General features: G+C 40.5%; 3 protein-coding genes across 13 annotated transcripts; 1 reads left to right on the forward strand and 2 right to left on the reverse strand.

Moving 5' to 3' along the window:
- The first annotated feature begins 16990 nt into the window (after window positions 1-16990).
- On the forward strand, window positions 16991-106294 carry elavl3 (ELAV like neuron-specific RNA binding protein 3). Of its 10 annotated transcripts, none has more exons than XM_039772659.1 (7): window positions 16991-17054; window positions 78334-78553; window positions 83413-83516; window positions 92834-92987; window positions 94954-95182; window positions 100502-100540; window positions 105839-106294. In XM_039772659.1, the coding sequence occupies exons 2-7, from the start codon at window positions 78349-78351 to the stop codon at window positions 106185-106187; spliced, it is 1080 nt and encodes a 359-aa protein (XP_039628593.1). In that variant the 5' UTR covers window positions 16991-17054; window positions 78334-78348; the 3' UTR covers window positions 106188-106294. The 10 variants fall into 10 exon arrangements, with proteins under 10 accessions (XP_039628593.1, XP_039628594.1, XP_039628589.1 ...); XM_039772660.1 differs by having other exon boundaries at window positions 78337-78553; XM_039772655.1 differs by lacking the exon at window positions 16991-17054 and adding an exon at window positions 38210-38614.
- A 13461-nt stretch (window positions 106295-119755) lies between these two features.
- Window positions 119756-186479, reverse strand: prkcsh (protein kinase C substrate 80K-H). Of its 2 annotated transcripts, none has more exons than XM_039772666.1 (18): window positions 186382-186479; window positions 184617-184733; window positions 180769-180885; window positions 180469-180564; window positions 180123-180180; window positions 176386-176503; window positions 173862-173991; window positions 167744-167828; window positions 166280-166358; window positions 166051-166137; window positions 165580-165732; window positions 165140-165227; window positions 146806-146875; window positions 146110-146199; window positions 136080-136154; window positions 125060-125159; window positions 124034-124196; window positions 119756-120535 (listed from the first exon to the last, which is right to left on the reverse strand). In XM_039772666.1, exons 2-17 carry the CDS (start codon window positions 184708-184710, stop codon window positions 124041-124043), a joined length of 1596 nt encoding a protein of 531 aa, XP_039628600.1. In that variant the 5' UTR covers window positions 184711-184733; window positions 186382-186479; the 3' UTR covers window positions 119756-120535; window positions 124034-124040. The 2 variants fall into 2 exon arrangements, with proteins under 2 accessions (XP_039628600.1, XP_039628601.1); XM_039772667.1 differs by having other exon boundaries at window positions 186336-186385.
- Window positions 186480-199045: 12566 nt separating this feature from the next.
- Window positions 199046-240188, reverse strand: lyl1 (LYL1 basic helix-loop-helix family member). Its single transcript, XM_039772672.1, has 4 exons — window positions 239799-240188; window positions 227648-228648; window positions 201824-201918; window positions 199046-199896 (listed from the first exon to the last, which is right to left on the reverse strand). The coding sequence occupies exons 2-4, from the start codon at window positions 228196-228198 to the stop codon at window positions 199349-199351; spliced, it is 1194 nt and encodes a 397-aa protein (XP_039628606.1). The 5' UTR covers window positions 228199-228648; window positions 239799-240188; the 3' UTR covers window positions 199046-199348.
- Between the last annotated feature and the right edge of the window lie 48170 nt (window positions 240189-288358).

A 288358-nucleotide genomic window follows, 5' to 3' on the forward strand; every position in this document is an offset into this window, starting at 1 on the left:
AAGCATGTGGAGTCCAAATACCAAAATGTGTCTCTTTGTCTGCTAAACTTTGACTAGCATGCTGCTGACCTTTTTTCTTCAGCCAGCTAACCCCCTCATTCCCATTTATTCACTGATCGGGACACCTGCTCCCAGTTGAGACAATCGGCCCCCTGGGGCAGCACAATGGCAAAGTGGAAGGGGGCTTGTTTCAAATGCAAAGCAGGCCAGATGAAGACAGAGGACTCTGAACTGCTGATTCTCTATGAAGCGGAGGCCGAATGAGTGAGAGTCTCTCTCTCTCTCTCTCTCTCTCTTTCTGTCTTCTCTTGTACAGGCTGTCTGTATGTGTGTGTATGTGTGTGTGTGCGCATGTGTGAGAGTACACACACGCCTGCTTCTGGGGGGTCCAAGGAGTGAAGGCTGGGCCACACATTTGTAAAACCCCCATCTTGTCAATGATTTGAAGTTAGCACCTGTCCTCAGCCACGCTTGCCGCAGCCCTGATTGCACATAATGACACGGTGTTACAGAGGCTCTTCATCAACGCTTTGCTGACACAGGGGGGTTATGTCTTCCTTGCCTTTGATTTCTCATTTGATGGTCTCAAAAATAAATCAGATATTTCTAGGATTCATTTGATATTCTGATCAAAATCAAGCCACGGAAAAAGGTGAAGGTCATAGAATTTTAATAACTGCTAAGGTTTTGCATTAAAAGAAAATGTTCTTCTGTTGGCAACAAATAGACACTCATTTAATCATGGATGGCAGCACACACCCAGGGTTAGTCCACAAGCAGAGGCAAACATATTTGAGCAAGTTGGGTGCTAAAGAGAAGGATTAAAAAAGAAAAAAATAACTTCCCAACTTAGGTCAGAGTACCTGAAGCATGCACTGGTATGGCAAGCTGAAATGATAGAGAAGAAAAAGGGATGGTCATACATACCCAGGGAGTCGGGCAGAATTGCGTTATTTTTGCTGTCTGGGTGAAAGAGCAAATTAGAGCAAAAAATGTAATTCATTACATAAAGCTTGTTTGTTAAATGTACAAATGCCACCAGCAGGGCACAATATAGAGTGAATTGCACCGTTCCCTTTGTATTGTCTGTCATATCAAAGATGGGCAAGGCAGTGTGCAGTGGATCTTCCTGGAAATGCTGTTCACAGGTGCACAAAGCCTGATATCAAAATAGAGAGCAGAATGAATTCTGTCCCCAGCTGGAAATTGTGGAGGCAAAAAAGGATGGTGCAAGCAACCATGACCACATGGTGCAAAAAGGACAACGGATGTCTTTATTTAAGAACATACTGTACAAATCGAAACCAATTGTAGGCAGATTAGAAGCTTTCTAATTGAGTGGTCAGGGTTTGTCTCAGCAGCATCAAGGCAGTAACCAAAACTGAATGGGGTACCAGTTCATAATACAGCACTTTTACACCTGGCCTTTTCGACGGAATATCATACTTTCACATCGATTTAATGTAATTCATTTTGGCTAGCAGCACAGAATGCAAAGCAGGAATGAAAGCTGGATGGACCTTCGGTTCATAGCACAGTATATTCATACCAGGCCACTTTCACACAATATGACGTTCTCAGACAAACTTAGTCAGGGGCAATGCAAGGCTATATGGCACATAACATAACATTCTCAAACCATCCTAATCCATTTTAGGGTTTCAAGTGGGATGGAGTCTATCCCAGCAGCATCAGGTACAAGGCAGGAGCCAACCATGGATGGCCCATGGATCCAATTCTTAGCTGCGCACAGTCACACCAGATCAGTTTCGCACAACGTACCATTGTCATATCCACTTAATCCAGTTCAAGTGTGGGATGATGCCTATCATTCAGCATTGGTTGAATGGAAGCAATCTTAAACAGGATGCCCATTCACCACCAGATGGCTAGACATTAATGTCCAGGTAAATATTATTGTTTAGCCTTGCTTATCAATGTAATATTCTCTGGGCAGCACAAAAATCTCACAGCTTCAAGGACCTGGGTTTAATTCCCCACCCAGGATGATTTTCAGACTTGGCTTTTGTTCTGTTAATCCAATTTACTCCTGAAGTGGTAAAGAAATGGACCTGGACTGGGCTTTGTCCAGTTGTGACACTGCTATGTATGGTACATATTTATCATCAAAGTACAATAGAGACTTGCCCTCAGGCTAATGTGCACTACAGCAGTTCGCCAGGACAAAAAGGCTGTTGAAATACCACATAGAAGGACACATGAGAACATTTTGTTTATATTTATATAATCATTTATTTATTTATTTATGTTTGTTTAAGTGTTTATTTTTAAAGAGCTTCTGTAAAAAGACAAATTAATTTCTATCTATGAGATCAATGTTCATAGTTAAAACAGGTTTTAGAAGAAAAGAGTCAAGTTTATAGTGTGAGCAATAATCACACTGACGGCTTTAGACTGGAAAAAAATATTTTATTAATATGCTTGTGTATAAGTGAACTAGTGCAATTGAAATTTCTTTTATTTTGTTTATCTGCACAGATTAAGTTTCTACTTAATTGTTAAAATGTTTAAATTAATTAATGTATTTTTTTTTTCTTTGTTAAGTTCTGTTTTTAATTTAATTTCTTGTATAGCACATTGAGAAACATGTTTTATATGAAAATGAGCAATATAAATAAATGTTGTTGTTATAGGGATAGTGTGACTCCATACAGTTCATAGGTGGCATCCTTATATCAACATGGATTCTATAGCTAGTCCTTTAAATGGCACTATACTCCTCAAAGTGAAGTGTCAGATGTTTTTGGGAGAATCTAACATGCAGGGGTACTTGGAACTGGTTGGTACTCACATCTCAAAGACGTAGAGTTGTGAATTGACTTAAACTACAAGTCTAGTATGACCAACTGTATGTATGTAGCGTATTGGCATCCTGTCCAGGTTTGCTAGTTGCCTGCTTTTCAGTGGTATATGTATTTAACACCTTCTATCTCACTTTCACAATAGGGTTTAGAAATTGCATATACTGGCAGAGTGCCATTCAGTGCTGTCTGATGATTCCAGGAAGACTGATTCAAATTCCAGACTGGTCTTTGCGTCAAATTAGGTTATCTTCAGGTATTCTAGCCACATCCCATAAACAGGTTACCTAGATTGATCCAGTGTCAATGAATGTGAGCAAGTATGCACTGTAATAGATTGGAATACTCACATGAGAAATGCTGGAAAATGAGTGAATGGCCTGAATGTGATCTGACCAATTTCAGTATCAAGAAGGCATATCTTAAAGATGCAAATAAGATTAACAGAGCACGTTCAGGAATTAAAGTAAATACTGTGTGCTGTTCTTTGTCTTTATTGATGTCTCTTCTGAATATTTGCTGTGCTTCCTATCAAATTTTTTTTGATGTTGTCCATTTTACAGCGAGAGAAAGGGGTGTCGCTGTGTCCATTTTGGTCATCAAGGGGCATGGCTCTGTCTCATATCATTAAACATCGCAAAATCAAATAACAGAAGTGCATTTCGGGGCAGATAGAAGAAAGATTTACAACATGATTAAGAAATGGAGATGCCCAGATGTTACTGAGGTCACAATGAAGGAGTGAGCACACTAATAAATAAGTAATAACAACAGATATAAATCAAAGCAAGCTTAAAAGGCATTTTCCATTTCATAGCCAGAGTCACATTCAGCTCCCTTCTGTTCAGGACATACTGTACTGTATATAACACATACACTGCCTTAGAAGGCAAACCAGAAGTATTAAAGACCTCAGTCATCCTGCCCAGCCACTTTTTCCCATTCTCCTTTCACACCTCTGAATTCTGGGAGTTTTTATTATCTTTGGCTACTCAACAGCCACATGTGTTGACCACTGTCTGTGTGTTTCCTGTGTATATTGTCTGATGCTGTATTTAATGTATACAGTTGTACTCATTGTCTATTGTTCATAATACACTATTGTCATTAGTCCCTGGGAATGTGTAAAACACAGCAAATATAATCAATAATAAGGCCGACACTGTGATTTTTGCTTTAACAGGTTATACAGACATGTATTTAAATATTTTACACATAGTATTAGCTTGTATTTACACACACCTAAAGTACTTAGAATACAGTGGAAAGATGAGAAGTTATATGAACTGCAGAAAAAAAGCTTTTGGAAATGTAAATATCAACAGAGAAGGTAAAAAATAAAAATTCAGTTGCAGGCTGAGAGATTTTAAAAATTTCTGATTACATTGGGAAGAAGGGGAGTATATAGAATGGTATTATTTATTGGCAAAATATAAATATCTTTTGAGAAAGATGATTTAAAAGGGGGCAAATAAAATACCCTGATGCTGCTATCTATTTGTCACCTTAGTTTAACATGTGAGTGTAACAAGCTATCTAGTCTCTGACCATTTTTTGTGAACCAAGCCTTCTGGGCATAGTTGGCTTGAAGATAACATAGATAGATAGATAGATAGATAGATAAACAGTTTTTGCACTTTGGGCTACTCAATAGGCACTTGATCTGATGAGTGCATATGCAGATATATGTTTCTTATGTCTATCATGGGACATTTTATTTAACAGAGCATTGTATTTATAGTGCATTGTTGGTATTGCACTACTGTCACTATTGTGTCAGAAACATGTAATTATGAATCTCATTGTATTGTGTACACACAACAATAAACTATAATGTGTAAAATATGCAAAACAGGAAGCTGGCTCAATATATGTGTACAATGCCAGCTGAGAGGAGAACATGTTACTCACAAATGGCTTATTTCATGAACAGTGTTTGAAATTAAAAATTTCCTTGTCAATTACACCTAATGATTTTTTGTGATACATCACAAAGTTATTTAATTAATCCTATTTAAGACAGATTGGAAGTGCAAATATCTAGCTTACTTCAGCTATAGCTGCAGGCCAGAACAAAGAAGTTATTAAATATTAGAATCAATAATAAGAGACATCCAGGAGTTTGTAGGGATACTGAACAGAAAGGTTATGAAGAAACTCCAACAACTACAACACCAGTCCCACATATACTAGAAGAGATCATTTAGTACCTCCAAACATACTGTATATGCTACATGAGAGAACTAAAAACTCTGATCCATGGCACTATTACGTATATACAGTACCTACCCTTACTCAAATAGAGATAATCTGCAGTTGCCAAATAACCCAACCTGTGCGACTTTAGAATCTGAAGCACCCAGAAGCACACATAAAACAGGAGAATAAAGAAACTGCTCACAATTGCCAGCTTCAGAAACAGAAAGTAAACATGCTAAAAAGTTTTAAAACGTGGTAGTCTGTGTACCTGTATGTAGTCTGCTATAGCAAAAAATTAACTGGTTCTTGAAGTGTGTTTTCATACAAAAATGGTGGTTTTAAAACTTGTACATTGGCCAGATATTTGTGTGGCTGATCTAGGAAAGCATGAGACTGATCATGCTAATGATACATTATCCAATGAGCATAATTTTAGAGATACATATTTATTGGCACTGCTAAAACATCATGTTGAGCCTGTGCATTCCCTATATCCGTAAGGTTTTCCTTCCCAGATTCCCAGAGATATACAGGTTAGATTAATTGGACTCTTTCGTGTCTTGTAGCTACTACTGCGAAGATAGACTCAAGTCCCCAGTGAACTTGAACTGGATTAAGTAGGTTTAAAAATATTATGCATGTTATCTCATACTTATTGAATGTTAGTGTAGATTTATTCTTTAGAATTTTGAGAAAAATTTACATTTTGCTGGGACTGAAGTATTAACTTTTTTTCCACAAATGAGGCTGTGAATATTGATCATTAGAGGGTTTGTATAGAATTTAATCTTTTGGAGATTGTGCATATTTACTCTTTTCAAAGTTCTTTACTGTACATTCACTTTATTGTGAACATGGAAATTGTCAATTAATTATAGGATGGTGTTATAGATTTTATATAATTGTGTCTTTAATAGGCTGTTCAGATTTAAACTTCAATAATATGTGTAAATGAATATGGTCAGAGTTTCAGTGGATTTACTGTACACCTTAGGTACTAGATTATTTATCTTTTATGTTTTAAGATGTGTTGTTAATTATTGAGTATGTGTACAGGTGTTTTTTATTCTAAAACACTTATTTTTTTGCATCTGAAGTTAGGTAGATTAATTACAGAGTGGTTGTGTAAATTTACTCTTTTAGAAGTTTTGTAAATTCAAATATTTCAGGTCTGGAATATTTGTTTTTTACATTGTAGGCATTTTTGATCAATGATTCGGTGGTTATATAAATGTAGTCATCCAGATATACAGATATACATTCTTTTAGATGATGTACACATTTATTTTATCACTAATTGGGATGGATACAATTAATAATAATAGAGTAGTATTATAAAAGCAGCATACTTTGAGAGGCTGGTTGTCTAAATTTAATTTTTGAAATGCAAGGTTCATTATTTTTTTGCATCAGAGTATTCACTTTTACCTTTGAGGCTGTGTAAATTAATTATAGACTGGATGTATTTTTTGATTACAATGTGTACATTTACTTGACTAAACTCATTTTTTGTAGGTTTGCACATTAATTATAAAGTCTTCATGCAGATTTCCTCTTTCATAGACTGTGTAGAATTAGACTTTAAAAGGTAACATAGCAATATACTTAAATAGTTTAGGCAGGTAACAAATTTCAAAGAATGTATAAGTTTATAGTTTAACCTGTCCCCATAAAGAACAGGGCATTTTTGTTTGTGCCTGTGAAGACTTTATGTTGGTTGCTTATACTTACTCTTTGGTAGTTGGTATACATTCATTTCTTGATTAGAATGTGGAGATTTACTGGTTTGGTTATGCAGATTTGATCAATGAGAAGTTTATGTACATTTTTTACTGTATATTCATTTTTTGAGAGTTTGTGTAGGCTACATTTGAATAGATCTTGTCAATTTAGTTATTAATTAGATTGTTTAGGATCACTCATTAATTAGGCTCCATAGACTTACTCTTTAAGAGGTTATGTATGATGTTTAGAGTTTGAGGAACTGTCTAAATTAATAAGATATACACACCTTTGATAAGTTTTGTAGATTTACTTATTGATTAGGTTAAGTAGACCAATTCTTTGATTAGGATGTATAGCTTTAGTCTTCCATAGGTTATGAAAATGTACTTTTTTGGATTTTTTTATATGTAGTGTGTTATAATAGTAACAGCAGCAGGCAGTGTGGTGTAGTACTTAAGGCTGTGGACTTTAAACCCTATGGTTTCAAGGTCGAGTCTCATTATTGACACTGTGTGATCATAAGCAAGTCACTTCACCAGCCTTGCAACAACTGGGGAATAAAAAAATGTACCCAATTGTATCTCTTAAATGTGCTCTGTCATCTTGTATAATGGTACCAGCCTAATAATAGTAGTAATGTTGTCACTTGTGCAAAGTACAGTGCATGTCTGACCAACATGCAACATTGTACCACTAAGAACATCCATCCATCCATTATCCAATCTGCTATATCCTAACTACAGGGTAATGGGGGTCTGCGGGAGCCAATTCCAGCCAACACAGGGCGCAAGGCAGGAAACAAACCCCGGGCAGGGCACCAGCTCACCACAGACCATTAATAACAAGAAAGTATTAAAAAAAACATAACTCCATTTTACTTAATAGAAAATACAAAGTGAATTTACTTTTTATTTAGATTGTATTGGCTTACTCATCGATTTGGTTGAGTAAATTTGGCTATGTTTATTTGGGTTTCTCTACAGTTATCTTTTGATAGATTGTGTATATTTACTTAATTTGTTTAGATGTATTCATTGAGAAGGTTGAGTAGTTTCACTCTTTGACTGATTATGTATATACTAGACATTAAGCCCATTACAATAACGGGCACTAGAACAGTAGTGCATAAACATTTGTATGAACAGTCTATATTAAATGGCAAGGGACCTTCTATGTGGCTGTAATATATGTGTCACTGTATTGTATGCCTTTAATTTTCTCTCTCAGTAATACTGATTTGTATTTCCGTAAAATGCCTGTAATTTTGTCTGACAGTAATACAGTGGAACCTCGGTTCACGACCATAATTCGTTCCAAAACTCTGGTTGTAACCCGATTTGGTTGTGAACCGAAGTAATTTCCCCCATAGGATTGTATGTAAATACAATGAATCCGTTCCAGACCGTATGAACTGTATGTAAATATATATTTTTTTAAGTTTTTAAGCACAAATATAGTTAACTATACCATAGAAAGCACAGCGTAATAGTAAACTAAATGTAAAAACATTGAATAACACTAAGAAAACCTTGAACAACAGAGAAAACTAACACTGCAAGAATTTGCGCTATTGCTATCTTTTTTTAATAAGTTTTAAGCACAGGGGAAAAAATGAACATTTGAAAAATCTGTAATTTAATAAACAACCAAGAAAAGTAACATTGCAACAATGTACGCGCACGCCTGTGTGTGTGTCTCTCTCTCGCGGGCCTGCGTATGTGTGTCTCTTAAGCGCGCCTCTGTGTCTGTCTGTCTCTCGCCTGTGTGTGTGTGTCTGTCTGTCTGTCGCGCATGCCTGTGTGTGTCTCGCGTGTGCGTGTGTCTTGTGTGTGTATGTGTGTGCGTCTCGTGTGTGTATGTGTGTGTGAGTGACTCGTGTGTGACACCCGCGCGCGCGCCTGTGTGTGTGTGTGTCTCTCTCTGCAAAGGGAATGCACAGGAAAAGACTGAACACGTGCTGTGGCCCCGCGCATGCGCACTTCACCAGAAGACACACACGGACACCGCGCCTGTGTGTGTGCGTGACTCGCGCGCGCCTGTGTGTGTATCTGTTTCTCTCTCTGCATAGGGAATGCACAGGAAGAGACTGAACACGTGCTGTGTGGCCCCGCGCATGCGCACTTCACCAGAAGACACACACGGACACCTGGACGCACACAAGGGTTTTATTAAAGAGGATGATTGTTTTTGAGGGATTTTGTAGACTTACCTATTAATTAGAATGATTATATGAAGTCTTTAAAAAGTGTTGTTTATTTAGTTTTTGAGCATATTTACTATTTGGCAAGTTGTTTAGATGTATTTATTAAATTACACTGTCTATCACACTCTTTCATTAAACTGTGTAGATTTATTTGGCAATTGCATTGCAGGTGCCTTAGATTTACTCTCCAAGATATTTTGCGTATTTAATCTTTGAGAGGTTGTGCAGATTTACTCATATTTACTAGTGAATTGGTTGTGTAGGTCTAATCTTTGAGAGATTAGGCGTAGTGTTTTAAAGATTGTGTAGATTTACTATTGATAGTCGTTGCATATATTATCATTGTCTAGGCTGAGTAAAACTTTTCTTTAGTTAGTTTGTGTAGACTTAGTCCTAGAAATGCTGTAAAGATTCACTTGAAGAATGCACCATGACTCCTTAATCACATGTGTGTGGCATTTTTTGAGCTGCTGTAATGATAATCTCTTTGATAATCTCTTTAAGATTATTCTCTGAGAAGCACTACAGAATATTTTTTAATATTTGTTTAATTTTTATAAACAGGCATATGAAACAGTTTGGGAACCCCTCTCAGCCTGCATAATAATTGACTCTACTTTCAACAAAAAAGATAACAGTGGTATGTCTTTCATTTCCTACGAACATCTGAGTTCTGGGGTGTTTTCCGAAGAAAGATTTTTAGTGAAGCAGTATTTAGTTGTATGAAATTAAATCAAATGTGAAAAACTGGCTGTGCAAAAATGTGGGTGCCCTTGTAATGTTGCTGATTTGAATGCATGTCACTGCTCAATGCTGATTACTTGCAACACCAAATTGGTTGGATTAACGCGTTAAGCCTTGAACTTCATAGACAGGTGTGTCCAGTCATGAGAAAAGGTATTTAAGGTGGTCAATTGCAAGTTGTGCTTCCCTTTGACTCTCCTCAGAAGAGTGGCAGCATGGGATCCTCAAAGAAACTCTCTAAAGATCTGAAAACAAAGATTGTTCAGTATCGTGGTTTAGGGGAAGGCTACAAAAAGCCATCTCTGAGATTTAAACTGTCAGTTTCAACTGTAAGGAGTGTAATCAGAAAATGGAAGGCCACAGGCACAGTTGCTGTTAAACCCAGCAGGTCTGCCAGGCCAAGAAAAATACAGGAGCGGCATATGCGCAGGATTGTAGAATGGTTACAGACAACCCACAGATCACCTCCAAAGACCAGCAAGAACATCTCGCTGCAGATGGTGTATCTGTACATCGTTCTACAATTCAGTGCAATTTGCACAAAGAACATCTGTATGGCCGGGTGATGAGAAAGAATACCTTTCTGCACTCATGCCACAAACAGAGTCACTTGTTATATGCTCATTTAGACAAGCCAGATTCATTTTAGAACAAAGTGCTTTGGACTGATGAGACACAAATTTAGTTATTTGGTCGTAACAAAAAACGCTTTGCATGGTGGAAGAAGAACAACGCATTCCAAGAAAAACACCTACTGTCAAATTTGGTGGAGGTCCCATCATGCTGTGGGGCTGTGTGGCTGGTTCAGGGACTGGGGCCCTTATTAAAGTCGAGGGTCGGATGAATTCAACCCAATATTAACAAATTCTTCAGGATAATGTTCAAGCATCAGTCTCAAAGTTGAATTTATGCAGGGATTAGATATTCCAACAAGACAATGACCCAAAACAGTTTTAAATCTACAAAGGCATTCATGCAGAGGGAGAAGTACAATGTTCTGGGATGGCCGTCAGTCCCCTGACTTGAATATCATCACAAATCTATGGGATGATTTGAAGCAGGCTGTCCATGCTCAGCAGCCATCAAATTTAACTGAATTGGGGAGATTTTGTATGGAAGCATGGTCAGAAATACCTCTATCCAGAATCCAGACACTCATTAAAGGCTATAGGAGCGGTCTTTGAGGCTGTTATATTTTGCAAAAGGAGGCTCAACTAAGTATTGATGTCATATCTCTGTTGGGGTGCCCACATTTATGCGCCTGTCTAATTTTGTTATGATGCATATTGCATATTTTCTGTTAATCCAATAAACTTAATGTCACTGCTGAAATATTACTGTTTCCATAAGGCATGTCGTATATTAAAAGGAAGTTGATACTTTGAAAGCTCAGCCAATGATAAACAAAAATTCAAGGAATTAAGAGGGGTTCCCAAACTTTTTCATATGACTGTAAGTCTTCATAAATAAAGCCACACCAACATGCACCTGTCATGGACACTTCACACAAGTGTCATAGACACAGGTGAAGTGAACAAAGTGAGATGAAGCAGTACCCAAATGTCATTGTGATAGATATAAAATAAAATTAAAATTGGTTTGACAGACAAATAGACAACTCTTCTTCATTTTTCTCAGATGTTTTGGGAAATGCTGTCTCGCTGCCTACAAAAATAAGCTGAATTCCATCCACCTGCACAGTACAAAATGATTTATTAGAAAGGCCCATGAATTCAAAGAGGGAACGGTGTGTGCAATCTAGCAGCAGCCATCCAGAAAGTATATTTAATAAAAAGGATCCACTGTGCTCATCTGACCAGTGCACATTTTTAAGGAGAACAAGTGCTACACTCTTAGAATAACTGCAGCATTCCTGTATATATAGCACATTACTCAGCAACAGACAAATGAATTAATGATGTGTTATTGGAAAAACTGCAGTTTTATGTAACTTGTTTTGTGAAGCAGAAGCTATAGACATGTGCAAAGATTGTTAGGCCTTGCTTTTAAAGCAGGTGGACAGAGGTGAACAGCTTCCTTTCCAACAGTACGATGGTCAGTTTGCCATTTCACCGTCCTCTTCACCCCCAACTTTGCTTCTATCCTCTCCATCATCTTACTTCAGCTGGTCTTTAAACAACTCTCTCAGCAGTTGACCGGGGTCATTCTCATAATAACCATTACAAAGACGGAGGAGAGGATCTCTGCAAATGACATTGATTGTCACAGTGGGGGATGGGCATCCAAGGAAGTTTAAGCTTGGAAATGAGAAAAAGTGGATCTTCTGCAAGCTTCTAAGGCCACAGCTGGCGTGGCACAAAAAGCAAAGAAAACTTGGTGTTTTCTCTAGAGTGCAAGCTAAGCATAATCTGAGATGGATAATTTCAATGTGACCTAAAACATTCATATCCTGAAAAAATTAAACATCACATGATAACATGATGGCAAGGACCAGGTGCTTTTATGTTGGATATGCAGTATAAGTCGGCTCCAGTGGGTGTGTATGTGAATGGGGTCTGGCACCCTGTCCAAGATTTGCATCTGCCTAGTAACTTAAATGGTTGCCACAACCCTGAATTGGACTAAGAGGCATTGCAAATGTTATGTATATATGTAGTAGGGAGAACCAACATCAAATACCTTCTGTAATGTGATTAGGTCAGTAATGTAGCTGGAGTAGGCCACACTCAAGAAAGGGTCATTATATAATCTAATTGAACAGCACAGACAAGGTAAGAACCAACCTTGATTTAGGTGCCAAGGCACCACTGAGAATTTTCACTTACGCAGGCTCATTGAGATATGCCAGTCAGCATAACTGTGCAAACTACACTGGCATGATGGCTGCAATTCAGATCTAGGACTCTGAGCTGCTAGTCAGCTGTGCTAACTACTCAGTTACCATGCTGCCCAAATGAAATACAATTAACATTAAATGGGGCCTGATGTGAATCGATTTTATTACGAACATAGAATCTAGGGATCCAGTAAATGAAAGCTGTGAGATGTGATTTGGAGAGATGGTTAAAAGAAGTATTAATAAGATTTAATCTGGGCACACCTCATAGATTTTACATTCTAACTACGAGGGGGAGTGCTTTGAGAAGGGTGGAGACTACAGTGAGAAATGACAGGATCGGTTTTGTTAAGGTTTATTCCATTTTCGAATAAAATTTTCTAACTTTAGCTATACTCCTCCTAATATAATACAGTGGATTTGCTTTCAGTTGTGGTCTTGGAAATTTTGCAATTCATAGCAATCACACATTATATGGATTGTAAAATAATTCTTTCTGCTTTATTATTTTTTTACTTTATTATTTTAACTTTATTTTGTTTATCTTAGTTCATTGGTGCCACTATTTCTGCATACGACTGCTATCATTCTACATGGAACATTAGGCATGGGCTGCAGGTGTCATGTGACCCATAACATCATGGTATCCATGTTATCAAAACACAGCCATTTGCATTAAGACATGTGCAAACTTGTTGGAAAACAAAAGAAATACTTCCCAAAAGACGCAGTTTCTGATCAGTATATTGAAAGTGAATTTCTGGTTAGAATTTTGGTCTGGTTAATAAATTTGAGCATAGTGATTTACTTCAATTCTTACATATTATCTTTTACTCTTCTCAATAACGGACTATTCTTTTAATATGCTAGTCACAGGAAAGACATAATAAGGTTGTAATCTGGGTGTAAAAATAGCAAAAAAATGACAAGAGTGGATTTCAGACCCTAAGTAGATATCTAGTGCATTTCATATGGGTTAAAACATACATACTGTATCATCTAATCCTATATACATTTAATGGCCACTTTATTAGGTCCACTTACCCAATAATGGGTTAGAATCCCTTTTGCTACCTGAACAGCCTGAATGCTCAAATCATAGATTTAAAAATGTGCTGAAATGAGCTTGCTGGGTTGAACAACTTGTTCTCATCAAAGCTGTTATAATGTTCTAAAATAATAGCAGACTCTTTTTCTTCGAGCCCTTAAGATGTGTTAGTTCTATTAAATGACAATCTCTGCTAAATGCATGGACGCCTATACAAAGATGACACTGTGTAAATAATAACTAAGGAGTTGTGCCAGGTTAGCTGAGTGATTTATGTTACTTTTGTGAAGTTCCTGGCCTTATGAGGACTTGGCTCCACAGAGGCCTGAGTCAGACTAGCTGTGGGTCAGGCTACCAGCTCTTGTTAATGATTAATCCACCAATGTTAATAAATTATTTAGCTGTCCTAATGGAGTCTTCACTTACATAAGGCTATTACGAAAATAAAATATTCCCAGGTTGTGCCTATTTCAAATCACATCCTCCGCTGAGCCTGACATTGGAAAGCAGAAAGACTGTGTGAATATAGCGCTTTGCAAAGTTCTCCCCATTACGTGCTAATTTCATCGAATGTGTCATTTTTTACTAGAACAATTTTTAGCTTCTCCGCTGGGGACAAGTTATTGGCAGACAAGGCCACCCATCTGGCCTGGATAAAATTGAGAGCCTTTTTTGTATTTTTTAAGAAGTCAGTGTTTAGTGGGATTTCCAGTTTCAGAAGCCCCCTCCCCAGGGAGTTTAAGAACAGCCTGCAATTTTGATTTTGAATTCGGGCACTCACATGACAATGACATGTTTTGCATGACCTGTGACTCTGGAGATGTGATTGGCTTGACCTGAAAAGTTGCAAGATGGACTGATAAACTCACACAAAGCTATAAAGGCTTGGCTCATGCATTGTGTGCCTAGGGATTATAGGTTTTCACACTTCTTCTGCTGCTTAACCATTGATAGTAATGCAACCTTGTGTCAGCTTCATAATAAATCATGATGCCTGCAGGAGGCAAACAAGAGACAGCAGTGCAGTTTGGCCTCCAGATAGCCAGGGTCACAACTGCAATAAAGCACCTTGACGTTTCAATTTTAAGACAAAGCCTCTCCAGGCACTAGGAAACTGTTTGGTTCTACAATTAGAAATTAAACCTGTTTCCCAAGTGGGAGTGTACAATATATAAGGATATTTTTACAGTGCTAGAAGTGTCATCTAGTGTTGATTTGTATAGAGGTCATCTATGCTGATGTTATGTTTTCTGGCATTATGAATGTTATGTCATGCTGTGTTATAGGGAAACATTCAGTATGTAGCATAAGATTCCAGTGAACACCCTTATGTATATGCTGTTGATCAGTTCTCCATACTATATGCTTTAATCATATTTGATTCATTAAACAGAGAAGTGGGAGAAAGAAAATGGATGCCCCAAAATGGGTATGCTGCTTAGGGCTCCAAAACACAGTCAAGGCTGAAAAAGATTCAAAGGAGAATTGGTAAGGGGACAACAAAGAGGCCCAAAAATTACTGTAAGCAAGAACAAAATACTGATGGGAAGATGAGAACTAAAGGGCTAGGCTAAAGACCAGTCAAAGTAGGGCAGATGTCAGAGCCAGAAGGAGCATCGACACCAAAATGTCTTTGTTTTTGTAGCAAAAAAAAAGAAAATACAGGATTCGTTGACAGAAGGCAGATTAAAATCAAAATTAACCCTGGCCCTAAACTGTAAAGATATGTTAGCAATATATATTATAGCTAATGATTACTTTTACAGAAAATGCAAATTGAATGTAAAACTGAATTCTACATATCTCAAACATAATAAAGCCACAAAAATAAAGAATTTTAAGTTCAAGAAAAAATGTAACAAAAATGAATAATCATTATAAGGAGTTGCGACTCGTAGAAAGCTCTGGCACACAATACTAAAATCTATGACACTTTATATGTAGTGATTTATTTTATAAAATTCCAAAAACACAATGTGGGATCATGAGGGATACCTAAAAGGCAAACCAAAAGCAACTAATATCTAGTCCAAGATCCAGAGTACTTAATCTGAAAACAAAGGGAAAGACTATAAGCCAAAGATCAAAAAGAGAAAAAACGAACAAAAGACAACATTTAGGAATTCAAAACACACAAAGAGAGCTAAATGGCAGATGTTTTCACAAAAACCTCAGCCTCCATCTTACAGCCTGTTAGTCACTTTAATTTAGCTGGAGGCAGTCCATGCCCCTTTAGGTTCAATATACAAAGTGAAAGGAAAGTAAGACACACATACATCACTAACATAGTAATAGTAACATAAAGATAATTCACAAAATAACATAAAAGAATTAATAAACAAAAGACTATTTGCAAAACGCAAAACAAAATTGTATTAAATTACAAAAGAGAAAACAAAATATATTCAACATCAAAATACTGTTTAGAGGACTAAATAGAAAGAAAAGGCCCCCAACCCAGAGACAAACTCATGTGAAACTCTTGGCTATTCATAGATAATGTTTTGGCTTTGTCGTTTTCGATTGCTGTCTTTTCGGTACTAACCTGCTACTGATTTTGGCTACTCTTTGGACTAACCTGACATCTCCGACTCCTATTTTCAATTTTCGCTTTATGAGAAGCCCTTTTTATATCTTTTGACACAATAATAACATAACAGAACCTTTTAACACCTTCTTGATCCAATTCAAGGTCATGGAGTGTCCAGAGCCTATGTGGGCAACCGTGGGTGAAAAACAAAATATATGTCCATCGCAGGACCCATTCAGGCATAGCTTCAAACAAGGCTAGATTTGAAACTAATTAAACTAACATACCTATCCTTGGGAATGTGGTAGGAAAACCAGAGTCCCTGAAAGAAAACCCACATATTTAAAGGAAGTACTTGAAAACACCATATGAACAATGACAGTGTGCAGAATTTAACACTTAAGACACTAGATCACAAAAGCTGCAGTGCTAACCACTGTGTCACCATGCCATTCCAAAAGACACTCAACAAAGACATTATAGGTCTCCTGGTATTTTGAAATGAGAAACTCACCATTGCCTCCCATGCATGAGAATTCTGGTATCTGTTAAAGGTTGGGACACCTCAACTTTCTTGAGTTAGGGTTTTACATCTGGGAGTAGGGAATTTCAGGCCACTAAGGGCTGTGTGGCAGATTTCAAGGTTTACAAGCCGGAGTGAATGAATTAGAGAAATGGATTTCTAGATTAGACAAATGTCTCCTAGTGCAGTACAAGTAATGCACAGAATACAGGCAAGGCTACACAATCCTACTGCATTGAGAGCACATAAGTGATGCTTTCTGTCCCTGCATCTCTCCCTCCCTTTCTCCCTCCCTCACTCACTCACTCACTCTTCAGTGAATCTCCTTGACGCCACCCCCCCTTCCTCCCCTCCAGGGACGTGACAACAGAGTCTCGTCCTCTCTTAAGACATGGCGGCCTCCGCGCTGCAGAGGAGCAGAGGATTCAAAGGGCTGGAGCCATTTCACCTGCCTTCCCATGAGGTAGGGACAATCTTTTTTCTTCAGTATATCTGCTGTGCTCTCACGCTTTAGCCATTTTGTGTAACCTCTTTGAACATTCCTTACATTGGGCGTGTTCATTTTTATTTATGTAATTAGCTGCCAATTTGATCTGAACTTAAAAAACAAAAGTGCATGAAGAGAACAGGACAACCAAGCACAAGCTACCAAAAGTATATTATGAGTTATTCAAATGTGGAGGGTAAAAATATTTTAAAGCTGGCATCGTGAATTAGTATTGCAGTGATTCCACCTATCAGTTGTTATCTACCTTCAGTCCCATAGCATTCTTGGCTGTGTTGTTGAGTGGCAATAGAAACGCCTATCACAGCCGACAAACAAGGCCAGCCTGGAGATGTCCGTCAATGGCCTCCTTTCTGTCTTAAGCACAGTTAAATTTTAAGAGCTCTGCCCTTCTAATGGCTGGAATCTGAATTTTAAAAAATGACCACCCAAAGGAGTGCAACCTTAAATTGTAAACGAAACCAATATAAACAGACACCACCACCTGCCTGCTCTAATGTATAGCACCAGTCTTTCCCATCCCAGGAACCAGCAAATGAATGAATGAATGGCTTTACTGTAACTGCTGCCATTAGCTAAGACATCTTTTTTAATGAATAAATGAATTGCATGGACTATAATTATTTCATTTCTTATTTTGTGAGCAAATTAATCAATCAATTAAACAATAGCTGAACTGTTTTGGTTGTCATTAAATCTTTCTTTCCATCTTACTGAATAACTGAGCAAATTATTGAATGGTGATATTGCTATGCAGCCATTAAGTGAATGATCTTTCTTTCATTGTGAATGAATGAATAAGTTAATGAGTGATTAAAAGAATGAATGAATGAATGGTATTTACGGTCATTATTTCAAAGTTCTTCCCTTTTAAATACCTTACATGTACTCTATTTTCTAACAGTAGTTAATTTCTTACTGAATGATTTAATTAATTTGTGAATGAATGAATGAATGAATTAGTTCATTAATGTAATCTCCTTACTAATTTCATTTCTGAAAATATGCATGATTAATGAATCCTTAAACGATTAATCAACCAATCAATCAAGCAAATGTTGCATTGTATTCACCATCATAAGATCTTTATTCATGAATGAATTACATGATTAATCAATCAATCAATCATTCTAATCAATTTTTACTCTGTACCCCATTATCCTTGAGAGATTTAGATTTTGATGTAGGAATAAAGTTCCTCAAATCTTTTCCTCAAATCCTATGGAATAATTTAGCAAAATATGTTATGGGGATTCTATACCAAACCTAATAGAATAAATTTGGTCCTTTACACAAATTAAAATATGAAACTTTGGCAGCACACTGCTGTTAATTTGTGAAGGCTATTTTAAAACTGAAAATTTTGGATATGATTAATACCTTATCTAATACATGGTGCCTTTAGTATCCACCCGTTTGTTTGCATATTTTATTTAGATAGTGTCTTGCATATATACTGCATCTAACATCATGTCTTTCATTATCAATCTGTTATATAGTGACTTTATAAGTGTTATGGAGCACCTTTCCTATCTATAGATCTATCTATCATATAGCTTTGAGCACACATTTAGCATATAGTATAATTATAATTCAATAAGCGGGCTCAATTTGAAATTCGTCTGAACAGCAAAGGTATCTTGCTTTTATGCAAGGTGCATACAGATAAATTTAGTCTTCTGCCCACTTTCTCTTGATACTGAGACCCTTGTTCTGAAACCACTTCTCACTCACTCATTTTTCACAAAGGTGTAGTTTTGCTTTCATCTGTGCTCTGGGCACTTCTGCTGGACTGCATGTACCTTTAGCTCATACAGGGTATTCCTAGGCACGCTTTTGCCAAATCCTTTGCTTATTAAAAAGTACTGATATTGCACTGATCTTCCATGCCCTTCATTGGGAGCAAGGCATAAACCAACTCCAAATGGAATGCCATTCTACAGAATAATATTTCTCCAAATTGTAATGTTTTGAGCTTCTATAGTTAGGTATAAAGGATACCACATAAGATCACAAGGATCAACCCTCACCACTGTACCAAGTGACCTGAGTGGATTACTTCCTGTGATCTGCCATTACCCATACTGTATTGGTAAAATATGGAAAAGATTTTTTTTTATTCTACATACTGAATGTAAAGCTGCTTCATGCAGAATTTACTATGGAAAGACACTATATGAAATCATCCAATATTGCTTAGAAATCTCCAACCCTGAATTGTGGGTTTGAGAATGTTCTGTTATGTTAAAATATTATAAGAATAACAATTCCTATCTATCTGTAACATATTGTGCCCTTCATATCTATCTCACTATATTGTGTAATGCATTTCATATCTATTTATCTGCTTCGTCAGTTTATCTGAAATGTAGTGTATGTTACAATACCTTATTTTTCATTATGGTGTTGGTGAACAGCAACATGTTGCATATTGGTTGGACATGCAAGTAAGAATTGCATAATACTCTGAACATGGAAAAATACTACAATATTAGAGTTACTATTACTGCTTCAATTGCTATATTCTCTGGATTAGCACTGCCTCCATTTTAATAGTACTTACTGTGAAAGGTATTATCAAAAGTAAATCAGTTCATGTGATATGTTACCTTCTGAGCAAACACTTAATGCTAACTTGGCAGCACTGAATGAAATGTGTACATAAGATCACCAGTCCCAAGGTTTTACAGTAACACTAGTGCTTGTCACAATGGGAACTTCAATGCAAAGCAACACAAAATTAAGTTAATTTTAATGCTTTATTATTTAATGACAATTAATCATTTCATCTTGATTTGCTAAAATTTGGCTTAGTTGATGCTTTACATCACAATCCATCAATTCATGCCATATTCTATCTTGGCAGGCAGAAGCCCAACTAAGATAGATATAGATACTGAAATACAACAGACAAACTATGTAATATTTAACTCTGAAAATATTGAAATTTGTGTTTTATTAAAGTATCTGTGGGTTTAATCATCTGCTAGATTGTTGCCTGTGAGAAGTTTGCAGGTTCTCCCCATGTCTGCTCATGACAATTTTATATTATGATAGAGTGCTGCATCTCACAGTCCTGATATGACACAAACAGGAGTGCAAAATTAGTGGATGGATTTTTATTGGAATAATTGATTTCATCCATAAAATTTGTAAAATACCTATATGTAAATTCATTTTTATGCTAAATACTTTTAGTGCCAGGGTTTGTTAACACTCATTTGAATATCACCTGTTAAACTGGCGGTGTGTGGATGAAGGTAACTAGACGTTTGCAGCTCACAGGCCAACACTCACACTAAATACCATGGTGCAGGACCTGGCCTCATTCTTAATCTTGAATACATTCAGGCATCAGCACAGAAGCTGGTCATGGCCACTAACAGAGTTCTGCGTACAAATGAAGAAGACCATCTTAGGGAAACTGATAAATTAACATCATTCCATCATTTACTGAGCCCACTTAATCCAATTACAGTGCCAGAGAAGTCAAAGTTCATCCGAAAAGAATAAAGCGCCAAGGGGAAAACAGTTCTGGTGAGGACAAGATTCCTTTGCAGCGTACACTAATGAGCATTTACAAAAGGGAGCACTTTGCTCATTTTAGTGAGCACTATATAAAGTAATGTTTGATTTTCTTGACAGTCCATCACAGGGCACATCCAGTAATAAAATGCACCTCCCTGGATGAGGCACCACTCCTTTGTAAACTGCACTTACTCATCCTGAGCCAAATTACAGTTGTCAATTAAGTTAACCTGCAAGGCTTTTAAGATGCTTCAGGAAAACTGGAATGATCAGGGGAAAATTCACAGAGGTAAAAAGAGAACATACAAACTCCACAAGGCAATAGATCAGATGGGGCATTGGACCATCTTAGAGAAGACTCATACATTCACCTATACTCACTTTAACTGAGCCAAATTATAATTGGAAATTAATCTAACCATAGGATACAACATGGAACAAAACATACCAAAGCATAACATGCATACTCCACAAAGAAAGAGCATCAAATGAATTCAAGACTCTGAAGCCCTGGGGCTACATTGCTAAATGCTGAGCCACCATGCCATCCAATAATTTATGCACTACACATTAAATCACAGGCGCTAAACTATATTTTATCAAATCATATTTGAAAAGGCAGAATACTTTCAGGCAAAATGATTTGCACACCTCATGAATAGTTTACACTGCCAAAGTAGAGTAAGGGGCAAAAAACTAATTCTTTTATGTAGCAACCTTCTGTAGTTAATACCATTCTAACATGCTTTATAGGTATAATTGCCACGCCATTTCTATATTGCAAGCACTGAAACTGGGTCAATAGTGTAGACTGAGCCATAAGATTTTATGCAACTCATTTATATAATAAACACATTAACAAACTGTTTTACAGAAACAATACAGTTGATTGTCAATATCTTCAACATATGAAGGTGAAATAATCCCCTTGCATTCACACCAGGAGTCAGTGTTGGGAACATGGCAGCAGTTTTCTTATTTTTTTTTTATAATGCCTTTTCATGGTGAACACCATCACAAGTACATTTGTTGATACAAGATAAAAATTACCATATTCCACTAATGGAATTAGTTTCAGGTCAAATGGCTTGTCTAGGGTCTCATAGTAAGTTACTTGTGGGGTTTTTACTAGAAATCTTGTGTTGCTCTTTTCTTCAAGGGAGCAGGTTAAGTGGTTTATTGAGAGAGACATGATAAATTACTGGCAATATTATATATATTGACTTTAAAAAGATAGCATGTTCCTATCCCAAAGTGATTTACTACTATAACATTTTCCACATATCAGTATGCCAGCACTGCCATTAGCTCAGTCTCACTCACTGAGTCCTTAATGTAACAAAACCTGGCATCTATTGGTTTATATAGCACCTTTATCTACTATAGCTATATCTTATGAAAGGCTAAGAACTCATATGTTTTCCATTGCTTTTAATTGATTTTTTTAAACTGGTACAGTGACATAATCTGGGTCACGCAGTGATATAGTGATAAGAACTGAACCTGTCATTTTTAATTTTATATAGCACCTCTCTATTCTAAACCCCATAGCCTACCTGCTAAAACAGGGGTTTTCAAACTCAGTCCTGGGAGCCCACTGTGGCTGCAGTCTTTTGTTCCAGCCAGATTCATAATTATTTACAACAACAATTGATAACACTGATCTCATTTCATTAGCTGGTATTTTTTTCTCTTCTCTTATTCTACATTCAGAAAAGCACAGCAGCATGATTTTTACATTTATAATGCATTTATAAATATTTCTATTTTTGCTATAGATTTAAATGCTTAACTCTCTTTTGTTGATTTCATTATATTTTGCCCTTCTAGCAACTAGAACTTTACCAGTTCTGCTCAGCTAATTTCACAGAAATAGCAATGACTAGAGTTTTGACACTTACCAAAGACATAGATAAAAAAAGGTTTTCTAAGATTAGTGCGAAATTTGCCCTTAACAAGCTACCGTCTGTCTGCCTGTGTTCTTGATGAAGCTGGAAACCACTGTTTTAGTTCACTTCATAATTTAAAACCTTCAATCTTGTTACTTCTCAATTACATTTTGTTTAAAATTAAAATGTTCAGATCCTTCAATATTTTTTCATACTGTAGTTTATACTCTCAGGTCTGAATCAGCCTAGTAGCTCCTCTCTGGACTTCCTGTAGCACTGACACATCTTTTTTGTAATATGGAGAATAAAACTGCACCCAGTACTTCAACATGAGGCCTCACTAGTATGTTGTACATCTTAAGCATAAACACCCTTGACTTGTACTCTACACATCAGAGGCACTCAGTAACTTGGCATCCTGTTAGCCTTCTTAATATCTTATGTATACTGCTTGAAATTAGATAGTCATTAGTCCACTATAGCTCATAGGTCCCTCCCATAAAGTGTACTTCAACTTTTAACCCTTCCATTGTGCATTTACATGTAACATTTTTACTTAATATGTGTAGTACATTACATCTATTTAAAATCAATTTAATCTGCCACAAATCTTTCCAAGCCTGTATGCTGCCCAGTTCCTTCCGAAATTATTCTGCTCATTGCAAATTATTTCCCGTTTCACTTAGTTTGGTATAATCTGTAACCTTATCCAGTTTTCTATGTATATTTTTATAATATATCGTACATTTGAGCACTGTAAGGTGATTCAGGAGCCCATGATGCATTCATGATGGGGACTAAGCCTGAAGTCTTGTAATTCCGTGCATTGCCGTTCTATAATGAAAGTGCTTTACTTGCACATTGTAATACATACATTTCATTCTCAAACCTACTTAACCCAATACAGGGCCATGTGGATCCACAGTGTATCAAGGCAGCACACAGAGATCAGTTTGTAATCACTAGTTAACCTAACCAGTATGGCCTTAAGGATATGAGGAAATTCTAAACCGACAAGTGGAGAATGTGCAATGACTAGACATGGGGTTAGAACACAGGACAATGATTCCGTAAAGCAGTAATGGTAACTTGTGCCTGATAAATCATAACTGTTTTTCACATTTCAACAATATGAAAACTGAAAAGGGAAGTGACACAGGATCACACAGTGTCCTTGCGGTGGGGACCAAGTCTGAAATTTGGAAATATCTTTCTTTTCAACATACAAAGCTGCTGATAGTATACCCGTTTCTACACTTCTGCATGTAAACATAAACTTGCAACTCATTTAAGGTCACATAGAGAGTTAGTTGCAGGGTCTCAATTTGCTGTCTTGAAATTTTATTATTGTGCCTTTTTATAATAAAGGCAAAATGCATTACTACTATGATGTATTTGTTTCTCTATATCAGCAGTGTGAGCTCTCAATGGTAAAATGACTCAAAGGCACACTTTGAATTAATGTTGGGTACTGAGTCTGCTTAATTTGTGTACTGTGACTGCGTGAGTCACGTCACCTGTCAGTGCATACCAGTCAGTCAGTGATGGAGAGTGAACCATGTTCTTTACTGATCAATGCCCTAGCCATGCTAGACTAGACTTTTATTCATTTATAGATCACAGTTTCAAACTACAAAAAATCTCTTTCTCTTTCCTTTAAAAACTTTCTTCTAATTTACATTCCAGAAGTAATACATTTTACTATGTCTACATTTCTGGTGTAATCCTTGCATCTAAGCACCATAAGAAAGGTCTTTCATCTTGAGATCTTATTCTTTACAGTGTCAATGGTATTAAGGCTCCATACTTTATGGATTATGGGGTCAAATTACAGTATAGGAGATAGTCCATCTGAGGAAGCCATGCATTGCAGTGTCAGACTCCAGGGGAGACAATAATGGGCTGCCACACATTATGGATTGCCGAGTCAATTTACAGAACAGACGATAATACATTTTTGTATCTAATGGATTTGAGTGTCGGATTGCAGTGGATAAGAGAATTTGTAATAAAAAGTCACTGGCACTTTGCCATTGGTCAGCTCTGTATTTTTGTTGGTTTGATAATAAAGTTTAAATTATGAGTGAAAAAAGAAGGAAGTACCCTTGAGATCATTATTTCTGGGATCATTACCTAATTACACAAAGTGTTTTACAAAATAAGAAAAATCATAAAACTCAAAGTCACTAGAGTAGTAACCAGAGGGAGAATTCATGTTCAATACCTTTGTGTTGTGCCATGAAGATGTACTGGTTACAAACTGGCAGCTTGCACTCAACAGGCTTCTCAAAATGAATAACCATTCATGTTAGTGTTCAACAAAACATTCAAAATTAATTTTGTAGATTACTTTTCCATGGTGTACACCATTTCAAGGCACCTTATAGTTACAAAACTAAAGCTAGGGTGACCCTGAGTCCATAATGGGGAATGAATTAGTAACCAAGTGTTCAGATATTTATTTAGCAGGCTTTATTGTCTATAAATAACATATCCATCAATCTACGTTCAGAACAAGGCTTTTCATAGGGTTACCAAAATACTGGGGGAAATTGAGATGGTTGGACTGAAGTAGACCATTTAGGGTTTGTATGTATACAAGGTTAATGCCTGAACCTGTAGATCCCCTGCACATCTTGCGACTGTGAAGTCCATGCTGACATTCCCTAGTAATGATGCGTTCAGAATTCAGCTTCACAGTAATAGGCAGAGTAAATAAAAAAAATAACATTGCTACAAATACTTAGATACTAAATAGGAGTTATCCCAGTGGTGACATTTCTGAAACCTACTGCTTAAACCCAAAAAGACAGGAAGATTTCCATGTTCCAATTTCGCTCTCTATATTCACACTAAAAAACAACTTCAAGCAAGTTTTTTCTCTCTTGTCCCATTGAAGGTTTCTAGGCATCCTGAGCTCACACTTAAGACATGTGTTCAGGGGCCAGGATAGAATCTGCAAAGTGGGGGGGGGTCCTGGGTAAAATTTAGATGGACAACCCATAATTCTGAGACCAGGAAAGATCATCATTTGTCATTAACAATTGAAACAAGTAGTTAAAGTTTGCCATACGTTTACAAGACTTAAAGGAATAAAGAAATGTGTGCCAAAATGGTTAGCTTTAATTATCTTCAATAGCTAGCCTTCAGGTAACACAACGAGCAGTAACAGGGGCACATACTGAGTAGGGCAATATCACACAGGCAGTTTCTGCAATACTAAAACGAGTTATAGAATGTAGGGGAACACAAACTCTGCACAGCAGCAAAGCACACGGATCCTAATAGAAAAATAAATAGGCATTTTGTATAATGATGTGCACAGCAGGAAGCATTAGTTTCATGAATGGACCAGGTTTGATATTGGAAAATGCGCTGTGGGAAGGTAGCTCCTCTAAAAAGACCACCTTGAAACCACAATAGTGGGAAAATAAAAACAAAAAAAAATCAGTCATAACACAAAAAAAATTATACTTAGATTGTATTAAAGAATCTTTCAATGTACATTGCCAGGATAACCTCACTGGAAAATTTGGCAAAATGAGCACAACTCTCTTTCTCTCTACTTTCATGTGTTATCTTTTCTAGGTGTTGTTAAGAGTGTGCAGGAGTTTGGTAGGTTTGAAGTTATGGGGGTCACAGTTAAAAATTCTCAGGGTTGAGCAGGTCAGTATTTGTGGTGTCTGGGTGTGGTAATACATTTTATAATATTAAAATAACATAGTTTTAGTAATTTTAACATAATAAATCAATCAGTGTTTAAATAAAAGTTTGTCCACTTCGGCTAGAAATCTTTGAAAGCTAAGAACTTTCTCAGTGTTTCTCTTGACAAGAGTCCAAAAAAATAAAGCATAATAGTGAAACACAAAATAGCAACCATGTGTAATAAAAGTAAAACAGACCAATGTAACAAAACAATAAGTAATAACAAACTGAAACTATATATTGTATATAAAAGGAAAATATTTTTTTATAAAATTATGCATATGTGAGCAAAGTATATACCCAGACCACATGATGTACAGTATTTAATATTGATTTCAGATCAATACTCAATATATAATATTGCTGCCTACAAATAGATGCAATAATGAGTGGAGATTAAAGGGTTCACTACTGAACGCTGTGATGACCCCTATGTCATGATCAAGTGAGTCTCATAGTTCAGGCTCATGACAACAATTCTCTTGCTGTTGTGTACTGTGGAATACCTTCTGCCCTCTTGCTGTGCAGCATTGAATCAGCTATACCTACAACAGCCAACAACAACAACAATATTTATTTATATAGCACATATTCTTACAAACAGTAGCTCAAAGTGCTTACCTCCAAGAACTAGAAAGAGGCTCTACATAGCCACTGAGGCCATACTGGCTATGTTATTAATGTGCTTTAGACAACTCCTTATCCACAAAAAGCAATGACTACAAAAAGGTAAAGCACGCAAACTGCAAAATGCAGTCTCTTTTTGTGTTCAAAAATATCAAAAATATTTAGCAATATTACTGGCAGTGACACTGACTGCTGTATCCGTAAGCTATGTTTCATTTGAAGCTGTCTTGTGCTTGCTAATGGGCAGGCTGACAGGCGAGATCTTAAGACATCTGATTGGTCAGATCCATCAGTTTTAAACATAACGAATGTGACTGCTGATTAAATGTAATGCACGGGTGATTAGCTCTCAAGCCGTTGTTGGTGTTATGTCTGTATAATTTACTTCAGTAAGAAATCAGCAATATCTATTATACATAATAAAGGATAAATAAGGACTTTTGAAGATACAATTGAACACATTAACTGGGGCTGGTATATTGTAAAAATCCTGGGAAATAAGGAATATATGCCCAAAAGAGACACATTTTTCCACTGTGTCTGAAAAAGTTGGACATAAGGCAGAAATCAACTACATCTGTCTTTGATAATGCACACTCAGGCATACCCACTCATGTTAGGTCAGTTTACAAACACCAATTAACATAAAATGCACATGTTTGTGATGCTGTAAGAAAATGGAGTAGCTGGAACATGCCAGTTAGGGTAACTGGTGACTGTAAAATGTTCCTTTATAAGTAAATGTGAATTTCTATGTTAGTGTACCCAGCAATGCATTGGCACTCTGTCTATGGTTTGCTCCTGCCTTGCACAAAGTGCTGCAGGGATAGGGAATAGTTCTTCTCTACTAAGACATGGATGACTTAATAGGTGACAAAAAGCCCAGTGTGGAAATTGAAACATTGGGCAAACTTCATACTGATAGCAACCATAACCACTGTACCTTTTCCAATAATACACTACGTGAAATGTTGACTAAGATATATTTCCATTAATTTTTACAGTAATGTTCGAGAAGCCTAATACATTAATATGCTATTTTTATATGAATTTATAGCTACTTTCTATCATAAATTTCTTTGATTAAGAATCTCATTCTGTGCAATGAGGAGAAGAAACTTTGCTTGTAATTGTTTGCTGCTTGCACTTGAAATTTAGACTCTGAAAACATACTTAATACTTATCACAAACTGAAAAGTCAGAAAGAAGGGTGTACGGAACAGAGGTGTCCAAATGTGACCACCTATAAAGCACTCCGTTTAAGGAGCAGCTATAATGTTGGCAATGTGATTAAGAATTCCAGAACCTAGCTGCTGATCTGGAGGGGAGAGGCTACCTGATCTCCAGAAAACACTGTGGTCATTCTCAAGAGCTAGTCGCATATATGCACACCAAAAGAATGGACAGCGGAGCTTCAAAAGATATGAAAAAATAGGCCACTTGACACATTACCTGTCCTCAGGCTGAGTTAAAATTATAGATTAAATAAAAAAGACTGTGTCTGCAAACATGAACTTAAATAACAAAAAAAAAAAAAATAATAATACAAAGGTAAGGAATGCAAGAAATCATAAAACGATGAGGGTGTTTCAGGCATTACTGCTTAGAAGCTAAGGTTTTGGCCTGTAAAGCACAAATAGCCTCATCAGTTGACAGAACAAACTTAGCATGCGAGCCTGAATAAGGCACATGACAGGAATTAAACCATAAAAATAAATTAATTAATTTAAAACAATACTTCTGAAAATTTAAGTTTGTCAAGTACCTTGGAATATGTAGACACTGCATAAAATATTCTATACAATGCACTCGTTCAGTGGCCATCTTTTTCCTAACCTTGTTCATTGACAACAAAAATATCCTGCTCCTCTAATCAACCAAACATGTGGCTGCAATTCAAAATATACAGAATGAACATATGATCGAGTGGTGGCATGAATTTATTTAGTGACCACCACTGAATTCTTGCTAGTTTTTTTTATAAGCAGGACATAACAACATAATTTGTCAAGGGACTTCAGTGACAACAGGCATAGCATTTATAAACAGTATGGTGATGACCATGTCCCTAAATGACAGTAACCGTCCAAATATCAGAAAAAAGTGGGATTGCCAGAATAACAATATAAAGAATATGAAAATAAATGTGCAAAATTTTCATCTAACATGTAAATTCACAACAGAATCTTAATGTCTACTGCAATATACAGATAGTAAGGTTAGACTTTGGCCTAAATGGCATTTATGCATGGATTCATCCTGCCTTGACTCAGTGGTACAGATGGTAGATTCAAAGTGTGGAGGATAATTTTGTAACATACTGTACATTCAATCTCTTAATACCAATTGAGCATCACTTGAATACCAAGCATATCAAAGCAATAGTGTAGACTATGTGCCTTTTATATTCACTGTCTACCCTTTTTTCAAAAAAATATTGCAGTTCATTTTACTCCAATTGTCTAGCATGATTTCCAAATCTGAACCCAACAGAGTGCCAATGGAAATGGAAAATGAGCTTTGCAGCAAAAAAAATTTGCAAGAACTACTTGTTGCTATCAAGACACTGACAAAATCCTTAGGGAAAGTTTTCAACTGAATCCAAGCTTCAAAGAATTCAGACTGTTCGAGTCAAGAGAAGAGCTGTACCCAGTACTGGACCTAATAAAGTTGACACATCGTGTGCTCCAATTAAAATGCCAAATGAGAATGAAAAATCTCAACTCAGTATAATTAAGTCTTTTGCTTAATCTGTTCAACAGACACCAGCCTTAGCCCATTCAAATAAAAATGCCTTTACTGGGGTGGTGGAGATGTATTTACAGTAAGGGTATAGAATTATGATAAGAGCCATGGTGTAAAACAGGTTATCTAGCTGGAGACCAAACTTGGACATGTGGTATTAAAGTAGTTCAATGCAATATGCATGGGCCTCTCCTGCATGTTGTGCTGGACAGGCTTACTGGGTCTGGCTGAAGCCTGGCTTTACAAATGTCAGCTGAGACTCAGGACTGCAGGTAACCCTGGTAAGGATTTCTACAACAGAGAGTGCAAGCAATTTTGTCTAATCTTGTGATGTCATTCAACAAGGACACAAAGCACCAAAATTTAGTGAACCATTGACGTTCTGGGAGTAAAACGTCTGTGCTTTTAAAAAGACAATCACATACCCTTGCCGGAAGTAAACACTTTGCCAAGTACTGCCAGGAAAGTAATAGTTGTAGATGTCCTGTTTATCAACTTTGCCTTTCCAAATTGGGACCCTAAGGTCTCACCACCTATTCTCCAAAACAGCTCACACCTTCTGGTCAGAATGCAGGGAAGCTTGGAGTCAGAAAGTGACTGGTAGGAAGAAGAAAGGCTGGAGAATTATGGTATGAGACACAGGAGATGAGACAAAGGCAGGAGTTTTTGGTTTGGTATACATGTAGAAGAGATGATTCTTATTAAATGTTGATACCACTAATGTAAGAAACTGTTATTTGAGTATTTTTGGTCTTTTTTGAATGAGTTTGGACATTCCCCACTGACCTTCATCCTTAACAGGGCATTTTAGCCTTCAGAGTCACTGCTCATTTGATACATGTTGCTTATCACCCCATTCTCTGTTAACCCTAGGCACTACAGTGCATAATATCCCAGGATGGCAGTTAGATCAAACACATTTGACAACATCAATCATACCTCATTAAAAAGTCACTTAAATCAAGCATCTTGGCCATTCTAAAATTTGGCTGAACAACAATTAAAACCTCTTGACCCTGCAACATAAACATAATAATATATAAAGTAACTTTGTCAAACTTATTGAGCTGGTCTTAGGAATATATTGTTAGATATTGTGTGATTCTTAAAAGCAGCAACATGATATTAGGGGTTAACATATAAAAGAATGAACATAAATATGTGATTTCCTAACAAATAAATATATGCTTTATGAGCACAGTAATATTATCCCTAATTACAGAGAACAGTCATCTTAATTACTTATAAATAGGTTCAATGTAACTGTGCCTCATTGCAATGTACATAATGTGGGAGGCTCAATGACAGAATAGCTAAGGACATGTGGGTGACAAACACTTTAGAACAAAACTTCTACACAGTCTTCTGTGGCCATGTGGTTTATTAGTGAGTAACTACTATTGAAATACACTGTAAACAAGGATGCTCACTGAATAAAATATCACATACAAGTAGGGGGTAAAAGGACTAAAACATTGAGGTAAACAGCCATTACAATGAGTTAGGAATGTCTTCCTACAACCATAATTATCTTTTGCTGATGATGTCCTTTCTTGTCTCCCTTGACTCTCTCTTATTGGCTTTGAGGCTCTCATCACAAAAATCAGCTTCCTAGCAAAGCCACTGAGCATTCATCTTAAAACAATAGTGGCTTTAGTTATAGCACACATTTATTTAAAAGCCCCTGCGCATGCATTACCTGTAGAACCATACCTGCATTGGAGTTTTATAGGGTAAACACAAGGCTTTATAATAAGAACTTTTTAAAGGAATCTTCATTGACATTGCATTGTGTTGAGTCCCCTGCAACCCGCTAGAGGGCACGGATACCCTTATAGTGGTGCATGGGCTTCTTTATACTACTGTGGAGCACGATGCATTGGGTTTAATCGGTGTCCTCTATGTCAGTCCAGGAATACAGGAGCACCAGGGCCCAAAAGGGGGCGCTCTAGGCATTCCACCCCTGTGCTGTAACACTACATCTGTAAGTAAGTAACCTGTACTATATATATTACATATATATAGTCAAATGAGTATACACTGTGAATATATGCAAATACCTTACAGTATATTGTTTCTTAAATGTGTTATATGCTGCCGTTTAAGTCCTGGAAATTCCAAGTTTCTTCATCTTACTATCTATTTCATGTACAAATTTCTTCCCAATATGGAGGGCAAACTAAGTTTACCAAAGGGTACAAAATAGCAATCTACCCTTCTGGGGGAGCTAGAGGGTTTCATGGTGGACACCACTCATACAATGGAACTGCTTAAAATTGCTATTCCACCAAGATTAAAATCAATAGACCTGGAATGGAAGATTTATACAAATATGGGGATGACATTCAACTACTACACAGAAGGTGCCCCAGAAGGGAAACTGACTAAGGTCCGGGCACGGTAATGTGTATTATATTCTACTTTGGACAAATGCACTTAATGTAAAACCCAAAATATTTTTGCACTTTTCTCATACCATTAAATGCACTAAATATAAAAACAGAGGTACAACCAATGCTATTCCAGTAATACATTGCTATATCAGACTATTATTTATGTTTTTATTATAAAGCACATACCGTAGTAGTACGCTGCAAAAAGACATTATTCAAAATTATGATGAATATACTTCATTTTGGATTAGCGCTGCTGAGATGTGAGACAAATTAATGTTTTATTTCGAGGCAAATACTTTTGAGGTGGTGGTCTGTTCTTTCTTGCTCCAAGTTTAACACATGTGGAGTTAAGGGTCAGCATACCCCCAAGACAGAACAATTAAAAGATTCCATATGCTTTTTTTTGCAACACAATGATGCAACAGTTAGATGGTCCAGCGTCTTGGCTTTGAATCCCATGTTTTTTAAATGTCTATGTGGTATTTGCATGTTCTTTCCATGTCTGCACAGATACTTGTCTGGGTGCTATTGTTGCTATTCCAACAAAACACATTTTATTTGGTGATATTTTAGATTGGTGAAAGGAACACTTTGAGGAACCTCTAAATCAAGTGGGTATGCCTTCCTTGAAAGAGGTAGTGACAGATGCACTGGCTAGGTTGAGTATATGTCTGTGGCTGAGGTTGTTAAGGTGAGTAAAAAGCTCAGGAGTGACAAGGCTACAAGTGTGGAAAAGATCTGTCTTGAAGTACTGAGAGCATTAGATATTGTGAGAATGTTTTCACTAACACACCACTTCAGTGTCATGGAAAGTAACTTGCGACTGGCGAAAGGTTATCCTCATACACAGTATATATATGACACATGATCCCACAGCTTGAGATTCAGATGAAGCAGTGGAGATTTTGGGCTGACACATTGGGCATGGAGCATTGCACCATCTCTTTATTGTAGCACATATATTTGAGAAGTCATGTAAAATGTCTGTCAACATGTGCTATGTAAATTTGGAAAGGCCTTATAACAGTGTACCATGAAGTATATCATAGATGGTGCTTCATTATTATGAGGTTCTGGGGCTGTTAATGCATGCCATTGGTCCATGTTTTAGCATAGTAAGTGCTGTATTTGCGTATTTAGTGTGGACTCTAATTTGTTTATTGTGGGGATTGGTTTTGTCAATGGCACATCTTTTCTCCACTTCTGTTCATGATTTTCATAGATAGGATGTGAAGGTTCAGCCAGGATTGGCAGGGTGTCCAATTTTGGGAAACTAAAGGCTACAGCTCTGCTGTTTGCAAATAAATTTGTTTTCCTAACCTCTTCAAACTTAGTATGTGATCTCAAGTGTGGACTGGAACAGTTAACAGTTGGAATTAGAATAACACCTCTAAATTTAAGGTCAAGGTCCTCTCCCAGGGAAGTTCTGTTAATTTAGGGAAGAAGTTCAAGTCCCTTGGGGTCTTACTCAAGAGTGATGGTTGAGGTGATAAGGAGATTGACTAGCGATTCTTAGCAACGTCAGTAGTTTTGCCAGACTGTAGTGGTGAAATAGGACCCAAGTCCTAAGATGAATTTACAAATGAGTCTACATACCTGTCCAACCCTATGCCCATTAATTCTGGGAAGTAACAGAATGAATGAGTTGGTGAGTACAAGTGGCTGAAATTAGACTGCTGCTCAAGTTTACTGACTCACTCTAATTAATAAGGTGGGGGCCTTGGAGTAGACCTAGGGACTGACCAAGGACATGCTTAATGAATTTTCCATGAGAACCTAAAATAAAGTTTCCAAAAAATGGGGCCTGGTCTGTCCAGCTTGATATGTTGCCACAGCAACCTTCATCGGGATAAGCATAATGAAACTGTTGTATACTACAGTATTATATTAGATTAATATAACATATTAATAAAGCAATTTCAGAAAATAAACTGATCTCTGTATTTTATTTTGTTCGATGACAATCAATCGGATCATATGAGTTTGAGAATGTTATGTCTAATCATTATTTAAAAAATATATAGTATTATATATTTTTAAATAATTATTTTAGTTAAATCTAATATATGGGCTTCCTTCACTATATATTACCCAGGGTCCAGAAAGCATTCCCGACTTGTTCTGGAGTTACTAAATGGGTGCTTTCTGCATTTTTATAGCATGTTTAATTTTTGTCCTCCCATAACCATGAACTAGATTCAGCCAGTTGAGAATGTATCAATGTATACATATAATTTTCTTTTATAACAAATTGGGAGTGTGCTCCCCTATGACTTTCTTGTATACTGAGATAGAGGAAAAGGTCATCAGAACCACTTCCAGTTATGCAATATTTCTTAAATATCACACTGTATGCCTTTGTTTCTCATCATAACTGATTGATAATATCGATACACAATCATGACTATATATGCATTACCTAGATTAAGTGCAAAGTAAAAAGGGTTATAGTCACCTAAAAACAAAAACAAAGTGTTAGTATTATATAATATTTGTTGCAATAAATTGCTATAGGTAAAACTGCATTAGCTATATTTAATTATGATAATGATGGCAGAAATAAAAAAAAAATCATAGAATTAAATGTATTATCAGGAACACGACGGGGACGTAGCAGCTTATTGTTCCCATTACATCTTTATATTTACATGGCATGTTCAATGTTTACATGTTATTGTTATTATACTGATGATGTATAAATTAAAATTAATAATAGTTATTGAAAGAATGTGTTATATTGAATACAGTTTTTAATATCATGTATAGATTAATATTTCCATGATATAAAAAAATTTGGATTGTTGTTTAAATTAAATACTACTTCCGGTTGAGTAATTTTTCTCAAATGTTATTCCGGTTTTCTTTATTATCATTATAAATATCTATACAAAATTTGAATCATCTATCTGTAATTATAACCACAATTTACTTGAAAATTCTCAAAAGTATTCAGTTAAAGTACCAAAGTGGCCCAAAAGTTGATAGGATTCCTTATTTTTGATATAAAGCAGGTGTACAAAATCTCATTGACCTAGGTCAAAACGTTTTCAAGTTAATGTGTTTACACACGGACACACAGACAGACATCATTTCAAAAATGGTATTTTCAGACTCATAAGGTCTAAAACGTCAAGATTCATAAAAATCTCGAGGAGAAATTTTTGCGTGATTCCTATAATTTCTCTATACTATGTATACGAGAAAGTAAAAAGGCTAAAGTAACATGTCTAACAATAATGTAATGTAGCCAATGTATTCCTCAAATAATAATAAAACTGCTAATATAATCTTTTTTCGTGTTTGTTCTCTTATTGTCACAAACTGAGAAGCTCCAAGTCAAGAGAAAGTCATTCTGTGTTAAAGAACATGAGCGTGATTAGGCAACCAACATTTGTCTAGTGTGATCAAGTATTTTTGTTTATTGTAGCAGAGGATTCATCTGGAACTGTAAGCACCATGACTTAACATAGGACCAGAGATAAACCATAAGCCATAGGGAAGCGATAAGTGTAGTAAAAGTTCCTAATTCTAATAGAGGGCAGCAGGACGAATCATCATAGTCTGTGAGACCGTCTGCTATATTCTTTGGTGGCTAAGCTTCTCGAGAGTTGTCTAGCCCTTTAAACAAACTCAGCATGGCAGGGAAACCTGTATTGGCCGTAGGGCTTCTGGAAGGTATTGCTAACTCCAGAAATTAATCCTGGGTTGTCCTTTAAAGAAATTCTGTGCCAGGCCTTAAAAGCTCCTTCAACTCATTTGTTAGGCAAACATGGAGTATGAAGACACAGGAGGACAAGCATTGTACCAGGAGGAAGAAATAAATGACTAGTTGTCATTAAAAAGTGTGAAATGCAAATGGAGCCAAAAAGCATGGCATTCGTGATGAGTAATGGTCTAGACATGCCACACATTCTAGATAGGGGTCAATTTAGACAGGATCAGAGGGTCAGTAGGGTATTGTTTCTCTTTCTTGGTCTAATCCCAGTGAATATCGTTCACTGTTACTTATTTTTGTTAAATAAAACCACCCTTTGATAAGATGCCACAAAAATAAAGGGCACACAAATGCACACACTTATTTTGGACCAATTTAGAACCATTAATTAATCTAACCTGTATGTATTTAAGATGTGGAAGGAATACTAGAGTATGCAGGAGAAAACTCATGTATACACAGGAATAACATGCAATACACTAATGGCAGCTGGGTACAGGGTTCAAACCAAGGTTATCAGATCTGAACAGTGTTAACAACTGTCCTATGATGCCATCCTTTCCATAAGTTAAATATAAAATTAAATTTCAATAGATCCCAATCCAGTTTGATTGTAGAGTGGGAAAAAACGAATGAAAAAAAAAATCTGCAGCAGTCAAGAAATAAGGCTTTTAAAAAAGAGTAATTGGTCCACAAAGCACCCATGTGCTTTACATTCGCACTCTTAAAAGATCAATGTAAAAAATCTCTTATCTATGTAAATAAAAGTTGGAGACTGCTATAACAATCTATCTATATTATGTAGTGTTTTTCGTATCAAAATAAATATTGTTAGAAATGGCAAAAGAAATAAATCAATCTTCTGCAATGCTTTCACGTTTATCTAAGTCTTGTTAAAGGTAGATACAGGGGGACTATCTATCACAAAGACATCATAAAATTATCTCAGATTTGTTCCTTAATCCAAATCAAAACTGCAGGTCTATAACAGCCTATCTCAAAGCACATGGTGCAAGGCTACCATCCATCCCACAACTGACTCAGGCCCACCTCCATGCTCACCTATCTATCAGTTAATTTTTACGTGTTTAACTTGATAGAGGCAGCAGCGGAAAAAAATATCACTTGCTAGAGACTGTCTGTCATGTTAGTAGTAGCAGTAGTACTGTTACATGTACAGAGTACAGTGAAATTCTTTCTTGCATGTCTAACCAACATGTTGCTACTCTCTGGTGCCATCACAAACAATATTGCATCAAAAATACCAAACTTCATTTTATTTAATAGAAAACACAAATCAGCTTACCTGATATACTTCTTTTTTAAGTGGTCTCTTTCAGTTGAAGCCTTGGTCACTAACTGCCATACTACTACAGTAGCATACCCAAATCATGGGCATCAAACATTCATTTTTTTAAGTGGCAGTATACTGAGTTACGGATTAATATATAACACAAATAAGCTTTATAGAATGTCAAAGAGGAAACATTTTGTTTTGTCTAATAGTACAATCTATGGTATATTTTGTAATCCTCTTAATGTAGTTCTGGGTTTTGGGCAGTTGGTATTTAAACTTAAATATTATTTTGTGCATGTGGGGAACTGATCCAAATGGAGTGTCAGTGCATTGGTGAGTACACTCAGCCACACAAGACCCATTTAAAGTCACCAGTTAACCTGGATTTCTTAAGGATGCAGGAGGAAAACAAAGTATGACAAGGAGCTGCATTCTGATATGGGGACAATGTGCACAGTACAGTACATTTAAAATCTTACAAGAGCACAATGCACAGTGAGCATAATTCAAGCAGAACTGAGAGCAGCTTGATAAGAACACTGCAACAATAAAGGCCAGTCAGTTGAGAGGACCAGCAAGCAACGACTAATAAGAAGTCCTACATTTAAATTATTTGAACTAAAATAAAGTTTTGTTTTCTTTTTGCTTACTGAAACTTAATTAATAACAAAGAATTGCTGCCCTAACTTTATCTTGATATTTCTTTAGAAACCTCTGTAGAGGTTCTCCTTGCATCAACTTGATTCTGTGACATTTTTCTCTTTTTGGCCAGATATCTGTGTGTTCATACACTGATGTTAAATGACTTTGCTAATTGATTAACACCTACATCCCAAGTTAAGAAATATATTAAATGGAGGCGTGGATCATTCTCATTTGCCAGTCTGTTCCTGTGATTAAATGTATAATCACGATATTCTACCATGTGCTGCATTTAGCTCTTTAAAGATGCTGCTCAGTGGGGACTTTTCTATTTTGTAAGAATCTTTTCTTAGCATGAAGGTGGGGTCTTAGTGCTATGTATTCTATCAATATGTCTGTCTTCCTTTGAGGGGGGAGGGGAAGGAGTGTGCAGTGAAGGGATCTAGTGCTGGTTTTTCAAAGCGTGGGGAGGAGGGTGCAAATTGTAATGGCTGTGATGTCACCAGAACCTCCTTGAAAAGCCAGCCAATTAAAACTGGCCATTTTGTGGCAGATGGGTGCATAAAAGAAGCATTGCATTGCAGTACAGTCACACAGAACAGCAGCATCTTCAAGGAGAGGAGGAGGTTCAACTTTTGGGGTTGCATATAAAACAGTATACCACTGAGCCATTCAAACACACAATAAGGAGAGGCTTAAGGAGACTAAGGCCCATTTTTTTTTTAACAACTCTGAATCAATATTCTCTTCTGGAGTTAAGACGAAGATACTGAGATTGTTTCTTCCACGTCTGCTTTGAATGTAAGAGACACCAACCGGAAAAAAAGAACTGTGATTCACCAAGAAGACTGTGTTTTTTTTTTTATTTTCGTTTTGCCAAAAAAAAGACAAACAAAAGCATCTAAACAAGCAACACATTCCCACAATCGAAGGAGCTAAATTCTAACTTTCTTTGCACATTAAGAATGGTTACTGTACGTATCACTTTTCTTTCCTTTTGATCATAATGTGCATGTGAATAAATGAATATATGAAGTTTTCATTGTACTATTAGATACAATTATACATCTTATACAGGAATATTAGACTTTTGAAATGTGGTGTAAAATGAAATGCATTCATTATTACTGTGAAAATTTTGCAAACATTTGGATTTCTAAAATACATTCTTAAAGACAAACATCCAGCACTCTGTGACCCTGAATTGGACTGAGCAGATTCTGAAAAAGGATGGATAGTCACATTGGAAGTTATTGTGCTTATGTTGGCTAGTGTGTGCATTGTGCTCATTAAATATAAGGGAATTAAACTCTATAGGCTGTTATGTAAGAATTGATTTATGGAGCTGGTACAGGCAACTGAGCTTACTAATATGTGTAATTTAGTAGTAAAGTCACTCAATTGCAGAATAAAAGACAGTAAGCTACAGTGTAAATATAGGGATAACCTGCTTGTATTACTATATGCAATGATTTTAAAACAATTTGTACTAACTCTGATTGTCAAATTGTCAAATTAGTCATTTGTGGGAAAATAATTTGGGTTTAGGAGATAACACCCATCTTAGCCTGATTCGTTTAGATTTGCTGAAGGGATTTAACGATTAGAGGGCATTTGTAATGTGATATACGGCAATGCTGACAGACCTCTGGTTTGCAATCAATATCTGCAGGCTCCAGGAACCTGGCTTTGCTTCGCTTAGCTACTGTCTAATGCACAGTTATGCAAATAACTGCCATTATGATGAAAATCAATTGAGACTGAATAGTGTGTCTTTCACTGTAGAATATTTATTTTTAAATCTAAATCAGAGGATGCTTTTTTGTTGTCGTTTTTTGTATCAACAGCGCGCGCGCACACGCACACGCACATACACACAGAGCGGAAAACACCCACCTCTGCACAGGACTCGCGGGGAATGTGCTCCAGAAATGAACTGCCTAGATTTCTTTGGTAAAGAGTTTAAAGGATTGTTCCATTTTAGTGGCACGCTGAAGGACGTGTGTGTTTGATTTGAGTGATTGTGCTGGTCTGGCTGCAGTGATTTTTTCTTCTTATAAAACATAACAAGATGCCTTGGAGGTTCCGAACCCTTCAAGGATAGTGGATGGGGTCATGAAATTCCGCTTCGCAGAAACAGAAAGGCAGAAGGAGAGGAGAGAGAGAGAGAGAGAAAGAGAGAGAGAGAGAGAGAGAGAGAGAGAGAGAGAGAGAGAGAGAGCGGTGGGGAGATAGGGAAAACATACACACACACACACAATTATGCATCCTTAGCCTGTACTGATGGAAGCGAGTCAAATTCCTAAGGGTTCTTGTTGCGATGCAACTAGCTTGGAGAATCAGGTTAATATCGGACGCTGAAATACAATTTATTCAAGCACACTAATATATTTTTTCTTTAGACAGACAGACTGATAGATAGATAGATAGATAGATAGATAGATAGATAGATAGATAGATAGATAGATGCCATTGTTCTCGCTAGCCAAGTGTCACGCTATTGTACAGGTCATTATTTACCGCTTCAGCATGTGCGTAAAATACAAAAAGCGAGATACCAAAATCTCCCCTTATATGTATCATACATCTATTCCATATATTTATACCCAATTGGGAATAATAATAATAATAATAATAATAATAATAATAATAATAATAAACAATTTGTGCATATGTAATTAACGCTAGCCTAGACGCTGTTTCGGCATGCTTGGGTGTGCCGCATCTTTGTCCTTGACCTGCGCACCTTTGGAGGACGACCGAATGCCCACTCCCGTCTGCGACGAGCTAAAGAAAAAAAAATGGCGCAAAGCATCACTCATTCGCTACAAGCAAAAGCCAGGACAAAATAGTTACATTCTTTTCCATTATGACCTGGTTCAGAAAGAGAAAGGACAAGGGTTGCTATGTGCTCCTCCAGATAAAGGAAAACAAGAACAAAGCCCATCTCTTCAATGATTTTAAAAAGCCCCTCGGTCAATTACAATTAAGGGGAGTGGGCAATATATATTAAACAGCATATGGCATCTTGCTCTTTTTCCAAATTCCATTTCAGTGGAATCATTTTAAAGAATAGATGTCTGTACCAGAACATATTTAACAACAAAACTCACTATCATGTTCTATTGTTTTTACGAAATAAACTAGTAAAATGCAAGTTCTGAAGACAGAAGTGGAAATACTTAACATTCTTACAAATCATAAAAAACAGATAAATATGGGTTTACAGAGAGAAAAAATACAAGCGATAAAAAAATCGTATAATAAAGATGAGTTTTCTGCTTTAAACGATCGAAGTCCGACGAAAATGGTATTAATGTGATTTCGATTCGTACTCAGATTACACACACATATATAAGGCAGGGTAAACGACAAAATTTTAAAAAATCTAATATTTTAACAAAATGGTAACAATATGTCAAAATACCGCATATGCAATACATAATATAAAATGATTTAATTGTCACAAAGGAACCTCATACACCATTCTACATTTGTAAACATAAATAGCCAATGAAATGCTAAATATTGTAAAAGTTAAAGGATCATCATGAATTTAATAATGTGCGACATAATACATACATGTTAATATTTATTATTATGGTCTTAAATTCAAAATACAGATCAATCACAAACATATAATATCTGTAAGGAAATGAACGCCTGTCGTGCAAACAAAGAATTTTAACAATTCCACTGTATATATTCACATCATCGTGAGTTGTGGAAATGCATATGGATTAAAATTAGAATAAATAAAAATCGCAGAATTCAAGGCTTCTTGTAAAATTCATACCTGCGTGTGTTGAGGCATTTGGTCACTACAATTGTTAAAAAAAAAAACTAATTTCCATGCGTTTTAACTACGACAGTGACCCCCACATATAACATCAAAAATAAAACCAAACTCATCTTTCAGCATACTAAGTGAAACAAGCAATGCAAATAAAGCGTGTCATCCCTGCAACGGTAAGGACTGCACTGCGAATGTGAAAGTATAACTAGCAAATTAGGTTAGCTTGCTGGTTGAAACAATCACACATCGCCGGTATGCGATGTCGCACTTACAAAGAGCACTGGTCTTTTGTGGCTCTAAGGCAACATCATATTAATGCTACTGCTTTATTCATTGTAGGGCTATACATTTTCTTTTCAATTAATATGCATGTGTGTGTTTATACGATAAAGTTTAAATTGTACGCTAACATTTAAAATGAAAAGAAAAATTGTGTACTATAAAAATACGTGCAGATTGATCGGTTTGATACGTTATTGCAAAAATGACACATGGGGTTCATTGTATTTTAGTAAATGTATGTTGTAGAAAAATAAGAGTATGGCGAGCATGTAAATAAGTAGGCATATGATGAAATGTGTGAGACAGACAGATATGTATGATTTCGAAAGTAAGCCATTAAAATATTTAAATACCGCATTTTCAGAATACACGTAACTCCAAAACACTATAGCACATTGTAGCCTTAATTTCCATTGACCATCAGTAATAATTCGTTGCTGCTTCCCTATAGAAGCGGCCATCACTGCGCTTGTAGCCTGCACTGTGTGCCAGTCGTTGATTCTAACAAAACGTGACATGTTTCTCTAATAAGCACTTTGATATTTTGTGGTTTATTGCGACTGACATGCCAAAGGTTCGAAATGGCTATATCCCTGGTGCTCTGCACTGCGTTATTCTGCAACGTGTAAATGGCGCTTTTACAAAACTGTTAAGAGGCAACCCGTATACACTGATATGAATTAATGAAGAACAGCCGCCCTCTTTTTTGTATGCAATGCACAGATTTCGCCTTCCTCGTCGATGAGGTGCAGACGTGGACAATTAAAACGTTTACCCGGCATTGTGTGAAGCTTCCATTGAAAGCTGCAATTGTGTGCCACTTCTACATGAAAATGCAACGAGAGGAGACAATTAATTAAGTGTGTAATTATTTATGTTATATCGGTATTTATAATTCAGAGCAGTTAAAGAGTTGGTCAAATGTAATTGGCCTGGTCGAATTAACAGATCCCAACTCTGGCTTGGATTCGTTTAGATTTTTGTACAAGAAAGGCGTCCACGCTGCGGCACATTCATCCAGAATTGACTCTGGAACAGGGATGGGCAGACAAGGTTTTGTAACGCAGCACTGACTTTTTTGAGATAACGGCAATTTTCCCCTCGATTCTATTATTTGTTTACAGAAGCTAGCAAAATTAATTCTGCCTGCCTGTACTTGAAAAACAGACTTCTGAAAAGGGGCTCAGGGGACTGTACTCTGGTCGCTTTCAAGTCGCTCATTCGTTAGCTAAATATTATGCTCATAAGAAGACATGGGTGTGAGTGACCGCTGCCGTTCAACACATTGTCACTCACACCAGTGCCCATAAATGAAGAAAGACAGAATATTTATGTAAATATTTGGAAAGAAGCAGTCTGTGTTGAGATTTTTCACAGTGCGTTGATCACAACGAAATAAAACAGTTGGAAATTATCATCCTATCGTTCAACTAATTGAAAGGAAGCACTGCAGTTTTCCAGGACCGAGTCATCCCGTGTATTGATATTGAGTATATTGCCCGGTTGAGACACAGGAGGGCGGTTTCATGACAGACACTGCAAAAATAGTCATGCTGGCCGTCGCCAAGCTTAACTCAATAGTGGGTGGAGTCAGACAATATATTATAAGAATTGGGCGGAGACTACGTGGAGCCGCCCGGGAATAACTACGGGATATAATATCAGGGTGAAATCTTTAAGGTGTTTTTTCTTCTCTTTGGGGTTGGCTGCTGGATACACCTTTCGAGCCTTATTTCAGCTATTATTAGGTTCCGAGCATGCAGCTTAGTGCGAGCCAACACCGGTATTTAAAACGTCCAATATACATATTTTTTGTGGAGTAACCGACTACAAACACATAGTGCAGCCAGTCTCGTGAATAAAGAGTAAGTCATTTATTCAACAAAGTTTAAGAAACATTCTTAGCCCTGTCCAATGTGAACAAGTTTTTATAACTTTGTAGCATTCACGAATTTCACTGTTAAAGTAATTAAAGTACTAATATGTAAATGTCCATCTGCCTAAAAAATACGAAGATTCGATCTAATTTTCTTGCGGTCAGAATTCTGTTGTAATGGGATGAGTGATTCACCCACCACGCCCATAAGCGGACGACTACGTCCGCTTTATTTCCTTTTCCACATGTTTGAGCTAGGAACTGTCAAGTCGGTATAAATGAGCAGAAAAGGTCCATGTCAGTAGAGAATACACTGCTTTGATTATTTGCTCCATGAGTAGTTCACAATCCCAGCGAATTTATATTTTTTTTATTTGTTGCGTGTGTGTGCGTGTGTTTAATTCCTGTTTTTGTGGCGGTTCGGGAATAATGAATCATGAGAAAATGCCAACTCAGTTATTATTCTTTTACTTTCAAACACCACCAGTTTTGTTAAATGTAGTGGTAGAGATATATGATCTCAATTTTGTGAAGCTTTTGAAATTGAGCAATCCTGTTGGAAGAATAGCTGGAAGTGTTGGGATGCTGCTGCTGCTTCCAAATAAATAAGTCCCTTGGAATTCACCTAGCAACTTTATATAATATGGTTAACTGGAAATAATATCTATAACTTTTTATATAGTGCCTCATCAGCAATATTAATTTATTTCAGTAAATGGTATGTGTTGTGTGACCTTGAACTGAATCAAGCTGCCTTGAAAATGGTTGGATGGACCGATGTTTTTTCATTTTGATGGAATGGTAGTGCAGCAGTTAGCACAGCTATGGGATATAGTGCCCTCTAGACTTATCTCGTGCCTTGACTATTATGTTAGCATAACAGTCAGTGGCTCCTCATGAGCTGTTATTTGAAAAAAAGCAGGGATGGAAATTTGCTTATAGTATAGGTAAAGACATTGGACTTTAAACTGACAGAGTTGGTAGTTCAACACATGTTCCTACCTTAGTCAGTGGCCTTTATCTTACTTGTGCTCCAAATATTTAAAAATATCCTTGGAATGTTTTTCATCATAGATTTTTTTTTTTAACTTTTTTTTTTTCTGGTTAACAATCTTCATATCTATGTGTATACAGCGTTTTGCATGGAACTGATAAAATTCTATTAATTGAATGATTAAGTCTATTGTATGTGAGTATCTGATGAAACTAAAATGAGCATAAATTTAAAATCCATCTCACTTGTACTTTTTTGGTTATTAGAGGACAGCACTGAACAGGGCTCTGCAATAACAATGAATGATGAAATAACAGACATTTTGTACAGGACAGGGGATGTGTGCATTTTGTTTTCCTTTGTCTACTAAATGCATCACGTGGAAAGTCGGAGGATGCAAGCTCTTGCTCAAATTTGGGTGTGGCAAAGGATGCTAGCCTTGAAAGAGAATTTACCCTGAATGGCCCTCAGTAGAGACTTTTTTGTTTGGTTGTGCTTGCTGCTTACCCAAGGTATGGTAGCTTGATCTGAGGCAGTCATTAATCCTTGAAAAGCTTGCTGTTGTTTGGCACATATCCCAATAGCCGTAGGTGCTCAGAAGGAAAAGATTAACATCTGCAACTGTGTGGCAATGTTTAATATGCATCTGCTGAGTTCAGGGGGCTTAAAGGTATTGTTTCCCAGCACAGCTTTGGGTGCATACTTTAAAGCATACCTGTCCTTTAGAGGGCAAAGAAAAGAAAAAAAAAAATCACATTGCAGCAATTAGGTCTTAAAAATCAGTTCTCTCAGAAGTTCAAAATATTCAAGTGCACCTGAGTTATTCATCTGGTCTTGAAATGTCTTACTGTAATATTTTATATATTGCGGCATAAACAGATTATAGGGATACTGTGTAAATATATTGAATTCTTTTTCACTGAATGTAGTCTCTGGCTTGCAATTGACTTTCAATGAGCTATTTGACCAATCACATTGTTGTATATAGCATATTTCACAACCATCAAAAATTGAAAAAACACAGACAAATCAAAAAAGAATAGAAAGAGTGCTTCATGTATTTATTTATCCTAGAAGGTGGCATTGATGCATAGTAATTACCATTCCTCCTTGGGATCAAATTCCACACTCAGGTGCTGTCTGTTTGGAGTTTGCCCAATCATGGCTGTGTGTTTTTTTTTTTGTCCAGGTATCCACAACCTAAATATGTGTGCTTTAGGTTAATTTGCCATTCTAAATTGCCCCCCTGTTAGTTGTTTGTGTGAGTGAGTGGGCCCTGTGATGAACCAACACCATACCCTATCTAGAATTAGTTTCTACCTTAAACCTGATAATTTCAAAAAAGACTCTGGCATTCAATGCCCTTGAATTAGATTAAGGGGTTTGAGAATGTTATTTTTATTTAGCAGATGTAATTTAACCAAATACAATTCTGTTCAAAATCTGGTAAAATTAAGTTGGATGGTGACTGTGTGTCTTGAATTAAATCTGTATCTTTAAGATGTTAATACATCAGATAAATGGAATTACAGGGGAATAGCACATATATACAACAAAAACATTGTATGCTGGACAATGTGCACCAGTTAAGGTGTGCCAATTGCAAACTACAAAGCTGATATTTCACATCCCACCACTGAGCAACTCACTTAATCTGACAACACTACAGGTATAAATGAAGTAGATCTATGAAAACACTTAGGTCGTGTATGCAAAAAGTGCAACATGTAACCAAACAGATTAGTCTCTGTATGACCCTGAGATGGACCCTCAACATGCCAATGTCTAAATATAGAGATATGGAATCTGTACATGTAAATCAACTTGGGTAATGTACAATCAAACCACAATGGCCAGTTTAAATTCCACTGTTTCTCTTTATGACATTGGGCAAGTCATTTAATATGTCTGAATTCTAAATATATGCAATCTGGCATGTTCTGGCGTGTGTACAATATAGACCTTCAGGAGTATATGTACTTAACTTTGTACAGCAAATGTATTGGAGTCATTTTGATCAGATCAATAGCCTTCTTTTGTTTTTATATAGATAATAACTGTAGCAGTTTCATTAAAACTGAGTGATTTATTTTTGTGTTTGTATATCCACTCATATTCTGACATAAGCAAAGAATAGCTTCACGCAAAAATTGTTAAATTGTGTTGAGGGATGAAACATTTAAATCCATTGAAAAAACTGCAGTTGAAACATCTGGACAAATTACTGTTAAGTATCCAAACAATCTTGATGGTCTGTATGTTTTCCCCTTATTTGTTAAAACTTATGTTCAATCAGTATTTATAATAAATCTCTTGCATAGCATTTTCCATATATCTTAGCTCTAACATTAATGTGTCAATGTGCTTTAAATAACACAGTTTACTTTAACAATATTATTATCTCAATTGAATTCCCAACATGTCTTAATTGCTGCTTTATCTTGAAAAATGTCTGTGGGTCAGGCACAAGCGCATGTAGGCTAACCACAAGCCTGTAATACTGGAAGTCAATAGTCCTGGCTAATATGTTAGAACATCGATCCATCCATTCATTATTCAACCCGCTATATCCTAACTACAGGGTCACGGGGGTCTGCTGGAGCCAGTCCCAGCCAACACAGGGCGCAAGGCAGGAAACAAACCCCGGGCAGGGCACCAGCCCACCGCAGTATATTGGAACAATATCTACATTTTTCAGCACCTTAAAAGAAAAGTCATTCTGCAAAATGAATACATTTGGTAAACTAAAAATACACACATCTTTTAAAATGTATGCTAGATTTCATGACCTGGGTACCACAATGCTTATTGTGTTTAGTACTTATATTATACAGGCAAATTCCTGGCCAGCAACTAGTTTAGGTTTCATTTCACTGGTCTAAGAAAAACAGTGATGTGAAATGAAGGTTCAGTATTGGTTAGGTATGTGTGAAACTGATTTCTGGAATATACTGGCATTCAGTTACACATAATGACAGCTATTGGTTTAGCTCCCCATAATCCCATAATTGAAAGTCGTTCAAGGAAGATGTATTGGCCTAACTACTCGTCTCCTCTGTTTTATTGTGGGAAAATAAGCTTTAGTTTTTGTGGAAGGAGGTGGGAAGCCTTCCGTTTACACACCATGTACTCTACCAAACAAATATCCTGCTACTATTATCACACAAAATTGTCATAAATTCAGAATACCCATGTGGGAAGTACTTTCTACTCTATATGCAAATGTTCACTAATTTTCCACTTCTTATATGAGACTGAGTCACAAGGGCAACAGACTTAGCAGTAAGGCCCATACATCCTTTTCCCCAGCCACACTTGCCAACTCATGCTGAGGGATCCCAAGCCATTTCCAGGTCATTTGGGAGATATACTCTACACAGAGAGTCCTGGGTCTTCCCCCAGTTGGTTGTGCCCATGAAACCTCCACAGGGAGGTTTCCGGAAGGCATCCATATCAGATGCCCAGATCACCTTAACTGGCTCCACTGAATGTGGAGGGTCAGCAGCTTTACGCCTAGCCTCTCTAGGATATCTTTACTTCTCTCCATATCTCTAAGGCATAGCCCAATAACCCTACAGAGAAAGCTCATTTTGTCTGCTTGTACCCAAGATTTCATCTTTTGGTCATTACCCAAAGCTCATGACCATAAAAGGGTAGGGATGTAGATCGACTGGTATATTGAGAGCTTTGCCTTCTGGCTCAGCTCTTTCTTCACTACTATGGACCAATTTAGCGACTACATAACTGCGCTTGATCTGTCTGTCCTGATCCGTCTGTCAATTAGCCTCCAAGATTCTAAAACGTCACCACTTCAGACAGTAACTAACCTCCTGGTGAACAAAAGTATGAAAATAAAATGAAGTCATTGTACAACAACTTTAAAATATGTAGCAATCTTTTCTGTATATTGTGCCTTTTATTTTATGTTAACACAGACCTGGAAGTTTGTGCATCTCAGACTTCAAAATATGTATGTCTATATTTCGTGCCATTCATTTTATGTTAATACTTAATAGGAAGTTGGTGCAACCCAACTTTAGAATATTCATCAATAATTATGCAGTGACTTTTTTAGTGCACAATTTTCTGTTCATTCATTCTCTGAACCAGATTTTTTTGGACAATGTGTTGACAAAGCAGAGTTTAACATGCAGATCCCACCCTGGCTTACATGTCAATTTATCACAGAACAAGTTCACCAAAATCTACTTGGGGCTAATTTAGAATCACCAACCAATCTGAAATCATATATTTGAATGGCAAGAGTACATAACATTCCCTGCTGGAGGCCAACATGAGGTAAAGGAAGTAAAGTTAGACTCTTGTCTGGCTGGGAATCAAAGGAGGATTCAAACACTGTAAGACACCAGCATTACCCACAGTTCGTCTGTGCCACCACAAACCTCAGCTAAAGTCACAAGATTATCATCAAATCTATGATCAGTTGGATTAATCTTTTTGGGATAGAATTCATGTTACTCTATAATATTCACTTCCACTTGCTGTATAAACCAAGAGTGCCATACACTAAAACTACTGTACATCACAGTTACAATACAGAAACATTTGCGGTGGCACAGAACTTCCAAATAAAAGTAAATTGTCACCTCCATTAAGAGTTGCCCTGTGCCAAATTCTTTTTAAACCCCCACCCCCCCACTCTGATTTGGCTTCATTAGTATTACTATGCAATCAAACAGAAAACCTTTTCCCTAGATGGCAAACACTTTATTAGTTTGGTTGAGAAAGGCACTATACTGCTTAAAGATAGGTTGATTAAATATAACTTGCAAAAGTTTTGACCTGAGAGACACAATTTCAGAGTTTGCATGTGAGGATTTACAGCAGGAAAACTCAACACTAATGTAGACCAAGAATGTTTTTGTTCAAATGCAGTTAGACTGGTCCTCTTTGACATCATCATACCTTAGAGTCATTGATTTACATTTTCTTCTATGTTTTGTGTGAATAGTAGAACACTCTCTGCAATATGTTGTATGTGATCAGCCTGGAGAATATTAGCATCATTTTGGAGGTGCTATCGTTGATATTTAGCATAATTTAAATGCAGCCATGTGCCCCCCACCCCCCAGCCTGTTTAGTTGTCAGATCTTAGTTTTACTGCATGCTGATATTTGAAGCCAGCAATGAATGACAAGCCTTTTCGTTGATCAGATTTTTTTTTATGATTTTACGCTCGTCGCTAACAGTTATTTTTTTACTGGAATAGAGTGATGAGTACAGTTATGCAGTTCAACTGTTTGAGACAACTATTCCAGTCATTAAATCAGGGAAACTAGGACATCCGTAAAGAGAGCATAGGAATGTGCATCAGCGCCTTTGTGTGTGTGTATGTGTGCTGTTCTTCATCCACCCTTTTGCAAATTAGCTCATCAGAGAATTTACCTTGTTATATTTCGTAGTGCAGATTGGTAGATATAATGTGGCTCTTCTCTACATTTCTAGTCTGAGGGTAGTGACATTGCTTTTATATTCAATGATATGTGCAATATCAAAGTGCAGCACTGTCGACAGGCATTGCAATATTTGCGTGCTTTAGACTGTTAAAGTCCACATGTCCTTGGAGGTTTTTTGAGGAAAAGAAAGTACCCAGCCTTGCGACTTTCCATTAAATATTTAACAACCTCTTGCATCAGAACACATAAATAGAAAACAGCAACAAACCAAAAGATGTGAAAATTCAACACAAAGAATTAACCTTCTCAGGGTGAAATTTAGACTTCACTGGCCAACAGAACATTTCTTAAGACTTAAAGTACATTAGGAGTGAAAGTATTAGGACTTTGTGTTAATACAAATCTTTAATATTCAATAATTGAGGGTGACACATCTCCTACTGGACAGTTACTGGGCAGTAATTATAATTTACCATAGTGACCTGCCAAATGTCTCATTGTGTAACGTCAGCAAAAGATCACTTAGATTTGTGGGTCCTGTTCTTTTAGAATCTCCCTCCCTTATTTCTGCCTGGATTGCACCATCTGTCTTCATGTATGCTAAATTTAGCTGAAAACACACATTTTTTTCTCTTGTATGTTAGTAATTTTGCAGAGGTTTCTGTCTTATCTTCTCTGTCCTTCTATATTGACAGCAACAGTGCCAATTCAACTCACCAGTTTGTCACTACCTATGTTCACTGCAACCCTTAATTGTTCAATTCAGTTTCAGTTTTAGACTTTCCTGGTAATTTTATATTTTGTTGTCTATAAAGTCTGATTGACCAAAAAACAATGTTTATATTTGTGTAACAGAATACACAGTAAAAAAAAAGAACTGAATGAAAATTCTGTCTGGATATATCACTGTGGATGCAACCTGACAGACTGTTTCTGATATTCGGTGCATCAGGTGTTACTTAAGCTGGAGTGTGAAACATTGTCCATGGGAAGTGCTTTCTTTTAAACTTCTCGTTTTAATATTTACGGAAGAAAACATAGATTTAGACCTGATCCATGATGGCAAAAATGTCCATCCATCCATCCATTTTCCAACCCGCTGAATCCGAACAATTTAGTAAAATATGAATGTTACCAAGCCTAGGTAGACAGAATAATCTTATTGCTATTTATTATAAGCTTTAGATAGATAGATAGATAGATAGATAGATAGATAGATAGATAGATAGATAGATAGATAGATAGATAGATAGATAGATAGATAGATAGATAGATAGATAGATAGATAGATAGATATTCTGGAATCTGAATCTAATATGTTTAGAAAGAAAGGTAAAATGACAGTCTCCTTTGGCCGCATTTCATAGTTCATAAGTAGATAAAATCGTGTGACTACAGCCAACAAGCTTTATAATAATATAATGATACAGACAGACTCCTCTGGCTGACTCTAACAGGCCCTAGGTGGTTGGAATCATCTGGCTATTTCTAACAAGCTTCAGACATAGAGATAAATATACAGATGTTTAAATAGAAATATTCATGGATTCCTTTGACTGGCCCTAACAGGTTTTGGACAGGTAGGCAAATTCATTTTGAGGCTTCTAATGAGAGTTAGAAAAGTAGTTCATTTTAAAGGCAATGCTTGTGCAGGTCTTACTAACAATGGTTATCTAGTTTATTTTATTGAAGTATTATAACTAGTAGCATGCTATGTTGATAGTGCTCCTTGTTAATGGCAATAGGTACAAATGATTAGCTGTGCTTAAACGCATTTACAAGACTGAGCTTTTTATTGTGTTCAGAGATGTTTACTGCATTATTTTTAACTAGGGTTTTGGTATTTGCATGTGATTAATCCAAAAAACTAGAGGTGTTTCACTCTCTGTGGATAGTTTTTTTCTTAAATGTAAGGTTCCCATTTTGAACAGATAGGAAGGTTATATTTGCTCTGTCTTCCTTCTAATATTCAAAGAGAAATGAACTAATTTTTAAAGGATTTTGCATGATATTTCTTTCCACTGCCAAGTATGACAAAAACAATTTGAGTGTACCTTCTGGGTTTGTATGAGCCCTGCAATAGCCTGGTCATTGTCTTGTGCATATTACTGCTAGAATGGACATAAGCTCAAAGGTACTCATCCTTGTCCACAGAGGCGCTCAAAGGAAGCAGGTTTTATTATAGCCACAGAGTTGTGGGTCAAGTGTGAAGATTCCAAAACATCATGATCAGCCTACTTTAACCATTTAAAATCAATTTGCATTTGCCATCAGCTCTTAGAGGCTTCCTTAGATGACACAGTCATTTTTTCCTGTGTTCTACCAATCATTATGAGTGAAGTCTTTTACAATGCTCTTCCAATACTTGCTGTTAGTCTCTCTCACAAAGAAGCTAATTATTCCACTGAATGATTTTACACATATTTAAAGCCACAGTTGTATGCAATTTATGCAAATTGCAGCTGGATCCTTAAGATTTCTAAAATAAATAAAATTTACAAAATGTTTTCCTGCCTGGCCACATGTGGAAAATCACACATGGTTAGAGTCTAACCTGGTAGTATTAGGTGTAAGGTAGAATATGTTGTTTGGCTGTGCAGCAATCCTGTACATGGCACATTTACACACATACATAACCAGGACAACTAAAACTATCTGGATTCTCCAGTCATAATAACCTGTACATCTTTGGGTTGTATGAACAAAGCAGAGTAACACAATGTGAATTAATTCCTTCATTACAACCGCTTATTCCAATTTTAACGTTGCAGACAGCCATAGACTACATAAGACACATTAAGAGCAAAGCATGAATTAACCCAGAACAGGATCCTGCTGGAAACTCTGAAATGGCTGGCGGATGTGAGCGTACCATGCAACAGACTGGCACTCAATTCTAGGGTTATTTTGTCAGATGCTTATGCAGAAAGTGCCAGCTCCACATAGCTCTTTATTAAACTAAGATGATGAAGACAAATTGAAAGATGAATGGACCTAAATAAATCCATGCCAATTCCTTTCCCAGAATATCATTTCTGTGCATATTGCAAATACTGTAATGTGTAAACCACCTTGTAACATGGAGGGTACATAATGATCAGTAATAATGACATTTATACTATTATTACTGTAATATTTAACTGGAAAAAGTTATATTTATAGTTTTGTGTTTGACCATTCTTTTATATGTTACATGGAAATATTTTTTTAATAATTTTCAATTCTTAATTAACCAATCAATTACTGTGACAGCACTGCTTATGGTATTAAAATATATTTTTTTACCACAGTACTATTGTGCTCAAAATCTATACCTCTTCAAAAGTACTTAAAAACGTACAATGTGCCATTCCAGTAAAAACGAAAAAGTAAGAAGATATTGGAGCAGTGGAGATTAATAGGGCACTTGACATATAATCCTAGTCAGCGTCATTTTTGAGAATGTGCCATTCCTATCAGACACATTTAATGTCTAATAATTCGCCCCATAAATTTTTAGAAAAATAAAATTTTCTGTGCCACACATAAAATGCAAATAATCTGGTATGTAAGTGATATATCCTGCAAAAAATGTTGTTTAGGTAACAAAAAAAATCTAATTTGTGATATGTCTTATGAAAATGAAATAAAAACACAACCCTAAAAATCCGCAACTACTTTGCTGTGTTTATGGTCCCTGAATATACACGACCACATGTAAGGAATGTCATGTTGCAACATCCCAAGCTGTTGTTAATACCTTTAGTAATCACAGTCCAGAAAACATATTAATCACCCTACAGTAAAGTCTGAAAATATGACGATGGTGGCAACATTGCTTTTAAAATGTAAGTGTTGTGATAATGCAAACAAACAGATTCGTGGTAGCTGTAACAAAAATCTTTTAATGTATTGCTGTGGAAAAGCCACCACTCCTGACCTGTAGACCATTACTATGTATTCTAAGCACTGCATTTGATTCCAGGTGGGGCAGAGCAGGGAATCTCAGAGTCCTTGAGTGAAGGACATTCTCAAAGGCATGTGGCAGACTGCGGCACAATTGCATCCTCTTGATGTCACTAAGAATCCTGCAGCCTTGAGAGGAAAGCATCCATCCGACTGCAGGTCTTAAAAGGAGGCAAAAGCAGGAGAGGCGTAGAAAATAAAAATGGCAAAGGATCAATGTGCATCAGCCTTCTGTTCAACACTCAAGATTGACAACTCAATTCCCAGTTTATACCCCGCTGAATTCACCCTCAATAATTATAAACCTGCCATTTTCATCCTACCTTTTGTTAAGGAGAGCGAAGCAAGACTGCCACTGCTCTTATTATTTTCCCCAAGGTGTTGTAATGTTTGTGAGGGTGTCATATTACCCAGCTACTTGGAGTCGCTGCGCAATCTGCCATTTAATCTTTTGCGTTTTTTTGCCACACAGATTTTTAATACTTGGTACAACTGCAAGGTCAAACAACACACCTGATTATGAATCAATAACAAATTGTATAAGTTATATGCAATTACACACACTGCTGCCCAAATTTCATCCAATTACAAAAATAAAAAGTGATTGTAAAAGCTTTATTGCACCAACCAGACGTAACCAGTTCCACTCCTTTTCTTGTGTTGCATCATGGCAACATCTTACCTGTACATCTTAAAATGGTTGTAGCAGGAACCTTGTCGCTTCTTCAGTGTAACTTTAAGTGTTACAAATTTACTCATATATTGATTTGCAAAAATCAAACATTTAAATATTTTTTAGAATCCATAAAATTTGAAGAAACCTACAATTTTCAAAATTACCGGTGCAATACTAATGGAGTAACAGATAAGGTAAACCACAAGATATGATACATATCTTAGTTTGTATCCAAAAAAGAGTGGATTAGGGTAGAAATCAAGAAAAACAAGCACAACTTTGGAAGAGCCTTGTGTAGTTGACACTTGACAGAAGGTAGATGAAAGAGTGCAGAGATGCCACTAAGAACGTATTCTGCCTTTTGCTGGATTTTGACAGGTAAGAGGTCAGGTTGCTAAAAGATTTTATTTGCCAATTGTTGTGTATTGCACTTTGTGCAAACAGCATTAAGTGGTAAAAAAAATCTTATTATTTTTAATCCTCTAACAGATGTGCCTAAATCTGAGATTATTTCACAGAACAGTGAAGGTAGTCCTACTTGCTCACAATTACAGTTTAGAAATGATAATGTGCCAAATGTTTACTTGTCTTAGAGACTGCAAATTTTCAGAGTAAGACAATGACGGTTCTCTAAATGTTGATTTTTTGGACACATATACTACAATTTTTCTATTTTTTCCATGCCTGGGAAAAATGTCATCAGTTAAAATTAAATATTACTTATGTACTTTAAAATCTAATATTGTGGTTGCAAGTTTTATTTAACAGAAACAGGTTGCTACATCACATTCAGAATTAACAAAATGGGAAAGGGCAGAGACAGAGTAGTTATCAATTTCATCTTTGAGTTCCAATATCCAGAATTCATTTTCAGTCCATTCATCCATTTTATATAACACCGTTTATATCTATATTTCGTACAGAACCTTAAATCAAAACCAATTAAAAAATTATTTTTTACATTGTTTATGCCTTAGTGATATGTTTTGAAAGAGAAATTCTGTGGTCTGTATGGTACAGTTGCTGAATGATAAAATGATCTGTTATCATTTCTATAGGTTTATATTTGTAATAGCATCTAGTTGAGTACCTTTTCATCTACTATGCTGGCTCAAACAGCTAACACAATGTAATTGATTGTGAGGCATATGGATTGCTAAATGTAAAATCCTTTTAATTGCCATTTTACCTACAGTAGCATATAGTTTCGTCATAGTGAGTCAATGGCTAAAGAAGACAATGAATTAAGTCTAGTATAGTAGACCACTGGAGAGACAGGCGCGGCTAATTGTGCCAGTGTGTGTATATAGATGCCCATTATTCTAGTCCAGTGTGTGTGTAGAGAGAGATTGTTTGTTTAAGACGGATGTTTAAGAATCGTTCTGATCCGTGTCTGGCAACAGAAGCATACACAGCAGAATGCCACTCAAATAGTTGATTGTTAAAGCTGCCCCTTGGCACATTGTGCTATCTCACTGCTTGTTTACCCGGCAGTGAATACACTTGTGCGTGCACACACACAAACACAACCAAGCACAGCCAACCTGCACTCACTGCCATTATTTACACAACAATAAAGAAAAAAAAATCTTGTGGTATTTTGATTAGTTGTGGAATCAAAACAATGTGGGCAGGAGTATACATGTATGTAAAAATATAAAGAGGTAGAGCCAAACTGCTGTTCATTCATCTGCAGCTTCTTTACATATTCACGGACATATGATGTCATCATATCCATGCCGTTCATGGGAATGTGTCATGAATTATCATGGGTTACTGAGGAGAAAAGAACTTTACCCTTCAGCAGAATTTCTGTATATATACGAGTATATATATATATATATATATATATATATATATATATATATATATATATATATATAACATATGCATATACTATGTGAAAATATGCAGTACATATTTTGGTGTACTTGCATTGAATTTATCCAGATGCTTATTACCACATCATAAAGATATGTATTTGAATGCTAATTGTCAGTTATTTATTTGGTTACTGAGGTTATGGGAATGCGTGTGTCCTCTGATTGACTGATACCTGGTCTAGTTAGTTAGTTGCTGACTGCTGGCCAGTGCTTGTTAGGATAGCCCCTGCCTGACAGTAACCTTTCAGTGAAGAAGAAAAGTTCATTAAATGAGTGGATCGATGGAATTTGAGAAGAGCCGAGTCATCTTGCATCCAAAAAAGTTGTTTTCTACTGATTAAAACAAAGATAAATTAATTAAAAAACAGTTACGGTTTTAATTATAATCCTTACACACGTTAAAGACCCAGTTCCAACAGCACAATATGTGAAATTGGTATTATATAAAAAAATCTGAAACAAACATATTTAAAATGAAATAACATTGTAATGGAACAGTCCAAGCCAAGACAAAAGGCAAATGTAAAGGTATCTAAATAAGATCTTTCATTTATTCCAGGGGTCTCAAATGTAGTACCTGAACTCCTTCAAGGGTTGCAGCTTTTCATTCCAACCAAGGTATTAATTAGAAGCCATTTCTTGCTTCTTGTTGATTTAGACAGTCTGCTATTGATTTTTGTCTGCAAAATCAGAAATTAATAATAGTGTAATGTTTACACAAGGTTTCACAAGGATGATTGTAATCATGGTTTTAAATGCACTGGCTTTCATTTTATCTTTGTCCCTTCATTTTAGCCAAAAAAAAACTGCAAATAACAATGTAAGAGCGCAGAGCTAAATCTGGCCACAGTGTATCATTATTATAAATTAGCTATAACATTTACTAAAAAGAATTAAAACATCCACAAAGGAGATACTAATCCTCACTCCTTTACTCCCCATTTTGATGATTTTTGTTTTTCCACAGGATTACGGAGCATGATAGACAACAAAACTAGGCTCCGTGTTTTGCATTACTAACATAGTTTTTTGTTGCTTTTTTTTTTAAAAAAAAAGGCATAAAGTTCTCCAGGTATAAAGCTTAAAAGTCTTGGCCCACACACTCCTTCAAGTAACTGGGAACTCTTCAACTGCTAAGATTTCACATACATCAGTCTAAATGACAATGAGTTACCTGAAAATATGCTTTAAGTGGATGGAATATGCATTCAATGCATTATTAATTCTTTCCATCTGTAACTCTGGAAAATCAAAATAAAAACTAAGGGATCTCACAGAAGCCGATAAACACCATGTTGTAATTTAGTTCCTTTCATGCCTATAGGATTGTTCTCAAATAAAATGATTAATTCCTCAATTTCTGCAGATACCTGTTTGATTTACAGCTCAGACAGTATTTCATTGGCATCTTATTTTGATAAGACAAAATAAAAAAAAAATAAGCAAGTAACTAAATGCATTGTGAAATGTGACAATTAATTAATAGAAAATACAGTGGTATGTGAGCATAAAATTTAAATGTGTCATACTTTTTTTTGTATTTCTTTATATGTATTTTATTAATTCAGCACTGCACATAACATGACATACAGCTTGAAATGAAAACTGTCCTCTTCACTTCCCAAACTTGAGAGGGTGGACTGTATATTGTTTTTTGATCGGTGAACTGTCAGTCGAGGTGACACTCACAGTCGCATCTTTGCACATTTTTTATTGAGAGAAATGACAAAAAAATTGCAGAGATGATTCACATCAGTTTTATATAAACCAAATTGTCGCAGGGTAATAAACAATTTCAGAAAATATACTAATTTCAAATAGCTATAAACATTGTACAAAGGCTTTGTATTCAGTACAAACTTGTATAGTTCATATATACACATATATATACACACACACACACATATATATATATATATATATATATATATATACACACACCCACTTTTTTTGTTTGTGGAGAATTTCCTATTGGAAAATGCACACCTACAGTATGCATATATTTAGTCAGCATTAAGTTAACAATATATGGCTGCTTTCCCATACTTTCTTGTAATTCACAAATCCAAACTGTACATAGAAAGTTACTATACAATTTATCAGCGATACACTTGGAGCTATCTTGCCACAGCTTTTTAGTGTTCAGACAATGAAAAAAGTGATGGCGCACCGTTTCTGATTGTACGTTACAAAATGAACAGCTAACCGACATCTTTTTTGCATTTATAAAAAAGAGATTTAAAGGGTAAATCTTATGTGTAACCTTACAAGAAATTATCCTTAATTTGTCTGTATTTAAATATTAATGAGCAATAACCAAACTTCCCCCACAAGACATAATAGTAACAAAGCTGACCAATATGCATTTACATAAAGTACCAAAACCACTTCATTTTGAAACAAAGAACTAATACCGTAACTCGGTCAATGCTATTCTTAAAGGACTCGCACTTTAGCACATGCCTCTGAGCCCCAGAATTCGCAAAGCAAACAAAGCGCATGCTCAAAGTAGCGGCCACGCATGCAAGAAAAAGTTCAACAGAATTACTGCAGGAAGCAGCTACTTTAATTCAAGAAGCCCTTAATTAATTATTCTCTCAAGAGTCTGCACCTGACGTGTGGTGTCTGTCTATGTAAGTAGTATTTGATGAAAAAAGACTTATAAAAACCTTACCGACGATTGACCAATCAAAACACAATACTCGAGAGCACCCACCCTCTCAATTTTGACGGTGAAAATGATTTAATTTCAAACCCTTTTTCACGATGCATGTGGCATCACTGAAATAAAGAAAAATGTAAATAAACACATATGGAAATAGGCAGCAAAACGCATATTTCACTACACCATGGCCTGGCCCCCGAAATGATACACTTTTACTAAAATAAATCTCAAATAAAAAGGTTTCTTTCCTAATTTGTAAGGCCTGACGAATCTAAATATGGTAATAATCAACTACCAGTGATACAGTGTACCACTGCTGCCTCACAACTCTAGGTTCTCCCTGGGTGGAGAGTCCATTTGGGTATGCGTGGCTTTCCATCCATCCATCCATCCATCCATCCTCTTCCGCTTATCCGAGGTCGGGTCGCGGGGCAGCAGCAGAGAGGCCCAGACTTCCCTCTCCCCGGCCACTTCTTCCAGCTCTTCCGGGAGAATCCCAGGGCGTTCCCAGGCCAGCCGGGAGACATAGTCCCTCCAGCGTGTCCTGGGTCTTCCCCGGGGCCTCCTCCCGGTTGGACGTGCCCGGAACACCTCGCCTGGGAGGCGTCCAGGAGGCATCCTGATCAGATGCCCGAGCCACCTCATCTGACTCCTCTCGATGCGGAGGAGCAGTGGCTCTACTCTGAGCCCCTCCCGGATGACTGAGCTTCTCACCCTATCTTTAAGGGAAAGCCCAGACACCCTGCGGAGGAAACTCATTTCAGCCGCTTGTATTCGCGATCTCGTTCTTTCGGTCACTACCCATAGCTCATGACCATAGGTGAGGGTAGGAGCGTAGATCGACTGGTAAATTGAGAGCTTTGCCTTACGGCTCAGCTCCTTTTTCACCACGACAGACCGATGCAGAGCCCGCATCACTGCGGACGCTGCACCGATCCGCCTGTCGATCCCACGCTCCATTCTTCCCTCACTCGTGAACAAGACCCCGAGATACTTGAACTCCTCCACTTGGGGCAGGATCTCTCCCCCAACCCTGAGAGGGCACTCCACCCTTTTCCGGCTGAGGACCATGCTCTCGGATTTGGAGGTGCTGATTCTCATCCCAGCCGCTTCACACTCAGCTACGAACCGATCCAGAGAGAGCTGAAGATCACGGCCTGATGAAGCAAACAGGACAACATCATCTGCAAAAAGCAGTGACCCAATCCTGAGTCCACCAAAACGGACACAGTCTGAAACTGCCCGTTGTGTGTGAGCGTGTTCAACCTGTGATGGGCTGGGGGAGACCAATCCAAGGGTGGTTCTTGCCTGGACCCGTTGCTTGCTAGGATAGACTCCGGCTGTCTCGGGAAAATAGATCGATCCATGGATTCTGTAATACGTCCTGCTCAAATAGGTTGCACGTCGCCTGTCCTTAATACAGCCTCAGAAACATTCTGTACAATTTCAAAGACAAAATTAATTTACTGCTTCGGATTTGGCTTTAGAAAAGCTATTTCAACTTGTATAGTTTGTATTCTGTCTTCTTCTATTTTTTTTTTACTCGCAGCAAAAGCGATTGAAACGGCAAAGCGCGCGTGACCGGCACTTGACGCCTGCCAGTGCAAACTGCGGTGTGGTGGTCTGAGCAAATTTCCATCACACTTCACACAAACAACAGTGACAAAATATTGTAATGGTGCAATGTTTGTACTAACTTTTTTTATGAACCAAAAAAATTCCAACTTTCACGTCCTGATTTAGTAAAAACCCTCAAATGCATCGAATTGTTACTCTACGCGGGCATCTTCTAACCTGATAAAAAGGAAATGCCTTATTTGACCCAATTATACTAAGCAGACAAACTTAAGCGACGTTTTCTACAATTTAAATATCATCTTTATATCACAAACAATTCACGATAGTTGGCACAGTATGCGATGTAAACATGTAGCAGTACGGCTATAACTCCAAAACATGCGATTTTTATGGTGTGTTTGCCACCCACACCCCGCCCAATTGCCAAACTCCGCCTGTACATAACGCGTTGTATTATTTATGTTCAGATGTTTTGTTATCACTTATTTAATGTCACATTTCAAATCAGTATCAGTTTTTATGTGTCACATACAAATTATACATGCATTGCGCTATGTAGTGAAATGATTTGCTGCAAAACCCCTTTATTTATTTGTTTTGTCTAAAACATTCTTCCAGAAGTATTAAAAATTATATATTTGAAATTATACTTCACCTTCAAGGCTCCCGCCTGTCCAACTCGCCCTCTAAAGTTTCGACGTAGTTCGTGTCGTCACTCGCAAAGGGCGTTTTTTCAAACGTAGCCAAAAGCAATTATGTTAACTGTTTCATTAACAATACCAGCATGACATACATATGCCATTTTTTCGTTCATAACTCCAACCAGAGAAACATAACTGGAAAATTGAAAGTAAATTAAGCACTTTTCTTCTAAACTCTATCAAACGGTCCTCTTATATTTGACAAGACTCAGCGCGGCGAGCACTACGCGCTGTAAGCCAATCAGGAGCGTGCTCTTTGCAGATCCGCCCCAACATTTATGTTCTGACCAATCATAAACATTTTTTTTATGCGTAGCCTCCAAGTGCTTCCGAGTTTCAAGCCGGCGGTTTTCCCGCCCAATTTGTTGTTTCTTAAGTTTGTTAAAAACGAAGCTTGGCTATGCTAAACATTTGTTTGGGTATTTAAAAAAGCAGTTGAGCTGGAATAGTGTAGTCCATTTACAAAGCAATAACCCCGCTTGAGCAAAAAGTACCTTTGTAGACTAAATGTGAAGAACGCACCTGTGAATTGCGATGTTGTCCATCCCCATATGTGCTGAGTGGACAACCCGGCCTTGAAAACGGCATCAGCTACCATGCGAATTTGGGAGCAGGACCTTCCCTGTATGTACTGAGCGTCACGAGGTTTGGTATTATTTTAAAGAGATTTTTGACATCGGAAACAGGGCTTGGGCCCGATGGGCGGACTCTTGGCGCGAATCCCGGCTTTCTTAAGAGTCACGTGCCTTTGCTACTTTTCCTGCCGGCGTCCTACCGGCCGCAGCCTCGAACTGGCAGATTTGAGCGCGAGTTTAACTCGAGGGCGTCATCTGAGTAGCACAAAGACGTCACAGGATTCGAGTGTGCAACGCCCGACAACAAAAAGAGAAGGCGGAGCTGACCATTTACAGCATACTGTACTTAGATGACCCGCATTTTACATCACATCATCCATGTGTAATGGAAATGGGAGCTCTGGAAGAAAGGTAAGGCGCATTGATTAAAACGAAGAGGCTTAACCGGATGAATATATTGCGTGTACATTATACAGTATATTGAAACTACATTCATTCACAGAACGGTGTAAATATAAATGCAGCAGGACAGAAAAAACGTACTCTTTATCAGGTGTAACTAAGATTTTGAGTTATGGTTATGCACAGAGTTATATAAGAGGGTGTCCATAAACGATGTTACGCTTCGGGATGTCATACATATGTAAAGTAATTCATGCGGATTATGGTCAGAGCTGGCAATACTTTCAATTCGTGAGTTTATGCAGAGATGCCAATTAGGGTTGCCACGTTTAATAATGAGATATAAGGGACCACCTAAAGAGTGATACTATAGTACATACAGCCAATAAATGGAACATGGGGGGGCCTTGGGGTTTTTGCATGGGTTGTTTAAAGCACAATGTACACAAATTGTGTTTCATCTTTTGCATTGCAATTACAGGTGATTACATGTTTTACAGGATGGTTGCCAACACTGCTATCATGCATATCAGGTAAACACAGGTTGAGTTTAAGGGTAGGTGGAAGAGACTGCACCCTTCATGGATGCACTTTAATATTACAATCATTTTCTAATAGTTTAATCCATTTTATCTAAGCAATTTGCACTTTTCTTGCATGTCACCTTTCCTTAAAACTGAGAAATATTATAAATAATGCATTAGTTCACTGTTTCAATTTCAGCTTGAGAGTGGTCACTTCAAATTGTATATTTTGTATACAGTATTTGTTTTCTTTTTTACATGTCAGATAGCCGCCCTATTTGGCAAACAGATCCTCAAGCTGCTATCTAAATGACCACAAAGTTGCACGCACAAGTCTTTTTGTGTCCGTGTGCCTGCCTCTAATGTGCTGCTTGCACAGACAGTGGTGCGGCAGTCTGAGCAAACCTTTTCATGACAAAATATTTAGTAAACAGAAATGTCCATTTTGTGAAGTAAAAAACAAAATAAAAATGCTTAAGCCTTTTCAATCTATCCATTTTCCAAACCCACTTATTCAGAGCAGGGAAGCTGGAGCTTAACTCAGCAAGCAGGAACAATCCATGGACAGGACACCAGCCCATCGCTGGGTGAACACACACACGTCAGGGGGCAAGTTAGCTTTGCCAACCCAAAAAACATTGATGTCTTTTAAAATAGTTAACCCAGTCTCACAACACATGAATATTACTCCATGCATTTTCAGACTAGCTTAAAAATAAGAAAGTGTTTCGTTTTTCACAAGTACAATAACAACTTTCTATCATTTTAATATTGTCAACATAACTTGTATGCTTTTTCATAATTTCAAAGTTTGAAATGTTTTATTGTAAGTGAGATTTAGGTGATATTGTAACTTTATATTATGAGTAATTTGTGATATGTAACTAGGGATGTGATGTAAATGTGTAGCAATATAGCTGCAATTTTTTTTGAGATTCGCCAGTTGCTGCCACGTCTCAATGTCAAACTCCGCCCATGCAGGTAACCCAGCATCATCAGTGGTGCAGCAGCTTAGTCAGTCAATGCACCACCAATATATGGCTATCCTCCATATGTTCTGTATGCCTAGAAGGAATGTAATGACGAAACAACCCAACAGTGCTGCATTCAGTCAGATGTTACTGTGATAGCCGGCTGCTGGTTACTGCCGGCTGCCGACATCCCCACCTCCCTCCCCAGTAGTTCAACTTGACTACACAACTCTATGCAACGATTTAGTGGCAGACTAGCTGTGTAACTGCTGTGTTTAGTCTGTAAACTTAGTTATTGTGCACTGTTAATTAACTTAATATGTTCGGTCTCTGTTTGACCCTTAATGGATAAAAATACATTGTTCCTGTCATTATGTCAAGTGTGGAGTGAGACGAAGGAAATGATCCTGAACTAGGTGGACTGTCTGTTCCCAGAAACTATGTTTATGCCAGTAGTGTCACTGTCTTTGAATAAAGGAAGGTCTTGTTGCTGCGGCAGGAGGAAAAAGCAAACATTAATAAAACAGTTCAGTGCTCTCAGTTATTCGATTAACTAACAGTAAACTGCTTACAATTTGGCTGCATTCATGGTTAAAGCTTCAAATGTGAAAGCTGCTAATGATTACCTGCGTTAGTAGCACACTGACTGATTAAATATTTGCATCCTTATTTTCAGAGTGTTAATTTCACTTGTTTGCAACTTATGAAGGGTTGGGATCCAATGATTGTGATGTCATTACTACTAAGGGATTAGGAGATTTGTGATAAATTGTGACGGCGGGGTGGGGAGCGGTGGTAATTTTTGTGTAAAAGTAGTTATGGATTACTCCTAATGGACTAAATTGACACTTTGGTCAGACTGAGTGTCCAATAAACAAGTAAAGAGTGATATTTTTCAAAGACAAGTTATGTTTTCATTTATGTGAACTCTGTTGCCAACTACAGCTGTTACTAACTTCACATGCCAAGTTGACTGTCATCATCTTTTCACCACAAGCTTCCCCAAGGCTGAGAGAACACAGCCAGTAGATTCCCTGTATGTTTTAACAATGCTACACTTTTCTCAATGTGTCGGTTATGTTACTGAATACAATACAATACAATACAATTTATTTTTTTGTATAGCCCAAAATTACACAAGAAGTGCCACAATGGGCATTAACAGGCCCTGTCTCTTGACAGCCCCCCAGCCTTGACTCTCTAAGAAGACAAGAAAAAGCTCCCAAAAAAACCCTTGTAGAGAAAAAAATGGAAGAAACCTTAGGTAAGGCAGTTCAAAGAGAGGCCCCTTTCCAGGTAGGTTGGGTGTGCAGTGGGTGTCAAAAAGAAGGGGGTCAATACAATACAGTACAATACACAGAACAGAACAAATCCTCAATACAGTATAAAAATAAAAATTTTGGAAGTACGGAGTAGAATTTAACAGTAGATGATATCACATTAATTATGTGTGCTCTGGTTTGTAAGTCATGATAAGTTCAGACAAGTAAGCCGGACTTTGGCCATTTAATGCTTTATATGTTTAAAAGGAGGATTTTGAAATCTGCCCTAAACTTAACCGGGAGCCAGAGTAAGGATTTAAGAACTGGAGTTATGTGTTCATATTTTCTTGTTCTTGTAATAATTCTTGCAGCAGCATTTTGGATTTACTGGAGGCTGTATTGCAGTAGTCAATCCTACTAGAAATAAACGCACAAATCAATTTCTCAGAATCCTGTTTATTTAGAAAGCTCCTTATTTTCCCCAACAATGTGTATAGGACTCTTTTTTGCCTTGTCATTATTATGTTTTTGCATTTTTGTCCTTCAGGCATATAATGCATGCAGTACTCATGCTGTTCCATGTCAAGGAGGAGTCAGATGTCATAGGATGACACCGGTTAGCAGTGCAGTACCTAAAGATGGTGTGGCAGACACCCAATGATGCCTTCACAGATTATTAAAGAGCAAGATGCTAAAACGTTTAATTCAAAGCCTAGGCATATTTAGGCATTCATGCTGCTGAGACTAAATAAGGGGCAGTGGTAAAAGAAAAAAAAAATCTGTTCTTTAAAAAAAACCCTCATAGTATTTATGTGTTAATTAATGAGAGAAGCATTTTTTGTGCCCAATTCTCTCCACCTAGCCAGATCTACAGAAAGCATTTGGCCTGTGCAGTATTCTGATATCCCAAAAGGTCATATTCATAATTTCTCTTTCACTGCTACAACTACATTCTTTTCCATTTTCCATTTACTTTTTCCATGTACAGTAGTGGAATTCTTTATTGTTAGTATTTAAGAGTCATGAATTGATTGTGATGCAAATTTTCATCATTAGGATGAATATATAAGATCTATGCAATTTTTTGCTAACCTTTTCCATGTAAGAGTTCTTCAGAAATATATGAACACCTCAGTAATGCTTCATGTACTGTATATTATCCATTTTCTGAAGTTACATATAAGGTGTGATTGAGGAGTCAGTTTTAGATTGAACCCAGTTAACCACAGGACACACACCCTATTTTGTTCAACCCATGTCTATTTACAATCTACAGTTTTAAAATGTGGGAGCAAACTAAAACATCTGAGGAAACCTACAAGAATTTGTTGAAAGGGTGAAAAAGTCTACTTGTACTGTTACCAGTGTGGCAGTTAAGCTAGAACCCCTGGAGATGTGAGGAGGCAGCAACAGTAACCACTGAACCACCATGCTGTACTGATTATGAATTAATTAATCAGTCTTACCTTTAGATAATCATTTCATAACATCAAATTAGGGTTTTACAAAGCAGTTCAGGTAAACTGCTAAACTATAATGTTTAAAAGATTTAATAAATGATTTAAGGAGTATGTAGGAATAAAACACCTTAGATTAACAGTATGTGTACATATTATAATTCGTATTATATTTCACATGTGTAACCATTTCTTAAATGACTATTAGTGAATGTGGATATGCATGTATAGTCAATTAGCCTATTATGGATTAGCATTCCATCCAAAGTTGGTTCCACCAGGATGGTGTTCAGGCCCTTGGATTTCTGTTTTTTTTTTAAGATGCATTAATGTGTGTGTTTGTGTGTGTATATATATATATATATATATATATATATATATATATATATATATATATATATATATATATATATATATATATATATATATATATATATATATATATATATATGCTACTAGTTGGTAACCCCATTTAATGATGGGTGATGAAAACTGGTAAAAGAAAAATGGACCACAGGGGGAAAAAACAGCATTAAAGCAGATCACAACAGAAACGTGCATTCTGTCCACCTTAAACAAGATGTTGAGTGGTGGTCCCGCCTGTTGGTGAACCACCCATAAACACATTGCATAGAGAACAAAGCAGATAATTAATAAAAGTAACATTAACATAAATAAATGACCCACAAATCAACAAAAAGGAAATAAAACAAAGGATTGAACACCAGGGGAGGAATGCTGGCTGAAATATAACAGAGCCTCTGAACTGCAGATGAAAAAGGAGATGTAGTTAGTGACAGCACCCCTTTCTGCTTGGGGTTTTATTGCTTACCTTATCAGAGACCTGAAGATGTCCCTTAAGTGCACATGCTTGACATTATACATATGTGTGTGTGTGTTTGTATACCCAGTATAGTTGATTTGGCATTGATTTGTTGTTTTCTTTAGTTCACACAGTCACTCTCTCTATATATCTTTTCTCCCTCACGCTTTACTTTTTCTGGGAGTCTATCCTCACAATTCCATTTACCATCATAATGGCAATTACGACTGTATTCCATTTTTTGTATGTTTTGTACTGGGGAGGTTGATGTTTCCATGTAATGAATTCATTGTATTCTGGGACTGGCAGGACAGTCCCTTGTTGCAGATAAAAAGCACACTGTTGGGCTCCATTATCTGCAAGGATTTTGTCCCTTTCCATTGCACCCATCTGATCCTATTCCCATAAATAAGAATCTCAATATTTGTTACTAATATGTTCTTATATATGCACTGTATAATACAAAATAGCGGTACATACATGATTAGTTTACACAGGTCTGTTTATCAAGTAGAGCAGCCAGATTTCATCCAGTGCATCCTGTTTTGTTAAACAGTGTGCCATGTTGATGCACCTAGTTCAATCAAAATGGACACAATGCAAAATTTAAGTTATTTGGATTCATCTTAACGCTGTTGCATAAAGCAGTCGCAGTTTGTTGCAGGGATAACTTCAGATTCTACAAATCGTACTGGAAAACCATTCCCATATAGTGTCTTCTGAAAAATGTTACTTTTGTGCTTTTTGTGCTCATATTTATCATTTATAATATATTATTCACATAATATTTTCCCATCATTACGCTTTTAAACGAATCGAAACATTACGCACATCTGAATCTGTTCCTCGGAGAGTCGCAGTCAGGGCAGCTGATGTAATAGTCCTTACAGATAACACTGCAGTTGTGACCCGCTGGGCTGGCTACTTTGAGCAGTTGCTCAAAACTGATCCTCCAGTTAGGACGTTGGATATCTCTGGTCCACGGTTCTTGAGGCTCATCCTCCAATTAGCTGTGAACCACCCACTCTCACTGAGATTGCACAGGTGGCGAACCAGCTTTGGTGCTGTAGGGATCTGTGGTATCCGGGGTGAACTTCTCCAGGCTGGTGGTAAGGCTGTCCTCCTGGCATTGCAAGCAATCTTTGCTTCCATTTGGGAGACTGGCATCATCCCAACTGACTGGAAAACGGGACTTGTCATCCCTATCTGTAAAGGAAAGGGTGATCTCCTAGATTGCAGCAATTACAGGGGGATAACACTGCTCTCAGTGCCAGGAAAGATCCTTGCCAGGGTCATCTTCAATAGGATCCGTTATCACTTGCTCACCTACCAGCGACCGGAACAGTCTGATTTTACGCCTACAAAGTCTACCATCAACCGCATCCTGGCATTGAGGGTTCTCATGGAGCGCAAACACAAATATCGGCAGTGTTTCTTTGCAGCCTTTGTTGATTTTCGCAAAGCGTTCGACGAAAGTTGATCGAGCTGCCCTGTGGGACATCCTGAGGGTTCGCGGGATCCCCTCGAGGTTGCTGGATATCATGGCCGGCCTGTACACTGGTACTGTGAGTGCTGTGCAGTGTGGAGGCAGGACCTCTGCGTTTTCCCAGTTGATTCTGGGGTTCGTCAGGGTTGTGTTCTGCTCCTACACTGTTCAATGCTTGTATGGACTGGATGTTGGGCAAGGTCGTGGGTTCCAGTGGCTGTGGGACATCTGTTGGTGAAGAAAGATTCACGGATCTTGACTTTGCTGCCGATGCTGTGATCTTTGCGGAGTCAATGGAGGCTCTAATCGTGGCGCTCGAGAAACTGAGTGAGGAGTCTGAGTGTCTGGGCTTGCGAGTGTCCTGGATAAAAACCAAGATTGAGGCCTTTAATGACCTCTTGGGCACGGCCATCAGCAGTGTGTCTGTTTGCGGAGAGAGTGTTGACCTTGTTGAGAGGTTTACTTACCTTGGCTGTGACATTCATGTCTCTGGTGACTCTTCCTATGAAGTCAGTAGATGGATTGGGAGAGCATGGGGGGTCAAGAGGTTGCTGGAAAGGGGTGTGTGGCGCTCCTGATATCTATGCAAATGGATGAAGGTCCAAGTCTTTAGAGTCCTGGTGCTTTCTGTCTTGCTATATGGTTTGAGACATGGATGCTATCCAGTGACCTGAGACGAAGACTGGACTCCTTTGGTACTGTGACTCTCCGGAAAATCCTTGGGTACCGCTGGTTTGACTTTGTGTCGAATGAGTGGTTGCTCATGGAGTCCTGAATGAGGCACATGACCTGCATTGTGAGGGAGTGTCAGTTACGGCACTACGGCCATTTGGCGCCTTTCCCCTAAGGTGATCCAGCATGTAAGATCCTCATTGTTGGGGACCCGAGTGGCTGGACCAGGTTGCCAACATAACACCTGGCTGCGGCAGATAGAGGGTCATTTCTGGAGGGTGGGACTGGACCATGCGTCTGCCTGGGGGGTTGCAAACCGTGATCCCGAGTTGTTTCGTCATGTAATGGGTGTGGCAACGCACCGTACCAGTGCATGCTCCCCAACTTGACTTGACTTGACTCTTTTAAGATATGAGTAGTAGTATGGTTTGTGAATATTACAAATTTCCCCTATGCTGACAAGAGACTGCACTACTCATCCAAGTTCACTGCTACATTCAAGGAACATGGATGGCATCATGAGGATTTGTGCTGGGGGAGATTTACAAGTTCTGTTACATACAGAACTTTCCATCACACCTCTGTACCATGCTAACTGTACTCTGTCAGTTTCAGAATGTTTGGGCACTTCTGATGACAAAAACAGATTGCAGTAGGCTGTAGTCCATGAAAGATATACTGTAGATACAGCACTGGGATGTTGTCATTAAATTTTGATTGTGCAATTCCTATGACGTGTCTTGTGTGTCTCTAGTGAGACATTTCTAGACTTTGAAAGCAAATTAGTGGGTATGACTGCCTTGGGAGAAAATTCTGACACAGCGGGTTAGCTTTTCACAAAACTGCTCTTAATGGTTTATTTGCTATCATTTATTGTGTGCCTTTTAAAAGATATTCATTATAAATATTGAAAATGTATTCATTTCAGGTAAATATTACTTTACTCAGGGAACTCAGCACATATACTGTAAGTAACATTGGTTTAAACAAATATTTTAGTAAAATACACAATACCAATTAAGTCATGCTTAAAAAGTTGGAGTTTGTAGAGCAAAGGTTTTTATATTAGCACTACATCTTACATTTAATTAGTAAATCTTTTTTGTTGTTGGTTTAAGTGTAGAAGCCTAAATATAGACTGATCTCAGGAAAAATAAAACCTAATAACGAGCATTCCAGGCAGGTTGCTTTGAGCTGACCCATACAAGTATTTGTATTCCAGTTTATTTGTCTGTCTTGTACTTGTAGTTCTAGTGGTTTCCTACTTTGCTTTTTGTTTAAGACTCACTTAAACAGAGTTGCATGTGACTGCTCAAGAGGTTTTAGAGACAGGCAAAATGGGGGCACAGAAGAAGACTATTCCCTAGATGATGCACCAAGCAATCTGGAACTTTCCTCAGGAGGATTATTTTACCCTTTTGTTTTACAAACTTGTGGGAGGGTTTACCTTGTGTTATTTCTTTTAGGTTTGCTTTCTTCATTCTCTCTATTTTAATGAGTTTGGGCTTACCTTGTTCATTCATTTTTGTGGCAAAGCCTGTGTGGTTGATGTTTAACACTTGATTGAAGAGGCTCTTACCTACCATTAGAGCATTTTGTGACTGTAAGAGTAAACACAGAATTATGTTGCCTTTACTCGGTTATATCTTTGACTCTCTATGTCTCCATTCCTTTTAAAATCCCCAGCTGAACATTTAAATACATCTATATTATTTCTCTTGGTAGTTCTCACATTTAGAGCAAAATTACTTGTGACAGATGCCTATTCAAATAGGGTGTTGCATAGGCAGGATTAAAGCATAGAGCTGAATTGAAAATAAGTGCTAGCTGGGAGGCCTGGCCAAGGAGAATGGTTTCTGTGGTGACAGAGCTTGAGGCCTGCATCCTGGGGCTCAGCAGTTGGGGGGTGGAGGGGGATGTGTGTGGCTCAAATGAGCCAGGTGGCAGTCATGTGGGAGAATGGCAACGGAGTGGGCCTGGGGGTACATAATGAGGGTTACTCTCTCACAGCACGTCGGCAACGAGCCATTGTGACTAAGCACAGCCTGCGGCATGTAGTCGTGCAAATGTGTGGATTTTGCAATGTGTGGATTTTGCAATGTGTGTCTGGGTTAATGGGGAAATGAGGGCATTATGGCTTATTTGTATAGGAAGAGCAAGTCAAGGATCCTTTATGTAGTTCTACAAATGGTTGCCAGTGACTTGTGTATTTATGGGCCATCATGGATTAATACAAAAAGAAATGTAAGTTGAATAAAAACTGAAGGGAACCAAAATGAGATGCTTCCAAGCCTTCAATTTCTACCTCTTCAGGGTATTCTCAGGCCCACTGTAGCAAATGCATTGAATTAATCTTAATTTTATATTACATCTTTGATGGGAGGGATGCCATAGAACAGTTCTGAAGGTAATTAAGAAAGGTTTCTTTATTTACTGTTGAGCTTTTAATGGTAAACAGTATCCTAAAATGCTTATTTTATACAGTGCTACTTCCAGATTTAGACTTTAGGCTGGTTAGATTCTTTTCTCATGGCTTATAAGCAGTCAGTCATGTGATCTAAACAAGGGACTTTTATTTTAGGTAGTGCCTTCCATGTTTAGCATAAGCAGTACAAACTGTTGAAATTCAGTGCAGGCAGGTTACCAGTAAGCAGTTTGTTTAGAATTTTGAATGTCAGTGGTGAAAGTGAACCTTCAACATTAAAAGTTCAAGTGATTTTTATTTTTTATAATATTTTCCATAGCCAAAACCATCCCAAACTGTTGGAATTACTGCTTTAGTGCCAATACCATGACAGAGATATATTCAGAAATATTTCTGTTGCACCTAGCAGGATAAATTATACTAATAAAGATAGTGCTTTGATGCTTCCCTGAACAAAAAAGGCCACTTTCTAAAGCCTTGATCTTCATGTTGCTTTTAAACACACTTAAAGCCGCTCCTTTAAAGCCTCTCTTAATTCTTTGACACTGCTCTCATTTGTTAGGTCCTTTTCCTGTTTCATAATTTGCAACTGCCCATGACTAACATATATGTCCCTGTTTTCAAACTCCTTGCTTCATGTAGAGCTTTACAAATCTAGTGAATACAGTCAACAGACCGGCTGCTGATACCATCTGTATTTTCCTACAACTCTACCAATGGTCTAATATTCTCCAAGCTCTTATCTATCAGTTTCATTTTCTTTATTATGCTTCTTGCTGTCTGCTGGAAGATTTTTTTCACTCTCCTATGTCTACGTCCTTGAACCACTCAGTCTTTATTTTATATTTGTCAAGGTGTCTAAGTAAAGATTAGAATATGTTACAAGTATTTAAAACACACTGACGTAAATGAACAGAATGAGCGCACAAAATTTGAAAGACTTTTTCAGTGGTAGATGGTGGGTCCTGGGCAGAAATGAACTAGAAGCCTTGTTGTTTAAAGTCTACTACCTTAACTGCTATGCCACACCACCATAATTGGAAAATGATTTTATTTCTGCTGCCCCATACCAAATGTGTTTATTTACCCAAGAACCCAATCCATCCATCTATTTTTATTGTCAGTGTAATATGGACTTCCGGGTGTTTATAAAAAGAAAAAGAAAACTTTAGAACTATTGAAATTTACAGAGCCATCCAAAGTTTAACTTAGTATCCTGTTTTAAGGATTCACTATTCCTTTATACAGTATATATGAGTTTTTCTGCCCTCATCCCCACCCCTGCAGTGACAAGTGCGCTACACTGTCAAATATGAGATGCTAGTTCTATCTCAATTACTTCCATGTATGATACTGAGTAAGTAGATAGATAGATAGATAGATAGATAGATACTTTATTAATCCCAAGGGGAAATTCACATAATCCAGCAGCAGTATACTGATACAAAAAAAAAAAAATATTAAATTAAAGAGTAATAAAAATGCATGTAAAAACAGACAATAACTTTGAATAATGCTAGCATTTAGTCCCCTGGGTGGAACTGAAGAGTCACATAGTGTAGGAGAGGAATGATCTCCTCAGTCTGTCAGTGGAGCAAGACAGTGACAAAAGTCTGTCACTTAAGCTACTCCTCTGCCTGGAGATGACACTGTTAAGTGGATGCAGTGGATTCTTCATGATTGACAGGAGTTTGCTTAGCGCCCGTCGCTCTGCTACAGATGTTAAACTGTCCAGCTTCATTCCTACAATAGAGCCTGCCTTCCTAACAAGTTTGTCCAGGCGTGAGACGTCCTTCTTCTTTATGCTGCCTCCCCAGCACACCACCGTATAGAAGAGGGCACTCGCCACAACCGTCTGGTAGAACATCTGCAGCATTTTATTGCAGATGTTGAAGGACGGCAACCTTCTAATGAAGTATAGTCGTCTCTGTCCTCTCTTACACAGAGCATCGGTATTGGCAGACCAGTCCAATTTGTCATCCAGCTGCACTCCCAGGTATTTATAGGTCTGTACCCTCTGCACAGTCACCTCTGATGATCACGGGGTCCATGAGGGGCCTGGGCCCCCTAAAATCCACCACTAGTTCCTTAGTCTTGCTGGTGTTCAGGTGTAAGTGGTTTGAGTCACACCATTTAACAAAGTCTTTGATTAGCTTCCTGTACTCATCCTCCTACCCACTCCTGATTCAGCTCACGTTAGCAGTGTCATCAGCGAACTTTTGCACGTGGCAGCACTCCGATTTGTATTGGAAGTCTGATGTATATAGGCTGAACAGGAAAGTGCCTTCATCTGCTAACTTTCAAACAGTAGAAATATGGAAGTAAGGGTAGGGTACACCTAAAACACCTCATAAGGTCCAATCACCACCAACTCAGTATGTGGTTATAAACAAATCACTTCACATGCAAATTAACTGTATTTAAATGAGCATGTTGTACCTGTACATCAGTTGTTATAATGTTCATTATGAAAGTTTTGATTACCAGGATTAATTCAGCATGTGACTCTCAGTGAGTTACTTTGCCTCAGTGTTCTCGCCATATCTACATGTGAAAAGACATGTATTGTACTTGTGAAGCAGATTTATTAGACTTTAAGGTAAATATCATGCAAGGTTCAGTTTCTTTCTATAAATCATTTTTGAGTAAGTCTCTTAATCAGCTAGGATGCAAGCTATATAAAAATGAATCTTTCTCTCTAAACAGTGATATATAGGGCTTTTAGGTGATATCTGCCAGGCTAAGTGCTGAGTAAATGCGTGATTGAGCTTCCTATTTGTGGCATCCTTGTGGTGGCATGTTACACTTTAGCCACAATGCAAAAGAAAGAAAGATTGGTTGGTCAGTTTTTTTGGCAAAATGCATGGCAGTACTTTCACCAAATATTTAAGGATGAAAAATAAACTTCATTAGAATACACACAGCATTGCTCCATTCAAGACTATGTGATCTGTCAAGAAGGCAAACAGAGGTTTTTAGATACTTGTCATACACATTTTTGATCCTCACGCTAGCAGCACTGAAAGACAAAGGCAGACTGTCAAACTGACTTTCTCCAATAGCTGTCAGAGCAGAGAAAGAGAAAACAAGACCAACCAGATCTTAACAGGTCAAAAAATCCAATCTATCTCTGGGTAAAGGTATACCACACAAGTGTAGTTGGCACCCTGGAGTTGCACAGCATAAGCTGGGGTTCTTTGTAGTTTTATGCCAACGCCTGCCTTTTGCATTCATTGGTACATGTGGTGGAATGGGTCAGGGACGTTTTATTTTGAACCCTTTGTCTTTTAGCCTGTCAGCCCACTTCAGAGAATGCATCCTGTGACACTACCACTACACCTCATGACAAAAGTACTAAAAGGGAAAGTGCAGGTTGTTGCTATGCGCAAAAATGGATAAAAAATGTGGTTTTTTTTTTCTAGCTCAGCTAAAAATTGACTTTGCCAAAGTCAGCACATTTCCTCATAAGAAAAAAAATGTAATTGACTATTTTTTTTTCTCCTCTTCTCTCATCCCTATTTTGCTGTGTGCAAGTCTGCTTGCTAACATCCATCAGTGTCACATTCTGGCTGATCAAGTAAATTTTAAGAGTCACAGGGTTTGGGGTGGGGGAATGGAAATGCAATTGCATATACAACCCTAAGTGACTGTGCTTGCCTTGCAGATCATCATGGGGTATGTTGCTCAGCTTTTAGCAAACTTAGTCGAACACAAGTTGTCTGGTAGTCTCTTGTGAGCATTCAGTAGTCATTAAGAACAACTAAACTATGGCCTAAAGATGGGGCCAGATTGTTTCATTTGATTCACTGTTTCTTTTTTCAGTACCAATTTGTGACCCATTTACTTTCAAGCTCTCTGAAAGTGAATCTAATTGAACTGGTTTAAATTATGTGTATTTTTAATAAATTATGAGACTTAACTGGACAATATTCTTATTTAGTTATTTCAGACAGAAAAGGTTTTTTCAGGTGGAACATGATTTAGACTTAATGAGTATTTCTTTTTCACTGTTACTTGATGAAGCGTCTATTACAATTATGAACACTTAAGTTGTGTTTGTTCATTATTCTCAAGCTAAGAACTCAAGGCTTGCCTAAAACCATCAAGGTATGAAATCTTCCAACAGACTCCCCACACTCAAGTTCATTCATTTCCACTCCCTTTCATGGCTGTGCCAAGAAAGAACATGGCTGCATTCTTTATGCATCCCAAAGACATGAAGCTGAAAAAAACATTGCTATATGAAAATGGAAAGAATAAAGTGAAAAAGGTTTTAAATTTAAAGTAGTTTGAGAGTAGAGACCACCACCACAGCTGCTCCAGTTTGCACTTTAGTGCTTATATGGGGATATAAATACAGAAAGGGAGCTCTCATTGTCATTGTATCATTCTTGAGTAAAGCAGCCTGCATTTTTTTCATTGTTAGTTAGAATAATCTTTACATCCATCCATCCATTATCCAACCCGCCATATCCTAACTACAGGTTCATGGGGGTCTGCTGCAGCCAATCCCAGCCAACAGAGGGCGCAAGGCAGGAAACAAACCCCGGGCAGGGCACGCACACACACACACACACACGGGACAATTTAGGATCGCCAATGCACCTAACCTGCATGTCTTTGGACTGTGGGAGGAAACCCACGCAGACACGGGGAGAACATGCAAACTCCACACAGGGAGGACCTGGGAAGCGAACCCGGGTCTCCTAACGCAGGGAGGACCCGGGAAGCAAACCCAGGTCTCCTAACTGTGAGGCAGCAGCACTACCCACTGCGCGACCATGCTGCCGTAAACTTTACATTGCCTGCTCTAATACTTAACAGTTACTGAAATCTTGCTAAATTTAAAAAGTCACCCTGTGTTGTCATGGTTGTCATAAACTGTGGATATTGTAACCTGTTCTTCTCTCTTTGAGGAGAAGCTGACATATAGACAATTATTTAATTCCTAACAATTCTTTAAGCCAGCTGATCTATTTCATTAAAATCTTTTTTTATTCCAATAATGAAATAATGTATTCCTAAAATTAATTCATACAGCCTCCATGATGCATTGGGCAAATCACTGAGCACATTTACTTCTCTGAGCTAATACACAGTTCATTCAGATACAGTATGTCTTTATATTACTTTCTACTGAGACTTCCTGGATATCCTTTGAAGGTTTCACTTTACACTGGATTCCTTAATAAGGATTTTTCCAGATGTTCATTCTCATAGCCTAAACAGATGGTGTCAGTCTTGTTTATTTAGTGAGATTTTTTACTGTCATCATCCCAAATTGCATATTCTTTATCCTATATTTTAATGCAATTTTTATTGCACTTCTTTTACAACAATCTAAATCAATTTCTTTTATAGCCATTATAGTTGAGGTCAGAATATCTGCAGATTACACACTTTATGGATATGTATGGAAGGTGCTATATAAGAAACCAATAGATAAAGATTAGTTTGCAAGAAATAAATAGGGTAAGGACTGATATACAAATATAAAAAGTTCTTAAAAAAGGAAATACAGTATACCTTTGTCAATGAGCTAAGATTTATACTATTTAATATAGAATCATTAAAACAGGATGCTTGAAAACAATAGTGGAGACACGGGAGCCTTGCACTACATGTAAAATGTGCCTTATAGAAAATAACAGATGTGATGAGTTGAAGCAAATGAAAAGTGCAGTATAAAGATAATCACAAGAATGACTTGCTGTCACTTTATAGAGAATTTTATAGACTGAGCAGTAAGTGTGAAATCACACCATATTTGCATAAATTAATAAAATGTAAAAAATGTGACACAGCCCTGCCCCATCAAAATTTTCTTAAAGTCATTGTTTGCTTAAAAATAGCAAATAGTCCTACCTACTTAAAACTAGCCCAGCTGCACCATGAACATGGATTTTAATACTGGGGAAATTCTTAAAACATGATCATTCAAAGAAGTAAACAATATTTAATATTTATTTTACACTGTACTTTGCTATACAGAAAATCTTCAAAGGGTGTTTTACCTGCTAATTATAGTACAGCTATGATAGTACAGTATATGGGTAGAAAATCTGTGATTTAAACAAAATAAAATGTAACAAGGGGATTGCACATGTAATTGCTGGCTTTCACAGTTGGTAAAGGATGTGAGTGGCAGTGATTTGGAATAATCCTCCATGCTAGTTTTAAGTTGTAGAGAATGGATTATTTTGTGGAGAGCAGATCATGATGAGAACACTTGACACTCTGTTTCAATAATGTCCCAATTCTAAGCACCACTTTTTCCTTTCAGCAGATAATTAGCACAATGGAAACTCAGGTGTCCAATGGCCCGACTGCCAACAGCCTCCCTAATGGCCCTGTGGTCAGCACGAATGGTTCCACAGATGATAGCAAGACCAACCTGATCGTCAACTACCTTCCTCAGAATATGACACAAGAGGAATTCAAGAGCCTTTTTGGCAGCATTGGGGAAATCGAATCCTGCAAGCTTGTCAGAGACAAAATTACAGGTGGGTTCCTTTTTATGAATTTCTTTGGAATATTAACGTTTGACTGGCATTATTTTTAAGAGTCCAAGGGATTTGTTTGCCATATTCTCTTAGTGATGAAGAAATCAGGCACTTTTACTTTTGGTTTAAAGTCACGTACCTGGAGCAGCCAATGAAAGCCTAATAAACATATTCTTATGAAGAAGTTAAAATTTTGACATATACTATAGCATTATTTTGTTATTTTCAGGGATACTTATCTTTTCATTTTATTGAACCAAATAGGTAGTTTTCACCTGTAGTATTGAATGACATAAAATTATATTTAGTTATTTATTATGTGTTGTAGAGGTTGATTTTTAAGAAACTGAGATTCCCACCTGTTCTGTTGCTCAAGACCTGAAATTGTGCTCTTTTCTAAGCCTTTGTGTTGTTTATTGCCTAATCGTATTAAGATTCATGTGCCATTTTCTGCTCTCATTTATTTAAATCATTTGTTACTTTTCCATCATTACATGCAGGTACATGCACCTATTATTGTTTTATTTATTAACTCAAAGGCACTACGTTTATTTTAATTTGGACCTCACCTCTTTGTCTAATAAAATTTTTTTTGTTATTTTGTTAACATATATTGAGTAATTCTTTTTTATACAATATACAGTGTTGTTCACATAGACCACCATCAAAAACAAAACATGTAAGGCAACAATACCAATAAACTATATTTTACTGGCAAGACAGTGTAAATATAACAACCTCATAGAAACAATTACCTTGTTTATAACCTTAGGGTAAGTAAAGGTAGTTTAGCATTAAAGTTTACAGGTTTAGAGTTTTATAGTGTCATTATTGTCACATGTACAGTGTACAGTGACATTATTACTTGCATAAGCTAATCAACATACAACACTTCACCACTCTCCGGTACCATGACTAACAAATATAACAAGCTCACCTTGAAACCTCTGTCTTCCTTATCTTAGAAGATAATTATTATACCATTGTAAACAGAATATTATAATTATACAGTATATTCTCTTGAACACTCTATTTAGCACTAAGGATAAATTAACAAATAAATTAAAGCATAGTGTGCTGATAGCAGATTGAATTTCTTATATGGTTTTAAATGCAGGAATTTTTGAATGGTAAATTGCATTATAAGCAATCCATCTAGCTAAACTGGTATAATCGTTTTTAATAATAAGTAAATAAAACATGGGGATTTCACCTTTCTTTTATATGTAAACTACGTAACAACCTTTTGGTTCTTGCATAGTTACATTTTGTTTTATGTCAGGTTTATTAGTTATAGTAAAGCTATAAGCCCTTTAGTGATTTCAGTAGTTAATATTTTATTATTATTGTCATTGTCATTATTATTATTATTATTATTATTATTATTATTATCCATCTGTCCGTATATTTCTAAACCTTTTTAATCCTGAGCAGGATTGTGGAGAAACTGGAGCCTATTACAACAAGTTTAGAGCACGAGGCAGGAACAATCTGTCTTATTTTTGTCATTATTATTATTATCTACAGATTTACATAGTTAATTATTATTATCATCTACAATATCTATTGTGACCAAATGACATCTGATCACACATCAGAACCTTTGCAGACTCCTCCTGAAATTCTATATTCCTCTAAAATTTTGTGTAATGCAATTCATATGTTTATGCATATGTATTATTATCATAATGTGTATTATTATATGTATTACTAATATAATACATATAAGTACAAAGCATATTAGATATTTACTTTACTAAACCTTTTTTGACAGTAATTATTGTGAAATGAGCTATATTAAGTAAAAATTATGTGACATCATAAAACTGTTTCATATAAAATATTACTTTTATTTTATAATTTTCATGTATCAGTCTTATACATGTAGTACTTTCAAGTCTAATAGTGCACTTTTTAATCGGGTTAACCAAAATTGGAAATTCACAATCTCACCCTGGATGCAACTGTTTCCTTTTGTAGTATTTAATATTTAATCTAATGAGTCTAACATGTTAAAATATTTTGTTGATTCTACTAGCACCGGCAGTGTCATCACTTAAGTGGTTAGTTTTTTTCTGCTATTTTAAATATTTATTTAGTCTTAGAACATACTATATCATCATATTTAATGACTTGCATATTTATAAGACAGGGAGCATGGTGTTGCAATATTTAGTGCTATTTCCTGTGTGGATTTTCTTTGGATACTTTGTTTTCCTTCCACATCCCAAAGACAGACAGATTATGTTTGTTGATGAAAGTAAATGAGTCAATTGTGAATAAGTATGATTCTTCCTTACACTATAATAAGGCCAATGTGAAGCCTTCCTGTCAGAACAGGGACATTTAACTGATTAAATGAGTTCAAAGAAAATTTCAATGTTTAAATCAATAATAGTGTATTGATGAACATAATGACATCATTTCCGCTACATATCATAGTTACACTAATTCACCATTTAGAGCAGTGTTTCACATTTTTAAAAACTGTTTTTCAAGCCTGATGAGTCAGAAACTTTTAATTATTTTATTGTAATCATCCACTAACACACTCTAGTATCATCAGCCATTGTCAAGTGCACAATAGTTAGCACTGACAAATCCAGCATCCCAAATCTGAACCCTGAGCCCATTAGTTATAAATGTGAGTTTGCATGTTCTTCTGATGTCTGTCAGGGTTTTCCTCCAGGATTTTTTTTTCCTTCACACATCCTCAAAGATGTGCTGGTTATGTTAACTGATTGAGTGTGTGGCTATGAGCTGGCCCTTTGATGGGCTGGTGGCCTATCATTGGCTCTTTCCTGACTTGCACACAGTGAGGCTAGGACAGACTCTGAGCCCAATGACCCTTATTAGATTAAGCAAGTTTGAAACTTATATGTTATTTAATTTATCATTTTAATTATAAGTATTTATGAATTATGAAATTGATGAATTTATCATTAAATATCCTTGAAGATTGATTAGTATTATTAACAAATTGCCTCACAGTCTCACACAATGTTCAGTATGGCATACAGGACACAGCTCTTGAACCACAGCAATGAGAATTTAATCTTTTATCTATTTTGTAATTGGTTGAAGATGTAAACTAATGGGATAATCTAAACCAGTAGAATTATATGGATGCCCTAACTGGGAGATTCTCCTTCTAGGATGAATTAGGCAGTTACTAAAGCCTGTTGAACTTCTTGATCCTGAAGAAGGAGTGATTAATGCATATGCACTAAGGGAGTGAGATAAAATGGGAAAGTACAAAGAAAAACCCTCTTCTCCACAGCAACAGACAAATTTAGGCTAAATTGATTAATTTCTGCCAGGAGAAATGTCTGAAGCATGTAAATAACAATACTTTTCACAGTGAAGAAAAAAGTTATGAAATAAGCAGCATTTATCATTAAAGGCAGGTGAGAATAAAGTAAAATTGATTAATTAATGTTGCTAAACCATACTGCTCTTGGCATAATAATGAATATTAGATAGAATTATTGAAATGGGTTTGAAGTCTTGTCTGTTATCTATTTAGAAATATGTTTATAAATCAGATCTCTAATTCCATCTGGTCTCCTCTACGTAAGAATATAGTGTCAGGGGTTGCAAAATTAGCAAATGCCATGACAGCAAATCTTCAAGGAATTGGGAGAAAGAAGTCATATACAGTCATATACAGTATCCTTCATGATATTAATTAAATCCTCCCATTTGTAACTAACAACATGGAATTACAGACTACTGACACTTATAAAGAGCTGCTTCTAGAAGCCAGATGATGGATTTACTTTAAGATTTCTTAAACTGTGTTATTGCTGCAGAGAGATTCTGTGAAATAAAAATCATACTGTTATTATTCTCTTTTCTAGTCCTTGTGGGTTTTGGTATAAAGTTATCTTTAAAATGTAAAATGTGAGCTTCTGATGAAGGAAGTGACAGCCTGACAAGAAGTAGTAAATCTGTCATAACAAGAGGGCCCCTGGATCTTATTTGATCACAGATCAGTTGTCATCTGGGGACTTCTGGTGATATGTGATCAGGTAAAAGTTTGTCCATCAGCTTGAATCCTAATGAATGCATGTTTACTTCCATTTTTTAAATTTAGGAATTCTGGTTGGTGTCCTCTAAGGCCTACTTTACTTGGCTCTATCCCCCGCCATGTCTGAGTGTGTTACCTTTCCTTTATTAATACCTTTGGAAACTAAACCACTAATATCGCATCTGTTTTACACAGAGCTGTGATATAAGGAGCTAAGAGGTTATTCTCCCAATAGGCTCTTTTGTTTAGAACTGAAGCTTCAAGTATCACTTTAAAGCGCTTTGAGCTACATTATTTCTATGAAAAGATGCTATATAAATAAATGTTGTTGTTGTTTAGTTATATTTTGCTTGAGGTTTTGACAATAACTCAATTTAAGTCAGTAATACTTTATTGGCATTAATCATTAACAAGGTATACTTAGTACAATGTTTACTTATTAATTGATAAACACTTAATAGTAAGCAATAATGATATATGAATACATGTACTGCATTATAACAGATAAACAGCACGACAAATAACCATAATATTATGACCTGTAATTTTAATGACCTAATGTTAATGTGCATTATTCAGACAAGTCTGCAGAACCAAAACCACTATACTGCTGATAATTTTTCAGCACTGTCCTCCCATTTTCAGCACCTGCTGATTTTAAAATTTACAGTTGACAGTTAGAAATTCAGGAACAGACACAGTGCACCATGTCAGACTGATTGTGTATGCATATCTTATCCAAAAAATTGATGCCTTTTGTCATTTTGCAGGGACTGCTGTCCTAATTTCTGAGTCATTCTCTATCTTGTTTTTTTTTTTGCCTTTGCAGGTCAGAGTTTAGGTTATGGCTTTGTGAACTATGTTGACCCTAATGATGCAGACAAAGCTATCAACACGCTAAATGGACTCAAACTACAAACCAAAACCATTAAGGTATGCCAAATTATTTTCAAATAAATGTCCCTTTAAGCCTGTTAGTTTTTTTTTTATCCAGGTGAAGTTAGCTGTGTCTGTGCTGTGAGATTTTTATCCAGATTATTTTTTATGTCTTTCCATTTGAACCTTCTTATTCTCAAGCAAAGCCAGGGATAGTGCATCCCAGTAATTTCAAGTACACACAGTCACCTTCATTCACTCACACTAGGCCACTTTAAACTTGCCACTTCATGTATTGTACACATATTTATGTAAGATAAGGACAGAAACTAGACTACACATAAAAAGCACACGTGCACACACAGACACACAAACACAGACCGGGCAACAACGGTAACATAGAAAATGATTGGGCCAGGATTTGGACTCAGATTACTGGACTTGAGAGACAGAAACTAACCACTGTGCTACCACACAGACCATCATAGCCATGTATTTCTCAAGAAGAGATTCATTGGCATCAATCAGAAATGAAGGGCAATTGTGGTCATATCTGTATATGTCATCTTTGGATTATATCACATAAAACTTTAAAATGCATTGCAAAACACAGTTGTTAGTCTTATTGTATAAGATGTATACCCTCTACGACAAGGATAGGGTCTTTTTATTTGAAGAACTGCATTGACCAATTATCCTTATAGATTTTTCATTTTGGTAGTTTTTTTGTCATTTCAGGCTATTAGACAATGTTTTTTCATTTACAGTTTTTATTTTGTGGCCATAAGAATACTTATGAACAGTTTGAAATCACTTCAGTTTGTTTCTGTTTTTGTCCATTGCCTTCTGACTTACTGGCATGAGAAAACCCCACATATGATATATTGTTCAATGCGTCTTGATGTCTAGTTATGCAAGATATGAGGCTTTTTGTGCTTTCCCCTATTGTTGGTCCTCTGGACCTGAAAAAAATCATTTTAGGCAATGTTTGTACCATATTTTGTACATGAAATTACACCCTTATGATAAAGAATTAACCAATGGTTGTCTTAAGCAAAAATGATCAGATGGACTTGAGCTTCTGCAAGCGACATCAACTGACCCCAGGTGGTCACTCCATACTGTTTTCCACAGCACTTTGAAAAAATGGAGACTGGTTATATAGGTATTGGCGTGTTGTTTTATGCTGTTTCAAGGTTGCTGATCATGAATATGATAATACAGGGTGAGTCAAGATTATGTTAACATTTTAATGGCAGAAACTATTTATTCATAAAACATACTTCATATGTGCAAGATGATTTACAGGAATGTCTCAACCTGTACCATATGTGGCACATAAATTGTCCACAAAAATTGTATGTAAGTATATACATAGCAGTACCTTTAGTGTTAACATAATTTTGACTCACCCTGTATTTTTGATAAATGATTCCTTACCTCTAAGAGCCACTCACAGAAGGTGAGAAATAATACATTTCAAATATAAGCCTGTGAGGTTTTCTTTTTAAAAACAATTTTTTAATTGATAAATCTTTCATTGTAACTTTACTTTACTGACACATTATTGACCAGTTACTCTAATTTGGTGCAGTTTTAAATTATTTCCAAATTATTTTTCCATACAGATGTTAGATTTGTAGATTTTATGCAATAAATAATTGTAAAAATTGTATTAGTTATATCAGATGGTGTTGCTTCCAAGTCTCCCATTTTGGCTAGCAGAAGTAACCCTCTGTAAGGGTTATCAAGAGAAGGAGTTTGAGGGAGAGGAAAAAGGATGAAAAACACAGATAATGAAATGACTGTGAATGAGATATGGCCAAATACAGACACACAGAGAGAAAGGGAGAAAGCAGCACTGAGAGCTGCCAGGGGTCAGAAGCCAGAGGATGGAGATGTGACAACTCCTTTTGTGATGTAAATATAATTAAGGAAGCCCCCAGTAAGAAAGAGGGCTGGGGTCAGACTTGGCTAGACCCCATCTGCTGTGTATCTCTGCTAATTAGCGGACTTTAGCCCCCTTTGTCTGGGGGAAACAGGGCTTTCTCATTCCACCCTGGGGTGTTGTGAGAATCAGAAAAAAATCTGACTGAAAAAGCTGACACGCCCTCTCTGCATCTGAAACCCACACCTCCGGAGCACAACAACAGGGTGATAAAAAAAAAAAAAAATATATGGGCTCAGAATGCCAATTACAGGATTAACAGCCATATGGCTCTGTGGATAGAAGGGAGCATCTGTAAAATGGGGAAAAAGTTAATAAGCTGGTTCTTTCATATCCCCTTGCTTTCCCTCAAATCTGAACACAATGACCAGCTGCTGCTTTAATCACAAGGCCGAAAAGTGCCACCTGGGATCTGTCCCACAGAAAAGTTCGCACTTGCATGTCTTCTACGAATGTGCCTACACACCAAACATTTGCAGACAAACATTTACTGTGCTATTCTTTTGGTGAGTTATCTGCTTTGTTTTGTCCTTTGCATAATATATGCAGTTAAATCCATCTTAAAACTAATTCATTTCACTAGTGTAGGTATTTACAATTTATAATACTGTATTCACCTACATTCCATGTATGAAATACGCATTGTAGGCACAGAGCCATACTCTATTAAGGCAGTTTTGATGAAGTTAACATATTAATACATTAATAGACTAAAATGCCCTTTGTCTCATTAAAAAGTGTGACTAGACTTGTGGAGGTACTTTGAGGTATTTGGCATTGGCTGACATTAAAACATAAATAGCAGCAGATGTCCCAATCTCAGTAACAAACAAAATTCAGCCCATGCTTGTCATTTTGAATTTATTCATGATACCACATCCTCTGCATTATACAAAAACCATTTAGGACAAAAAAAACTCCCAGCTCAAAGTTTATATGAAAAAGTAATTATGTACAAGCTTTATAATGTGTCTTTTCTAAAAAGAATGTAACCATAAATGCAATGTAACAAACTTTAGTATAAGCTTCAATTTCAGACTTAAAAAATTTAAGTGCTATTAACTACCTTTGTTAAAGAACAATGATTCTCATACATCTAACAAACTTTGTGAGAGTTTCCTATATCTGTCTCTTGTAAGCCTTTATGAGATTTCCCTAACTGCCTCTATTTTTAGAAAAATGTATACTGTATGTCTGTCATTTATTTAACAAGATTTTGATAGAAATCAGCTTGTCTCTGAAAACAGTTAGGTAGAAGGATTTCTGTATCTCTTTTGATGAATAAAAAGCATAACTCTGAAGACTTTTTGACGAATATCTCTTTAAAGATTTCTGGAATAGTTTATGTGCAGATACATTCGTGTAGCTCTCCAAAGCTTGTTTTTGATTTGGTAAACTTGCATATCTATCTATAAGAATCTTTAGTATTGTGCTTTTAGTAAGTGTTGCTAACTACCTTTAAATTTTTCCTGTTATGCCTCTAAGAATTATTTGTGATAGTTTTCAGTATCTGTTTCTAGCAATTTTTACAGATTTTTCTGAAGCTGTCTTTAACTTCTTCTAGAAGGTTTTATTTTTAATAATGTCTCCTAGAACCATTAAATGCAATGATTTTGTTCACCTCACCTTTATGGCAGTTTATGTAAAGTACTCTGAGTCTTTAATAGTAAATACTGTAAATACTTCCCAGTACACTTAGTGCATCACAATTATATTTCTTTTGCTGCCTCCACTTACTGTTTATGCTGGTAGAGTTTTAGAATGTTTGTTTCAGGTATTTCTGCACTTTTCTCTGGCAAGGTTTGGACAGTCTTGACTTGCATGTATGTGTATGTATGTATGTGTGTGTGTGTGAAAGTGAGACAAAGTTTCTGTTTTTTAAAAAGGCACATTTCAGTGCTATCTCTGACAAGATTTTGTGATATTTTCTATTTTTAATAAGCTTATGTAGAACCAATAGCTTTGTGTATAAAGGTATTTACAGATATTGTTTTTTAGCTGTCTATGCCCTATAGAAGTTGTTGTATATAAAATGAATACATTGGTAGACAGAGTATGTATCAGTTACTACTGTAAAGAATGTTTGCCTGCCTTGGTTTTGCAATTTATTAATTAGCTTGGGTCATTCAGATGTTAGAAGGTAATATGAATTTGTCAAATTCTATGGAATAAAAGGCCTAGCCAGTGCCAAGATGTCCAGCAGAAAGGAGACATGAACCTGACAATGTTAACATCACCAGTGCCATCCTCCTTTCTGCTGAACTTTCTTAATTTTATATTTAGGAGACATGCATGCTCCTAGCTAGCTGGTTGACTGTAAAAGCTAGCAGACATGAAAATAAGCTGTGAGTATCTAATACAGTATATAGTATAGTATATATTTCCTTTTGTTTATCTCTAACAGCTTAATTTTTTATCACTCATAAGAGAAACCCTTTAGCACTGAGTGCTGGTGCCAACCCTACTTATTCTCTCCTTTGAGGGTTGAAACTATTGTTTGTGCTTATGCAGTGTAAACCACAGAGAGTGTCATATCAACGCATCGTCGTACCTCGTATTCACATTTCCATTAAGATGCACACAGCATTGCTATGGAAACCCAGCACTCTCTTGGGGCTGTGACTTGTGAGCAAACGTCTGTCTCTGCCAGTACTGCCCTCCTGACACTGCCCCCAAGGCAAAGGATGAGTCACTGCTGATATGGAGCATATAACCAATTCCCTGTTAGTTGGGGATTTAACCACAGAAGGCTCCTCCTTTGCAAGCTCCATAAAACGCTCACTAGGGTTGGAGGGCTTGTAGGATGGTGTAAACATTTAGTAATAATGTGAGTAATTTTACTTTTTCTTCATCTGAGAGCCAGAGAAAGTCAATTTCTTGGTCATTCAGATTATTTAGAGTAAGAAAACATTTCAACAAAAATAATTGAAATGCTGCCAGAATATGTTTTCTGTAAGTTTGAAAATAACTCTTTATTTATAGCTTGTTTGTACCAGCGGCCGGAACTCTGATCATCCTTGCTTGGCGGACTGCTGAGGAACAGGCGGTGCAATTAGAGCAGCATCCGCATAACCTTCAAATCTAGTGCACACTGACAGATGCGTAGGCCGTGGGTTGCCGTGACGACGGGAGGGCCGGGAGAGGCTCATGGGACTGAAGGTGTTTTTAAACAGTCAGGAGTTATCACTGCATTGTGGGTAAAGCAGCCAAGCGATACATCAAGTATGTGAGCAGGCTTGGTGCCTGCATGTGTGTGCGCAAGTGAGAATCTGTAGGTGTGATAGAAAATGACAGGTTTGTAGTTGAGACTGGAATTGAGGGTAATGAAGGAGGTGGAAGATGGTGCAGGGATTAAACATTTAAGTAGTGCAAGACAACATTCTCAGAGAATGAACACAAAATGGCATATGTATGTGCTACTGTTAAGATACAGAGCGAATATTTTGCAAAAAACAATTAACATGAGTTGGGTAACAGAGAAGCAGAGGTATCCCCAATGTAGTATGACCAGACACAACTAGAATTGTAAAGCACACCTCTACTACCAGACTCAAGAAATAAGCACATCCATCCATCCATTAACCAACCTGCCATATCCTAACTACAGGGTCACAGGGGTGTACTGGAGCCAATCCCAGCCAACACAGGGCGCAAGGCAGGAAACAAACCCCGGGCAGTGCGCCGGCCCATAGCATAAAACTTTGTAGCTGTGTGTGATGTGTTATGTTAGAAAAGGCCCTCCTGAATATACCTCTTTGTGGCTTTAAATCATAAGGATGCAGATTTTGCTCTCACTATTACTTTACTGCATTAGTATTTTCTCTTTTAATGTTCAAATAAGGAAATAGTATATTGTTGTTATAATGCTGGTTGGGATGTTGTTCACTGTGGAAGGACAACACATAAAATAAATGTCTGTGCAAGGAAGTGTTCCATTTGTGGCTAAAATGTTAGCCTGTAAAGCAAATATTTGCTGAATCATTCTTAACTACTGACTTTCTGTTTGTCACTTAACCTGTAATTACTTATATTAAAATTATACTCAGCAGGCAGTATGGAGGCTATGGACCTAAAACCAGTTTCAGTCTCTTGGTCACTGAATGAATTTGAGCAAATCACTTAACTTAAAAAAATACTCTACTTATAGGCCAAGTATCAAAAAAGTTTAAAAGTCATCATTGTCACATGTACAGTATACAGTGAAATTCATATTTGAATGTGCTACTCAATATGCAACACGTTGACACTCTCCGCTATCCTTACCAGTGAGTACTAACTACCTAACCTTAAAATTTCTGTCTTCCATACCTGAAAAAGTTCACCTATGTAGATATGTGTAACATACTGTGTGTGATATTGTTAAATGTAATCGACCAAATCTGCCACTGCACTGTGGGAAGTGCAGTGTCTTCATTAGGAGAGCATTTGGTCCCATTGGAGGATGGTGTTTTCACCAGATGCAGCCTGGCTAATTGGAATGCAGCTGATTTTGTCACTTTTCTATGCAAAATCAGATGGAAGGATTTAGTAGGAAAAGTATCTAAAGAATATAATAATAAGGAAATCTAAATGACTTCTACAGAGATAACACATCGTGCTCTGCTGCCTTGGGAGGAGAATACAGCTGTGGCCTATAAAATGATTCTGTCCAAGTCCTTCATAGAAAACCTTTCAGCATAGTTCAGTGTTTTTGTGTGTGTGCTTGTATGTGTGTGGCTGTCAGCTTGACGCTGTGTCTTTTGCTGCATAGCTGTCAGCTTGGAACAGACATCTTTGCGTTAAAGTGATCCAGGGAGAATGTGGCTATAATACGTTTTGGCACAGTGCATCCAATAGATCTGCTGTCATCTTCAGATATACTGCAAGGCACATATCCATTCTTTACAGTGAGAGATCATCTGAGGAAATGAGTTCTGAATAGGTGGAACATATTACGCAGTTAATAAGTGGTGACAGAGTCACTCCTTTGTGGCACCCAAGATTTTGAACAAAAGTACTGCAATGTATATTGCATAAAATGATGATTTTTTAATTTAATAAACAGAGAGATAAAAAATTAATCTATTTTCTTAACCTAGGTTCTTGGACACCCCAGGTTTTTTCCAGAAAGAATGAACACAAGAACAGTCACTCACGGTCATTATCTTGAGAGTTGACAATCAGTGGGTCAGCATGTGGAGTGGGGCAGAGCATGTACTCACCACACAGAAGGAACCCCCAGATGGGACCTGTACCCATTAAATAAATAAATGATACGAATAATGGAATTTCACCAGCTCATCTCCCTAGGTTGGGGGCCTTCCCACACATTTTACACCACTTCATGGTGCCAGACTAGTTTGAAACTCAGCAGAATCTTGTTCAGGATACCATAGTCCCCAGAGGAAGCCCACACAATTGACACAGCAGGCATGCCAGGCTGAAACTGGTCTAGTTTCCAAGCACTGTTAGGAAAAAACTACCTGCTGTGCCAAAAACTATTAATAAAGACTTGCTTATCATGCTTTAGCTTTACTGACTGAATTTATGTGTAGATAATCTGTGTTCTCAGTCCCCTCTTACCTCTCTCTTTTGCAAAAGAAAGTTTTCTCCTCTTCCTCTTCATTTCATTAAGAATCACTCTGAGAAAGTAGCTATTTACCCCTTTTCCTCTAGTACCAGCAACAAAAACTAGCCTGGCTTAATGGGTTTTTCCATTATTAACAACCACTCGAAAGAGTGTTTACTACTTTGGTGGTTATATCAAATGCAATAGACTAATACTTGCGATACTAGCACTCAGCCACTTAGTATATATTATTGTAGTGCTAAGTGTTTAAAAACTGTTTTTTGGCTGCTATTTTATACTCAGCTTTGTGGCATTTATTTTTATCTATTCTGTTTTAGACTAATAAGGATGCCTCATTGTGCCAACTATTTGATATCTGCCTATGCACAGTGCTTTGTTACAGACCAGTTTTTGTGAGTTTTGTTGAACATTGTCAGTAAATGCTTGTACTTTGTATGCAGAGCAGCACATCTGTGATATAATTCTGCATAAAACGTGAATATTGCACAAAACAAAAACAATCTAAGTACTTAGGACAAATGTTTAAAACAGCACACTCAAATTAGTAATACTTTCAGGACAGGCTTCTCAACTGCATGGTGGAATGGAGTATAACTGATCAGTGACCATGATGTGGCCATGGCCTCATTGAGGTTTTAATAAGTTGCCACAGAACTGGAAGCAGCTGTGCCAAAAAGTCTCACAGTTACCTTCTGTAATCTTTCGATAAAACATAATGGCATATGCAGGTTACTAGTTGCAAGTGGAATATCAGTAGTTTGTGCCCTTTCCCAGGAGCCATTACTGTAGCCCGGTTACCCTGTCAGTCATGTGGCTACTAGGTAGTGCTGCATCCTGGCAGGGTCAAAGAGTACAGCAGAAGTGAATACATTCAAAGGATTAATACCTACTGTGAGGTCACAGTACAAGCCCAGATGCACATAATGGTTCTTTTCTTCCCAGCAAAAGACTCCCCACTTAGACTAAAAATGTAGCTTGAGATTTTTTTTCCTTTATTCTTCAGGCTGTCTTCCTCAATGGTGCCACTGATGAGACAAGTCTATATTTGCATAACACTGTTCATAGGCACAACCACCTTTAGAAGCAAGTTCTGGCATAGTGAGTTTTACACACAAATTATTTTTTCATGTTTTGATTTAATTTCCATTGAAAACTGAAAATAGCAGTCACTACCTTGGCTTTGCAGATCAGTCTGTTAGTCTATAACTTGGCAAAGAGAGCTCTATAGGAATGTGTCAGACTTACTTGATCAAGTTTTTTGATTGACAGCACTGCAAATAAAAATTTCATTTGTTTGGTGGCATTCAGTTAATGCAAATGCAGTGGAAAATGATAAACAAAGTATGCTTTATTCCATCTAGAAAACCATAATTATAATGTTTACTTTTTCCACATAGTTTCCTGAATTCTCCAGACATTTTTCACATTATTTTAAAAGTCAAGTAAATAGAATTAAAATGTTTTCTTTGATTAGTACTGTGTTTTGTTGAGGAATTGGTTAGACTTCTTGAACAGACTTTTTCAGCCATATTTATTTAACCTCATTTAACCCTGGGACCTTTTTGACTATTTTTTCATATTGTATTAGAAATTCTTTTGTGAATCTAAAAGGGCTGTATAATTTGAATCCAGCAGATTTCTTTATGTTTTGAATTTGCCAAGTAAAATAAAACAAGCTGGTACCTTTTTCCTTGCAATGGAAAGAACATAAATTAACAAAAACTACAGTGCCAATAATTGCTACTTTTCTGTCAAATATGTAATATGAAATATTCATCTACTAAGCTATAAATTTAATAATGCCATATTTTTCAAAATGTATTTATTGCTTGACTGTACTGTTCTTGTTATCTGTAGGTATCATACGCCCGACCTAGTTCAGCTTCCATCCGTGATGCCAACCTTTATGTTAGTGGACTCCCAAAGACAATGAGTCAAAAAGAAATGGAGCAGCTATTTTCACAATATGGCCGGATCATCACCTCTCGAATCCTGGTGGACCAGGTGACAGGTACAGCCTCAACTCACTCCCATGACACATTGTAGAGATCCCCTGTGCCTATATTGAAATTCTACTCCCAGGCAGTGAGCTGATTTCTGGATGTGTGTCCATTTCAGCAGGCGTCCCCAAAGTGTGCACAAAATGTTTCTTGCTAATTCTGTTCATAATCATTAAATTGTTTAATTTAAAGTTCATAAAAGTTGTCTGATTCTCAACAATAGTAAAATCAGCATGGAACTGTGACTTTAGCAACAGTAGTGTGCATTAAGTATTTAAAATGTAACCACTTCATCGTCTATAATTTGTGTCCTCAATGTTAATGGGATGTGTACATATGTGAATAAAAAGCAATTCCCATCATCATTAAAATCTTAAGTAATGCACAAAAAGTTTCTCAATAGCAAGTAAATCCCCAATAGTGAACATGGGAGAGAACACAAATCCAGTTTCCCAGACTTTATTTCATGCAACAAACTTATTTAATTTTCTTTCAATTTATTGTCTTTCATCATTTCATATTTTTCTACTGCATCTCCAACTAGGTTCAATTAATGACCATTAAAACAGTTTTGTTAAGTGAGATATGTTGCAAAAATGTGTAAAAGAATCTGGTGAGTGACAGAAATTACACACTGTAGGTATCACTGTAGGTGGGCATGTCAGTCAAATGAAATCAAATAGGGGTCCATCTGTGAAAAGAAAAGCTTGGTGAAAGATAATTCTATACTGACAAATAAAATAAGTTTGAAACATAATGGTCCAACTGGTCATTCATTGTTGTGTGAGCCCTTAAAAGGTGAAATACATACATCAAGGTTTCTGGTTCAGTCCCACATGTCACTGATTGTAGCCATGAACAAGACACTGTCTTGAACTGCAAAATATACATAAAAATTCCTTGGGATGGTAAACATTTGCTCGTTTATGTTAAAAAAATAAAAACTAAGCAAGTAACTAGCGTGCCTAGGTTCCAATTATGAAAAAGGTATTATGTAAAAAATTTGCCATAATTGTAATTAAGGAGTATTCTGCCCCTTTGCCGTGTAGTCTTAATTTAATTTTCTAAATCTTTAAAAAAGACAATTATGGTGAACCTTATTGTGTCCTTAATAATTGTCATTATATCTCAGTGACAAAAAAAACAAAGACTAATATATGACCCCCATAAATAAAAACACACATTTATTTTAAAAGTTCTTGTGATGTGCAAACATCACATTCATACAGTATATGTTTATCTCTTTATATGTTACTGTTTGAATCCTCTTTGGCCATCAATTAGTCAATCTTTATTGTAATAAACAGTAGAAACATTAAAATATATATTTTCAATGTTCATCATATTGTATATTGTTGTGGGCCGTAATTTTTTTCTAATATTTTGCTGGGTTTTTATGCCACCTTATCACATAACATTTCATGTTGCACACAGAAATATGCTTTGAAAGATCAAGATACCAAAATGCAATGCATTTTAGGACTGAGAGAAATTGTCTGTTTGCAACAAGCATATGACATGATAAGCTATCAGTAGCACTAATGTAGACATTATTGGATTAAATAATTAATTGTACATGTACAAATGATATTCCCCTCAACTGCTTTACTGTAAAATGGCTGCACATGTTTAAATGTTGCAGTAGGCCACCAATCAGGGCTGCTTCAATACAACTAGGAGGCTGGACAGTCGATACAATAAATGAGCTAATCTTTATTTTAGCTGTCATTAGTATGGCTTCGGTGAAGACACTGCTGAATCACACTTTTCCAGAGCCAGTTGATTGCTTTATTAGGTATCTTTACTTTACAGGCATCTCTTCTAGGTAGCACAGTCTGGCTTCTAAAATGTCAGGTTGTATATGTTGTTTCAAAGAGAGTATTAAAAAAGCATACTAAAGCTCCAGATACTGTTCTTAGTTATAGGGAACCACAACAACATCCTCTAGGTGCTAACATTACTGTTTTTGCTTCGGAGCAGGCATATCGCGAGGGGTAGGATTTATCCGGTTTGACAAACGCAATGAGGCAGAGGAAGCCATCAAAGGTTTGAATGGACAGAAACCTCTGGGTGCTGCCGAACCTATCACTGTGAAGTTTGCAAACAACCCCAGCCAGAAAACGGGCCAGGCGCTGTTGACCCAGCTGTATCAGACAGCTGCACGACGATACACCGGACCCTTGCACCACCAAACACAGAGATTCAGGTAGGCATGCCGCCATGGTCAAGGGAACCACAGAGCCATAGTGGGTAGACTTTTTGTAATATCTTCTTTTGTAATATTTCTTTTTCTTTTTAACCCCTTCTAAAATTTGTATTCAGTTAATGCTTAAACCATGACATTTCCAGGAAATGCTAGAGCAAAAGTTAGTAATAAAAAGCCTATAAATGAAATTAAGTGTCTATATGATGAGCAGCATTTCAAGGAGGAAGAATATACTCACAAAATATTGATGTTTCTTGCAACTGATATTAGATAATTGGTTTCGGACAGGAATTGACTTCATGTCACTATTCTAATCTTTGTCCTGGCTAATTTGCATGCTTGCATGTTTGTTATCTGCAATGAAAAGTTTTGCCTGTAAATCTTCAACTCCTCAGCACATTTTGTTAGTCTTTGTGTTAGAACTGTTGGTGCGCATTTTTAGATTGTAAGCTATTGGTGCCTTCCTCCACAACTTGAAAAAATGATCATGCAGTACCTGAGTGGAGGGAGTGTCTGCCATTTTTGGTTCAGTTTTAGGGATACACTACTGCTTGGCTGTCTGCCCTTTCCTTTTCTAGCCTTAGTTTCTTGCATGTATAAAGCTAAAAAATGTTCCTCCCAATTGGTCTTTTTTCACTTTTATTATGTTACAATATTAAATTATAAAAAATACATTTAGGGTTACACAGTGCTTAGTGATTCTGCATCACAGCTCCAGGGACCTGTGTTCAATTTCTGGCTCCGTCTCTCTCTGTCAAGACTTTACATATTCTTCACCTAGAAACATGAATTCTCTGCTGTACACTGGTTTCATCTCACTTCCAACCTGAACAGTGTTTGAGTTAGTTGATCGCCCTAAACTGGCCCAGTGTGATGTGGACAAAAGTGTGTCTTGTGACAAAATGGAATACCATACAGAGTTTAGTATCTGCTAGTGTTAATGTTGAACATGCATTTGCAACTCAAAATAGGTTCAGAACATGAATAGAATGTGTTAATTGAAATTTAAAATTCTATTTTGAGGCACAAAAAATAGTAAAATCCTTAAGAATCCACTGCCTCTCTTAAAGCTGTACCAAATATAATGTTAAGTGTTGAGGTGAAAAGGGTCATGTTTAGTCTTCCAAATTTTTAGTTTTCTTCAACTCAGTCTTACAGTCTGACTCATGCCTTCTTCTAGATTTGATAGGCAGTTTTCCAACACTGGCTTTCATTTTTTCAGTTTTCCATGGAGTTAAGGTTTGTGAAGTACCTGGATAATTGTACCTGGAGAACTGTAATCTGTAAGGTGTAGCTGTAGCCCCCTTTGTTGCCTTCCTGACTAGTAATATTCAAACCTAATTTTTCATAGATTCCTTGTTTTACATAGATTTGGTGTTGTGAACATTTTCTTCTACCTTTTGCTCAAACAGTGTTTGTAAAAACTTTTACAAAACTTTCTTTTGATGCTTCTTTCTTGTCATGATTTCTTACTGCTTAGGACTTACATTACCAAACTGAGGAACTTTCCAAAGACAGGTGTATGTATCAGGAGATCATGCTAAACACCTTTATTGCAAAAAAGGGTGGATGACATGTAATCAATCATATGACTTCTTAAGCTAGTTAGTAGCACCTGGGCTAATTTGCAAGTATCAGACCATGATGTTATTTACTTTTTTATTTAAAATTAGGAAAATCTTTAGAATTTTATTTTCAGCTGGATTTTATTTTTGTTGGTCAGTGTGAAAAGGTCACGGTAAAATATGCTAGGATTCCATAACATATGATGATGTTGTGATCAGTGCTGCTGTCTTACACTTTCAGGTACCCAGCTTTGATTTCTGGTCCAGTAAATGTCTGTGTGGAGTTGCCACATTATTTTGCTGGCAGTTTTAGTGGTATCCCATGTCCCAAGCATGTAAATGTAGTTTACTTGGTGACTTTAAATTGGTCTAATGTAGAGTATATGAGTAAGCCCTACAATGGACTGGTGTCACCTCAAGGATTGGTTACTACCTTGTGCCTCTCTGCTACTACAGTTGGTTTTGACATGTCCAGACCTTACACTTCTGATAGTGATTAAGGTTAAGACAATGATTAGAGTTAGTAATATTTGCTAACCTTATATGTGCTATGAAGAGTGCATATTGCATGTGAAAAATCTGTTATAAATAGGCAATCTTATATTAAAAACCAGCACTGGAAAATGAATATATTGTAACATAATAAAATATGAAAAGCTCCAGAGGGGGTAAAATCAAAGATCACTTGTGGCAAGCCTTTAGCCTATATAACCTGATCATTTTATGGTTTATGAGTCTGTAGTTGCATTCAGACTGTAAGCTTAGAGAGTTTCATCTCTGCCCAACTAAAATTTTAAACAGCTTCTAGATGGTCATTTATCTTGAGGCCTTTGGGTCATCCAATTCTTGAAGGCCACCTAGAATCAGTTTTTGTACACAGCAGGGCAGTTGAGCATGTGTACATTCCAAAACTGCTACTTGGTAAACTTCCCAGTTCCCATCTTTCAAAGCAACTTGCATTCCATCTTAAGTGACTGAAGACTGTTACTGCATCTTGATTTTCTCTGTCAACATGAAATTCCACGGTTTAGAACATGACTACTTTTTGAATTTTTTTTTTAAGTTTGGTATTGATATGTGTAAGACTTAACATTAAAGGGGCATAATGCACAGATGACCATAGCTGGGGATACTTTGTGGAGAACTGAGGGATGGTGGGATATAGAAAGAGGTATATGGCCTCCCTGTTATTCCCTTTTAGCATCCCTGGGGATTTTCCTATAATGCTAAAATGATTCTTAAATTGGTTAAAGGAGATTTCAGTTTTTGTTGGTAAGTATCAAAGGTGTGCCATAAAAGTAACTTAGGCTGAGAAAGAAGAAACAGACATCTTTAAAATGGCCATCCCTGAAAATACTAGCCAGCTGGTCACCCAGCCAGCCTGGCATTCTTGTCTTAAGCTTCTTGCTGGTCAGTAGTTCAGGTTAATATTTTGGCTCTCTGCTTTTCATAGATAAGTAACATAGATGAAGAAGTTTCCTTTTATGACACTTTTGTTTAAACTGCACTCTTCCTTTTTTGACCAGGGTGATTTTATGGTGGGCAGGGAACAAAAAATGCTGCATAGTTTTCTGCATGGCAGAATAACTGATGGCACTGGATTTTATTTATTATTATTATTATTATTTACCTTTATATGGTCACCTGTGGCCAGCAGTGTTGCTCTGACACGCAGGACAAACATCTCACATATATTAAAGGCTGATGTTCATTTGTGAACGTCACTGCAATTACAGGAAGCCTCTTATAATTACGTGGCTGAACTTTATGCATCCCACTGGTCCTCCTCCCCAACAAAATGTCTATGCATGGACAGTCATGACCAGGCTGTCACCTTGAGTCAGCTAGCCTCGTCTTTGATTCATATGTGCTGCGAACTCTCTGAGACAGAGCTAATTTATATGGCTAGCATATGTAGGCAAACAACTAAAGGGAGATCTGAAATGTTAACACATTTACATTTTGTAGAAGACAAGAAATACATGGACACACATACATACATTCATCAAAATCTGAGAGACTAAAATGCAGTGAAAACAAATGGTCAGGCTCAGTAACTGAAGAAAGCAACTAAGCTCTGTTACTAATGCGGTAGGGGCACTGGAAGCACCTTTGGTAAAAAACACAAATAAATCATAGCTCACAGCGTATTGAAATGCATGTACACATTTTTCTTGTAAAGTGCAGGGATCATATTTAGTCAGTTCTTCATGTACCCAGTGTATTCAGATAAACACAGATACAAACCAGCGGGCACTGTCTTGCTGCTTAGTCAATCGGCCTTTATGTCACAGTGAACACCATTAAAAGACACTTTGAAAATTTCATTAAAAGATTTCATACCACTGTATACCCCTTCTTGTACTTTGCCACATTTTACTATGTATGCTCTGTTTATTAGCCTTGTTTCAAATCATCCTGTCTTGTATTCTACTTGCTGTGTCCTTAAAGAGTTACAACAGCCATTTCCATCCACCAGAGTAAGTGTAAGTAGCAATCAATTTAGTCACTGACTCTGTAGTTTTGTCCTGAAGTAGGCAGCTTGAACAAAATATTTTAAGCCAGAATATACCTAATGCACAAGAGAACCCATAATATTTTCTCTATCTATTGTAGAACTCAGATGATACCAGTACAGGACCTAGGTTCATACCCTACAATGAGAGCAACTCATGGCCTCTGTCACTGTGATATAATGACCCGGGTATCTCACATCAGCCAAGTCAGGAAGCTTTACCACACAGGGCAAAGTTTTACAGGTAGAGCAAAATAAATTTTAAGGCAGACTAGTCTTCATTAAGTTATGCCAATGGTCAAACACTTCTTTATTCTGTAAATAAATGAGAGCTTCATTTTTCACACTTCTTGGGGGTGGGGGTTTAGTTAAAATTCCAGAAGGAAAGCAATTTATGGTGCTCTCCTGCATACTGAACAAACCTGTCACATTGGCGCCATGATTACGTTGTCAGTTAGAGGACGCTGTTCAGCAAGGGGAGGGTGTTAAGTGAAAAAAAAACATGAATGGCTACTTGAGATAAAGGAGTGCTACCTTAATAGAATTGGACAAGTGTTTGGTATGTTCAGTATCAGGACTCCAATTTGAAAATGAATGAGCAGTAGCTACTACCAGAATTTAAGAATATCAGAGGATAGCCCCTCAGAGTCCAGGTACTGCCATGTAAAGCAGGACTCTATTATTCTAGATTCAGGAGGAAGTTTTTGGAATAATACCACAGGGACAGAATAGCATGCCATGTTAGGTGATTTTATGTTTTACACCAATTTTTACCAGGCTAAGTTCCAGCTCCTTCTTAACACTACACAGACGTAATCAGTAATAGAAATATGCTGTGTGGATGAATTGGGGTAGTAATACCGGTTGGACTGGAGATTATCAAGGCACACTATGGTAAGAGCCTCAACGTCTTAATGACTGGAGTAAGGGATATTAAAAAGTGACAAAAACAAAGAGTGTAACAAGCATCATGTGGTGTATATTTGTGCCATTTTTCAGGTATTACATGGTGGCCTCCAGACAGCTGTCATGTGTATTCTGTGATGTTTCACCTTCCTTGATGGAAAAGAGAAAAATAAATAAATAACATTAGAAAAAACTGAATAATAAAAGAAAAAGTAAAAGCCACTCTGGAAGACAAAGAAGGAGGCAGTGCAAGTTTAAATGAAAGGGCTTTCTGTCACTCAGAACTCTTTACTAACGTTTCCACTCCCTCCCATTCTCCCCTCTTCTTTGCAGGCTGGACAATTTACTAAACATGGCCTACGGAGTCAAGAGGTAATTAACGTTCCAAGGCCTGTCTGGCTAGCCATATAAATATCCAACCAAATAGAAAATGAATGAGCAACAGCTACTACTAGAATTTAACAAGATCAGAAACCAGTAATTATTACTCTTGTCTGGGATGTCTGTTTTAAAAAAAAAAAAGTTTAATCAACATTTGCCATTTTGCCAAAGTCACAAAATTAACAGCCCCATGTTTGCCAGAATTTATGAGAGGATGACAGGTGGAGTTCAAACCAAATATGACCTCCCTTGAGCGGTGAGTACCTCCTGTGTTCCTCATCACTGTCTACTTTCTGTTCATTTAGTTGTGCACAGCAGAAAGAACATGACCACCTTCATTGGTAATTCATTTGGTATCCCTTCACTCTAGGTGTCCAGGCATTTGTTCTGAAGAATTATGTAGAAACATAATCCACATAAACAATTTGGTCTTCATTGGTTAATCCCATTTTATACATCACTGTATGTTCCACACTCACATACACAGAACCCTAAAGACAGGGTGACAAAACATCCAGATTTAGATGTAGAAGATGTACATCCTTTGAAGATTTCTCTAGCTTTTCACATCCATGCACATGAGTGATTTTAACCAGTACCTGGAAAATACCAACTCAGAAATACACACTACCTGCAGGTGTCATAAAGTCCCCTTAGTTGTCTTGCCATGTTCCAAAAGGCATTCCTACATCTTACTACATAATAGGCTTCTACCAAATCTTCTCTGTACATATTAAACTTATTCCAACTTACTGTAGTGTTTGGTGATTTAGCTAGGGAAGAAGTTTTAATGAGTTTAAAGCATTTTCTGCATAGTTATTTGTAGAAAGTAGCTCTGAAGTTTTGGTACAAAGGCATACTTCTAAACATGCCACTTTCATTTTTTACACAGTAATGAAACGGAGAACCTGGCAGTCCTGCTCAAACTCAACATATTGAACCACAGCACCATTGTTAGCTACAACACCAGAACAGAGTCCCCAAATTGGGTTGCTGCCGTCATTAAAAAATACTGAAGGAATTTTACTACCAACTTTGAAAAATTTTCACACCACTACCATGCTGTAAAATTTTTCCCCTAAATCAAGGAAAGAATTTGGAGAACTTATAATCAAGATACATCCAAATTTTGAGATTTGAGTTGTTAGCCTAATTAAGCAAGCATGTTCGAGTTATCATTCATTACTAACCAGAAAGAAAATTCAGAAGTCATTAGTCAAGTTAAATTAAAAGAAAATGTAATCATTTAATAGTTTGCACATGCTCATTTTATTAATTATGACTACATGTAATTATTATATTTAGTCTGAGTAGTATTGTTCAGATGATTTCAGGAACTATTCTAGTTTATTATGTAGTTATACCTCATGAAGTAAATCATTATATTTCCTAAGAACACCCGATATTAGGGCAGCTTACACTAATTCAGAGTTTTTATAGGATTGATGATGTGACTCAAATGGAAGAAAAAAAGTCAATATTTATATTTGTTTTTTAAGACAAAGTTAACACTGCTTAGATTTTGTTTTAAACACACAAAAGTATATAAAAAAAATAATAATAATAAGTATAGGGGGTGTAGTTTTGTCCCAGGCTGTATTAAAAAGCTGATCACTCCAAATTCCAATACATAAAGGTTGTTTATGTTAGCCTCTGTAGATAGATACAGGAATATGCAAGGACCTTAAAAAGGTACACTTCAAGGTACTCAGGAAAGTGACATTTTTTCACAATTGTCAAATTTAGCCACATCTAGAAAACATGGTCGTTAATTATGACTGGCGTTCAGTGACAGGCAGAATTAAGACGCTGCTTACAGTGGACACCAGGTCCAGGAATTTCCATGGAGTTTTCAATTTTGGATAAGGAAATTATACATCAAAATACAGTAGTAAAAAAAAGACAATAGATAAGACAATATTCATAAATTGAGTATATATTATAAATTGAGTGTGTCTAAAATTATTTTTTTAAATGTTTATATATTATAAATTATACATCATTTATTGAACTATTATGAGTTAAATAATGAGTTTTACTAATTTATATAAATCCAATATGAGGTAGGCTCAAGAAGAAAGCCAGTCTGCAGCCATCCAAGCCATATGTATTTAAACCAGAGGCTATTATCTCAGTGTTCATTGTCATCTACTAGACTTGCACCTAGTGGTCCCGCAAACATCATATTTTTCATCAAATATAAAATATGACATACTGTTTACTGTATATTAAATAAAAACTAAATCGCATGTGCCAGTTTAGTTATAAAAATTAAATAACCATAGTGTATGATGTATTCATTGCAATGAAATAATAACTATGCACTTAAGCATCTTAAATTAATAATGAAATAAAAATACAGTAGCATATAACTTATTTGTGAAATAACAGCATTTGATTTGGAAAAATTAATAACAGAATACTCAAAGTACAGAACTTACTATTTATAAATATTAATACCATGCTTTTTTATTTTTTTGATTTATAACTGCATAATAAAATAAACAAAGCATGTGTCTTATTTATTGAATTATACACCTGCATTTACAAAATGAACATAGCTTGTAATTTTGTATTTTTTTTTTCTTTTAACTTATATGAAATAAAGTTACATGTACTGTATTTCATTTCTAAAATGATAATAGATAGTTAAAATCAATATTGTGGAAAAGTACCAATTTCATGCCACTGGCACAATGCAGTGGGGGCACTCTATATGCGTGTGTCTTTGATATGTAAGCCTGTTACATACAGTAATGGCCTCACCCCTGATTACAACAGAGATATGAGCCAGCCTAAGATCTTCATTTTAACTGGTTATTTTAATTGTGTGTTCAATTCAATACAAACATAAGAGATGGAGTCTGAATTGTCTGTAGTGGATGGTAAAGGCAAACACAATCATCATTAATATTGCATGTGATGTGTTATGTTTGAAATAAAAATAAAATGTATTGCATGATTTATTTAAATAATAGAAATGTATATATTTTACATTGAACAGATCTTTTATAAAATAAAGATAGAATGTGACTCATTAGCAGCAGTATTCAATATAGTAATATTGGTTAATGGCAGGAAACTTTAATTACAGATATTATTCTTCAGTTATAGATTGGTTCTTCAAACAAAATAAAAATGAAAATAAACATAAATATTTCTAGTCACCATCCCAAGAGTTAAGCAAGTCGTGACAGAAAAGCTTTGTGAAATTGGACTGCAGCCTGTGAGATCCTCCTGCATGGATATTGTAGAAACATCTATTAAGTGACGACACTTTATGTAACAGAGTGTGAATACATCACTCCGCCTCCTGCAACATGCCCGCACTAAGCTATCATCCATATAAAAGCTCCATTTACACATTTCTAAATATCCGCATTATCAGTTAAATGTGGCAGCATCCCAAAAAATATGAGATAGAGAGAATGACTTTGGCCAAACAAAAAAGTGTCAAATTTTCAAAACTAAAGGAAAATATCTGATTACTGGTTTTAGAGTTAAATTCTAGTCAAAGTACTGTTTTTTTTTTTAATTCAACTAACTTTTTCGCTTGATTTTTTTTCTTTCCACCAGCATGGAAAACAAGATTTTGTTCCCTTCGAAGTTCAGTTTTTTGTGTCTTTCTTCCTCTATTGGACATTTTCTAATTTTTCATTTTATTTATTTATTTTTCTCTAGGTTTATCTGTGTTTTGTTATATTCTCATGTGATTGTGTGTGAAATTGACACCTGCATCTATGAACATTTTTGGGGTGGGCAATTAGTTGGGATAAACTTCTTTTATCAACTAGGCATCAAAGTACTTATGAAACCACAAGAATTCCTGCTTATATACACGCTAGCCCCTTTTCCACCAATTTCATTAACAAAGAATTTTCTATATCTTAGTTCATGGGCTTGTTTTTTTTATAACTAGATGAAAGTAATTTACATGCATTTGTCCATTAATGGAAGAAAAAACATGTTTTACTAAATAGTTAAGTACATACACACACACAGAAATAATTTATGGGGGGGTACCATGGTGGCACAGTGGTTAGTGCTACTGCCTCATAATTCCAAAGTCTGGTGTTTGAATCTCAATCAGACACTAAACATGTGAATTCTACATGTTCTCCATACGTCCATATGGGCCATCCACTGGCTATTCTGGCTCTTCTCAAAGTCCACAGCTCTGTGACATGGTGAACAGGGCACACTGGACTACTAATTAAACAGAGAAGCTATTCAAAGTTTGCGAGTATGAGTCCCTACAGAGTCGCAGGTTTAAAGTGGCACAACAGTGCAGTGGTTAGCGCCACTGCCTTACAAATCTACAGTTCAGGATTTCAATTCACAACATTGTCTGTGGGCCATTTGCTTGTTCCTTCTTGTCTGCAAAGGTTTTTCTCCGGTTTTCCTCCCACATCCCCAAGATGGGCATGAAGTGTGTAAATTGGCCCATTATGGGTGCATGTGTGTGATGAGCCCCACGATGTGTTAGCACCTCATTGAGCTTGGGTTCCAACTTGGCATATGATGCTGCCAGGATAGATTATGGCCACCTGTAACCCTAATTTGAGTGCAGTGGATTTGAGATCATGTTATATTACAAATCATTCACTTGTTTCTCAATTTTTTATGCAGTAAATGGCCATATATATTTGGTTGGGAAAAAATGCATTTATGTAATGGCTAGCTCACTTATTTTTTTTTCCTGATACAGTTACAGATTGTCTGCTTGATAATATTCTACCTTCTATCTGTGACTTCTATCCACATTATTAACACAGATAATGATACTATTACCCAAGTATTTTGCCTGGCTTTTTATATTAAAAAAGTAAGGAAATTTATGAAATCATATATGTTTTTATCCAATTGAGGCAAAACCTTCTATTTTGTATCTAAATCAGAAATATACCTCTAGTTTAGGAGAGAGAAGAAATCTCGGTTTTCCTTAAATATTTGCACTTTACTGACTACTGAAGACCACGTGCCAAGTGACCGTAATATAAAAGTGGCTTGATAAATTAAAAACATTGCCTTATGGCAGGAGATTGCAACAAGAGTTGAGGAAACAAGGATTTGTTTGCAAGTTTAGTTTTGCCACATGTTTCTTTGCCTTTGCACTTCACTCAGCAACCACCACGACTCATTTAAACATATGTTAACGTTGTTGAGAACACATCTAATTAGTCTGGGAAGTTTGATTTGTGGGGTATTGTGTAATATTCACCATAATGTAGACTTTATAGTATGTACCAAATGATAAGCTTGAGAACTTCATAATCACACCCAAAGTAGCTCTCCTTCTCTTCTCCCCAGGTTCTCCCCGATCACCATTGACAGTATGACCAGCCTTGCCGGCGTCAATCTGACAGGTCCAACCGGAGCTGGCTGGTGCATCTTTGTGTATAACTTGTCCCCGGAAGCTGATGAAAGTGTCTTGTGGCAGCTGTTTGGGCCTTTTGGTGCCGTTACCAATGTGAAGGTCATCCGCGACTTTACCACCAACAAGTGCAAAGGTTTTGGCTTTGTCACCATGACCAACTATGACGAGGCAGCCATGGCCATTGCAAGTCTGAACGGCTACAGGCTGGGAGACCGGGTACTTCAAGTTTCCTTCAAGACAAGCAAGCAACACAAAGCGTGAAGAAGAAGCAATTGCAAAGAAAACAAAATGAGAATCATGTTGGGGGATGAAGGAAATCTCGTAGGGAAGCACGAATTTAAATTTTTAAATTTTTCTTTTTGAAAAAATCATTGGCCTGGATTAATCAGAAATCTCTTAATAGCCTAGTCTGATTATGACTGAGGAAAGAACACGAAAGACAGGTAGTCCAATTTTGGGGTTTCAAATGTGGTCTGACGCAATAGGACTGTGGACAGCGTTATGCATTGTGGCACTAAGCTTTCTCTTTTGTTTTATTTTTCAAATCACATTCAAGAAAACAGTTAGGAGGCATGTTTTGCACACCGGCTGCTTTGTTAACTGGAAATCAGCAGCGGCACAATCACCTTTTGATCCAATTCAGGCAAATGGACAGTGATTCATAAATGCAAAATAGTTTTACAATGAGCAGCTTCCCCTAAAACTCACCATGAATAATTAGAAGATTTACAGACATGCTGTTAAATTTATTGGTGACACTAAATTGGTACAAAGTGAGTGAGTGAGTGAGTGAGTGAGTGAGTGAGTGAGTGAGTGAGTGTGCCTTGTGATGAACTGGTGTACCATTCAGGATTGGTTCCTGCCTTGTGCCTGGTTTACCTGTGATCCTATGTTGGATAAAGTGGCTTCAGAAATGGATGAGTACATAAATGAATTAAAATAATCACACTATATAAGAATTTTGGTGCTGCCACCAACAAAACATATAATATATATCATTAACTCCTGTAAAAAAAAAAAAAAACTAAATCATGAACAAAGCAGCCAGTGTTAACTTGCATATAAACCCACATACAATGATTATTTATTGCTCTAGTAATGGCCAAGTCAGGCAGCATTTTTCTAAGATTAAACATAAATTCCATTTCCTTTTATTTCTCAATGTGGCAAAAGGTGTACATTTCTCCAGATCTTGACAGGTTGAAGATAAGAAGGAAAGTGTTATGGCACATCCATCTTTATGTGCATAAGGACAGATTTAGAAACACAGAAAAAGTGACACAAAGTCCACATATTTTTTATGAAAGTTACCTCTGTTAAAAGAACTCTGTGAAGCAGGGAGTAAAAATAAAAAAACAAAAAGACACAAAATAAAATATTACAAATTTTTACATTTCAGAATCAAATTCTGGAAGCTTTCTGTACATGTTGATTGATTATATATATATATATATATATATATATATATATATATATATATATATATATATATATATATATATATTTATATATATATATATCCCCAACTTTGTTCAGCTTTTTCAAATTTCCTACTTGTATATCTTGTTTAAATCATGCTGCTAGACAAAAACAAAATTGAAACTAAAGAGGACTTTTTGCTAACTTGCATATAGCTCCCCATGCCAGCATGACACAAGAAGCAAAGACTCGTGGCCAATTGTGATGAATAAGGCTAAAAGATGAGATTACATTTGCCACAGTGTTCAAAAACCACTAGTGGTGTTTTGGGGGGGGGTGGAGGGGGGGTTAATATACCATTCTGAAAACAGCAGAAAGCCTGCAAATTAAAATTCAGTGTATTCTTATATAGTGTCCAGAACACACTTGTAGTTGTGGTTTGACTGAATTGATAAACTTATTTATTTAGCACCTTTCTAATGTAAATGGTATCCAAAGGTGCTTTCCAGGACAGAAGAGGACAGTGTTCTGCATTTCTACAATGTGTGCTCTGGCAGCGCTTTGGGTCAAGCAGTCAGTCGCTGGTACGGATTGAACTGGCTACCTTGTGGTTTATACTTCTTTAGTCGGTGAGAGGCTAAACTGCCTGCTCGAGACTAACTAAACACTCACTTTATTAAGCAAATATGCACACAGGAGGTCCAGTTCAATGCGGCAGGCAGGAGCTGTGACCTTTCAAAATCTCTTTGGTGGAAATCATTTTTTTCCCTTTTTCATTAAAAGATAAACAACTTTTCCGAGCAGATATATGCATTCTAGACAAGCAGTCTGCCCCTTCAAGATCTTCCTTTTTTCCTTGTGATTTTGGATAACTAAGAGAGCAGAAATCTTTACATATTCATATTTGGGATAGGCTACAGTAGAGACTCCATAAGGAATAAAATAAATAAATATATAAAACATAAAAAACAATAAAATAACATTAACTGTGTTTGACAATTTTTTTTGCCTTTTTTTTAATAACACAGAACTAGCCAAAGAGGAATATCTCTTTGATGTGAGAGGGTTACTTTAAAAATAAATCTATTTTTATAAAAAAGGAAAAAGACCTTGTTGAGAATTTTTACTGATTCTTGAAGTTTAAAAAAAAAGAAAATATTTTGACAGGCTACATTGTTTCATTTAAGGGGATTAAATAAAATAGAAGGGGGGGGGCGAAGATTTGTGTAGCGTACACTCATGATTGTTCACTGAAAAAGAACCGTTTTTATGACAAACAAGGCATCTAATTTGTCTCCGCTTTTATTTTTGCTCTGAACCTATACATGTCTTACTCATTTCGTTTTTTTCAATCCCCCAGGAGCACAAGCGTTAAATGGGAGCACCGTCTCAACAAATACACAGACCCAAATTTTTCAGACTTGAAACTTAAATGAAGCGTACATAACAGGCGAATATGGAATAGTTGTCTTATTTCTGATTTATCTGTCAGCAGGAGGATCTGTTTTTACTTTAAGCATGTGGGTTAATTAGAGTCATAAATAAGTGACATTAGGCTGTGGATGGTACAAGTTAGCCCACTGCCTTCCATAACTCCCTCTCTGCTCAATCTCTTTCATTTACTCCATTTGCGCAAATCACTGGCACACATCAGGGCACATAGTGAGGAGATCAAGCCTTATACAGTGTTTCAAGTTAAGCATCCTAATACCTCATCTCTAAATGTGCTTGCAGGGAAATTTGGGCAAAACTCGAACCAGCCAGAACAAACCGTTTTGTACATTCCAGGTTGCATTATACGTCTTGCATTGCTGAGAGGCTTACCCATTCCACTTTCAAATCTTTGCTTCTTTTCATGCGCTGAGCAGTTTTTCTAGTCAGGTCTTTTATAGCAATCAGAATGCTCTTTTCCACTCTCGTATACACTTTATGTCGTCTGGGTTGGTGAGTAAAGCTGAATGTATCGGCAAAAGAATTTATGTGTACCCATCCTAACACTTTTGTCTATAGTCACGAAAGATGCTTCCTGAAATGGACACTTGGAACAGTACATCAAACTTAAGAGACATCTGGGAGTAGACTGTGGGGAGGATTATGGGGACAAGACATTTTATAATACTAGCTAGTTGCAGCAGGATGCTGGAATGAAGTAAGAAATGGAAGATGACTTAGGGTGGCTTGCAGGTGGCTGGCCTGCATATACAGGGTAATTCATCAGTCTTTGTGTAATCGTTATTATTGATGCAGCGGTGTCTTTGTGGTTGGCAGGTATTGGCAGATACACACACGTACATGATCGCATTGCTTCTCAGTGAAGCTGAAGATATGATTGTGTTTTACAATCCTAATTATGACATTCCCAGACATATGAATCAGCCTATATTACAGAAAGATAATACACGAAAAACAATTGACAATACCCTTTTTCCCCTATTTTTTTCCCCACCATAATAATAGATGTTGGCACTGTGACTTAAAAGAACACTTGATGTTTAATGAAATTTGGAGCAATTAAGGGGGTTTCCAGCAATAATATTCATTACTTGGATGTATTAATTAGAAAACTGATTGCCTTTTTGTCCTCTCTAAGTCTGCATTTTCTTTTTTGACTTTTCAAAGCAAAAGAAATCAATTACAGATTACAGATATGAACATTATTACTGAAAGGGGTTATCTAGTAATTTTCAAGAACTATGCGACACACAACAGTAACACCAATCAGCTTTCAGCACACATTACCAAGCTTGTGAGTGAATGAGTGACAGGGTAAGCGCTTCAGAATTCCCCCCATTCCATGTCCTACGTGCTATTAGCCATTATACCATCATGTATGTTTCCAACTCTTGCTGGCACCACTGGGATAAACGTGAGGCAGGGTACAGTAACCAAAAAAACAGTTGCGCTAGAAGACACTTTCTTTTATGGCCTAATCTGCTTCACAATGTGAATGCGAATGTCAGTTTCAACATCTGAAGGACTTTGCATTGCTTCAAGATGAAATCTCGGTTGCATTTTTGTTTAGGTATGGATAAATACAGTGTAATTGACACAAAGTGTACAGTACGAGCGGGAACACGCGTGTCCTGTTAACATTTCATCCTTTATGGTTCTAGTGCGCACCTTGCTACAAGACACTATTACATTGTAGCTACATAGACAAGTATCGTGTAATTACCATGTAATTACACAGCAGTTATCAATACGTAAACTAATATGTGACCCATTTCCTCCAATGGAAAAAAGGGGGTCAAGAAGAGCTGTCAGGAATCATTTAAGAAAGCGATCCTTCAATGCATTTGTAGGTTGTTTTTTTTTGTGTGTTTATTTTCTAAAATCACTGGTAAACGCAGTAACGAAACAAACCAAAAAAAAAAAAGAAAGAAAGAAAGAAGCCCACCCAACTTTGTTGGTGTAAGAAGTAGGTTCTTCCTTTATTGGAGCGAAATGTGCAATGTGCTTCAATTTTTTATCAAGTGAGAACAAATATATATTTTTAAAATGTTAAATGTAAATTATGAAGAAACGGCAGAGGAAAGTGTCATTAAAAATAGTAATAAAGGTTAAAAAAAGTTTTAAACAAATGGTAAGGCTCTGAAACTTTGAAATATACAATATCCCTCGAACAAATTCTGGCGAAAAGGGTAAGGCGGCGAAAAACAAGCGCTATTTGGACTCACACTAGTAATAAGCTCTGATGTAGCAATTTTGTGTTTTATATATACAGATATATATATATGTATTTAAAAAGAGCAGTTGAAGAAAAAAACACTACAAAGAGTGGTGCGTTTTTCAAAAATGTGCTTTAGTTTTCTAGCCCATGTTGGTTTCAAAGACCAAAACCCTGAAATGAGTCTGTTTTGCATCTCAGTTTCACAAGTTAATTTCGCGTTTTGTGTCCTTGACATAACTGTACAAACCACACGTGGGTCTGAGATTTCTCGCTTTTCATTTGGAACAAAACTGAAGAAAGGGACTTTTTAAGACTTAGTTGCAGTTTTTCAGTTGTTTGCAAAAAAAAAAGTTTAGAATTAGTTTAGAATTTCTTGGTTTTAAAATCAAATGTGTTCAATTGTGTTTGTAAAAGTCTGTGGTAGCTTTTGTTGCAACAAAAAATTTTTAAAAGAAAAAAGGGGGAAAACATACAAAAGATAGCGCCATCAAACTTGTAATTATTTGGGTGAATTTTAGCTTGTAGTTTTAACTTATTCTTGTTAACTTAAAACTATTTATTATCATTATTATTATTATTATTATTATTATTATTGATTATTATTATTATTATTGCCTCGTATAAAAGTATGTTTTGTGTATATTTATGGTTTATTTTAATTATATTTGCAAGTTTAAATGACTTAATTTTTCATTTTGCTGATATGTGGTTATATTTTTTTTCTTTAAAGGGAACAAAAAGACTAACAAATTGAAAAAAAAAAAATTACGCTTGAGAAAGGCTCTCCATAGGCAAAGTGCACTGAATTAAAAAAAAAAATTACAACAAAATGTGTAGTCAACAAATATTTAGAAGCATTTTTTGTGTGTTATAGTAGATGTTAAGAATTAACTTACATGTACTCCATTTGTCTTGTTCGACCAGGTTTTCTTCATTATCTCATCTTATTGTATAAAACTTTGCTTTCTTCTGTTTGTCAACCTGATTTTCAAGCATTCTGGGTGGACATTTGACAAGACCCCATTTAACCCGCTATGTTGAAGTGTGTATTTTTATTAACAGTACAAATATTGCAAACCAAAAAAAAAAAAAAGAGTGATAGAACACACTAAAGAATTGGAGAGACGTTCCAACTCCCAGCCGGAGAAGTCCTGCAGTGCTGTTCCTTCTAACATACGGACGTATTTTTTGTTTTCTTTTTTGTCTGCTGTTGGCTTAACTGTACTGAACTCTGACCCAGCGGTCAACACTCTTCCAAATGGCGGTCCTTGACTGGGGCCTGTGACCCTCATTCAAATGCTTGTGAATAAATGGGTTGTGACGCGGCCGACCCCGTAACTGCTCCTTAGCAATAGAGCGGCCATTTCCGTGAGGCTTTGCTCCGTGACCAAATCAATAAACTACAAGATGCAAATTCTTGGCTGTTCAGACAGCCGGCAAAACATTGAAAATGCTCAAAAAATGTTTGGATTAAGTTTTTCTTTTGGAACTAATTTTTCAAATGTTGACTTCCTCAATTACTGCCTTTAAAAAGAATGTTGTCAAGACTGAAGTAAAAGACAACACTTACCTGTTAAACCCAAGAAAGGTGTGGTGTGAGCAGAGGGGCTTCCAGCACTTTAGGAACTGTGCCGTCATCGTAACCATCCCAGGTACGGTAATGAAGGCCTCGGCACTCACGCTTATGTACTCCACGGAGGGGTGGCAAAGGGCACACAGATCCGTTATCTATTACGGAGGAATCACATTTCATATCCATATCTGATGTGCAACCATAGAAAGAGATACACGGGCTGTGCTGGCCTTCCCTTTCTCGCGTAAGCTATATCTCTATACAGTATGTGCATTTAAAAAAATATAAATAAATATACAGACTTACACTCCTATACTGTTTGTCTAATATAACCTGTATGTGACATAACTCTCCACACACTCGTATTTACAATCTCTATACTGTACATGAGGCCCGATGTGAACACAAGTCCATGATGAACACTTGATGAAAACTTTCACTTCACAAACTCGTATGCTCTTTATATAATAACAGTATACATATACATATACAGTACATCCAGCATGTACGCGTCTACACAGACCTGCAGTGCACACAACAGTGAAAGTGGAGACGATGAGCACTCAAACCGCTGTGTGTGTGTGTGTGTGTGTGTGTGTACATACAGTATTTACCGTATACAAGTCCAGTGTTCAGCACACATCTGTTGTACATTCTGACTGAGGGCTCACAGCACTTCTAGCAGCTCACACACACACCTATTTATATATATAAGACGTATTGAGTGTATTTTATGTACAACACACACACACAGGTGTTCAGCACAGCGTGGTGTCGGACAGTGAGATGTCTGGACCCTATACCTCCATCTCACCTGCTGATGCCCACCATAACTTATCAGGTCTTTCCAGATTTTGGCACCTTACGGGTGTCCCCAGCTGACCGTGAGCGATGGCGACTGGTGTTTTAATGATGTGGGTGGACAGTTTAGATTTGGAGGTGAATGACGCGGTCCATCTACGGCACCTGCCCGGGACCCCACACTCCGTACTTCTTTGGGACTAAGTAGCCCCTCTGTTCTCCACGCCAGCCCTGGGGTGACATTCGACCGACAATTGAATTCTACACTTTGTTTGCCATCCTGGTCTATTGGTTTGCACCTTGGCAGCATTAGCGGGGAAGGCTCTTCCTTTCATTTTCCCGATTTTTCTTTGGATGTATTTAGTTTTGGGGGTGGGGGGGAGATGGTCTATGTTTCTTTGCTGTGTTAACTTTTAAAAAATTTGTTTGGCTTGTTAAGAATAACCAAGGTGGAGTCAAAGTCAGAGAACTGGGGGGAAAACAAAAGCATTTAATAAGATCAAATTCAAATGAAACAAACTTGCGTTAGCTTAGGTTATTTATTACTGGGATTTCAGCCGTGGATGCTGTAAAAGACTTTTTCATGGAATTGTTTAATTATTTGTACTTTTCATGCCAGAATAAAAAAAAATAAAAGTATGAATCTTACAAACTCGGTGGTGATATCTTTGATTCCCTCTTGTAGTTGTGGTGGGCAGGCGAGAGGTAAGAGCCCGAGACTGGCCAAGAGAACGAGAAAGTTTAACATCGCAAACTGCAGCCATTGTCACAATAGGAAAACATACAAAGAGAGCGAGCGATCTTGGCGCCCCTTAAACTACAGTCAGGTCAATACATGGCGGGGGTCTCAGGGAAGGGATGAGAGACGCCTTACTAACTAACAGGCCGCCTGAGGCTCATCGCACTCGGCCTTTCCATTTGTGTTGACGTATCTGACTGTCCCCTCTTCACAACAACATTTATGATGCCTGTCGTTCCACTTCTTTTTGGTTTTCCAGTTGGAGCCCAGGCAGGTGAAGTGACCTTCTCATGGATTTGAACCCACAGCCTCAGGGCTCTTAACTACTTACACCATGCGGCCTGCCTGGAGCGCGGAGGCTGCACACGCTTTGGACGCCTGCACATTCTCAGAAAACGGGATTCGCTTGCTTAGGTGAAGCAGAAAATAAACAACGGGATGAAGCAAAAGAAACCCAATGGATTCTCAACTTGCCATGCAGCCACATACAGGAAAGAGTAAGAAGAAGAAGAAGAACTTCAGATCAGCGCCGGGGGGTTCAAACAGCTGCTGGAATCGACCTCAAGCCTTAAATATCGAGCCTCAGATCCCACAGACACGGCCAAATCCTCCCTCAGATCCCATTCACGTCCGCCGCTGGTCAGCATTTCAGAATATGAATAGCTATGTTGACCCCCCCATCCCAATAATGGTACGTACACCCACTTGCTATTGTCTGTCCTTGAATTCTTTGTGTCATTTTAAATTTGGGTTTCTTGGGGGGTTTCATACACGCAGAATCCATTTCTGATGTTCATTTTCCTGCTCAGAAATGTTACTTCCTAGTTTATACTTTTTTTTACCAGCAGTCGTGACTCCATTTTGTTTTGCCAGGGGGCGCCACTGTGATGGAGTTTTTCACTTCACCTGTTTCAATTCAAAGCAATCCCACAATGCATTGGGGCACTGCGATTCTTGTGTTTGACTACAAAGATCAGCAGAGCCACTCCGTGACCCCCGAGATTTAATAAAAACTACTTTTTGTGTGAGATGCTTGTGTTTTATGTATTTGGTTGACCCCTTTATCCAAAGCGACTTACAACATCTGAGGTAGAATTGGTTACACTTCTTTTCTTTTTCGGGTGAAGTGACTGCTCAGGGTCACACAGTGTCAGTGGTGGGATTTGAACCCCCAACCTCATCGTATGAAGCTCAAGGTCTCCACTTTGATTTCTGGTTTGCGTTTCGGGCTCAGCCAATCATCGCTCCGACGTCTGCTTTTGACCTGTGTGATATTTCTTGAACAAAGTCTTTTGTCCTAAAAACAACTTTCACCGACTGCCCAGCTCTGCGGTGGGTTGGCATCCTGCCCAGGATTGGTTCCTGCCTTGTGCCCTGTGTTGGCTGGGATTGGCTCCAGCAGATCCCCGTGACCCTGTGTTCGGTTTCAGCGGGTTGGAGAATAGATGGATGGATGGACTACCCAGCTAGCTTCTCTTACGACGACGCAAGCCCCCGCACCCCGGGAATCTGCACCACTATTGAGTCATCGACGCTCACCTACTGCATTGCTACTACACCGAGACCCTCCTGAGATCTCAGGTCTGCAAACGACTGGCACATCAGGTGACTCCATCCCCACACTAAGCTGCCCACCTTCATCCAAAGTGCAGAAGCGTCTGAAGACCCTCCTCTTGATGGTTCTCTTCTTGTCACGGTAAGGCCGACTAGTCTTGTGCTTGATGTCGTGTCCTAATGAAGTTTAGAGCTGGCATCATTTGCTTTGTTTCTAAACAGACCCCCAAACTCAGTTACAGTGACGCCAAAGGTAAGTCACTATATGAATAAACGTAATCTGCTAACTGGCATCTTCCAAAATATCTTGGGAACCTTCTGTAGAGGGGCTCCTCCTTGTAGTGTTCAGGTGGGAGCCCAGCTACAGTAACTCTGCAATGCAGACACCTGCTGCCCCACAGACCCCCGGAGGGAGGCCATACATTACACCAACAGCGGCTCACTGTGGCTCGTGGACAGAAGACATGTCTGTACAGCGTTGGCTTTGGGCCATTCCTACTTTTTGGTTATTTAAGTCTAAATGTGTTTGTTGCCACTTAACTTTTCTTTTGTCCGTGTATCCAGTCAGTTCTGGTAACTCGTACCCCATTAATAAAGATTTCATTACCAAACAACATTTGATTCTCTTTGTGAGTTTAGGTGCCCATCTTATGCATGGGTACAAACCCTTTACCTGTACCACGCCCTGCCCTGGGTTTTTTTCACCAGACAAATGAAGGTTAGAAGACACCACAGCTGGTAAGTGGTTTTATGCTATGCCCTCCCTACCCCCACTCATGGCCATCACCTGAGTGCCAGCCTTTACCCAGCAGGTGGTCAGTCCAAAATGGCAGTTGTGTACACCTGGGTGATTACTGTCTCCAGGCAGCCATGGCAGCTTTTGGAAAGTGGCACTCGGCCTGAACAAACCCCTGTTGCTCAGGGACGAGACTGCAGATACCAACAACCTCCGGCTTTATTGTTCTGACCTGACCCGCTGCCACAGACGTGATGGCATCCATGAAACGTCTTCACATTTTCTTCTCATACAACACTGAATACGCAGAGGACTGAATTTGGCTTAAAGAGGGAAGACCCTTCAATGTCAAAGTGGACTTCAGCAAAGAGGTCACAATTAAATGAACTCACCCCCCATCAAGTCAGCATGGAGGAGGAAGAGGAGGAGATGGCAGCCTTGGGGCTCCGAGTTCTCAGGTCCAGCTCCATCAGCTTTACCAATAACACCCCCTTGTTCCGGCAGGTGTCACACCTGGACTCTGTCTTGGCCACTGCGGGACATTCCCATTGCTGTTATCAAGTCATCATCTTGGTGGTCTTCTCCCAATATGCAGGTTTCTTGCAGGCCCCTTCGCCACCCCTGGATTTTCCCCTCGCCAGCCTTCCAAGGCACTGCTGCAGAGAGGCATCTTCAAAGCCGTGGGGATGGTACACTGGTGATAACGTGCCATGTTCGGTCACCAAGCCCCGAGACCTCCATTTAGGTCTCCCTAGACCACAGAACCGTCTCCCGTGTTTCTTCTCTTTGCCCCCCCGTCTCCCATAAAGCAGTGACGGGTGAAGGGATGGAGTCTCATCGGTGTCGGCCACTGTAGCTTGCGACTCCTTCAGAGTTCTCCATCCCGACTGGTCTCGTGTCTTCCTGGTGTAGGTCAGCCCACCCATATGGACCTGTCACAAGTTGGACCTCCAGGAGCATTTAGATGACAGTCCGCTGAAACCCTGGACATGCGACCGCCGCAAAACTAATGCTGGGACCACTGATGCCAAGGGGCTGCGCCACTGATCATGAATACTAAGGAGATCAGTTATGTGGCATTCCAGCTTCGTAATTCTTTTCAAGCACTTTGTGTTTCCATTTTCACATTAAGGGTCTTTTTCTGTTGGTCCACTGAAATAACATCCCACCCAAGATTCAATGTTATACAGCAAGAATATGTGGAGACGTTCTAAAGACGCCGAGCGCCCACAGCCCATGCAGAATTTGGGGGAGACGACTGCATCCTTTAACTCATTTAACCCAAGAAAATGACTATTGGGGGGTCAAGATTTGGGGTGGACATGAAAGTGTAGACCCCATGAAGGTGTCCTTTCGCCCCTCATATGATCCATGGCCCCCTCCCCACACACATGCATTTGGGTCACACGCCATTAAAGAAAAGTGCCAGTGCCTCACGCCCAAACCAGCCCACATTGGCGAGGACATCTGCGAACCTTTTGGAATCTTCTGGGTACCGACCTGAATGGCACCTTAAACATGACCGGGTCACACGCTGACTGGGCAGCGCCAAATGACTCAGCAAGTCGTTTGGAGACGACAGAGCGATTCAGGAGTTAGGGACCCCGGTTCAACACCTCAGCCTGGCACTGCGAGACCACCCACCGCTTTATCATCTCGGCTGGGCGCCCACAGCACCAAATGGCCTCCCTGTACACTCGCTGTGTCGTCATCACCACGTCCTGCTCGTAGACCACCTGCGCCCTCCTTATTAATGCTTCATGTGAAGAGAAAAAATCAGAATGTTTCTCAGGGCTTTCTTTTTATTGGCCAGAGTAGCTCTAAGCCACACCTCCAATCTCATGTCATTGGCTGGACTACAGGAGTCGCATTGATAAAACTTTGCATGAATTGGAACGTGAAAATAAGCGAGACCCCCGCCCCCCACACACGTCATCAACTTACCCTTCATAAATCACAATTGTCTTGTAAACGGGCATACATCTCTGCACCTCGAGTGCCACCCTGAAACATCTGTACTGTAAATGGGCAAGCTAATCAGCCCCATACACATCCAGTCACGAAGGTGCAGAATAGCCGAGACCCCCAAAGCCAACCATTCAAGAATATCTGGTCGTGTTCTGCAACTGAGAGCACAAAGTGTGGCACGTGTGGCATTATAGTGCCTCTCCTCTGTGCTCAGGGGGTCCGGGGAAAAGTATAGGATGCCAGCGCCCATGGGTGAACTCACACTGGCAATTCGTTCAGTGCCTGAGCACATTTAATCACATGTAACACAAGCCTACTTCATTTGATTGGCGCTTCATGCCAGGCCCTTGCCCGACTGGAAGAGGTGGGCCCAAACAGTTCAGTGGCATTCTGGATCAGTGTGATCGCTAAACGCTCCCGGGCACAGAAGACAGCCCTGAGGTCAATGATGTGACCAGTCAAAGTGCAATTCTCACTTCACCCGACTCCATGCGAGTTACTAACTGGTCTTCATCCTCACCTTACACAGGAACGTGAATTGTAGTTGGCAAGAAAAGCTGCAAACGCCTCCCTTAACTTCATCCGTCTCCGGAAAAATCTCCTACGTGCAGCACGATTAACAGCAAAACAATAAATCTGTCAGTACGGGTGCAGAGCGCCATCCAGGACCACCACAAAAGAAGTGAAATCATTTTGACATGGCATGCTGCCACTCCGTGGTCGGATCTCGTTTTGGCTTCACGCGGAGTCACATGGCGATGACAAAAGTGGGCCCAGGCCCAGTGTGCAGGCCAGCGGGGGGCTCAATCACACTTGGGCACAGCCCTGAACAAACATGCTTAGTGTGAGTAAACGCCAAGCAGATAACCACGGGCACCATGACATCTGTCCAGGCCACTGAGACCCGACGCGTGCAATAACGGAGTGGCACTGCCAAGGGCTCCCAAAAGCAGCTTCATTCTCAGCAGGTGCCCGTATTAAGAGTATGTAAGCTTTAAACCTGATGGGTTTAATAAAGTTTATCTAATCATAAATGAGACCCCAGGCGTGCTAACCGGCCCCCCAAAGGAGGTTCACAGACTTTTTCCCGCCTGCACTGTGAATGTTTGAATGTACAAAACCTCAAGAGGCTCATTTAGTGTCGTTACTTTCTTCACGTCGTCACTCAGACCCCAACTGTTATTTCCAAGACCGTCACCTACTTTTTCTTGCCACTGTAGGCGAGACCCATGACAGCCTAGAATCGCACCCACCGCCGGTTCTGGCCCAATGCCTGATGCAGGTGCCCACCACCATGTTTGAGGACACAGGAGGACGAAAGGGGTCGTCACGTGTGGTGTGGGATTGAAGGAGACCACCTCAGTCGATCTTACGAGATGCAGCGTCTTTATTCACACTCCCATAAACATGACACAAAACACGAAAGCTCATTTAAAAGCAACCAATGACCACCTCTGCAATGTCTGCCATGGGCCGGCCGCCCCCCCACCACCACCCACCTGCTCCAAGGGGCCGATTTTTGAATTTGTATTCCAAGGACAGACAGAAACTCAGAGGCCAACATTTGTACTTCATGACTTGACAGAGAAGGACAAAAAAAGACAAAGAGAGCACTAGAAGGAGTGGAGGCCTCCGTGATGGACTCCCTCCATGGGGTCCCGGACCACAGGCACACCTTACTGAAAGGTAACAAAGAGGGGGGGTTAAACCAAGTTAAGTTGTCCATTTTACGTAATTTATTGGTGAATGAGGCTAAAAATTAAACAATAACCAAAACAACTAAAGAGGAAAAGAAACTTCACGAGATGTTGGGGGGTGAAGAGACATTTAAAATACAACTGCGGGTCATCTCAGTGATACAGGTTCCCGTCGGACCCCCAGCCCACTCTCCCAAATCAGTGCAATTCATTCATTGAGTTTTCTTGGAATGCAAGCATACAAACATCATAAAAATAAAAAAAGTCCTTCGTAAGCCCCCCATCCCGCCCAATGATTTGACACAGGTGGTCTGTAACTCAACGTGCAGAAACAAATTTTCAAATTGGGGAGGGGAAAAAAAAAAAAAACCCAACACATCAAGGCGTTACGTTACACCGCTAAAGAAAGATGGACGCCGTCTCCCTCGAGGGTCTCCCCCTCCAAAGTGGTCCTGTAAAAACAAAACCAAAAAAAAAATTTTTTTAGCATTTCCTTAGCAGATTTGGGACTGAAGTGGTACGTCGTGTGGTGGGTGTCAGTGTGCGCTCCTCGAAATGAGTGACGTGACCCGATAGTTCGACCGCTCTGTGGCCCATTATATTGTTACTGGTTAATTACAATCTGATGTATTACACTAACAGACAACATGCGGTTAATTTCAGTGTATTTATAAAGTCGCGTCAGGGATCTAAGAAAGGGAAACCACACTGGAACAGAAGCACTGCTTTGACGCTGGGTGCCACCAGACTGCAAAACTGAGCGCAGAACTTGCGTACGCCAGGGTATGAGGTACCGTGGAAATGTGCGTGGCTTTACGTCAAGTGTAGGTTTTATACATCGCCATTTGAGCGGGGAAACATTCGTACGTAACATTTGTGTGTACACACTGCTTATACACGAGGCCTCAGGACACTTTGGAAACACTCAACTCCAGGGGTCCCCAACTCCGGTCCTGGAGGCCCCAGTGGCTGCAGGTTTTCATTCCCACCCTTTTCTTAATTAGTGATCTGTTTTTGCTGTTAATTAAATTCTTTTCATTTTAATTGAATTGTTGAAAAATTGTTCCCCCTGAATTGTGATATGAGTGGACTAACAAACCACCACCTAAGTCAGGGGGTCTCAGACCCCAACCAGTTGCTTAATCGGGCGCCGAGTCTTGTTGTTCATTAACTCCACGGCTCGTTGCCACTCTCGCTGTGCAATGGCAGACATTTCCACAATTGTTCGTTTTCTCTGTTAAAATGTTTTGTGGACCGGAGCAGATCAGCATTCCTGAGACCCTCAACTTCCCTTATTTTCAAATGTTGTGTGATGGACGCCAGTTGTTTTGTATCTCCTTATTGTTTGGCTGCTAATTAAGGAACAAGAAACAATTAAAGCATCCGAGTCTTCAAGATCAGGTCAACTACAATGAATTCAAAAGAAGTCAATTAGCAAAAACAGGTCACTCATTAAGAAAAAGGGTGAGAATGAAAACCTGCAGCCACGGTGGTCCTCCAGGACCGGAGTTGGGGACCCCTGCTGTACTCTTTCAGGAAGACACCCGGAGATCTCTCGTGACCTCACAGAGTCAGGACTTCCGTTTTAAGTCTCACCTGAAGGACGGCGCCATTTTTACAGCACAGTGTCGCCATCACTGCACTGGGGGCATTGGCATCCACAATCGGACCACAGGGTAAGCGCGCCCCCTGCTGGCCTCACCATCATCTCTTCCAGCAGCAACCTAGATGGTCTCCCATTAGAGTACTGGCCGGGCCTGAACCGGCTAAGCGTCCGGTGGATGACCTCTACGGACGTCCGGATTTTTTAGAATTTATACAATACGCTTCACTTTAGAAAAACGATTCTGCTTGTTAACTCTTTGAGGGCAGAAAACAGTTTTCTGAAAAGCAATATAGAAATCTAAATAAAACGTCTGTTGCTGCATGCTGGGGCTGCCAGCTTGCCAAGAATGTGTGGCAGGCTTGCTGCCAGGCTGTCTGTGTGTGGCTGGGGCAGCAGTGGTTACGGTCGCAGTGCATTGTAATCTGGTTTCTACCTCTTGTCATTGTTCAGTGGCAGTTCTCCCAGGCAAACCGTGAGCCTATTCAGCAACATGATTAGTTGGGGACCAGTCAGCTGAAGCTGGAACCTCACATTCTTTTTCGATCACTTGTATCAAAATTGGAGTCGAACAAGTCATAGTCCAATTCAGAGAGAATAGGCAAAACGCCGTCCACTCAGTATTTTGATCCCTCACCAGATGTCAGTGCCATTTTTGCCGTTGCTTGTGCCTTGCTACTCACGGGAGCGAAGGAAATCTCGGTCAAAACCAATGAAGCTAACTTTCCTTCGAGCAACGTAACGGTTGGTTTTGTCACCGTTTACAGTCAACTCCTCCTTTTGAAAAAAGTCGACATCAGCCCTGAAAGAGTTAAATGCACCAATGAAGAAAAAACTGACCTGAAGAATACCAAACGTTTCCTTTAACGCAGGGGTTCCCAAACTTTTCAGCTCACGACCCCCAAAATAACCGTGCCAGTGACTCGTGACCCCCACTACCCTCGGAAGTGGTTCAAATATACAAATGTTGCGCGCATCGGTGCACATGCGCCATTAGGCCTCTCCAAACATGAGCATGACAACACGAAAGAACACGATGGGCTAACACCATAGAATTCTTTTTAATAGTAATTTACTCATTTGTTTAATTTCAACAAAATATCCTCTCTTGTCCTATCGGGGTCTTTCTGTACCCGAGGACGATGGGCTTTCTGACGGTGGTGCTGCTCCGCTTTCCTCCGCTGGCCTATCTGCGTTGTCATTGGTCGATATTAGCCAACGTTTCATTTCAACAAAAATATCCTAAGCATAAAGCGATGAAAATTACCTACACGTTACGTGCACATGTCGGAATGTTCAACATGGTGCTGTAAATTGATCTGCTGCACCGGACGCCATTGATGTGTCGTTAAATTGTCGTAATCACCTCAGGGTCGAAACGGAACGGAAAGAAATTTGAAAGGCTGATGGCTTTTTAATTTGCATGTTTTTGGTTTTTTTTTTAAATGTAACTATTAACTACTAGTTTTTATCTTTTGTTAGTTATGGATAAAATGTTATTTCTAAAAAATTTAATTCATTTCTAAAAAGTTTAAAAAAAAAAAAAGTATTTGATTTCTTGGAAATCATCTCACGACTAAACCGAGGGTCGCGACCCCTACTTTGTGAGCTCGTTGGACATCCCAGTCCAAACCCCCGATGCGTTAAAGCAGTGCTTCCCAGAGATGTCAGGGTCAGGGTGGAACAAACATTTAGTCCTACAGTGCGCTCCCTGTACTCCGAGTCCTTTGGGACGATGGTCATGTTCTCCTTTTTTTGTTATTTTTCATGTTTTAAAGCAGATAAACTAAATTAAGTACAAATGGCTGCCCTCCTCTTTCTGCGTATCGTATTTCCACCACTGACGTAAGACGCCACACTAATGAGCTTGTGCGCCATTTTCAAAATAGTGCTGCCTTCTGAAATGGCACATTACATTAGTCAGATGAAGTGGGAGTAGGAGGGGGGCTTCCTGGTGCGACCCCTTGAAGGCCAACAGAGAAGGCAGAGGAGCAGAAAGTGGACAAGCATCCTCAATATTTGGTATCCTAACCACTGGGACGGTTCCACTTTCTGGACGTGGCTTCCTTTCATACCCTCGTGACCTGTGTGGCCAGCTGCTATGGCGTCCGACTGTAAGGATGTCTACTCGATCCACACCACTGGCTCCCCGTTTGACTCTGAGCAGGCCATTCAGTTTGTTTAATGAACTGCGATTTTAAACAACGGGACAGGAGTAACAATTAATTAACTAACTAACTAACTAGAGCGCTGCAGGACGTGAGCCTGTAGCCAAACTGCCGTGTCCAGAGTTTATTAGCAAACTCCTAAGTGTGGAGATCTCTGAAATACAAAGGGTCTCTCTCACCAGGAGGCTAGAGCTCATCACGGGGCACGTCCAGATCATCATGCGCGTCCAGCTCCTGCGGTTCCTGGCACACAGCTGGCGTGGTGAACTCCATCAGGTACTCGCAGCGGCTGGGCTCAGTGGTCGAGATGACAGCCGTGTCTTTGCCGCAGCTCAGCTTCACCTGTCATGAGGTAAACACACAAGCATGAGGGGATTACCGGCTTAGTTATTGGTCCATGGTCCTGTCCGAGGTGTACACAGTGGAGGCCATTTTTGTCATTTGAAGGTTAGAAGGAAGGTGCATGCATGTTAAAGCACAGTCACACGTCTAGCGGACATTCTGCTTTGTGTCCTTATCCAGGTCACTGTTTCTTTACAGGCGAGGCTAACCGAGCGCCACTAGAACCATCTGTGGGTGATCAGATGGCCCATTAAACGGGTCCAGAACACGCCGGCTTCACCAGAAGTCGTTCAGGTGTGGTGGTCTTAAATCACGTTCCCCACAGAACTCTCTCCCTTCTAACACAACAGGGTGTGATGGACTCCCAAGTGATGCTGTCCTCAAAGTCATCACGTGCAAATGGGCTCCTGACTTCTTCTCTTGCTTTAACGGAGACAATCAGCCTTCAGAGTCTGGCGACAATACGGTCGAGTAAACAAGATGGGGGGGCTGAAGCCTGAAATAGCAGCTGGTCCTGGTGTGACGGAGCACCCACTTCTGCTCTGAAGGTTAATGGAGCCCCTCTAGCGCTTTGATATGGTCCTCTGCACTGTCCACACACAGTCAGGTTGACATCACAGCTTCATGAGCTCGTCTTCGTTCCTCGTGTGATGCTCAACCACACACTGTGTCGCTGACCAGGTCTGTCTTTGCACGCACAATCTAAGTGTCGCTGTTTATTTGTCCAATAATAAAAATGTACCGCTAAGATGTTAAAAATAAGAATCTTTCAATTTAAGTCTCAGAAGCACAGGCAGTAGAGAGAATCCATTAAAAGCCACAAGCAAGCACCGAGAGGAAGATGAGGGCCAAGAGGGTCTTACCGTGGTAGATCGGTTGGGTCCTTGCCAGCAGCCAGTGCCCTGCTCAAACTTCATCATGGCGTATTTGTTGTTTTCCGGACCTGCCCAGGACCCCCAAGACCTGGAATAATGTTAGAAGCACACTTTAAACTTTCAGTTCAAATGAAGTGCTAAACAAGTTTGACATCAAAAATGGTAGGGTGCACGAGCCAATGAGGTTCGAGGGATGGCTCTTAAGACCCCATAGCCACCCCTCGTTTGCAGGTCCCTGCATTTCAGGGCATGGAACTTGAGGCCCAATCGCCATCCTTCTCTTAAGCCGAGTGCTGCTCTTCATTCAGCTTACTAACATTTTTATTAACGTGGAATCTTCTTAAACCTTTGTAGACAACTGGCGTGAAATCGCTTCAAACCGCTAACGGCCTGAATGCAGCACCGAGGTGGCGTGTGAATCCCGCCAATGCCAGTTAATGTGTATTCGATACGTACCAAGGATCTTACTGGAAGCACCAGTCACGCCATCTAGCAGTCAGAGTGGAAACTACATCCGCCTGATAGAAGCACAGTGTTGGCGTGACCAGGCATGTGGATTTTGGCTGCTAATTTCGAGAAATTGTCCAGATTTGAGGCAAATTGTGCTAAGATCAAAACACGAACCAGTTTATTGTTTGCTTGTGCGTTATATTCAAATTAACAGTCTCCACTTAATTTAGCATCCTCTTGACATCAAAAACACAAATTTCTTTTTTGAAATAGTTGTAAATAAATTTTGGCAACAAGGGGTTAAAGTATGGGGGAATGTTTCAGACAAAACTAAATCCACAAATTAATGCCTTATGAAATGTGACAATAAATAATTATAAGTGACCAAAAAAGTGCGTGTCTGAATATTTTCTTCATGTATTTCATTGACGCAGCAAACAGCACGAAATACACCTTGAAGTGAAAACGAGCATTTCAAGCATCAGCAGCTAAGAAAGACTTCGTGATTGGCTGAGCGATTCCGAGACGCCTGTTCATAGCTGATTGGGCGGGCTGCAGCGAGTACTGCTTTTTGATTGGTGAATTGTCAGCAGACTAGAGCGAGTGCAGATCTTCGGCCATCAAGTGCCACATTTACAGCAATCTGGAGCTTCTTGAATTAAAGTAACGGCGTTGGGCAGTCATTCCTGGCCCACCTTTGCTTGCACTCACATCCGCCACGGACACACCGAAGGCGTAAGGAATCCTGTGGCTCATCGCTCAATTTTTATAAGTCGTGGCCTCCAGAGGCGGGTCTCTCGAAATTACTCAACCAGTCACCGAGAGGAGAGGAAATGACAGTTTAAATTTAAACTTCAAGGCTGTTTCACGTTGAGTGAATGAACTGAAACAAACAACAACACACATTTTCTGACATTTACGCTCACATACTACTTATCATTTAGAGTCACCCCTGATAATACGAGGTGAGACACAAAAATAACCGGACTGTTAAAAAAAAAAAATATATATCTATGTATATGAACATGGGGCGCAGCCAGAATATTAGTAAAATCTGTAAATGTACAAAAGAAAAATTTATTGCAGTCAATAAATCACAAAAATCTATAAATATCTAAAAGAAAACTTTATATTTAAACAGAGTGAAAATCATGAAATGAGAAAATATTTACTCTTACCGACCGGAGTATTCCCGTTATTTATAAGAAACCAAATAAATGAGCCATTCGTTTTAACTGACATTCTTATAGATTCACTTTTTTTTTTTTTTTTTAAAGAATGAAATTTAAATAACAGGAAAAAAAAAAAAATCACATGAAATCTAAAGGGATATGCAGTGGATCATCGTAACTCGACCTTCAGCTCACGAGATCACCTAAATACAAATATCGGTGCTTTGAATACATTCTTTTTTTTTTTTTTTTTTATAAAGTTTGTTCCTGTGATTAAAGTTTACTCGATTAAAAATAAAAACCACGACTTTCTTGATATTTTAGTTTATAATTTAAAAACGGAATACGAATCTGAAAATCTAACAACATCACATTAAAGTTCGATCAATTCTGAAAAGAATGATACCAAACACATATACTGTATGTAGGTTTTAAAATAAGCCCGATTTAAAGTGTGACAAAAAAATGTCACATAAAATCGTTGCACTTTTAATCCCATCGTCCCCTTCTCTCTACGCCGCTCCATACGTATTTTCCACTGGTTGAAACAGTGCTGGAAGTCTTTCTTGCTTGAGGCTCTTCAACAGGCTTACCATTTGTGTCTTCACTTCAGGTCACTTTTGATTTTCGGGCGGCTGATTGAGGACAGGAATGCTTTTGACAGTCAAAAACTGCTTTACAGAAAAAGCATTGTGCGTGGGAGCGTTTGTCGCGGTGAAGCATCCAATCAACAACCCGCTCGACCTGGGAGTTGGATGACATTTTCTTGTCCTTCCTTGAAGCGTTTGTGCCACTCAAAAACTTGTGCGCAAGACAAACTGTTATCACCGTGCACTGTTTTTATCATTGCTTGGAGTTCCTGTGGCCATTTTGTTCAATTTCACGAGAAATTTGATGTCGATTCGCTGTTCGATTTTTTTCACCCGACATTATCGCGGCAACCCGTGTAGAGATTGCTGTGCAAATACTGAGTGGGCTCCTCACAGGATACACCTAGCCGGTCAGCAGTTTGAGACAGCGTGTAAGAGGGGATACAGGTCTATGATTCACGTCCGGCCGGCCGACCTCCAGACGGTTTCAAAGCCCCAAGCCCAGTCCGGTTATTTTTGTGTCTCACCTCGTACATTTAGTTGCACATGGGTGTATTTATGTCGAAAACGTTACTCCATAGTGATACACGGCCGGCAACTGATCATCATTACTTACACTAGACACCATGAACAGAGATGGCTGTATTTAAAAATGGACGGGTGGGGGGAAGCTGGAGAAGAAGCAGTGCTGCACTGAACTGAAGCTGCAGACATTAGGGGATAACTAATGGCAACTATGGAAGAAACAAAGTAGTTTCCAAAAATCAAGCTCCTGTTGGTGAACAAGGTCTCTTTCAAATGCCCTCTCTAAAACCCTCAGGCGCGTGGGACAGGATGTGATGGGCGTAAGGGCACCAAATCAGTTCTCCCCAGAGGCCTGAGGTTTCATTTCAGTTGCAGCGGGTGCTCATTAGGCCAACTCCTTTATCCATAACCACGTCAGACTTGTGACCTGTCAAAGTCTGCTGCACAGCCAGTCAGTGGCGTAGACGGACCCGAGAACTCCTCAGATGTTACACCACACTCTGTCTAAGCCCACCACCAACTACAACGTCCAGTCAGGGCTGCAAAGCAATTTTCATGTCCTATTTACTCTTAAATTCAAGTCTAATTAGACAATACTTGGACAACTTTACATTTGGTTGGGATGAAAACCAAAGCTGGGAAATGTTTCATCTACTTGCCTTTGGTAAGCCAAAACAGACAGATGGACCACGCTGTTTAAAATGCTAAAGCAAATGTAAGTCAACAGTAAAATCTGGGATGGCACCAAAAAAGAAAAAAAAAAAATTAAAAAGACCCCAGGAGTTAACACTCCACACATTAAAATAAAGAGCCTCCCAAAAAGGCACAGAATTATTAATGTCACGCCATCTTATTGAACGCTTTGAGCGGCTGATTTACATTTGGGTGCAGGGCATCGCTTATAAGCTATTCTCCTCCGGATTGAGGCTTGCTTTATTTATTTATTTATTTTATTAGCAGAAACATGAGGAGAGAATCTTAAGGAGCAAACTTCATGGGCAGCACACCACTGTGACAGTCTAAACATCTGCTATTTCAGCAAAATGCCATCACACTAAAGACAAAGTGAAGCAGGTGACATCAATGGGGACAAACGCTGAACATCATTTAAACATCCATGAAAAAGAAAACTCAGGTTACGCGTCTCACATAATTTACATGTCGGCATGAGACTCTGCGGCAATCAAGCGGCAGCCAGGTGGTGCTGAGAGGACTAGCACAGCGCAACTGCACCACCAGTGCCGAGACAAGGCAGGGCAGACTCCACCATCAAAACTGAGATTCGTCACCACAAGCAACAATCTCTCGGTCTTCAGGTATCCAACTCTGATGATCTCTCTGCCAGTGTATTCTTACACTTTAACCCTTTTGCTGCGGTCCACACACTTCCACATCTGATGCATTCATAGATGCCCTGCTGTTGTTAGCATCTCATATATGAGGATTTGTGGCCTTCGTTGTTTTGAACAAATATGGCATTGATCCTTCTCGTTAACAAATCTCCCTCACACTGTATATGTGTTTATTTACTGCCCCATTCTCCGTAAACTCTACAGACTTCAGCAGATGAACATCCAGGAGCCGAGCTCAAACAGCCAAATCGGTCACCACGGTCAAAGAGGCAAAGATCAGACGTCTGACCGAATATTAGGATGTGGCCAATGAGCCCAACCTGCTGACAGACGCCTCCGCTTCTCCAGACAGGCTATTTGTGTTAAGGAGCAGGACGACATAATAAAGTACCACGTGCACCGTTACTCGAGTCACCCCCATAGCTGGCACAATTATAGAATACACTACCGACCCTTAAAGCAGCATCAAAATAAACAAACGGGTGATCTGAAAAAGCGAGGGGCCAGCACTACTTTCTCACTAGTAACAGTCAAACACATAAGACGTCAACAGAAACAAATGAAAGAAAGCACATTTTTATTGTAAACCAGGGGGTTCTGCCCTCTGCTCACTTCACTCACCAACCCTCGGGCGGGCACTATGCACCAGTCACTTCGCGTCTCTGCCGTTCGCGTATGTGGATTTCACTTTCACCAAACAACACATCTTTGAATTCTCGCGGATACGCCTCTTCATTGTGAAGATACACTACTTCTCCCTGATGGCAACACGAATTGGACGATCTACAAGTCTCCGGCTTAAAGTTTAAAGCCCAACAATATCTACATCATTGTCGGGCAACCGGTGCGCCGTGGCATTTTTGTATGGGCGCCGCGAAAACTTTTGTAAAATATTTTAAATTGCTAGTGTTTTTGAACTTTTGGTTGATTAAAAAGATAATGTTTAAAAAAAAATTTTATGTTGGACAAACAGATAACGGAACACTTACGGAAATGAAGTCTAAGAAACGCGAGAGACTTCAAATGATCGACAAGAATATCCGCGTCATGTCTTTCGAAAATTGATCCTCGCATCAATCTCAAATGTGCTAAAAAACAATCTCAATGTTCACATGAATTAAATTTAAGATTTATCCTTTGATTCCTTTATTATTAAAATGTCTTTCTTGTAAACTTGTAAAATTAACTGTTTTTATTGGCAATTGTCCATAGATTGTGTCGTCATGACTTTATTTATGGGCAGTCCCTCAGGTGCGCCGCGAAAGAAGATTTTTGGACTTAGTGCGCCACAACTCGAAAAAGGTTGCCTTCCACTGATCTACATACTTCTGTCATATCACGGATGTCCATATATTCAATCTCTTTTAGCTGTTCCATTATTTCGCCACGTAATAATTTCCGTTTCTTAGTGCTAATGCGATCTTTACTATCATTTCTTTAAGATGTTTGAATTTTCGTACTTTCATTATCTCTAACCTGATCTGCATGTGTATCGCTCCGACGTTTTTGAACCTCTTTACAACATTCTACTTTGTCATCTACTCTTTGTCTTTTATTTCCGACCCCGCTTGGAGCTGAGAGCCCAGGAACGGAGTCTGACAATAGCATTCACATGAACGACAAGTGAGAGGACTGTGGGACTTGTCAAAATATCCTGGCCAAAAGTCTCGTCTCGTGGGACCCGAAATGATCTCCGAGAAAATCTCGTCCCAGGATTTCCTTTTATAATAGAGAGATATGGAGAATATGAACTCCAATATTTCAACTAATTACAAAATCCTGAGCTGTGGCGCCTCTTCCCACATACTAATTCAAATATAAGTAACAAATAAGTCACAAATACACTAATGACAACTGCACAATGAGTTTAGAGGGAAAAAAAAAAATCTTTTAAACATACACGTTACATTTTAAATGTTCCTCAACGGGCCGGGGGGGAAGTTTACCAAACCAGGCCTTAAAGGTCATTCAGGCCTTCTCTAAATTTTATTACCAAGTCCAGTCAATTTATTTATAAAGCATTTAAAATAACAGAAGTTGACCAAAGTGCAATACAGCTTCCACAAATACAGTATATACACACATAAAAATAAATACATCAAACCACATTAAATAAATAGTATAAGTAACAGTATAAATAAATCAAATTAAAAAGCTTGGCAAAAAGAAAAGCTTTCAGATGACATTTAAAAATAACCAAAGTTGGTGCTGACCTAACAAAGAGGCAAACCGTAGGTAGGGGCAGCTACTGAAAAAGCTCAGCTCCCTCTGAGCTTCAGTCTACATTTCGACAAAACCAAGAACTTCTGGTTAGAGGACCTCAATGACCGTGAAGGAGGGTGTAAGATCAGCAAGGTAGGAGGACGACTAATCCATTCCTGCCCGGGAATTAAAAACAAGAGTAAAATTTACAAAAAATGTGATCCCGTAGCAAACAGGAAGCCAGTGGAGAGAAGCCAAGACTGGTGTGATGCGATTCTGTCCTCGTGTGCCAGTTAGAAGCCTGGCAGCAGAATTCTGGACTAACTGTAGACGAGCAAAGGGCGGCGTATAATGAGTTGCAGTAGTCAAGCCAAGAAGAGACAAATGCATGAATCAGTTCTTTAAAAAAAACAACATCTACAGAAAGAAATGGCTTGACTTTAGCTAATAACCTCAGCTAATAGAAACAACATTTAACAATGGAGTTAATTTATCGAATTGAAGAGCATTATCAAAAAATATCACACCAAGATTTACTGCAAAGGGTTTACGGTAAGTTGTCAAGAGCCAAGATTACTTGCAGGAGGCACAATTAAAATCAGAAGGTACAAAACACCGCGTTTAAACGAACAAAAAGAATCCGCCGTCTCCTCAGGGCCTTTTTTTTTCTTTTCTTTTGCAAGAAACAAATTCAAATTCATCCGAGGACGCCCTGCGGGTGATGTGATTTCTCCAGAATAGAAGCAACCTCGACTGACCTTCTCCCTGGTGCTCTTCTCCTCTCTCCTCATTCAGCATTGCACTTGAACCCTGGTCATTCTTGTACCCCCTTTTAGTTCTCATTAAACCCCCCAACAAGGCAGATGTTCCTTACAGTGCAGTCCTAAGGGTCCTTTAACCAAAACAGACTAAAACAGCACAGAAAGGTACAAATGGACACCGACCACAAACCGTTACACACTCAGCGTATATGGCGTCTATTCTTTTACTCCGTGCAGGAGAGGATAAAAGGGTGTCTATCGGGTCAACCCCCAAATCGCGGTCTACCAGTCCCACCTAGCTAGACAGAGCCACGAAGATGTGCTGGTCTTGGCATATTTAAAGACCCTCAAGGCCCAGGAACTACAAGGGTTACACCACTTTGTGAGGATCCAATCCAGGTATCTCAGCCTTGACTTGTTACGGATCTGATGAGCTCTTTTGTTCTCAGATCTTTTATTCTCAAGAATAGTCTCATTTTTTTCCCTTTCATTCCTTTGCCTGGTGGAGGAAAACACATCTATGAAACTGTCTAAATATTGAAATATAAGACATTTTAACGTCAGTCATACGCAAAAGGGAGGAATAAAAAAAATTCACAATAGAGTCAAAAAACAGAAAGGAAAGTAAATGATGTAAGCACAGAAGATCTTTACTGTGGACTACTGCTGTACTGTGGAAGAGGTTGGACAGCTGAATAAAGCTAAAATAAAAATAAAATATACATGCAGCAGTTTTGAGTGCAAAGCAAACATTTAGAAATCATTGCACTTTTTAAAAGTTCTCATCTCCCAAACATCACAGTAATGTTAACCGAGGTACAATAATCCCAAAACCATCCTATGAGACCTATGAGGGGGCAGTCAAGACGTTCCCAGAATTGTGATATAGCGGGACAGTGAGCGATCAGATTAGGCACACATTGGTGTGGAGGGGAGCGCAGCACTTCTGTAGCCCACTGCAACAGGTCTGGATTGGTTTCGGCGTGTAGTTTTATTACCGTTTGAGTTAGACGTGTGAATAGTCATTCGCCACAATGTCGCAGTTAAAACAACAGGCTAACATCAAGTTCACGTGCAAATTGGGGACTCGTACGCTAGCAGTGCAGCGATGTTAGCGCGTTGTTCGGACTGCGACATTGTGGCGAATGACTATTCACACGTCTAACTCAAACGGTAATAAAACTACACGCCGAAACCAATCCAGACCTGTTGCAGTGGGCTATAGAAGTGCTGCGCTCCCCTTCACAACAATGAGTGCGTAATCTGATCGCTCACTCAATTTCTTGACTGCCCCTCGTATATCAGGAAAAGGACAGTGGCCGCCTGAGCGTGCCCAATTACATTTCAAAAGCCACTAAAACTGCGAATGTTACTGGGCCTTCATATATCATCTCTACACAAAAGCTTGTTCAGTTCTTAACTGTGTCACCCTGTGAAGTGCCTTGTAACATGTCAGCACAGAACATCATCATCATCATCACCACCACCGGTCAAAGGAGGTTATACTGAACCTTCATAACACACTAGTGAGGCCTCATCTGGAGTAACCAGGCCGACTCCAGGGCTACAGGGAATGAATAATAAGATTGAAAGAATTGTACCTTTTCATTTTTAGCAAGCATAAATTAAGAGGAGACATGACTGAAGTGTTTAAAATTATGAAAGGAATCGGGATAGTCAATCAAGACGGCGACTTTAAAATGACTTCAACAAGAACACGGGGGCTTGGATGGAAACTTGAGGGTAAATTTTGCAGAAACATTACGAAATTTTGCTTAAAGAGAAACCTTGACATGTAAATTATCAGGTAGTGTGGTGGACTGCGGGACTTTAGAGATGTTGAGACCTCGACTTGATGTTTTTAGAGGAATTAGGAGGACAGGATTGGAAAGATTTGTTGGTCTGTTCACGTCAAAGCTTGCTCTAATGTTGAGGTGTGCAAGTTTTCATGAATGTGGAGTCACACATGATTAACCACTCTACTGGACAGAGCACAAGAAATAAAACTCGGCCTGTCGTTTTGCATTTCATAGCAAGGACACAACAGTTTCAAAATACGTGGGCCAATTCCAGGTTGCGGTGGAACACAGCCTACCTGGTCAGCATTAGGTACAAGAGAGGCGGCAGCCATAGACAAGGTGCCAGTCGACTGTAGTGCCAACTCAGAATCAGCAAATAACCTAACCGGTTCATCTTTGGAATTGAGGAAGGGAAACCAACATGAACAAGAAAACACGTAACTGTTGGCCACAAGCCTCAAACCCAAGATGATGCAAAGCTTGTGTGCACCCATTCCCCACATTACAGCAAAGCCATTTCTTTTATGAAGGTACTCCGCACACATAAGATGGATAAGCATGATGATAGATTAATGATGCACCAAGCACAGCTGAAATTTAGAGAAACCTCCTTTCTGCTAAGGTATAGTTCTCTGTTACAGAACTTGTGTGGTGAAGCGATCAAGCACTCCTCCCACACCTACCTTGCCATGACCGTGACCACCTCTGTGTTTAATGCCACCATGGAGTTTTAAAAGGCTGGCTGACCTAATAACCAATCGCATCCAAGTTACCCAAACTACTCACTGCAGGCTAAGCAGTTGATGGGGCTACTCAAGCAAATAAGGGTAGATGCGATTTCCCCAACAACGGAAGATCAGGTACCCGGTCACACTTACTAACTTATTTTCACCGACGACCTGTCACAGGCAGGCATACACTGTGATTTAATGGGCTTGTGAACAGCTGGAGGCCTTTTGAACAATTGTGTGCAACTGCATGGCGAGACTGACACTGTGAAGAATGATGGGATATTCTGCGCTTTGTTTCTAAAGTGGATTAAAAGTAGGTAAGCTTGCTGTAAGTATTTGCTTGATTTGCTTTTATCTTATAATTAGACGACCATGTTACTCATCCTAATCTGGTAAAAGCACAAACATGAAGTGCTACTAAGGATTTGCAGCTGTTGGTCGACGGTTTTCCTTTTTTGAAGAGTCGGTCATAATATTTGTCAGATGGGGTATCACACAGTGAATGCAACTGGGCCAGTCCATCTTCCATCCCATGAGGCCCTGAACGATTCTCAACCACTCTTGCCATAGCATAAGCAGTATGCAGTCGCTCTCTGCTCGTCAATGGAACTGAACTGCAGAATCGCCTCGCATGACCCCCTCACACCTGACAAACTAATCCTGACAGTTCCCAAATTTTATTTTTGAACACCAGGACCTTTAAGCCATTCAGGTCATGTCAGAATGGACCTTGTAACTTACAGCGAGAGACTTTATGACTTTCAACAACTTTGTTGCGATTTTATGCCAGTGTAATAAATCACTCAGAAACTTGCAAGGAGGGCTTGAAATCAGTGAGGGTCCACCCACCTTAAGTAAACAAATAAATTGAGCTCCATACGGCAATTAAATAAACAAGACAGCACCACAGCATGTAAATATTTAATGACATATAAAAATGGCCTATACTGCAGAGACGTTTTTCTCCTTGTGTCTCTGTTCCAAGAGCTCTCTAGAATTAAAACCGCATTAAGTAAAATCCTGCAAGGACGCAAAAACGAAACCTAAGCACTTTGTTTTCAAAAGACAATCTTTGTTATACACACTGAGTCCTGTCAAGACAATAGAAAGGAATTGAAAAAGAAAGCTTCTGCACGGGTCCGCATAACTGAAAAAATCTGCGCGTATTAATAAAGGTGAGGGATACCAGCCTCTGCGCCAGTCACCGGCCATGAAAAGGTTGGCAGCAATCCTGCAGTAAGTTTTAAAATGGCCTACAAATGATTTACTGAATAATTCAGGCAAGGGATTATTTCAATAACCAAAAAAGATCTGATCATTGACTATGTGGTCACGTATACATACAGTTGTTATTTGTAGACATTTGCTAAAGTCAAATCAACAGTGAAGAGAGTTTTAGGTTATATCAGAGTCAAATCACACTCACCCAAGGTTAGTTTCTGAGCCTCCATATTTTGGTTTCTGAGACACTCGACTGAATGGGCACATTTTGTACACATACCTGTGGGAACACAAATGTGAAGAAACCAAAAAAGTTACTGCATTTTCACTTAAAGGTATACCGCCATTGCACTAAGGGAATTTGGTCCGGGGTCATGCACAGGTTAATAGGGACGTACGGCTGTGGACAACAGCAGCATTTACTTACATGGGACATTTTCATACAAATGATGCAACTCAACAAGTTTTACAAGATTTCAACAGATAAACATTTGTACAATTTATCACTATTTGCTAAACCAACCCAAAAAAAGTTTCCATCTGAACAGTAGATACCAATATTCTGTGCCCGTATCTAACAAAAACCCCTAAACCTTTAATGACCTCCGGAGTTTGATTTTTAGCCATAGTGCTGACTGTTACGTCCAAATCAAGACATGTGCAGCACAATCGCTGCCTGAAACAATTAATACCAACATACAGTACAGGCCAAAAGTTTGGACATGCCTCCTCATTCAATGTGTTTTCTTTATTTTCATGACCATTTACATTGGTAGATTCTCACTGAAGGCATCAAAACTATGAATGAACACATGTGGAGTTATGTACTTAACATAAAAAGGTGAAATAACTGAAAACATGTTTTATATTCTAGTTTCTTCAAAATAGCCACCCTTTGCTCTGATTACTGCTTTGCACACTCTTGGCATTCTCTCGATGAGCTTCAACAGGTAGTCACCTGAAATGGTTTTATTGAAGCTCATCGAGAGAATGTCAGAAGAATAAAAAGTAATCAGAGCAAAGAGTGGCTATTTTGAAGAAACTAGAATATAGAGTTCAGGTTACGGTTTTCATCTTAATCTGCAAGGCCCTTCATGGTCTGGCCCCCAGTTACCTCACGGAGCCACTTTATCCAGCATCATCCTCAAGCTTTTTGAGGTCTTCAGGGCAATCACTTCAGACTATTCTCACTTGAAATCAATGGGACACACCACGCCTTTTCAGGCCTTGGAAGAGTTACTTGACTTTATGAGGACTGCTTCTTCTGATAGTGCATTTAAGGCCCAACTCAAGATGGATTTGTTTGCCAAGACTGTTGTGGGACCTTGAGCCCTTTCTTTTATGACTAATGTGTTTGGTTACACAGGCATTATAATTTTATTTTTGTGTTTTTAAGATTGTTATATTTTATTATGCTGTACAACATTTTGGTTATTCAAGGTGCTATAGAAATAAATGAACACCGACAACCTTTGTAATACCCGTGTCCCAAGCATAACGCCGTCTCATTTCTCTGGTTATGTGGGACAGAAGACAACACTGAAATGCTGCATTCAATGGTAATTCACTTCATCCTGCCATTCGTCTTGCAAAATGGTGTTGAGGTTTACTATACTGAAAACATGAGGATAACTAAATTAAAACAAAAAATTGGAAAACAGAAAATCAGGAAACAGAGGCAGATACAGCTCTAACTATCCTAACAAAGTCAAAACATATTGGAGCAGGGGCGTCGAACTCCAGTCCTGGAAGGCCGCAGTGGCTGCAGGTTTTCATTCTAGCCATCTTCTTCATTAGTGACCAGTTTTTGCTGCTAATTAACTTCTTTTGCCTTTGTTTGAATTAACTTGACTCAGACCCCTTAGTTCTTTCTCCTTAATGAGAAGCCAGATAATAATGAGACATAAAACAAGCTGCCACATTATCTGAACATAAAGAAAGGTGAGGGCCTCAGTAAGGCTGATCTCTCAGGTCGCCAAAACATCTTGACGGTGTTCTAAGAAAATCAACAGTTTTGGAAATGTCTGCTGCGGCAGAATGAGAGCAGCAACAAGCCGTAGGATTAAGTAATTGGTTTAAATTAACAGCAGGAATTGGCTTCTCATTAAAGAACTGGTTGGAGTGAAATTGGCAGGAGTTTGACGCCCCAGTTTAGCTGGTCATCTGTTGGCTCGTTTCACATCTCATTTCTGTTTGGCTGCCATTTAATGAAGAAAAGAATCAATTCATAGCACTGAATCCTTAAAAACAGGGCTACTAAAATGCAGGGAAGACAAGTTAATTAGCAGTAAAAATGGCTCACCGATTAGGGAAAGGGTCAGAATGAAAACCTGCAGCCACTGCGGCCCTCCAGGCCTGGAACTCGATACCCGTGTATTAGAGGAAGCAGCTTCTCTAGATGCCGATTTAACAGAGAGAAACAGTCCCGCTTTGAGATGTCAAGTAAATGGGAATTTGTGTACAATTTCTGAACGCAATACAGCACATTCAGCCGCAGTGATTTTAAGATGGAAACCAGAAAAACATCTGATCACACAACTCTCTTAAGATAAAACTTCAATGCCATGTTATTGGAGCAGATACCCCGACGGGTCTTTGTAAGGTAGCTGGCATCTTGCATAACCTTATAAACACAAGACAGAGCTGATGGAATTTTAAACTGACGGACACACAGACTTGTGCCCATTGCCATAGCCAGGTGGCTACTTTGACTATGTCCTCACAGGTGGCGCAGTGGTAGTGCTGCTGCTTTGCAGTAAAGAGACTGTGGAAGATTGTGGGTTCGCTTTCTGGTTCCTCCCTGTGTGGATAGCGCTTCGAGTACTGAGAAAAGCGCTATATAAATGTAATGAATTATTATTATTATTACTATGCAGCATGACAAAGACGTGGCAAAGCCCTACAGCTCAGATGTGTTCAGCCGCACGGCAGAATGTCAGTTTAGGTCCACCAGCTATTTTTCAAATCCTTGGCTTCAAATTCAAATCTCCCTCCCTTCCATTTAATTAACCTGTTCAATGCAATGTCCAGGTTGCATGGAGCCAGAAACTATTTTAGCAGCACTTGGGTAACAAGGCAGGTACCAATGATAGATAAGCAGCAACTTCAAATCAGATCAGTTATGACTTTAAAGTTAGAAATGGTGGTTAAATATTTCAAGTCGGGCATATTTCATTAATAACTGAAGAAAGCTTCAAGGTTGAAATTCACAGCAAGGAACTGGAAGTGTTTTATACCAAGCCTTGTGCTCTTCAGTAAAAGACTTACTGTTACATAAGAGTTCTAAAAATACATGTGCTTTAAAGACCCCACCCCATCAAAAAAAAAGTGTCATCCTCCAAAGTGCTGCTACTCTCCACAGAATTCTGCACGACCATAAAAGAGACACCTAATTGATCATTTTTGCTGAACGGGAAACTCCAACACAGCTTTGGTGCCTTAAAAAATGTACAGCATGGAAAAGAGCAAGATGTTTGATGTTTAAAGAAGTTGACTGCTACTGTTGGACTCTGGAACCAATCAATACGTTTAACCTTTATTTTACTGTTACAGCCTTGGCAATAAATGTGAGATTTTGATCAAGCTGCACCGTGAGATAATGTAAGCTGCCAGGAGGGCTGGAAACTTCTGAAGAGATCCCCTTCGGGACCCACTAAGGCACACACACTAGCAGGATTTAAGCCGAAGCCTAGTACATTTACTGTATGAATTTTGGCTAGAAAACAGCAGGCATGCGTTTAAACAGAATATACTCAAAACCATGAAATGCATGAGCCTACCCTGGCAGCACTGGGCGCAAAGTGGGATTTACCCATACTCAGAACTCACTTGTGCAAACACCTAAACTCGCACGCAGCCAAAACCGAATCGACTCATATTTGGGGGATGAGCAGTACTCGGCATAAGTAAGTAGACCCCAAAAATTTGTCAGAAAAATCATGTCTCCCTACGGAATGGGATCCTATGCTATAAAACAGTCCAGCAAATCTGGTGTATTGGTTGCAAATGAGATTTCTCACAATAGACACAATTGGAGTTTTTATTTTAAGACTGTGGTGTAAAAATGAGCACACCCCAGTGGGGGTCTTAGGAATAACACTTGATAAAATGCTAACAGATTAGGCGAATCGGTCATTACACAGGTGACTGCGTGGTATTTAACAAGTAAATTGCCCTCCCATTCGATGCTGACGAAAAACGGCCCCAGAAGAAAAGAAAAATGTCACAAACAAGAGAAAGTAATTTGTTTACACAAAAAACGTCAAGACTACAAGAAAACCGTTAAAGCAAATCAGTCAGAATCCAGTAGCAAAAGTGATTCAGAAACGAAGAATTGACTTGTGGTAAGCTTTCCAAGACATCCAGGCCACCCAAGGAAGCTAACACTTTGACACAAACGTTTTATGATAAGAGGAGTTGTGAAAAAAAAAAAAAAAAATCGGCATTCAAGTTCATTACAAGTTACCTAAAGCAGTAGAAAGCTAAACAATTTCCTGTGACAATACGATGTACTCTGCAGAGGAGTGGCATGTTAGTGCCTTTAATGAAAAACGTCAGTCACTGCTAAAGCCCACGCACAAAAATGCTCATAGGGCATTTGCCAGGGCTCATGCTGACAAAGGTGAAGATTACTGAGACTCTATACTTGGGAGTGAGGAGACAAAAGCAAACCTGTTTTTTGGGGAAATGGCATCCAAACTATATGGCATCACAAGGGTGAGGAGTGCAATGAAATATGCATGGTACCCACAGTAAAGCATGGTGGTGGTAGTATTCTTCTGTGGGTTTGTACGAGTGCAGCAGGTATCAAGGAATTGCACTTCAGATGTACTCCGAAATACTGAATGAGAAGATGGTGCCATCTCTGGGTTGCCGGGCAACCTTTCAACATGAAAATGACCCAAAACGTACATCCAAGGTCAATGCTGCATTTTTGAGGAAGACCAAGGTAAAAGAGATTCAGTGGCCAAGCATGCTGCCCAAACTCAACTCAACAGAACACCTGTGTGGAGCACTGAAAAGACAGGATGAGCGTCGTCCTCCATCCAGGCTCTGAAAGAGCAAATTCTCCGAGAATGGATTAAGAAAGATGTAGCCAGCATGTCACCGACTTGTTGACTCCATGTCTAGAAGAGACTGTCCCGTTCTTAAAAAACATGGCAATCACACAAGATTAGATTCGATGGAATTTGCTGAAGGGTATATTCATTTTTGAAACATCTCATTTGAATAAAATTTATTATCACCTTATCCTAAAGATGCTGGTGACCAAGCTTTTATGAACAAAGATTAAAAAAAAACCTTAGTCAAAATTCTGCTAATTGTTCTGGTGTTCTGTGAGAAATGAATAAAAATATTAATTGTGAAAGGTGGGTGTACTCATATGTTCAGTACTGGAGTAAAACTGGAGTACCCAGAGGAAAACCCATGCTGAGATGGCAAGAATGAGTAAACGTGACAAACAATGACTGCATGCTGGATCTGAACCAAGAATCTGTGAGGCAGCACGGTGCGCCCCCTGTAGTTAAAAGGTTTTGCAACCCGTCTGCAGTGCAAATGACTTAACACCTATATTGATGTCCCACCTTGCCTATAAAAAGTCATCACCTCCTTGGAAGTTTTGACATTTTATTAACACTGAAAGATACAGGATTTAAATTTGGATTTTATGACACTGATGAGCATAAAGGGACTCTAAAGTCAAAGTGAAATGAGATCTGTGTAAAGTAGTCAAAGGACTGTTTGCATGGGTTTCTCTACCCCAACAAGTCAGTACTCAACTGAGGCACCTTTGGAAGCCATGACAGCCTTGAGTCGGTGTGCACTGGACTCTCTTTTCCTATCAGCGGTATACATGTGGACCCTCCTCCTGAAACACAGGTGTCATGCCAATGGCTGAGTGAACAGCCTTTTTTAAGTCCATCCACAAATTCTCAAACAGACCAAGATCTGGACTCTGACTCAGCCGCTCCAGATCAAACATTTATTAAGCTGTACCTGTGTAGCTTTGGCTTTCTGCATGGTCTCATTGTCTTGACGGAAAACTCCTCCTCTCACAAGGCGCAGCTTTCTTGCAGACTGTATTAGGTTTTCCTCTAAGACGTCCTTGTATTTCCCTGCTGTTATACTTAACCCTTTGTTAAAAATTAGTCTGATTGCCAAAAAGCTCAATTTTGATCTCAACAGACCACAGAACCTTCTTCGTGGCAACCTCAGAGTATCATATGTGCTTTCTGCCAAGATATCAAGGGTGGTTTTTATCCCCTCTCTTCACCACTCTGTACCCGGGCACAGTGGTCTGCAGATTCCCAGTCCAGTCACGGACGCTGTAGTTTGTAACTCCTTCAGAGCTCTCATAGGTTTCTCGTTGACTTTGCTCACTAGTCTTCTTCCACGATCACTCAGTTTTTGTGGACGACCTGCTCTAGCACATGAACAGCTGTGCCATACTATTAACTGGATACTCAGTGAACTGGATATTTTGTCTCCATCACATTTCTCGTGCTTTTCAATCACATTTTCATGGATTTGTTTGCTTTGTCTTCACTGTGTAGGTTAGGTCACCCTACGGACGGACTGACCACAAGATGGTCCTGCCAGATAAGGTGCATGTAGACAACAATCAACTGAAACCCCAGACAGGTGATCTCTACTGAACTAATTCTGTGACAGCACCAGTGATGATTTAGGTGTGCCATATTAAAGGGGGCGAATACTTAAGTTGGCCGATTCAGACTACACAAAAAGCTGCTGTCGTCGTGTTTATGCTATCAACTATTTGGCCTTTTATATTTATAATTAATTTAGGCCACTTTGCAGATTAATCTGACATTTAAAAATCTTTGTCTAATGGTGCAATATAAATAAAGCATATTATTACTTTATTACGTCCATCAAAGTAAAAAGCCAAACTAAATTCATTATGACTTGCTCATTAACAATAACGGGTGAAAACTTTTTACAGGCACTGGACATGCAGCCTTAGACAAACTTATCTGCTCAAGGTTCTCGTCCGGCATTTTGCGTGTGTGTTTTGTTACACTCCTGCTTGCTTTTTATTCTAATTTAGAAGTTTCTGTTTCACGTATTAATCTATTTGGGGTTTAGGAACACTGAATACAAAGTAGTATGAAACATTAGATTTTTTTTTTCCCATTACTTCTTTTGTATATTTTTGAAACGTTTAGTGCATGGCAAGGGTACTTTATGAATAAAATGTACCATCATCATTAAAGACACCACATATACAGTAATTACTGTAGCAGTTATTGCCCTGGTTCAACGCTGTGCATAGCCTCCATCAGACTATTTCAGAACCTGATCATCCAGTTCACAGTCACAAGGCACCTGAAGCTAATCCGACAATGTGGACACAAAGCAGAAGTCAACTCTGGACAGGACACCAGTCTATTGCAGGGCCCACTCATTAATAAGAAGCCAGTTTTTGATTGATACATCATTTAAAGTCACCAATTAACCTAACGTGTGTGAAGTATCCACAGGGAGGCTTGGTCTACCAGCCGAGACAGGACAGCTAGAATCTGAGGCCCAAATTTTAGTTTCTGTCTGTCACTTTGATACTTTTAATAATTCAATTAAATAAATAGAAAAAAAAAATGAAACATGTATATCAGGGTACTACTTGTCCACTGTTTCTGCATAATTTAGGTTTAGCTTGCCTTTCTTAAAATGAATTCACCTGCCTCTATGCTGCTGTGTAGCACTCCAAAGATTTATCTTGAAGGGCAACTGAATGTCAAGTTTGTCTGATGTGTGCTGCGCTGACTGGCACTGCCTCTTGAGATGGGTACTGTGCTGGCCAGAATTGAATTGTATCTGTTACTTCAGCAGAAAGAATGCACAAGAATGACAAAATAAAAAATATTTAACACCACCCACCCGTAAGCAGTTGATAGGGAATTAATGAGAACATTTATGAACAAATCGGAGTTAAGAAACAACTGGCACTGAAGCTGATCAAGTGCTGGCATGCACAAGGCAGGCCAGGGGACACCTAGTAAGTGAGGCTCCTACACAAATCAACCCGATAGACTACATGCACTTGGCACCGTCTTTCCTGGGACTTGAACCCTTCCTTACCAGACAGGACACAAACAATAACTGAGAGCTAAATGAGAGTCCCGAGTATCGAGCTGCTTGACATGGGCTTCCCTTAGCTGCCGAAAACTGGAAGCGTTTGCTGTTCTCAGCAAAGACTCCTACTCAGTATCCTTTAATGCCATATCCTTCCTCTCTGGGGGAGGTGCTGTAGGGTGCCAGAGGAAGGGAAGCTGCCATGGGGACTGTCAGATTAGAGTGCCAGCATCCCCTGCACAATACAATGACTCATTTAAAACACTGTGTGCTCAGATGCTCCAATAGTTCAATGCCAATGTATCAAGTCACTTTTCTTGCGAGTTGTTTTTAGAGACTTTCAGTCAATCATAAATATTTGTGCATTTCTGATCAAGAACTGATAACCACAGGTGTTAGAAAACGATGCTGTGGTCAATCATTCACCGATCTAGATTGGCAAAATTTCACCCCAAATGAGTTGATCAGGGTTCAGTATATTAGCATCAAACAAATACCGGAAGGCAACGATTTTCAGAACCTGCTAAGCTTTATAGTAATTTTGTTGTAGTTCGCCTTCACACAATGCACTTACGGTATTTGAAGAATTGCACTTGTCATTTTTTTTTTTTGATGGAACTTCGTGGTTAACATGGAGCAGACGGTCAGACTTCAGGAGAAAGTACAAATAGGAATATTAGCTTTTACATTAACGAAAGAGGAGTAATAGACTGAGAAATGGAACTACTGGAGTGGCCCAGTGGATGGAGAGAGTCCAGCTGGAAGCTGGGAGTGAAAGAAAAGAGGGGCGAGTCTTTGGCGGGAATTAAAATAAGTTAAGAGCTTCTTGTTTTCTGCTTTAATTAAAACAGACATTCCCTGTCTAGGTATAAACGGTGAGGGAGCTTGTGTTTAGTACAGCAGCTCTCATTTTTAAATTAGAAAAAGAACAGACAAAGGAAGAATTTACCCTCACTCCTTAGTAAACATTAGGCTTGCAAATTTGTTAAACATGTAAGCCTTGTGTCTGCTTGATAAACATGAACATTTTATTAGAACCGTGTTATTTTCTTTTCTTTTGTGGTATGTATAATTACAGATAAATATTTTGCACACATACAGTTATTACAGAACTAAAGGGATTGTGTTAAAAAATACTTTAGTTGCCTCACATTTTTATGCAATCGTTTTGTTCAACCCACTGAATTAAAGCTGAAAGTCTGCACTTCAACTGCATTGGAGTTGTTTCATTTAAAATTCATCGTGGTAATGTACAGAACCAAAATTAGAAAGAAAGTTGTCTCTGTCCAAATATTTATGGATCTAACTGTATATCAGTTTAAATAAGTATGCTTTCAGGGGATTTTAATTTTGTCATTTTTAAGGTCAATGAATAATAAGCCTTCAGAATTTCATTTTGTTAAAAATGAACAGGCAACACCTTTGGTCTGCAGTTTCATTTTAAAATTATCATTAATATAGAACATAAGGCTTCTACAAAGCTGGTTAGGCAGGAGCCTAATTTATTATTATTATTTTTTTTTTAACAAGAACAAAGAAAACTGGAATCAGTAACAAATTCATCTGATTCTAATAACATAAAACCACTGATCAGCACTGGGCCTCCAAAACCGGACTGGCACACCCCTAGTATTATGCCATTTGAAAGCCTGTTGGTTACGGTCCATATCCACCTTGATAAAAAATGTCTGTGTCGCTGTCTAGTTGCTATGTCTCCAACATTCCAAAAGATGGCGCATCACAAACTAAGTAATAAAATGCCTTGCATTAGTTATGCCAACAGATGGTGCATCAGAAATAGTAACACTACTTCCGCAAATCCCATACCAAAAGGCAAATAGCAGGTTAATGCGGAGGTCTACATTGATTACTTACATTTCAACAGTCTTAGACAGCACAGCTAGTTCCAAGAACACAGAAACAGCTGACCCAGTAGAATAGGTACTTTGTTGTCCTGTTCTTCACGTTCATATGAATAAAGATGACCGATTCCTCAGCTAACATTAAGGCAAAGCCTGGTTTGTCTCTCGGAATACCCATTACCTTTAATCTTTTCAGACTCTTGCTGCATTCAAATCCTGAAACAGTAACACTTCCCATTTCATTTTTTTTGGATCAGCGTTAGCACAACGTTCACTTACTCATTGGTGGTGAGCTCATAGCACTGGTTGTAAAGATAGGAGAATTCAGCACTGGGTCCAAAGTCAAAAGATATCTCTTTCTCCAAGCTCCTAAAAAGACAGGAGAATGGAAAATTGTTAGAAGCTGTAATGGCCATTAACCTCGGCAAACTGGCCAAATTCTCACTGTCCTCAACTGTCTGTGGAAGACAAACTACCAAACTGGCGCAGCAGAGGCTGAAGCACAGAGTCATTAGCACAGAGTCATTAATCTGCAAACAGCATGCTGAGTGAGACGAATGGGTGAGCTGCTCCACACAAGAGAAAAAAAAAAAGGGTTTCATTTTTCATTGTTTCAGAGGAAAAAAGCAAAATATTTTGGAGTTGAAGGAAACTTTCTTATTCTCGCAGAGAAAACAATGATAAATTTGAGCAATGTATCACAATAAAATGTTAGGCGTGAAGTATATCCTTTGCTCAGACTCTGGGCTGGCTATGCTGTTGGTCTGGTTTTTAAATGCACACAGATTGAACCCAATGGCTGGGACCACCTAGATCCCAAAAAAAAAAAAAAAAAACCCAGGAAGGACTTCTTTACCTGAACAGCCAACAGAAGTGTTATATGATGTTAAATGGGTGAGATATTTAGAGCACATAAAAAGCACTCCCTTTCCACTTGTGCATAAATATATAAATACATAAAAAAAAGGCCTTTACCTGATTTGATCTTCAGCTTCCCGGAGCGACTTCTCAGCTTCATCAAAGGCATCACGAGCCTTCTGAGCAGCTAAAAACAACAAAACAAACAAATAAATAAATAAAGTCGGGGAGCATGCACTGGTACAGTGTGTTGCCGCACCCACTACATGACGAAACAACTCGGGATCCCAGTTTGCAACCCCCCAGGCAGACATAAAAAAAAAGATTCCAATTATAAATAAAATATGAATAAATTAAACAAAACTGAAATTCTTCAACCATTACTGCTTTTAAAAGAGGGCATGGGCTGGAGGTGAAGTAACATGGCTAGGCATTCATCACACCAATGGAGACTCAATTCAGTTTATTGAAGCTTTAGACCGTAACTCCATGCAGTTTAGCTCCTCATTTCTGATCACAAGGACACTAAAAGCACCTTTCACCACAATATTGCTTGTAAAATACTTTTCCTTTATTTAATTTATTTTTTAAAAAACACAGGTGCTCAATTTTTCTTTTTGTAAAAACTTGATTGATTTGTATGGATTGCAATAATATAATAATAAAAAAAAAAAAACAAAAACAAACAACAACACGGGTGCTACCCTGGTGATTCATGTCGCACTCTCTTTATAGACTACAACAAGAACACGATATATGATTTCCAAAAGGGGATGAAACAAACAAAGGTGCCAAGGACATTTTACACAAATAAATGGATACAAATGTTTAAAGTGAAGGCTCACTGGCACCTATCAGTACATTTTTAAAAGCTCTTTGGTTTACTGGAAAGTCTGATGGCATACAGTAGCATAACAACATTCACTTAGTCCTACTTTTATTGTGGTGTTACCTTCTTCATCAGCCAGTGCTGCTTCTTCCTCCATCGACAAACTAGGATCAACTCATAAATCATGAAACGGGTTGACAGCCTCAGAGCCAACACTACGCCAACAGTTTCTAAGGATCTACGCTGGTATCTGGAAGGTTGCCGGTTCAAAATCCTTTACTGCCAGAAGGGATTCTACTTCATTAGGCCCTTAAGCAGACCCTTAACCTAAAAACTGCTCCAAGGGTGCACTCTGACCTCCAAAGGGTCATGTAAACAGACGGCTTCCCATGGGGGAGTAATAAAGTTCATCAAACCTGGCTGGAGCCCACTTTGATACTTTCACACAAGACACAGCTACAGCCTTAGTCTGGCTATCAAAATGAAACTGGCTTTTAATGGGCACAAGAATTTCACAGGTGGAAGCTGTGTGAGGCAACAGTGATCTGGTTACACACTGGAAAACTTCAGACATAAGGAATCGTATGCCAAGATTAAATCTTCATATCAAGAATCAGGACAATTATTTTCACCATAATCTGACAGATTCTGTCCCATCATGATCTATTTTTGTATTATGTTTTTATTTGTGAGTGCAATCCCATAGTGTTGGGGAGAGAGAAAAAAAAAAAGAAAAGATGAAGCCTGGTACCAATTTTCAGGAGGATTCTGTGGTAGAATGTCTTACAGCCTGAAGTGCTGCACTATAAAACACAATGATCTGGAGTCAACCTCTCACTGTGATGACCCTGACGAAACCACTTAAATGGAGTATACTCAAATGGTTTAAGTAAAAACTGAACTTAAGCTCTGCACTGGAACTGTGCCTTGGGATCGGGTTCACTAGGCAACCTAACATAAAATATCAAAAACATTTTACTTACTAACATTTGCTCCAAAACATCTCCCAGTGGACCTAAATTGATATAATTAAACTTGAAATACAAAAGCATATAGTGTGAACCATGTAATCACATCTTTGGCAAGGTCCAATGTGAAGGATGGCACAGAGGAAGGCTTAGACGAGGCAGTCACACATTTTCCTCTTTTGCTCTCAGCATTGGCAACTTCAACTTGGGAGACACCTGCATGTAAGGAGGATATCGACTTTACCTCCACCCTACTCCTATGGCTTATAAGCTCACCAGAAGGCAGCCATGTTAAGACTGACCACAGAAGGATGCACATCAGCATCGAAACTTTTTTTTTTTTTTCGTCAATACAATCTTAGCTATTCCAACAGGTAATAAACTGGACTACCACGTGGCACCCCAAATGTCTAAAAGGGCAAAAGAAGCAAAATTGTCCATTTTTTTTTCTCTAAATATGCATGGATTAAATATACGCGCACACACACAGTGGCTTCAGAAAGTATTCAGACCCTCTTCACTTTTTTCATTTTTATGGTGCAGCTTTATACTGAAATACAAGGGTAAACCAAAAATTAAGGACAATTTGAAAAATAAGCGGTAACCGCGACAGACAGGAGCATGCAATGCATCCGTGAAGGCTTATGGGTAGTTCAAACACAAACAGTGCAGCACTCGGACGTTAGTCTAGTTGAAGCCAAGGTCAAATGAACATGGACGCTCTGCTGTGGGATTGTACCATTGCTGTTCAACGCGGCGTTGTGAGATTTCTTTGGGCAGAGGAAGTGAAACCAAATTGTCACCTCTGTGGAAATCTGAGACAACCATCACCAGACAACCGCTAATCTGGGCTATAGAGCAGAGTGGCAAAAAGGTAGCCTCTACTCTGTAAAAGATACAGCTGGAATTTGCAAGAAAACACCTAACAGACACTCTGTGAAATTATGAGAAACAAGATAATGAAACCAAGATGAAACTGTCTGGCTGCAGTTCTACAAGTCAGAGCTGGAGGAAAGTAGGCACCACTCAACAGTGAAATACGATGGTGGTAGCATCATGTTGTGGGGCTGTTTTTCCAGCAGCAGGAACTGGGAGACTAGTCATGGTTGAGGCAAAGCTGAATGGAGCAAAGTAAAGAAGCATCACTAATGAAAACCTGCTCCAGCAATGTTGTCGAGAGGCCCAGTTAGAGCCCGGACTTGAATATCTCTGGAGAAAATCGGTCAATAGCTGTCCAACCTGACAGAGATGGAGAGGACCTGCAGAGAAAAGTGGCAGAAAGTCCCCACATCCAAGTGAGTGAAGCTTGTCATGCAACGTTTCAGCCGTGGCATGGCCAAATGGGGAGGCAGCTTGATGGATGAGGTCTCCAGGACTCTAAAAATATCCAAACCTAATTATGTCATATCATCTACTGTTAAACCGTAATTCTAAAATTTTTATTATTAAGCTGTCTTAAGGAATTGTTCTGTTCTGTATATTGTATTGTATTGACCCCCTACTTTTGACACCCACTGCACGCCCAACCTACCTGGAAAGGGGTCTCTCTTTGAACTGCCTTTCCCGAGGTTTCTTCCATTTTCCCTACAAGGTTTTTATTGGGAGTTTTCCTCGTCTTCTCAGAGAGTCAAGGCTGGGGGGCTGTCAAAAGGCAGGGCCTGTTAAAGCCCATTGCGGCACTTCCTGTGTGATTTTGGGCTATACAAAAATAAACTGTATTGTATTGTCACGTCAAACCCAAGAGGATTCCAGGCTAGAATGGCTGCCAAAGGTGTCTCAAGTATGTACTGAGTCGAGGGTCTGGAACACCTGTGTCAATGGGATAGTCCAATTTTGTTTTTTTTTTTTTAATAAATTTGCAAAACTTTCAAATCTTGAATTATGCTGTCTTGTTTGTGGGAGTAAAAATAATTTAAGCAATATTAGCATAAGGTCACAATATGACAAGAATACGAAAAGAGTGAAGTAGTCTGAATACTTTCTGAATGAATTCTATATATAAATATAATTTAAAAAAGCACCAGAGAATAGCAATGTGTTGCATGGTGATGAGTACATGCAAGTAAGAATTTCACTGCACTCTGTATAGCTGACTATAATGATGCCATAAACCTGTTCTATTATTTATAGCCCTGCAGATGAGTCCCTCATTCACGTCACTTGTACCTGAATCTGTACGTGGCAAAGTGCTTACAGTTTATAAAGTATGTAACAGCAAAATACTAATGAGCCCCAGAGAGAGTGAATGTATCCACACGAACCACAAGCCACTAAATTAGTTAGTGCACGGCCATGCCAAGTTTCCAATCTGATACAAGCGAGTTTAAATGAGGAGCTTGGATAGCAGCAGAAACGAGCCTCCTATTTTAAAAATTAAAAAAGAAAAAAAAAAGGTTTCTCAAGGTAGAAAGTTGGGCAACTGAGTTCCACAGGGTAATCACATCAAGCTGGAAAACTAACAAGCAAGAACTGCATGTGGTCAGGAATGGCGAAGAGAGGAGCTTCACAAGTTTGAAAACTGATGCAGTCACCGCGCTCAAAGATGCAGCTTCACAGGCAGATGTATCTGAAGTGCTGGACTGTTAGGAACTCCGAGATAAGACATCAAAATTTCAAAGTAGGCATCACAAACCTATTAGATTTAAATGAAATGCTAATTTCTCCTTAACAAAAAAAAAACCACACGCACTCCTCCCTCTTCAAACAACAGTTAGCCCTAAGCTAGTCTCTGCGCACAAGTTATTTTTAATTCAAAGAGCAGATTATCCCTAACCTCACTTCAAAGCAGCTTTCAGTATTTATTTTTTTAAAGAGATGCTTATTTGCTCAGGACTTTCTGCAATGAACTCAATGGATGTTTCCATCCCTCGCTTTACCCACAATAGGGTGAAGATGGCGGACCCACAAGTGCCAACATGGTCCATTTACTTATTGAAAAATTTCAATGCTGATGGTGTAAAGAAACGGATGTATAGTTCAGCCCTGGGGACACACCAACGTGGCAGCAGCGTTTTGTTTCAACCAATTTCGAGCCATTTTTACATTTCAATTGATCTCAATGTTTAATGAAGCACTTCACGCATGCTGTTGCTGGTTTAACATCTGAGTGTTCATCAAGCTGTCCACACTTTGAACCATCTAGGCACAGCAGACTCACCAAGAACTCAGCAAGAAACAAACTCAGCCTTGATCCAGCTTTCCCTGTTGGAAAACAGGCTATTAAAGTTAATGATATGCTGCCTCCTTGTGCCTCAACTGGAATTTGTTTACAGAAGACAAACCAGCAATTTAACCAAACTAAGAGCGTTTTTTCCCTCTAATATTTGGATGTTTTGTTCATCTTTAGCTGTGCATGCACTGGCAATTGTGAGATGGATTTTCAAGGAGATTGTGCTTCCTCTAAAGTACAGGTACATCAAACTAACTCCAAATGACTAACCACTTAAAATCACAGTAATTGCCAAGCCTTTTTTTTCCTTCTTCATTTTTAGTTTCTACTACTGCTAGTAGCATTTTGGAGTTGGTTCAAACCTTGCACACAATGTTGCTGGGACTGGCACCAGCTCTCCAGAGCCCTGAACAAGAGCAGCAGCCTTGGACCTTTTGAGCTGCAACCCATTTGTGTCAAACTTGATTAACTCAGCCGAGTGTGCATACACTGCAGAATCTACACCAGGAGAAACCGCCACAAAGCAGGAACCAACCGCTAGACAGAGTAACAGTTCACCACAGGAATCACTCACTCGCCACCGGCCAGTTTACAGTCTTGAATTGTCTTTGTTGGGAAAGAAAATAAAACAAGACAGCACGGAGGAAAAACCCATCATGCATAGGGAGATCATCCAAAATCCCAAACAGAACGCAATCAGGAGTGGGATTTGAACACAGAATGCTGGATCAATGAAGCAGCAGATCCAACAACTGCACCGACATTGGCACACATACTGTACCTCCTAAAATCACATATGAATCAGATTACTAGGACAGCATTTTTTTTTTTACTTAATATAGCAAAAGTTAGACCTCATAACTTTGCAAGATGCTGAGAAATTAGTTCACACTTTGTTTTCAGTCAGCTAGATTACTGTAATGCACTCCTCTCAAGACCACCCAAGAAAGACATCAATCGATTGCAACCAGTGCAGAATGGAGCTGCTAGAATCTTAACTAGGAAAAGAGACTCTGAGCACATCACACCATTTCTGATGTCACTACACTGGTTACCAGTGTCATTTAGAAGGGATTTTAAAATACTACATATGGTTTACAAAGCCTTCAATAATCCACCCCATGTTATATCCCAGAATGCTCTCACCGGACACTCCAAATCGTAACCTTAGATCTTCAAATGAGGGTCTGCTTAGAATTCCAAGAGCTAAACTTAAAAGAAGTGGTGAGGCGGCCTTCAGCTGTTAGGCACCTCAAATCTGGAATAGCTGACAGATAGAAATTCATCAGGCTAATACAGTGGAGCACTTTAAACAGCTGCTAAAAACTCTTTACTTTAAGGTGGCTTTCTCATAGCTTCGCGTTAGTTTAATCCTGATATTCTGTATATGCATTTAAATTATCATTCATGGTGGCTCCGAAATCCGTATTAACCCCTGCTTTCTCTGCTGTTCTTTTTCCGGTTTTCTGTGGTGGCGATCTGCGCCCCTACAATGTGATGTCCCTCCATTGATAGACTGAAGGACAGAAGTCCACATGACCAGAATTCTCAAGTTCTTCCATGTGAAGCCTGAATACCATGAGGACCAATTGAGGTCATTGATGTTAGGTAGAATGCCTAGAGGGGGCTGGGTGGTCTCATGGCCTTGGAACCCCTGCAGATATTTTTTTTCTCCAGCTCTCTGAAGTGTTTTTTCTGTCCTCCCTGGCCATCAGACCTTACTTTTATTCTATATTAATCAGTATTTTCTAATTTTATTTTTATATAAGGACTTTTTTCTCTTTCTTCATCCTGCAAAGCACTTTGAGGTACATCATTTGCATGAAAATGTAATATAGAAATAAATATTATTGTTATAAAACAGAACAATTAAAAAGGAAAGGTAACGGAAAACTACCATAGCAGAATCACTGGATTGCCCAAGGCAGCCAATCAGTATAAACAGAGAAATCTGGAAGGGAACGGGAAGGAGTCTGACAAATGGCAGAAGGGACAGCGTCAAGTGGGTGATGTTAAATGAAGGAAGAAGAAAAAAAAAGAAAAAGAGATAATTTCCAATGAACACGGAAATCAAAGGAAAAAGCTATGGCGACAGGACATTTAAATCACCAACTTGATGTTATTGTAGACTAGACAGATAGACAGATAGATATCTGTGGGAGAGCATCGAGGTTTAGAATCTTCACCACCACCAACATGTACAGTGTCCACCTTTTACTTGATTTTTTTCCACTACTGCTGACCTAAATGGAAACTTCATCCTTTAAAATGTCAAAGTGAAAAGAAGAGCAGGTTGTTCAGAACAAGCACATCATGCATGATTTAACAGGACAAACTGATCACTTTGTAAATTCAGGATTCTCTCTTTTGCATCCATCACTTATTAAAGTGGTGCTTTGAAACCACTGGTATGATTTACAAGGAGCCACTGGATGGTCTGTAAAATCTGTTGTCTTCTAGAGAAAGCCCCAACCTTAAAGCACTTTACAAAGATAGGCAGGCAGGCAAGTCAGTGTGTTTAATAATCAGCTTCCCTGTGAGAAGAAGTCAAAGTATCGCACACCGGATTACTTTTCATTTTAAATAGTGCCTTTCAGGCCAAACAGCTCACCCTCTCAATGTGTGTGTGTGTGTATATATATATATATATATATATATATATATATATATATATATATATATATATATATATATATATATAATATAGCTGAATTTGTGCAATAGCATACATAATACTGTAGTTACTGTTGCTACTTCATGAATCTAGCATTCTGTATTTGAAACCCTCAGTTCAATGCTGTCTAGATGGAGTCTGCACCATGTTTGAGTGAGATTTTGTCAAAGATCCCAAAGACATGCATATTATGTTAACTGGAGATTCAACAGTGGCCATTTTTAAGCTTATGCTGGAGAGGGGTCCCATTCAGGATTTGTCCCTGCCATGAAGCAGAACCTGTCAAAAGTGGCTCAGACACCTCCATGACCCTGAAATTGAAGTTAACTGGTTTGAAAATTCAGAGGGTGACTTTTCTGCGAGCAGCATTTTGTATTATTATTATAACAGCCAGCTAACAGGTCCACTTCTGATTTCTTTTAAACAGTCAAACATTTTAATACTGCGTGAATCCCTTTTCTAAATATGACCTTAGATAATTAGCACTTTCTAAAAGCTGTTAAACTACCATTCACTGCAATTAACTAATACATTCATATGAATATTAATAATAGCAATACTACAAATTGTTCAGTATACAGTACATCTTACAATGCAAAGTCCATCAGCCCAGTGAAATTAACTTCAGTCTGAAGTCGTCAAAAATGCAAGAATTGCTCAAAATTTAAGCAAACTTGTTGAAATGCATTGAAGTCTGCGGCTTAGGAGAAACTGAACTAGTTTTGAGTGGATTATAATGGTGCCATGGTCTTTCAACTGTCCATGAGGTTTAGAGAACCTATTAGGCCGATCACTGTGGCAAAAAATGTGACCTGAATTGTGAGGTAGCAGTGCTAACCATTGTGCCACAGCGTCTTCCGGAGATAAAACTCGTAGTCCAAATCCACAATACCCTAGAGGTCTTTTATTTCTTACTATATCACTAGGACTAACACCCACTAAGCCTATAATGCAAGGGATCGGTATTATATACACGAGGAGAGCCGTTGAGCATCGCTACATTGTGAGGTGCGTAACACCCCTTATCCAGAAGTGAAGACTCAACGTACAATGAATCTATGCAGAACAATATAGTATTGTTATAATATTCCCATTACGATCAGCTAATGTACCTCTCAAGTGAAAATTCTGCAAGCTTGTTCATTTAAATGAAAAAACAAAAAAAAAATCCATCTCGATTACTAATCGATCAGTGACAACATGCATGCGTGTATATACTGTAAATTAATCATTAATAAGTAAAGTAGATCAGGCAGAACCGTTAAGTTGTGCATGAATGTTCTGGGCATGTGAGATGCAAATCAGGCATGCAGTACAGATTGGGGAGTGACATCCCTATCCAACATGGCTGCTACAGTTCTATGATGTACCGCTGGCTGGTCTCACAAAGCATCATGGAGCCCAGGGGGTGGGGAGAGTTTTTCTAAGCCAGCCGCTCAGTGAATTTTCAGAGCTAAATTCGGTGAACAAGGCCACCAGGCAAACACAGCAAATCTGCTGTGAAAACCACTTTTCCAAATTCTACCAATCACCAGTACTAAAAAAAAACTAATGAACCTTTTATAACAGGCTCCTCTAATGGTGTTCACGAATTAGTAACACAATATTTCAGGTGCTGGGGATGTTGAGTAATAGGACACCTTTCAGAAGAAGCACCATCTAAAAACAAATGGCAATTCAGAGCTAAATGAATCAATGAGTACTCTATTCAGTGATACCTCGCTATATCGCACTTCGACTTTCGTGGCTTCACTCCATCGCGGATTTTAAATGTAAGCATATCTAAATATATATCACAGATTTTTCGCTGGTTTCGCGGATCTCTGCGGACAATGGGTCTTTTAATTTATGGCACATGCTTCCTCAGTTTGTTTGCCCAGTTGATTTCATACAAGGGACGCTATTGGCGGATGGCTGAGAAGCTACCCAATCAGAGCACGTATTACGTATTAAATAAAACTCCTCAGTGATATACGATATGCTTCCCGCGCAGAAGCCCAACAGCCCTATTGATTTCTGATCCATATATTTAATCTCTCTCTCTCTCTCTCACGTCATGGAGCACAGTTTAAACAGTGTGGGAGAGTTTCTAAGGGCTTAAAATATATAAAAATAACCATACAAACCTATGGTTTCTACTTTGCAGATTTTCACCTATCGCGGGGGGTTCTGGAACGCAACCCTCACGATTGAGGAGGGATTACTGTAAAGGTGCCTTTTACAGAGATACCTGAAATGGTGTTATTAAGCATGCATCGTGAGGAAGTTTACCTGAACAATTGCGCGCAGTATGTGGTACCGTTCACAAAAGGCAGGGTCTATAAACAACTGACAAATGAATGCAAACAGATTAACTTACATTTTATATGGTGCATTATAAAACACCTTGCAAGTCCTCTTTTTTTACAAGCTCTTTATTTAAACTGCACTTCAAGGGCGATTAAACTAACAGTACGGTGCAGTATAAGGATTCTTTCACAATAAGCACTAAAGCAGGTTTTAATTAAACTCTAACTAACAAGCCAGTAAGTCATATACTGCCATTTAAACCATTATAACTCAAAAGCTGTCTGTAAGCTTATGAAAATTGCATTTCAAGAGGGTTTAATTGAATAATTCTGTTTCTTGTGTAGTGTATAGAACCTTTCACATTTTAAACACTTTACAAGGACTTCAAAGGAAAGGGCAATATTGTCTCAGTCTATAACCACAATTCAGCGGAGTGGTGGCTCCGATGCCAAGGATCTACTCTGGTATCCCGAAGGTTGCCGGTTTGAAACCCCGTATTTGCCGAAAGAGATCCTACTCTGCTGGGCCCTTGAGCAAGACCCTTACCCTGCAATTGTTCCAGGGGCGCTGTACAATGGATGACCCTGCGCTATGACCCCACGGTATATGCGAAAACTAACGAATTCCTAATACAAGAAAAAGAAAAAAAAAAAAAACACACCAGTATCATGAAACCCTCGGGTTTAGTTAGCAGGAAGGGCAGTTTAAATGGGCTGGGGCTGTGATCAGGACGGAGAAGGCCCCCAACAAACAACTGCTGTCGGCCTCAACCAAACAACCCCCTTAAAGCAGCCCACCTACGTCACAGCCCCAGGAGAGCACAACACAAATTAAAAGGCGGCAGCAGCAGCAGCATCTTTTTACTTCTCACTTCCCCCTTCCTTTTTTTTTTTTATTATCATCAGCTTCCACATGCATCAGGAAAAAGGTCACCTTTTGTTGTGCTGTGAGAGGCGCCAACGTAATTTAACTAAAAGTTCCAGATAACAGCAACTGCCAGTCAGAGCCCTGATAAAAATCAGTCATTTCACATGCAACATACGGGGGTGTCAATCAAACGCAAGCTGCTCTTTGCTTATCAGGACTGCAGAGGGAGTTCTTCTCCCATTGTAACCTAGTAACGTCAATCTCACAACTTATTATGGTCTCCACACAATTTTACAGCAGAACATCACTGCTGGATGTAAATAGAAAATAAATAAAAATTGAACACCCCTCCTCCTCATCTTCATTTAGAACAGATGCCAGCTGTTAATTAGTAAATTGAGGATTAAAGATAAACACATCTGGCAAACGGTCATAACAGGTTCTTCCGTTTCCATGAAGGAAAAGGGATGGAATCTTCCAGATTGCTGCGACTCCTTATATAAAAGGCGCACAGGCTGTAAAGGATTGTCACAGGAGAACGACCTTCTGATCAGGCACTCTTCCCACAAGGCAACAAGCAGCAGCAAAAATAAGAAAAACAGTTTCATCTACATATGGCCCTGCAGCATTCTCATACAGGAAAAGGATACAAAACCGAGTCAGGGTCTGTAGGATACAAATGGGCAAGTTGAGAACCTCAGGATGTGCACAAGGGGGTTAATGGAGATGAGACAGACCTCTCTGCAGACCAGAGAAGAAGAAACTGGCTGTTCTGGAGGTCACAAAGGACTCAGTGGACTAAACTGGGTAGTCAGTAGCCTTCTACATTTAAGTTGCAAAGGTGTGGATCAACCACCATGTGCAAGTGGCCAAGCAAGGTTTTGAAGTCAGTGCCTCCTTTATAGGACACATGGGATTGGTTGTTCGTGTCTAATGTGGAGTATTAAAAGCAGTCTCTTAAGTTTCGTAAATGGCCGAAGTGACATCAACAGACTATGAATGGAGGCTACTGTATGAAGAACAAAACAGCCATCTCGGGAACATACAGAAGGTCCAACTGTGTTCACTGTGTTTGAATGGGGCGATATGTTTAAGGAATGTAATTGGGTGAAGCAACCATCCGAGAATTACATGGGGGACAAAACTGCCCTTTGACAGTCCACGCTGAGGGTCATAGAGATAAAGATTAGAAAAACGGAAATGTTTATCATACAGTGCACAACACGGGTCAGTGTCCAAACTCGGGCTCGAACAGAGACCTTACTTAGAGGAGTGCAAAGGACATGGCAACCTAAAGGATACACTGCGATTTAAAACGTATGAAAATGAGTACATGAAATACACCCTTCGATCATGAAGCACATTTAGCAACAAGGCAGGAATACAAATACATGGCCTCCCTTAAAGAAGCAGTGACAGCGACACGGAACAACAGATTGAAATGGAATTTAGACTGAAGGCTAACAACAGGATCAGGCCGTCATACAACAGGTGAAGGAGGAAAGCTGGATTATGAATGGGGAGTTACGTCTGGGGTGGGGGAGTGATAAAGAAACCATCTCAGAAAAAAATCACTCCAAGGGGGCCAAGAGTCTGAATAAAGTTTTTGAACGGATGTTTGTTATCCTCAAAAATTGATCAACAACCTGAATGCAGTTTGGTTAGGACAAGGTCTCTCATTTGGAGACCGAGCACTTGAAGAGCACACGCAGCATGACATCAGTGGCCACATGGGGTTTTTCGACAGGATGCTGTATCTGATAAACAGAACACAAAGTTAAAGAGATATCCAGAAAGAGGCATATTAAGTGTGGAGACTGCCAAGTGCAAGGCATCACCTTCAGGGCAGATTAACACAGAGAGATGAAAATATCATTGAGGACATCATCAGCTGCTAGCAAGACAAATAAAGGTGGCGATTTCTTTATCTCTGGAACCTCTTTGTCTTCTCAGAAATATTAGTAGCAAATACAAATAAAGGCCAGTTAACATTTACAATGCAAAAACGAAACAACTTGGAATGAAAAATATATACATGACAGATCTGATGTGTGGGCTTTGGGTGAGAAACATGACACTTTTTTTTATTTTAAATCCAGATATCCAACGGGGGTGCAAAGCTACAGTATAGACCTTAATTAACATTAATATTTTCCCTTTAATGACTGGCACACAGTCGGAGGGGACCGTCTGGCTTCCTCACAAATTGTACAGGCATATGGGTGGTAAGGTTGGAGGGGGATAACACATTCCCATTTCAGACGACCCTGGATACAAACATCTGTTACCAAGGCAGAAAGATGAGGAGGAGGAGGAGGAAAGAAAGGAGTCAGCAAGGACAAGAAAGGAAATATTTTAGTTTGGGTGGGAGGTGAGAGGAATCAGAGCTTTCATACAATACAATTTATTTTTTGTAGAGCCCAAAATCACACAAGTGCCGCCGCAATGGGCTGTAACAGGACCTGCCTCTTGACAGCCCCCCAGCCTTGACTCTGAAAAAACTCCCAAAAAACCCCTTGTAGGGAAAAAACGGAAGAAAGACCGTTCAAAGAGAGACCCTTTCAAGGTAGGTTGGGCGTGTAGTGGGTGCTAAAAAGAAGGGGGTCAATACAATACACAGAATGATATTAAGGTGTAGAAGAAAAAATACTGTCGGAAATCAAGGTATGAAAGACAGGCAAGCAAAGAAGTGCTTTACTTCTCTTTTGTAAGCCCCGAATGTCAGATATACTGATGAACATCAACTCGGTTTAAGTCATGGCAGACCTCAGTTGCTGCTATAGAAGTTCATCAGTCTGCGTTTAATTTTGTAATTAACAAAAACACCTGAAAGCAACACACATTTTTTTGAATAACTTGCAATGGTATAGCACTGTGTGGTGAGCACCAGGGGGAATTAAACCTCTGCCACCCGCCCAGCTTCATGGCCACTAAACCAATTTAACTCAAGAACTGCTGGGCTGTTTGTTTGCTGTGCTTTACCTACTACAATGTCCATATACAGTACCTCACACTTCTGCATTTGGACGAGTCAAAAAATTAATACATTTATTAAACAGTAATACAGAGCAGGCACACATCATTTCTCTTTTGAAAACGAGAAAATAATTGGGAAATAGGGACCAATTTATTTTTTTGAAGAGGCCAGTGCTAGGGACAGGGAGAGGGACAAACAGAAATTTAAAATACATATTTACCTTGAGGGGAGGATTCCTTAACTAAGCTATCAACTGTTGTCAGGCTTTAAGTACTCCTTAAATAAATGTGAATCTTCTGCTTTCAAGATGGCACTATCAAGGTTCTAGTATCACAGGCATCCTTTCAGTACCATGGCACCTTTGTATAAATAACCATTTATGGTTACTAAATGTGGTTCTTGTTTTGGGCGTATTTATGCCAAGCTCACAGGAAAAGAATTTTTTGCTTCTTCAGGATAACTGTATGGTGTCTTAGTATTATTTTAATGTAAGCATGCAGTATTTTTTTTAATGTCTAATACACTCTAGTGCAACAGTAATTAATTCTTGTGCCATAATAAAATTTAATCTTACCTAAACATTAGTTACTTCTGGTTTAACAGGGATAGATTCATCATAAAAATATTTCAGAAGACTGACACTACTGATTGAACGATTTCTTTATAATCCTGCCAACTATAGCCCCCACCCCACCATAGCATAAAATACTCTGTTCAATTACAAGAGGTCGCAGTTCACAATGCATAAAAAGGGTATAATTGTGTTTATCCAAGCATGAAATGGCTTTGGGAGAAAAGGGACAAGGACATAAGCAAACATCAGAGCCACAACACAACATCCATCATGAACGTGAAGGACTAGTGTATGAGCACCACCTGCTGGAGAAAACGCATTCAAGATTTGAAATATTCTGACAGAACACGCGTTTCTCTTACAGTAAGAGGAGTGCATGGTTTATTTAATATATACGGTTTCTCTATTGACCGAGAGCATTGCTTTACACACTCACTGAAATGCACTAGGGAACGTATTTCCAAGGCAACAACTAAAGACAGGCAATTTGGTACAAACTGCTGAACAAGCAGATTCAGTGAGGAGTCTGTCATATTTATTTAAAAAGAGGGGGCTGCCTCTTCCTTGCTGGCTACTGAGAATGGGAAGGGAATGGCTGCTTATGGTCGAACAGCTTTCTTTTCTGAAAAGAGGAATTAAACAAAAAACAACACCAACAACAACACACAGCTTCCTTGGATTGTCAGTTTTTGGTTATTTTCTTCTAGTCCTGATTTCAACTTGTATGATTAATGCTTTCTAATATTTAACATATGCAATTTCTGATGTTAAATATTTCACAGCTATGATTTTTTTTTTTTTTTATTATTTACTGGCTTGGACACAGTTATTTGTATTATAACCCTTTGACACATGTAACATTAAATTAAAAATGGCATCATGGGTCTAATCAAGATAAATTCATACCACCTATATGCTTTCTGAATGTGCTAAAATAAAAAGCAAAACATTAATGCACATCTGAGATACATCAAAGTTTTACAATTTTGATACCTTTTATAAAAAACAAAACGCACATTTGGCAACTCATTTACATCTCTCCTGAAGAAGGGGCCCGAGTTGCCTCGAAAGCTTGCATATTGTAATCTTTTTAGTTAGCCAATAAAAGGTGTCATTTTGCTTGGCTTTTCACTACATTTATAATGGCTAACACGGTACAACTCCCTCGTACTACTCACATATTCCTGAATGCGAAGTGAGCTGGAAATTCTAAACTGGCCCTATGCGAGTCTGTCCATTAGTGCTTTCAAGCACTGGTACTCTTCCATTCAGGCCATTGGAGTAGTCCTCCATCCCTCTACAAGTCTGAACTGAATTAGGAAGGGTTTGAGAATGTTAGAGATGGTGTTACTTCTTTGATACTAGAACACTATTCTTTAAAAAAAAAAAACAAAGGAAAAAGCAGTGTAGATATGAAATAGAGTACTCAGAGGCCCCTCCATTAGTTTCTCTTGTAATTTTTAATTATCAGACGCTGGTAAAGTAACCACTTGCTTATACTGCTGACCTATTTATTTTGTCATCTTTAATGAAACACTACCACTCATTTGTGTTATTTTACTCTACGTTTAGTTCCTTTATTTTAAATAGACTAGGGGGCTTTGCCCCCTGCTCGCTTTGCTAGCCAACTCCCGGGCAGGTGCTACGCGCTAGACTCTTTGCGGTTCTGCCACTCCTGTATAGGAATGCGGATGTAGAATTTAAACAGATTGTTATTTTCATGGGAATTGTTACATATGCAAAATACAACTATTTTACATTACAGCAAGTAATTAACCATATTAAAAAATAGTAAAACGTGATAATTTGAAAGTAAACTATGTTTCATGTTGCATGACAGTTATTCATTGCATAATACAATTTTGTTCTGTTTGGCTTTGAAATGTACACGCAAATACTTTTTAAACTTACACTTTTACTGTAAAACTTCAGTAAAAACAATTGTTTGAATTAAATGCTCGTCAATATCACACTGAATTTTGATCCTGTGTTTGGACTTTCATCATGACAAGGCAACGTATAACTGCCCGTGACTGAATTTTGTTTCTTTCTCTTTATTAAATAAAACAACTTTTTCGAATGCTTGGCTCTGTGATTTGTTAATTGTCTTTGCAAAAGCTATTTGCAACAAGAAACTTAATGTTTTAATACAAATGGCATATCAAGATCTCCTTTGGTGTCTAATGTTATCCATGGGAGATGTACTACATTACATTTCTTGGATACATCCTTCTTTCTACAGTAATACGTGTGGTGGAAGACCAGACGTTGATACTGTAAGTTGATGTTTTCATCTTCCGCACCATCACCACCAACTGTTTCAGCAGAGTCTATTGATACGCATTTAACCAACTTGCTGTGTAACCGATTGACACTTTTGTCGTTAATTTGTATGACTTCATCGTTTCTCAGTGCTAGGATTGCCCATATACAGTAATCCCTCCTCGATCGCGGGGGTTGCGCTCCAGACCCCCCCACGATAGGTGAAAATCCACGAAGTAGAAACCATATGTTTGTATGGTTATTTTTATATATTTTAAGCCCTTATAAACTCTCCCACACTGTTTATAAATATTCCCATATCCCCATATTTACCAAAACATCTGTCAGATCAAATATTAAGTTAATCCCAGAAATCATTCAAAATTAACAAAGAGTAAATCAAAGTATTTATCTAATTACACTTACTTAGCTCCAGTCTACATACACACACTCCTGCCCTTAAACATGGCCAATATACAGCTTTCAGTTCAACTTGTATGTCTTTGAGGATGTGAAAGTAAGACTGAAACACTAGGAGTGAAATCCATGCAAACAAACACTGGCAGAAAATACAAAGTGGGTAATAAGAAAGTGCTGGTTTCACACCCACGATGCCAGGTTCATAAAAATGCAATGGTAACCACTGCGCGCACTGAAAATGATGCTACAAAGAACCCAGGGGCAATATACCAGTCTCGAGATGTACAAATTCAAACACTGACATCTATGCATTTTCTTACTGTGATAATGCAGAAGGCTAAGGTACAATATTTTTTGAATTTGTAGTTTCAACACAAGAAAACATCTGAAAGCATGCATGTGGACAATGGATCTACACCACGTGCTATTAAAACAAACAAACAAAAAAAACTGCTTCTTAAGTATGAAATGACTTTTTCTAAATGTTAATCAGCATGATACTCAATATAGCGTGCTAAACATAATGCAACACTGCATTTTAATGTATGAAGGTTTCACGTATCCCACTTTTTCAGATGAGGATAACTGCAAAGCTTGAGGACGCGGTTCCTTCAACAATGGATGTATGAATAAGCGTAGTTTACTTGGAAAATTTTACAAAGTGGACGCCAAAAATTCAAACTCAAAAGCTATAAAAATACTGCTGGGCACAAAAACAACAACATAAAGCCCAAACATACTATGACAATGCAAGGACGTTGGCCCACTGGGGCCTTTTCAACTTCCCATCCGAAAAAGCTAATCAAGGCTAGAGCTGAATTCAGGAAAGGGAAAAAGTTACCCTTGTCTTAAATAAAAATGGGTTGAAATAATGAACCGATTTTAATGAAATGAGCGCTGCATACAGAAACAACTTGATGCAAGTGTTTCGGAAACATCTCCACACTACACCGGACGTTTCCAAGATCAGCTACAGCACTCCGAGATCATGAGTTTTGTTTTTTAAATCTGTGTAGCCCAAAAGTAACGGACAAAATGATTGGTAGTTGAATACTGAAACCTTTGCACACAGTTATAAAGTGTGCACACATTTCAATGCATAAAATGCTTACGTACTGAATACCTTAATGCTCACATGTTTAATGCTTTTAGCGTCACCCTGATTCAAGCTCCCAGCATAGCAGCTACTTTTCTATCAAAAAAATTAAGTGTGAATTAAGCTGGCCAAACAAATCTGCTCATCTTTATTGATACTGTCTAATTTCTAACTTTTCTGTTTACTGTACATTGAAGTACAACTCGTGATTTTAAGGAACTAAGATTGCCAACACTGAAAATGCCAATCAGGTTTGATTCTTTTAAAAAGGTAATTTTTTATTTTTTTGTTTTTTTTAAAATAAGAATTATGAATTTCACCCTTACCATCAATAAGTGCTTGGGTTTCTTCATCATATGGAGGCATCCTCTCTTCATCTTCTGTCTTTTGGCTGGGAAGCCCGACAGGAGGTGCCTGTAGACGACAGGATTGCAGGAGGAGTTAAATGCAATCTCAGTAAAGCACCTGCGAAATAAGGTAACCACAACAGAAGTGTACGGATTTTCAGGAAAATTTCAGGAAAGATAAAAGTGTTACTCCTTGTCTCGGAGCACTGCAGCACTTACAACATGGCAAGAACAATGTGGGCTAAGGTGTGCGTTTTACTTTAAGTGCTCTCCCATAATCCAAAAAAAAAAAAAATTCCCTTACCTTCGTCCCAACTAAAAACTACTACAAAGATGACATGCAAGGTTTACAAGACAATGTGCTGAAACACCAGACATTGTAATTTCCTTTTTCTAAATAACATTGACACCCTCTTCACCTTATCATATTCAGGGTCATCTTCATCATCGACATCATCTTCACCATCGTCATCTTCATCCTCATCTTCTTCTGGGACAGAATCGCTTGGAGGCTCCTTGGCATCCTCTTCTGGAGTCTCTGACAACATAGGTGCCTCAGGCTGTGCCTCAGACTGAACAAAAAAAAATATAGTTTGGGAATTGAAAAGTGAACAAGCTTGCGTGAAAAATGTAAAGCATGGTGCCATCTGGTTGATGTTACCTATGGTTGTATGGATAATAAATACTTGTAATTGTACACTGGAGGCAAAAATCACTTGCTCCAGCAGCAATACAAAACATACACTGTAAATACTTCAGTACAAAATGCAACACATACATGTAGATACACCACAAACCATACATATTTGTGATTACACAAACTTAGGGAAGGATCAAAGGTTACATGGGGATAGCAAGCGACATTACAGTAAAAGCACACATTTACCTACCTCCGGTTTGTATTTTTCTTTTATGTTCTTCCACACCTCCTCCTCAAATGCAGTCATGTCAGTCTGAGTGGCTCCTCCCATTAGTGTCTGGAATCAGAGCAGCAGACGGCCATTTAAATAATATACATACAAAATCAAAATGAAGGTTAGATGAACAGAGAGACACTAAAAACAAAACAGCTTGCATGCATGTTCATTGATGGGTTTCTTCCAACTAGATTGTACCTACCTGTGCCTCCTCTTCAGTTAAGGAGCCATCGGCATCTGGGTCAAGCTCGCCATGTGTCTGCAGCTCCAACACAGAGATGCTATTTGAAAAACATGAAGTATGAGATACCTCCGTTGCCAAGTACTTTAAAAATCAGTTACAAATCTCCAGTTCCTTTTCTATGAAGCCTTACTGCTCGCCGACAGGGTTATTTTCTAGCAAACTCTACAAGACTGCTAGTCAAAAAAGAATGACTACATCTCCCTTTACCCTACCATGCATTCCTGAAACTGAAAATAAGGAATGTGATTAAGCGATACTTAATGCCAGGAAAGTACTAGTAATGCCCCAAACAACAGGGTTCAGTGGAGTTGATTTTTTTCCCCACATCTTAAAAAAAAAAAAAAAAATGAAGCAGAAAGCCACAGTAAATATGATGCCTAAACTTTAATCACCAAACTAGAAAAAAGTATTTCAGAATGCTACATAAACCATGCAGCTGTGCAGGCAAGAAAACAATTTGAAATGGATGCACAAATTCAGAGGCATTTAATTATTTGTAAGATAAAACAGACCTTCCTTTAATGCAATGCATATTTAATATGCCTTAATGCTAGCGAGAGATTTCCATTGCACATGAAACGTTAAAAACTCAACACACAAATAGCTAACTAGTATAAATGTTACAACTGGACTATACTACAGAAAGTTGTCCTAATGTTTTAAAAAATTTCTATACAAAGTAAATAATTAAATACACACTAAATACAATTCAGTGCTGCATTTTACTCATAATTTAATAATCCAATGTATATTATGCAGATCAAATTTCACAAAATTCCAGTGATGTGTAACATTGTGGTTATCTACCTTATGGGTTTGGAAACCATAGCAATAGCAGCTACCTACAATATAAATTGGATTTTTAAAAAAAAGTTTTATAGTAGCATAAACAGAAATAATGTCCCCAGGCACTGCCACAATGCAGGATAACTGGCATCTGCTTAAGCTGGACTTTGAGATATACCTGTTGGAATGGACGGCAGCTCAGAGTTAAAGATTTGCCTGTCTACAAAATGTAAATTTGAGGGACAAATCCTCTGCTGCATATAATATACACCACCTAAACACTAATTGGGAAAGAAAACTGTATTAAAACACATCAGTAATGGAGGTGGACTTGTCAAAAATACAGACAAAACGTAATCAGGAATAGACAAAGATAGAGAAAAAAAGAAAGTGAAATCCACTGGTCTTAAATTTTAGTATTTAACTACTGTAGGCAGACTAATGAATCATGAAATGATTCACCATACAATAAATGAATGGAACATCTTGGTAATGAGTGTAATACAAAGAAAATTAATTATATTTGAGCTGTTACAACAGAGAGAGAGGAAATTAATTTTAAACAAATACCAACACTTTAGGGTGCACTAAACTCCAACTGTAATTAGCCAGTGAAACAAACTAGAATACACTTACATTCCATCACCATCATCATCAATCTCTCTGAAAGATTCTGCCATCCTCCTCCTATCCTTTTCCTTCTGAATAATTGCCTTTTGTTCTGTAGAAAAGCAACCATTCATAAAAAGTACATATAAATAAATATTTAATAATAATAATAAATATAAAAATGCACCACCATGAGGTTTTAGTGTGGAGACATAATAGGAAGAAAGCCTAAGAGCAATGGGGTAAATACTGCAGGGCCTCAATATTAAACCACCCTCTGACCACACATTTGTTCATGTCAGACCCTGACAGAACATAATAAATATGGTCCACAAATAAAATATGTTTTGTCTGATCAAATTACTAGATGCTTACATAAATGAAAAGAACACAATGTGCATTTATTAATTGCTTGTTTTGCACCTCCACCACACACCAGTACACAGGCAAAGTCAACAAGCTTGCTTAGAGTGGAGGTGGAACAGTTTAACACAACTGCAGGTCTGCCGACTTGATAAGGTTTGATCCGAGCCAAAGAGTGTAAATGCACTAATGTGGTCAACAAATGGCTCCTTTAACTTCAGACATGTTGAGGGAACCCATTTTAACTAGCAGGCCCAAAAAAAACAAACCAATTTCTGTGAGTAAAACTCTCAGCCAGATAACTATAAGAATCTTCACCAAGCAGCTCTGAAAATGTCTGCTTTGTTTGGGTCTCCATACCTCTGTGAGCCTGACATGAATGTCATGAAATCAAAGTTCAGAACAAGACTGACAGACGAACATTTAAATGACTCCAGAAGAGTGAACCTAAGTGGCGCCACTCCACCATACACCTCTCGTTGAGTCACACATGCAACTGGACATGTGAATAAAGTGAAACAGTGATATGGAACAAAATGACAAATGAGTAAGTCATATCTGTGTATTTGGAATTATGCTGTTTTGTTTTGTATGCATTCATGTTTTAATTCAAAAAAGTGTAAGATACACTGCTGCCTCGCAGTTAGGAGACCCAGGTTCGGCTCCAGCTGACCCCCCCGTGACCCTGTAGTTAGGATATAGCAAGTTGGATAATGGATGGAAGATACACTAGAAAATGCATACAGACATACAAAATGCACTTGCAGGTGAACTCAATATTTTGTTGTGATGTTTTAATGTAAAATGTGCGTTGTGGACACCAACATTTTGTAAATGTTCTGGCAAAACAAGCTTATTCAATTTGTGTGGGTTGAAATAAGCTATGAGAACATCATGAGTAGCTCTCGGCCATTTTCGTTTTGTAAAAAATAGCTCTCAGGGTAGAAACGGTTGGAGATCCCTGAACTAGACATTCAGTTAGACTTGGAAAGAGATGGCTGGTTAGTAGAGGAAAACTAGCAAGCACAGGAAAATTCAATGACTTCAGATTCACGTCTCTGTAGTACCAACCTTGAAGAGTTTATTAAAGCTTGGCCCTGGTGTATCCACATGCTTGCTAATTCAAAGAAAACAGATAACCAGATTGACCACTGTTCTCTTTTCGGTTATTAGAAGTAAGGAAAGTGGCGACATGTAGTACAAGGCTGCAAGCTGTGAAGGTGGGCCTCTTGGAGCAACTGCTTTGTTTGTGTTTTGCCCATCTCTCAGATGTGTCATGTATGGCAGGCCTACTTTATAGCACGGTAGTAGCATTAGTCGGAGGTCCAGTAAACAGTCGAATGACTCTTTTCTTGTAACAGCAGAACTGAAAACATGCTTTTGAAATGCACCTTAATTTCAGCGTATATTTAATTTGCTTTCATTGACTCACGGCCTTTTTCAAAGTGTCAGCATGCATCCACAAACCACAAAGCTAAAGGAAAAGAAGGAATGCATGCGTCATGCCTGTACTTTTTTTTTTTAAAAAGTGCTGGATACACCTTTAGGAAGATCATACTATTTCATAGCTTTTGTTGATCGATTTTCTTTTGCAGGTTAAGTCAAGTTTTCATGAACTAAAATGTGATGTTCAGCACTTTCGGGGACAAAGGATGTGACCACCAAGGTTCTTCAATAAGCAAATATAATGTGTGAATAAGTCTGGACCCTCTATGGAAGGGGCATGGGAGACAGAAAGTACAAGTTCTAATATTTGTAAATCCACCAATTTGCTGATACTTGTGACAGTTGTTTCTCTCCTCGTGAAAAGGTCTGGTAAATAAAGTATGGCTTCCTCTAAATGTTTAGTTATTGCCCTTTATTGAGTGGAGAGTTTAAAAACTGTAGCAGCACAGGACATGTATCATTCAGAATGTTTTAGCAAGAAAATGCCAGTCAGCTCAAACCAGCTATGGTGGACTGTTAGGGCTCATGTCCAGCTGGAACGCACAGAGAGTGGAAGGACTGGCAGAGGAACAGTATCTCCCCTGTAACACGAGAGGGCAGCTGCCCTGGTGGGTGTTGGGGGCCATAGGAGCAAAGCTTGGAAGCTCAACCCTGTGGGGGCCCATGGTCACCACCAGGGGGATCAATTCCAGAGCCCTGGAAGGCAGCACTTCCGCCACACCAGCAAGTTCTGCTGGAAGAGAATCCAGGCACACCTGAAGTGCTTCTGGGTGCCCATCCAGCACTGCCACTACACCAGGAACTGCTGCAGGAAGACCTTCAACAAGCACCTGGAGCAAATCTGGGTACAATATGAAAGGGGTTGCCTCACTGCATTCGGGGAGCTGGAGGACAGAGTTTGCGATGGGAGGAGTAGAGGTGGCAGAAGAGAAAAAGAAAAGAAAGAAGGTAATGAGCTACTGTGGGGACTGAAGCGCTTTAAAAAGAAAATGCATGAGCTTTTGTAAGTGTACCTCTGGTGTGTGTCTGTGTCAGGGGGCTGGTATGCCCCCGTAGAGTTGTCACACAGCTCATTAATATTCTTGTACCTAACTGGAAAACACAGCGGAGTCAAGATTTGAACATTCCAAAGAATCTTTTATATACAACACTATCTGGCTATTTATTGTATATGTCTCCCATATCTCATACTCTCGCTCTCTCTAACTCTCTAAACTGGTATGTAACTTCCTCCAGCTCCTTCTGGACTCCCTGGATATGTGATCTGCAATGATCAGAATATACAGTGGGTACGGTTTAAGTATTCAGACCCCCTTCAATTTTTCACTCCGTTATATTGCTGCCATTTGCTAAAATCATTTAAATTAATTTTTTTCCTCATTAATGTACACACAGCACCCCATATTGACAGACAAAAAAAAAAGAATTTTTGAAATTGTTGCAGATTTATTAAAAAAGAAAAACTGAAATCTCACCTGGTCCTAAGTATTCAGACCCTTTGCTCAGTATTTAGTAGAAGCCCCCTTTTGAGCCAATACAGCCAGGAGTCTTCTTGGGAAAGATGCAACAAGTTTTTCACACCTGGATTTGGGGATCCTCTGCCATTCCTCCTTGCAGATCCTCTCCAGTTCTGTCAGGTTGGATGGTAAACGTTGGTGGACAGCCATTTTTAGGTCTCTCCAGAGATGCTCAATTGGGTTTAAGTCAGGGCTCTGGCTGGGCCATTCAAGAACAGTCCCAGAGTTGTTGTGAAGCCACTCCTTCGTTATTTTAGCTGTGTGCTTAGGGTCATTGTCTTGTTGGAAGGTAAACCTTCGGCCCAGTCTGAGGTCCTTAGCACTCTGGAGAAGGTTTTTGTCCAGGATATCCCTGTACTTGGCCGCATTCATCTTTCCCTCGATTGCAACCAGTCGTCCTGTCCCTGCAGCTGAAAAACACCCCCACAGCATGATGCTGCCACCGCCATGCTTCACTGTGGGGACTGTATTGGACAAGTGATGAGCAGTGCCTGGAAGGAGTGGCTTCACAACAACTCTGTGACTGTTCTTGAATGGCCCAGCCAGAGCCCTGACTTAAACCCAATTGAGCATCTCTGGAGAGACCTAAAAATGGCTGTCCACCAACGTTTACCATCCAACCTGACAGAACTGGAGAGGATCTGCAAGGAGGAATGGCAGATGATCCCCAAATCCAGGTGTGAAAAACTTGTTGCATCTTTCCCAAGAAGACTCATGGCTGTATTGGCTCAAAAGGGTGCTTCTACTAAATACTGAACAAAGGGTCTGAATACGTAGGACCATGTGATATTTCAGTTTTTCTTTTTTAATAAATCTGCAACAATTTCAAAAATTCTTTTTTTTTGTCTGTCAATATGGGGTACTGCGTGTACATTAATGAGGAAAAAAAATTAATTTAAATGAATTTTTAACAAATGGCTGCAATATAACAAAGAGTGAAAAATTGAAGGGGGCCTGAATACTTTCTGTACCCACTGTATGACCCTGTGCTCTTTTCCCATTGCTTACCTGAGAACGTTCAAGTCCATACTGAAGGACTGCTTAGTGTACAGTTATCCATTCATGCAAGCAGTGCTCTTATTACGGAAATGTCTACAATTGTTATACAAGTTTTGTATTTTCCTGACTAAAAGCAACTACAAGTAAGCATTCTGCAGAGATTCTGAAAAAGTCAAACCAAGTAAACACAAGGGATACCACATTTGTAATAAAATGCTTGTTTAGTTCTGCATTAAATGCATTTGAGGTTTTACATCTTAAAATAATACAAGACCAAGTATGAAGCAGCACTGCATTTCTTTCAGCGGAAGAAAATTAGACCCCATGCAATCAATGCAACAAAGGCTACTAGGTTATACAGATCAATGGATAACTGGACTTCAGCCGACCACAGAAAATTAGGACCAAATGAGAGAGCCTGACAGGAAGGCAAATTCGAATAAGGTGCCAATCGTTGCCAGAGTTAAATGCACAAGTGTGAAACACGGACAGTGCATGATTAATACAAGGGCAGATTTTTGTTGATCTTAGATTATGAAAAATTAAATTTGGTAATCTTTTTTGAATTCTATCAGCGCAGGATGGAATGAGCCAGCTTGGAAATAAAGTGGAGCATGTCACAAGAACATGACAAGTATCCCCTCTCAATTTCATGCACATTCATGTCAATTCACAAACAAATTAAAATGTCTCAAAAGCAACTTTGATTTAAATAAATAAATAAATAAAAAATCTGCTATTCCTCATAACAGAAACAATTTGAGATTTCAGGACCAGATATTGAAATACCAAAATTATCAGCAGTTAAGGCAGTATCAAGTGTATCTGTCTCTATGCTAACTATATCAGATTATTCTTTTAGATAAGGTTTGAAAATATAAAGATGCCTCCTCATGAAAATAAAAAAAAAAAAGATAAAAATGATCTCCGAGTTAGCTATAAAAATGCAAAGAGCACTTGTTAGTGAATGGAGTTGGATTTCAGTAAGCACACACTACAATTTGATCTGCTGTCCCCGTTTAAAAACCATATAAAACTGAGCCAGGGAGTGGTTTAAAAAAATAGTAAGAAAGCAGATTTCACACAAAACCACTCAAAGTCAGTCTAATGCAGGAGGTCTCCAACTCCAGTCCTGGAAGGCTACTGTGGCTGCAGGTTTTCATTCTAACCCTTTTCTTAATTAGTGACCAGATTTTGCTGCTTATTAATTCATTGTCTTAATTTTAATTGATGTCCAACTTAAGACTCAGCCCCCTTGTTTCTTTTTTACTTAATTAGCAACCAAACAATATTAAGACACAAAATGTACCAACACAAACAACAACCACCTGCATCCATCACACAATAACTGAAAATAAAGCAAGGTGAAGGTCTCAGTAATGTTGATCTGCTCAGGTCCACAAAAACATTTTGACAGCACTCTTAAAACAGAAAATCAACAGTTTTGGAAATATCTGACATGGCAGAATGAGCACCATGAAATTAAATAACGGGTTTAATTAGCAACGAGAATTCGCTCCAAATTAAGAAACTGAATGAAGTGAAGCTGATTGGAGTTTGAGGCACCAACTTAGTTGGTCATCTGTTGGCTCACTTCAAGACAGACAGATACTTTATTAATCCCAAGGGGAAAAATCACATTTAGGTGCCATTTAAGGAAAAAAGAATCAATTCAGCAGTAAGAGTCTGAAGTCAATTAAAGGGAAATAGTTAATTAGCAGCAAAAACTGGTCACTAATTAAGAAAAGAGTTGGAATGAAAACTTGCAGCCACAGTAGCTCTTCAGGACTGGAGTTGGAGACCCCTGGTCCAGCGCATACCTTCCCAAGCACCCTGATGTCTGTCTCGGGCCTCCTTTTCCGGTTTCTCCGCTGTCTCTTTAACTGTACGCAGAGCTTCCAGCTGCTCCTCCTTCTGAATTTTGCCTTCCTTCAGTTCAACGAGTTTTTTCTGAAATTACCATGCAATTGACATTAAGGTTAATGGATCGCTCAGCCAGACAAACTTGCACTTTTCAAGATATTTCAAAAGATAATTTGCTTTAAACAGAAGTATAGCAGGCAAGGAAAGGACTACCAGAGAGGTTCTGTCCAAACTGCTTACCCTGCAGCTTTCCAAAAATGAGTCCTGCATGATCTACTAAAGATGAAGATTCATGATGTGGACGGCAGAAGTGAGATTTTAGTCATCGACACCAAATAAGTGTAGTTGCTTACTGATTAAGTAGCTAGAGATGACACCAGGGACAACACCTCTTTAAATAATCTTGTTTTTAAAAAAAAGTCATTTCCTTAGTAGGGATCTATCTGCCATCAAGATGTGCTATATAAAATGACTCGCAGTCCGAATATCCTGGTTCCAAAATGATTACAGAATTACATAAAAACGTATGGTTCCTACAGTTTCACTTACCGATATACTAACTTACTATGTTCTTTTAATAACGAAGCAGAACTCTCCACCTTCAGGCTTACCACAGGTAAACATTTTTTATTCACTACAACATAATTTATACGGTGGGTCGTTTCTTACTGCTACCACTAAGCCAGGCATTTGTAACCTTCTCCATATGTATTGTAATGGGATTAAAAATCTTGGATGGTTCTAGACTAGGCGTTCTCAAACTCGGTCCCCCTGTGGCTGCAGGTTTTTGTTGCAACCAACCTCTGTTTTTAATTGGAATCCTGGGCTAATTAAGTGAAGTGTTTCCCAGATTCCCTGTTTTGGGAACAATATAGAAAACTAAAGTTTGATAAAAAAAAAAAAAGTATTAAAATGTACTAAGCAGTTATAAGTATATTTTTTTCTTTTTAACAGTATTTTCATCTTGATTGTCATTCTACTTTTCTAGGTGTTCTAATTGTTTAATTAATCCGTTATTTACTACTTTGTGGGGCTGACGCTAAAGTAGTTGCAGCCTTTCACGATTGAGTGTTGTTTGCTTGGGTTTCTGCTCTGCTTGTTTTTAATTGTCATTATTAAGATTCAATGAAGGGAGCAAACTGCACAGAGAAAAGGCGAAATATAATAAAAAGAGAGTTAAGCATTTAAATTCCTAGCAAAACCAGAAATATTTCTAAGTTTCTTATAAATGTAAAAATCATACTGCTGTGCTTTTCTGAATGTAGAACAAAAGATAAATACCAGCTAATTAAATGAGATCAGTGCTATCAGGTGTTGTCACCGATTAGGAATCTGGTTGGAACAAAAACCGTCAGCCACAGAGGGTCCACAGGACTGAGTTTGAGAACTCCTGTTCTAGACAGATTCACACATTAAACATCCCAGTCATTCAGGGTTTTTATTACACTACAGCCCTGCTGATTTTGAACAAAGCAAACCATTTTATTTATTTTTTTTTTTTTAAATCTGGAAGTGCCCCTTAAAGTCTCCTTGTGAAAAATATTTAAAAATAAAAGTTGTACAAAAAGCATTCTTTCCAGCTATTTTTTAGCATTATTTTATTTTACAGTCACAGAGAAGAAAAGTTTTGAAATCTATGAATCTGACACTTTTCATGGAAAAAGGAGAGCTGTAAAACAAAGTGGTAGTAAGGAAAAAAAAAACTACCAATATAAGATTTTGAAATTTTCTTTTTAAATTAACAAGAATTTTGCAAACCGTCAAAACAAAAGTGAGTAGGCTTAACATGCCCCATCAGTCATAAGTAATTTTGCTGTTTTTAGACTCATGCATTACATATACATTTCTGCAGTATTTACTTATATTTAATGAGCAATGACGCTGGCTTCTTTATTTACAAATCTGCACAGTGGACCATAGATGGACTGCCAATGACAGCAAACAGAGCGACACACACCTAGGACAGCTTTAAACAATTACAGCCCAGCCATGTGAAATTACTTGCTCAATATTTCACATTGAATCAGCACTGGGACACAACACTGCAGCTACGGACTACTTTTCAGTTTGACCCCAGAGAGAACCGCATGACTAAAATTAGATAAACGGACTGGGGACCATGATGCAAGAAATCAATGAAACTGAAATTGAAGAACAGAGAAAAGGAGGAGGAGGAAGAGAGAGAGAGAGAGAGATACAGAAATCTCTTCAACAAAGTAAAAACATGAAATACCCTGACAATCCTTTGCATGTGAAAGATATTTAAAAAAAAATGAAGATGCTCTGGTCACAAAACAATTTAATAAAGTGAGAAGGTGAAAATGACTGACAAAGCCACTGTCCAATGCTACTTTAAATGCAAATTCAAAAGTAGGCTCTAACAATCTTATCATAGAACTGGACATGGCACAAATAAAAATACCAACTAAAACCACAGCAACGTATGTAACTAAACCAAGTTAACCTACTCCAAGTACTCACTTCTTTCTCCTCTAGCCTCTTTTTAGCTTCTTCAATAAGTCTCTGTTTCAACTGGAAGCCTTCCCGGGCAATTTCTGCCATTTGCTGCAAGCTCTCTCTCTCCTTGCGGCCCATCTCTCTAAAAACAAGTTAAAGGAAAGGCGATCGTTAATATCAAAAGGATTCATCAGTGGAGTTCAATCTGAAGACAAACATTAAAAGGATGTGAAGACTAGAAGGAATTGTCCAATGCTACATGGATACCCAAGCTCGCCGTTTATTTAAACATGGTGTTAAGAAACAATAAATACAGGAATGGAACTGAGTAAAGGGTATTAAAAAAATACAATGGGGAACAAAATAAAAGATTAAAAGGATCATTACAAATAAAATTTCCCTAAGAAAATTGGCTCCGATTATAGTGTCAAGGGTTAATTCGATGTATCAGAAGTACAATGTAACTAACTGAACACTTTTCTGGATGTCCAAAAACACACACTGTTTACTCTCACAAAATGTCCTGCACACAACACAGTGCAGCAATTCACCCAAACACAGTCCCTTCTTTCCTTTACTCTCCGTATTCCTTTCCACCTTTACTCCTCTCCTCCTCCAGACTCCAGCTCCTGAGTGGAGAAAGACGGCTTCTTTTATAAGCACCCGGATGTGTTCCAGGTGCTCCTTGACGATTTTCCGGCAGCACATCCTGGTGTGGCAGAAGAGCCGCATGAGCACCCGGAAGCACTCTGGGTGTCCCTGGAATTCCTTCCGTCAGCACTTCCGAGTGTGGCGGAAGTGCCGACGTCCAGGGTTCCACAATCCTCCGGGCACCCCCTGGCGGTGGCCACGGGCCCTTCCATGCTCAGTTCCCATGGCCCCCAACTGGGCAGCTGCCCTCTCGTGGCCCAGAGGAGGTATAGTCCCTCTATGGGTCCTTCCAGGCATCCCGGCTGGGCATAGCCCCCAGCCGTCTGCCACACCGTAAACGATATTTCTTTATCTGAGGGACTAATACTGTATATTAGTAGTTCACTGGAGCTTTTTATTCTTGAACACGCTACATAAAATTGCTGACGAGTAAAGCACTCCAGCCATTAATTCTTCTCTTTCTTATTGACTTCGCTTTTGTTGATGGTCACTGCAAAACAATTTTACAGCAAACTGTACTCTTTTGAATTCAACCAGGTAATTTGTAGGAATAATGTGAATTTTGGGTAAAAATACAATTTCACCCAGTAGCACATCCAGTAATGGTAGCTTCACTCAGGTTTCACTTTAATTTGCATTCTTGTACTGTTACCATGTTTTGGAGGGTTCAGATGAAGAGCAGTACACCCTGTTGTTGTGGTTTACTTTAGCTTATTACACACAGCATTGACATTTACAGGCAGCACATACTTGAGGCCTATGCGATGAACCAAACGTTTTAAGCATTGCACAGAAAAAAAAAAAAAGTGAAAAGACGTAATATCATGAACTATGTGCAAAGCCCAGCTCCTCTATGTTCTATCTGAGAGGGCCCCCTTTACCGAGATGCACAAGCATTTCCAAATGACCAAGGCACGCTGTCGCTCCTGGCTTGTGTTGGACATTAGGCGTGAAGTGAGCTGGTACACCGTGCTAGCATTCCCCGTTCCTGGTTTGCAAACCAAGCATAATGGTACATGGCAATCTGACCTTAAAGGTCAATCTTACCTTAAAGGTCATCCCGGTTATCCGCAAAATTGTATGCATTTTACCACCACTGTTCTAAAATATTTTTAAAAAATTTAACTTTTTGCGTTTTTTTTTTTTTAAATAGTTATCAGTTTTAAAAGTTGCACACATTTTCTAACTTGTTTTTCTAACTGCTGGCCTCTGGGATATGTGTGAGCAACTTCAGACCTAAATGCCAAGCTTATTAACTTGAAAAGGCCAAGAGCTGTAACAAAAGCTTGCATGAAGAATTAAAGGCTGTGCAGTTAGCCAACCAAAGTATTGAAAGTTTGTGACTATTAATGTTTCCTAAAAAATCTAATTTGATTGTATTTTTAATTTGATATACTTTATTAATCCCCAAGGGGAAGCTATTCTTTCATAAACGCACCCATTTTACGACACCCCTGGAGCAACTTTCAGGTTAAGGATCTCACTCAAGGGCCCAACAGAGTGGAATCCCCTCCGACAGTAACAGGATTTGAACCAGAAACCTTCCAGATAGCAGCACAGATCCCTGGCTTTAGGGCCACCACTAAATATAGTTAGTTACAAAATCTCATTAAAACAAAAAAGTGACACTTTTTTCTGAGTTAGGTGAAATTTAACTGAAATCCATGGTATGACTGAGGAGGATTTAAGCTCCCTGATCTCTTTCAGGGCGGAAGTCAACTTTTGTCAAAAGGAGGAGTGGATAATGGTAATCAACTGTAAACTGTGACAAAACCGTTACGTTGGACTCTCGTTTCTAGAAGGAAAGTTAGATTCATTGGTTTGCCCAAGATTCCCTGCGCTCACGTGAGTAGCAAGGCACACACAATGGCAAAAATGGCACCGATATCTGGCAAGAGATTAAAGCGATTGTGAAAAGCAAACAACTCCGTGGACGAAGTCTTGCCTATTATCTCTGCAACTGGACTATGACTTGTGAGACTCAGATTTTGATACAAGTGATCGAAAACGAATGTGAGGTTCCAGCTTCAGCTGATTGGTCCCCAGCTAGTTGTGGTACTGACGAGGTTTGCTAGGGAGGACTGCCACTTGACAATCAGACTGTAATGCACTGCGACTGTGACTGCTGCTGTCCCAGCCACGCAAAGACAGCTCATTCTTGGCAAGCTGGCAGCCACAGCATGCAGCAGACGTTTTATGTTGATTTCTGTGTGAAACTATCGTTTTTTTCTAAAAAATATTCACCCTCAAAGAGTTAATCTAATGCTCCTCATTTAAAAATATATAGTATATTTTACATTTGCATTGGACTACTGGTGTGTCTGTCACTGAAATATACAATAGGTTACAATAACTGCATGTATAGTAAACTTCTATTAGAGTTTCAATCTAGCTTACTTTACTGCAGCCTTTGGCTAGGCAAATGTTAAACACAAATTAAAAAGGAAGAAATGCAATTTTCAAACTGCAGGAGAAATGTTAACTTCAGAAAGTTAAATCACTTAATGTCATAACAGAACATTTTTAAACACACATCACAGTCGCATAGGTGTGGAGTCCATCCTGGCTTGCTCACCTTCACCAAATGAGAATTCTGAGTGTTCACATTCGATTTAAAAAGGTCACCAATAATTGAATGTCTGGCTTAACAGAATACTGATCTCTGAGAAGACGGGAATTAACAACTGGTCAGCAGACAACTTGCAGTTTTATATAAAATCTGGGCAAAGTAATATGTCCCGTTTATCAGAGTGGATATCTTTATGTATTAGGAAAACCAGATCACTCCAAGGAAAACTGAATTGGTCAGGAGAAGACCATGTAAACGCTACACTAGCAATGACCCAAGGCCCTGAATCAGTGAGGATATCATACAAAACACTGTACCGGACACTTCAAAAAACACATTCACAAACCTGCTTAATTCAAGTTGGGGAGGAATATAAATTTAAAAACCCATGATCACTGAAAATGTTTGTCTCTATATGGAATAAGATTAAAGAACAGTAAGACAATATCTGAAGTGTGAGTTCAAATACATTTACATGACTACAAGTGTAAAGACCAAATTCATTTATATATTTTAAGAACAGACTTCAGATCTTACTTACTTGCATGTATTTGGACATACGGCACCGCTATTATACTCATCAGTGGCATCACAGCAATCTACACAAAAAAAAGACAAAAAACAATCAATGCAACCTGCTTTGAGGTAGGAAATGGGGGCCAGTAATCCCATAACAGTTGCTATGAACATTTGCATATTTTTATGGAATCTAAATATATTAACAAAATATCCAGAGGAAGAAACATCTAATGTCATAAAACTGTTAAAATTGAAAACAGACACAAATGTGGGTACAAATTATAAATCTTCACACTATAATGGGGGTGACATAAGAGTTGTATAAAGCCTAAAATACATCCATCGCAACAAAATAATCAACCACTTACCACAAACGCCATCATTGACACGCGATGACGGGATGAACTGCGGCTTGTAACCAACATTGGTGCAGTGGAAATTGCCATTGGGACACGCAGATGTTCCTGGAAATAAAATTTGCCAACATTTCATATAAAAAAGGTGAAATAAAAATTCTTAGTGTCTGAAAGCACTACATTTTACTGTATAAATATTTTGAATCTACAAAAACAAAAGGCTCAAGCTGCTCAAAAGAATAGCATTGACATTTAAATTACATAAGAGTCTGCACATCCTTCACGATTTTATACTGTTAAAAGTTTACAAACCTGGTTCATCAGAGCCATCCTTGCAGTCACAGTAGTCATCATTAACTCGGTCAAAGGCAATCGTCTTGGACCCATCCAAGCATGCAAAAGGCTTTGTCTCGTCATAGAAATGTCGATCTGAAAGAGCAGAATTATTAGCGAAGATAACGGATACAAATTTTAAATTTACAGTACATTTAATAATTACTAGTTGACCCCACTGATCAATAAATAACAGTTAATCATTATTTAAAAAAAAAAAAAAAACCTTCTGAATTAACATGGAGAATAATGCACAGAAAAATTTCCTCAGAAAAAGGTTATAGCACTAGGGTGTTAATAATAATAATTCATTTTATTGATAAGGCACTTTACATTTGTAGTAAACCTCAAAGTGCCACATAAAAAAATTTAAACAAAGACACAAGATAAAAAACAAAGATAAAACAATAGAGGCAATTTTGTTAATATAGGGTGGTCCAGAACCTATTTATGCAATTTTCATTACGCTATAACTTAAGTTTATTACATAGAAAATCACCCGAAAAATACTGGACCATCGAGAAGTGTGCGATGAAGAATCGTCTTCACGCCAAACTGGAATCATCCCGGCATAAATCAAAGTCACCCACACGATCGGGACCTGCAATAATTAGATTTGGATCACCCTGTATACTTTCCTAAATAAAAAAGTCTTTAACTGTTGTTTAAAACAGCCCACAATCTGCTGCGTTCTCAGGTTCTCTGGTAGGGCACTCCAGAGCCGTGGAGCGGCAACTGCAAAGGGCTCGGTCTCCCATTGTACAAAGTTTGGTCATGGGGACGTGAAGGCGATGGGTATTTGCAAGACGAAGGTCTCTTGTAGTGGACTGTAATGTAAGAAGTTCCTTAAGGTATTGGTTGAGCATTTCCATGGATACACTGGTGAGTGAGAAAACAAAGTTTGCATTCAATACGGAGGTGAATAGGGAGCCAATGAAGTGACCAAAGGATTGAAGAAATATGTTCATATTATCGCACCCTCGTTAGGATCCTTGCAGCACTATTTTGGATTTGTTGGAGCTTTTGAAGGCTCCTGCTGGGGAGTGCATTACAATACAGTAGTCCAGCCTGGAGGAGACAAAGGCATAAACCAGCTTTTCAGCATCACAAAGGGAAAGGCAGGGACGGAGTTTGGCTATGTTTCGATGATAAGATAGATAGTGTAGTCGGCAAGACTAAAAAGTTAGATAGATTAACAAGAATTAAATTATATTAGATAGATAGTGTAGTAGGCAAGATTAAAAATTCAAATAGATAGTGTAGTAGGCAAGACAAAAAAGTTAGATTAACAAGAATGAAATTAGATAGATAGTGTAGTAGGCAACATTAAAAATTCAGATAGATAGATAGATAGATAGATAGGATAGATAGATGTGATGGACATGTGTATCAAATGACAAATGGAAGTCTAATTTGACATCCAAATTATTAACAGAAAGGGAGAAAGCAATGGTATGACCAGAAAAGGAAATACAATTAACAGAGTAGCGAAGTTGATGGGGGGTACCAATTAAAAGAGCTTCAGTTTTGGTGCTGTTCAGCTTATGAAAGTTCTTGGACATCCAAGCCTCAATCTCATCCAAGCAGGAGGAGAGTTGATAGAGGTGTAAGAGAAGTTGAATTCAGTCTCATACATCTCTCCAGTCTCCGTGTAAGCCATTATGAATGTAGTGAGAAGTCAAGCAAAATGACCCCTTTTATTGGCTAACTAAAAAGATTACAATATGCAAGCTTTCGAGGCAACTCATGTACATCTCGCCTGAAGAAGGGGCCTGGGTTGCCTCAAAAGCTTGCATATTGTAATCTTTTTAGTTAGTCGATAAAAGGGGTCATTTTGCTTGACTTCTCACTATACTCAGAAAAGGTCTATTCATACATATCGCAAGTCAAACACTCTTATCACAGTTAGTGAAGACGTGTCAAATTGTCTCTTTACCTTACTGAAAGATATTCAATGCGTTTTTCTCAAGATTGAGGATCACATCGACAGACTAAGTAGTCAGTCACATGTTAACGGATAGGCCAGAAGCGGGGATGCGCTGATCACCAAGGCCCAGTGTTCTGCGCCTACTCAGGAAGCCTCTCACTACAGTTTAGATCACGGGTGTCGAACTCCGGTCCTGGAGGGCCGCAGTGGCTGCAGGCTTTCATTCTAACCATCTTCTTCATTAGTGACTAGTTTTTGCTGCTAATAAGCTTAGTTGTTACTTTTTCCTTAATTAGCAGCCAAACAATAATGAGACACAAAATGAGTCGCCACATGACCAGCTCACCTGTGCCCATCACACAATAGCTAAAAATAAAGAAGGGTGAAGGTCTCAGTAAAGCAGAAAAACAACAGTTTTGGGAATGTCTGCTGTGGCAGAATGAAAGCAGCAACAAGCCATGGGATTAAATGATGGGTTTAATTAACAAGGAGAATTCACTTCTCGTTAAGAAAGTGGTTGGAGTTTGAAATCCCAGTTTAGCTGGTCATCTGTTGGCTCATTTCACGTCTCATTTCTGTGAGGCTGTCATTTAATGAAGAAAACAAATCAATTCAGAGGACTGAATCCTTAAAAACAGAGTTAATAAAATGAAGGGAAAAGGAGTTAATTAGCAGTGAAAATGGTCACTGATTAGGAAAAGGGGGAGAATGAAAACCTGCAGCCACTACGGCCCGGAGTTTGACACCTCTGGTTTAGATGATTGTTCAACTTTTCATTGATGGTAAGCTGCCGTGTATGAGTGAAATATGCTGATGAGCCCCAGTTCAGTTGGGGGATCAGAAGCCACAATGTTTTTTGGCTCCTATAAATACAAGCAACCATTTTGCTGGAGTCCCCAAACCAATATGGCATCAGTTAGCTTCTCACAAATCTTGACAAACACTGGAACATTTTGTGCCCCTTGTTACCATCAGGTTCACCTATCAGTCTTCATCCATGCAGTGGTATGTTATTTTATTGCCACTCTCGAGTGTTACTACAGTCTGTCTAATTCTAATGCAAGTACAAGCTGTGCCTGGCTGGGCTTCCGGCTCTTCTTCGCAGTAAACTATTTTTCAATATGATGGATGACGATGACATTCTAGACAGAATGCTGCACCCTGGCTGATAAAAGTTGATCAGCAGCCATGAGCCTTTGCCTTTAACCGTGTCAATTGGCACCTTGTCTTATTTTAGCACTTTGAGCTACATTTTTTTTGTATGAAAATGTGCTATATAAATAAATGTTTTTGATTGATTGATTGATTATTTTATCCCTGTACACATCCTCTATATTATTTTCTCAAAGTGGCAGTCGTCAGTTTAAAGCTGTTGATATGCTGTGTTACACACATGCGCTTTGGAGGCAGCATGGGGTTCTAACTAAGATTTAACTGCCGGGACAGGAGATAAATGAGTGGACTAACACTTCTTCTTCTTCTTACCCCTTTTTGAGATCTTCTGAAGAGAACAGCCAGACCTAATCTCACTCTTCCTGTTCCCAGCCACTTCCATGATGACCTCATTTCCGGCACTTACCTCATTATCCCGCCTCTTCCTTCTTTTTGGCTATTTAAACCAATTTGTTTTTAGCCTTTTGTTGGAGATTTAGTCTATACTGACTGCTATGCAGAATTAACGCCCAGCTTTGTTGTTGTCCTGCACCAAAATATGGGGTGGACCCCCCGCAAATCTTTTTCTGCCTTTGTCTCTCTTTTACAGCTGATACTCCTTATTTCATTTCAATCTGTGTGCAGTACCCAACTCCAGACCCCATGCCAACTGCCATAAATTTCAGCATCAATAAAAAAGAATCTAAACAGAAGATTGGAAATCATGCAAGTAACTGCCAAAACCTACTGGACAGGGAGACCCCCCGAGGGCGCTGGACCTCCACAGCTGCTGCAAAAATGCAGCCCAGCGTCAGAAGAAACATGAGATGTTGGCAAAGCATCTTCTGTCTTTGAGCAGCAGCACCTAAATGAAACAAAAGCCATTTTTTATCAGATAAAAGACTGTCTTTGAGTCCCACAGATTGCTAGTTTGAAGTCATTTTACTAATGATGGTGAATTACAAGAAGAAATTCAAAGTAAAAGATAAAGGTCACCATATTTCTCTAGGTGTCATCAGGTTGTCTCCTGGCTCTGCACAAATGCTATTTTTGAATCAAAGTTTGTTTTGCAAAAACATTTGTGGGCCTTAACCCACTCAATTACAAAAAAATTTAAAAAAACTGAACAAATAATTCATTTACAAACTGTTATAATTAAAGTACAGTGGATTGTCATTAAAATGCCACAGTGGATACTCTGATACACCACAATGAAATGTTTTCTTTCTTGAATGTCCCGATTCAAAAGCATACAATTTGACACACAGACTATCCATCCATCATCCAACCCGCTATATCCTAACTACAGGGTCACGGGTGTCTGCTGGAGCCAATCCCAGCCAACACAGGGCACAAGGCAGGAAAAAAACCCAGGCAGGGCGCCAGCCCACCAAAAGACACACAGACTACTATCTACTAAACAAAAGGGGGGTTTCAGCTTTCAAAAGACAGCACATTCACTTGGTATATTTCAGAATTGTTTTTGTTTGCAAAGACATCCTTAAATCTTGCAATCATTGCTGTTGTAATTTGGATACAGCGTATAATTTACCAGCTGTACACATTCTGTCAGTGTAAGATCTGCCATTCAAAACGACCCACTGGCCAGAATTAAATACCATTTTCAAATATCGATACAGATACATACTTGAAAACCATTAATAGGGAGAAAATGAATATTTTTTGTAACTGCTTCAAAACATTAAAAACTCTACATATTACTTGTAGATTACGCCATTAATTTTTGTTCTGGTCGTTCCCGACACATTTATATTTTGAAGCTTATTCCAACGCCTACGAAAATACGAATACTCAAAATTCATTTTTTGTAAAAAATAAATAAATAAATAAATAAATAAAATAAAAATAAAAAAATAAATACAAAAAGGTTACTGAATTTTGCAACTTATTCTTCTGTAACACACGCATACAGCATAACCAATTCGCCAGAGAGAAATGTCTGAGCTTTATTTGGAGAGGGTAGAATAGAAATGAGTGAAGGATTAAGAAGTTATAGTCAGTTAAATCAAAGTAGCAGAAAACGTCCAATAACGAGGCCGAGTTTAAACTTCAAGGGTCGACAAGCGCTGGTGCTGGGCTGATGCCAGTCTGCGGAGCCCATTTGAACTTGGGTGCCCATTTCCGTGTCCTTCCCAGTTTGACTGCTGCCGTTCACTGTTGACTAAGTTCGTAGTTTTATTTTTATCTATGCATTAATCTATCTGTACCCCAGTCCCGCCCTAAAGAAGCTGCATATTTCCGAAACTCCGTCGTGTCAACCAGACCAACATCTTTCACCGACCCGAGTAAATGGGCTTCGCCGCCCGAGGACCACAAATACACAGGATGCGGAGACTTCAACCAGCAACAATTCGTAAAATAAAAAACAAAGAAAGAGGCACGTTGTTGCCGCTTATAACAGCGCATTTATATTCTTCTTTTCAAGAAACCCAAACGAAAAACTTACTTAAAAATATGCAGTTTAGCAAAAGAATGAAACCCGCAGCGCCTACCTTTCTTCACATGCGTTACAGCCCGGAAGTAACCTTTCAGCAGATGGCTTGGAGAAAGCGGATTGGCGAAAATAAGAGGTCCGTATGCAAAGGCTTATGGGACTTGTAGTTCTAATTTAGACACAAAACATACAAAATGCAATACATGGATTTTCAATACGACTTACATATAATAAGCAGAATCTTACTAATTAAAAAGTTTTGTTTTCTGGCCGAACCCAATTTATTTATTTCACGGGGTAAGGAGTGCATCAGGTAAGCTAAATGGTTTTCCAACCATTTCCTAAACCCGCTTAAGCCTGAGCAGGGTCACGTGGTAGCTGGAGCCAATCCCCGCAGGCAGAAGGTGCAATGGCAGAAGTAATCTTTAGGACACCGAGAGAACATGGGAGGTCTCATCATAGACATATACAGTACAGTATAGATAGACGCCAAATTCACTGTGTTGCCCAGTCGACACGATACGTCAGCGCATCCGCCATATTGCGAGTGGCAAAAGTGCCATTTTAAACTAATACAGGCAGACGTGGAAACCTGGTTTTCTGATGAAAAAACACTAACGTTTAAAACAGTATCGTTTGCATACAACAGATTTTGGCGAATCTTTTAAATGCAATTACTTATATCCATGTATACACTAATAATGGCAATTATTAAATAATAATAATTATTATTATTATTAAATAATTCCTCCCATATAAGTAACATTTCTCGGACTGCCTTCTTCCATCTCTGAAACATTTATAGACTTCGTCCCATTCTTACCCAGCACAGTACTAAAGTATCGGTTAATGCCCGAGTCACCTCACGTATAGATTATTGTAATGCTATTCTATCTGGCATCCCACAAAAACATATCCATCACTTACAACTTCTTCAAAATTCTGCTGCCAGGATAATAACCTGCTGTTCTAAATCCACTGAACATATTACACCTCTTCTCTCTCAACTTCACTGGCTCCCTGTTCACTACCGAAAACAATACAAAATACCGCTCTGAACATCTAAAGCTCTCCACAGCCTCACTGATCTCCTCCAGACTTGCACTCCTCTCGCTCACTCAGATCTTGTTACTTTGAGAGTATTCAGTCTGGCATTATGGTGCAGCCTTAGTTTATGGAAGACAGACAGAACTAAAGACATGAGAATAAAATGATGGCTGTCAATTTCAAACTGTGTTTCCTCGATGTGCTCCTTGAGAAAAAACACATCATCTGAACCAATCTCAGCCCAAACAAACTGACTGATCAAAGATACACTGACAGCTTGCCCTAATGTTGACAGTCAGATAAAATGCTGAGCTACTGTGACCGCCTTGACTGGACCCTCAGAAGGAATCATCAGACCTCCTTTGTTTTCTAATGTGAGCGAGTGGTAGCTTTGATCATATGATGCCGGTACAGCATCTGTTACCAAACTAACATGGCACACGTCACAGGACAGCTTTCTCAAAATCCCGTCTAAGGGCTACCTGACCTCCAACTGCTTCCTGAGGTGGATTTCTTTGGGAAATACAGCACCACTGCCTCTGTCCAAGTAGGAGAGGGATCGGTGTAGCATGTAGATGATGGCATCCTCCGCTCCCACCTTCTCCTGGTATGCGAACTGCAGAGGGTCGAGGGCGTGGCGGACCTGTGGCCTCAGGTGGTGAAGCAGCAGCCGCTCCATGGTCTTCATCACATGTGACATCAGAGCGACAGGCCGGAAGTCGTTCAGCTCACTGGAATGTGATACCTTTGGGACTGGGGTGATACAAGATGTTTTTCAAAGCCTCGGGACTCTCCCCTGTTCCAAGCTCAGGTTGAAGATGCGCTGTAGAGGACTCCCCAGTTCCAGCGCACAGGCCTCCAACAGTCGTGGCGATACTCCATCTGGACCCGCTGCTTTGCTGGCACAAAGTCTAGAAGGCTGTACCTCGCACTCGGATTAGTGCAAAAGCCTACTCAACACCTAAAAATAAGACGCCATCCTCCGGCAGTGCTCTCCTCTTATAGCGAGCGGAGCTCCTTGAATCTCGGCGCACTCAAGGGACGGTTTGTTGACACTGTGAGGGAAAAATGAGACAAGACTGCTAGTGGCATCGCTCCCCCCTCATCCCAGGGTAGCATTACAGTACTTACTTTTGGTGAACTTGGAAGATGACCCTCTGGTGCACATACACTCACCTAAAGGCTTATTAGGAACACCCGTTCAATTTCTCATTAATGCAATTATCTAATCAACCAATCACATGGCAGTTGCTTCAATGCATTTAGGGGTGTGGTCCTGGTCAAGACAATCTCCTGAACTCCAAACTGAATGTCAGAATGGCAACGAAAGGTGATTTAAGCAATTTGGAGCGTGGCATGGTTGTTGGTGCCAGACGGGCCGGTCTGAGTATTTCACAATCTGCTCAGTTACTGGGATTTTCACGCACAACCATTTCTAGGGTTTACAAAGAATGGTGTGAAAAGGGAAAAAACATCCAGTATGCGGCAGTCCTGTGGGCGAAAATGCCTTGTTGATGCTAGAGGTCAGAGGAGAATGGGCCGACTGATTCAAGCTGATAGAAGAGCAACTTTGACTGAAATTACCACTCGTTACAACTGAGGTATGCAGCAAAGCATTTGTGAAGCCACAACACGCACAACCTTGAGGCAGATGGGCTACAACAGCAGAAGACCCCACCGGGTACCACTCATCTCCACTACAAATAGGAAAAAGAGGCTACAATTTGCACGAGCTCACCAAAATTGGACAGTTGAAGACTGGAAAAATGTTTCCTGGTCTGATGAGTCTCGATTTCTGTTGAGACATTCAAATGGTAGAGTCAGAATTTGGCATAAACAGAATGAGAACATGGATCCATCAGGCCTTGTTACCACTGTGCAGGCTGGTGGTGGTGGTGTAATGGTGTGGGGGATGTTTTCTTGGCACACTTTAGGCCCCTTAGTGCCAATTGGGCATCGTTTAAATGCCACAGGCTACCTGAGCATTGTTTCTGACCATGTCCATCCCTTCATGACCACCATGTACCCATCCTCTGATGGCTACTTCCAGCAGGATAATGCACCATGTCACAAAGCTCGAATCATTTCAAATTGGTTTCTTGAACATGACAATGAGTTCACTGTACTAAAATGGCCCCCACAGTCACCAGATCTCAACCCAATAGAGCATCTTTGGGATGTGGTGGAACGGGAGCTTCGTGCCCTGGATGTGCATCCCACAAATCTCCATCAACTGCAAGATGCTATCCTATCAATATGGGCCAACATTTCTAAAGAATGCTTTCAGCAGCACCTTGTTGAATCAACGCCACGTAGAATTAAGGCAGTTCTGAAGGTGAAAGGGGATCAAACACCGTATTGGTATGGTGGTCTTAATAATCCTTTAGGTGAGTGTATGTGATACTATCTATCTATTATCTAGTGCTTTTCAAATCAACCTATCTATCTGTTATATAGTGCCTTTCAAATTGTTCTATCTATATGTTATATAGTGTCTTTCAAATCTATCTGTCTACCTATCTATCTATCTATCTATCTATCTATCTATCTATCTATCTAACTAGTGCCTTTCTCATCTATCTTTCCAGACGTCTACTGTACAAAGCTATTTACAGTTGGGTGTTTTTTTATATTTTTAAAGAAGCATGCAATACATACTATGAACCACAAGATGGCACTATAGAAGCGTCGCCGCCGGGCCCCGCTTGCACTTCTCCGCCTCCTCCTATTTTGTTTTTTGGGGGCTTCCCGACTTCCCCTTGCTTATTACAAACCATAAAAAACCGACTGATGACACTGAAGCTGTTAGGAACTTGTAAAGTTTCAGTTGCTGGACATCCAGTGATGCTGTGGGTGCTTTCTCCTTTAATGATTTGAGTCTTCTCATTCTCCCGATCTAATTAGATGATTTAGTTGGCCGCCATTTTTGGAAGTTAAGTGGCGGCGATCCAGGCACACAACCCACCCAAATCGTCGAACTGAGATAATATTGAGAGGGTGCAGTTACCGTTATATGGATGTAGAAGTGCGCATGCTCCGATGGGTGTGCGCGCGCTCCTTTAAAGTCTGCGGTATGCACACAACTGCGCGCGCGCACCCGACATCGTCGGGGACCATCAACGCACAGGTCAACGAAGTCTAATAATATCGAGTACCCTTTAAGGACAACCGTTAAGGACCCGTCCTCCCCGGCTATGGCTCCAAAACTTCGATGCTCATCCCGATTTCACGATTCTGCCATTCTTTAACGCCAGGAGAGCTGCGGGGGTCTGCATGTGCCCTGTCACTTTACGTGTCAATGCCACAAATACAAGACACCATCGCACGGAAAGGACATGATCGCCTGTCATGAGGCAGGTGAGCTCATCTTCCTCGTCTCCTAAAGCTGGACGGGATTTCTTGATGTGGAGTGGTGACATTCACGCCATGGCGCAGCAATGCTCAGCTGTACATATGGAGGATAGTCCTCCGTGATGGCAGAGGGTGCACATGTTTGGCCACCCATGGTGTGATGGGGGTGACTGGTGAAGGGCTCATATGTCACCGTTGACAACTGTTAGGAAACTCACAGTAGTGTGCCCACCATGTAAGCATGAACACCATTTTTATATTTCAGGGTCTTAGTTTAAAATATTTGTGGACGTTAGCCGTGGGAGGGTGGTCACTTATGGCACCTGCTTATCTGCAAACGAGTGCTGGAGTCAAAGACTTATCTCATGCAGAAACGAGCGTGTCACAGGAGTTGTCCCTGCCTGGCACACCCTCTTATCCTCGCCCGCCATGTCTCTTTATTGTTGATGTCATGCAGGGGGTGACAAGGGGACCTGAGGCCAACCGATAGGATTATGGCTGAGCCCTGGAAAAGCACCTTGAAGTCAGTCATAATGTACAGATACAAAAAAAAAAAAAAGTAAATAAGTAAAGGAAAACAACACCAAAAAAACATCTCAAGGTCCATCACGACATGAAGAGATCACCTGGAAAATTAAAAAAAACTGTCAAGATCAACCCCAGCAAAGGTCAATCATGATGTGATGACACCTTAACAAAGATAAAAAAAAGACATCAGGTCATTTACGGCCCATAAACACTTGAATAGCCCCCCCCCCTAAAAAAGGCATCAAGTTCAATCACATTGTGAAGACACCCAAAATAAAATACATAAGTAAATAAAACTGAAAAAACGCCTAAAGGTCCATCATCACTCATAAAGACCTCAAAGTCGATCACGATGTGAAGAAAACCAAAAGAAAAACAGCAAATAAACAGCTTGAGCTCAGATGTAACCATAAGTGTTTGAAGAAGTCACCTCAGGGTCCATCACCACGTGAAGATAACTGGAAAAAAAACACCTTGTGGTCACTCACAGCCCAAAGCCCCTGAAGAACAAACACATCAGTGTCCATCACGGTCAAGGATACCTAAAAAAATACCTTGGGGTCCATCATCAGCCATAAATACTCGAGAAACTCGTCAGAGCCAAGCGCGACTTGGAGAAATCCGGAAAAAAACACCAGGAGCTCAACCAGGGGCAAAAATCGACTTAACATCAAAACACCTGAAGAACACCTCAGGACCCACCATGCTCTCTACTCGATAAAGATTCACGGCTCTGTGAAGTGTGCCCTGTGAAAGGCGCTATATTCTATAAATTATCATTTCTCTATATAGCGCACACAGTGAAAGGCACTATATTCTACAAAGTTTCATTTCTTTATATAGTGCACACTGTGAAAGGCGCTATAATTTCTCTAGTTGGTCACACAGCGAAAGGCGCTATATTCTATAAAGTTTCATTTCTCTATATAGTGCACATAGTGAAAGGCGCTATATTCTATCATTTTAGTTCTGTATATAGTACACCCTGTGAAAGGCGCTATAATTTCTCTAGATGGTCACCCTGTGATAGGCGCTGCTGCCCACAAGCCTGCTGGATGCTCCACAGCACTTAAAGCTTCACAAATGGCTCTCCAAATATTCACAAATGCAGTTTGTTAGAAAGACGGCCATCCATTTCTGCCAGCCTCAGGGGCACACAGCAGTCATCAGAGGGCCACCTCACACCTGCTGACAAAGGGAATCTTTGCGAAGTGTGAGGCAAAGCCCTGCAGACATGAAGACAATGTGTGGTCTTCACACAAAATGTGGCCGGGCCAAGACATACCGATGGATGCCATTTTTTTAGGATTTGCCCTCCAGCATGAGGCGCATGGCCCAGTGTCTGTGAATAGCGGGGAAGCCCTTGGCTCTGCCCCCCCTGAAAGAAGACCCTGGTCACCCCCTGGCCTTTCTATCATTGACTGGATGCCAGCCTCCTAATGTCTGCATTTGTGTAAGCTGATGGTCTGCCATGGCCAGTGCCCATTTGTTTCCATTTTGAGCTAGGTAACCTGCTTGATGGGCAGCACAAGAGGAAACCACAAGTGTTAAAAGCCCAGCAACACCAGCCAGTACACCATGAATCCTGAACACTTTCTTTTGGTCTTTCCTCCTTGGCGCGTGAGCCTCCAGGGCCTTCCTGTCGAACGCGGTGGGAAGGTCATGGAGGAAGAGTTTGCTTGGTTGGTAACCAACACCATCCCCAGGAAGTGGTCTGTGATGATACAGCACCAACTGTTAGAGCGCGTGCATCCGATAGCAGTGATGCAACTGGCCGCTGCGGCCGGCACGCCTTCACTCATCCTGCGCAGATGGCCCACCGCAGTAGCCGCGGCTAGCAAGTGCTCTTATAGGAGGGTGGGACGGAACTCTGGGGCACCTGCCAGTCAGCTGACACGATGGACACAGTGGCCCGCGAGCGAAGGGCTCGCCCAGAAGTGGGTCATCTGTGCTGCCACGGTGGCCCTGCTGTTCCCTCAGCGTCTTCTGTGTAGAGTCTGCATGTCCTGCCCATGTCCTTGTGGGAGGAGGGCTCCCACTCCATTCCATACTGGCATGGTGGACTCAAATAATGGAACTGCGAAAACGAGCAGCGAGCATTCGTGAATCATGAGGACGCGAGTTCAGTGCGACACGAATGGGCCGCACGTGTATATTGACTCCTGAAATTGCCCACCACCAGGGGGCGTACAGCTCCCCAAACACCCGACACCACAGACACAGAGCCCAAGTCCACCACACAACACACGTTTATTAAGAGCGGGTGACGTTTATCTCTCGTTTCCCACCACTCCAGCACAGTCCTTTTCTTCTTCTTGTCTCTTTTCTTCTGCTTCCAGAAAAAGGTATTGCCCCGTGCAAGCTCCCCCCCACCATCCCTTCCCTTAAGAAGGCGTCCCGGCCGGGTAAGAGTCCCGGCTGTCCATCACAGAGGTCCAGTCGAGGTTTTTCAACAGCAAACTACAATCTAAAAATGATTCAAGTGGGAGTAAATTCACACAGCAGGGGCAAAAAGTCCGACTTTGTGAATGATATGACGGATTAAAAAATACAAAATGGGGCTAAATAGAAAAGGCCACACGAGGAGACGGGAACTCCTAACTTCAGGGGGTGACCTGAAGGCAACTGATGATGAAATCTGCGCCACGTGTTGGAATCTCTGTGTCATACAAACTCTGTGGCTTCATCCGGACCTTCTGTGATTGGGGAGAAAATGACTGGGAGAGGCGCTATATGAACAAATCATTGATAAGAAAGTGTTTTAGGGGAGAGGGTTACCTGAACGGTGCTACCTAAACGAAACTCCTTCGTATTCATTATCCGCCGTGAGAAGGGCTTCTCCATAAAAGGCGCTACATCATTTAAAAGCTCCTTGTAGGTGTCAGTTGACTGTACCGGGAGGGCTATGATAAGGATTATTAATTAAAGAAAGACCACCACAGTCATGACACTGTGGACTGTTTGCCATGAAAGGCGCTATATAAGTGAAGCACTCGTTTATTAGATGCTGCTCTTGAAGTCCCATGGGAATGGGGGCCGTGAGAACGTGAAACAGTGAAAGGTCCGCACTCTACTGTAGGCACTGCGAGAGTGGGTTACAGTGAAAGGCGCTATATAAATTAAACACTGTCATGCATTTATTATATAGTATGCAGTTCAGTCCCATCAGAATGGTGTGATATTCTGTACACATTTAACACACGTGTCATGATAACACGTACTGGTAAGCTCTGGGGGACAAGAAAAGGCGCTATATACAGTAAATGAAACATGTTAACATTCAACATACGCCCAATAAGAATGAGCTCACAGTGAACAACTGAATAAAGTCATATTCACAATATGCCAAACTGGACGTCCGGTAAGAATAAAGTCAAAGTGAAAGGCGCTATATAAAGTAAATGCAGTGATGTGCTTGATAAAGTGCAGTGAAATGGATTCACACTATAAGGCACTATATACACTGTGAGTGCTGCAGGACAGGGATGGATGATCCCTTACCCAGACGGGACGCCATGGGAAAAGAAAATGGAAGGACAGGAGGACCAGGAGAGACGAACCCACAGCATCCCTGGGATTCGGGTCCGCTTTGGATACCCACAAGGGATCATGGGAATTGCTGTTTTCCAGAACAGAGCCCTGTTGTGTTCCATATAACATATTTATTATACCTTACTTCAAGTCCCGTAAGTATAAAGTTCCTTATAAATTTAAGACCATCGTAGATACTCATTACAGGAGTTCCATAAGAATGGCTTCAAGGTGAAAGGCGCTATAGAATTTAAGCAGCGTCACATTCATTGCAGATTTTAGAGTAAGCTGCTCAATAAAAATGGGCGTACGGTAAAAGGCACTACTGTATAGAAATGTAATAATAAACTGAACTGGAACCCCTTTGATAACTGGTTCACACTGTAAGGCACTATATATACATAATACAAGTTGTCACATTCACTGTATATGTTCGAGTAAGCTCAGTAAGAATGAGAGCTTCTATGGAAACCGCATGAGTGTCATATCTATATCTGTATCTATACTAATAAAAGGCAAAGCCCTCACTCACTGACTCACTGACTGACTGACTCACTGACTGACTGACTCACTGACTGACTCACTGACTGACTCACTGACTGACTGACTCATCACTAATTCTCCAACTTCCGCGTGTAGGTAGAAGGCTGAAATTTAGCAGGCTCATTCCTTACAGCTTACTTACAAAAGTTAAGAGGTTTCATTTCGAAATTCTACACGTAACGGTCATAATGGTCGATAGCGGTCGACAACATCCGCCATGTTGAACTTTCTTATTTATGACCCCATCTTCACGAAATTTGGTAGGCAGTTTCCCTGCGCTAACCGAAACCGATGTACTTACTTATTTCGATGGTATGATGCCACTGTCGGCCGCCATATTGAACTTTACAACGTCACCAATTTTCCAACTTCCCGTGTAGGTAGAAGGCTGACCCCATCTTCACTAAATTTGGTAGGTGGCTTCCCTGCGCTAACCAAAACCGATGTACGTACTTATTTCGGTGGTATGACGCCACTGTCAGCCGCCATATTGAACTTTCCCACGTCACTAATTCTCCAACTTCCTGTGTAGGTAGAAGGCTGAAATGTGGCAGGCTCATTCCTTACAGCTTACTTACAAAAGTTAAGCAGGTTTCATTTCGAAATTCTACACGTAACGGTCATAACGGTCAACAACGTCCGCCATGTTGAACTTTCTTATTTATGGCCCAATCTTCTCGAAATTTGATAGGCGGCTTCCCTGCGCTAACCGAAACCAATGTATGTACTTATTTCGGTGGTATGATGCCACTGTCGGCCGCCATATTGAACTTTTCAACAGTCTTTGTTACTTATGGGCCCATCTTCAAGAAATTTGGTACACGGGTTCCCAACGCTAACTGAATCCTACTTACGTACATTAATACGTCCATAGCCTGCAGCTTGGTCACCGTGTGAGGTGGCGTTGGGTCCCCCATCCCAACACCTCCCACGTTGTTGGCTGCCTGCCTATATAAGACCGTCTGTCGCTCCAGTCTCTACATTCCCTTCCTTGCTTCACCACGGGATTCATGTCTCCCTACTGATAACTACAGCCTTTTAATTTAATCCACGTCTTTTCTGCTGTTTTATTGTTTATTTATTACGATTATAGTTATTGTGTAGGTATTTTACACTTACTTTACATTGTTCAGGTACTCATTTCCTTTATCATTCCAACCGTACCCCTATTAACATGTCTATCGAGGTGATCACCATCGATCAAAGAACTGTTACTTACCGAGTGGTTTCCATGCCCGGAGATGGCGCCTGCCTTTTCCATTCTCTGTGTTACATATTGCACGTCCATATCAGGCTCACTCTTGATATCCATTGTGTCTTATGTATTGAATGACTGGACAGGTTCAAGGTGTGGACTGATGACGTACAGGAGATAATTAGACTACACAGGAGCACTAGAAGAGTGAAATGCTTAAGCCCTTCACCTATGGATCTGCATGTGAGTTGATGGCTGCCGCTGAATTGTTCGGTTGTCGCTTTCAAGTGTACCGAAATGGCCAAATATTTTACACAAACCGCCAATGCCTCTTAAACATCTTAGATTCACAGGTGACGATTTCAGAAGTGGACACTTTGATGTTTATGAATGTTTAAACTCTCAAAAGCTGGATGTGATTTTATCGATGAAACCGGTTGTATAATTACAACGCTTGACAGATGCCGAATGTCACTTCAACACAAATCCTACAAATACTGTCGTAATTGAAACAAACCATGAAACTCAAACCAATTATGACAGCAGCAATCCAAGCTGTGAGATTTGAGACAAGATTACTGTTCACATGGCCGACTGTACGTTACATGCTCAAGAGTAAGATCAGCGCACAGCTTGGTCATATTACAACCGGAGGGCTGAACTCACAATGTGGTATACAAAGAGATCCATAACAAATAATTATTGGCATATTTTCCCTCAGTTTAATAAGGTTAAATTTTCTTCTTAATAAAAATTTTAATGTTTTACTTCGCCGCTGCGAAGCGCGGGTATTTTGCTAGTCTATATATAAAGTCCAACGTCTGTCTGTCTGTCCGCTTTTCACGAGAGAACTACTTAACGGATTTAGATCTGGCTTTTTTTCTAGAGTTTGCTTGAACATTCCGGTTGATGTTGTGACTTCTCCTTTCCCGCTGAGTATCACAGGTCACCCGATTTACTTACCCGAATCCAAGAGAGAGGCTGCGGCGGGAGGGGAGGCGTGACGTCAGGGGTAGAGCGCTGGGCGGGTCCCTCCTGACTTTCGCGTCAGCCTCCGTTCCAGTCGCTCTCTCTACCTGTCACCACCTGTTAGAGCGCACTGCCTCCGCTTAGCTAGCGATACCGGTTTGTTCAGCAGACATTATCATCAGCAGATTGTTAAGGTGTAACGTTCGACGTTTTTGACGTTCCTACCTTCTGCTTGGCCAGAATTACTTTTTTATTGGTTTTTAAAGCTTGTCCTGTCTCCACTATTACGTGGGCGGAGCCACTGGGGACAGCTAGTTCACGATATACTGGAGTGGAAAGCCCGTAAGAATAAGACCAAAGTGAAAGGTGCTCTATAACTTGAACACTGTTATGCATTACAGAGTGTCGTGTAAGTCTGATAAGAACTGTCTCACAGTCACTGGCATTACATGAGATTAGTAATCAATTTCATGATATATTATACTGGTCATCCTATAAGAATAAGGTCACGGTGAAAGGCGCTATATGAGATAAACAGTCATATTTATTATACAGTGAACTGTAAGGTGCAATATAAATGAAACATGTGAGTTCAATAAGAATGGGTTCGTGGTGAAAGGTGCTATATAAATTAAACTCCGTCATATTCATTAAATAGGTTAGTGTAAGTTCACAGTAATATGCACATTTCATATCGTCATATTCATGACTAGATGTCCCCCGCGGCTTTGCCCGCATATTAGTGAAACAGGACAGCGGGTTGGGCCCAGCCCGGCCCCCAATCGTGACGTCACTCTTCCCCCTCCCCTTGGCCCACATCCTGTCTCGGATTAGCGTGAATATATCGCTCCTGCAAGCGAACTGTGATTCTTAGCGTGATGAGAGAAGTCGCAAAATCAACCGGAACGTTCAAGCAAATTATAGAAAAAAACCCGCTCTCAATCCGTTAAGTAGTTCTCTCATTCGCCAGCTAAGCGGCTGTAGGACACGCCCCGAGGCTGACGTGAGAGTGAGGATGGCCCCGCCCCCTCCCCTCGGCTCGTGGCCTTTTTCTGGGATTCGGGTAAATAAATCGGTTCCGCAAGTGACCTGTGATACTCAGCACGATGAGAGAAGTCGCAAAATCAACCGGAATGTTCAAGCAAATTCTAGAAAAAAAACCGATCTAAATCCATTAAGTAGTTCAATCGTGAAAGGCGGACAGACAAGACAGACAGACGTTGGGTTTTATATATCTACAGAGATATGCTGACTTGGAGGTCCGATGAGAATAGGCTCATGGTGAAAGGCGCTATACACATCAAGCCCGGTTACAGCTGTGGCACTGTGAGTTGTATGAGAACGGGTTCACAGTGAAAGGCGCTATATAAATGACATGTTGACACTCTACTGCAAGGCACAACTGTCATGTCAGAGCCATGATGGGCTGCTGTTCTCTTCTTCCATTTAATTTGTTAACAATGGTGATGATTGCCCCCCCCCTCACCACCACCGTCGTCTCTCCATCAGTGCCACACTGTGGATAAAAATCAGAGCTGAGACACAAAATTCAACAGAAACTCCTTTAATAAACATTTTCTTCTTGGAAATTTTGGATTCAAACAAAACAAAAAACAAACAAACAACAGAACTCCTCCAGCCACGGGGCCGAGCTGCTGTGGTGCTGCACATGGCACCTGCCAGCCCCCACCCCATCTTCTAGTGGACGTCAGTGACAATGCAGGCCCTGATGGAAAACTGAAACCCCTGGAGCGGGCAGCCCACCCGGCTGAAGAGCCACAATGTCTTCCCAGGCAGAGGTGCGACGGGCCCGATGCCAGTTTGGCTCTAACGTTACTTCTACTGGTCGTTTTGTTGTCCGTCATCGGTGGTCACTCAGTGCCGTCGTTAGAAGTTTTTGCTCACTGACCTGCAGGCCGCTTTTGAACAGGTGCCTCTGCTCTTCCCCTTCATCGCTTTCAGGGCTTCCGGTGTCTCCATAGCTGCTGGAGATGGGGGAGGTCCCCATGGCAACAAGAGAATCTGTGGAGTCTCTGCACCTGAGACCCCCTATGAGGCCCGCTTTGGAAGATGGCACCAGGACGGGCGTGACGGAGATGTGCTCTCGCTCGTCCTTCAGCTCCTTGGACTGACAGGTTTGCTTTCTTGATTCGTTTTCCCCTGTGGGGTCGACATCATCCCCATTGCACCCGCCGCTACTACGGTCCAAAGCCTGGTCATTTAAAAGTTTGACCAAAAAGTTGATGTACTTCATGGCGAGTCTCAGGATCTCATTTTTGCTCAGCTTCTTGTCGGGCGGGTGAGTTGGGATGAGTTTCCGCAGCTCCGAGAAGGCCCCGTTGACGTTCTGCTGCCGCCAGCGCTCCCTGCTGTTGGTGAAGACCCGCCGGGCCAGCTTCTGAGGGGGACCTGGAAAACAGAGAGGTGGTGGGTGAGCCTTGTAGTCCTGCTTTTTACATTTGATCATTCAGCCGCCTGCCAACAAAAAGAAGGTGCAACTGCAATTTAGACATTCAAGTAATGGAGCAACTCTGTGACTGGCTTACATTCTAACTGAGCCCTTTATCACCGATGGGAACAAGCTGCGGTGCAGAGACACAGCCATTAGACTCGGGACCCCCCAATTGTCCTGGTGCTGCTAGCGGAACTTCACAGTAATTAAATAAAATTAAAAAATGGCATAAAAGTATTCATTAATTCACTGCTAGAATTAAAGTGCAGGGTTTTGAGTGAAAATGGCGTATTGCAATCCCAGACACCACATGGGAGGGACGGCAGGACTGGGCTGACATCCTGGTCAGGATAAACCCCCCCATACCGTTACCTGGCAGGGAGGCCAGTGCAGTGAAAGGACATGGGTGTGTACCTGCCCCCCTGACACACTGGATGGCAGCATTCCTGGGCCACTACGCTCGTTCAGGTACCTGCAGGGCATGTTGGGAGTTGTGGTCCCAAGGGCAGCCCTGCTGGGTTCCCTGAGCTGCTGAGGAGGACTGTCCCTACTTTCAGGAGCTTTTGCCTGCTCCTGGGTACGGAATAAAAGGGGCCGCCTCTGTCCGCTGAGAAGTCAGAGTCGGGAGGGAGTGGACGAGGCAGCATGGCAGGTGTAGAAGGAGTTTAGAACGAAGGAAAGTGCAACACTTGTGGAGGAGGTGTGTAAAGTACTCGGACCCAAGACTGTCTTCTGTAGTTGTGTCTGGGGGGGTCCCTCCAGATCACACACATTACAATGTTTGTTCTTTTTAACTTCAAAGAGGGCCAAACTGCTGCAGCACAACAACACCTGCATCCCCCGCTTTCTTGAACGTCCCAATTCAATTTGTACAATTTGGCAGACAGACTGCTATCTATTAAAAGGGGGCTTTTCAGTTTTCATGACACCACACTGCACTTTCTATGTTTCCTCTTTCAACATTTCAGATTTTTTTTCTTTTTTTTGTAAAGACGTTTATGAATCTTGACTATCTGTGTTGTAATTTGGATAAACAATATAATTCATTGACCCAATATGTACAGTATATTGTGACAAAGCAACATCTGCCCTTCAAAATGATACACAGGCCATGGGTTTTCAATATGGATATGGATATGATTTATAGAGGTCAAAACAGAAATTAACGTAGTAGTGTATGTATTTATTTAGTCACACATGTGAATACAGGACAGTTTAAGGGCTTAAAGCCTTAAAGCCTTAAGCGTAGTTGGCAGGATTAGATAGATAGATAGATAGATAGATAGATAGATAGATACATAGACAGATAGATAGATAGATAGATAGATTTTAGCGTAGTTGGCAGGATTAGATAGATAGATAGATAGATAGATAGATAGATAGATAGATAAATAGTTTTTAGCGTAGTTGGCAGGTTTAGATAGATAGATAGATAGATAGATATGAAAGGCACTATATAATAGATAGATAGATAGATAGATAGATAGATAGATAGATAGATAGATAGATAGAGTGAAAGGCACTATATAATAGATAGATAGATAGATAGATAGATAGATAGATTTTAATTTTAGCGTAGTTGGCAGAATTAGGTAGGCAGATAGACAGACAAAGCCATGTGTGCCTCACTTCATGTATTCCACCCTCTCTTTCTCGCTCTCACTATCTCCAGGTATATACTTTACATATATACACAATATTACGTGTACACTACATTATATAATCGTAACTGATTTTATTATCTACTGTATTATTGGCCCATATACATTTCAAACATCATTGTTCAAAACATACATGATAGTACACACAGCGCTGTTCAATGAAACATTTATTCTAGACTATATTTGTATTTAGTATTTGAATGGCCAAATGAATGTTCAGTACCTTCGGTGATGTCGACCTCGTAGTGGACAGTAGGCCTCCGTTTAATACGACTGTTGCTGAAGACGCCATAGTTTCCTGATGGTCCGTGGTAAGAGCTGCGAAAGGCAGACAACAGTGAGAGATGTTAGAAACACACTGAAGATGCTCTGTTTTGGATTTCAATGCACCGACTTTCATCTGGTTACCCCAGCGGTCCGTTCCTGTCAGTACTTTTATTTGTTACGCAGTCAGTTCTATTGCTCTTTATTTTATATAAACTACAAGTAAATATTAACACACTGACAGGAATGAGGAAAAAGTCCCAGAATCAATTCAGTAAAATAAATAATGGACACCGTAAAAGGATAATAGTAAGAGGTCAATAACAACATAGAATAAAACACAAATAGGGAGAACGAATAAGAAAACGGCAGCCATTGAGAAAATGCCAGCGCCTCAGCCACGGTTCAAATGTTTGTTGTCCTTCACGAAGCTTCACTGTCAGCCTCCATTAAGTCACAAGTGTACAACACATTTTTTTCCCATATGTTTGCACAGCTGAGGGTCACAAGACTGAGTTAGCAGTTACTCTCTTTACCTGTTGACCCTTCATACAGCAGCGGCTCCATCAGGCTGAGCGTGCGAGACTTCAGAAGTGTGAAACTCTGCTGGGAAGTCATCAACAGTCTCTTAACTCGACCTGCCCATCAATTTCTACTCAGGCAGACTGACAGAATAACAGACTCTTTCTCTCAAGGAGTGCAGTTAACGATAAAGAGTATTCAATAAGAAGAAATAGCCTTCAAAAGTTCACAATTAATGTTATTAACATTTAAATAGCACTTCTCTCGCTACTCATGGCACTTCACATAGGCAGAGGGGATCCAGATCAACCACCACCAATGGGCAGCACCCAAATGGATGATTTGATGGCAGCCATTACTGTGCCAGTACACTCACCCCACATTAGCAATCAGAAGCTAAAGGGGAGAGAGAGACAGGGGATGAACAGGGCACATGGGATGGCATGATGGGCACTTTAGCCAGGACATCAGGAAGCTTTCCCACGGGGACAGCACAGAAACTCAAGACAGGGAGGACTCAGGACACGAACTTTGGCCCGTGACAGCTGATAATTATTGTGGTCAAAGTAAACATCTGAAAATGTCGTTGTTTTATTCATTCTTTTAAAATAAAAATCACATGGGTATCATGTTGCGTTCTGGAAATACTGAGGTTAAAAGTTCCAGCAATAATGCCAACCTTTACTGAGACTGTCTCAGTTTTTATGTTTTTTTTTTTCTAGATATTTAATTATACATAAAAAGTCGAAAATGTTATTACCCTGTGTTGAAAATTAGACTTGTGACCCCAAACACAACCAGAGACACAAGTCCTCAGTGCCAATGTAAGAATTATTATGAACAATCACTTTACCACAGGCTTCTTCTCCAACACAGAACACCACAAATTATAACTCTACTCCACTCCTCCCAGGCGAGTGTTGCCCGTCCCTGACTCGCATGGATGTGGCACATCGGCTCCTTTTTATTTTGGACCCGGGAGGCACACCCCAAATGGAAGTACTTCCGGGTCAGTCGGAAATCTTAGAAAGCAGAGATTACTAATCCCAATAACTCCCAGTGCTGCCACCCTAACTTTCAGCAAAAATTTGCCAGCCTGCCAGGGCGAATCGCAGAGGTCTTGAAAAAGAAAGAAGGGCCGACACTGCTAATATCGACTAAGCTTCATGCCACTGTCAATAAAAGCCTTGGAAACTTATGAAATTTGTCATTCGTATTTTACCTGAAATGTGTTAAAGCACCTCCTGCCTGTACTCAGTGAAGAAGGCTGTCAGTCAGTCAGTCAGTCGTCGCCCAACCCGCTGTATCCTAACACAGGGTCACGGGGGTCTGCTGGAGCCAATCCCAGCCAGCACAGGGCGCAAGGCAGGAACAAACCCCGGGCAGGGTGCCAGCCCACTGCAGGGCGTGCACACACACACCCACCAGGGACAATTTAGGACAGCCAATGCACCTAACCTGCATGTCTTTGGACTGTGGGAGGAAACCCACGCAGACACAGTGAGAACATGCAAACTCCACGCAGGGAGGACCCAGAAAGCGAACCCAGTGAAGAAGGCTGTGCAAAAGTAAATTCGCTGGATTTGATTTAAACCCGGAAGAGAAAAGAGAAGTGTGCTGGCATGTTTGAGATGCCTGGGCTAACTTTCCTGCATGTTGGTTAATTTAATGTCTCCGTGCTCTTCCTTTAAATGTGGTGTTTAGGAGGCAAAAAAGTTAAGACTGCTCTATCTGTCGGTTATTCTTTATCAATTTCTTCAAAACCCACTTCCACTTTTTGGAAGCACAAAGAAGAACTGGTGAATTTCAGGCTCGGATGTGACATTTGCCCCGGTGACAGCTCAGAGTTCTCTGCATGAGCTTTGGATTCAGTTTGGCTCAACTGATTTCCTTTTGTTTTTTTTTTTATATTGCTTGTTGTTTTTCTGGACTATTTGGCAAAGTTTACTGCCATTGATTGAATCACGATCACATAATGAGAACATTGAGGAGGTTGTTGACTGCACTACTGATTACATCAACTTCTGTATGGACATTGTAGTTCCAGTAAGAACAGTATGCTGCTATGCTAACAACAAGCCATGGATTACAAGTGACATCAAGGGCCTTTTAAACCAGAAGAAAAGGGCTTTTAAAGGCGGTGATCAGCAGGAGCTCAAGTGTGTCCAGAAGGAACTCAGAGTCCAGCTCAGGGCGACAAAGGAGCAGTTCAGGAGAAAGCTGGAGCAGAAGTTGCAGAATAACAGCATGAAGGAAGTGTGGGATGGGATGAAGATCATCACTGGCTGCAGCTCAAAGCGGGGTGCCATCATCGAAAGAAACGTGGAGACAGCAAACCAGATGAACAACTTCTTTAACTGGTTTGACCACCCTAACCCACTCTCACCTTGGAGTACTGCACCCTCCACGCATCCTTCTGCTGATACCAGCATAGAAGAGACATCCCCACCCACAATTACAGCAGCCCAGGTAAGCAGAGAGCTGAGGAGACACAGCAAAGCAGTGGGTCCAGATGGAGTATCGCCACGACTGCTGATGGCCTGTGCGCTGGAGCTGGGGAGTCCTCTACAGCGCATCTTCAACCTGAGCCTGGAACAGGGGAGAGTCCCCAGGCTTTGGAAAACATCTTGTATCACCCCAGTCCCAAAGGTATCACATCCTAGTGAGCTGAACGACTTCCGGCCTGTCACTCTGACGTCACATGGGATGAAGACAATGGAGCGGCCACTGCTTCACCACCTGAGGCCACAGGTCCGCCACGCCCTCGACCCTCTGCAGTTCACATACCAGGAGAAGGTGGGAGTAGAGGATGCCATCATCTGCATGCTACACCGATCCCTCTTCTATCTATCTATCTATCTATCTATCTATCTATCAAACACAAAATGGCTGACACTCTGGAAAGAAGTCCTGGCCTAAGAAGATTGACCCAACTACGGCAGGTGATCAGAAACTACACTGTGAGTGTCTATGGTCTGGTAACTGGGGGCTTCAGGGGGCATCACCAAAGAGAACCCTCTAGTGTGGCATGGACAGTGCCTGGTGTTCATATGTGAGAGGGTTGGTAGATCCAATAGGATATCTCAATGCACCAGAGATAGACTTGGATGCCCTAATGAAAGGATGGGATGTTGGGAACCCTACTGGAGGTCAGTGTGGGTGACATCTGGCCAAATGACAAGTTCAAGGAGCAAATTCTGTAACCTGGCATTATTTAAAAAGCAGTTCTAGGAGTGCAGCCATTTGAAAGGAGAACTGGAGGTTCTGCATCCAGTGCAACTGAGGGCCATCAGAGAATGCCGACACTTGGTGATTTTAGGGGTCATTTTGTACCCAGAAACAGGATGAAGCCTTGGATTGGCTTTAAAGGACTACTCCACCTAAAAATGATATTTTTGTACATGTTACTTAAGACCATGCAGTTTGCAGTGATACCCGAGAAATATGTTTTATCTCCTGTTTTCGGTAAACGAAGATAACATTTTCTCATACTACATGAGTCAATGGTGACTAATGTTGGACAACAGCAAACAATACGAAAATGTTCATGAAAACATTACAAGTTACTCATCTCGTATAATCCACATGTGACGTCATCCAGTCATACGCTCACACTGTTCCACATCCTACAGCATAAATGGAATCTTCATGTTCCAAACCCCAAATGGAGTGAAGAAAAAACAAACTGGAGCACAAATAACAATAACAAAAATTGAAAACAAAATGGAATTGAATCAAAACTCAAGGCTCCAGATTCAGCCTAGAAACAAAATACAGGCATACAGGCTTGGGCAGATTTGTGGCAGATGAAATTTAATGTCAGTAAATGTAAAGAATTACAAGTAGGAAGTAAAAATGTGAGGTTTGAATACACAATGGGAGGTCTGAAAATCGAGAGTCCACCTTATGAGCTTATAAGCTATCGACTTCCCTACAGTGTTCAGAAGCCATTAAGAAAGCTAACAGAATGTCAGGTTATATAGCGCCTTGATGTGTGGAGTACAAGTCACAGGAGGTTCTGCTCAAGCTTTATAACACACTGGTGAGACCTCATCTGGAGTCCTGGGTACAGTTTGGGTCTCCAGGCTACAAAAAGGACATAACAGCACAAGAAAAGGTCCAGAGAAGAGCGACGAGGCCAAGTCCAGCGCTCTAGGGGATGAGTTATGAGGAAAAGATTGAAGGAGTTGAATCCGTTTTAATGTCAGTAAATGTAAAGTATTAGATGTAAGAAGTAAAAATGTGAAGTTTAAATACACAATGGGAGGTCTGGAAATTGAATTGATTTAGGAGTCACAGTGGACTGTTTATTCTGCTGGCACTTCCAGGCAGGTGGCGCAAGTGCATTGACTCCATTGTGAAATGACATGATCATTTTTGTGAAGGTTTGTTCCATTTTCTAATAAATCCCCTTTTGTAACTTTAGCTGGACCCCCCAACCACTCCCTCGTAATCATTTAATTACAAGCTATGCATTTAAAAAAAAAAGTGGGGACATACGGGAGGTCAGACCATTAAGGTGCCTCACATGTGCTTTTTAGTGAACATACCTGCTACAGTGAGGTCCACAAGTATTTGGGCTGGGCCACAATTTTCATCATTTTTTAAGGCTTTCACTATTAATTCAATAGGTTTGACAGAAATATCATATGATCCATTTAGGAATGACAGCCATTTTTAAACGTGCCCCCCCCCCCAAAAAAGGACATTTGCCTCACAGCCAGGTGTCAGCAGGTCCCCCATTATTAGATGAACTATTACGTAGGTAGAAGGCCTGCAGTTGATTCCAAGTGTGGAATTTGCATTTGGAAGCTATCGCCGTGAACTCTCAATATGAGGACCATGCAAGAAAAAACAAAAAAAAAACAGGCGGAGAAAACAAAAGAAACTCATCCGAGAAAGAGCAGAAACACCAGGAGTGGTCAAGTCAACCATTTGGTAGATTCTTATAGAGAAGGAACACACTGGTGAGCTCAGCGACACCAGAAGGCCTGGACAACCATGGAAGACAACTGTGCTGGAGGTTGGCAGAATTCTGTCCTTGATGACGAAGAACCAATTCACGATATTTAGCCAAATCAAGACCACTCACTGGGAGGCAGGCCTATCATTGCCAAAGTCTATCCTCAACAGAAGACTTCATGAAAGTAAAGACCGAGGGTCTACCAAAAGCTGCAAACCACCGTAAGCCTCAACCATGGAAAGGACAGATTAGACTTTGCCAGAAAATATTAAAAAAAAAAAAAAAACAGTCCAGTGGTGGAACAATTTTCTTTGGGCAAAGGAAATTAAGATCAATATGTACCAGAAGGATGGAGAGTGAAGAGTAGATAGATAGAGAGTATGGAGAAGGGAAGGAACGGCTCACAATCCGATGAATACCACATCACCTGTGACACATGGTGGAGGCCGTGTTATGACCTGATCATGCATGACTGCAAATGGAAGTCGGTCACTGGTGTTTATTGATGATATGTCTGCTGGCAGAAGTAGCAGGATGAATTCTGAACTGTGCAGGGTGCCATACTGTCTGTTCAGAGTCAGAGAAATGCTGCAAATCTGAAAGGACGGCACTTCACAATGCAGATGGACAACAAGCAAAACATAACTTAATCCTGATACTCTGTATGTTCAATTCATCATAACAACTATTCATGGTGGCTCTAAAATCGGTACTGACCCCTACTCTCTTTTCTGTTTCTTTTTCCGGTTTCTTTGTGGTGGTGGCCTGCGCCACCTCCACCTACTCAAGCTTCATGATGCTCCAACAATGATGGACGGATTAAAAGGAAGAAGTCTACGTGACCATCATCATCATCAAGCCCTTCCGTGAGAATCCTAAAGCCAAAGAGGACTGTTTCATTTATGTTAGGTAGAATGCCCAGAGGGGACTGGGCGGTATCATGGTCTGGAATCCCTACAGATTTTATTTTTTCTCCAGCCGTCTGGAGTTTTTGTTTTTCTGTCCCCTGGCCATTGAACCTTACTCTTATTCGATGTTAATGTTGATTTATTTTTTATAATTATGTCTTTCATTTTTCTATTCTTTAATATGTAAAGCACTTTGAGCTACTGTTTGTATGAAAATGTGCTATAGAAATAAATGTTGTTGTTGTTATAACGGAACAGCAAACTCAGTGCTGTTCAAAGCAGAGAAGTAGGATATTCTTCAATGGCCAAGTCAGTCAACTGACCTCAGCCCAACCGGACATGTAGGTCACTTGCTGAAGACAAAACTGGAGGCAGAAAGACCAACGAACAAGAAGCCTCTGAAGACAGCGGCAGGAACGGCCTGGCAAAGTATCAGTAGGGTGGAAACCCAGCACTTGGAGAAGGTCACAGGCTCAGACTTCAGGCAGTCATTGGCTGGAAAGGATTTTCAACCAAATATTGAAAATGATCTTTTTATTTATGACTAGCTGTCCCCAGCGCCTCCACCCACGTAGTAGTGAAACAGGACAAACTTTAAAAATCAATCAAAAACAAAATGTGATTCTGGCCAACTGGAAGGTAGGTACACTCGAACGTCAGATGTTGGCACTGTATCTGATCGTGTTCAGCTCTGAGCCACATGGGGAGACGGCTGTGATATCTCTGGCAATGAGCAGGTACCCTCTAAAACACACGCAGCTCTGATCTCTCTCAAAAATGTCAAATGTTACTCCTTAACAATCTGTAGATGATAATGTCTGCTGAACAAACTGGTATCGCTAGCTAGGTGAAGGCAGTGCGCTCCAACACGTGGTGAAAGGTACAGCGACTCGAACGGAGGCTGATCTATACGCATACTAAATCAACAGGACATAACATTTAACTGGGACAACGTACAAGTAAGATTTAAAGGCAAGTACTAAAAGCGCCAGAGAGCTGAATTGAGAACGCCATCAACAGACATTTGGACATAAACCCAGTGTATGCAAACTTAAGAAGAACATCTTCATAATAAATAAAACTATACAACCAATACCCCCCCTTCCTGATCACACTGACAGCCCCCCCACATAATTTTTGCTATATATTGGTTCTTGTAAGTCTAATCATTATCCTCTGATGAAGGCCCCTGGCAGGGCTGAAAGCTCAGGAATAAAAAACTACTTCATGATACGTGATTCATGTTCTCCCTTTGTGGATCTCCAGCTGCAAATATACAAACCGTATCACAGACCTTCTCTTCATATATATATATATATATATACTGCTCAAAAGAATTAAAGGAACACTTTTTAATCAGAGTATAGCATAAAGTCAATGAAACTTATGGGATATTAATCTGGTCAGTTAAGTAGCAGAGGGGGTTGTTAATCAGTTTCAGCTGCTGTGGTGTTAATGAAATTAACAACAGATGCACTAGAGGGGCAACAATGAGATGACCCCAAAACAGGAATGGTTTAACAGGTGGAGGCCACTGACATTTTTCCCTCCTCATCTTTTCTGACTGTTTCTTCACTAGTTTTGCATTTGGCTACAGTCAGTGTCACTACTGGTAGCATGAGGCGATACCTGGACCCTACAGAGGTTGCACAGGTAGTCCAACTTCTCCAGGATGGCACATCAATACGTGTCATTGCCAGAAGGTTTGCTGTGTCTCCCTGCACAGTCTCAAGGGCATGGAGGAGATTCTAGGAGACAAGCAGTTACTCTAGGAGAGCTGGAGAGGGCCATAGAAGGTCCATAACCCATCAGCAGGACCAGTATCTGCTCCTTTGGGCAAGGAGGAACAGGATGAGCACTGCCAGAGCCCAACAAAATGACCTCCAGCAGGCCACTGGTGTGAATGTCTCTGACCAAACAACCAGAAAGACTTCATGAGGGTGACCCAAGGGCCCCATGTCCTCTAATGGGCCCTGAGCTCACTGCCCAGCAGCATGCAGCTCGATTGGCATTCGCCATAGAATACCAGAATTGGCAGATGCACCACTGGTGCCCTGTGCTTTTACAGATGAGAGCAGGTTCACCCTGAGCACGTGACAGAAGTGAAAGGGTCTGGAGAAGCCATGGAGAACATTATGCTGCCTGTAACATCATTCAGCATGAGCAGTTTGGTGGTGGGTTAATGATTGTCTGGGGAGGCATATCCATGGAGGGTCACACAGACCGCTACAGGCTTGACAAAGGCACCTTGGCTGCCATTAGGTATCAGGATGAAATCCTTGGACCCATTGTCAGACCCTATGCTGGTACAGTGGCTCCTGGTGCACGACAATTCCTGGCCTCATGTGGTGAGAGTATGCAGGCAGTTCCTGGAGGATGAAGGAATTGATACCATTGACTGGCCACCACACTTTCCTGACCTAAATCCAATAGAACACCTCTGGGACATTATGTTTTGGTCCATCCAATGCCACCAGGTTGCACCTCAGACTGTCCAGGAGCTCAGTGATGCCCTGGTCCAGATCTGGGAGGAGATCCCCACAACACCATCTGTCATCTCATTAGAAGCATGCACCGATGTTGTCAGGCATGTATACAAGAACACAGGGGCCATACAAAGTGCTGCGTACAATTTGGAGTTGCTGCAATTAAATTTTGGCAAAATGGACTAGCCTGCCACATCATTTTTCACTCTGATTTTGGGGCGTCTTTGAATTCAGGGCTCTGTAGGTTGATCATTTTCATTTCCATCAAGCGATGTGGCATCCTTTCGTTCCTAACACATTACCCAGTCTATATCAGTATAGATATCCAGGAGGATTTCTTTTTCCCATTGAGATCTGATGTGTTTTCAAAGTGTTCCTTTAATTTTTTTGAGCAGTTTATATATATCTATATATCTATATATATATATATATATATATATATATATATATATATATATATATATATATATATATATATATATATATATTGTGAAGGATGGCCGGCAGTTTATCCCGGCCAGTACCCCCATGCCTCCAGGTGGAGCCCTCCTTGTAGCATAGAGGTTCCCAGAAGACCAGCAGGGCATCATGGACAATGTGGTTTTTATGCTCAGCCCTGTTGGATGCCATGGGGACCACAAGAGGGAGCTGCAGGGAGGACTGAGGACTTCTTCGTGCCCTATGACCCGGAAATTCGTCATAGGAAGAGCGACGGGCTTCCGGGGTGAAGTAAAGAACTTTTACCTGACCCGGAAGTGATTGAGAATCACATGGACTGGGGATTGGGAACACTTCAGGGTCAGGGAATATAAAAGGACTGTGGGAGCTCCCAGACGGAGAGCTGAGCTGGGTGGAAGGGTGGCAACGCGTCTGGGAGCTGGAGGATTGGTTTATTGTGAATAGTGATTGTTTATATGAGTATTGTGGAGGAGAGTGTGCTTTGTACACTGTGGCAATTAAATAAAGTCGAATTGAGGACTTTTACCTGGTGTCTGGAGTCGTGGAAAGGGGTTCAAGGGAGCGAGAGCGCCCCCTATCTACCACAATATATACCAACAATGATGGACTGAAAGCCAGAAGTCTACGTGACCATCATCATCAGGTCCTTCCATGAAAATATGATGATTTATGTTAGGTAGAATGCCCAGAGGGGACTGGGCGGTCTCTTGGTCTGGAACCCCTACAGATTTTATTTTTTTCTCCAGCTTTTGGAGTTTTTTTTGTTTTTCTGTCCACCCTGGCCATCGGACCTTACTCTTATTCTATGTTAATTAATGTTGACTTATGTTTATCTTTTATTGTGTCTTCTATTACTCTATTCATTTTGTAAAGCACTTTGAGCTACATTTTTTTTTGTATGAATATGTGCTATATAAATAAATGTTGATTGATTGATTGATATGGATATAGATATAGATATATAAAATGCCTGGAAGGAACGAGAGAGGGACCATACCTCTCCTGGGCCATGAGAGGGCACCTGCCCTGGTCTGTATGGGGGGCCACGGGATCCAAGCATGGAATCTCAACCCTACTGGGGCCACCGTACGGGGGCACCCAGAGGATTGTGCAGCCCTGGATGGCAGCACTTATGCCACACTCGGAAGTGCTGCCAGAAGGAATTCCAGGGACAGCCGGAGTGCTTCCAGGTGCTCATGCAGCACTTCATCCACACCAGGAAATGCCACCGGAAGATCATCACAGAGCACCTGGAGCACATCTGGGTTGTTATAAAGGAGGCTGCCTCCCTCCAGTAGATGAGCCGATGAGAATATATTGTCATGCCGTCCATGTGGCGTGGGTTAAAAAAAAAGTGGTCCACAACAAAGATATCCATCAGGAAGCCTTTAAAAATTAACTAAACATTATCCAGATTTATTCAGCAATACATTTGCATTGAATTTAATGAAATAGATGCTGCTCAACAGGTCATTGCTGTAGCTCAGAGTTGGGAGCGCTTTTAGTGTGCGTCCAAACACCAAGTCAGTGAACAAACAACATCAAAAACCCGCGCTTTTACTGTGCATGACAACCAAGACAACTCACCACGAGTCAAAGTCACCCTGAACTTTAGAGCAGTTAAAACAACAGCCCTGAACTTTTCCTGGTCACTACAATCTATATATATATATATCTATAACCATTCATTATCCAACCCGCTATATCCTAACTACAAGGTCACGGGGGTCTGCTGGAGCCAATCCCAGCCAACACAGAGCGCAAGGCAGGAAACAACCCCGGGCAGGGCACCAGCTCACCGTAGGACACGCACACACACACACACGCACGCACACACACACACACACCCCCACACACTAGGGACAATTTAGGATTGCCAATGCACCTAACCATATATATATATATATATATATATATATATATATATATATACATATATATAGTGACGTTTTCAGGACCAGAAGTGACATCATCGATGGTGCCGGCACCGAGTGGGATTTCCCGAGGATAGTCTGCAGACGACGCAGAGATAGAGTTAGTGCAGCTCACCACCCCAGGTCTGGCATGGTGCTACTCTTAATTAAGCTCTTTAGCTGCCTCCCATGCGCACGTGTGTGACAATATAGATATATAGATACTGTATATACATCGAGATCATAGTGAAGATAAAAGTGACTTGGCTGACGATGCTGTGATCTTCGCAGAGTCAATGGAGGCTCTGATGGGGGCTCTCGAGAGACTGAGTGAGGGGTCTCAGTGTCAGGGCTTGCGAGTGTCCTGATAAAAACCAACAGCCAGGCCTTTAATGCCCTCTTGGGCACGGCCATCAGCAGTGTGTCTGTCTGTGGAGAGAGTGTCGACCTCGTGCAGAGGTTTACTTACCTTGGCTGTGACATTCATGTCTCTGGTGACTCTTACTATGAAGTCACAATGAGGTCGCTGGGAAGGGGTGTGTGGCGCTCCCGCTATCTCTGCAAAAGGACGAAGGTCCAAGTCTTCAGAGTCCTGGTGCTTCCTGTCTTGTGAGACATGGACGCTATCCAGTGACCTGAGATGAGGGCAGGACTCCTTCATGTGTGTCTCTCTGGAAAATCCTTGGGTACCATTGGTCTGACTTTGTGTTACTCATAGAGTTCCCAATGAGGCACATGACCTGCATTGTAAGGGAGCGCCACTTACAGCACTACGGCCATGTGGTGCGATTCCCCGAGGGTGATCAGCACACAGGACCCTCACTGTTGGGGACCCGAGTGGCTGGACCAGGCCAAGGGGTTAGGGTTAGAGGGTCATTTCCAGAGGGTGGGACTGGGCCGCATGTCTGCCTGGGGGTTTGACAACTGGGGTCCCGAGCTGTTTCGTCACGTGGTGGGTGTTCTAACGCGCTGTACCAGTGCCTGCTCCCCAACTTGACTTGACTTGACTATACATATATCGATTATGTTAGTCTGTCCAAATGCTTTTGAGCCCCTGAAAATACTGGGACCCTGTATAAAAATGGCTGTGCTTTCTAACAGCTCATACAATGTTTTTGTTAAATGCATTAAATTAAAACTGCACGTCCACACTTCAATCACATCTTGATTGCTTCATTTCAAATCCACTGTGGTGGGGCACATTGCCAAAATTCTGAAAATTGTCTCCCGGTCCAAATACTTAAGGACCTGACTGCAGTTATGGAGTAGCGTAAACTCAAGGGTATGGTAACATGCTGGAAGACTGGAAGGAGTTGTACCCTGGGGCAGTGCCACCTACAGAGGCCCACAGAGGTGAGTCCTGGTCTCATGACAAGGGGGGGGAATTGAGCTTCCAGTCAGAAGAATTTTGGACCCAGGCTTCTTTGCGGAGGGGGCAGTCCAGGGTCCACAAAGACAGGGCCAGGCAGGTACTGAGAAGTGGAAGCTGGCGGGTGGACGAGTGGAGAATCGAGCCCACCCGTTAGACATGCATGGGGTTCAAGACCCATTTAGCCTAAGCCCCGACTATACGGTAGGGTTTTTGTTTCAGTTTCTTTTCTTTACGCTTTGAGTTCCTCATTTCTTTATCGCTCCCTAATGTGCAGTCATTGTTCAACAAAGACACTTTTTTAACACCTTTGGCCTCTTTGACGTGCTTATGGTTGTAAAGTTTGGTTACAAGAGCCCACTCCTTCTGTTAGGTGTGTAAAAACACAGCAAGTTCTGGAATTGCAGTAAATGACCCCCCTTAAAAAAGTGAATTTGTGGAACTAGACAGGAACGGTACTGAGGTTTGCCATTTGATCAGAAAGAGAAATACAAAGGGAGAAAAAGAGAAGTGGGTAACAGAAAAAAAAAAAATAACAGCAAAGAGTGTTTGTGTGTGTATTTAATATACAAAAAAAAAATAATAAAGAAGAAGAAGCCTAAAACTGCTGTTTGATAAGTCAGTCTGATTCAGCAATAATATGCAAAAAAGCATAAAAAATTAAGAATGCCCGCAGAGTATTTTGCTTTGCTCTTTTGCCCGACGTCAGTGCCATTGAAGACGTCGTTTACTCTGAGCTCCCGTCTCTCACACACACGGGGACTCGATGGCAAGTCAATGAGTCTAACAGTCCTCCTAGCAAAGAGGGTCTCCCTGTAATGTGGCGGTGGGTTTGGTCGATTATTACCCTCTGGCCCTGGATGTCAACTAAAGTCCACATCCAGCCTCAACCCCGGCTGTCAACAAAAGGCGACATCATCCCTAAAAGAGTTCAAAAGCGGCTATAAACCCGTTATTGGCTTCGTTTTAGTGTAACCCTGATATTCTGTATATGCATGGAATTATTATTTACTTTCAAGGCTCTGCAGTCCGTACTAACCCCTACTTTCTGTGCTGTTCTTTATCTGTGGTGGCAATCTGAGCCCCCCCACCTGATCAAAGCACCGTGATGTCCCTCCATTGATGGGATGGATTGAAGGTCGGACGTCCACATGACCATCGTTGTCTAATTCTTCCATGTGGCGTTTAAGAAAACCAGGAGGACAGATTGAGATCATTGATGCTAGGGGGCGGCACGGTGGCGCAGTGGGTAGCGCTGCTGCCTCGCAGTTAGGAGACCCGGGTTCGCTTGACAGGTCCTCCCTGCGTGGAGTTTGCATGTTCTCCCCGTGTCTGCGTGGGTTTCCTCCCACAGTCCAAAGACATGCAGGTCAGCAGAGGCCATTCTAAATTGTCCCTAGTGTGTGTTTGTGTGTGTGTGTGCCCTGCGGTGAGCTGGCGCCCTGCCCGGGGTTTGTTTCCTGCCTTGCGCCCTGTGTTGGCTGGGATTGGCTCCAGCAGACCCCCGTGACCCTGTGGTTAGGATATAGCAGGTTGGATAGTGGATGGATGTTAGGGGGGGGCTGGGTGGTCTCGTGGCCTCGGAACCCCTGCTGATGTTTTTTTTTCTCCAGCCGTCTGGAGTTTTTTTTGTGTGTGTGTTTTCTGTCCTCCCTGGGGTTTGCCTTTTTTAAGATTTGTTCCCCTAAATTGCTTCATTCCTTTCCTTAAATGGCACCCAAACAGAAATGAAATGAGAAGTGAGGGAGCCAACAGAAGAACAACGAAGTCAGGGCCTCAAACTCCAATTAATTTCTCTCTAACCTGCTGCTTAATTAGGCGCCGACTGTTATTGTTAATTAAACCCGTTCTTTAATTCAATGGCTTGTTGCTGCTCTCGCTGTGCAGTAGCAGACATTTACAAAATTGTGGATTTTCTCTTTAATGTTAAAATGTTTTGTGGACCTGAGCAGATCAGCATTCCAGAGACCTTCATCTTTCTTTATTTTCAGATGCTGCATGATGGACACCAGTTGTTTTGGCTCATTTTGTATCTCATTTCTGTTTGGCTGTTAAATAAGGTGTAGTCCATGGCCGGCCTTTTAGCCCGGCCAATACCCCCAGGCCACCAGAGGGAGCCATCCCTACGACATGGAGATGCTTCAGATTCCAGCAGGGCAGCACGGACTATGGAGTCTTCCTGTAAAGCCCTGCTGGATAACATCGGGACCACCAGGGGTCGCTCCAGGGAGAACCAGGGACTGCTATTTGCCCTATGTCCCGGAAGTACTTCTGAGTCACATGAACGGAAGGAATGATGTACAAACCGGATTCCAAAAAAGTTGGGACACTAAACAAATTGTGAATAAAAACTGAATGCAATGATGTGGAGATGGCAAATGTCAATATTTTATTTGTAATAGAACGTAGATGACAGATCAAACGTTTAATCCGAGTAAATGTATCATTTTAAAGGAAAAATATGTTGATTCAAAATTTCACAGTGTCAACAAATCCCAAAAAAGTTGGGACAAGTAGCAATAAGAGGCTGGAAAAAGTAAATTTGAGCATAACGAAGAGCTGGAAGACCAATTAACACTAATTAGGTCCATTGGCAACATGATTGGGTATAAAAAGAGCTTCTCAGAGTGGCAGTGTCTCTCAGAAGCCAAGATGGGTAGAGGATCACCAATTCCCACAATGTTGCGCAGAAAGATAGTGGAGCAATATCAGAAAGGTGTTACCCAGCGAAAAATTGCAAAGACTTTGCATCTATCATCATCAACTGTGCATAACATCATCCGAAGATTCAGAGAATCTGGAACAATCTCTGTGCGTAAGGGTCAAGGCCGTAAAACCATACTGGATGCCCGTGATCTCCGGGCCCTTAAACGACACTGCACCACAAACAGGAATGCTACTGTAAAGGAAATCACAGAATGGGCTCAGGAATACTTCCAGAAACCATTGTCAGTGAACACAATCCACCGTGCCATCCGCGTTGCCAGCTGAAACTCTACAGTGCAAAGAAGAAGCCATTTCTAAGCAAGATCCACAAGCTCAGGCGTTGTCACTGGGCCAGGGATCATTTAAAATGGAGTGTGGCAAAATGGAAGACTGTTCTGTGGTCAGGCGAGTCACGATTCAAAGTTCTTTTGGAAATCTGGGACGCCATGTCATCCGGACCAAAGAGGACAAGGACAACCCAAGTTGTTATCAACGCTCAGTTCAGAAGCCTGCATCTCTGATGGTATGGGGTTGCATGAGTGCGTGTGGCATGGGCAGCTTGCATGTCTGGAAAGGCACCATCAATGCAGAAAAATATATTCAGGTTCTAGAACAACATATGCTCCCATCCAGACGTCATCTCTTTCAGGGAAGACCCTGCATTTTTCAACAAGATAATGCCAGACCACATTCTGCATCAATCACAACATCATGGCTGCGTGGAGAAGGATCCGGGTACTGAAATGGCCAGTCTGCAGTCCAGATCTTTCACCTATAGAGAACATTTGGCGCATCATAAAGAGGAAGGTGCGACAAAGAAGGCCCAAGACGATTGAACAGTTAGAGGCCTGTATTAGACAAGAATGGGAGAGCATTCCTATTTCTAAACTTGAGAAACTGGTCTCCTCGGTCCCCAGACGTCTGTTGAGTGTTGTAAGAAGGGGAGATGCCACACAGTGGTGAAAATGGCCTTGTCCCAACTTTTTTGGGATTTGTTGACACCATGAAATTCTGAATCAACATATTTTTCCCTTAAAATGATACATTTTCTCAGTTTAAACTTTTGTTCCGTGATTTATGTTCTATTCTGAATAAAATATTAGAAGTTGGCACCTCCACATCATTGCATTCAGTTTTTATTCACGATTTGTATAGTGTCCCAACTTTTTTGGAATCCTGTTTGTACTTCCGGGGTGAAAAAAAGGACTTTTATCTGACCTGGAAGTGATAAGGAATTATGGACTGGAGGATGAGAAACACTTCTGGGTGAGGAACTATATAAGAACTTTGGGAACTCCCAGATGACGAGCTGAGCTGGGTGGTAGGAGGGCAACACGTCTGGGAGTCGGAGGATTGGTTATTGATTGTTGAGAATTGTTTATTGAGAATAGTGGAGTGGTGGTGCTTGGTGCACTTTACTACTATAATAAATAATAATTATTGTATTTTTACCTGGTGTTCGGCGTGGTATTTGAGGGTTCAAGGGAGCGATAGTGCCCCCTACTGCTACAAAGGAAAAAGAAACAATTGAGGGGATGGAGTTTTCAAGAGTAAGTCAATTCAAATTAATTCAAAAGAAGTGAATTAGCAGCAAAAATGGGTCACTAATTAAGAAAAGGGTTAGAATGAAAACCTGCAGCCACTGGGGACCACCAGGACCAGAGTCAGAGACCCGGATCTAGTTGGACTTTATTTAATTTACATTAGCTAATTTCATTTTGTTTTTCTTAATGGAATTATTTTTACTATTGTGTGTTTGCTTTGATTTTGCACAATCTTGGAGTAGGCCAGCTTTTTCATTTCACTCCACGTTGTAATTTTATAACTGTGCGTGAGACGAGTAAAACTCTAATCTTCTTTCTTTTTGTGAATATTTATAATCCATCCATAATCCAGCCCGCTATATCCATACCACAGGGTCACAGGGGTCTGCTGGAGCCAATCTCAGCCAACACAGGGTGCAAGGCAGGAAACAAACCCGGGCAGGGCGCCAGCCCACCGCAGGGCACACACACACACACTAGGGACAATTTAGAATCGCCAATCCACCTAACCTGCATGTCTTTGGACTGTGGGAGGAAACCCAAGCAGACACGGGGAGAACATGCAGACTCCACGCAGGGAGGACCTGGGAAGCGAACCCGGGGCTCCTTATTGTGAGGCAGCAGCACTACCACTGTGCCACCGTGCCGCCATATTTATAATAATTCATTAAATATTAAATTAACTTTGTTTCAATCATAGATTTTTACTGTTAGACTTCTGTCATGACATTGTCTAAACCCACTTAACCCACGCCAGGGTCGCTGGAGGTGCTGCAGTCAATCCCAGCAAGCATTGGGGTGCAAGGCAGGAACAAACCACAAACATGCCGCTAGTCCATCGCAGGGCAAACACACACACGGGCCAATTTACTGTCACCAACTCACCTAACCTGGGAGGAAACCCAGACAGGCACGGGAGGATCATGCAGACTCCACACAGGGATGACCCAGGACGGCAATCCTGGCCTCCTTACCTACCACAAGGCAGCAGCGCTACCACGGTGCCACCATGCCAAGCATTTATTTTGCTCTAAGAATTGTTTTTGAGAAATAGAAGAGTAACGTTACTTTGACACTGTCGTATTTTCTTAGGGTGCCAGCATTTTCCATCATTAGCGATGACGACTGTACCCAGAATTCCTCGGCTGGCAAAGAGACGTACAGGGAGACGGGGCTAACACATCCCCTGACAGACATTTTGTGACGTTTGGTGTGGGTTTAGATCAGGGGTGTCCAAATCCGGTCATAGTGGGCTGCAGTGGATGCAGGTTTTCATTCTAACCCTTTTCCTAATCAGTGACCAGTTTTCACTGCTAATTAACTTCTTTTCCCTTCATTCTAATAGCCCTGTTTTTATGGATTCAGTCCTCTGAATTGATTCGTTTCTTCGTTAAATGGCAGCCAAACAGAAATGAGATGTGAAAGGTGCAGACAGATGACCGGCTAAATGGGAACGTCAAACTCCAGCCAATTTCACTCCAACCAGTTTCTTAATAACAAGCCGATTCTTAGTTACTTAAAGCCGTCAGGGAATATCAGGACTTGTTGCTGCTCTCATTCTGCCACAGCAGGCTGTTGATTTTCTGTTTTTTCTAAGACCACCGTCAAGATGTTTTGGTGACCTGAGCAGACCAACTTGACCGAGACCTTCACCTTTCTTTATTTTCAGGTGAGCTGGTCATGTGGCGGCTTGTTTTGAGTCTTGCTATTGTTTGGCTGCTCATTAAGGAAAAAGAAACAATTTAAGGGAGTCTGAGTCACGTCAATTAAAATGAAGGCAAGACAAGTCAATCAGCAGCAAAAACGGCTCACTGATTAAGAAGATGGTTAGAATGAAAACCCTGCAGCCACTTCGGCCCACCAGGACCGGAGTTGGACACCCCTGGTATAGACAATAATAATAATATTTTATTTAACTGTGTCTATGTACACCAGGGGTCTCCAACTCCGGTCCTGGAGGGTCCCAGTGGCTGCAGGTTTTCATTCTAACCCTTTTCTTAATTAGTGACCCGATTTTGGTGCTAATTAACTCTTTGCCTTACTTTTAACTGATGCACATCTTAAGACTCAGGCTCCTTAAATGATTTCTTTTTTTCCTTAATTAGCAACTAAACAATATTAAGATACAAAATGAACCAACACATAAAACAACCTGCGTCCATCATACAATAACTGAAAATAAAGAAAGGTGAAGGCCTCAGTAATGTTGATCTGCTCAGGTCCACAACACATTTTGACAGCACTCTTAAAACAGAAAATCAACAGTTTTGGAAATGTCTACCATGAAATTAAATAACCGGTTTAATTAGCAACGAGAATTGGCTTCAAATTCAGAAACTGAATGAAGTGAAGTTGGTTGGAGTTTGAGGCCCCAACTTAGTTGATCATTTATTGGCTCTCTTTACATCAAATTTATGTTTAGGTGCCGTTTATGGAAAAAAGAATCAATTCAGCAGTCAGAGTCTCAAGAAAAGTCAATTAAAATAAAGGGAAATAGTTAATTAGACTAATTAAGAAAAGAGTTAGAATGAAAACCTGCAGCCACAGTAGCTCTCCAGGACTGGAGTTGGAGACCCCTGGCCTAGACACTCAAGGAGACATTACAAGATAAAGCTATAAAACAGGACAATAAACTAAATAAATAAAATAGAACGCACGTCTATTAAGAAGAGTGCAATAAAACGACAAGCAATCAGAACAATTAGAAGGATAAAATCAATTCTGAAAAGGAGAATTTTAAGAAGAAACAGAATCAAGAGTGCAGATATAATGAAGACGGCAATTCCAGAGCCAACGAGCAGCGTAGTGAAATTCACATGCCGACGGACTGAAGGAACAAGAAGAAGAAGGCCAGAGGAGTGCGGGGAGCAGAGCGGCATATAATCTGTAAGATGGTGTTTGAAATAAATGGGAGCCAGTGTGGAAGAAAAATGAGACTTTAGGTGGGGGTCACATAGTCATTTAGGGGTAATATAAAGTGATTTGGTATGGAGGAGGAGGAGGAAGAGGAGGGTGGAAGCAGTGCATTGCTGTGCCCACCACAGTGCGGTTTCCACACTAAAACAGTGCATAGCGTCTACCTGTGAAGGAGTATAAGAGCTAATAAATGTCAAAAACTTGTTGAACAATATCAGGAGACCCCCATAAAAGTCAAGTGAACAAAAGAGCACATGAAGGTCTGTGGTGATGGATCAAGACGTTGGTTGACTGTCTGTATCCAGCAGGACTTGAGAGATGTCACACACAAAGGAACTCAAGAAGTATTGGAAAGCATTGTAAGGATCAGGAACGAAGTAGAAATGAGACTTTTATTTTGGGGTTATGTAAGCTGGTTATGCTCTCTACTGAATTCAGCTCATGTCTTTTAACCAATCAGAGTAAATATTCAGATGGTGCAAGCCAACGAACCAATCAGAGTACACGTCAGATGAATACGTAAGCACTGATTCAGCACTATTGTGTAACTTTGGTAGCTCTCTGTCTTTACTTTGTGACTACTCCATCACAAGGCTGCAGATGGGAAGAGATATTAACAACGCAACGGACAAGCTTCCTCCTGCCTGGTTTTTCAGGTTGATTATTTAAATATACTAGGGGGCTTTGCCCCCTTCTCGCTTCGCTCACCAACCCTCCTCAAGCCTGTGCTTTGCGCCGGCAAATTCACATCTCTGCCGCTCACGTATGTGGATTTCACTTTCACCAAACAACAAAGCTTTTAATTCTCGTGGATATGCCTCTTCATTGGGAAGAAACACGACATTTCCCTGATGGCAACACAACTTAGACGATCTACAAGTCTCCGACTTAAAGTTTAAATCCAAACAATATCTACGTACTTCTGTCATATCACCGATGTCCATACATTCATTCTCTTTTCGCTTTTACCTTTTCGTTAATATCGCATTGAATTTTGATTCCATGTTTGGACTTCGTGACAGCACAACGTATAACTGCCCGTGAGTGAATATCGTTTCTTTATCTCTACAAGAAATGTGTCTGACAATAGCATTCACACAAATGACAAATGACTGAACCGTGTGTGTGGTTATGTGGGCAGAACTTTTCCAAATCTCTTTTTGCATAAGCTATTGTCTCGCGGGGCTTGAAATTTTCTCTCGCGGGATTTCACTTTCACCAATCAACAAATCTTTTAATTCTCGCGGTTACGCCTCTTCATTGGGAAGAAACACTACTTTACTCTGATGGCAACACAAATTAGACGATCTACAAGTCTCAGACTTAAAGTTTAAATCCGAACAATATATTCAATCTCTTTTCAGTGTTCCATTATTTCACCGAGTAATAATTTCCGTTTGTTTGCGCTAATGCGATCGTTACTATCCTGTTTTTGAGACTTTCGAATTTTCGTACTTTCATTATCTCTAACCTGTTGTGCATGTGTACCGCGTCAACGTTTTTGAATTCTTTATGACGTTCTACTTTGTCATCTACTCTTTGTGACCGTGGTTAAATCTCTTGGCACAACGACTCGTCTCATCTCCTTCGAAGACTTTTTTTTTTTATAATAGAGGGATACAGAAGGGGGTACCCAAAAATAACCGGAATCTGTACCTGGCGTGAAATCTTGACTCAGATGCGAATTTCGCCACTAGGTGTGGCACACTTACAGTATTCTGTGGCAGTCAGCCAAGTGGCGTCGCTCTTTGTTGTTCGTATGCCAGTCCGTGTCGGTTTTTCTTGGTACTTATTAAACGTGCTCTGTGATTGTTGTGCTAGGTGATCATGAAGAACAGCGAGTCTGTGATAAATTTTGTTTTCTCTTAGGGAAGACAGCGGCTGAAAGTGTAGTGATTATTGCACCTGCTTTTAAAGAGGAAGAATCACGTAAAACACAGGTCTACGAGTGGCGTTTCAAACAAGGGGAAATGTCACTTGAAGACCAACCAAGATCTGGCCGACCTTCCACAATTAGGAATGACGAAAATCTTGATAAGATTCGCAATGCAATTTACGGAGATCGTCGTTGGGCTTTTGAAGAGATTTCCGAATTGACTTGCATGTCATGGCACCTTCCCCACTCGCCTGATCTTTGCCTCGTGCGACTCAAAGGAAAAGCACTTTTGTGACTGTGGCGGACGTCAGAGAAAAATCACTGCAGGCCTTGGACAACGTTCCTCTTCAGCGATTCTAAAAATGTTTCCACCAGTAGGAAAACCGTTGGGACGAGTAGGCCTACATTCACTCACATGGAGGGTACTTCGAAGGAGACTAAAATTTCTGTAAGTAAAAATTATTAAAACAATTTTTTTGTTTTCCAGTTCCGGTTATTTTTGTGTGCCCCCTCGTAAATACGTATTTGGTAAACCATTTCTTCGAGGACAAGAATCTGAAAGTCAATCATGTAACTATGAACCTTAGTCTGACTCAATAAGCGTGCAGCAGAATCAAGTTTAACCGAGATACGAGACAATAAAGTGTTACAGTAGTTTAGCCTTGTGTAATGGAAGGATTTTTCTAAAGAGAGGGGGGGATCAAGAGAGCAGATGGGCGTTGGTCACTCAGTGCAAAAACCAGCTTCAAGAAGGAAAAGTACTGGGAATATGGCCAGAGGGTTATGCTGACTTGTTTTTCACTTGTTTTTCACTTCGAGGGGCTTCACTTTTTTGTGTGCCTTTTGGTACCAGACGCCGTCTCCGTCAGGATAAAGGGGCATGCTGACTTGTTTTTCACTTCAAGGGGCATCACTACGCAATTCTTATTTTTGTGTGCTGTTTGGTACCAGGTGTCGTCATCATCAGGACCAAGTGCAAAACAACACCGCGTCCCGTGGAAAGGTGTGTGTGCTGAAACTAATCACTTCTGTATACACTGCTTGCACGTAAGCCGCTTTGGGCAAGGACGCTCAATTAGTATATAAGGGAAGGTTTCGCCCTCAGTTTCTTTGGAGGCTCAACCGTGGGGACAGCGCGCACCGCCCGGTATTTGAAAGGCAAAATGAGTTGGTCCTCTGACAAGACTGACAAGCGGGCCCCCTCAGTCTACTGGTCTGAGATGATGGCTCTGTGTCTTTTTATATGTCTGTAAGTATTGTTTTGTTTTGTATGTCTGCATTATATGTGTTTGATTATTATAGTTGATTAAGTAAATAAAATAGAAGTATTGGACCTCTTCTCTCTGATTCTTTGCCTACTTATGTTCTAATCCCTTGAACCATTTTCCCAAATCAAAACACCTTGATATGACGAATGCATGAATTCACGTCTCAGCCACAGAGCAGAACAAAATGGCTTGCAAAGTGATGAAAGTAATAAAAGACATCACAATGTGAGACTGAAAAGATGAAGTTCTGACTAAAACACCACCAAGGCTTTCGACCCGAGGCTTGCAGAGAATGAGGCACATGACCTGCATTGTGAGGGGGCATCAATTACGGCACTACGGCCATGTGACGTGATTACCCGAGGGTGATCCGGCTCACAGGACCCTCGTTGTTGAGGACCAGGCCAAGGAAACACCAACATAACACCTGGCTGCAGCAGATAGAGGGTCAATTCCGGAGGGTGAGACTGGACCGGGTGTCTGTCCTGGGGGGGGCTGCCAACCGGGACTCTGAGCTATTTCATTGTGTGGTGGGTGCGGCAACCCCCTGTACCAGGGCCTGCCCCCCAACCTGACCTGACCTGGTGCAAAGAAACAGGGGTGTCATCAATACAGAAGTTACCATTCCCAGATTTCGAAAAGGTACCTTTAGAGTCCACAAGGAGAATTTCAGACTTGGCGTCGTTAAGCTTGAGCAGACAGTGCGCCGCCCGTACTTTAATATCATAAAGGCGGCCCGAGTACAGGAGTGGACTGGGTCTCAGAACCGGCCCGGGGATTCCTTCAACGAGTGAGGTGATGACGTCGACCCACTCGGCCCATTATTCATTGTAATTTTCTTAAAATTTGTGATGAGTACGCGGCTCGCTACTTGCCATGAGCCTATGATATGAACTCTATCTAAGCTGTTACCTAATTTAATCTGTACACTGATGTTTAGACACAACTTAAAATTTGACGACATGCTTAGAAATAAAGTTTAAGGAAAAATAAAAATTTAGTAACACGCCTTACACGTTCTGTCCTAATATGAAAAATTCCTATCCTGTGCTTTATATCATCATACTAATAATCGCAACTGAAAACCACTAATTATCGCTCCCGCCGACGACCAGAGAACAATCAATGCATAACACATAATCTAAACTAATTATTAGAACCAAAGAATTTAAATATTAGATATGAGATAAAATAAATTGCAATAATGTATATGCTAATCGAAATGTAGCGGTATCGAAACAGAAATCGGCAAAAGGCAGTTATGACCAAATTTTTCGCTGCAACATTGTGTACTGACAACTAAAACAACTTGATGACATAATACGGTATATTATATAGGACTATATACATCATAGTACCAGACAGATAATGTTTAGTAGTTTAGAAAATTAATTTTAATGTCAAACAGTAACCAGTATATAAAATGTATTTCATGAAATGGCCGGGCCATGACCAGACCAGAGTCCGCGGCCCACTGGGCATTGCTCAAATGCCCTAATGGCCAATCTGCCCCACCTGAGTACAAACCTGGTAGAAATATAAAGCTGGACGTCACCAGCATAACAGGCTGAACATCAAAAGGCTGCATACTTGAAACGAGGAGGAGGAAGAGGAGGAATTCATGCATTCGTTATATCAAGGCTAAACTATTGTAACACTTTATTATCTTGTATCTCGACTAAACTTGTAAGAAAGCTACAGACAGATTAAGATTCTGCTGACAGAAAGCCAGGGGTCCAGTACTCAACCCGGTGGCCCACCATGGGTAACGGGTGAATTTTGAAAAATTTGGGTATTGAGTTGAATACAATGAAATCTGAGAGTTACGTATGACTGAAAACACGAATAAGCAGCACCCATAATACCCGATGAAGACAAGCGTTTCAATAACAGTCTGTTTAAAAAAAGTGATGAAGAAGGATAAGCACGCTTAGTAATCCGGAATCAGCAGCCCAGAGCAGATCATTATTACTGCACTCCAACCAAGGCTCTTTAGAATGAAAACCAGACTGGAACTGCTGCTCCCATTTTTGAGCTTTCCTGTAATGGGAAAATATAATTGGATTGAGCAGATCCACCAATCAACACCCCAGCAATGAGTCAGTGAGCTTCACAAAGCCACTGCCAGGCGAGGAACGCACGCTACCAGTAAAGGTACAGAATGGATTGAGGAGCAGAAAGCGCTCCTCTCAGTCAAAATCCCATGGCATCAATGGAGCCATTCAGGTTAGACCAGTGACGTCACTATTAGGGTACTGGGGGTGCAGATCGGACCGGGTGACACCCAAGGCGCGGTGTTTTCAGGCTGCAATCATCACAGTGAAACCCCATGCCAACAGTCCAATCTCCACCCGCCATTAGATGTGGGCTGCATTAGACACCCGTGTGTCTGCACGTTGCAGTGTTTAAAATCTGACCCGCTCTCTGCAAGGGGGTCTTAATCCGGCCTTGGTGACCACAGTGAATGATACCAGCGCTAGTGGCGTCACTGGACTTCTGTGATGATGCATAGATGTGAGGGAGGTGGAATGTGTTGGGTTGAGGTGGTGCCATTAAAGGTGATGCCATCTTCTTCCCAGAAATGCACCCCTTTCCCTAAATGAACCCAAATCTCCCAACGGGTTGCCACCCGTTCATTCCTATACATCTAATAACCTTTAAAAAATGGCCAAGATTTTTTTGAAAGCAGGCTGGCGATGTCATGTGTCAGCATATCACAATCTCTGTAACCAGAGATGAAGCTCTGCTCAGTTATGCCACCGCCAGACACGCCAGTTCAACCGAGAGCCCTCCCTGTGGAGCCAATGGCTGGACAGTGACAGCAGATTCAGCCACATTTTCTAAAAGTCTTACCTGTTGAAAAACGGATGTCCTCCCATGTACTGTGGGGGCAGCAGGGGACTCGGGATAGCAGAGAGGGGGGCCATTGGCAGCCCCACATTGGCAGCAGACAGGCCCGCCAGTTGTGGGATTCTGGTCTCCGCTGGGCACTGCACAAGTGACGGGATGGGGTGGAGGGCCGTCAGTTCGGTTGTCGGCACCCCCCGCTGAAGCAGAGTGGTGCCTGGTAAGCCTTCGGGAAGGAGGGCAGGGGGCGGCTTGCTGTGCCTCAAGCTGATGACTGGCACGCCGTACCCCAGCTTGATAGTCGAGGGAGGGGTGGCGCAATGCTGGCTCGCCATTTCCGTGGAAACCGGCTCAGAGGCCTCTTTGCAGTCTGCAGTGCCGCCGTCATCTCCTGGGGGCTCGAAAGGCTCGGCTTGAGGCGTGTGGTCTCCTTGCTCCGGTTTATTAACTGGCAAACTGCTAATTGGCGGAGATGCAGTCTGAACAGGACTCTGCCGCTCACTGGGAGCCGGAGCAGGAGCAGGGGGCGAGCTCAGGGGCTCCAGTTTTTCCATCATTTTGTTTGGACCACACTGTGCCTTTGTGTTTCTCAGTAGGGGTCCCACGTGTATGCGGGTCTCTGTCTGACGCGGGGGGGGTTTGCCAGCCCCTTCTGTCTGTGTGTCGGTTTGCCTTCCAGAATGGGCTGATGATTTTGGATTTATGAAAATGTAATTTTGTGCCTGCCTTTAGCTGCTCTCCCACATGTTTTAAGTTAAAGCTTCTTTCCTTTCTTGATGAAAGCCAAGGGATTTAGGCCCGGCCAGGTGGGCACCCTCTCGCCAATGTGGCAGCACGTAGCACAAGCATCCTTTCGTTTAATGGAACTGGCAGCAGGGTGAAATAAAGATGATTTCTGGGCATGCCAGGTAGACTCCGACTGGACCTTAAGTGGTAAGAAATCCTCTCCTTTTAAGAAGTAAAACGGCCATCCTGACAGCTACATTCTTGAGAACTTCAGTCTTCTCCTGGAGGAAAAATAAATAAATAACTGCCTTTAATTTAAAAACACAGGCAAATGTAACATTATAGAATGTGTTTTAAACTGAGCATCTCCCAAAAAAATCCAAGAGATTCCCGAAAAACGATTCAAATGTACATAGAGAGGGGACATGGTGGCAGCAGTGGGATTGCCATAGCAGCACAACGTCGTGGCCCCAGCAAGACCACCCGAAACAGTAAAGGGAAGACATCTTGGAATGAAGGGTCCGCTGTGTGCTCAGCTATTCAGTACGTGTTAGTTTACTAACCTCCCCACATTTTAATATATAGAAATGATTTAGATAGGAATATAAGTAACAAGCTGGTTAAGTTTGCAGATGATACCAAGACTGGTGGATTGGCAGATAATTTGGAATCCGTTGTATCATCACAGAAGGACTTGGACAGCAGACACGCTTGGGCAGATGAAATTTAATGTCAGTAAATGTAAAGAATTACACATAGGAAGTAAAAATGTGAGGTCTGAATACACAATGGGCGGTCGGAAAATCGAATGTACGCCCTATGAGAAGGATTTAGGAGTCGTGGTGGACTCTAAGCTATCGAATGCCAAACAATGTTCAGAAGCCATTAAGAAGGCTAACAGGTTATATAGCGCCTTGATGTGCGGAGTACAAGTCACAGGAGGTTCTGCTTAAGCTTCATCTGGAGTCCTGGGTGCAGTTTGGGTCTCCAATTTACAAAAAGGACATAACAGCACAGGAGAAGGTCCAGGGAAGAGCGACTAGCTGAGTCCAGGGCTACAGGACATGAGTGATGAGGAAAGACTGAAGGAGTTGAATCCGTTTTAATGTCAGTAAATGTAAAGTATTACATGTAAGACGTAAAAATGTGAGGTTTAAATACACAATGGCAGGTCTGGAAATTGAAGGATTTAGGAGTCACAGTGGACTCTATGCTACTAACTGCCAGACAGTGTACAGAAGCCATTAAGAAGGCTAACAGAACTTCAAGTTAGCACCTTGACGTGTGGAGTACAAGTCACAGGAGGTTCTGCTCAAGCTTTATGACACACTGGTGAGGCCAGAGAAGAGCGACTAGGCTGATTCAGGGCTACAGGGGATGAGTGATGAGGAAAGATTAAAAGAGCTGAACCTTAAGGAGATGAAGAGGAGACCTGAGTGAAGTGTTTTAAGATTATGAAGGGAGTTAGTACAGTGGATCGAGACGGAGACTTTAAAGTGAGTTCATCAAGAACACGGGGACACAGTTGGAAACTTGTGGAGGGGAAATTTCGCACAAACATTAGGAAGTTTTTCTTTACACAAAGAACGATAGACACTTGGAATAAGCGACCAAGTAGTGTGATGGACAGTAAGACGTTAGGGACTTTCAAAACTCGACTTGATGTGTTTTTGGAAGAAATAAGTGGAGAGGACTGGCGGGCTTTGTTGGGCTGAATGGCCTGTTCTCATCCAGAGTGTTCTAATGTTCTAATTAATGAATGCTTACTCAACATTCGTAGAAGTTACTTTTTTTTTTTTTGATTTTATTAAAATAAGATAACATTCCAAACAAATAACTCAAGTTTTACAAAAAAATAAAAGGTTCGAAACAAATCAACCGCCACCCCTGAGAAAGAGAGCTTGGCCAGCAGAGTAAAACTTAAAGCTAGTAAAAAATAAGTAAATCATAAAAACATAAATGGAGTGAGTAAAAGAGGGGAGAGAATCCACTTCCTTAATTTAAATGCATATTCTAAAATGTTAATGATCAGATCCTGTCAGGTTTTAAAAACGTTTTGCACAGCTCCTCAAAGTGAGAATTTGATTTTTTCCTATTTCAGAAAATATGTAACATCAGTTACCCACTGACTTAAAAGAGGTGAGTTAGGATTCTTCCAGTTGAGCAAAATAAGTCTAAGTATTAATAGAGTAGTAAGGGCCATTACAGTTTGTTTGTCCTTCTCGACTTTAAGCCCGGGGGGCACGGTGGCGCAGTGGTAGCGCTGCTGCCTTGCAGTTAGGTGACCCAGGTTCACTTCCCAGGTCCTCCCTGCGTGAAGTTTGCATGTTCTCCCCGTGTCTGCGTGGGTTTCCTCCGGGCGCTCCGGTTTCCACCCACAATCCAAAGACATGCAGGTTAGGTGGATTGGCGACTCTGAATTGGCCCTAGTGTGTGCTTGGTGTGTGGGTGTGTTTGTGTGTGTCCTGCGGTGGGTTGGCACCCTGCCCAGGATTGGTTCCTGCCTTGTGCCCTGTGTTGGCTGGGATTGGCTCCGGCAGACCCCCGTGACCCTGTATTCGGATTCAGCAGGTTAGAAAATGGATGGATGGATGGACTTTAAGCCCCCCTGTGAGCCCACCAAAGGGATTGTGACATTGGCATTTAAAGGTTTTGGTCCAGAACGATGTTAATTTGGTGAAGGCCCAGAACGTGCAGCCCAGTGAGGCTGGAGCTCGATCGCAACGTTCGCAGGTTTGCTGTCATCCTGGAAACATTTTGGACAATTTTAAACGAGAGAGATGCGCTCGATATATCATTTTAAGTTGAATACGAGGTGTGATCAAAGAGTATGGTGAATGTTGACGCCGAGCAACATCCAAGAGCAACGCAAAACAATTCAACGCCGGCTCTGACAGGTCCCTGTTTGTGACCAGTTTCAACTCGTTTGATCCTGTCAGTCATTTGTGAGCCACTGTTGAGTTCAAAGGGTGTTTCTTCAAGTTTGTCGTTAATAATGGATATCGAGCAAAGCATTAACATTTTGTTTCAAATTGAAAAAACCTCAATAAACCCATCAGATGTTAAAATCGGTTTATGGTGACACTACACCGACAATTAAGACTGTTCACAAGTGGTCTGATTGATTTCGTAATGGATCGGACTCGGTTGAAGACAAGAAAAGATCAAGACGTACTTCTTCATCATGACAACGCTCCTTGTCACACGTCCCTTCTAGTACGACAATTTCTGTCAAATAAAAACATTACGCTGTGTCCGCATCCACCTTATTCGTCGGATCTGGCACCGTGCGACTTCTGAATGTTCCCTAAATTGATAAAATGACCATGAAAGGCAAACGATTTCAATCCATTGAGGACATCCAGGCAGCCCAAATAAAGACACTCTTGAAAGGAAACTTCCGGAACTGCTTCCCAAAGTGGCAGGAGCTTTGGGATAAGTGCATTCGATGTGGAGGAGGAGAGTATTTTGAGAGGAACTAATAGTTGTAAATCTTTTACTGCAATAAACGTTGCTTTTTTAAAACCTTCACTGTATTTTTGGACCACACCTCATAATTGTATGCTTTGCACATATGGAGCTCGAGTGAATTCTCCCTATCCCTAACCCTAACTTCCAATCCTTTTCTGAGATGTTCCATCCATCTATTATCCATCCCGCTTTATCCTAACTACAGGGTCACGGGGGTCTGCCGGAGCCAATCCCAGCCAACACAGGGCGCAAGGCAGGAAACAAACCCCGGGCAGGGCGCCAGCCCAAAACAGGGCCCACACATTAGGGACAATTTAGGACAGCCAATGCACCTAACCTGCGTGTCTTTGGACTGTGGGAGGAAACCCACACAGACACGGGGAGAACATGCAAACTCCACACAGGGAGGACCCGGGAAGCGAACTCCTTATTGCGAGGCAGCAGCGCTACCCACTGCGCCACCGTGCCACCCTTTCTGAGACGTTGACTGAGAGATGCTTTTCCCCCTGTACTCTTGGATTTTTGAAAGGGAGGGACTGTAAAATGGTTTTATATATTGCAGAAATACTATAGAGCAAGACTGAGTAATATTTTTTCTGGCATAGAGGTAGGTGGGAGGTGAGGAAAATTGGGTAGGTTTTGTATAACAAAGTTTTGAATTTGAAGGTAGTGGAAGAAATGAGTTGTTGGAAAGTTAAATTTGAAACGTAGTTGTTCATAGGATGCGAAGATGTTGTCTGTGTACAGATCTCAAAGTGATGTAATCCCAAATGTTTTCCAGACATTCAAAACTGCATACGTTTCAGAGGGTGGAAAAAGGTGATTCTCGCGCAGGGGTGCCACAGATTAAAGCTTCTCTGACTTTAAGAGCTTCCTCCATTGGTTCCAAATTCTCAGTGAGTGAAGCACAACCGGGTTGTTAGTATATTGACGATGACTCGTATATGCTGGGGTACAAAGCAAGGGATATAAAGAGGTGCTGCAGGATTACATTTCTATTGTGGACCAAGCCTGTGTGTGTTTGTCTATTTATGCCCATGTCCAGGTTTTTATAGTTTCTATGTTTGCTGCCCAGTAGTAAAACTGAAAGTTAGGTGGAGCGAAGTCCCATTTCAGTTTGTGACATTTTCTATTGTAAAAACATACACAAGTGTGCAATGCAATATTTAAAGCTATTTCAATTTACAATCAAAAGATTACAGTTGAAATCGAATACGTCAAGGAGTGCTGAGCCATGCGGCCTGAAGTATATAACAGATTAAACAGTAGCAGAGTCGTTCCCTTTAAAATATGTGCGTGATTTCACATTTAGTTTAATTACAAAGAGAAAACACAAACAACAAAATAAAGGGAGCAGACACAGGTCACATGGCGGAGGTCAGCAACCCTGATGTACAACAACAACAACAACATTTATTTCTGTCGCACATTTTCATACAAATAATGTCACTCAAAGTGCTTTACATGATAAAGAAAGAGAAAAAAAGACAAAGTAAGAATTAAAATAGGACAACAGTAATTAACATAGAATAAGAGTAAGGTGGTCCGATGGCCAGAGAGGACAGAAAAAACAAACAAAAAAAAAAACTCCAGACGGCTGGAGAGAAAAAATACAATCTGCAAAAAAATAGCAAACAAATAACACCAGAATACATCAGGCAATCGAGTTCACTGTAACTTTATATCGTAACTTCGATCTCAGCAATCTATGAGCACGAAAATATGCAATGCACAATTTCAAAACATGAGGTTAGTTTCATAATAAAAATGTGCCGATATATCTATGGATACTTTAAGAGAGATATTAAGTGTGTCTCTCTCTCAGTCTATATATACAGTATAAAAGCCAAATACCACTGACTCACTCATCACAAAGTCTCCCGAGAAATTATGACTTGACATTTGGAATGTAGGTTACCCTTGGCCCACAGGTGCTCACTAAGAAACGGATTTCAAAATGTTGTGGTCCAACTGTGTTTTTACCCACGCCACATGGACGGCATGACAGTATATACATATATATACAGTGGTGTGAAAAACTATTTGCCCCCTTCCTGATTTCTTATTCTTTTGCATGTTTGTCACACAAAATGTTTCTGATCATCAAACACATTTAACCATTAGTCAAATATAACACAAGTAAACACAAAATGCAGTTTTTAAATGATGGTTTTTATTATTTAGGGAGAAAAAAAATCCAAACCTGTGTGAAAAAGTAATTGCCCCCTTGTTCAAAAATCACCTAACTGTGGTGTATCACACCTGAGTTCAATTTCCTGATTACTGCCACACCTGTTTTAATCAAGAAATCACTTAAGTAGGAGCTGCCTGACACAGAGAAGTAGACCAAAAGCACCTCCAAAGCTAGACATCATGCCAAGATCCAAAGAAATTCAGGAACAAATGAGAACAGAAGTAATTGAGATCTATCAGTCTGGTAAAGTTTATAAAGCCATTTCTAAAGCTTTGGGACTCCAGCGAACCACAGTGAGAGCCATTATCCACAAATGGCAAAAACATGGAACAGTGGTGAACCTTCCCAGGAGTGGCTGGCCGACCAAAATTGCCCCAAGAGCGCAGAGACAAATCATCCGAGAGGTCACAAAAGACCCCAGGACAACGTCTAAAGAACTGCAGGCCTCACTTGCCTCAATTAAGGTCAGTGTTCACGACTCCACCATAAGAGAGAGACTGGGCAAAATCGGCCTGCATGGCAGATTTCCAAGACGCAAACCACTGTTAAGCAAAAAGAACATTAGGGCTCGTCTCAATTTTGCTAAGAAACATCTCAATGATTGCCAAGACTTTTGGGAAAATACCTTGTGGACTGATGAGACAAAAGTTGAACTTTTGGAAGGCAAATGTCCGTTACATCTGGCGTAAAAGGAACACAGCATTTCAGAAAAGAACATCATACCAACAGTAAAATATGGTGGTGGTAGTGTGATGGTCTGGGGTTGTTTTGCTGCTTCAGGACCTGGAAGGCTTGCTGTGATAGATGGAACCATGAATTCTACTGTCTAACAAAAAATCCTGAAGGAGAATGTCCGGCCATCTGTTCGTCAACTCAAGCTGAAGCGATCTTGGGTGCTGCAACAGGACAATGACCCAAAATACACCAGCAAATCCACTTCTGAATGGCTGAAGAAAAACAAAATGAAGACTTTGGAGTGGCCTAGTCAAAGTCCTGACCTGAATCCAATTGAGATGCTATGGCATGACCTTAAAAAGACGGTTCATGCTAGAAAACCCTCAAATAAAGCTGAATTACAACAATTCTGCAAAGATGAGTGGGCCAAAATTCCTCCAGAGCGCTGTAAAAGACTCATTGCAAGTTATCGCAAACGCTTGATTGCAGTTATTGCTGCTAAGGGTGGCCCAACCAGTTATTAGGTTCAGGGGGCAATTACTTTTTCACACAGGGCCATGTAGGTTTGGATTTTTTTCTACCTAAATAATAAAAACCATCATTTAAAAACTGCATTTTGTGTTTACTTGTGTTATATTTGACTAATGGTTAAATGTGTTTGATGATCAGAAACATTTTGTGTGACAAACATGCAAAAGAATAAGAAATCAGGACGGGGGCAAATAGTTTTTCACACCACTGTATGTATATATATATATATAGAGAGAGAGAGAGAGGGAGAGAGAGAGAGATAATCTATATATACTGTATATATATCTCAATATATATAAAATCCAACGCCTGGCTGTCTCCCTGTCTGTCCACTTTTCACGAGAGAACTACTTCACAGATTTAGTGCAGGATTTTTTCTATAATTTGCTTGAACATTCCATTGATTTTGCGACTTCTCTCACTGAGCTAAGTATCACAGTTCGCTTGCAGGAGCAATTTAATGTGTGCGAATCCGAGAGACAGAGGCTGCGGGCCGAGGGGAGTGGGAAGAGTGACGTCAGGAGTAGAGAGCTGGGCAGGGCCCTCCTCACTGTCCCATTTCACTACTACGCGGGCGAAGCCACGGGGGATGGCTAGTACATATACAATAATAAAAAATACATATATATATATAAATACACACATGTGTATGTATGCCTTGAGAGCCTCAGTTGAATAAATGAGCACACATTCATCGACTCTGTAAGTCAGGACAGGCCCGTGATGTACTGTACAGAGATAAAGAGATATTGAAATACTCAATACAGTAGAGAGATAGTAAAGGCACCATATGACAGATTTCATTTTTGAATTATAAAGATATATCTACACTTATAAAGGGCAAATGCATTTTTGCATTAAATATATGACACTAAAATATTTTTTTTGTTTGAAACATCATCATTCATTGAATTTCCGGCAGTGAATTGATTTCTTTTCTTCCGAAAAGAGAAAGTGGGTTTGTCAATTAAAGATATAAATTATTACTGTAGTATTGAGCAATCTAAAACTTATTTTAATGCCACTTTTACATATGATTTATTATTGTTAAAAGCCACTGCATGAGCAAACTTATTAATAAATAAAATATATTTTATTTCTTTTTAATCATTTATTTGTTTTTTGAAAAAATGCTCTTCATTGGAGGGTTGAAAAAATTCCTAAATAAGACTGTGACAGCATGTGACATTGAATAAGGCGTCCTCCCGGTCCCCCAGCCAGTCACCTTCTGTCCTTTTTCACCTTTCATATTTCTCTTTTTTGGATGCCTTTCTATCTCTTATATATACACACGGGTGGGCAAAAGTAGGTTTACAGTTGTTCAAATGGAAAAAGACATGAAGATTAGGATTACTACAATAACTTTATTAACTCAAAAGAATGTTACAATGGCACTGGGCACAGGCACAATCTCGTAAGAGCTCAAAGTGCGGGCCTCGCATACTCACAACTGTAAGCCCACTTCTGAGACCCCTGAATACACACGTATAGCCATCTATTGTGCTATGTCTGCTGATGTACTGTGCACACTGAGAACTGGAGAATAATAGACACTACTTACAATAAATATAGAGGTAGATAAGATAGATAGATAGATAGATAGATAGATAGATAGATAGATAGATAGATAGAAATGAAAGGCACTATATGATAGATAGATAGATAGATAGATAGATAGATAGATAGATAGATAGATAGATATGAATGGCATTATATGATTGATAGATAGATAGATAGATAGATAGATAGATATGAAATATTCCATTCTTTGAATACTGAAATACATTTTAAAACACGTACGTCTTCGCACGTCCACCGTAACTTCTGTGCGGTGTGTTCGTTTCTTCCTCGCCTTACCGACCAGCTCTTCTAAAGTCGAACGCGGCGGCGGCGGTTTGTCCTCACCGAAGTGTCTGCTTTGTTTTTTCAGCTGAGCTTCAGAATTGTTTTTAATTCCGTTTATTATTCCAGCTCATTAAATATTTTTGCATCAACGTTAATCTCGATTTCTACTCTTCTTTAACTAAACGACGCATTTAGGGAAAAATACTCAAGTACATTATAAAACGCATTTTTGGACAATTAGAATTATAAAGAGGAAATAGTTATTTTTAAGAACATGGAATATTGAAGAAGCACCACAATTCCTACATCAACATTCAGCAATACATTTTTTGCGAATCATCTAAATGGAAAGACAATAACAAATTACGAAATGTTGGCTTTAAAACGCTTACTGTAGATGGGGGAAAAACGAAAACGTGTTTAAACCTTTTTTTCTCCTGTGTATTATGTACGAGGGACGTGTTTTTTTGTTGCTGTTGAAACTCTAAAACTTGCAGGTTTTTATTAAAAATTTCAAGTGCCTCGCTCTTAATTATTCATTGTTACTCGTATCATATTTTTCTATCAGCCCTAACCGGAATATCGTAAAGAAACACCCCACGAGTTTGCCTTTCCACGGGTGTCATGTTTGAGGATAGGCAGGCAGAGTCGATATAGCGCCTTTAGCGGACCTGCACATGGCGGACCGACTGAGCCTCAAATTCCACGTGCTGCTACTGGTAGTGCGATCAAGGCCGACATGGAAGAAAATGCGAATTAAAAAATGCGAACTCGAACAGCAAAATAATAAAAACACTAGCATTTAACAAATACAAAAAGTGTGTGTTAAGTCCTAATTCCAGCGCCATCGGTAAACTAAGCGGTCACTTACTTCAAAGTCAACGTTGATTTCCAGTATTTAACCGCACAACAAAAATCTTGGAAGCTTATCAAAGTGAAATTCGCTGCCCTTTAACCTTTTTTTTTTTTACTCTTCTTTTCCTGCAAAGCACTGGCATCAGCGTGTTACTCGACCAATAGTTCCTTATTTATTGGAGAACAACACATTACAAAACATCCTTAAACAAAACAAAACAAAAGAGCGCGGCGGGCGGGCAGGCAGGGAGACACCCGCCGTCTGAGCACCGCGCGCAGTCCGCTCGGTCACGGGGATGCTGCGGGCAACACAAGGCTGAAAGAGCGAAGACACCTGATGTAACGACAGTGGCCTGGACTGCAAATAGAACGGCGGCTCCGAAAGGGACGAGAAACGCACGACAAAGAAAAATGCCGGCTGGTCGAACTGTCTTCTGCTTTAAATAGCAGATCTTAAAATCATTCAGGATACTTGAAATCGATCAATCAATCAATCTGACTCTTACAGCAATAATATAGCAATACACACTTTATACTTTAAGAGACAGATGGATAATTAGAATAAACATGACTGGCGCCTAATTTAGGGGTGGGACTACCTTAAGACCCTCAACTGAATTAATGGTTCCATATCCATTCATTCTGTAATTCTGCTTTTTCCGGAACAGGGTCATGATTTACTGTATATACAAATATACTGTATATAATATAACGAAATGCACTGTAAAATAACATTTATTTATAGAACACATTTTAAAACATGAAAAACAGCCTAACGTCCTCTGTAATATTACTAGCTAAATACTTAAATCTCAAAACTAACAACACATGAAATCTATTGGAGATTATGTGTACAATAGATAGACTGGTAGGCACTATGCAGATACACGTGAAAGGCACTATATACACCAGAGGGGAAAGGTTCTGTTTACAATAGATACATAGATATGTAAGGTGTTATAAAATAGATAAAAAGATAGGTAAATAGATAGATAAGGGATTATATAATAGATAGATAGATAGATAGATAGATAGAATGAAAGGCACTATATAATAGATAGATAGATAGATAGATAGATAGATAGATAGATAGATAGATAGATAGATAGATAGAATGAAAGGCACTATATAATAGATAGATAGATAGATAGATAGATGGGTTATACACAGTAAGCAGAAATATATGAAGGGCACTATATACAATATTATTGAAGTTTAATCTAACTTAATCTAATAGATATTAAATATTCCCTGTACAATAGATAGGTATAAAGGTGTTATATACAATAAGCAGATAGATATGAATGGTACTGTATAGATATTAAATATTCTGAGTACAATCAATACACTGTAAGCAGATAAATATGAAAAGCATTGCCGTATACTATTGAGAAGAAAGATTATGTGCATAATAGATCCATAGAAATATAGTATAGTACACAATATTAAACATTTAGATAGACAGACAGACAGACATCAAAGGTGCTATATAAATAAACAGACCGATATGAAAGGCACTCTATAAGAGGTATTTAGTTTTTTTGCTTATAAAGAGGTATCGATTCTCACCTAAAACATACATAAATATGTGAATTACATGCATGACCGTATAATTTGTTTTTGAAAAGTCCCGATTACCTAAATACCCAAAGATGACTTTACTTCTTTTTGGCTATAAGTAGCTGTTTAAGAGACATACTGTATTCCCGCACGTAATGATCCGTCTATAACTTTGCTGTATTTAAAAGCAGCCTCACATGTATATACTGTACGTATACATTTTTAATTTTCTGACCTGAAGGCCGCACAGTTCTTACAACAGAATGGCCGGCTTTAGGATTCTCTCCAAGGTCTCCCTACCTGCCAGTTGTTTTTTATCCTTCTTCGCTGCCACTCTGCTGGATGTTTGCACCCTGTGCCCGTCTCCGCTTGTTCAGCCGTCGTTGTACCTGGCTGTCCGTCTGTGTACGCGTGTCTGTCTGCTTATATTCCCCGTAAGGTGGAGGGCCAGCTGAGGCCAACAGAGCCCGCTACGCACAGCCCGTCTCCCCTGAATGAACTTGCTAGCTTTCACAGACGCTTTGATTTAGAAAATGGAGAAGTTCACATCACATTTTCCAGCAGCTCATCCTTTTCCATTTTGCCTGCTGTCCTCGGCTGCTGTTGCCTTAAAGTCCTCTCGTGCCAGTGGCCTGCCCCCCCTGCCCACCCCCTCCCCACTCTGTGCTGCCTTGCCAGATGGGCTCTCTGGTTGGCTGCTGACTGCTTGCTGGAAAGACTTGTGTTCGCGTATAAACTGCTCCCGTGTTGCTGAGAGATTTCCTCTATTCATTGGACAGGAGGATGCTCTTAAACAATGTGTGCAGCACTGATAAGAGACTCAGAGTTGCCTGGGCTGCCCTGATAAGGAAGACCTAGTGGCCAGCCCAGCCATGCTGGGATTTGGACAAGACCCAAGAAGGAAGCACAATTTTTTTTTTTTTTGCTGTGGAATAACACAAAATAAAACTCAACAGCACATGGTGTCTAGCAGACCAGCACCGAAAACACAGCGTGTCTTAGAGCACAGAGCGAGCTGCAGCATTCGATGGTCATTCAAAGCCCCCGCGAAATAGATGATGGCAGAACCAGAGGCGGGTGGTCACTGTTTACTTCTGTCCAACTGAATTCTACAAACAAAGGGGACCATCAGTGGAGACCTAACCATCTATGTGACTTGAGTTAGGACATGGGGTCTTCATCAGCAGACTTCAGGAGTCACAGGGTCTCCTAGAAAGTCTGGAGGTGTTGTTTTCTTAGCAAACAGATAGTTATGAAAGTAACTTTATAACTGACAGATAGAAATGTAAGACACTATATAGATAGATAGTGTAGTCAGCAAGATTAAAAATCTACATAAATGGACAAGTATATGATAGATAGATAGATAGATAGATAGATAGATAGATAGATAGATAGATAGATAGATAGATAGATAGATAGATAGTCAGTGTAGTCGGCAAGATTAAAAATTCAGATAGATAGATAGATAGATAGTGTAGTCGGCAAGATTAAAAATCTACATAAATGGACAAGTATATGATAGATAGATAGATAGATAGATAGATAGATAGATAGATAGATAGATAGATAGTGTAGTAGGCAAGATTAAAAATTCAAATAGATAGATAGTGTAGTAGGCAAGATTAAAAATTCAGATAGATAGATAGATAGATAGATAGATAGATAGATAGATAGATAGATAGATAGATAGATAGATAGATAGAACTCCAATTTTCCATCTGACTGATTTTTTTTTTCTTTGGAAATCCATAGGAAATAATATTGTAGTAGCAGACAGCAGACAAGCTCCGACTGCCAGAGCTGTGCTCTTGCTGGCCATTTACTCTGATCCCGAGTTGCCTTGTTTCCAATATCAGGAATATTGCTTTAACTTTCCTCTGTAAAAGTTTCCTGTCAGCCAGGCTTCCTTCCTGCGTCTTTTAACCTCTTTAGCCATCAGACTCCAGGAATGTGAGCTTTGCACATGAAACCAGACAGCAGCTGAACAGTGAGGCGGTGAGGGAGAAGCCACAAGTTTGACCCAGGGTACAAACTGGTCCAACTTGTTCAGAAAGAATCGGATGATGCCGCTGTGCTGTGTTTACACTTTTAAAATCCCATCCTTACCTATGGATGTACAGCACATGAATTTTAACCCTGTTGTCAAAACCCACTCACAATCAGCCCAAAGCCCAGCGTGTATTTGTTATGTTAGCATTTTAAGGTCCCCTGCCTGTCAGTTGTGATGTCACTGACGGTTCCACAGTACTTTGTAATAATAGGACTCAGTGTGCAGTGCTGCCACCTTGTGTTGCTAGCTGGTACGGCAGCCGAATAATTCTTTTCACTCTGAATCATTATGATGTTAACCTATTTAACATGGAGGCTGAGTCTCCATGTCATTCATCACTTAATGCTTCTACCACTGAATTTGATGTGACAACTATTTCTTTGATTACTATAAGGCCATCTTTAATTCTTTTCCTTGAATTAATCCAAAATGTGAACCACCCCACTAATGGCATTTACCCAGGGTAGTGCCATCACTCCTCACTTTTGACTTTTGACAAGCCAGGCTTTTGTGCCAATTTCTATTGGCAGATAGCTGGACCCACCACAAATTACTTTCCAGGTCCCACCATATTACGCAAGGACTTGAAATGTCAAGTTGAACACACACACACATTTCAGGAGCTCAAGCAAAACTTCTTTAAAGATTCTGCCTGAACATCCCATGGCCCCCAGTTATTGTACATTTGTATTTATTTGCTTAGGAGATGCTTTTATCCGAAGCGACTTACAAAAGATGTCAGCATAACTGACTAAACATCAGTCTGGGGGGCTGTTTGGGAACAAGTGTGACAGGACAAAGTGACAGCATTGACCATTGTACATGAAGAGCTCAGAACGTGAAGAGCTCAGAACAAAACACAAGCACTTTAAACTTCCTAGGTTACAAAATCTAACAGATAAAATCAATTAGACAGCACTTCACCAAACTTGAGGGTCTTCAAACGTTTCTTAGATGCACTGAGGGCGTGCGAAGTCTTAATGGATGTGGGCAGCTTGTTCCACTAGCTGGATGTTACACCTAAAACAGAGTTGGAACTGAGATATGATGCCACGCAGAGGTGACGTCACCAGACGCCATTCATCAGCAGACCTGAGTGGACGAGAAGAAGCAGAGGGCCTACCAAGTGTCGCCACAGGAAGCCAGTGTAGTGATCAGAAAACAGGAGCGACATTTGGCCACCTCAGCTGGCCGAACACCAGACATGCTGATGCATTTTGAGCCACCTGCAGTGACTTGATGACACATTCAGCCATTTGCAACAGTCCATACATAACAAGAGCAGGGCCTGGACCAGGAGCTGTCACGTACGGTCTGATCTGATGGACGTTGTGTACAGTGAATCTGCAAGACTGTTGGCAATGCAGTCAGTGAAGGACAGCTGGTCACTGACCGCCACCCAAGGGCTGCATACACACTCCGTGGGTGGGAAGAGCTGAACAGAGATTGGGGTGCTGGGATGGCAAGAAGGTCTGCCCTTGCCAGGGTGAGCCGGAGATGGGGTCCCACCATCCAGTGAGACATGAAGAGGTTCCAGCTGATACCATGTGGCCCTCCAGAAGAAATGTCAGGTCCGCCTGAGTCTCATCAGTGTGGCCGTGATAAGAGAAAGCACTGGACTGGATGAGAGGACCCAATGAGGAGGGGTACAGAGAGAAGAGGAAAGCCCCCCACCCATGATTGTCTGGTGCAGGATCTGGAGAAACTGCCCCCCACATTTCACTCCTCACATTTCGCCCCCACATTTTGCCCCTCACATTTCGCCCCCCCATTTCACCCCAGATATTTTCCTGTCACCTACCTGGATCATTTAAACTTTTTTAAAAATTATTATTACCTGTATTTTATTGTTTTTTGTTATTTTTTTTTGCATTTTGATTTTATTTTAAATATCAAAATAGCATTCCACAGAACTAGAGTTACTGAATTTTGCGTGTTTTTTCATCAGCTCCGTTACTCAATTTAATGTTTCCGAACACACTAGGCTGTTACGCAGCGTGCGTTTGACGTTTTCGCCGCCTGACTAGTGGCGATGCTGAAGAACAAGCAGCGTGTCGCAGACACTGCAATATCAATATATACGCCGTCACGCCACGCACCGCGCCGTATAATATTATAAAAATTTACAACGGCAAAAAGAGTTCTGTCAATAAGAGACAAAAGAAAATTGGTAGGTGATGACAACCACACTTACGTGTTTTCAAAGAGAATGGTAGATTTTATTTTATTTTCAAAGTTAAATAAATTTGTTTTACCTACGGAGATGCCAGTGACTTTAACGTATAGCTGGTGCAATTGGCCTGGAGGCTAAATCGAAAATGGGACTGTAATTTTAATTGAAACTCTGATATATTAGTCAAAACATTCAATGACGTAATCCTCTTCTTAATGAGCACAACTTAAATATATTTCATACTAGATAGCTGACGCCCACCTTAGCATACGGCGGTGTAAGAATAGGAACGGAAAACGTGAACCGTTTGTGTCAAGAAATAACCCACTGATAGGAACAGGCAGTTGCCAGATCCCGGAATAGAGATGACGTTATACAAAAACCCGTCGACAGAGAAGATACTATCGTTCATTTTATAACAAAGGCTTAGGAAACAACCGTCGCAGTATAACGAAAATAGCAAGGTGTATGGGAGGCCGCAGGCAGCGTAGGGAAGGGTTTGGAAGAGGACGAATAGGAATCGAGAAATGCCGTGTCGGCTGCGTGTGGGGGGACTGGTTTTGAAGTGGAAGCAGGACGAACCAGAAGAGAAATATGTATAAGAGATGCTTTTTGTGAACCTTAAAATTCCAGGTATATTTTTAAGTTTAATTGTATTTCACGTATTTGGTTAATTTTGTGGCAGTTTTAACACGTGCATTTATTAAACCAAAGTAAATAATAAGATATAAAAACATTGAGGTGCATTATTTACATTTCTGTAACCTACTCATTATCTACAGAGGGCAAATTGTGGAAGGCGCCCTGTGGTATAGCGGGTTCACGGCTCCGAAAGAATGGCCGGGTTTTAAATAATCCATTGGCTGGGTCAGTCTCTGTGGGCGCGCTCGCACATCCGCGGGGAGTGAATGAGGTCATTGGGGCAAGTCGCTCCTGCAAGTGAGGGTGCGATCTTTCTCAATTGCTTCATCAGCTTCCTGAGGTGCGTGATTGAGACGTTGGGCCCAAGGAGCCATATAAGTATGGGCCGGCACGGAAACTGGAAAAAGGGAAAGAAAAGGAAGAGAAAAATGGGGATTGAGGTAGGCAGAGCGAGAATGCAGCATTGGTGTAGAGAGAGAAAGAGAGAGAGAGGTCAGCGCGGTCAGGGGTCCCATATCAGAGCGAGGGATCGGCACTCGAGGGACGGATCGTACTCACTGACTGCGTTGAGGAGTGGGTGTGATTGAGGTGGCATCCTCTCCTGGAATCCGAGGGACAACCGCGTGTACAAGATGGGGGGCGAGAGGACAACTGATCCTGAGCGGTCTGGCAGACACCAACAAAGACAGCCAAGATAGGGGGTCGGTAGTTGGTGGACCGCGGCTGCTGAATTCTCTCCAGTCAAGCGAGCGATGGGTGAGCTGGGGAGTTCTGGAAGGAGTGGTGCTTGGCTCGTTTGCCCCAATGACTGGTGCTGGTTTTATTTTTTATATTTTTTATTCTAATTTTTTAGCCTGGTTTTAAACATTTCGATTTATTTGGATTATTTATTTGGAGTATGTGAATTTCCCCTTGGATGAATAAAGTATCTATCTATCTATCTATCTATCTATCTATCTATCTATCTATCTATCTATCTATCTATCTATCTATCTATCTATCTATCTATCTATCTATCTATCTATCTATGTGTGATTTGTCCTCATCTGCCAGCTCCTTCGGTTACATTAATGACGGCGTTGGCTTCAAGAGGCTCCCAAATTTACAAGAGGCCGGACTCACACTGTCACTCACCCTTGACATCTCTCCTCTCCAGAACTCCAACCACCAGGATGCAGTGATGGGCAGAGGAGCATGTGATTGACAGTGTCAAAGGAAGATGAAAGACCCAGCAGAAGGAGGACTGCTGACATGTTTGTAGCCCTGGACAGCCGTAACGTGTTGAGAACGGTAAGCAGAGCCGTCTTGATGGAATGGCTGATTAGGACCACGTAGTAAATCCTGTAGAAGAACGGTTTGGACAGAGACGGCATGTTCCAGTGTTTTGGACAGAAAGGAGAGGAGAGACGCTGCCCTGTAATGAACCTACTTGGGCCGGCTCGAGACTGGCATGGTATCAATGTCATGCCATCTTCCATTTCTTACACTCTTTTGCCTATTGGATCCACAATGTAGTCCATGTTTTGTATTTTTGTGGTCCAAATGTGTGAGATACAATACGTGCAAAGACCTTTTCTTCTCTGAATAAGCCAACACTCTGGACGAAAAAAAAGCACTGCCATGTGGAAATGGGAAGTGTAAGCATGGAGATGACAGTGGAAAAAAATAATCACAGCTATTTCTATTATTCTTGTATTTTGTTCGCTGCCTGTTCTTAACAAGGAGCACAAAGTTATCCTCATGTCTGGTAAACAGTTCTCAGTGGGGGGGTGTGTGTGTGGGGGTAAAGCAGTCGCTATGGAAACAGACTAGGACACACTGAAGTGCTGCAGCCAATTACATAAGCACGGACAAACCTGTGGCAGCGGTCACAGCTAGTGGGCCGCAATGGGCGGTGGGAAGAATAGCAGGATATGAATGAGGCTTCCTTGATGTGCGCCGCTTCTACTTAGGAAGCGATGAGGAGCGAGACAGCGGCCTCCCACACGTATACACGTATGCATGTACACAATGGCTGGCACACATGAACCTGGTGGGACACAGAGAGAGAGACAGAGAGAGAGAGAGAGATGGGCCAACAGCACAGACCCAAAGTGACTACCTTGACCATGCCATGATGTGGAGGAGTGTGTGAGGCCTCCGAAAAAAACAGGCAAGGAAGCAGACCAGAAGCTTAGCTCACCTGAACTCAGCCAGACCCCCTGATACCACCTGCTGGCTTCAGCCGAGGCATGCCCAAAAATCTGGAGTTTGCAACACAACTAGAAACATTTGAAGAATAGAACAAAAATCCCACAAGGGAGGGGATGACCGAAAACCCTTGGCTTGCATATGACATAAAAACGTGACAACTCGAGGATTTAAGTAATGAAAATTAAAAATGCACAGAGCAAAGAGTGGCGGAGGAGGCAATCCTAAACAGACAAGTACAAATCCACAGTCCGGAAATCAGAAGCAAGTGTCGAGATTTGGTGTTACAGAGTCTCACCTCGCACTTGAATTGGGAGTTCTGGAGCAGAAGGATTCTGTTTCTGTTCTTTGTTACTCAAAATTCTTTATGGTTTACATGCTGTGTTTTGTTTTTGCAATGTCTTCGATGCCATTTCAGTGTTTTAAGGGGTGTGGCTTCGAAGGGAGTGACCAGGTCATAATCAACATGACGGGATACAAGGATGACTAGGGGGGTTTGTTTCCTTATCCAAACTGTGGATACCAAAAGTCTTGCTCTCAGTATCCTCTGGTGTTTCATTCATAGACAAAACCAGAAATAAAGAAATGATGAGCATAATCAACATAACTTAAGGAAAGCAACCAGAAATGAACAAAAGGGACATAAAACAAGAATTTGAACCCGAGCCAGAGGACGCACCCTGGATGAGACATGACAGGCTCAATAGTTTCCACAGCATCTGACATTGCGATTCACCATTCGATTTCACATTAAGTATGATCTCTGCATGACCTACTGGTTTAGCGTTCTGGTCGGCTGTCTTATTGGTATTGACCACTGCATGTCTTCTCTCCTGATCCCAATCTCAACATTTTCACTGTCTCGCCACGAGTCGGTGCAGTAAGGACCATTGTTTTCTTTTCATCCTTCACATTTAGGAGGTTTTTGTGTATTTTAAGTGGGTTAAGATTTTTAAAAAACCTGAGCCCCCATTTTGGGGCCTGTGTAGGCCTGCTGTGTGAGTTTGGGGCAAGGTGTCTTGGGGTGAGGCTTATTTCTGAGGCACATTGATGAAGGTCTGGTTTTATGGCTTATGTTTCTGTCTTTGTCATTCATTTTTTAATCTGAATATTTTATTATGCTTAATAATGCCTAATTATAATATGATATAATATGTCACACGTGTGCACATGGGAGGCAGTCTAAGAGCTTAACAGAGGGTAAGACGCAGAATCAGGGGTTGATGAGCCACAATAATGCCTTTTCTCCCTCTTTCACAGAACACCAGAAGAGAAGCCCACCCACTTCTGTTCCCAGACCACGCCCTCCTCCACATAAACCTGCCACTTCCTGCCTAGCATCTATAAAAACCAAACCCTTCATCCTGCAGTCAGTCATTGTCTTGCCTCAGTCCTTAGTGATTACTCAATTTGTGCTTTTTTTGCTGCATTGTGATGATATACGGGGCGGACCCCCCCCCAAACCTTTCTATTTGTTCTTGTTTATTTATACACATAATAATGATGCTTAATATTATGCTTAATGTATTTTTGTTCGTGTTATGTTTAACAGTATTTAAGTACTGTTTCTTTAAATTTAAATTCCCTGTGTTTTATGGGTGGAGCCACTTATCGATCTCGGCCCTGTAAAGGCTCATGGGATTTGTAGTCCCTCTTGAATGCACTCTGGTGAAGGTGGTTTGGTCTTTCTGGTGAGTATTGTGAATTGTTGGATTCTTTTGTTTTATTATTATGTTTCGGTCCGTTTAAGGATTCTGACTACTGGACTGTGTTTTTGGGACTTTGTTTGCTGGGGATTTCTTTTCAGGGAATACCTTTTTTTCCCTCTTTCTTTTCATCTCTTTTGAGCTGTTGTTCATAATTTGCCTTTTTTATTAATAACTAGGGGGCTTTGCTCGCCAATCCCCCGGCCTGTGCTACAAACCAGCAACTTCGCATCTCTGCCGCTCGTGTATGTGGATTTCACTTTCACCAAACAATAAAACTTTTAATTCTCACAGATCGGCCTCTTCATTGGGAAGAAACACGACGTTTCCCCGATGACAACACGAATTAGATGATCTACAAGTCTCCCACTTAGCCAAACAATATCTACATACTTCTGTCATATCACCGATGTCCATATATTCGATCTCTTTTCACTTTTACCTTTTCGTCAATATCGCACTGAGTTTTGATTCCGTGTTTGGAATGACATTGTGACAACGCAACGTTTAACTGCCTGTGAGTGAATATCGTTTCTTTCTCTCTACACGAACTGTGTCTGACGATAGCATTCACACAAATGAGAAATGATCGAACCGTGTGCGTGATTGTAAATGTTTTAGATGTGGGTGGGACTTTCCCAAATCTCTTTGCATAAAGTCTTGACATTTTCTCTCGCGGGATTTCACTTTCACCAAACAACAAATCTTTTAATTCCCGCGGATACACCTCTTCATTGAGAAGTAACACTACTTTTCCCTGATGGCAACACAAATTAGAAGATGTACAAGTCTCCGACTTAAAAGTCTAAATCTGAACAACATATTCGATCTCGCCTTTCCGTTATTTCACCAGATAATAATTTCCGTTTGTTTGTGCTAATGCGATCTTTACTATCCTTTATTTGAGATATTCGAATTTTCGTACTTCCATTATTTCTAATCTGCTCGGCACGTGTACTGCGCCAACGTTTTTGAATTCTTTTCGACGTTCTACTTTGTCATCTACTCTTTGTCTTTTATTTCCGGCCCCAGGCCTGGCACAAAGTCTCGTCTCACGGGACGTGAAAGTGTCTCTCTGAGAAAGTCACGTCTCGTCTCTCTTCCAAAGATTTTTTTTATTATAATAGAGAGATGTTTGTAATTTGTGTGGACTTGTCTCTAACCCCAGCCAGAGTTTCTCGACCTGGAGGAGCATACATTGCATTTTAGTTTAAGACTTTTTAGTTTTCTATTTTTTAATTCAAAACCTTATGTCCATTTTTGAGGCCTAGTCAGGCCTTAAGCCTCCTGTTTTCCAGGGGCAGGTCAGTATGTTGGGGGTCGTCTTTTGAAGGCTTCCCCTTTTTGCCATTTCTGGGTGGCTACAACATGACACACTCTCACCAGCTAATGGCACATTTTAACTTCCTACGTGTAATGCCTTACATTTACTTACAGCACATTTCATCGAGGGTCTATGCTGTGCAGGCCCCTCTGTCACGATTGAACGGATTCTGCCTTATCTGCCCGTCTTCTTCGACCAGCTTGTTGCTGAAACTCGTTTTCACATTAGACTTCATGTGTCCATTATGATTAATTCTAAACCAGCAGGAAGCCCACCTTGACTGCGGAGATGGCTCGGATGATTTTGTCCCACCTTCTCTTTGGAGCTTTTGGAGTGTTTAATCTGGACATTAAATTATGTTTTTGTACCTACATTCCTGTTGTCGACTCACACAATTAAAGGAAAACAGAAAGTGACCCCAAATCAGACTCACTGCTTTAGATTGCCCCTCGTTGATGGGGGTCAACTGTGTCCATTAGAAGTGACTGGCGGCCCACGCACAGAATTCCACACTTTGGAGCCGAAGCTCACCGTGAGGGCGGAAATGAAATTTCATATTTACGAGAAACTGTTTTACTCCTCTCTGTTTTCGCATTTCCGGCAGTCCCTTTTTTATTTTATTTTTTTATGTGCCGTGGTACGCAGTGACCCCTTAATCACACTAACGCCACGGACGATTTGTACAAAAGACAGAGTTAAAAACAAAGCTGCGACCTTGGAGTCGTTTTCTTTTTTCAAGGATACAGGAGAATCGCTTCACGTGCCAGCAGCCAATGTAACGGTTTCCATGACCGAACAGGAAACCTCACACAGTTTGGTTCTTTCTCTGCTGAGTGAATATTTACTCCCCTATTGCCTGGAGAGTTGCACACATTAAATGTTTTACGTCATTTGGGATGCCAAGTCCTTGATATGCATCACCAGGGGGCAAAGGAAGGGCTCGGCTGCAAAAATGGGCAGGAATCACCTTCTGGTTGGGGTCCGCTTGTCTCCACCGCCATTCAGGCTGGTGAGTGGCACAAAGATAAACCTAAAGGGTGGCATACATTGCTTATTTTAGACAGGGGGGCCGGTGCCTTACAGCTCCAGCAGACTGGATTCAGCTCTCCTTGACTTTGTCGGTTTACCTCCGGCCACTCCAGACGGCTATAAGCGTTCCGGCTGACGCCAGAAGAGGCAGTTGGGATGAAACGGTCAGCAGCCACCCCACCTGAACTTCAGAAGTGGCCATCTGCCTGAAGCTAAGCATAGTCAGGCCTAGCCGGGACTTGGATGGGAGACCAACTAGGAAAAGCTTGGGTAGAGGTGCTGGCGAGGCCAGCAGGGGGCGCTTACACTGTGGACTGAATGTGGATACTAATGCCCGCCAGTGCAGTGATAGGGAGACTGCACTGCAAAAATGGCACCGTCCTTCAGATGAGACATAAAACTGAGGACCTGACTCTCTGTGGTGTAAGAAGATCCTTCATAAGGAGTAGGATGTCCTTGCTAAACTGCCCACCATGGCCTGGTCATTCTGTCCCCCTACTCATCTCCTGTCTCCCATTGGCTATCTCTCTCAGCACTTCACCACCTAACAGCTAATGTGTGGTGAGCAGACTGGCGCAAAATGGCTGCCGTCGCATCATGCAGGTGGGTGCTGCACATTACAATACAATACAATTTATTTTTGTATAGCCCAAAATCACAAAAGTTGTATCGCAATGGACTTTAACAGGTCCTGCCTCTTGATAACCTCGCAGCCTTGACTCTCGACGAAGATAAGGAAAACCACACTTTGAGTTGTGAGAAAAGTGTTCTATAAATATAAAAACTATTCTTATTTTTAACCTAATTGTAACAAACTACTGCTGCCAAGGAAACATTGTTCTTTTGCCTTAATTTTAATTAATTTGATTTTTAACTTGATTTTAATTAACTTAATTATTTTTTTTTATTACCGTAACCCAAATCAAAACATTACCTGAGCCCCACTGCAGGTACCACAACGTGGTGATGCCAGACTTTGGTAAATGTGTTAGGGCAGCACAACGTCTACAATAATAATCTTTATATCTAATACACTACCGTGGCGGTCTGTTTGTCTGTCCAGGATTTTAAATCACCTGTAGCTTGCAAACCGTTTGAACGATTGACCTGAAATTTGGTACACAAACACTACATGACGTCTACTATCCGCTTTTGGGGTAAGGACTGAGCTTCAAGGTTATTCCTCTTTTTATTTTATTGTTGAATCAACTCTCGGCAGTGGCCAGCAGGGCAACCGTGTGGTGCATACATACAGGCGTCGTCCTCATCCCTACCACCTTCGCCGTCACTTCCTCCACGTCTTCATATCTTAAATCATTCCTGAGGAAGATTGAAGTCTTAAGTCCCAGCTTAAGTGAAAAATTAAAGAAAACGTACAAAGTAATTGCAACACAAACACTGACTTAATCAGTTATAACACGAAAAGATGCTGAGGGAAGAAGAGACGAAGTGGGCCGCTAGGGTGGAGAAAAGAAGAGCTGCTCAGGAAACAGCAAGCGCATCAACCTCTGAGCAAATGAATGGAAATGTACAGAGAAAGAGGATGAAAACTAGGAATGCTCACGTCAAGTGTATAGCGTGCACTGCGCCGTTACTGGACAGCTTGACATCCATGGCAGAGCGACGGGCGCTGAGCAGGCTCCTGTTAATCATGGAGAGTCCACTGCATCCACTGAACAGGATCATCTCCAGACAGAGGAGCAGCTTCAGCGACAGACTGAGGAGACCCCACACTATGAGACTCTTCAATTCCACCGGGGGGGTAAACGTTAACATTATAAAAAGTTATTGTCTGTTATACCTGCATTGTTATCACTCTTTTAATTTAATACTGTTCTTTATCAGTATGCTGCTGCTGGAGTATGGGAATTTCCCCTTGGGATTAATAAAAGTATCTATCTATCTATCTATCTATCTATCTATCTATCTATCTATCTATCTTGCCTACTACACCACCTGCAGTGTCTATCTATCTATCTATCTATCCCTGCCAACTACGCTAAAATCTATCTATCTATCTATCTAATCCTGCCAACTACGCTAAAAACTATCTATCTATCTATCTATCCCTTCCAACTACGCTAAAAACTATCTATCTATCTATCTATTATATAGTGCCTTTCACTCTATCTACTGGTAAATAATAAATAAGGAAAGTTTAAAATCTGCTGTGCAGAAGAGCTCAGACCACCGATTTGAAGGGGGGGTGGTCCCAGGTGACACTAGACTCCATCTCTGTCGTCACTTCACCACCTAACAGCTCACGTGTGCTGAGAGCACCGCCGCAAAAATGGCTGCTGTTACATCATGCAGGTGGGTGCTGAACATTAGTGGTGGTTGAAGTGGCTCCACCCTCACTATGAAAAGCGCTTTGAGTAGCAAGAAAAGTGCTATATAAATGTAAAGGATTATTAATATTATTAGTATTGCTATTGAGGCATGTTGCAGCTGCTGGCATTTCTGCCCAATGAGAACACCTGATGAGGTGGGCTGGGGAGATGGAGAATTAAAGACGTACTGGATGTGGAGAAAGAGTGAAAAAAAAATAATCTACTGTATTGACTCGCGTTTAACTCGGGACTTGAAACCTGAAAATTTGATCATAAAATCAGACCCCAACTTATACGCCCATTCAAAAATACGACATTTAATTTTTTTTTTTTTTTTACATCTTCTTGCCTCCTCCAATCTCACACCAGTTTCTCTGACACATCGAATTTTGTTGCAGCAGTGCGGTTACCGATTTCTTTTGCCATGTCGACGACTTTTAATTTGAAACCAGCTTCATGTTTTCTTCTGATCGAACGCTCCATCGTAGATAAGGGATGCTCTTACGATAAAGGTGGATGAGGGTGTGAGATACAAAAGACACAAAACAGTGCAAACGTCACTTCAGAATAGTTGGGGTATTAAATACCGTGTGGTCACGTAGGGACAATAGACAGAGACAAAGAGCGAGAGGTCAGGAGCACATGCTGATACAGCGCATGGCCACACCCACATGGGAACAAAAGGCTGTGGTCTCCGTGGCGACTCTCTCTGGTGGGCGTTAGCATATTGTAATCTCTTGGACCAATAGAGAGAGTTTTCCACATTCGACTTATATGACCGACATGATAAAATACCAGAAATTATACAGTAAAATCAAGCCCCGGCTTATCTGCGTGTATATACGGTAATCATACTAATATCTGCAGGGTTTTACTTTGGATTTATTTACTGGCTGACTGTCACGGGTGAGCATTTGACTTTATGGAATTATCCTTTGGATTATTTGCTGTTTGCACTTTTGTTTGACTTTTGTTTTTGTTAAACCACAGCCCACTTTCCGTTATACTCTTGTTGCTTATGGGTCCTCATCCAGGTCATGACTATCGATGGTCACGGGTGCAAGTGTGACAAAGATGAGGGAGCCCATTGTGGACCATCACAACATTATAAAAGTTGAATGTATTAAACATTACACATTTTTTTTTATCAAAATCGGTAGTGAAATTTACATTCCTCAGGGCTCAACATCCCACCATCCATGAAGAATATGTGCCCAGCCACCATGAACTACAAGGAGCAGATGGGGTGAAGGTCGACGAATTGAAATACTTGGGTTCAACAGCCCAGCGGTGAAGAGGAGAGTGCAGGCAGGGTGGACTGGCAGGAGTGATGTGTGACAGAAGAATGAAAGGGAAGGTCTGTGAAGTGGGAGTGAGACCACCGATGCTGTGTGGTTTGGAGATGGTGGCACTGACAAAAAGACAGGGGGCAGAGCTGAAGGTGCTGTGATTTTCACTCGGAGCAATGAGGGTAGACAGGATTAGGAATGAGAGGGACAACACAGGGACGACAATCTGGTGACAAAGTGAGAGAGGCGAGTGCGAGATGGTTTGGGAGGAGAGATGAGGGGGACATCGGGAAAAGAATGTTGAGGATGGAACTGCCAGAAAGAGGAAGGCCAAAGAGGAGATTTAGGGATGTGGGGAGGGAGGACATGAAGGCAGAAAATGATGTAAAGGACGGGGACAGATGGAGACCCCTAAATGGGAGCAGCCGAAAGAAGAAGAATTGCTTATAACCGCAGCGTGCTCTGGGGTTGTGTGGTGGAGCACCAGCATTATGAGACGCCATCCATTTATCAGTTCATTTTCTAACCCACCTGCCTCTCTCTTGGTTTCAGAAACAGGAGCCGACCCGGTCAGCATCAGGTCAGGACATCAAGATCAGCTGCCACATCTCCAAGACATGCAGGTGAGGATGACTTGGGATTATAAAGTGCAACAATAAGAACGGGCGCCCCATCGGGAGTTCATTCCTGCCTAATGCAGCCGATCACAACCAGGAACCGGCGTGAGCTCCACCATCAGACGCCAAGTGTCACAGCACGAATGAATCATTGTGAGCCTTTGAGGAGCGACACGAGCGGCGGTGACCGCCAGGATCCCTCGAGAACGACACGTGAAGTCCTTGCATTCAGCTGATGCCCAGCCTCCCGACGTCCCCTTTCCATCTCAATGGCACATTTAATTATTTATTTATGTTCTGTCTCTCTGCATTGAGCTCCCCCACCACAACCCCTCCACAAACGTGGCTTCCTCCCCAGCTGTAAACACCATTGTCTGAACCGAGATATCCATCTCTACAGCTAATTGTTTGCAGAAATATTAGCCATAGATGCTCAGGAGAAAGTGACAAAGAGTATTAACCCCATCCCGCCTGCCCACCCTCACTCCTTGATTACCCAGCCATCCATTTTCTGCCACTTTTACGGGGGCAGCAGTCCGAGCAAAGATGCGCCACCGCTGGCCCCAGGTCAGCCGAGAGATATAATCTACAGAAGAAATCCTGCTCTGGGGTCTCCTAATCAGATGACCGGACCCCCTCAACTGGCTCCTTTCAATGTGGAGGAGCAGCAGCTCTACTTTTGAGCCTCCTCCCCTGAATGTCAGCTCAACGGTGCGATGTCCGCCCATCCCATCTGGGAGTTTCATTACCGCTCTTCCCAAGCTTAATGCAAAATTCAGTGACTCACCTCTGGCGCACAACTGCAGGAACGTCTTCTTCACCCACCATGACGACACGTACGAGGAGCTTTCCACTCGCTGTGACCGAATGCTGGGACGCCAGTGCGTGTCGTTCACTATAAACACCTGCCCGGCATTCCCTGAAAGAGAAACGGGGACAGCGTCAGTAGCCTCCACACGGCCCTCGTACCAACTCGTCTCGATGGTCTCCAGAATCCTGGGATGTGTTACCGAGGAATGTGTGAGCCACCTGAAACTCTTCTTGAATAATTGAAAAACAGTAACAAAACGTCAAGAGCAGGCCATTCAGGCCCATAAGCCTCAGCGGTCCTGTGCACTTCCTTCTCTAAAATAACGTTGAGTCAAGTTTTGAAAAGTCCTGTAGTCCACCACACCGCCTGGTCACTCGTTCCAAGTGTCGGTGGATCTCGGTGTGAAGACGAACTCACTAATGTTTGTGAGCAGTAGCAGGGTGTTGTACCGCATTGGCCGTTATGGATGTCATGAGAAGTCCAGCAACATGACAGCCTTTATTGGCAATAATAAAAAGATTACAATATGCAAGCTTTCGAGACAACTCAGGCCCCTTCTTCAGGCGAGATCTTGTGATATTGTAATGTTTGTCTGAAATTTACCCGTAACGAGTCTCCAGTGTTGTTCTCGATGAACTCCCAGTCTCGGTCCACTGGACTCATTCTTTTAAAATTTTAAACACTTCACTCAGGTCTCCACTTCATCTCCTTTTAGGCTCCGCTCTTTAAATCTTCTCTCATACCTCATCCCTTGTAGCCCTGAATCAGCCCTGCTGATCTTCTCTGGACTTTCTCTTGTGCTGTTGTGTCCTTTTTGTGGCCTGGAGACCCAAACTGCACCCAGGACTCCAGATGAGGCCTCACCAGTGTGTTATAAAGCTTGAGTAGAACCTCCTGGGACTTGTACTGCACACATCAAGGCGCTATATAACCTGTTAGCCTTTTTAATGGCTTCTGTACACTGCCTGGCTGATAGTGACGAGTCCACCAAGACTCCTAAATCCTTTGATTTCCAGACCTCCCATTTTTTTACCTCCTACATGTAATACTTTACATTTACTGACATTAAATAGTTAACAGGTTCAACTTCTTTAATCTTTCCTCATAACTCATCTCCTGCAGCCCTGGAATCAGCCTCGTTGCTCTTCTCAGGACCTTCTCTTGTGCTGTTAAATGAACTCCAAAACTGCACCCAGGACTCCAAATGAGGCCTCACCGGTGTGTTATAAAGTTTCAGCAGAACCTCCTGTGACTTGTACTGCACACATCAAGGCGCTATATAACCTGTTAGCCTTTTTAATGGTTTCTGTACACTGCCTGGCTGATAGTGACGAGTCCACCAAGACTCCTAAATCCTTTGATTTCCACACCACGACTTCTAACTCCTGCTCATAAAGTGGACTTTCAATTTTCAGACCTGCCATTGTGTAATCAGACCTCACATTTTGTACTTCCTACATGTAGTACTTTAACATTTAACAACATTAAATGGTTAACAGGTTCAACTCCTTCAATCTTTCCTCATAACTCATCCCCTGTAGCCCTGGAATCAGCCTCGTTGCTCTTCTCAGGACCTTCTCTTGTGCTGTTAAATGAACACCAAAACTGCACCCAGGACTCCAGATGAGGCCTCACCAGTGTGTTATAAAGCTGAGCAGGACCTCCTGTGACTTGTACTCCACACATCAAGGCGCTATATAACAAGTTAGGCTTCCTAATGGCTTCTGAACACTGTTGGAAAGTCGATAGCTTAGAGTCCACCACGACTCCTAAATCCTTCTCATAAGGTGGACTCTCGATTTTCAGACCTCCCATTGTGTTTTCAAACCTAACATTTTTAGCTCCTGCATGTAATACTTAACATTTACTTAAAGATAAACTCCATTGACTTGTACTCCACACATCATGGTGCTCTATAACCCAACATCCTATTAGATGTTTTAATCACTTCTGTCCTCTGCCTACACATAGACAGTGACCTGGGCTGAAAGTTGTGTAATTTGACATTCAGAAATGATGAGATCGGTGATGGCAAATCTGACATGCCCCCCAACAGAAAAGTCACATAGTCTACTATGTCTTCCAGGTCCTTCTCAATGAAGACCAAAACTGCACCCAGGACTCCAGATGAGGCCTCACCAGTGTGTTATGAAGGTTGACCAGAACCTCCTGTGACTTGTACTCCACACATCAAGGCGCTATATAACCTGACAGTCTGTTAGCCTTCTTAATGGCTTCTCAACACTATCTGGCTGTTGATAGCTTAGAGTCCACCACGACTCCTAAGTCCTCCTCATAAGATGGACTTTTGATTTGCATGGACTTGCCACATGTAATTCTTTACATTTACTGACATTAAATTTCATTGTCCACAAGTCTGCTCTGCTGTCCCTCTCTGTGATGACTCAACGGGTCCTCAATGATCTGCCCGTCCACCGAGATTGTTAACGTAGCACGACAGTCGCATCGTGAAATTTGCAAACCATTGAAAAAGGACTGAAACCATAAAGGCGGCCTGAAGGCGAAGGCTGGGCCATCTGATGTTCTGCTAAAGGCGACTGAGGAACGTTATAAATACAATTAGTGTAAATAGAAGCTAAAAGGGCCTTGAACTGCATTTTCTAAACTAATGAGTTGAGGAAGTAGTCCAGGCCTGATTTCCTTAAATGATTTTAACCTCACTTCAGTGCTTGTTGAATAGGCCTGCGATTGCCAAAAGAAAAGCGTTTCTTGTTTTTTTTTTTTAGCATGAGTGAGTAGACGACAGCAATCATCACTATGGAGGGTCCTAAAAATTCCAAGTTATTATACATTGGCTGAGCACAGTGTGGAGCAAATGGACGCTGATAAGCCGCAAAGCCCTCTACTGTGTGTCAAGTTTCATTGGAGCCCCCTTGTGTCTCTCAAATCGGCTCAACTCAAATGAATCTTAGTGACACTGGTATCATCAGAGCAATAATAATAATAATAACAATTCTTTCCACTTATGTAACACTTTTCTCATGACTCAGAGCTCTTTACAAAGGGAGTGTGGGGCCACTTCAAGCACCACTGATGTGCAACACCCACCAGCATGATGTGACGGCAGCCATTTTGGCGGCGGTGCCCTCAGCACACATGAGCTGTGAGGTGGTTAAGTGACAGGTGAGATGGAGTCCAGTGTCACCTGGGACAAAGCAAAGCAGATTTTAAACTTTCCTCATTTATTATATTACTATTATTATTATAGACGTCGTGCTGCCCTAACAGTCTGGCATCACCAAGTTGTGGTACCTGCAGTGGGGCTCAGGTAATGTTTTGGTACTCTGAATCTTAAAAATCGAGTTAATTAAAATTAAGGTAAAAGGACAATTTTACCTTAGCAGCAGTAATTGGTTACAAATAGGTTAATAATATTTCTTATATTTCTATAATGCTTTTCTCACTTCTCAAGTGAACCACCACTAATGTGCAGCACCCACCTCCATTTTGACGCCAGTATGTTCACCACACATTAACTGTTAGGTGGTGAAGTGGTGAGAGAGATGGCCAATCAGAGACAGGGGATGATTGGGGGTTATGGGGGGTGGTGACCAGGCTGCGTGGGGCAATTTAGCCAGGACATCGGGATACCACCCCCCCCCTCGCTCTTTACGAAGGACGCCCAGGGATCTTTACTGACCGCAGAGAGACAGGACGTCGGTTGTAGATAGATAGATAGATAGATAGATAGATAGATAGATAGATAGATAGATAGATAGATAGATAGATGTGAAAGGCACTATATAATAATAGATAGATAGATAGATAGATAGATAGATAGATAGATAGATAGATAGATAGATATGAAAGGCACTATATAATAATAGATAGATAGATAGATAGATAGATAGATAGATAGATAGATAGATAGATAGATAGAGAGCACTATATGATAGATAGATAGATAGAGAGCACTATATGATAGATAGATAGACAGATAGATAGATGTGAAAGGCACTATATGATAGATAGATAGATAGATAGATAGATAGATAGATAGATAGATGTTAAAGACACTATATAATAGATAGATAGATAGATAGATGTGAAAGGCACTATATAATAGATAGATAGATAGATAGATAGATAGATAGATAGAGAGCACTAATGATAGATAGATAGATAGATAGATAGATAGATAGATAGATAGATACTTTTTTAACCCCAAGGGGAAATTCACATAACCCAGCAGCAGTATACTGATACAAAATAAACAATATTAAATTAAAGAGTAATAAAAACGCATGTAAAAACAGACAATAACTTTGAATAATGTTAGCGTTTTACGTCTCATCTGAAGGACTGCGCCATTTTCACAGCACAGTGTTCCCGTCACTGCTCTTTGGGGGGCATTGGGATCCAAATTCAGAGCACAGGGTAAGCGCCCCCTGCTGGCCTCACCAACACCTCTTCCAGTAGCAACCCAAGCTTTCCCGGGTTGGTCTCCCATAATAATAATAATATTTTTTATATTTATATAATACTTTTCTTACTACTAAAAGTGGGGAGCCACTTGAACCAACTCTAGCATGGTTTTTCTTGTCTTCTTCGAGAGTGAAGGCTGGGGGGCTATCACGAGGCGTTAAAACCCATTGCGCCACTTCTTGTGTGATTTTGGGCTACACCAACATAAATTGTATTGTAATGTGCAGCACCCACCTGCATGATGTGACGGCAGCCATTTTTTGTGCCAGTGCGCTCACCACACATTAGCTGTTAGGTGGTGAAGTGGTAAAAGAGATGGCCAATCAGAGACAGGGGATGATTAGAGGGACCAGAATGACCAGGCCGTGGGGGGCAGTTTAGCCAGGATATCGAGATACCCCCCCCCATTCTTTATGAAGGATGCCCACGGATCTTTACTGACCACAGAGAGTCAGGACCTCGGTTTTATGTCTCATCAGAAGGATGGCACCATTTCTATAGTGTCCCTGTCACTGCACTGGGGGGGCATTGGGATCCACACTCAGACCACAGGGTAAGTGCCCCCTGCTGGCCTCACCTTTTCCTAGGTGGTCTCCCCTCCAAGTCCTGACCTGGACCAGTCCTGAAGTGCAGCTGGCATGGCTCTTATTTCTGATATGCTGCACACGTCTATTTATATATTGATGGATATTTACAATCAGTTTCAAACGTGCAGCAATGTGTGTTACATTTTGGTAGAATTCCCAGGGTGGTACCATTAGCTCTGCTCTTTGGGCACATTGCTTGTGTGTTGCAGACCCTCTGCTAGCCTGTGTGGTACCCGCAGGGAGCGCCCGATCGAGATGGACGCACACAGAGCAGCAGGGGTCTATTTGTGGTGTTCCCCCTCTTTTGTTTTTTGTGTTTCCTCATCTTCTTCTATTCATGTCAGCCTCAGTAATTATTTGTCTTTCAGTACGTCGCTTTAGTTGTACTGCCTGCCCCCGTGTATGTAGTTAATTCTGTTATTTTGGGTGTGTTTAGGACGTGGCGCGAGGCCTCTGATGAGTTAATTGCCTCCAGGTGCTGAGTTATTAGGCGTCATGGCAAGTAGTCAGACCCTCGGCTGCGGCCCTGCAGATTGTGCTCAGGTGCGTCCTGTTTGCTTTAATTCTCCTCGAGATGTTTCAAGAACTTGACCAGAGTCCAACAGTGGTCAATTAAACTGATCAGACATTGTTTAGAAAGGCACACGTGTTTCTGTGTATGGAGGGTCCCACAATTCACTGACATGAACCAAAAAAAAAAAAAAAACCCAACAAGCTATGAAGTCCAAGGCACTCTTTGTAGACCTCCATGATCAACCTGTGGTGAGGCAGAAATCAGGACAAGGGGCTGCAACTGTTTGGAAAGCTCTCAGTGTGCCCAGGAGCCCAGCGGCCTCGAGGATTGTGAAATGGAAGAAGACGGGAACCACCAGGGCTCGTGCCAGAGATGGCCTGCCAGCCAAAATGAGGGTGGTGACAAAGAACCCAATGGTGACCCAGAGATCCTCTGCTGAGATGGGAGAACCAGACCACCTCAGCGGCCCCCCATCAACAACCACAACATTTACTTCTGTAGCTTAATTTCACACACAGAATGTACAGTAGCTCAACGTGCAAATGAAGATGTCCTAAGAAATGTTGCTAGAGAAGAAAAATAAATGAAATTAGTTAAGAATAAGAATGAATACATTAAATAGATATATAATTAGTAGATAGGGAATGACCTTATATACAGTTTCATATCCTAAATCGGCCAGATGGCCGAGAGGACAAAAATAAAATAAAAGCTCGAGTTAAGCTGGAGAAAAAATCAAAATCTGCAGGGGTCCCAAGGACAAAAGACCACCTACTGAGAATTCAGGGTTTATGGCAGAGTGGAAGGTGGAAGCCATTCTTAAGTAGAAGGCATATGACAGTTGAAAGGACTCAAAGAGCTTCAGCAGTCTGATGAGACAAAACCAGAACTCTCTGAGCAGAACTGACAAAGACTGTGCAACTGGTGGGGGGGACACAGTGACAGGGGGGGACAGGTCAGAACTGAGAGAAGAATGAGTGCAATCAAATCCAGAGAGATCCTTAAAGAAAATCTGCTCCGAGTGGGACAGTTCAGTGATATGAAGCCCACAGCCAATACAATGCAGGAGGAGCTTTGGGACAGGCATGTGATTGTCCTCGGGGGGCCCAGTCACAGAACACCTGTGGAGAGACCTGAAGGTGGCAGACTTCCAAACGCTTCCCATTCAGTTTAATAGAGTCCCAAGAGGACCTGCCGGGAAGAACAGGATTAAAGTGCCCAAATCTAGGTGTGCAAAACTTGTAGAGACTTACCAGGAAGACTCAAAGCTGGAACTGAGGGGCTTCTGCAAAGTACGCAATTAGGGCTCTGAATACTTAAAGGAAATGAGAGATTTCAGATATTAACTAACTTTGTCATTATGGGATATTGAGGGTAGATTGATGGGCAAAAATGGCAACTGTGTCCAATTTATTCTAAATCTACAACAGGGTAACGAGTGCAGAAAGTGAAGGTGTCTCAGTACTTTCTGAATTTAATTTACATCAGTTTCCAGGGTGACCTCAATGCTAAGGCACTTTACTGCTACAATGCAAATGTTCAGGTGTTTTTACTGTGACTTACCTAAATCAATGATGGGGAATGAATGAATTGCATGGTTATTTCCATGAGGACCATAATTAAGTTAATAGGTGCCGTGCTCCTTGTTTCACCCTTCTTCAGTGTGGATCCTGGCAGGTTAAGTGGTTCCCTTGGAAACGTCACTGAATGACACCATACTATCACTGTTTATAGCACCTTTCCACACTAGGTGCTCCCTCTGCCACTTGGAGATTGGTTTGCACAGAAAGTCAAAGATGGCAGCGGAATCGGACGTTTAGTACTTTCCCGTCCAATGCCAAGGCCACTCGGTCTTACTGCCTTTCTAATGCATTTAATAATGTAATAAACTGATAAGGGTCCGTATAAAAATGAGATAGGCCCCACATTAGCCTACAGTCACTTACAATTATCTCACTCCACCGAAAAAAGGAAATCGAAATGCTGTTGAGCGCCGTCAAGCGTGCACTCGTTTCTCTACTTCTTCTATTTAAAAGCTCCGCTGTGCGCGAGGCCGCTTCCCAGGATGCACCTGGGCGGATGTTGGCGCCAGCTGTTTCCCGTCGCACTTCCTCTCTGCCGAGGCGGGCTCGGAGCTGCAGGATACGCGCGCGGCACGCTGCAGGTGTGAGCGATGAGAGCTTGTCATTTCATAATTCATTTTTTATGCACACTTCCGATAGACAGCAACGGGGGGTCGGGGCTTTGAATTATTGGCAAATTAAAGAAAAAGGGCGACGCTTCAGCTGACTTGGATTTCTGCGGTCTCAACGTTCAAATCTCAACCGAAGAGGCGCCTTTAGGCAGTTGGTTACAAAATCGGATTTTCCAGTGAGTTGTCAGGTTACCCCTTTAGTCTTCTGTGTTGTCCATTTTACTTCTGTTGGTGAACTCATTTTTACAGCCGGGTTAGAATGTAGGCTAATATAATCATGTCAGGAATACTACCACTACTGTTACATTATTAATAATAAGAATACCCACTCACTTTAACGCATTGACCTCCCTGACTCTGAACATTCGATGTACTAATGTAGGGTGATCGGACCAGGACAGCTGTGTTATAGGCTGACCAAACGGTCAGTGTGCCAATACGGGACACGACTCTTTCACCCAGCGAGTGCGCCAGATGCAAATAAAACTGAAGGCCCCAGGGATACCCCCATGATAAATCGTTTGCTTAGAACATCCTGTTCATAAATTGTACAGATCTTCTCATAATTCTGGCATTTAAAATGGTGAACCCATACTTAGCCTCCATTTAACTTGGTGCCCTAGGTTGATTGTCTTATCATCAGATTTGCCAAAGGAAAACCTGATAATTACCCGAGTGATCATACATCCCAAACTATATTACACATCTGGTTCAATAGAAAATCAATATCAGTAATGTTTTGGAAACTAAAGCAGCATATTAATGATTGTGGGTGGTACGCTGGTTGGAGATGCTGCCTCACAATTCTGGGGACATGTTAAATTAAGGTTAGTGTATTAAGTGCTAACACTCATATAGTTTCGTTTGGTGCCTTTCCTATCATTCTATAAATTATATAGTGCCTTTCATATCTGTCTATCTATCTATCTATTATATAGTGCCTTTCATATCTACCGGTCTGTCTGTCTCGTATAGAGCCTTTCATATCTATCTATCTATTATATAGTGCCTTTCATATTTATCATATAGTGCCTTTCATATCTATCTATCTATTATATAGTGCCTTTCATATCTATCTATCTATCATATAGTGCCTTCATATGTATCTATCTATTATATAGTGCCTTCATATCTGTCTATCTGTCTCTCATATAGAACCTTTCATATTTATCTATCTATGTATCTATTATATAGTGCCTTTCACATCTGTCTATTCTATAGTGCCTTTCATATCTATCATATAGAGCCTTTAATATTTATCTATCTATTATATAGCACCTTTCAAATCTCCCAGTGTTTTTTTATCCACACGAACTGTGGCAATGGCTACTGTTGAAAGGCGCTATATAAAATAAAGGCTGGCGGAGCAGCAAGTGCCAGAGGTTTCGTTACCCCCATCCCCTCACACATTTCTGAAGTAGACCGTGGTGGGTGAGGTGGCACTTCACAGCTGTCTTTGTGGTCCGCTGGCTTGGCCACCTGCTGGTCACATTTCATTGAGCATTTTGCATTGTACAGAATTGTTATTTTTAGAACTCTGTTTCTACTGCTTGCTATAAAAGCATTGGGTGCTCATTTTGATTCTGGCACCGTTGAATCTTTCTTTCATTTTCTGAGCTCTCTACCGACACAGCAGAAACCCACCTCTGGGTCAGAGAGCCGTTCATCGCTGGGCACTAATGGAGTCACAAGTCAAAATCACTGCTTTTTCGGCTGGGATGGAAGCCGTTGGTAAAATTAAAAGAACGTATGAATGCCGCACACAAAGCACCCCATTTGGTAATTGAGTTGGGGTCCGGGGAGCAGGTGTCAGCACTGCTGTGCTCCCATGTTAACTGCAGATCGGAATACGCAAAATAATAATAATATATTCCTCTTGCAAAAGAGGACCACTTGCTTCAAGTGAACCCCAAACATCTGGATTTTTAGTGAAATGCGCATTAACTGGATCACATTTTCACATATGGATTCAGAAGATATTAAAAAAAGAGTAACCCCGTAGCCGTCAGAATATTCTAACAGTAAGCAGGTGGTGACTAGGCACGTCTGTTATGCTCACGGTTGCCACCAGAGGGCCACGCATTGCACGCACCATAAGAAAGCCTCGGTATTCGAGCAAGTTGGATGGGTGCTTACTGGGTTGCCAGCTCGTTGCTTTGCCCACAGCAGCCACCAGAGGGCCATGCATTGTGCTCAGCGTACAACAGTAAAATTCTGATGGAGTCAGACATTTCACTGCAGCAAACCACCAAAACTGAGCAGCCAATCAGGGGGTCTGCTCTGTGTTTTGCTCACAATAAAAAGGAGCAGGATATGAGAGAGAAAATCTGGCAGCAGTGAAAAGCCAGAAATTCAAACAATGCTGAATTACCAAAACCCCAAACAAATACCAGAAACCAAACTCCCATCTCCTAGAGGAATTATTAGTGGCTAATCCTAATCACATAGTCTTCTCATCATCAGTCCAGAGCACGCCACCATCTTACATAGTGTCGGGTCACTGACATAGCGTGCCATCACGCCATGGCCTGCTCGTCACTTCAGAAGCTGGGAACATTGTGACAATCTGGACACCTGACATTTTGGGCTAATGTCACAGATGAGTAATTCACAACTGTTGGAACTAACCAGAACATTCTAGAAGGAACTGGCCAGTTGACAATTGTGACTATAAAAACCCCTCACGGATTAGGTGTCACATTATTCACCCCCTTCTGAGTTTGGGTACACAAATGTTTTTTTAATTAAATTCCTAGTGAAGGAGGATAAAGGAGTGAAAGATGGCCATGACCCTAACCCTAACGTCTAACCCTAACCCTTGTTTGCATTCCTCCTTTTTACTGTTTTTCCATTTTGCCCCACAAGGGGGTGCCATTGCTATTGCAGATGGTGAAACATCCATATGTAGTGTAGAGTTGAGGAATGGCCTGCTTCTGAACACTGCAATGAGACCCCCCTCAGTCAGGACAAAAGCACACAGGACCCCCCAGTCCTCTGATCACCTGGCTTACCTGTTTTGAGTTTGGGAAATTTTCAAGTGGAAGTGTGAGCTCAGTAAAGGACTGGCTGATTTGGGTGACACCATTAAGGCCACTAGTCATCTTCGACACCCACATATATATATATATATATATATATATATATATATATATATATATATATATATATATATATATATATATATGTGTGTGTGTGTGTTTTCTGATGCTGCCTCTTAAAGTGGAGGGTTGTGGTGGGAGGTCACCATCTAGGAAGTTCATGCAGACTCCATACAGAATGAAGTTGAATCCCCGTCCACGTCATGAAGCTGTGCCACTGGCGAGTTCAGGCTAAGTGCGTAAGAGAAGCAAAAGAGAAAGAAAGAGGCGGATTTAATAATCAGAACACGAGGAAGGGCGCCCCCTAGAGGGCAGTGGAAGGAACACACGCTCTCATACAGGGGTGGCGAACTCCAGGCCTCGAGTGCCGCAGTAGCTGCAGGTTTTCATTCTTACCATCTTCTTAATTAGTGAGCAGTTTTTTTTTTTTTTGCTGCTGATTACTTCTTTTGATTAACTTGACTCCTGCCCCCCTTAGTTGTTTCTTTTTCTTTAATTAGCAGCCAAACAATAATGAGACACAAGACAAGCCACCACGTAACCAGCTCCCCTGAAATTAAAGAGAGGTGATGGTCTTGGTAAGGTCGCTCTTAGAAAGAACAGAAAAATGGCAGTTTTTAAAATGTGTGCTGTGGCAGAATGAGAAAACAAGCCACGGAATTAAATCACGGGTTTAATTAACAGCAAGAATTGGTTTCTCATTAAAAAAGTGATTGGAGTGAAGTTGGTTGGAGTTTGAAGCCCCAGTTTAGCTGGTCATCTGTCAGCTCGTTTCACATCTCATTTCTGCTTGACTGTCATTTAATGAAGAAAGGAATCAATTCAGAGGGCCGAACTCTTCTAACAGGGTTATTAAAGTGATGGGGAAAAAGTTCATTAGCAGTGAAAACTGGTCACTGATTAGGAAAAGGGTTAGAATGAAAACCTGCAGCCACTGCAGCCCTCCAGGCCTGGAGTTCAGCACCCCTGTTCTCATACCTTCCATAGAATAAAGCAAATAAAGTGCATGCCATTTTACAAAGTGTATAGATGAAGACGTTGATTTATTTCTTTGTTTAGTTATTTTTATATTTACTTTATGTACAGAAGATCAGTGCCCCCAACTCATCAGTCTACGCTAGTAAGACCACAGCTAGGATTACTAAATGATGGTGAAAGATTTACCACACTGACAAGACACCCTCAATGCACCGGCATCCCCACCGCCCTCTTGAGCCCACGACCCTCTTTGGCGTTCATATCACTCGTCTTTGATTTTACAGTGCGTGTCCAGGGATGAACCTCCGCCCATGCTGAGCCTTGCCTCAAGATGCTGCCTGGACAGGTAACGGCCATTGCCACCATGACCTGGAGTAAGTAAATTTAACAATAAATGAATGAATGAAGGGATGGTTTGATGAACAAGACTTTTTCTTTGTAGAATATATTGGAAAACAAACACGTAAGAGGAGCAGGGCAACTGTTACTAATGTTGAGCAAGCTGGGTGATATTTCACTGTCAGCCACTTGGTGGCAGTCTTCTTCATGTTATATTTAATGTCCTAAAATGTGCCTGAAGAGCGCTTTTGTCATCTGTAATCATGACATCTGCGTCTCGATATATCAAATATGCTGCCTTAAATGTGTATGTATTATGGTCCCCAGGGGGCGCTGCAGGTTCCCAAATTCCCGACATGAAGGATCGGACACAAGTTTACTATGTACAAAGGGTTTCTAAGTAAGTGTTTCCCACACCACAACCACACTTTATTTCTCCACTCTCTATAATACTTGTCAGCTCACCTCCGCACCTCCAGAAGGCTTTGTCTTCCATTTCTTGACTTGTGTTGAGGTGGGCAGCTCCTATAATGTAACATCTGAGGAGCACTTCCAGTGTCCCAAAACTCTGGGTGGGAAACACTTCTGGGTGAGTTTGGAGATCCAAAACGTAGGGTTCACTAGTCCTTTCAGCACCCTCTGGAACCCATCAGGGCTGAGCCAACAAACTGCAATTCTCAACACGCCTTGTGGGAATCCATAGAGGTTCTGTATCCCCGGGGGGGCTGCCATCTAGCATGTTGGAGAAGACAACACCCTGAATCAAGTGTCTTCCTCTATCCTTTTATGCAACTGGCTTCCCGACCAGGTAAGGGTCCCAGTACAGCTCCGAATGGAACATCAGTCCCTTTGTGGTGTCTGTCACAGTATCTATTATATAGTGCCTTTTCTATCTATCTATCTAGCCTTTCATATCTATCTATTATATAGTGCCTTTCCTATCTATCTATCTATCTATCTAGCCTTTCATATCTATCTATTTATTATATAGTGCTTTGTGTATCTATGATATAGTGCCTTTCCTATCTATCTATCTATTATATAGTGCCTTTCATATCTATCTATCTATCTATATACACTATAGTGGTTCTTATCTCTCTAATTATGTTGCCTACAAGTCACTGATTGCGACATTCCCTCGGGTGTCATCTACTTGATCCTGAGCTGTAGCTGACACTTTTTAGTTTTATTTGGAAGATGATTGCCATTCTGAAATTTTAGTATTCAATCACACTGAATGTAAGTGGATTACAGAATGGTCGGATAGACAATAACCCAACTCATATCAGGAGGTGGATTTTGGATGTAACATGAAGTTACTTCTGCGCACAGATTCTGCAGTCCTACTGAAGGGATAGACATTTAGAGATTTTTCTCTGTTTTAATGTTATGTTTAAATTTCAGTAATTCCTGTGCCAATACATGGCGCTATATATCCCTTTCTGTATGTTTGACTTTCTTTCTTTCTTTCTTTCTTTCTCCGCACTTGGAAAGCCGCCGTCCTCCCTGCCGCTTTTCCGCGCCCTCCTCCCCTTCTCCTCTTCAGGGTCCTCTCCTCTGATGTTGTCCCTCTTTCATCCTGTCCTCTTCAAAGTCCTCATCAGTGTCCCTCGGAGGCTGAACGTGCTGTAATAACAACAAGGCGTTTCCGAATTTGGGTGGTCGTCAGAACGCCCGGGAGAGGATTAGCGTAAGGCTCGGGTTTCCGAAAGAAAGAAAGAGAAAGAAGTGGTGGGGAAGCAGACATCTGCAGGCCAGATGTGGACTGCACAGCGAGTCTTCACAATTTTCTTCTTCTTCTCTGCTGTGGGGAGAGGCCGTTTGCAATCGGGCTGCAGATTCTCCCCTCACAGCTGCAACGCATTGCCGCACATGTGAAACGTTCCAGGCACCACAGCACCGCTGCTCTTTTTAATTCTTTATTATGAGGAATTAAAAAATGTGTTTGGTCATCTGAATGGCTCGGAAATTTCTCATCTCTGGAAAGAAAGTAAAGCGAATATTAATGGTTCTACCAACATCCCATCTGAGCTTTTGAAGCCTGTATTTCTTTCTTTATTTATTTACTTATTTTTTTTCCTTTGTACGAACTGTGGGTATCCTGGCTTGCATTATGGCGGACAACACGCTATTGTCTTCTGCCTGCGGGATGCGCTCTTCCTTTGTTGATGAGCTGACAGGTCTTGTTGAACACATCTGGGAGCTTCTTGGCTAATGGCTTTCCTGAAGAAATTCTTGCAGGTCTTACTATCGCACCGTTCATCTATAGAACGACCTGGGCAGCGGGGGGTTAACGGGGTGTTGAAAAGTGCCAGTCTGGCGCCCCCAGGCGGTTAATGGAAGCTGTAAATCGTGCAGAATCGGCATGTGGGGTTTTGAGAGACCAACTGGTATCGGAAGGTGATTGAAAAACTTGAAACAATAACGGTCAGTGATTTTCAGTCCCGAGTATCAACTTGGGATTGTTGGTGGGTGTGCAGGCGACCACCAAAACGCAAGGGCGCGGACACGATGGCAGATAACGCGACTATACGGATGGGCTGCTGTGGGGGTCTCGGGTCCTCATTCAGAGGGAAGCGGAGCTGGTCTGGCAAACAACGAGAGGAAATGGCAGCCTGTAATTATTACCAGCGGCCTCGGTCTTTATTTTACATGAGCGCACTCTTAAAGGCGCTATGTGAAGAAAATTAAAATGTTAGCATTTTACATCTAGATATAAATGGCAGCCATTTGAAAACCGGCAAATAGATTCATTTAGATTCGCTTAGATAAACGTTATTAATCTGACGGGGAAATACAGATGAACAGCGCAGCCGAAACATAAAAAAACAAGAATACGAAGTCACAGGATCAATAATTAAATAAATAAAAATAAATGGAAATACAGCAGTGGGCAGAAATGACCCCCAGAGTTGCTGCTTAGCGTCCCGTGGTGGAATGAGCCCAGAGCTCTAAGAGAGAGCGCCACCTGCGCGGGGGGGTTTTCATGGCGGCCCCCTCTTTTCCACAGGGTGGGCCCCGTGACATTGTGGGCTCTGCCCGATGAGTTTGCTCAGGCGTTGTGCTTCTTCTGAGCTCAGGATGGTTTCCACACTGAACACCACACTGGCCACTATGGACTGGTAGAACATTTCCAGACCTGAGAGTCTCCTGGAAATGACGCACTCAGGGTCACAAAATGTTAAGGGTGGGGGGCATCTGAAGTACTAGAGGGGGGCATGATGTGATAAAGCATTGCAATGAGTGACATTATACCCCCCACCGCCCATAGTCTGGCTAAATGACTCACTGGAGTCAGGCCTGCCAGTTCAGGAGGCAAGCAGTATCTTTAAAAGGCCAGTCTTTTGTTGTATATAGCGCCTTTCAATATGAACACCTTTCCCATGGTTGAACAGTTATTTTATTTTATTTTGTTTAATTTCAGGTCCGGGCAGATGGGAGGGTGGCACACTGAGTCAGCATTGGGGATGGAACCCTTGGTCTTGTTCATTGCAGTTCAAGTCCATGACCACTAGTGGGCGCCCCACAATCCCATGAGTAAGGACCGCTGCTTGGTGCCTCATCTCGACGTTTGCCCCTTTAAATTGTCTTTGTTAAGCACTCTGCTGTGACCTCACGTGACAGGCACCTCAATTTAAGGCCTTGTGATTTTGGTGACCCCCCACTGGCCCACTGACACGTGGAACTTGAGCTCCTCTGAAGAGAGAGAGAGAGAAAGAAAGCGAGCGAGCGAGCAGTGTCAGCGCTCCTGCCATTGGCCGAGGTCGCCTTTCTGTATAATTTGGGGTTGCCTGTCAGTGTGGGGGACTACGCCAGGAGCAGCAGATGGCAGGCCGTGGCTGTTTCCGTTTCCCCAGCCTGCGCCAGGACTGAGCGAGTCAACACACATTAACACTTTCACCGCAGCTCCCCTGAAAACGCTCTGCTGGGCCTGACCCGTCTTATTCAGTTGGTTTTGGGCTTTGGCCGGAGCGATGGCCGAGCCTGTTCTTTTGGAAGGTGCTGATTCCTGATCTGGAACCTTCTTTTATTTTGTTTTCTGTACACGTGGACAAAAAACAAATACCACACAAAAGGTCACCGGAAAGATGGGTTTGGCTTGCACCCCACCCCATCATTAACTTCCAATTACTGATGGACCCCCCACTAGCCACCAGCCACATTCCTGGGGAAGGTCTAATGTGCCCAAACTGGCCAGTAACCTACAAGGCAAAGGTGTGCCAGGGTAAGAGAGGAGGGGAGAGAAGAGGGTACAATGGGGGGGGGGGCTTGTTAACCAGTTAAGGAAGGCTGGCACTACTAACAAGGGGAGGAAGCACCAGGCTCAATGAAGTGTTAATGAATGAGTGGTGGGGCACCACCTGCACTACTCCTTCTAACCACAAGGTGGCGCCTGCTGGACTGGAGGATTGAGTGGAGCAGCAGGACCAGCAGACCACAGTGTGACCTGGACGACTGGGCTTTTAGATTTGTCATTTCATAGGAAAGGGAATAAGGACGATAATAAGCAAGCTATAGATCAAAATATATGTTACGGTTTAAATCTGTAAGCGGCAACCCAGATCTACTCCCTAAGCCCCCCCACCCAGTGCAGCCAGCCCACTCAAAATCCCCACCATGACTGCTTGGCCAGTATGAACTGAGGAGACGTCAGGTTCAGGCCCACCCACTGTTCTGAATAAACTGGGCTAGCTCAGTGGTGCCCCCTATCTGTAACTCTTGAAAACACTATTGGTTTTATGTTTCCATGGGAGCATTTAGTACAGGCATTACAAAATACATTCCGATTGACAGACCCCATAGCAAACGGCACATAACATTGTGTTTGGCATTCCAACAGATGGCACATCCCCAACATCTGATGGAATGACAAATGCAATGCATTTCATTACTACACGCTTTACAAAATAATAATAATAATAATAATACATTTTATTTATATAGCGCCTTTCCCATGCTCAAGGCACTTACAGAATATAAGAAAGAACAGCAGGGTATACAGTATATAGCATAGTACAAACCAGATAAATAAATAAAGAAGATTAAGACAGTAAATTCAGAGAAAGCCTAACAGACAACATAATTGATGGTCTGCACACACACACACAGGTTACATGAGCATCTTGACATGGAGGTAAACTGAGAGAAGGGGAATGAAGTCAAGTTGAGCTAAAAGACTTCCTGAACAGATGAGTTTGGAGTTCTTTTTTAAAAGAATTCATGGAGTCAGCTGATCTGATTAATTTCGGGATGTCATTCCAGAGTCTGGGCACTCGCTATACAGCTGAAGGCCCTGCTGTCACCCATGGAGTGCAGATTAGTGTGGGGCACAACAAGATTGGCAGAAGCAGAGGACCTTAGTGGGCGGGCAGGCACATAGTGATGGAGAAGGTCACTGGTGTAGTTTGGCGCGAGGTTATTTAAGTCTTTGTAGGTTATTAGTAGGATTTTATATTCGATTCTGTAAGACACAGGGAGCCAGTGAAGACGGAGCAGGATGGGTGCGATGTGCTCGATGCTGCCGGTTCGAGAGAGGACTCTTGCAGCTGAGCTTTGAATAAGCTGGAGCGTTCCAATAGACAGTACAACACAAATGTTAACGCTGAGGTCTACATTGATTTCTTAAGACTTCAACGCCTCCGAGACGGGGAGCACAGCTGGCCGACTAAAATTCACCAAAGAGAAACACCCGATGGAGGCCCTCTCAGTATCACAAGGTCCTGGTGAGTGAGAGTTCTGTGGCGCCCCCTTGCTGTAACCCTTGGAAACACCTTCTGTTTAGCATTTCTACAGGACCAGTAAGCTGCATTATTAAAAATGTCACCAAAAGGATGTTCACTATTTGATGCCAGCCATAAGCGGTTTTAGACTATAGAACTGGCCCTGGCCACTGTTATGGCCCCAGTGCTGAAGAGATAAAATTGTAATTAATTACTTACGGTGATGTTCTCTGCCTCCATGAAAAAACACTGGCCCCACCCTGGTCCCCCTGGTAAGTCTGGTCTGGAACCACCACTGTTGCCAGCCATGAGAATAGTGCAAATCCCTGCGAGGTGAGCGTAGATTCAGCTCAGTGGCGCCCCCTACCTGGATATCTCTTTAGTTCTCTCTGAGAGGCTTCACTTAATAACATTCAAATTACTCCCTGAGGTGAAGGAATAAATTAAGCTCACTACACAGGCAGCATTACATTACTTATGTTTTACTTTAACTTTTCTTTTTACTTACACGAGTCCCCTGTGAGCATTCTGGCTGTGAAAGGCGCTATATGTCACTCAGGTGTCCGTCTCCTTTTCCCTTATTTTCCCGGTTTGTCCTCCAAGTCCTCGGCCGCCCAGTGTGAACGCCTTTTAGCGCACGTGGCTTCTGTTTTGGTCAAACGCCTTCTCGGTGACGTCAGAGCCGCGCCCATCACAGGCTCTTCGCGCCGCCAAGTCTCACATTTGTGCCTGGAAGTCAACTCGGCAAACGCGCGCGTCGGTGGGCTGGCCAGACTGGAAAGACCCGCGCCGCCCACCAGCCGCCTGCCGAAGTGCCAGGAATCAGCACAGGTCATGTGGAAAAAATGCTCCTCGGTGACAAACTTAAGGGGCGAAGTGGCAAAGAAACATCTTGTTAGCATCTGTCTGACGGCACACATGTCGGTATGCTGACGCAGTGGTTAGTGGGCTCGGGGTTCAAATCACCGGCTACATGGAGTCTGCCTGCCCTGTCGGGGGACACAGGACTCGACTTCCACTTCACGTTAGCCGCTGTGCGTGTGTCCTGTTGGGGGGGCTGGAGCTGCTTTAGGGGTCAATGAATGACTGGTTTGTTAGGGATGGCATAGTGACTCACTCGCCATGTCACGAGTCCGTTGTGTGACCAAAGAAAACGAGCGAAGGATGGAAACGGAGGGACGACATTTATAAAGGAATGGAGAAAAATAAAAATATAAATAAATAAAAAGGGGTGAGAGCAGGACATGGTGGTGGGATGGGGGGGGCGTTAGTTATTTGTGGATCGCGTGAAGAATTCCACATCGGTCACATTAATTAGTCACGTGTTAGTAATCTGGGAATTAAAATCCATTAGTTAGTTGCTGTCGTGTTCGTAATTATCAATTGTTGATAATGAATTTTAAACTTATTGATTATGAACCATAAATTGAAGAATAGATCAATGGTCCCTATTCAAACAGAAAATTCAATAGTTAAATTGGCCAGATTAATGATTTGTTAATAGTTAATACTTTGTTGATAAACGTTAATTTGTTCATAATGATTAAGTATTGATAATACTGTAATTCATAATGTGTTAATCATTAAAAATTTTAAATTAATGAATTGTCCAATGGGTATAGTAGTATTAGGGTGTTGTACCGTGTTAGCCATTATGGGTGTAGTGAGAAGTCAAGTAAAGTGACACCTTTTATTGGCTAACTAAAAAAATTACAATATGCAATTCAATCGGTTATTTATTCAAACGAATTCAAGTTGTTTGTTAGTTTGTTTAGTTTGTTGTAAGTTTGTTAATAAGTAATAAATGGCTAAAAATCTTTTAATTTGTTAATAAAAGAATGTGTTCATAATTTGTTAATAATGAATGATTGCTAATAATGAAGTGATAATTTGTTAAAAAGAATTAATAGATAAATAATAAAAAGGGTTTAAATTGATCAAATTAATTAATAATTCAATAAAAAATGTGTTATTTTTGATAACAAGTTTATTAATTTTTTGTAATTAATATTGTTAATTATTAAGTAATAATACTTTTTAAATTAAATAACAATTGAGAAATGAATAGGTAAGTGATCAAATGCATTTAGAAAATTCAAAACACAAACTGGTCAAATGAATTCTTAATTTGTTAATAATTGCTTATTAATTTATAATTGTCCACCCATCCATCCCTCCATTATCCAAAACTGCAGGGTCACGGGGGTCTGCTGGAGCCAATCCCAGCCAACAGAGGGCGCAGGGCAGGAAACAAACCCCGGGCAGGGCGCCATCCCACCGCAGAAATTTATAATTTAATTTATAATTAGTTGGCAATTCATAAGTTAATAGATAAACGGTCAAATGGATTTTGAAAGTTGAAAACAGATGAATAGGCCAACTGAATTAATAATTTATTAGAAATTAATAATTTCTTTGCAATAATAATACATATTTTTGTTAATGTGTTAAGAATAATTAATAATAATTAACTAATAATTGAGAAATGAGAAATGGTTGAATGGATTCAGAAAATTTAAAGTAACTTGGTCCAATTAATGAATCTGTTAATAACCTCTTAACAATAATGAATGCTTTAATTTAATTATTGATATATGAACACATACGTGAGCAGTGGGTTCAGGAGGCTGATGAGCGGATGACGTGAATGGATGTCCGGGGGGTCACAGGATGGACGGACGTCTCGGCGCGCCGTTAAGCTCTTTGTGTTGATGGACGTGAAAGTGCGACGGTCAGAAGACGGGGATTCAGCGAACAGGTGGTGGATGAAAGGTTGGGTGGGCGGACCACAAAACGGATGGATGAGTGGATTTAGAAACTAAACGGCCAAAGAGAATATAAGTGGGGTCAGAAAACTGATAGATGGATCAGAGACTGGACGGGTGGCCTCAAAGGAGGATGAATGAACTGGGTGGGACCACAAAATGGACGGCTCTATTGATGGATTCAGAGAACACATAAAAGGTGGATGTTTTGAATAATAAATGATGAAGTGGATGGCTAGATGGGCAGGTCATAGAATACCAGACAAAGAGAGGACTCTACCGTTGTCTTTGATGTTATTTGTTGGTTTGGAAATGTGCAGAGGAGAGATCCTGAGTATATTGAGAGAAGGGCGCGAAGGATGGAGCTGCCATGGAAAGAGGAAAATAGGAAGGCCTAAGAGAAGGTTTATGGATGTGGTGAGATGACATGCAGGTGATGGAGGTGACAGAGCAAGATGACAAGGACAGAAAGTTATGGAAGAAGATGATCCACTGTGGCGACCCCTAACGGGAGCAGCCGAAAGAAGAAAAAAGAAGAGAACTTTCTCACGCTCAAGAAAGCCGGTAAAGTGGCGTTCAAAATTCGGAACACACAAAGCTGACAAAATGGAGCCTCTCCTCAGTGACGTATGCTGATCACGTGCCCGGCCACTGGGTCGTCAAAGGAGCCAATGTGACGTAGAAAAGCCAAATGTAAGCCAGTCCTTCATTAGATGTGTTAATATAGCGCCTTCCTTCAGTGAGCGACATCCCAAGGAGCTCCTCCTGCTACTGTGCACTCGCTTCCAGGTCGTGATGCCCACCGGCTTTCACTTCAGCCAGGGGTGAACGTCTGCGTTTATAGCGTGCATCAGTTTATCGGGTATCACCTACACCTCAGTCTGACCCCGGGGAGTCACTGTGGGGTACCCGATTGTCAACTTGCACGGCTGTGCCACTAGGGGGGCACACTGCCTGCATCAGAAAACTAAAAGTGTTTCAAATAAAAGAAAAGAAAGATTATTCGGAAAAATTGATTAAAAATGAAAAAGTCAAACGAGAGAATATGCAGCGAGGCAATGACAACAAAGGCCGTTTTAATTTTAAACACATTGCTCTGCGGATGACGCTGTTTATTATTTTGTGGTTAAATCTGCATGTAATCTAAATAAGCAGAGCAGCATATTTCTTATTTTGTGGCAAATGTTGCATATGATCTAAATAAAATGTTTTCTTAACATAGTGCATCATGTCGACTTTATGTAGGCGCCAATTAAAGACTCGAAACCGGCGAACAATAAAAGGGTGGGTTTGCGCGCCCTGCAGCTCCCTGTGGACCCTCCTCTACAGCACTGCACAGCATGAATGAAACTCTGTCAAAGCCCCCGCGCCCCCTTGGTGCACACAAAATAACTACACCCCCAACCTCCCCTTCATCTTTCTAGATTTGAAGAGAGCGGCTACTATTTTGGAAGCAGTGTGGCCCCCTAGTGGCTAAACTTTAACACTCAGTAGAGTTCGGCTCCAGACCTCCGTCCAGGGGTCGGTCGCGTTGCGTTACACGTCTGTGATGTTACTGGCCATCCAGCGGAGGTCCTCGCAGCAAAAGTGGATACAAATAATTCCCGCTAAATTTGTGTAAATGTCAGCTTAACAAACGACATTCAACGCCCCTAAATGAAAAAACCACTACGGGATTTTCGTCAATTTTTGCAAATTTATTAAAAAATAAACTTAAACATCCCATTGACACAAGTGTTCAGACCCCTTACTCAGTATTTCGTTATGGAGGTGATTCCAGCCTGGAGTCTCCTTGGATTTCACTCAACTCAAACCGGTTTTGGGGACTTTTCTAACATTCTTCCCAGCAGATCATGTTGAGATGGAGACCATCAAAGCACCGTGATGTTCCTACATTGATGGATTAAAAGCCAGACGTCCACATGACCATCATCATCAAGTCCTTCCATGAGAACCCTGAATACAAAGAGGACTTGATATTAGGTAGAATGCCCAGTGGGGCTGGGTGGTCTTGTGGCCTGGACCCCCTGCAGATTTTATTTTTTCTCACCAGCCATCTGGAGTTTTTTTTTTTTTGTTTTTTCTGTCCTCTCTGGCCATCGGACCACCTTACTCTTATTCTATGTTAATTAGTGTTGTCTTATTTTAATTCTTACTTTGTCTTTCTTTTTCTCTGTTCTTCATCATGTAAAGCACTTTGAGCTACATTATGTGTATGAAAATGTGCTACAGAAATAAATGTTGTGGTTGTTATATGAGGCGGACGGCTCTTTTCCAATCTGGGCCACTCGCGGCCCTTCTCAGAGTTGTCCCTAAGCCACTCCTGTCCTGTCCTTGACTTGTCCTGGTGGTCCCGGTCTGAGCCCCAGAGCAGTTCATGAATGAGGACTCTGAACTTGGCTGCGTCGAGCGGTTCTTCCACCCTGTCTGGTCTCCCAGTTGCTGATGCTGCCACCATCATGCTTGGCATTGTATAGGTGGTGAGCGGCGGGTGGTTCCCTCCAGGCCCGACGCTAATCTTGGTTTCATCTGACCAGAGGAGTCTTGTGTCTCATAGTTGGAGGGTCCTTCAGGTGTCTCTTTACCGAGGAGAGGCTCCTCACTGGCCACCTCCAAAGCCCTGAGCGGTGGGCTGACTTTCTGGAAGTTTCTCTCATCTCCACACAGGTTCTCTGAAGCTCAGCCTCAGTGACCATAACCGCCCAGCTTGTCCACCCATGGTGGTCTAAACCTCTTCCACTTAAAGAGGAAGAGGAGGCCTCGGTGCTCTTGGGAACTGGGAACCGTGATTCGTTTTACAAAGCAAATCTTATCAGCAGTTATAGGCTACACTCAGCCTGGCCCAGGCCTGGGCGGGCACCAAGCAGCTCTCCGGTCTATGGTGCCAGGGTTTTCAGTGTCTCGTTTGTCAGGAGGGGCTGCTTTTTGTTTTTTTGGTTTTGTCTGCCGCTCTGCTCTGCGGGTCTTGTTGTGAATTTCCGATTTGCCAGTCTGTGTTAGCCCAGGTGTGCGAGTGTGAGTGTGTGTCGTATCCCTAAACCACTTCCACGCTGGACACGTTTGTTCATTTCACCTTCTCCTGCATCTGCTCTAAATATTATAATAACGATAATAATAAAGTGACAACACCAGGAAGACAGATGTGTCTGGAGGCAACAGATGTGGGGCTGGCGGAGTAGGCAAGACAGGGAAATGAAACAGAAAAGCACCCTGGGTGGGTGATGGAGGGTGTGCTGGTTCAGAAGAGTTGGCATTTGTTGTCGTGTGTGGTCTGACAAAATGGTTTCAGGGTCTGGTCGAGAGATGAGAGGCGGCGCAGGAGCAGCAGCTTCAAACAGGAGGGCCGGGGAGCGGCGGCGTTTTGTAACTTCTGCTGCTCGAGTATTAATTGTGTTGAGTTGAGTTTTTTAATTTGATTTTCAATATATATATATATATAAATATAAATAAATATGAGTTCAATAGTGTGCTCTCGGTCATCAGAGGACTGAGCTCTTTGACACTAATAACATTGACATCCCTTCTGATTTCGTTGTGTCCACACTGTGTTGATAGCGACACAGATTGCTGTCTCGTGAAAGGGCAGCGCCTGTTGAGATGGCAGGGCTGTCATCAATCAATCAGTCAGTCAACATTTATTTCTATAGCACATATTCATACACATAATGGAGCTCAAAGTGCTTTACAAAATGAATAGAAAAGTAGAAGACACAATAAAAAATAAACAGAAGTCAACATTAATTAACATAGAATAAGAGTAAGGTCCGATGGCCAGGGTGGACAGAAAAAAACAAAAAAAAACTCCAGACGGCCAGAGAAAAAAAAAATAAAATCTGTGGGGGCTCCAGACCACGAGACCACCGAGTCCCCTCTACCTCACATAAGTCAAACAGTCCTCTTTGTATTTAGGGTTCTCATGGAAGGACCTGATGATGATGATGGTCACGTAGACGTCTGGCTTTCAGTCCATCAATGTTGGAGCATCAGGAAGCTTTGAGTAGGCGGTGGTGGCGATTTTCCCGTCGTTTGCGGTGTTTAACACTCCCTTGTCTGTCCTTTGTCTACGCTTCTCGTAATCGATTTGATTCGCCCCCCCAGTCCCTTTCCCCAGAATCGCAGGCTTCAGGTCTTTAATTGGGCTTTGAACCCAAGGGCTCCCTTCGAGGCTCCCGCTGCCAGAGCCGCATTGCCGTGCCATCCGCTCTTCATGTCCACTCTGCGCTTCATTCTGGGTCTGATCTCTGATTTTCGCCAGTTTCTCATTTTTGGATGTTCTCATTTTGTCTTTCTCGTGCTTTCCTGGAGAGATTATTTGTGTCTTTTGCAGGTTTTTTTTTTTTTTGCACCCAGTAAAAATGATTTCTGATGTGTTTTTACTGTTGTTTTTATTTCACGGTGCCATTTTGTTTTTGCATAGCCGCCACTGTATCCTTCCCATTGCTATGGCGACACTCCCATGAGCCTCTGGGCCAGCTGCCATCATGATGTGCGACGGTATTCTAATCGTCACGTTTGAACTCACTTTATCCGAGGTTGGATAATCTAAACCCTTCTGTTTCTGTGCTGCCTGGCTTCTCGATCCTCTGCTTGTGCTTTTTGAACTTTGATTTTTGGTTAGTGATTAGCAGAGAGGACGTCTTTAGTATTTCAAACCCAGTTTGTTGTTTTGACTCCGTCCTTTTCATCAAATCCTTTTCTATCCCGCGGAGGTGACTGCTATTGTCACTCTCTCTCTGCACCGCCTTTCACCACTTTGGTGACAATAAACTCGCAGTTTGGGTTACTTGGGCCTCTCTGGCTGCTTGCTTGGCTTCAAAGAAGGCTCAGGAATGGCCAGCGAGCCCTCAAGTGAGACTCGGCCTCTGCTTCTTACTTACTGATCTGAGGTCAGTGATTAGGACTTTCGATTTCATTTTCATTTGTTATCTTGATGCATTTCAGATGGTTTTACCAAAATCCATGAAGTTATTTGACATCCAACAGAGAACTGGTAAGTACAGTCCTGCATTATCTCAACTGTATTTTATATAGAATGAGATGGGCATTTAAGGTTAATTTTACATCATGAGCCGCCTCAATGCTTAAGAATGTCATTATGGCCAAATATGGAGAAGAGGCCAAACTGTCCATGGCTTAAAAATAAAACAAAGTCTATTATTATGAAAAGAAACGTTACAAACGCTTATTAGTTAAGGAAAAGGGCCGACACGAAAGACAAATGTAAATCGAGATGAGCGACGTGTCCTGCAAACTTTGCTATTTAATACTTTCATAGGATTTAATTACTCGACTGCTCTCTCTCTCTCTCTCTATATATATATATATATAAGTGGCGGCACGGTGGCGCAGTGGGTAGCGCTGCTGCCTCACAGTAAGGAGACCTGGGATTCGCTTCCCAGGTCCTCCCTGCGTGGAGTTTGCATGTTCTCCCCGTGTCCAAAGACATGCAGGTTAGGTGCATTGGCGGTCCTAAACTGACCCTAGTGTGTGCTTCATGTGTGTGCCCTGTGGTGGGCTGGCACCCTGTGTTGGCTGGGATTGGCTCCAGCAGACCCCCGTGACCCTCTGTTAGGATATAGCGGGTTGGAGAATGACTGACTGTATACATAAGTATATACTGTATAATATAAAACTATTCAAATTCAGCTGTTTATTAGACTTTGATAATTGTTATCTTTTCCCATTTTCATGTATGAGTGAAGCATTTTCTATCCATCTGTCTATCTATTGTGATCACCAGGGGGGTCACCAGAGCCTCAGACACAACTCAGACAGTCACCAATTCAGGTACAATGAAAGGCAGTTTAGTACTGTATACTGTATAATAGTTTCTCCACAGGCTTCAGTTAATCCAGCATACTAAGTAACACACAATCAGTCACCTCCTGTCTTTTCTCCACCACATCTCTACAACTGTCATCCCTTTTCTCCCGTGTCTGATTTCCCAGTGCAGGTCAAGTTGTGTCTTTTATGTCAGGCCCTGGAGTACTTCTGGGGTCAAAGCATTGCACATTGGAAGCATCTCAAGGCCAGGCGGAAGTTCCCCAAAGTAAGGACGCTGCTCCCCTGCAACTCCCCCTGGCAGCACCCAAGTACCCCAAACAAGGCTGCTTTCAGAACTACAGCTCCCAATATACACTGCTGGGTTACAAATAAGAGTTCCACCAGGGTGATGCTGCCACCTAGAGTATAGGGGGATACATGGCCCTGGTATGCAGCCTCCCTTTGTCCTTCCATTATGGTCTCCTGACTGGGAAATGTACCAGAAATCAAAGTGGCCAAGTTGCCCGTCTGTCCACTCTGAAACACTATCTATATATTATATAGCACCTTTCCTATCTATCTATCTATCTATTATATAGTACCTTTCACATCTATCTGTCTATCTGTCTATCTATCTGTCTGTCTATATATTGTCTTTCACATCTATCTATCTATCTATTATATAGTGCCTTTCTCTATCTATCTATCTATTTATTATATAGTGCCTTTCTCTATCTATCTATCTATCTATCTATATATTGTCTTTCATATCTATCTATCTATCTATCTATATAGTGTCTTTCACATCTATCTATCTATCTATCTATCTATTATATAGTGCCTTTCTCTATCTATCTATCTATCTATCTATCTATTATATAGTGCCTTTCACATCTATCTGTCTATCTATCTGTCTATATAGCGCCTTTCATTTCCACGTGTTTATCTATCATTCTTGATTTATTTCATATGTGAAGCTCACAGGGTGTCGAGTGCCAAGACAACAATTACATGAAGAAGGCTGGGCAGATTGTCATGAAAGACACGAGGAAGTCCTGATTTACGGCTTGATCTCCAAGAAGGACATTTTAATAACAGTTATCTGTGTTGCGGTGACTAGAGGGGTGGGGGCTGTGATTTTGTAAGCCCTCCAAGATTCTGTGGTTTTCTCGAGCCTCTCTTTTAAGTAGCTGCCTTTAAAAATGGAGCGTCGCTAAATCTGAAGGCGAGTTTGGCGCTCCTTCTCTGATCGGCAGGGGTTACATTCTCACATTCTGTGATAATTTGTCTTCTTGTTTGAGTCGATGAATGGCACCCACGCCATTTGCTAAGTGTTTTATCGCTCAGCTCAGATGCGCATTCGTCAAGTTCTCGGACAGTTGAAGGTTTTGTGGTTTTTCAGCTCCTCCTCCTCCTTGCTTGGTGGCGGCGTCCACACTTGCTGCCTTCAGCTCTCCTCGCTGTGTCAGAACAAAGGGCTTATTAAATAACAACCTAATGGCAGATACGCTTTACTGAAGTCCTGTTATGAAGTACATTAGTCTAAAAATCACTTTGTTCGCGTAGCGCCTTTCACAGTGAAAGCCTTAAGCACTGCACCACACTGCTGGTGTCCCCCCTCTTAATCCCCCTTTCTGCTCCTGTCGTCGCTCTTCTCAGTCCTGTTTGTCCTCCTGCGCTGCTTTGTCTTTTTTTTTGTAATATGGAGACCATTGTGTCCCGTGATTTCATCAGAACTCCCCCATGACTTGTACTCCACACATCAGGGCGGTATATTGTTATGGTCAAGCCAGGGTTCTTCCTTTCGCTCCTGTTTGCAGTGCTTCTTCTCGCTATTCCTTTCCATTATTATTTATAATATTGTGCTGTTTATTTATTATTTGTCTAATTATGTCAGATCTGTTCATTTTATTCTATTTGGTTTCCATGTGTGAGAGAGTAACTGCTCTAATGTTCTTGTGCTTTGTGGGCGGGGCCACCTGTCCATCACCATTGAAGGACAGCCCCCAGCCCTATAAAGCCTTATGGGAAATGCAGTCCCTCATCGTTTATTGTGCATGTGCTTGGTGGTCCGGTGAGTCCTCATTTGGATTGTTTGGCTTCTTTCCATTTCCTGGTTTTTGTGACTTCTTAAGGATTCTGATTTCGGGTTTTTTTCTTGGGACTTGTTAGCCGGGGTTTGCCTCCTTTTTTGATTTTTTTGTTAGTAAATCCTCTTTTATAAAGATTGAAGTGGGACTTGTCTCTGTTGAAAGTTTCTTGGTACTCTCTCTAGTGAGACATATTTTGGGATATTTAAGACTGTATTTTGCCATTTTAAATTTTAAAAACCTCTTTTCCGTTTTGAGGCCTAGACAGGCCTGAAGCCTCCCATTTTCCTAGGTTCAGGCTCCCCTGGGGTGAAACTTACTTTTCTGGCCTGTATTTTGTGGGTCTTTTTGAAGGTGTCACCTTTTTTCCTACTTGTGTGCTGCAGCAATCATGAAACTTCATAACCAAATATGAATGTAGGCACTGATCAGTCCACAATGACTCTCAGGTCCTTCTCATAGGGGGTTACTTTCTAGTTTCAGACCCCACACTGTGTATTCAGTTTCACTTTCTACATGTAATTCTTTACCTTGTGGCAGACGACAGGGACCTTGCCCCACCGTGACACCTGGACATGGGCAATATCTTTCCCGGGTGCAAGAGGGCAGCCCCCCTGGATTACATCAGGTGCCACGGATTGGAAGCTTGGAAGTTCATCCCTGTTAGGGTACATGGCCACCACCAGGGGGCGCCTGGACGATCCCGAAACCCTGGATGGTAACACTTCTGCCACACCAGGAAGTGTTGCAGGAAGTTCATCAGGAGCACATCCGGGTGCATAAAACGTAAAAGGGGGTGCTGCCTCACTCCATTCGGAGAGCCGGAGTCGGGTGGCAGAGGACACAGCTTGTGGGAGAGGAGTGGAGGCACAAAAGGAAAAGAGAGGACCGTGAGGACCGTTTGGGCTGTTTTGGTGCACTGTGCTGTAGAAGGCACACAAAATAAAAGAGTGGGCTTTTGGACATTGTGTGTCTCAGTATCTGTCTGTAGCCAGGCTGGTCTTCTACAACCTGCCCTCAAATTCATCTGACCAAGCCTGTGTGCTGTTTGCACTCCACCTGCCCGTCCACCTGCAGCCTTGGCCTGCTAATTGATTATATTCTCATCCAGATCGCTTATTTATATTTAAGAGGACCGGCCCCAGCACTGACCCCTGCTGGAGACCACTTTGAACATCACGTTCCCCTCGCCCACACTCCTTTCTCCCTGTGTCTGAGCCCATTGTGTGCCCACCTGCAGATCGTGCTGTGAAGTCCCACTTCTAGTAGTTTCATCACAAGCCTTTCATGACGCCTCCTGAAGACCACGGCAGATGATCTCTGATTGGATTCTTTAGCTGCTTCCTCCTAGGATTCCAGCGTATTAATGAGCGATGATGACCCCCCTTTGTTTGAACCCAAGCTGAGTGTCGCCTTACACTCCTGTTCCTGTCCTATGATGCTTAAGCTCGATGTCTCCCACTCATTTACTCGTGACGCACATTAAGCTTACTGGCCTGTATTGACTTGGGTCGGCTCAGTCGCCCTTTTTTTATATGACCTAATAATATTTGTTGTTTTCCAGTCTTTAGGAATTGCATTGACTTTCCAAAGTTATGTGTCGGCATTTTTTTTTTTTTTTAATTTCTCTGCACTCGCTAACCTGCCTAAGCCCTCTTTGATAAATGTGATCCGCTCCCGGTGTTATGTTTGATTTCAGCCTGTTTAATCCGAGCAGCTCTTCACTCTCTACCATTTCCAGGCCACTCAGGACCCCCTTAGCAGCCCCCGTTACTTTTTTGAGGTCATCAACTCCGTCACACATATAAACCTCAATAAAATGCAAGATCACTCCACTCCACGTTACTATTCCTGACATTCGTCACCTCCTCGTCTGTTCTTTTCCTAGTAAAATACTGAAGGAATCCCTTTGGGTCGTCTTTTGCCTTTTCTGTAACATTTCCCTCCAGTTGCCTTTTAACCTTCCCGATATGTTTAACTGTTGCTCTCATACGCCCCAAGGTAAGCGCTGTGGTTTTAGTTTTACATGCCTTATACGGATGCTTTTACCTTTTTACCTCCTTATTTATTTATTTTACTTTAAAAGATGCTGCGGTTTAGTCCTTCAGTTTTTGTACCAAGTCCTGATGGAAACTGAAATGACTTCTAGAAATGTGAACGATTTGGTGGTTTGATTAACTTTTTAAGTATTTGGGAGTCTTTGACTGAATTAGGAAAATAAGTTTAGCACACACTTGTAGTTTGGTGTCCTTCTCTTTGGCCTCCAGAGAGCAATGACAGCTCCAGTCCCAAGCATAGCAAAATGGGAGTAAGGCCACTAAGCAGGCCAGGGCCTTCGCTGGCCAGCCCAGATTGGGGCTCCCCCCCTTCAGCTTACTCCTCATTGCTATCTGCAGGCTTCTGTCTAGCAGGCCCCAAACAAAGAGAGCTGGCACAATGATTGGAAGTGAACCAAAATACTGTGGTACCTCGGTATACGTCCGCTTTGGAATAAGTCCAACATGGTTTATGTACTGTTTGGACGCGAAAACTTTTGCTTGGCACACGACCCTAGTTTGGCATATGACTTGAACACCGCGCGCTACCCTTGTTTACCACTCTCAAGACAAAGCCACGACTGCCCACGAGCGTCAGTATGCCAGTTGCTGGCATTCAGTAAACAACCTGTGCTATAACTCTCTGTGAATTGTCACGTGATTTTGTGTTTTGTCGCGTAAATTTGAATTGATTGTTGAAAAGTATGAAGGTGGCATGCGTATCCGGGACATGGCTGCTGCATACCGTATGCCGAGAACGACGGTATCTACAATTGTGAAAAACAAAGACGTTATTAAATAGTAAAGTGAGGTTAAATTTTCATTTATTTCATCTAATTGCTTTTGTATTTATGTATTTTAGTATTAAGCAGTATTTAAATTATTTTATACAACCCCATCAATGTATAATATGCCAATAACAATAGGATTTTTTTTTCATGGGAACGGATTAATCTTTTTCCCTTTATTTCTTATGGGAAAAATTTATTTGGTATACGTCCTGTTTGGTATAAGTCAGAGGATCTGGAACGGATTAAGGATGTGTACCGAGGTACCACTGTACAGCAAAAGCCCCCAAAGAGGGGAGATGACCATAAACCCCTGCCTTATTGACAGAAGGGCTAACGAAGTGTGTCTAGTGGACAAACACAGGAGAGGAAGACACAAGTATCTGTCTGCTCCACGAGGCCGGCCAAAGCTAGCCCAGTGACATTAGCCCCATTCAGCCATCCTCATGTAGGGGGTCATCTCAGAGCTATGCAGGTGGATGAGCCTGTGGCGTCCTGATGATGGACTATCTGCTGGGCAGACCACACTGGAGCACCACGAGATTAAGGACGTGTACCGAGGTACCACTGTATAGCAAAAGCCCCCAAAGAGGGGAGATGACCATAAACCCCCTGCCTTATTGACAGAAGGGCTAACGAAAACGATCAGATAGGAAGACTTAAAAGGTCCTGCAGGAAATCAGACGAGGAGCAGATTCAGAACCCTTTCCAAAATTGTTCTTTCAAACTCTTTTTGCCAACATTCAGTAGTCACTGCGTCCACGTTTGTGGGTTGAAGGTTTGCACCAAATTGCGTTGTTGTTCTTGCTTTATTATTAAGTCCATTTAATCTTAACCAACACCCTAGGGGATCCGAGTATTCTTTAAACAACCTTGAGAAACTCAAGCAGCCAATAAGAACATCAAGTTTAGCAGACCTTTTCAGTATGCGGGGTTCCCTTTGGGCTCCAGGAGGCGCCAGTAACATTTAAATATTGCAATCAGACTTGATTATTCTTATTATTGTTATCATCATCATATGGCACTACGGCCATGTGGCGCTTTTCCCCGAGGGTGATCCGGCTCATTGTTAGGGACCAGAGTGGCTGGATCAGGCCAAGGGGTCACCCACTGCAGCAGATAGAGGGTGTGACAGATGGGGGGCGCTCTCGCTCCCTTGAACCCTTGTCCACGACTCCAGACACCAGGTAAAAGTCCAATAGTTGACTTTATTAAATTGCCACAGTGCACAAAGCACCCTCTCCTCCACAATACTCAGAAACAAATCACAGATACTACAATAAACAATCCTCCAACTCCCAGACGCGTTGCCACCCTTCTACCCAGCTTCGCTTGCCGTCTCGGAGCTCTCACAGTCCTTTTATATTCCCAGACCCGG

Source organism: Polypterus senegalus, chromosome 12 (genome assembly GCF_016835505.1).
Source record: "Polypterus senegalus isolate Bchr_013 chromosome 12, ASM1683550v1, whole genome shotgun sequence".
NCBI lineage: Eukaryota > Metazoa > Chordata > Cladistia > Polypteriformes > Polypteridae > Polypterus > Polypterus senegalus.

Excerpts from the sequence above, each read along its gene's own strand:
- elavl3 (XM_039772655.1), top strand. Across the intron at positions 78,554-83,412 it reads TGTCAGAGACAAAATTACAG|GTCAGAGTTTAGGTTATGGC; the intron begins GTGGGTTCCTTT and ends TTGCCTTTGCAG. Across the intron at positions 100,541-105,838 it reads ATGGCCTACGGAGTCAAGAG|CTCTCCTTCTCTTCTCCCCA; the intron begins GTAATTAACGTT and ends CACCCAAAGTAG.
- prkcsh (XM_039772666.1), bottom strand. The coding sequence starts at position 184,710 with ATGCTTTGCCAACATCTCATGTTTCTTCTGACGCTGGGCTGCATTTTT. Across the intron at positions 165,228-165,579 it reads ATGACCCTGAATATGATAAG|GCACCTCCTGTCGGGCTTCC; the intron begins GTGAAGAGGGTG and ends TGTCGTCTACAG. Across the intron at positions 146,876-165,139 it reads AACCCAAGCACTTATTGATG|CTGCTCAGAAGGCTCGTGAT; the intron begins GTAAGGGTGAAA and ends TGTTGTTTTTAG.
- lyl1 (XM_039772672.1), bottom strand. The coding sequence starts at position 228,198 with ATGATGGAAAAACTGGAGCCCCTGAGCTCGCCCCCTGCTCCTGCTCCG. Across the intron at positions 201,919-227,647 it reads GGACATCCGTTTTTCAACAG|CTCTTACCACGGACCATCAG; the intron begins GTAAGACTTTTA and ends TGCCTTTCGCAG. Across the intron at positions 199,897-201,823 it reads CGAGGTCGACATCACCGAAG|GTCCCCCTCAGAAGCTGGCC; the intron begins GTACTGAACATT and ends TCTGTTTTCCAG.